The sequence below is a fragment of the Dromiciops gliroides genome, chromosome 2, assembly GCF_019393635.1.
Source record: "Dromiciops gliroides isolate mDroGli1 chromosome 2, mDroGli1.pri, whole genome shotgun sequence".
Lineage (NCBI taxonomy): Eukaryota > Metazoa > Chordata > Mammalia > Microbiotheria > Microbiotheriidae > Dromiciops > Dromiciops gliroides.
In genome coordinates this window covers 246,709,634-246,965,212 of record NC_057862.1, presented here as the reverse complement: position 1 = coordinate 246,965,212, position 255,579 = coordinate 246,709,634, and the positions used below count along the sequence as shown (strand labels likewise).

General features: G+C 37.6%; 2 protein-coding genes, 1 long non-coding RNA gene, 2 other non-coding genes and 1 pseudogene across 10 annotated transcripts; 4 read left to right on the top strand and 2 right to left on the bottom strand.

Annotated features, from left to right (window-relative positions):
* Positions 1–18,898: 18,898 nt before the first annotated feature.
* TRNAK-CUU lies at positions 18,899–18,971 on the top strand. Its single transcript has one exon. It is a non-coding gene; the product is annotated as a tRNA-Lys (tRNA).
* Positions 18,972–25,450: 6,479 nt separating this feature from the next.
* On the top strand, positions 25,451–26,855 carry LOC122741420 (annotated as a pseudogene).
* Positions 26,856–27,570: 715 nt separating this feature from the next.
* ACTR10 (actin related protein 10) lies at positions 27,571–58,460 on the bottom strand. Its single transcript, XM_043984886.1, has 13 exons — positions 58,254–58,460; positions 53,256–53,328; positions 52,202–52,284; positions 51,063–51,171; positions 46,930–47,037; positions 45,860–45,927; positions 45,445–45,524; positions 44,769–44,804; positions 43,060–43,139; positions 42,904–42,977; positions 33,951–34,032; positions 32,595–32,796; positions 27,571–28,469 (listed from the first exon to the last, which is right to left on the bottom strand). Exons 1-13 carry the CDS (start codon positions 58,328–58,330, stop codon positions 28,288–28,290), a joined length of 1,254 nt encoding a protein of 417 aa, XP_043840821.1. The 5' UTR covers positions 58,331–58,460; the 3' UTR covers positions 27,571–28,287.
* Positions 58,461–90,724: 32,264 nt separating this feature from the next.
* On the bottom strand, positions 90,725–92,842 carry LOC122740599. Its single transcript, XR_006354761.1, has 3 exons — positions 92,758–92,842; positions 91,000–91,022; positions 90,725–90,823 (listed from the first exon to the last, which is right to left on the bottom strand). It is a non-coding gene; the product is annotated as an uncharacterized LOC122740599 (long non-coding RNA).
* Positions 92,843–106,248: 13,406 nt separating this feature from the next.
* ARMH4 (armadillo like helical domain containing 4) lies at positions 106,249–249,951 on the top strand. Of its 6 annotated transcripts, none has more exons than XM_043986196.1 (8): positions 106,249–106,445; positions 124,509–125,916; positions 129,698–129,937; positions 131,273–131,467; positions 157,148–157,384; positions 235,685–235,716; positions 247,300–247,434; positions 247,641–249,951. In XM_043986196.1, exons 2-8 carry the CDS (start codon positions 124,566–124,568, stop codon positions 247,707–247,709), a joined length of 2,259 nt encoding a protein of 752 aa, XP_043842131.1. In that variant the 5' UTR covers positions 106,249–106,445; positions 124,509–124,565; the 3' UTR covers positions 247,710–249,951. The 6 variants fall into 6 exon arrangements, with proteins under 6 accessions (XP_043842131.1, XP_043842132.1, XP_043842136.1 ...); XM_043986197.1 differs by lacking the exon at positions 106,249–106,445 and adding an exon at positions 106,469–106,514; XM_043986201.1 differs by lacking the exon at positions 106,249–106,445 and adding an exon at positions 106,825–106,986.
* On the top strand, positions 223,944–224,050 carry LOC122744864. The gene has a single exon (XR_006355203.1). It is a non-coding gene; the product is annotated as a U6 spliceosomal RNA (small nuclear RNA).
* Positions 249,952–255,579: the final 5,628 nt, after the last annotated feature.

Here is a 255,579-nt window from a genome sequence, read left to right as displayed (position 1 = left end):
CCCAAAAGACTATTGATGAAGCATACTATCCACCTCCAAAGAAAGAACTGATATTGATGGAACAGACTGAAGCATCCTCTTTTTCACTTTCTTTTATTTGTTTTCTTGTACAAAATGACTAATATGGTAATGTTTTACATAATCACACCTGTGTAACTCACATCTGATTACTTATTGTCTGGGGGAAGGGGAGGGAAGGAAGGAGGGATAAAAATTGGAACTCATAACTATAAATAAAAATTTTTTTTTTTAAAGAGTTGTGGTCCATCCAGTCTAAGTATTTGGACAGTGACACTGGACCATATCTTGTGTGGATGCATAAATGTATGTATGTATGGCCTCTATAAATTCCCTGACCATAATATGTAACCAGTAATGTGCTGGTAAAAGTTTTAACAACTAGCTCTCCGAAGTGGGTAGGGGGAGCTAAAGGGGATGTATACAGGAGAGGTTTTAAAAGTTCAATATGGGAGCAGCTAGGTGGTGCAGTGGATAGAGCACCAGCCCTGGATTCAGGAGGACCTGAGTTCGAATCTGGCTCAGACACTTAACAATTACTAGCTGTGTGACCTTAGGCAAGTCATTTAACCCCAATTGCCTCTTTAAAAAAAAGTTCAATATGTATCACTGATGTTCTCTCAATTACTTTCTTAAGTCTCGACAATCAACAAAATGATAAATAAAGCCTTAATTTGTAGTCTTTGCTGATTTCTGAAGTGTAAATGCCCATACTGAAATGGGCTCTCAAGCAGGTAGGAGCTGACTCCCACACATCCCTGCAGATAACCCACCAAAGGGTGGGTTCAGAAGTCTTGTAAAATATAATTTAAAACTCATTTGAATATAGAAATATGTTTTGCATGACCACATCTGTCACTGAAATCATATTACTTGCCTTCTCATAGGGTGGGGGAGAGGCGGGAGGGAGGGAGAGAATTTGGAACTCAAAATGTTAAAAAATAAATGTTGGGGGGGCGGCTAGGTGGCGCAGTGGATAAAGCACCGGCCCTGGATTCAGGAGTACCTGAGTTCAAATCCGGCCTCAGACATTTGACACTTACTGGCTGTGTGACCCTGGGCAAGTCACTTAACCCCCATTGCCCTGTCAAAAAAAAACAAAAAAAAAATTTTAAAAAACAAAAAAAAACAAAAAACAAAAAACAAAAAAAAATAAATGTTGGGGCAGCTAGGTGGCCCAGTGGATAGAGCACTGGCCCTGGATTCAGGAGCACCTGAGGTCAAATCCGGCCTCAGACACTTGACACTTACTAGCTGTGTGACCCTGGGCAAGTCACTTAACCCCAACTGCCTCACCAAAAAAAAACCCAACCTGAATGTTAAAGTAAAATTGTTTCTAAATAAATAAAAATAATTACAGGAAAAAAATTTATTTGTATTTCTTTACTGCAAGGTGGCATTTGAATATGCAATATTATATTATTTCATTCATTAAGATTATAAGGCCTGAGTCTGAACCCTGAGGTGCTACTGAAAATGTTTTAGAATACATGACCTTAAGCCTAACAATACTTAATCTGTCAGGTATAGAGAGGATATACTAGAAGGGAGAATGAAAGCAGGAAGATAGCATCTTAAGAGAATATAAGAATAAGAATGCTTAGAGAACCCTAGAGAATCAACTGAAAAACTAGTTGAAACTTAACAATTCCAGTTGCAGGATATGAAATAAGCCCACATGAATCATTAGCATTTCTATATACTACCAACAAAGGCCAGCAGCAAGTGATAGAAAGAGAAATGCCACTTAAAATAACTGCAGACAATAGAAAATGAATGTGAGTCTAACTGCCAATACAAAACCAAGAATTTACATGACCAAAATTATAAAATAATTCATAAAGAGGGATCTAAACAATTGGAGAAATATTAATTGTTCATGGGTACCTTAAGTCAACATAATACAAATGGCAATCCTACCTAAGTTAATTTATTTATTCAGTCACATACCAAACTACCAAATAATTATTTGGGGGGGGGGGGTGTTGGTAGGCAATGGGGGTTAAGTGACTTGCCCAGGGTCACATAGCTAGTAAGTGTCAAGTGTCTGAGGGCAGATTTGAACTCAGGTCCTCCTGAAACCAGGGCCAGTGCTTTAACCACTGCACCATCTAGCTGCCCCCGAATAATTATTTTATAGAACTAGAAAAAAATAAGAAAATTAATCTAGAAGAACAAACGGTCAAGAATATCAAGGGAATCAATGGGGAAAATGTAAAGGTAGTTGGCCTAGCAGTTCCAGATTTCAAACTATATTACAAAGTAGCAATCATCAACACAATCTCACACTGGCTAATAAATAGAGTGGTGGATCAATGGTCTAGATTAGGTACATAATATACAATAGTAAATAAACATAGAAATGTTGTTGTTTGTTGTTATTTTCTGTCACGTAGGACTCTTCTGGACCCCATTTGGGGGTTTCTTGTCAAAGATACTGGAATAGTTTACCATTTCCTTCTCCATTTTCCAGATGAGGAAACTGAGGTATGCAGGGTTGAGTGACTTGCCCAGGGTCATACAGCTATCTGAGGGCTGGTTTGAACTCAGGTCTTCCTAACTCTAGGCCCAGCATGCTCTTCAGTTCACCACCTAGTTACCCATAATGTATTGTTTGATAAACCCAAAGAGCCAAACCATTTGTGATAAGAACTCAACAGCAGACAAAAATTGCTGGGAAAACTGGAAAATAGTTTGGCAGAAACTAGATATAGACAAACATCTCACACCATATATTAAGATAAGGTCAAAATGAATAAATTATTTAGATATAGAGAGTTATATCATAAGTAAATTAGAGGAGCATGGGAAAATGTACCAGTCAGATCTATGGATAAAGGAAGATACAAGATACAGCAGATCACAGGAAGTAAAATAGATAATTTTGATTACATGATATTAAAAAGGTTTTGCACAAATAAGACTAATATAGCCAAAATTAGAAAGAAAACAGGAAATGGGGGTGGGGGAGTTTTCAGGTAGATTTTGTGATAAAGGCCTCATTTCTCAAATATGTAGGGAACTGGGGCAGCTAGGTGGCACAGTGGATAGAGCACTGGCCCTGGATTCAGGAGCACCTGAGGTCAAATCCGGCCTCAGACACTTAACACTTACTAGCTGTGTGACCCTGGGCAAGTCACTTAACCCCAATTGCCTCACTAAAAAAAAAAAATGTAGGGAACTGAGCCAAATTTATAAAAATAAAAACCATTACCCACTTGGTAAATTGTCAAAGGATGTGTACAGGCAGTTTTCAGATAAAGAAATCAAAGCTATTTGGGCAGCTAGGTGGTGCAGTGGATAAAAACTAGCCCTGGATTCAGGAGGACCTGAGTTCAAATCTGAAATCAGATACTTGACACTAGCTGTATGATTCTGGGCAAATCACTTAACTACTTCATTGTCCCACAAAAAAAAAGAAAAAAAGAAAAAGAAAAGAAAAGAAAAAAAATAAATCAAAAGCTATCTATAATCATATGAAAAAATGCTCTAAATCACTATTGATTAGAGAAATGTCAATTAAAATAACTCTGAGGCACTACCTCACATCTATCATATTGGCTAACATAACAGAAAAGAAAAACGACAAATGCTGGAGGGGTTGTGGAAAAATTGGGACACTAATTGTAAAAACTAATCAAAACTGGGAGCAGCTAGGTGGCCTAGTGGATAAAGTACTGGCCCCTGGATTCAGGAGTACCTGAGTTCAGATCCGACCTCAGACACTTGACACTTACAACTGTGTGACTCTGGGCAAGTCACTTAACCCTCATTGCCCTGAAAAAAAAACACACACAAAAAAACAAATCAAAACTATTCTGACGAACAATTTAACCCCAACAATACCACTACTAGGTCTGTATCCCAAAGAGATAAAAAAAAATGGAAAAGGACTTATTTGTACAAAAATATTTATACCAGCTTAACTGGAAATTGAGGGTATGTCCATCAGTTGGGGAATGGCTAAACAAGTTATGGTATATGATTGTGGTGGAATAGTATTGTGCTATAAGAACTGACAAGCAGGATGGTTTCAGAAAAACCTGGAAAGATTTACATGAACTCATGCAAAGTGAAGTGAGCAGAATGAAGAGAACACTGTACACAGTAATAACAATATTACAAGTATGATCAACTGTGAAAGACTTAACTACTCTGATCAAGACAATGATCCAAGACCATGATGAAAAATACTATCCACCTCTGGAGAGAAAACTGATTAACCCTAGATGCTGATTGAGGCATACTTTTAAAAAACTTTATTTTGGGGGCAGCTGGGTGGTGCAGTGGATAAAGCACCCGCCCTGGATTCAGGAAGGACCTGAGTTAAAATTCAGCCTTAAACACTTGATACTTACTAGTTGTGTGAGTCTGGGCAAGTCACTTAACCCTCATTGCCCTACAAAAACAAACAAACAAAAAAGTCCATAAAAAACTTTATTTTTGGTTTTTTGTCTGTGTTATCTTTTGCAACATGGCTAATATGGAAAAATGTTTTGCATGACCTGAAATGTATAATTAGTAATCAAACCGCCTGCTTTCTCAAGGAGAAGGGGTCGATGGGAGGGAGGGAGAGAATTTGGAACTCAAAATTTAAAAAACTGATTGTTAAAAAATTTATTTACATGTAATTGGGAAATATTTAATGAAATAAAAATATATTTTAAAAGGATTTTGCAATAATTCAGGTGAGCACATCAAAGATCCTGGATAAAAGTTTAATATACAAAATATATAAGAAACATATTCCCCAACATATAAATGGTTAAAGCATATGAACAGTTTTCAAAAGATTTGCAAACTATAAATGACCACATGAAAACATGTTCCAATTCAGTCAGTTAATAAAGATTTTTTTAAGTTTAAGGTTTTTTTGCTTTGAATAGAATTTTATTTTCCAAAATATATGTAAAAACAAATTTTAACGTCAATTTTTTAAAACTTTGTGTTCCAACTTCTCTTCCTCCCTCCATTCCCACCCCCACCCACAAGAATTTGAGCAATTCAAAATAAGTTATACATGAGTAGTCATGGAAAAAGGCCCATATTAGCTAGTTGTGAGAGAAAACGGTAAAAAACAAAAACAAAAACTTCAGATTGAGGGATTGTCAAAAAGGGAAGGAAAAAACCCATTTTTTAAAATGTGTTTCCATCTGTTTTCAGATACTATCAGTTCTTTCTCTGCAGATGGGCTGCAATCTTCATAAATCCTTCAGGATTATATTGGATCATTGCCTTGCTGAAAATAACCACATGCTTCCCAGCAGATCACCCCCCACTACTGCTGTTATTTTGTATACAGTACATTTCACTCTGCTTCAGTTCATGTGGGTCTTTCTAGGTTTTTCTGATAGTATCCTGTTCATCATAACCTGTATATAGTACGTTAAGCTTGACAGAGAATTTTCTTCATAAAAGCCCAGCAAAGTTATAATTATTATAATCAATTATCATAACTATTTCCCTCCATCCCACTCCCTTTCCATGACATTTACTCTATCTTCTTTTTACCTATTCCTCCTCAAAGGTGTTTTACCATCCTCTCCCCGGCTCTGCACTCCCTTTTTTCACCCTTCCTTCCTTATCCTCTTCCCCTCCTACTTTCCTGCGGGTTAAATAGATTACTCCTCCCAATTGGGTGTGAATGTTATTCCCTCCTTGAGCCCACTCTGATGAGATTAAGGTTTTTGAGCTAATTCTGTGTTCTAAATTTTTCTTCCTCCCTCCCTCCTCAACGCTCCCTATGAAATCAAGCAATTCAATATAAGTGCAAACTATGTGACAGGTACTGTTCTAAGAAAGGTAAAAGGCAATTTCTGTCCTAAAGGAGATCACAATTTAATGGGAGAGACAACAAACAACCACGTTTGAACAAGCTATATACAGTATAAATTTGAAATAATCAACAGAGGGAAGGCACTAGAATTAAGAAGAATTGGAAAAGGCTTCCTTTAGAAGGTAGAATTTTAGCTGAGACTTAAAGGAAGTGAGGGAAGCTAGAAGTCAGAGATTAGAAGGGAGAGCATTCCAAGCATAGCAGACAGCCAGTGAAAATGCCAGGTGTCAGAAGATGAAGTGTTCTGTCCCAGGAGCAGCAAGGAGGCCAAAGTCACTGAATCAGAGAGTGCATTTGTTTGTGTTGGGGTTGGGTGTGTGGGGAAGGAGAAGGAAAGATGACCTTCTTAAAGAAGGAAAGGGGGGGCGGGGTGTAGGTTATAAAGAGCTTTGAATGCCAGAATATCTTGGAGGTGATAGGGAGCCACTAGAGTTTACTGAATAAGGGTATGGCATGGCTTTAGGAAGATCACTTTAACAGCTAACTGGAGGATGGATTGGAGTGGGGAGAGACTTGTGGCTGGAAAACCAAACAGTAGGGTATGGTAATAGTATATGTATGTATGAGGGGCAGCTAGGTGGTGCAGTGGATAAAGCACCCGCCCTGGATTCAGGAGCACCTGAGTTCAAATCCGACCTCAGACACTTGACACTTACTAGCTGTGTGACCCTGGACAAGTCACTTAACCCCCATTGCCCGCAAAAAAACCCAAAACATAAATAGTATATGTGTGAGTTAATGAGGGCCTGTCCAAGTGGTGGCAAAGTCAGAGGAGAGAAGGGGGCCATATTCTAGAGATTTGCAAGGTAAATCTGAGCCCAGGTGACTAGGAGTATGGTAGTGCCTCCAACAGTAATAAGGAAATTAGGAAGATGAGAGTGTTTGGAAGGAATGATAATAAGTTCAGGTTTGAGTATGTTGAGTTTAAGATGGGTTATCCAGTTTAAGATGTCCAATAGTCAGTGGGAGATTCAAGTCTGGAGGTCAGCAGAGAAGTTATAAGACTAGAGATGATAAGTGAATCTATAGGAGCTGATGAAATCAGAAGATGAAAAGAGAAGATAGCCCAAAATAGTCCGGGGGTTAGCAGGTGTGATATGGATGAAGATCCAGCTAGGTGGTGCAGTGGATAGAGCACCAGTCTTGGATTCAGGAGGACCTGAGTTCAAATCCAGCCTCAGACACTTGACACTTACCAGCTGTGTGACCTTGGGCAAGTAACTTAACCCCAATTGCCTCACTTTAAAAAAAAAAGAAGAAAAAAGAATCTGAGAAGGAGAAGTCAGATAAGCAGGAGGAGAACCAGGAGAGAGTAGCATCACGAAAGCCTAGAGAGAACAGAGTATCAAGAAGGTGATCAGAGCTATGTATAGTCAAATGAAAAAATATTCTGAATAACAACTTATTAGAGAAATACAAATGAAAACAACTATGAGGTACCACCTCAGACCTATTAAATTAACTAATATGATAGAAAAGGAAAATGACAAATATTGAAAGGGATGTGGAAAAATTGGGACATTAATGCACTATTGCTGGAGTTGCAAACTGATCTAACCACTCTAGAAAACAATTTGGAACTGTGCCCAAAAGTTATAAAACTGTGCATATGCTTTGACCCAGTAATACCACTGCTAGGTCTGTAATCACAAAGAAATTTTTTTAAAGGGGGGGCGCAGCTAGGTGGCGCAGTGGATAGAGCACCGGCCCTGGATTCAGGAGTACCTGAGTTCAAATCCGGCCTCAGACACTTGACACTTACTAGTTGTGTGACCCTGGGCAAGTCACTTAACCCCAATTGCCTTGCCAAAAAAAAAAAGTTGGGGGCGGGAGGAAAGAGAACTTATATGTAAATTATAGCAACTCTTTTTGTAGAGGCAAAAAATTTGAAATTGAGGGGATGTTCATCAACTGGGGAATGGCTAAACAAGTTGTAGTATATGATTGTAATGGAATTGTTGATATTTGTCCTTAAAGGACCATGACATCAGGGTAACATACTGAAATTGGATTTAAGTGAGGAAGGGTTGTGCAAGGTCACCAACCTCACTCTCTCCTCCAGAGCCATCTGGGTCCAGTGGCAGGATATATATCAGGACTACTGGAGATGGCCCCAGATGTTTAAGTGTCTGAGGTGAGATGTGAACTCAAGTTCTCCCAACTTCAGAGCCAGTGCTCTATCCACTGTGCCACCTAGTTGCCCCATTCCAATGGAATATTATTGTGCTATAAGAAATGATGAGCTTTCAGAAAACCCTGGAAAAACTTACATGAACTGATGCAAAGTGAAGTGAGCAGGACCAGGAGAACATTGTAACAGCAATATTGTACAATGATCAACTGTGAATGACTTAACTATTCTCAAGAATGCAATAATTCAAGACAATTTCAAAGTATTCATGACAAAAAATGCTATCCACTCCAGAAGAAGATCTAGCCTGAATGCAGATTGAAGCATACTTTTTAAAAACTTTATTTTTCTTGGGGTTTTTTGGATCTGTCTTTTCTTTCACAACACGAGTAATATGGAAATATGTTTTGCATGATTGCATGGGAATAACATATCAAATTGCTTGTCTTCTCGATGAGGGGTAAGGAAGGGAGAGAATTTGGAACTAAAACTTTTTTTTTAACTGTTAAAAACAAACAAAAAAACCCAAAAAACTGTTAAAAACTTTTACATGTAATTAGAAAAAATATTTGAGAAAAACTTTTATTGAATTAAAAAAAAGAAAAAGAAAAAAAGAAGAGGGTGAGTCACAGTGTCCAAGAATGCAGAGAGGTCTAGAAAGATGAAGATTGAGAAAAGCCATTAGGTTTGGCAATTAAGAGACTGTTAGTAACTCTGGGGAGAGTAAGTTATTAACACTCAGTTTTCCTCTGTCTAAAGTACAAAGTTAGAGATTATTAGACTCTTCAGGTTCTAGAGACCCCACATTCCCCAACAAAATATCCTGATATTTTAATAAGTGTAACCCTTAAGACTGCTTTCAAGTGGGACCCTGTAAGACCTAAAACAGATTATCTAATAGTTTCTTCGCCTTGACCATTATAACCCTGTGGGTCTCATGATTTTGAGGGTCTCTGTCCACAAGGACCAGGATGAATGGAGCCTTTGGCAGGCATCAGGCAGGGAGTCAGAGGAAAGAGTCAGTTAACTTCTCTGCATCTGCAAGCTTTCCAAAGCAGCAACTAACTATCACTTTTGAAAAACAGTTGCTCACCCAAAGTCTAGCTGCTAATGTTTGGATGAGACATGGTCATATCATCATCTTTTGTCCAGAGCTGCCTATTATGATTTGGGCTCCATCTGGTCCTCTCTCTGATGGATAGAGACCTTTAAAACATGAAGAAGAAGGAAAAAATGGAGCCCTAAGAAGGCCTTTTAAATGGATGAAATCAGGGCCACTTTCTTGTTTTGACTTGAGATCTCATTCACTCTCTAGTATTTTCTATTATACTCTACTCTATATGACTTCTCCAGTTTCTGTTTCCTAGTTTGCTTTGACATATGGGTTTACATTCATCTAGCTATTCGTGATGGCCTTTTTGGTGACCAGAATTTAGTGGGAAGACGTTAAGTTGGCAAGTGTAAGCTAAGGGCTAGAGGGAAGTGACTTTTACTCTGGCCCATAATCATATCTCTAGACCAGCAATATTTAAGAGTGGGGGACATATATAAGTGTACATAGACAGACAAACACATAGATGGATTAGATAGACAGATAGATAGATGATAGATAGATGATAGATAAGTAGTAGGTAGGTAGATAGGATAGGTAGGTGAGTGGGTGTGTGGGTGGATGGATGGATGGATGGATGGTAGAAGTGTAAAGAATTAATTGTTATTTGAGGTTTTTATGCTTCGGCGGGCTCTTTCCTGAGGACTCTTGTGGAGAAGGGAGCTAGAAATACACTCTCCCTTTAATAGATAGGAATCTAGGCCTTTTCTTCTCTCTTTACCAAATTCTTATTCTCCTTAATAAATGCTTAAAAGTCTAACTCTTGCTAAAGCTTATAATTTATTGGCGACCACTCATTAGATATTTTAGACAGACTAGCTAGAATTTTAGCCCTTAACAGATGGCTGACCACGAAGGGATAAGCTGAACCTCATTCTTCTGATTTTCCAGTTGGGTAAGAAATTTCCCCTACCCTGTCCCTTTAAATCTGAAGTACTGCTGAATTGCCAGGTGTTTTCCCTTTAAATTTTTTCAAATGGACCTTTTAAACTCCCTAATTACCCTATTTTTTATTTTAGTCTGTTTAACCAGACAAATGGGAGATAAGATCATGTTAATGCTTTGTTTTTGTGGATTTTCTATTTTTATTTTTATTTTTGTTGGCTCCACCTAACTTATGATGATTCTGAAGTAGAAAGGTGGAAAAAGAGATTCAAGGCTAAAGAGATCAATGGAGTCTGGATGTCTTTGGAGGGAAAACCACTTCTCGCCCGGAAATTCTATCACCAGGTATGCCTCTCTATTCACAAGAAAGGCCATTTTGGCACACAAGGCATTGTGGACTCAGTTAGAAGGACCTGGTTAGCACCAGGTATAACTAACATAGCATCTTGAATCTCCTCGGGCTGCTCCACATGTCAGTCTTACAATCAACATGCTTTCTATGCTAAAGCATATGGAGGACTTCCTTTGGCATATACACCTTTTGAACATCTACAAATTGACTTTATTTCTATGCCCAAAGCAGGACAATATAAATTTTGCCTTGTTATTATTGACCAGCTCACTCGATGGGTGGAGGCTTTTCCTGCCCCACAAGCAACTGCTGGTTTTGTGGCCAAAACTCTCCTTAAAGAAATTGTTCCTTGCTTTGGGCCACCAGCATACATTAACTCTGATAGAGGTACACATTTTACAGATTCAATTCTCTCCCAGATTTATTCTTTCTTGGGAGTAACTCCTAGATTTCATACTCCTTACCACCCTCAAAGCTCAGGCCAAGTTGAACGTATGAATAAAGAGTTTAAGAGCATATTGGCAAATTATGTACTGAAACCCATTTAAAATGGCCTGATGTTCTACCCTTGGCATTATTCTATCTTCGCAGTAGACCAAGAGGTGAACTCCACATATATCCTTATGAGATGCTTTTTTGTCACCCTCCTATCCAAGCTAAAACTTTTCCCCCAGTCTATACATCACTGGTGGGAGGTGATACTTCTGTTGCTTCCTATATACAGGAACTACAAACTAGGCTACATGAACTCCATGAAGCAGGAGTTGCTGCTGATCCTTTAGACTTTTCTTTGCATGATTTAAGTCCTGGAGACAATGTATATATTAAGAATTTTCAGCAGACCAGTGGGACCCAGCCCGCTTGGGAGGGACCTTTTCAGGTATTATTGACAACTCCTACTGCTATTAAAATTGGAGAAAAAGAATCTTGGATTCATTGTTTCCATGTGAAGCCTGCACCATTTGTGGGTAAAGTAATTTCAGATAAAATTCAACCAGCTGCTAAAGAGCAAAGAAACCAAACAAAGCACAGGGGTAATAGACAGTTCCAATTTGCAAGCATTATCACTCAATTGCAAACCCTGGGACTCAACCTCCGTAAGGTATCAGGAGATGGAAATTGTCTTTTCAGAGCCCTCAGAGACCAGTTAGAAGGTCATTCCAAAAACCATCTCAAACACAGACAAGAAACTGCTAATTATATGCTCAGTCATAAAGAAGACTTTAGGTCTTTTATAGAAACAGATATTCCCTTTGAAGAATATGTTGCTGATTTGAAAAAAGCTGGTACTTGTGCTAGGAACGACGCCATTGTAGCCCTTGCCAAACATAACCAACTGAATGTAATCATTCATCAGTTGAATGAGCCTCTATGGCAAATTTGTGGCACAGACAAAGTTGACGCTAAAGAACTCCATATTTTCTCCCATAACGGTCATTATGACAGCATTGGAAGAATCAATGATGATTCAGAAACCCCTGCCACTTTGGCATGCAGAGAATTGGGGAACCAGTTTAAAAAAATGTGGTGTACCCCAAATTCTAGCATTATAAGCTTTTACCTTAAACAAGCTTTTCCTCCTACAGGTGAAGAACTTCTCCACCAAGAGCACATGGCTCTGTCTTCTAGAAAGGGTTATTGAACCTTATTGTTGATTTATAAGTCAATTAATGAACATATTGAGTCTCACTGATGTTTTATTTCCTTTTGATAAATTGTTTATCATTTCAAGTATCTGTTATTGTCATTGTACTAGATAGAGAATTCATGGACAAGAGATGTGGTTTACTTGCTTAATGAAGATTCTGTAATAATGTTTAATAATATCAGCCATTTACATTCATTTATCATTTGTATGTCATTGTGACTATGTATACTCTGGGTATGGTTTGGAATTATATATATATTTCAAGTATATCCTAAGTTATGCAGTGTAGCACGCATTTTTACCATCAAATTGTCTTTGGTGAAATTAATACAAGATTTATGATTTATGGAAACTTACCATTTCAGAGACTAATTGCTCTTACAATGAGCTTAATGGAGATGGTTCAACTCCATGCTGCAGGCCCTGGAGAGAATATATGTACAACAGGAGGAGAGACAGGTACATGTAAGGTACCCTGATAGAGGCTGAGAGAACAGCCAAATACATTTAGGAAGTCCATAGTTTGCTTATGAGAGCAGCTATGTAGAGCACAATTGCTGGACATAGTCCAGTTTCTTCCTCTCTCACTCCAAAAATGTTCTGGTGTCATGTTAGCCCTAATGCATGCAACTGGTTTAACTTAACTTGGCTTCTTCACTCAATCTGGTGGCATGGTCAGAATCGATCCACCTGAGGCCTAGCACAATTATTAGATGTCTATGCACCACCAGATGTGGTATGGTAACCTTTCCATAACATTTTCAGGTGTCATCATGGACATATAACTAAATTTGGCCTTGATCCAGACATATAGTCATAAAAAGTGCTAGTAATGTCATAACTATCTCAATTTTGTATTGCGTATGGATATGAGTATCCTCCAAAGGGGGGACTCCAATATGCTGTATATATGTGTATATATATATATATAAAGTTTAAACTTGTTTTGTATATTTTGAAGAACTTTCATTGTTTAATTTGAACATTTTTGGACAATGCTATGCTAAAGATTAATGAAAATCCAGCAGTTCCAGAGACAACCAGAATCCAGAGACAGCCAGAATCCAGACCAGAGTCCAGTTCCCCTGATGACATTTCAACCCTCCTTCGAAGACAAGATTTCAAGTACTTTAAATGGACATTTTTGTTTTTCCTTCTGTTACATACATCATCTGTAATATGTATTTTCCCTTTCCTATATTGTTATTAGTATATCGTTTGTTAGCATTGGTTATGATATTCTGTTATTTTTAAAAATGTATTTATTGTTTATTGTTCCATCAAAGAAACACCCTGTGTTTCTTGACGAAACAAAGGGGGGAATGTAAAGAATTAATTGTTATTTGAGGTTTTTATGCCTCGGTGGGCTCTTTCCTGAGGACTCAGGTGGAGAAGGGAGCTAGAAATGCGCTCTCCCTTTAATAGATAGGAATCTAGGCCTTTTCTTCTCTCTTTACCAAATTCTTATTCTCCTTAATAAATGCTTAAAAGTCTAACTCTTGCTAAAGTTTATAATTTATTGGCGACCACTCATTAGATATTTTAGACAGACTAGCTAGAATATACATTTTATTCAACTCTACTTCTACTAGGCCTAGACCCCAAAAAGATCAACAACAGGAAAGAATCCATATGCATACAAATATTTATAGCAGCAAAGAAATGGAAAGAAAATTAGTTCCTCTCAAAGGGAAAATAGATGAATAAATTGTCTTACATAATACAATAGAATATTAGTGTTCCCTAAGAAATAAATATGGACTCAGAAACAAGGAAAGATTTAGATGAACTACTGAAGAATGAAATGAGTAAAACTAGGAGATCAATGTAGTTAGTTATTACAATAATAGTGTAAGGAGAAACAACTTTGAAAGATATCAGAATTCTGAACCAAAGCATTAACTAGTCATGACTTCAAAAAACTGTTTATGAAACATCTTTTGGCAGAATTTTTTTCTTTCAAATCACCAAATCTATACTTACATCTACATATAATAACATACCTTGACTAAACTGAAATTTATTATAAATTAAATGAATAATGTCTGCTATTTGACAAACAAGTTTTAACGATAAAAATAAATCAAACTGGAATTAAATAAATATAAATAAAAATCCAACAAACTGTACCTCTATATAAATGCACTGTAATATTTTTTTAACGTAATAAATATTTTTATTTATAGTTTTGGGTCCCAGTTTTTATCCCTTCTTCCCTCACCTTCCCCCTCCCTGAGGAGGTAAGCAATAAGATATGGGTTGTACATGTGCAGTTATGTAAAACATTACCATATTAACCATTTTGTTTTTTGGTTTTTGCTGGGCAATTGGGGTTAAGTGACTTGCCCAGGGTCACACAGCTGGTAAGTGTCAAGTATCTGAGGCCGGATTTGAACTCAGGTACTCCTGAATCCAGGGCCGGTGCTTTATCCACTGCGCCACCTAGCCGCCCCCATATTAGTCATTTTGTATAAGAAAACTTGATTGAAAGGAAAAAAATGAAAGAAAGTGAAAAATAGCATGCTTCAGTCTATTCCATCAATATCAGTTCTTTCTGTGGAGGTGGTATCTTTCATCAATAGTCCTTTGGGATTGTCTTGGATCATTGTATTGTTGGAAATAGTCAAGTCATTCACAGTTCTTCATCAAACAGTATTGCTGTCTCTGTGCACAATGTTCTCTTGGTTCTGCTCATTTCACAATACATCATTTCATACATGTCTTTCCAGACCTTCCTGAAGTCATCCTGCTTGTCCTTTCTTAAAGCACAATAATATTCTATCACCATTATATAACACAGATTGTTTAGCCATTCTCCAATTGACGAGCATTCCTTTGATTTCCAATTCTTAGCCAATGCACTGTAATCTTAAAGAAAAAAAAATACAAAACCAGTAGTATCCCAATAGTTAATACCAATTGATGGGACAGAAAGTTCTTTGAAGTACAGAGCTGTGGAATTATTGACATTTGTTAAATGTGGTTAAAAAAAAAAAGAAACACCTGAAAACTTCTAAAATTGCAGCATAACAATTGTTTTCAAATAGATTTGCTCAATTTCTTTTTTTTTGCAAGTTTAAATTTCAGCCCTCTGTCACACAACTCCTTAATATCTGAATATCCTTATGGCATGCATTCTGTAAGACTCAATAAATCAGGCACATATTCTCAGGCAGAGGGATTTAGAGATAGAGAATGGAAGTGAACAGTGTTTTCATTTGGTTCGACTATACATATTTGTTAGGTTTGGAAGGATGGGCTTCTGCTTGGAGATGGGGGTGATAGGCTGGTGGGTAGGCTATAGATTTGATAAAAACATTTGATATGGGGGAAATGGGGTAGGGGGTTTGGGATAGGGGTTTGGGGTCCTTAGGAATTCCTCTTTAAAGAATTACACCCTCTTGCACACAAGAGCAATAGAATAAGATAGTAGTTTATTTAGGGACTGGGGAAGGGAAGGGAAACCAAGAGAGAAATCCTTGAACTTCTCATGGGGGGAAGGGCATGGCACAGAGTATGGCTCTGAGATACCAATCTCCTCAAGCAGGAGACAGGCAGGTACTTTTATAGAGGACTAATGGGGGTGACCATCTATTTGACTGTGGAAAGTTCCTTATTTGAGTGAGGACCAACTCCCACTGGTGGTGGCTGGAGGAGTTGGGTGAGGGGTGGCTGCAGATCTCTCAAGCCATCTCTCTCCTGAGGACACAAAGGCAGAAGCCACACCCAAATTTATCTCCCCAGGGGTGAGGGAGACTAGAATGAAGGGTGGGGGTCCCGGAGCTAGCTCCACTGCTATCCGATTCCACTTATCTCTTTAGGTGTGTCTGTCCTTTGGATTAGTTTCTCCAGGAGAAGGTTCTTGGATGTGCTCCAGAGAACTTCTGGGGTACTCTAGGACTATAACACATTGATATAGCATTACAAAAAAATCAGATGAGATAATATTTGTAAAGTGCTTAGCACAGTGCCTAGCACATGGTGGACGCTCTACAAATGCTAGTTATTATTGTTGTTGTTTATTAAATGCATAGGACAAAAACAAAAATAAGTTGAAAAGACACAAATAGAGCAATTTTGTTACTATTATACACACATACACATATAATTCTTTTAAAAAACCAAATTGTACGAGTAGTTCATGATTGCTTTCTGGTTCTTCTTTGCAAATTGAGCTGTTTGTGGATTTTTAAATTTACAATGAAAAAAAGAGAACATTTTAAATTATAAAAAAGAAAAAAAATTGTTCAGACTTGCTGCCTCTCTCTCTGTAGGTTCTCTTCTTGCCCTTCCTGTTTAGCTGTGGCCTGTTCTCCCCTCCCCCTTACTCAATGACTGTCAAATCCAGTGGCCTGTTTATTTTCACTTCCTTAGCCTTCTTTAAGCACTTGACTCTCTCCAATTGAATACCCTCTTTCTCAGACACAGAGCCCCCACTTTGCTGATTTTCCTCTTTTCTCAGTAACTGCCCTTTTTAATGCCTCCTCCATTAGGTCTTCACCCTCTTCCTATCTTCCTAAAGTGTTTCCAAAAGTCTGCCCTTTGCTCTCTCCTGTCTTCTCAATCTCGTTCATTTGTCCAGTTTATCACCTCCACGTATGACTTCTTTGACAGTAGCTCCAACTGGGCCTCCCTTCTTGGGTTCCAGATTCACATCATTCTCCTGATTCCCCATTTACATTGAAAATAGGAATTTTCAAAACTAAACTATTCTCTCTTAACTTACTCCCCCAAACTCCACTATTTCTGTCAGCTGCCTTCATTTCTCTCACTTCAGTTAGCCAGTTATCGTTTACCTATTCAGAATCACTGGAATCTTTCTCCCTCTCTGTATTCCTATTACAGCCACTCTAGTGGGTGTCCTTAATATCACCACTCAGGATCACTGACTTCCAGTTAACTCCCAGCCTCCAAATTTATCCTCCCCTCTGATGCCACATGAATGTTTCTTATGCAAACATCTGGCAACATCACTCCTCTCCTCAAGCACTTTCGGTGGTTCCCTTACCTGTCAAATACATTTCAAATTCTTTTCATGACCTCCCCCATCCCCATCTCCAATCTCTTGTCTGTCTCCCTTTCCAGTTTTATCTAATGCTCATCGATCTGGCTACTGTTTGTCCCTAGATAGAACAGACCCTGTGCTTTTCTTGCTCTCCCTAGACTTGGAAAGTCCCTTTTCTTTTTTTGGGGGGATAATAAACATTTTTATTTAAAGTTTTGAGTTCCAAATTCTATCCCTCTTTCCCTCCCTGCCCTCTTTCTGAGGCAGTAAGCAATTAGATATAGGTTATGTATGTGCAATTATGTAAAACATTATCATATTAGTCATTTTTTCCATTTATTTAGAATTTTATTTTTTCCCATATTAGTCATTTTGTACAAGAAAATTCAAATAAAAGAAAAGAAAGAAAATGAAAAATAGCATGCTTCAGTCTGTGTTCAATCAATATCGTTTCTTTCTTTGGAGGTGGATAGTAAGCTTCATCATTAGTTCTTTGGGATTGTCTTGGATCATTATATTGCTGAAAGTAGTTATTCACAGTTTTTCATCGAACAATATTGCTGTCATTGCACAACATTCTCCTGGCTCTGTTCACTTCACTATACATCAGTTCATACATGTCAGTCCCAGGCCTTTCTGAAATCAGCTTGTTCATCATTTCTTATAGTACAAAAATATTCCATTACAATCATATACCACAAGTTGTTTAGCTATTCCTCAACTGATAGATATCCCTTTGGTTTCCAATTCTTAGCCACCACAAAAAGAGGTGCTCTAAATATTTTTGTACAAATAGGTCTTCTCTTTTTTGGAAGGGTCTTTTTCCTACACGCAGTACTCTTCAGATGGTAGGCACTTAAATGTTTGTTGATTTAATAATCATAGCTAGCTCTTATATAGCACTTTAAGGCTCACAGTTAGCATTTTACACATATTATCTCGTTTAATCCTTACAACAACCCTGGGAGGCAGCTGCTATTATTATCCCCTTTTACAGATGAGAAAATTGAGGCTGAAAAAGGTCAAGGGACTTCCCCAGGGTCACAGAGCTAGAATGTGTAGTGAGACTGGATTTGGTCGGCAGTCTTCCAGACTCCGGGCCCATAGCTCTGTCCCACTGCACCCCCTGGCTGATTTAAAGTGCAGGTCATCTCCCCATTAAAGAGCAAAACGCCTTTGAGCACACATACCCTTTTATTCACCCGTTGCTAGGTTTTGCACATCATAGACTCTTAAGGATTTCGATGAATTACAATGAATTAACTTTGAGTTTTTAATTGTTCACTTGAAGTGATAATTTATTTAGACTTGTGGATAATTGAGATAATTTTAAAAATCATTTAATAAAACGATCATTGCTGATCTAATACTTTTGTAATATTGTAGTTTTAACAAAATATCTTAAAGGACAAAAAATCCACCGGAATTCATGCCTTGGGTCTATTTATCACAGCTTCTCCTAGCTCTGGCTTTTCTTTCTTTGTGGTTTTGGTGTCGTCCCCCCAACCCCTCCATCTTAATTAGGCTGAGTTGCTTTCGATTTTGATGTATTACTCCACCCTTCGTGTCCACGTTTTTTGAGTTACTCAATTGTTCTTTTTCTACTTCTCTTCCCTTAACAAAAGTGTCTTAACAAAACATTATCCTTTCCTTTTCCGCTAAAGAATGCTTACGATGACGCCAAAACTTTGACTTTGTATCCCTACTAAAACTTATCTTTCAGCGAACTTCCATGGGGCGAGCACAAACGTCCTTAAATTCCACTGGTGCCATGTAATCGGCGTGTAATGGAGCCTCTCCCTTTACCCATTTTAGCTCGAAAACAAAATTGAAATTTACAAGGGAGCGGAAAAAAGTTGGTGACTCATATATACGTATCAAGAAGGTAAAAAAGTAGCCACTCTTTAGGGTTGCCCGGCTAGCTCAGTCGGTAGAGCATGGGACTCTTAATCCCAGGGTCGTGGGTTCGAGCCCCACGTTGGGCGTATAACTTTTTTCTATCGCTTCCACATCAAAAATTCCATGCACAATCTTTAGTACAAGGAAAAACTTTGCTAATGTTTAATTTAATTTAAACAATTCTGATGAAACTAAAGCGTTCCTGGAAGGTTAGTTTCATTTCACAAACAGGAAGGGCGGATTTTTCTGCGCATGCGTATCGAAAGCGACAGTACTCCACCCTGCCTTTTTTTTTTCCCTTGGTAGAAACTTGAAACCGATTGTTTAAAATGTAACACAACGAAACAACAACAACAACAGCTTCAGCAACAACAACAACAACTAACACCCCCCCCCCCCCCAAACTTTTGAGAATGTAAAGTTCACTCTAGGAAGAATAATACCGTCGTCCTGCATGCTCGCTGTTGGGGGAACTCCCTCTTTGTTTGCAAACAGAACCCTGAATCCTCGATTGTTGCTGTTGCTGTTCTGAAACGCGGGGCTCTCTGTTTAGCTGTTGGGGGACCGAGATACCAGAGATCTGAGACTAGCCGCATTCATCCATCCATCCATCCATCATCCATCCATCCATCATCCATCCATCCATCCATCCATCCATCCATCCATCCATCCATCCATCCATCCATCCATCCATCCATCCATCCGCCCGATTATATACTACCTTCCTCCCTTCGTCCTTTCCTTCCTTCCCTCCCTGTGATTTCTTTTTCTCTGTCCTTTTCCAACAGTCGTTTACTATGAACAAGTGTACCCTAAGGATGTACTAATGATGTCGATTTTTTTTTTCAGTACTCAGGCTGAGTACTGAAATCAGGCTGAACTGATGGGTGACACTGCCTCCCTAAGGTGGGTTTTACCTTTTCCTTACTCCCCCATTTTCACATTTTAAAAGTAAATAGGAAGCAAAAGAAAACTTGTCATAATTGAGAGATTAGAGATTGGGAGGGTGGACGCAATGTCAGCCGAATGGGGTCAGGAGGGAGTGACCGCAGAATTGGGTCAGTAAGTCAATCGATTAATCAAATATTTCTGAAACTCCTCCTACATGTGTTTTTTTGGTTTTCCTTTGTATCTCCAACGTTTATCAGAGTGCCTGGTACATAGCAGGCCCTTAGTAAATGTTGCCCGAAAGCATTTATTAAGTGCCTGTAATATGTCAGGCACAGTGCTAAGGATTAAAAAAAAAAGGAAAAAAAAAGGTCCAAACAATCCTTGTCCTCAGGGAGCTTACATTCGAGGGAGAGACAACATGCAAACAAGCTGTGTACAAATGTGATATATACAGGATAATTTGGAGGTAATCTGAGGGAAGGTGCTAGCATTAAGTGGGACTGGGAAAGACTTCTCACAGAAGGTAAGACTTTAGCTGAGAATGGAAGGAAGTTAGCAGAAGAGGAGGGAGAGAATTCCAGACCGGATGAAAGATAAAGTAAGCAGAAAAAGCTAACCGATCTTCAAAGTGTGTGTGTGTGGGGGGGGGCGGAGGGGTGAGTGGTGGGAAAAGGAACTAAGGAAGGGGCATTTGGGCCATTCATTCATTTATTCAACAAATATTTAAGTGTTTATTCTGTATTAGGTTAGGGATTCAGAGACAACAAAACAGTCCTTGCCCCTGGGGAGCTTATGTTCTCTGAGGGAAAACAACATGGACAAAGGTAAATCAATTCAAAATAAAAATTCCTGGGTGAGAAACTACCTCTACCAAAGCAAGTTATCACTTTCTCTGTAATTTCCCGTTTTGGAGAGTTGCTTAGGGCTTCCTAAACTGGGGTTGTGTAACCGAATGTGGGATCAAGAAAAATTTGGCACTAAATGTTTGCTTTGTATACCTCTTTTGTATATCTATATACCTGGGTTCTTGTTAAAATTTGTTGGGCAAAAAGGGGTTGAGGGTGGAAAAAGTTAAAGAATCCCTGGTCTAGGGCACGGAGCTTGTGACTTGCCCAGGGTCTCACAGCCAGAATTATGTGAGCCAGAATTTAGCTCTCCACTATATTAGAGGCTGTGAATGTTTTGTTTTGTTTGGGGGGAGGCGGGGCAATGAGGGTTAAGTGCCCAGGGTCACAGAGCTAGTAAGTGTCACGTGTCTGAGGTCACATTTGAACTCAGGTTCTCCTGACTCCAGGACTGGTGCTTTATCCATTGCGCCACCTAGCTGCCCTCTAAGCTGTGAATGTTTAAAGCAATCCAAGAGCCTGACTTAGTGAGGAAGACCTCGGCCGAATTCCTGTCTCTGACACAGGCTGACTGTGAGACTGAACAAGTGTGGGAGGGCCAATAAACAAACAAAACTACAAAGGAGGGATGGAGGTAATGGGTGAGCCATTTGGTTCTGGGGGAATTGGGATACTTCCTGTGGAGCTCAGCTTGCCCTGGCCCCTTCCCTTGGACCTTCCGGTTGAGCCACTTTGAGAGAGACACGTTCTCTCGCCTCAAGCTAAAGGGCACATGCAACCAGAGACTGCAGATCTCTGGGCCCTTTGTCCCGGTGGGGGAGGGAGTTTCCAAAGGGGTTGGCACGGGATCCCAGAATAGCTGCTTACTCAGTAAGCTTCAAAGGAGAGGCCAAAGTCTCTGACCTTTCTCTTTTTCTTTCTTTTGAAGGAGTAGCATGAGATGAAACAACTTTCCCTCAGACTTCCATATAGACTTGTGGAAAGGATCTGTCTCTCTCCTTTCCCGTCCCTAGCAGTAATTATGACTGCATATTACAGGGAGAGCATATGTTTATGTAGATGAGCTCATGCTGAATCTTAAGCCCTTCTCTGCTTCTTAATTTCTTTCCCTGAGTGAGCACAAGTGACCAGTGATCCTGATAGCCATTAGTGGCTATCACATGAGCTTTCGAAGTCTGGAGTCTTTAAGAAGTTCTGGGTATGAGTTGTCCAGCTGGAGGTGTTTCTGGAAGCTATATAGTCTTCTGAGAGGAGAAAGAGAGCAGAACCTGGGGGGGGTTAATTATGCACGCCCCACTGGTCAGCCAAAAGATATGAACTTGAGTGAAGCTCAATACAAGCACAGTGCAGACTGAAATCTGTTCACAAGTCCCTTGGGAGTCTTTCCTACCTCCCATGAGAGTACTATAGTAATTATGGGTTATCGTTTTATGTATTTGTCAATGTGTGCTTTTGTGTACTCTTGACCTCTTTAAATTCATGAAGCTGCCTCCAAAGCTGAACATGTCTATCTGAAGATCACTGTTTGTGCCCAGATAAGGAAACACAAACTGGAAAAGACAGCCAAGGACACAAGGTCCAAGCTCAGCTTAGCTAGTCAAACCCTTGCTTTATATATCACGATTTTGCATATCACTGGGTAGGGACCATGTCAAACTTTATTAATTGTCCTTTTAAAGTATATTTTTATTTCATTAAGTATTTCCCAATTGCATTTAAACACATTTTCAAAATTCATTTTTTTGAGTTCCAAATTCTCTCTCCTTCCTCCCGCCCCTCGAGAAGATAAGCAGATGTCCACTAAACATTTCCCCATATTATCCATGTTGCAAAAGAAAACACACACATACACAAGAAAAATAAATTGAAAAAACTATGCATTAATCTGCACCTGGAGTTCATCAGTTTTCCCTCTAGATAACATTTTTTATTGTGGTTTCCTTTGGAAAATTATATTGATCAGAGTGGCTAAGTCTTCCACAGTTGATTATCATTACCATATTGCTGTTATCATGTACAATATTCTGGTTCTGCTCACTTCACTTTCCATTGGTTCATATAAGACATCAGATTTTTCTGAAACCATCCTGCACATAATTTCTTAATCTGCATTTTTTTTTTTTGGGTGAGGCAATTGGGGTTAAGTGACTTGCCCAGGGTCATACAGCTAGTAAGCGTGTAAAGTTTCTGAGGCCGGATTTGAACTCAGGTCCTCCTGAATCCAGGGTCTGTGCTCTATCCACTGCGCCGCCTAGCTGCCCCTGCTCATCATTTCTTAAAGCACAATAATATTCCATCACAATTATACACCACAAGTTGTTCAGTCATTATACAATTGATGGGCATCCCCTCAATTTCCAATTCCTTGCCACCACAAAAAGAGCTGCTATAAATATTTTTGTACAAATAGGTCCTTTTCCAGTTTCTTTGATCTCATTGGGATACAGACCTAGTAGTGGTATTGCTGGGTCAAAGGGTATGCACAGTTTTATAGCCCGTTGGCCTACTTCCAAATCCTTCTCCAGAATGATTAGACCAGTTCACAACTCCACCAACAGTGCCAAACTTTGTTAATTTTCTACTGTAGTATTGAATTCTTTCTCTCCACCTTGTAACCACTACAACCAATTTATTGTTTGCCCTCAAGACATTTTCTCTTGGAAAGTCAATCTGACATCTTGAATTTCATTGTCCTTAAGATGATCCTAGACATTTGATTTCTCAGTGCCTGAGGCAACAAGATCTATAAATTATGGAGGATTTGAGGTCTTCAGTGATAGACAGGCTGAATTTCTCAAACAGATGAAATCACAGTTCTGTATCATCCTTTGATTCCCTCTCTCTAAAGAAAATCTAAAGTAGAAACATTCTTACAGTTAGTTAAGCCAAGCATAAAATACAAAGTCTAATCTTTAGTGATATTCTTGAGAATAAAAGCTGCTAGTCAATTAAATCAACATGGATGAACAATGTTAGATTTTAAAGAAAATAATAAAAGTGCTAATAAGTAAGGTTCTATGCACAGTTTAGTCAGATTTGTTGGAATATTGCAGCTCATTTTTTATTGAATTTGTGTTGGGTTTTTTTTGCAGGCCAGTGGGGGTTAAGTGACTTGCCCAGGGTCACACAGGTAGTGTCAAGTGTCTAAGGTAAGATTTGAACTCAGGTCCTCCTGAATCCAGGGCTGGTGCTTTATTCACTGCACCACCTCGCTGCCCACCTTGATTGAATTCTTTAGGACTGGGGTAAAATTAGAGGAGCTCAACAAATGATAAGAGAACAAAAGTTGGATGCCCTAAGAAAGGCTCTATTTTGATCATTCAGCTGACATGAAGCACCTAACTTGCAAGATACTGTCCTAAACTCTGGGAATATAAAGGTATTTATTAAAGCTTACTATGTGGGGGCAGCTAGGCAGCACAGTGGATAGAGCACCAGCCCTGGAGTCAGGAGTACCTGGGTTCAAATCCGGCCTCAGACACTTAACACTTACTAGCTGTGTGACCCTGGGCAAGTCACTTAACCCCAATTGCCTCACTTAAAAAAACAAAAAACAAAAAACATTTTCCAATGGCAGGGGAATGAGGGAAAGAAAGCTTACTATGTGTCAGGCACTATCCAGTGGACACAATGAAAGGTAAGAAACGAGAGAGAGCACATAAATAAATAGATAAAGGATATAAAAAGAGTAGATGAAAGGTTATCTCAGGGAAGTGCATTAGAAACTGGGTGGGAGTGGGGAACAAGAGGACTTTTGCAGAAGGTTAGATTTGATCTGGTTCTTGAAGGAAGCCAGGAAATAGCTAAGAGGTGAAGGTGAGGGGGGCCAAGCATTCCAGGTATGGGAGACAGCTAGTGCAAAGTTATGGATACTAGAGATAGAGTATGGGGTTGGAGGAACAAGTAGACTGGATTGGAAATTGAATAGAGAGAATAAGGTGTAAAAATATGGTAAAGATAAGAAGCCAGGGTATAAATAGCTTTAAATACCCCAAAGAAATCTTACTACTTGCTTCAGGATGCAAGAGAGAGCCATTAGAGTTCCTTGAGATTGCTTTTTTTGGGTTTCTTGACATGCTCTTAGAAAGATTACCTTGACAGCTGAGGATAAATTGGAGTGGGAGGGATCTGAGGCAAGGAGACTAGGTAGAAGGTTATTGCAGTAGTCCATGCACAAAGTGATGAAGGCCTGAACTAGGTTTTTGGCTATATGAGTGGAAAGGGCCCTATAGATATGAGATATTGTGAAGGTAGAAATGATGAGATCTGACAATGGACTGGATATGTGGGATGAGAGTGGTGAGTTGAAGAAGATGCTGAAGTTGTAGGCCTGGGTGTTATTGGCAGTAATAGGGAAGTTGGGATGAGTTCTGTTTTGAATTTGTTGAGCTTGAAATTCCTATGGGACATACGATTTTTTTTCTTTTTTTAGTGAGGCAATTGGGGTTAAGTGACTTGCCCAGGGTCACACAACTAGTAAGTGTCAAGTGTCTGAGGATTTGAACTCAGGTCCTCCTGACTCCAGGGCCAGTGCTCTATCCACTGCACCACCTAGCTGCCCCTGGACATTCAATTTTTCAAAAGGTAACTTCCTCTTGGTAGGGCCTGGCTAGGTGCTACTTTTTTCCTTTTCTTCCTCCTTTGTTGTCTCTCTTCCTTCTCTCTTTTCAGTAACTGGAGCCCATTTGGATCTCTACTGGAGTATGCTCCTTCAGCATTGCCAACTGGCCAGCTCCCCGTGTTCCCCCCTCTGCCCAGTCCTGGTGTTAGGACCAGGGCTTTCCTGGACTGTCCTAAGCTGCTGCCCAGAAGCTGCAGGAAGTCATCAACAATCTCATGGCACAGGCAGACCCCAATCACTCGCGTAGGACACATGTGGCCCTTCATGGCTTCAGGTCTTTTAACTATTTCCTAATCAGCACCTGCAAAGATGGTAAACTTATGCAACAGCAAGGAGATATGGAAGACTGGACTGAGACATTTTGGGGTGGTAAGGGTGCTGCATGGGATGCAACACTGAATAAAGATGCTCCAAAAGTAGCTATAGCAGCTTCGGATTTTACAGGCAAAGTGTGAGATGCTCTTTTAAGATGTACTGATTACCTTGGCTCATGAACACATTATTAAGAGTGTGGGTTTCACTTTGGATAACACCTACCTGCTGATGAGTGGACAGGATAAATTCTTATGTGTATTATTTAAACAAGCCTGAAGCAGGACCTATCAGTTGTCACACCTTTGGTATTAAAAAGGCTTTATGGCACAGATGACAGATTGTTTCAGCTGGTTTTAAAAATTGTCTGCCTCTAGGATAGTGGAAAGAAATGAAGTCTTTTAATTTTGAGTATGTGAGCAGCATGGAATATATTCCTAAAGGAGATTCTCTAGTAATTACTTAAGGGAGATCTGTGGCTTTTAACAATGCAGTAAGTCTGGAACCAATTAAATCCTTTGAAGCTCCTGTTCCAATCCATTCTGTATCTCTTCACCTAGAGAATTTGTTCTTGCAGGTAGGCAAGATATTAAGCTTTATAAATATGATTATAATAGTGGAGAAGAGCTAGAATCTGACAAAGGACACTTTGGTCCTATCTGCTATGTACAGTTTAGTGCTGTTGGAGAATGATATGCTCAGAGGACAGGGATATGGACTATGGCAGACTGTGGTAGGTAAAATATGTCCTTTGGAGATTTCATTTCCAGAGACAACAGAAGAGCTAGAAGATCTTGGCTCAGAGAATTCAGATTGCATCTAAATTTTCAACTCCTAAAGTTAAGGATTGAGCATCTGGTGTATACCACAGATGTTATGAAACATATGGACTAAAACAAACAAGCAGTAATTAGCATAAGCCTTATTGAGTTATCCTCTATGTAAGGCAAACATAAGCATCATCGGATGGGGAATGTGAGAGTTAGATCCAATATTGGGACTAGCTTTCGTTTAAGTGAAAACTGAGATATATAAAAACACCAGCAGGTAGAATTGTGCTCGCTTCATCCACTATCTTACTTCCTTCTTGAACATGTGCAAGCCAAAATCCAATTTCTCTTATTGCAATTATATTTTTGTAGCCATTGTGCTTTATTATGGAGCAAAATGTAAATGGCCTATTTTGTTTTTTTATCCTGAAAGCAGAAAGCCTTTTGCTTTAGCTATAAAGAAGGGAGTATGGGATAAAGTGTTTGGCTTGATTTCTCTTTCACTGCTTCTGAATAATGAATTGTTTTCAATTGTCTAGATAAAATGCCTCTAAAACAATAACTACAACAAAGGCACTTAGAGATGTGACTGCAACTCAGCAGAGAGACTAGGATTGGATGGAGAGATCTGGGCATCATCTGCATAGAGATGACTGAACCCATGGGAGTTGATGGGATCAGGTGAGATAAGTTTAGAGCCAAAAGAGAGAGGGGTTCAGGATAGAGCCTTGGTTGTGACATGGGGGAAGAACCATGAAAGAAGAGGAGTGATCAGAAAGATAGGAGAGAGCAGTAACACAAAAATCTTGAAGAGGACAAAGTATCCAGATGGTGAAGGTCATTGACAAAGCTGAATGCTACAGAGATGTTAAGGGGGATGAAGACTGAGATTTTTGGATTCGGTTTTTTTTTTTTTGGGGGGGGGCGGGGCAATGAGGGTTAAGTGACTTGCCCAGGGTCACACAGCTAGGAAGCATCAAGTGTCTGAGGTCGGATTTGAACTCAGGTCCTCCTGAATCCAGGGCTGGTATTTTATCCACTGTGCCACCTAGCTGCTCCCTGGATTAGTTTTTAGATTAAGCAATTAAGATCCTGAAAACTGGTAACTGGAGAAAGTAGTTTCAGTTAAACAATGAAGTTGGAAAAAGAAGATAAATAAAATGAAGGCATAATACCTCATTTCAAGAAGCTACCAATTTTACAGGGGAATCAAAGGGACACAAAATAATTGTGACACAAATTAGAATAATGTGTATTACTTATCTTCACAGAAGACCAAATAAAAAATAAGCAAAAATTTCAGCCAGATTGTTAATACTTAAAAATTATAAGGCTAAGTACATTTAAGGAAGTCTGAAAAGGAACATTTGGTACAGAGTATAGGATTAGTGAAATTATCAATAAATAGATAATATTTTCAGCCAGAAGGGTCAAAGATATTTTAATTTACCTAAAAATCTAACAGCTATAATATGTAGTCATGGATCCTGCCCCCTGTAAAAACTTATTGGCCACAACAAAACTTTTTTGTACATACACTTTAATATTTGAAATAACTAGTAGTGTTTAACACTGTTCAATATTCAAATGAATAGCTATTAAACATTATGGTATTTTCAACAGAATTTCCAAAGGCTGGAATGGGTCTTACAAACTGCAGGAAGAAAAAAATGTTATCCTTTTCCGGTAATGGACTTCCTAATAAACTTTCAAAATTAAACTGCTTTGTATATACTATTCATATAAATATAGTAAATATTACCAGGGTCACCTACTGAAGCTCCTTTAGAAAAACAAAAAAGTCAGAAAAGGATACATGGATTTGCTTTCACTTATACTAAAGTTAACTATAACACAATATCCTATACACTTTGTGACACATTGGTAATTGGGTTGGGATGATATATTCTGTGTATAACAGTATCTTTTCTTGGGTGAAGTGCGGCTGCATTTTATTCAGACTTTATTTTTCAGTGGAAAATGCTCTCTTCATGAGTGGGGGTGGAGCTTTGCCCACATCAAACATCATTTCCATAGGTGGGTTATTGAGTGAGCACCAGTCAGGAATTCGGCCTGTCTGATTGTAATACTCCTTTGAAATGGAACGGCTCCCAAGTATGTCCTGCAGGGCTCCAAAAATAGCACCTGAATTGTAAAATGATAAAAATTAGACAATATGGTAAGTGAAAATTGTGAGATATTTTAAGGCTTCATCACCAGGCCTAGCAACTAAATGGCCTAAGAGTAAGTCTGCAAACCCTTTCTAATTTGGCATGTGAATTAAACAAACAAGTTTAGATACTATGGATGTTATACTTTTAAATTTTGCTACATCATCATTCAGTGATACATAACCCTGTACTCTTGGTTAAATTTTACATAAATTTACAAATAGTTTGTTACTAATGTTGATAAATTCTGAGATTCCACTCCCTCATGTTTATTTCATTTCTAAACAAAGCTTTTGTTCTAAGTAGCTGTAATTGGATACAATCAGTAATACTCTTTGGTTTCTGTGGTCCTATGTTTCATTAATGAAATTGCATATCACTTCAAACTGCTTATGCCTCATTATAGTTTTATGTTTAATGTAAATTCCTTAGGTGATTTGTAGGTAAGTCTACCAATTATAATTTTTTTTGAACTTTGGGCAGCTAACCTGCCCTGGACAGATACTCAAAATACCTTAACTGAAATACTTACTTATTTTTATTTCCATAGCACTGTAAACATAGTTGGTCTAAGATTCTATGATTCTACCATTTTATTTTCATGATAACCGTCCAATATATATCCATGGCATATGTTGAAACACATCCTATATAAAGTTCATGTGAATTTCATCTAAAAGTTACAAAACTCAATTACTTTCTCATTTAAAAATCTCAAAATTAGTTTCCTCCCCATGTATAATTAAATTATATCATTGTCATTTAACAATAATGCAATCAGTGGTGTCATCTCTGAATCAGAAGAGTAGCAATAAAAATACAATAGATTCTAATATTTACTCTACTTGTATTTTTGTCTACATATGCATTTTGAGAAAAAAAATCAAGAAATGGGTTTCCCTTCATAAAAGAGGGAATTATAAAATCTCAATTGTTGTATTATGAAATTACTTTGTAAGAGACTTCTAAAAAATACCAGAATTTATAATAACAATCATACTGACACTCCCTCAGATACTCGGTTTTCTCAAATCTCATATCTACTTCTCCAATACACCTTTGCCCACCAATGGTCACACCCTGGATCACACCATTAACCACAAGCGTTCCATTTCCACGATCAAAACCTGACATTCCTCCAACTGACTATAACCTCCTATCATTCCATCTCTACTCATGCCTTATTACTCTTTATTTATTTATTTATTTATTTTTGGGCGAGGCAATTGGGGTTAAGTGACTTGCCCAGGGTTACACAGTAAGTGTTAAGTGCCTGAGGATGGATTTGAACTCGTCCTCCTGAATCCAGGGCCAGTGCTCTATCCACTGTGCCACCTAGCTGCCCCTCCGTCTTATCACTCTTAAACTTATTTTATTTTATTTTTTCTTTGTGGGGCAATGAGGGCTAAGTGACTTACCCAGGGTCACACAGCTAGTAAGTATCAAGTGTTCGAGGCCAGATTTGAACTCAGGTCCTCCTGAATCCAGGGCTGGTGCTTTAGCCACTGTGCCACCTAGCTGCCCCCCCCCTTAAACCTATTTTAAAACTGTTATTTGCCCTCACCATGACCTCTAATCACTTTGTCCCCCAAATTTAAGAAAATTCTCTATTATGAATTTGAGAAACATACAAAATTTCTCTATTAATACAGCTTGCTGCTTTTAAAAGGCATATATTAAATTTAAGTCAGTACTTCTAACAATACCTTGCTTATCTATGTCCCCTTCTGAGCTTCTTTGTGTATTTTAAAAAAATGTTTCACTGATGTTCTTTCTTCCTTTTCTGGGTGTATCAATCATTCCTCCCCTAATTCTCCCACCTTTCCCCACAAAATAAAAGCTCTTTCTTGGCCCCTTTAGTCCATTACCGCTCTGCTAAGAGGTGGGAAGCATGGTTCATTATTAGTCTTCTGGAGTTGTGACTGATCACTGAGCTGATCACTACTTTTAATTCTTCACAGTTCTTTTTCTTTCCATTGTTTCCTTTACTGTCACACCTTACACTGTAGTCACTGTATAAAATATTCCAAGGGTTCTGTTCACTTTAGTCTAGATCAATTCATAAATCTTACCAGGTTTCTCTGGATCCCTTGTCTTTCATAATTTCTTTTGGCATATTATTAAATTATATCCATAAATCACTATTTGTTTAGTTATCCTCCAAATGATGGGTACCCACTTTGTTTCCAGTTTGTTATCACCACAAAAAATGCTGCTATATAAATATTTTTGTTTCCTCATTGACTATGCTTATCCTTCAATTTCATTTTGTTTTATTGCTATATCAAGTAATAGTGATGTTAGAAGACAACCTTGCTTTTACCCTGATCTTACTGGAAAGACCCATTGTAGCATTACTCCATTATAAATAGTACTGGCTCTTTGGTTTAGATAGATATTGTTTACCATATTAACAGTGTTGTTGAGTAGTTTTTCAGTTGTGTCTAACTCTCTGTAACCCCATTTGGGGTTTTCTTAGCAAGGGTACTGGAGAAATTTTCCATTTCCTTCTCTAGCTCATCTGACAGATGAAGAAACTGAGGCAAACAGGGGTAAGTGACTTGCTCAGGGTCATACACTAATAAGTGTCTGAGGACAGATTTGAACTCAGAAGAGTCTTCCTGACTCCAGGCTGGTTGCTTTATTTTATTGTGCCATCTATCTATTCCATAATTAACAAAGGATCCATTTATTCTACTTTAAAATGCTTTTAATGTAAGTGGTTGGCATACTTTGTCAAAATAATTTTGTTCAACTGTTGATATAATAATATTATTTTAAAAAATAATATGATTTTTAGATTATGAATATGATCAATATGATCTTTGTCCTTAATATGTTTAAAGACTTATTAATACTGAATCAACCAACTGTATTCTTGGTATAAATCCAACCTTGCAGGGGGCAGCTAGGTGGCGCAGTGGATAAAGCACCGGCCATGGATTCAGGAGTACCTGAGTTCAAATGTGGCCTCAGACACTTGACACTTATTAGCTGTGTGACCCCGGGCAAGTCACTTAATCCCCACTGCCCCGAAAACAAGACAAAACAAACAAACAAAACAAATCCAACCTAGCCGTGGTGGATAATCTTTTTTTTTTTTAATTTTTTTAGTGAGGCAATTGGGGTTAAGTGACTTGCCCAGGGTCACACAGCTAGTAAGTGTTAAGTGTCTGAGGCCGAAATTGAACTCAGGTACTTCTGACTCCAGGGCCGGTGCTCTATCCACTGTGCCACCTAGCTGCCCCGTGGATAATCTTTAAACAATATCCATACTTTACACTGTTTCCACCCTACTCTATAAGATCCAAATGATTCTCTTTTGTTTCCAAGATAAAAATACGAACTACTTTGGTTTTTTCAAGTTTTTCACAATCTGGCCCCAACTGATATTTCCAGCCTCAAATCTATTAATCTTCTTGTATTCTATGGTGCCATCAAATTGGCCTTTTCTCTGTTCTTCTCACAGAACACTCTATCTCACTTCTCTATTCCTTTGTAACAGCAACCCCCAATATCTGAAATGCACCCCCTCCACAGATAACACCATCTCTTCTTTCTACCTGCCTGCCTTTATTCCCCTAATTGTCAGTTTTGGCTTAAATGAGTCTAATTTTTTAAATAAACCATGTTACTTTATACCACATACCTCTACTTGAATGACAAAAGAAATAAATTTATTTGAAAAGTGTTACTTTTTAAGCAATAGTAAGTATTTGAAGTAAAACATGTATGTATGCATTCTTATGGCATACTTAATGGACAGTTCTGAATAAAGAATTGCCATTGTACTTTTGTGTGTGTGTGAGGCAATGAGGGTTAAGTGACTTGCCCAAGGTCACACAGAAAGTTAGTGTCAAGTTTCTGAGGCTGGATTTGAACTCAGGTCCTCCTGAATGCAGGGCCAGTGCTTTATCTACCGCACCACCTAGCTGCCCCACCAGTGTACTTTGCCATGTAGCAATACCATTAAATACACAGTGGTTACTGACTGAAAAAGCATTATCAATAAAAGAAAAAAATTAAGTTCTGAAAATGCAGTACTTTGTAAATTTATTTTTAACATTCTAAACATAGTACTTTAAAATTAAAGTCTTACCTCCCAACCAGGCCACACAATTAGGCTTTGCAGGTGGAGTATGAATTCGGAATGTCTTAGTGCCAAGTGCTTTTTGGTACTTTGGTTTTTCTACCAAATACTTGATTTCTGCCATTAATCTATGTAAGAATCCTGGTAACATAGCGGTGCCGCCTATGACTACCAAGTTCTCTGCCAGCTGCTTCCTTGTGTCTATTGGGCACTAGTATTAAAGACACAAGAAAACAAGTTATTGTATATACATGTACAACCTGATTTAGGAAAACTGAACATAGAAAAACATAATTAGGTGATCATTTGCATTAAGAAATGGTTATGTGATTTACAAAATCTTTCAATGGAGATTTCTTCTCACAAGTGATGATACAGTTGGCAAAATTATGATACTACATATAAATTTATCTTATTAAAAGAGAAAAAAATGCAATTTCCTTGAAATATTCCACTCTATACATGAGCATGTGCATCTTTATTCATAGGTGTTACTGTTTCCTACAATAGTAACAGAAAGAGCTCTACAGAAAAGGGATCTAAATGTAGACACTGTCTTCTAAGGCAGTGGTACTCTAGTTTTGTGACCCTGAAGCTACATGTGCAGTCACCATTATTTGATCATATACTGATAATGTTCTAATACAGATATGAAAAATCTTATTCCTTGAGAAACAATTGTATAGGGTGCTACCATCCTAGTTACCCTGGTTTGTAACTTCATTATCTTGACTTTTCCTTCACTCTCACCACTCATATTTAAACAGCAGCCAAATCCTATTGATTCTACTGCCACATCTTGCAACTACCTCCCTGTCTCCACTTACAGTGCTACCATGCTAGTCTAGGCCCTTATTACCTCTCACAACTCAACTTTACACCTTCTCTGTACTTAAGTTATCCCCTGAGCACCCCTTCCATTTCTGCTTCTCAGAAGGCATATCTTTATTTAATGTTCAGCTCAAGTGTTTAGCTCATCTCTTCCTTCTACTTGCCTTTCTTTATTCCCTCAACTGTCAGTACCCTTTCCACTCTCAAATTATCTTATTTTTAGGCAGTTGTGAACATGTTTATCCTCTAGTAGAATTTGAGTATAACCTCTTTAAAGGCAAGGTCTCTTTCATTTTTGTCTTTGTACTGCCAGCACCTAGTACAATATCTTGTACGTAGTAGGTAATTAATGTTTCTCGAATGGAATTGAATGAATGAGATTAAACCAGAATATGTAGGAATTTATAATTTATTTCTTTTTTTTTGGGGGGGGAATTTATAATTTCTTCACATAGCACACTCTTTGTAAACATTTGTTGAACTGAATTTGTTGTCATATTGAATTATATCAATTCATTAAAATAATAGGAATACCTGCATAAGTGAATCCAATATTAAAGTGGCTACCGATTTCTCTTCATTATCTTGCTCAAACAGAACTTCCACAACAGAATCTCTAGTGAGATAAAAAGAAAACTCTATTAATATCACAGCAATTATTATACTGAATATAACACAGAAATAATTCTAAAATGATAATTTTAATTTAATAATTCAATGACAAAAGAGGCTATTACTAAATGGATTGAGAAACATTCAGAATGGATCTATGATCTCACTGATTTAGGAATTCTCTTATACGATACCAAATACAACCCATTTATAATTGCCCATTTTGTGTGACTCTTACCTGTGTTTTCCCAAAAGTCTGCCACTGGGAGTATACCCAATGTAGTTTTTATTTATTTATTTATTTATTTAATTTTTTTGGTGAGGCAATTGAGGTTAAGTGACTTGCCCAGGGTCACACAGCTAGTAAGTGTTAAGTGTCTGAGGCCGGATTTGAACTCAGGTACTCCTGAATCCAGGGCCAGTGCTTTATCCACTGCGCCATCTAGCTGCCCCCCCAATGTAGATTTTTAAGTGGGCTGCCCACCTGTCTATCTCTTGCTCTATATACAGATCATCTTTTTTCCCTGTCATACAATCCCTTGATGATGTCCTTTTTTCCTGTTCTTTGGAGTTCTTAATTTGTAGGAACACTAGCAAAATATTAGCTTTGAAAAGATGGGCCTTTGCTTTCATGGAAGCTTTGGGGCAGTAAAAAAGCTTTTCGGTTTTCTGAAAGCAATCTAGCCCATTCGCCTCATGTTCAATTTTGGGCCTAGTTCATTGTTCATCAGTAATGTCTGTTCTAGATATAATAATAGCTAATATTTATACAGCACTTTAAAGTCTGCAAAGTGCTTTAATGTCTCATTTCATTCTCACACCAACTATGTGGATAGAGTAGGTATTATTATTAATCTTATTTTACATATGAGAAAAATGAAGCAGACAGAGGTTAAGTGACTTGTTCAGAGCCACAGCCAATAAGATTCATCAGGTCTTACTGACTTCAAGTTTCACAATGGAACCTAGCTGCCTCAGATATATTACATGTATGCACATACATGCACATGCACAGGTGAGTATATCTACATACATACACACATGCACCCATGTTTATGTGTACACCAACATATATAATGTAGGTATATATTTACACAAACATATACACTATTAGACAAATTCCAAAATCTGAACAACAGATTTAAAAATGGATTTGAAAATGCTTTGGGTCAGTCCAATCATGTTTTCCAGAACATGCAACTATAGATGGTAAAAGTCTACATTCCCAATGTAGACAGTTATTGTTAAAAACAAGAAGCTCTCTAAGCAGGTGTTAGTTGTAGTAATCATAGCAATTTCCCATACTCCTCTTAGATACTGCTAGGGGTTTCCTTCAATTCAGTTCAACAAACATTTATTGAATACTAAGAAGAGTTACAAACCCAAAAGCGAAATAGTCTAACTCTGTAAGGAATGTACATGCTTGACTCCAGATCAATTTGAGGCATTTGAAACTTACCATTGTGTTGTTTTTATGTTCTGGGGCTTGCCCATCTGGGCCAGGCTTCTCCTTACCTCCACTACTATTCCCTCCAACCCTGGAAAGGGGCATAATCTGACATTGTTCCCACTTAACTCTACATTCCAAACAATATCCCTTTTCTTGGTACTCTCCTTTAACCTGATCTCACTGTCCAGTTAAAAGGGCAAAAATACAGCACAATGAGTTGTATACAGACCTGGCTAACTGGCCAGATTAAAAGACTAATTATCAACTTGGCAGGAGACTTCTATTGAAGCTTGGCCCTATGCTGTTTTGAAATTTTTATCAATGACTTAGAAAAAGGCATAGATGGGCAGCTAGGTGGCGCAGTGGATAAAGCACTGGGCTTGGATTCAGGAGGACCTGAGTTCAAATCCAGCCTCAGACACCTGACACTTACTAGCTGTGTGACCCTGGCCAAGTCACTTAACCCTCATTGCTCTGCCAAAAAGAAAAAAAGAAAAAGGCATAGATGGCATACATGTGAAATCTAGAAATGACACTGAGAGACAGAATCTAAAAATATCCTGACAGGGTAGAACATTAAACTGAATTTAATAAAATGAGATTTAACAGAGATTATAAACGGTAAGTTTAAAACCTGAGTTCAAAAAATTACCTTTAAGAGATGGGGTAGGCATGGTTGTCTGAGAAAGATCTAGAGGTTTTAGTAAACAGTAACCAATATAAGTCATCAGTGAGATAAGGCAGTCAAAGAAGTTAATTTGGTCCTGGGCTTTATTAAGAAGCAGAGCTTCTAGAACTAAGGAAGTGAGAGACCGATGCAAACTTCTCGGGTTAGACCACATTCAGAGTACTGTTTTTAGCTCCGGATACCACAGTTTAGGAAGGACATTGATAAGCTGGAGTATACACAGGACAAACAATATGGTGAAGGGCCATGAGTCTATGCCATATAAGAAACAGGCACTTATTAAACATTTGTGTGCTGAGCACTCTGCTAGGCACTAGGAATACAAAGAGAGAAATGAAAAAATTCTTGCCCTCAAAGTTTATGTTCTATGGGTAGAGACAACTTGTACATACATAAGTATACATAAAATAACCAAAAAGTATAAATGAGTTAATTTTAATTTTTCAAGGGGAGGGGAGGCATTTAGTGTTGGGCAGTTCAGGAAAAGTTCCATATAGAAGATGGTGCTTGGACTGAACTTTGTTTATTTGTTAATTTAATTTAATTTATTGTGCAGGGTAATGGGGGTTAAGTGACTTGCCCAGGGTCACACAGCTAGTAAGTGTCAAGTGTCTGAGGCCAGATTTGAACTCAAGTACTTCTGAATCCACGGCCAGCACTTTATCCACTGGAACACCTAGCTGCCCTCCTTGGGCTGAATTTTGAAGGAAACTAGGGTTTCCAAGTGCTGGAAGTGTGGAGGAAGAAAACTGCATGCAAGGGTGACAACCTGTGTAAAGGCACTGAAACAAATGAAGGAGCAATGGAGAGACGTGTGAGTGACAGACTGGCTGGGAAAGTGTGTGGGGAGGAATGAAGTAAAACAAGGTGGGGAAGGTGGACTGCAGCCAAGTTGTCAGGGGCTTTAATTGTCAAACAGAAGGGGCTGTAATTAGTCTAGAGAGATGTTTAGCCTGGAGAAGAGAAGACTCAGATTGGACATGACAGCTGTCTGCAGATAAGGGTTGTTCTGTGGAAAAGGGATTAAACTTGTTCTATTTGGGCCAGAGGGCAGAACTAGGGCAAGTGGTGGAAGCGGCAAAGAGGCAAATTTGGGCTCCATTATCCAGAACAACTTTCTAATGACAAGGACCTTGGGCTGCTTTTGTTTTTAAGTTTCATTGATGTGTTTTCACGTTATAAATATTTGCACATTACCCAACTCCATGAGAAGTCTCTTGTAACCAAGTAAAACATATAAAGCAGTGACTTCAACTATGGGTTGCCTCAGGAAGCAATGTGACTCTCCCCACTGGAGGTCTTCAAGAAGGGCTGGCCACCCATTTATCAGGTACATTATGAGGATTCCTTTTCAGCTATTAGGTGGATTTGTTGAGGCCTGAGGTTCCCTCCTTTTAAATTCTGGGACACTGTCACTCTCTAATCCAACTGCCAGGGTGAAGGGAAATGAATTCCTCCTCTCTCAAAGTGGAAATCAATATATTTTTCTCATGGAAATAGTTATATTTGGCTGGCTAGCCACTAACAGTTACACCAAACATGCCTGTTGAATGGTAGGTAAATTCTAGAATGGTTTTCCTAAACTAATTTGTCCATGGAATCCTCTGGGCTTGAAATATATTCAGAGAAGTCATAAATGCTGGTCAGAGATCACTGCGATAAAGGTGTGCTGGGTAGGCTTCCTCCCTGTCCCAGCAACTCCCCTAATGTCAGGTCTTATCTAGTGAGGAACTCAAATTTTCTTCTAGCCTTGGGATGGGAACACAATGACAACAGCAGAGGAACAGAGTAAAAAAGGCTTGTAGGTGCATTCAAATACACTCTCCAAAGTAAGAAGTTATATTCATATATATCTCATAACTTACATACTAATGATGGAATTCTGTTATGCTATGAGAAATGAATAGAGATAATTTTTAAAAGATACAGAATTGTATAAAGTGGTTCAGAGTGAAGGAAGGAGATGAGAACACTTTATAATTTAATAGCAATACTATAAAAATGAACAGTTTCGAAGACTATTATAAAGTTATGAAGAATAAAATGAGCAGAACCAAAAGGACATTTTATGCAGTAACAACAATACCGTAAATAAACAATTTTGAAAGCTGTAAGAACTAAGATCAATATAATGACCATTCATGATTCCAGAAAAACAATCATAAAATAAGCTATCCATGACAGAATGGTGACTGGATATAGGGTGCAAATTGAGTCATATATACTTTTGCATTTAGTTACTGAAGGAATTTGTTTTGCTTGACTATGTGTATTATAAGGGTTTTCTTTTTTCTTTTTTCCCCAAAAAGATGTGTGTTGGCAAAGAGAGAAAATAGATTTTTCTTAATTTTTAAAATGGGTGTGGGGGAGAAGGCAGGGATCAGGGAGAAAGGCATTCTAGATAAGGAATGTCACATGCTGTTTCAGATGAGGTTGCTGCATTATATATTTTGCTTTGTTACAAGAGACTTCTCATGGAGTTGGGGTAATGTGTAAATGTTTATAATGTAAAAATATATCAATAAAACTTAAAAACAAAAGCAAAACAGATAACAACCATTGTCCCAAGGAACAGAAGAAGAAAGTTTATCCTTAGGCATAGCAGAGCTCATCTAAGGAAGGCTTAGATTAAATTGGTTTCCAAGTCAAAAGTAACATGTCTATTTCAATGAAAGTATAGGATCAAAGGAAAGGTATTACCGATTTGGAATCTTTGGCAGGGTTGGGTCTTAATCTGTTAATGGCAAAATTCTCTCATGGAACACCGAAGGTCTGCTGAACAGGGAAACTTTAAGTACTACATTTCTGGCACATCATAGGTTTTTGGGATCAGGAACAGAAACCTAACCACCATTTATATCTATTTTTATGGAAAGTCTATTTTTCTCACCAAACAACTTTTAGAAAACAATTTCCCAAACTAGGAAGACTATCTACTTGTCTAATACTGTTAAGCTTATAATATGAGGGTAAATTCTGTCTTAATATTACAATTTTAAAAGTTCTACTGTCTAGAAATATCTCAAATATAACCTTGGACCACTGGTTGGAAGAGATATTAGCAATCATTTGTAAATTAACTGGGCAGAAATTGTTAAGAGGCTGGTTTCCCTAACTTATAATGTAATTCTCTACACTATTCACTAGCAAAAAAAGTACCTCTCAGTTAAATGGAAAAAAAAATTTATCCTAAATCATTAACAAAAACATTCAAATACACAAAAATAATTGTACACAAAACTACAAACTTTTATTATTTAGTTTGCTTTTAAAAATGTATATATATTGGGGGTGGCTAGGTGGCACAGTGGATAAAGCACTGGCCCTGGATTCAGGAGTACCTGAGTTCAAATCCGGCCTCAGACACTTGACACTTACTAGCTGTGTGACCCTGGGCAAGTCACTTAACCCCCATTGCCCCTCTCCCTGCCCCAAAATATATATCTTAAAAAAGGTAGTTATATTAAAATACTTTAAAACTATCCTCTTGTCCCTTTCCGAAATCCTACTTCTCTCTATATTTTCTGGATTTTGTTGCTGCTCTTATCATTTATATAATTGAAGTTGCTTTGATTTAGTTTTCTTCACTCTATCATTTCATGGAGGATTCACATATTTCTAATGGCACATTTCTTATGGCTCCAGGTAGTAGGAGAGGCACTAGCGTGGGTTGGATGGAAACAGCCAGTTAAATTTTTTTTTTTTTGGGCAGGGCAATGAGGGTTAAGTGACTTGCCCAGGGTCACACAGCTAGTAAGTGTCAAGTGTCTGAGGCCAAATTTGAACTCAGCTCCTCCTGAATCCAAAGCCGGTGCTTTATCCACTGTGCCAGCTAGCTGCCCCCCGTTAATTTTTAAAGCATGTTTTGTTTTCTTATTCTGTATCTGAATACTTAATCAACAGAGGATGTATAACTGTGTATATAAGTATCTAAAGTACAAGTGAGATTAAAGAGGCAAAATAGACAGGGGAGAGAGATATAAAGTTTACTATTAACAAGATTGTGTTTAGAAACAAATATCATACTTTATAAAATAAAATTAATTGGTTCCATCACTCAATTGTTAGAGGACCTGTGCCAAGTTTATACCCCTCTCGTGGACTGGATTTCAAAATTTCTTCACCACAGATTCTATGGCTACGGGCAGAGAAAATATCTACTCTCTAGCATCACTAAACAATATTAAAAAACAGTGCCTCAGTCCTGTTATTACTGAGGCCCTAGACATCACATCTCTAGCAAATGGGACCCAATCCAGGACCAGGACCTCTTCGAGGCTTGGAAGCTGAGTACAACCTATATGTGAGGTATATCTTGGGGGTGGTGTGTTATCTTTTAATCAACTCTAGCCTTCTATTGTACATTATTCTTCATTTATATCAATCTGTGATTAAAAGATTTTTAGTATATTACAGGATAGGATTTTTTTTTTAATTTGAAAAAACATTTAATGGGAGAAATGACCCCTTTGAATGGTAGAAAAAAAATGTTGCATTTAAAGTCTTTGAAATATCTTTGACAGTCTGATTTAGGTTATGTTGGTATACACTAATAGATTTTAAAGACGTATACAAATTCATTTTTAACATTGCAGTGTTTTTTTGATTGGATTAGTTTTATTATTATTAGTTTTAGTTTGATTGATTAGTTTTAGTTTTTTTGAGCCACTGAATACTGTTAGTAAAGGATATCAGTTCAACTGAATGCCTTATATGTAAAATGTCTGGAGAGTACTAACTATTTTTAACATTATATTAAATAAGTAGTGGCCAAAGATTGCATTCTCTTAATTTGAAAATTTTGTCAGGTTTTTTTCTAAATGTTTTTCTTCCTGGAAACTTTATATATAGGAAATAGTTTTGGGGTTTTAAATTTTTGTTGGGATTTGTGATTTTCTGGTGTAGGGAATTCTTGGTAAGGAAATTCCTTCTGCCAGTGCAGATCAGTAACTCTTCTGCATTTTAAAATCTTAAGAGAGTTGCCTGGACCAGTAGAGTCACACAATCAGTATGTGTCAATGGTGGGACTTGAACCTAGATATTCCTGATTCTGAATACAGCTCCATGTTGCCTCTTAGGGAAAAGAATGTAGACTGGGGGGTGGGGGGGGGAGAATCTCATTGGCAACATGTATTTAATCACCATCTTTATGGAGATGACTTCCAGCTCTAGAAATATAGCTTAGTTTTTCTTCTGAACTATAGTCTCAACATGAACTTCCTGTTGGATGTTTTGAAGTGGATGTACCATAAACATTTCAAACTCAACATGACTAAACAGAACTCATATTTTCCCTCAAACACACTCCTCTTTAGAACTTTCCTATCAGGGGCAGCTAGGTGGCGCAGTGGATAGAGCACCAGCCCTGGAGTCAGGAGTACCTGAGTTCAAATCCATCCTCAGACACTTAACACTTACTAGCTGTGTGACCCTGGGCAAGTCACTTAACCCCAATTGCCTCACTTTAAAAAAAGAAAAAAAAGAAAAAAAGAAAAAAGAACTTCCCTATCAGTGATGAGGATACTACCCTTCTTCCAGTCTCACAATCTCACTGTCATCCATAACTCCTCATTCTCACTTACCCTATATATTCAATCAGCTGCCAAATCTTGTCCTTTCTATCTCCACAACATTTCACGCACATGTCCCTTCCTCACCACTCACATAGAACCCAACCTAGTTCAGGCCCTCATTAGCTCTCAACTGCACTATTGTAACAGGCTCCAACTTGGTCTCATCTCAAACCTCTCCACACTTACTCCATTTTTCACATAAGGTCACCAGTGATTTTCCTAAAGTACAAGTCAGCCCAAATCACCTCCTTACTCAATAATCCCAGTGGCTCCCTATCACCTCTAGGTTCAATTCACATAAAGTCCTCTCTTTGTCATTTAAATCTTTTTACGAAGTGGGCTCTTTCTACCTTTGCAGTCTTTTTAAACATTACTACCCTTCATTCACTCGGTGATGCAGCCAGGTTGTTCTACTTGCTCCTTAGCATAAATAAAACCCTCTGTTTCCTACCTCCTTATCTTTGCCCTGGCTATCCCTGATGCTGTTATTCATTGTTATTCATTATTCACCTTCACCTTTTGGAATCCCCAGTTTCCTCCAAGACTCAGTTGAAGCACCACCTTCTACATGAAGCTTTTCCTGATTCCTGTAACTGCTAGTGAGCTCCCTCCCAAAATGATTAGGTATTCATTGTGTACTTATTTTGTATATATACATACACACACAATACACATGCTATTTCCCCCATTAGAATGTAAGATCCTTGAAGGCAGTGACTATTTCACTTTTGTCTTTGTATCTACAGGACTTAACACAGTGTTTGGCACATCGTAAGCCCTGAATAAACATTTAATAAATAAGAGGGGGAATGTTTGATTCACATAAAAGTGACATGATTTCTACTTAGCTCTACAACTTAGTTATAGCTTCATTTACTAAGTTAATCATGAATGACAGGTCTCAGTGTGCTGTGGAGTGCCCAGGCTGAGAATCAGAAGACATAGGGTTTAGTTCTACTTCTGTTACTGGCTTAGACCTTCAGTTTCCTCATCTGTAAAATAAGGGAGTTGGACTAGTTGCATCTAAAGTTGCTTCCTGCTATAAGATTCCGATTCTTAAAAATGTTGTTAAAAGGCTGATGTTAAGTTATTATAAAAACACTGAAATTCTTATAAATCAAATTCTTATGATTCATTATGCTGCATAGAAAAAGAATGTACAACCTGATTGATCCAATTATATGCAAAATCTTCTCTCCATCTAATGGGTAATCTACATCTGGGGGTGGTGAAGGTCGCTAAAAATATAAATAAGAGAAACATTAGGAAAGACATGACTTCTAATCTTTGAACCAACAATAAATGTGTATTCAAGCTCACCTCAGCACTGCCATCAATGTTGAACTTTGCTGCCTGCATTTTAAGTCCCCGCTGTAGATCACTCACAAAACAAGTTCGTACTTAACAGAAAAGAACAGTTTTGTGGTAAGAGTGGTGAATCAGCTTTGTGCTTAGTGATAAATCAAATACGGACAAAACAAATCTTTCACTTGAATAGTCTACAAGTATGTTTGACACATTTATCTAACTCTCCCACAGTTTCATTACTTTTGTATTTATCATTTTATTCTTACAACAACAATCTGAAGGTAGTTTCAGATAATGTTCTATCAATGAAAGGCCGAGATTTGTTTAAAAAAAAAAAAAAGGCCTTGATTATAGTGGAGAGGAATCACACGCTTTGAAAATTTAAAATATGGTGTTTTGGAAAGACACTGGTTTTGGTGCTGCCATCTGAGCTCCAATTCTGTTACTAGCTGTGTAAACCTGAGCCAGTCATTTAGATTCAATAGGCCTGTCTCCTCCGTAAAATGAAGAGTTGGACTAGATGAACCCCAAGATCCCTACCACCTTCAAATCACAAGGAATATATAGGTGTGCAATGTGATATGGATGCTATGTAATTTTTTTTGGTAAGTCACTTAAACCTATGGTGGGTCTCACTGTTTTGGTACAGTGGGAAGAAGAACATGGGCTTTGGAGTCAGAGAACCTGGGTTCAAATCCCACCTCTGACATTTACTGTCTGTGTGACCTTGGGCAAGTCAGTTAACCTTACTGGGCCTCAGTTTCTTCATCTGTAAAGTGAGGGGGTTGAACTAGGTGGCCTCTGAGGTCCCTTCCAGCTCTAAATCTATGACCTTATGTTCCTCACCTGTAAAATGAAAATTTTAGGTTAGACTATCTCTTAAGGCTTCAGCTATCCCCCAAATTCCATCATCCTATGATTATCCATCTATTTAGTATATCTCTTAGTGTGTCCTAGATCTTTCATGTAAGACTTCTATAAAACTTTCAGAGACCTATGAATGCATTAACTTGAGTACTCCCTCCACTGATAGAAATCAAAACTCTTCCAACACCACAATAGACTGTCATAAGTTGTAGTAACTGATGTGAATCTGCCACCTAGTGGCCACCTTTGAGGTGACAGGCCTCTTCAAGAGATAGTTGGTCTTTGAATGGCAATTTTTTGGTAGGCTCTATTTGAAGCTTCGCCATCCTGATAGAACATGACAAAGCCTGAGATCTGCTGGCAAAGGCAAAGTAAGAATCTACATACTTGGGCTAAATCCCATAATTCTTGAATAGAGAGCCAATCAGATAACAGTATATAATTCATAGAAGGTATTATATTCTAAATCAATAAATTTTAAAAGGAAAAAAAATACTAAAATGCTAAACAGTAGAATGCTTTAGAAAACAAACTCATTTCAAGTTCAATTCATATCTTTATCCCTATAAAAATATTTTTTCTCTAAAGAATTTATAATAACAGAATCTTCTCAACAAAATACCATTAATTACTGACACAGGCCCCTACAAATCTATCTGTAAAGGGAGGAGAAAATAATTTAAGATGGTAGCATGGACTGTATATATTATTCTTTTCCCTAGAAAACTACATACGCAAAAATTTATTTACACAAATATTACACATATACCCACATATATTATGAAACTCAAAACCAAATCAATACTTTTGAAGCTAATGAAAAAATCAGGGATTAAACAAGTATAAAATATTACCTTTAATGTCTTCTAAAATAACTTCTGGAATTGAACCTAAAAGAGAAATCATATTTAGAATGAAGTATTGCAATAGGTAAAAGTATACTTTATTTAATTATATTTATATTTCTATAAAAATACAATATTATAATTGCAAATGCTGTTTTTAAAAAAGGAAACCAAATGGAAAAAAACAACTATTTTGTTAAGAAAAATGTGCATGATGATAAAGTATACTTACTACCTTTTAAAATTCATCATTCATTGGCCTGGTGCAGCACATATATATGATGAAATTGTTTTGTGTTGCTATACTCAGTAAATTATTAGATACTTCATACTTCTAGTGTCAATTTGCACTACATTGCAGAGGAGCCACTTTATATTTCAATCTGGAGCTAGGGAAATTGCATATCACGATTTATCAGGGGTTCTTAACCTTTTTTTTGTGTCATGGAACTTTTTGGTAGTATGGTAAAGCTGGTGAACACCTTCTCAGAATGTTTTAAAAATATATAAAATAAAATATATAGGGTTACATTGAAAAATAGTCATGTGCATGGTCTCAAATGCATAATCTCAGGGCTATAGAATTAACAGTGCCTTTACCTTACTGATGATAACAAGGAAATACTTATGAGAAACAAGCATAAAACATTTTCAATATGTTTAGTTTAATTTAAACATTTCTTACTCATTACTGATGGGAGACTCTGTCCTTTAGTTGCACCTATGTCAACAGTACATTGCTCCAATAGCTGAGTTTCCAACTCCCTAAAATTAAAATATAAAGTGAATATAAAATTAAAAATATAAAGTTAGTGATACAAGTACACTGTAACTAATATTCTAAAGTTAATTTGTATTTCTTTTGAACAAAAGATGAGGCAAAAGATTTAAACAATATTTTTACATCCTTGTGTTGTACATTTTGATTATTAGAATATCCTCTTTTTTATAAAGATAAGAGAACAGGAAAGGGAGGAATTAGAGTGAACATCATTAAAATAATTTCCATATTAGGGAGCTTTCTGTAGATTTATGTTGAGTGACTACATATCTGTTTTTATGTCATCAGAGAACATACATGGGTTTTGCAGAAAACTTACTTGTGAATGGCCTTTCCTCCTAGGGGGAGGGCTCCCCAACAATTCAGAATTGGTATTCCTTCATATATCTATAAAGTAGTCAAGGAAATTTCAGGACACTGATGGAAATAAAATGTGATTTGCTTACGTATTTTATCAGGATTTTCAAACAACATCTGGCTGAAAATTTTTATTATTATTATGAAAGGTAGCAATAGTATCATGGCCTGAAGACCAGTCATGAAGTCAGGTGGACCTGACTTCACACACAAATGTATATGTGAGCACAGTCAAAACATTTCAGTTTCCTGAGCCCCAGTCCACTCTTTATGATTCTAAGTTATAGAAGAGTTGCTAAACTGTATCAGTGGAGGGCACAATTGGATTTCCTTACACTGATGAAAGCACAGGTCTACCATTTTTTTTCAGAAGGGGCATATCCTTCCTTAGCTGGAAGAAATCTCTTCCTCTTTTGACCTCTAATAGTGCTTCACACTTTTCTTGTTACATTTTCTCATGCTCCTGAGACTGGGTGTTTGTTTTCCCTGCTATGAGCTCCATGATCACAAGGCCCAACTTTTTCTTCCCAGGCATATTGTCTTTCCATACTAGGTTTTCAACATCAGTGGAATATATGAACGATAGCAAGAAGTCCTTCCTCTTGTTTTCTTCTCAAGAAACCCGAAAAAGTAACCAAATTTCTCTATAATAGCCACCTAAGGAAACCGTATGCTTCACCTCTTTAAACAGCCTTTTGGGTTTATAAATCTTAAAACATATCAATGATATGATAAAATAATCTCTATTGTCTTTCCCAGCAAAGAATCTATGATTCTTTGGCCTATAGAATTCTAAGAACAAATAATTATATTCTTTTCCTCATAGAAATCCCTCTCTAGTAAATTAAATGTCCTATGAACTCAGCAGTCAATAATATTGTTATATTTCCTCATATCATTACATATCCACAAGGTAACTATGCAGTGAGAAACATCTGCAGTAAACTAAATTATATTTAATTAAAAACATATTAATAAATAGCATTTTTGCTCAGGGGATCTGTCTATGAGTTTGTTGACAATAAAAGATACAGGTAACACCATGCTTTCCCTATATCCACAGTCTAATACCATGGCAGAATTAATCCCAAGTGTCAGAAGAGACATCAGATGACTGGGAGCAAGCAATACAGATGGAACCTAAAGAAAAACAAAACAAAACAAAACAAAACCCCAGATTGAGTTTCAATATGAAGAGGTTCCTTTACATATCAAATACTGTATTTGATAACAAACTATTTTTTTTACTACAATTCATACCAAGTGGCAAAGAATGGGGAACTGAGGGGATGCCTATCAACTGGGAAATAGCTGAACAAGTTATGATATATGAATCCGATGGAATATTACTGTGCTGTAAGAAATGATGCATTGGATACTTTCAGAAGAATCTGGGAAGACTTGTATGAACTGATATAAAGTGAAGTGAGCAGAACCAGGAGAACAATTTATGCAATTACAACAAAACTGTAAGGATAATCAACTTTGAAAGACAGAGTAACTCTGAACACAATGACCAATCACAATTCCCAAGGACTTATGATAAAATACGCTATTCACCTCCAGAGACTTATCTAATGAAATCAGAGTGTGGATTAAAGTAAATTTCTTTTCTTTCTTTTTGGGCAAAGCTAATAAGAGAATTTGTTTTGAATGACTATATATCTTTGTAATGGGCTATTTTTCTTGCTTTCTCAATGGGTAGGGGAGGGATAAAATTCAGAACTGAAAATAAAATTGAATTATGATTCTTACCAATTATAATAATAAAGCCTTATGTGCTTGATTAATTCATTTATGTTTACTGAGTGTTCAAAAAAGGGCTCTTGCAAAGAAGTAAAATGATTTTTCCTGACCTCTAAGTTCTTAACTAAAGAGTAATAATCAAAAAGCATTCTAATTTAGTCGCTCTCTTTTTGGGAGGGGAGATGGAATGCAGAAGTGAGGGGATGTAAGTGAGAAGGGACATTTAAAACCCTCCATAATATAGTTTCTACCTGCCTTTCCAGAATTATTTAATACTTTAAATATTTTTTCTTTTTATTGTGAATTCACCACCACTATCACCAAAAAAAATCCAAAAAACCAAACAATATATTTCAAAATGTAAAGAAAAAGAGGATTATATAAGAAACTGTGAACTTTTCTTACCCTATTTAAAAAACCAAATCCATGTAAAACCACACTATGCATACCACTCATTAGTTCTTTCTCTGGAGGTGGATAGCATCTTCCTTCATAGGTCCTTTGTAGTTGATTTGAATATTTATAATACTCAAAATGGTTTGGTCATTCACAATTATTCTTTGCACAATATTGTTGTTATTGCATTCAACATTCTCTTGGTTCTGTTCCTTTCACTTTTCGTTATTTCATGCAAGTCTTTCCATGTTTTTCTAAAATCAAACAGCTCATCATTTCTTACAACATGGTAGTATTCTACCACAATTACATATTACAACTGGATTAGCTGCTCCCCAATTGATGGGCATACCTTCAACTTCTAGACATGATTATTGGCAATGTTCTCTTATCTAGATAGGAATGTTGATATATGATAAAACTCTTTAAAACTTTTAACAGATGAAAAGCTAATAAACTGTAATTGTAGCTTATAGGTTTCTCAAAGTTCAGGGAGAATAGTTTGTTTTCTTTTGATATGGACTAATGCATATGGATGAAATTATTTTTTCATGAAGGCCTGGCATAAAAATTTAAACAATGAAAAGGTTCCAACCAATTATAAAAGTGTTAAAAAAACCTCCAAACCTTTAATTATGTATTTTTTGATCCTTAAAAAAAAATACATCTCAGCTAAAAGAGACTGAAGTTGTGATATCATCATCTCTTTACAAAAGAGAAGAACTAAAATTGATACCCTTTTCTACTTTTAATTGAGGAACAATATGCTGCAGTGACATAAAATTGTGTCCTGAGTTAATCTATCAAGAGAGGCTATGAAGAAAGACAACTCCATGAAATTATAACCGTGTTATCTCAAGTACCACTAGACTTCTACTCACTAATTTGCTTAATTAGCAATATTCAAAGCTTTTTGTATCTTGTTTGTTTTTGTTTTTTTTTGGTGGGGCAATGAGGGTTAGTGACTTGCCTAGGGTCACACAGCTAGTAAGTGTCAAGTGTCTGAGGCCGAATTTGAACTCAGGTCCTCCCGAATCCAGGGCTGGTACTTTATCCACTGTGCCACCTAGCTGCCCCCAGCTTTTTGTATCTTAACAAAAAATTTCTCTATGGAAAAAGGGGCCAATTAGTAGAATAGCAAGGTGATTTTAGAAGTGTTTCTAATAATAATTTGATATTTCTACTTATTGATGTAAAAATGTTCTTTCAACTATCTAGAAATTTTTATTTTGAGGGAATTAATCTAGTAATTGATGTTAACTGGTTTCACTGGTGGTTCTAATTATGTTTTATTGGGGTTTCAAAAATTGTTTAATGGAAAAGGAAGGGAAAAAGTATTTATTTAATGCCTATGTGCCAGGTACTGTGATAAGGATATATGTCATTTTAGCCTCACAACCCAGTGAAATATATGCTATTATTATCCTCATTTTACAGATGAGGGAACTGAGGCAGACAGGTTAAGTCACTTGTTCACGGTCACGCAGCTGGTAAGTATCTGAATTGAATTTGAACTCAGGTCTTCCTGACTCCAGGTCTAGTTCTCTATCCACTAAGCCACCTACCTTTCTATACATATAGGTATAGCAGTCATAAGTTTCTCCTAAAATCATTACTATATCATAACCAAATCCCCACCATAAAGTTATAAAACTCACTGTAATACCATCTAACATTCATTATGGAACTAAGTAGTCCCTATGATGTTTCATTATGTTTTCAAAGAATCAATTAACATTATTAGACAGGTTATCCATGTATCAACAAAATTTCTGAAATGATATTAAAGCTTAAAAATCCTTCTAGAATATCAAACTAAAAGAATTTTACCTATTAACCAAGAAATTTAAAAATAATTGGCAGATGAAGATCTTCAAAGTAAATTAGGTTCAGCTGCTCAATCTTCCCTAATAGAGGGCTTAAAAAACCCACCAAAACATGCATGCTCTTCACTAGAGGTGAAGCCAAAACTGTGGTCATTAATTTTTTCAGCCACAGTAATTTTTTTTTTTTTTTTTTTTAGTGAGGCAATTGGGGTTAAGTGACTTGCCCAGGATCACACAGCTAGTAAGTGTTAAGCGTCTGAGGCCGGATTTGAACTCAGGTACTCCTGACTCCAGGGCCGGTGCTCTATCCATTGCACCACCTAGCTGCCCCACACAGTAATTCTTTTTTGTTTGTTTTTGTTTTTTATTTTTTTGCAGGGCAATGGGGGTTAAGTGACTTGCCCGGGGTCACACAGCTAGTAAGTGTCAAGGGTCCGATGCCAGATTTGAACTTAGGTACTCCTGAATCCAGGGCTGGTGCTTTACCCACTGCGCCACCTAGCTGCCCCCAGCCACAGTAATTCTTGAGGACAGTGGAATGGAATGCCCTAGTAGAGGGAGTAACCACACCCACTGAAATCTTGAAGAAAGAAATAATTAACAAAGTCAGAATAGAAGGCATAAATGCATGGTAAAAAGGCTTGAAAGAAAACTCAATAAAAACTCCAAATTGATAAATGTTCCTTTTGAATTTGGAAAAGTTTTTGAAGTAGGAAAATAAAAACTAGCTAAATCATAAAATCTGTTAGTATTCCAGATTTTATTGTTGAGCTGAAACAGGTAAACTGAAAGGAAATCTAAGGTAATTTCTTTTAAAACCAATGTAAGTATTTACTTCTGAAGAGACCTTCAGTTCATCTGTCACCTATCTTAACAAAAGATTTCATGTTCTGAATACATTGTTCAATGTATACATTTTTTTGTTTGTTTTTGTGAGGCATTTGGGGTTAAGTGACTTGCCCAGGATCACACAGCTAGTAAGTGTTAAGTGTCTGAGTCTGGATTTGAACTCAGGTACTCCTGACTCCAGGGCCGGTGCTCTAACCACTGAGCCACCCAGCTGCCCCTAATGTATGCATTTAAAAAAAATCTGTATAAAACTGTAAGTAGTGGGAAAAACTCACCAAAATCCTCTATTGTTTCTCTTTCAGAATTCTACTTCAACATAATATAGGTATTCAATTAAAAAGCAGATACCTCAAAATATTTGAAAAGTACACGGGTAAGTGTTTCTCTGAAGTGGGAAGGACACAGTACAGATTCGATAACCACAACTCGGCGGTCTCTGGGGTTCACTAAGAGATGTCTGAAAAATAATTTAAAGATTAAAAAAGTGCATAGAAAAAGTGGTATTTTGAAATTTTCTTCTGTATTAAGAAACGACACCACTAATTTATTTGTTTTTTGGGGGGGGAGGGGAGGGCAATGAAAGTTAAGTGACTTGCCCTGGGTCACACAGCTAGTAAGTATCAAGTGGCCGAAGCTGGATTTGAACTCAGGTCCTCCTGAATTCAGGACCAGTGCTTTATCCACTGTGCCACCTAGCTGCCCCTTCACTAATTTATAACACAGTTTATGACTAAAGTAGCCCCTCAGAAACTCAGAACACTTGAAAAAACCTTTTGATTACATTTGTGCTTTAATATAATCACAAATACAAGCAAAAGAGCTAAGGGAAGGAAGGCAAGCCCTCACAACAGTACTTTTATGCACTGAAGGACTTCAATTTTGCACAGCCATAGCCCCCCAACTCTACCATGAAGGGAGAAAGGCCCATTTTTTCAACTCTTCTCCAGGGTAAAGTTTTATTTTTTTTTTTGTGAGTGAAATTTTCTCCATTCCTTACTTCTCTATATGACTGAAGTCATTCCTTATCTATATAGGTGATTCAAGCTTCAGTAGATGATAATGAATTAAGACAAGTTACAAATGCTTGGATCAACATGTCTTCTCATACATTACAGTATCCTTCTATACAAGTTTGTGGTTAGGATGGACCAATCAAAATAAAGGTCAGATATCCAAAATAGCTACTCTGAAGTTGCTACAGACTAATGAGAACTGTCATCTACAAGCCTAAAATATCTGCATCCTCAAGTACTCAATCCTTTTTACCTACCTGCCATTATAATTTCCATTTGGCTATAGTCCCTAATCTGTTAGAAAGATTGAAACTGGGGAAGTAGAAATGGGTATTAGGAGTGTACACTTTATTTTAAAACCAGTGAATGTGACATAAAGCAACCAAATATCAATGACAGATATTATATTCATGGATTTAAAGAAAGGTATCAGATCACAAAAGCTGCTAACAAAAGAAAAAAGGCACCTCTTACCTGAAATACAATGTGTGGATGAATTCCTTTAGGTAGGCATACAATTCTTCTGTATTAATATTGTACTGAACAACTTTAATAGACTGAAAAAAATTAAAATGCTATTAGTAGCTTATCTATAGTTCAAAGTCACCTGATTTATAGATTTCAAAGATACTTTTACTTAATCATGACATTCTTTTTTTTTTTTTTGCAGGCAATGGGGGTTAAATGACTTGCCCGGGGTCACACAGCTAGTAAGTGTCAAGTGTCTGAGGCCAGTTTTGAACTCAGGTACTCCTGAATCCAGAGCCGGTGCTTAACCACTGCACCATCTAGCTGCCCCTAATCGTGACATTCTTAGCCAAAGTTTAATGTGTTCTTTGTTAACAAATGTAATTATTTGGTGCTAGAAGACAATGTAAAAATTTTATGGGGTATTTCATTCTTTGTAAAACAAAAGTGGAAAGTCAAACTATTTAGAAAATGACCAGAGAGAAATCAGGGTTAAAGCGGTCAGCCAATTACTACTCAGCAGGGTTTCTTCTCTACCATAGTAACATTCTAAAGCAAGTGGTTTTCCCATGATTTGAAAAATAATTCTAGATGATTTAATTTTTTTTTACATGATACTACAAATACAAATTACATTTTTAGTTCATGTGAGAATTTCTAGAAAATTAAGATATTGGTATATAATTTTTAAGAAGTTTTCAAAATCATTTTTTTCACTTGGGACCAGGAAATACCATAGAAATTTATTTGACAATGGTGATAACCTTTTCCAGATTAAAAAAGAAAAACCTATGCCAAATAATTCTTGGTTATCTACTTTGCATTCGATTGTGATATTAAGTAACTGTGATAAGCCATATGGTTTATGAAAGGGAGCATTTATTAAAAGTTGAACGCTTAAATGTGACCACAAAATTTTTCTTCAAAATTCCTCTATCAAGTAGTACCAAAAAAAGTTATCCAATTCTGAAGCCATAATTTAAAATGTTACCCAATTTTGAAGCCGTAATTTAAAATGTATTATAAAAAACCATTTATTTTATATAGTTTTTAAAAGTACCTTAGACACTCCAGCTTTCTTGATTACACTAGGGATTATACACCTTGGTCCAGTTTCTCCTGCAAATCCACACCTGAAAATCATAAATTCAAAATATTTTCAAACATTCTGCATTATTTTTATACACGGATCAAGGGAGTTAATTTTCTTGTTTCCCAAAAAGACGTGGATGACAATCAATATAGCAATGCAAATCAGTAATATTCCCTGAAGTCTACAAATAGGATTTCTCTAATGATTTCAAAGAAGCAAGAATCAAAGCTTTGAGATAAGGTAAAAAACCTTTTACTTACTACTTGGAGTCAGGAAGACCAGGTTTTGAATCCACACTGTTATTTTTATTTTTATTTTTTTAGTGAGGCAATTGGGGTTAAGTGACTTGCCCAGGGTCACACAGCTAGTAAGTGTTAAGTGTCTGAGTCTGGATTTGAACTCAGGTCCTCCTGAATCCAGGGCTGGTGCTCTATCCATTGCGCCACCTAGCTGCCCTGAATCCACACTGTTATTACCAAGAGATGTGACCTTGGGCAAGTTACTTAACTTTTCTGAGTTTAACCATCATCTTCTAAATCAATTTAATCTGAACCTCAGTTTCTTCATCTGTGAAAGTGACTAAAATGTCAAATATCTTTGTTTCATCAATTTGTCAAACTAACGACAATCGTGTGATTAAATGAGATAATATATTTAAGATGCTCTGTAATTCTTAAAGTACTATATAAAAGTCAACTATTATTATTATTATTATTATTTTTTGTGGGGCAATGGGGGTTAAGTGACTTGCCCAGGGTCACACAGCTAGTAAGTGTCAAGTGTCTGAGGCCAGATTTGAACTCAGGTACTCCTGAATCCAGGGCCGGTGCTTTATCCACTGCGCCACCTAGCCGCCCCAACTATTATTATTAATTACTCAAATTGGTGGAATAGAAATTAAACTAGGTTGGGTTCACTTCTTGTAAGTTGTCTATTGCACAATATTACTCTATTGATCAACTTCCAAAGAAAACAAAAGCATTTTTTATTTTATAACTGTTAACTGTTGGATAATATTAACAATTTATTAGAACTCAGGGAATTTTGAGAACATTTAGTGCAATCACTTCATTTCAGGAATGTCTACAAGAAACAGATTTAGGAAGTGAAAGTGAGCCTATTTTTCTTGATTCTGATCTTCACTTGTTACTTCACTCAGAACATTTTATTATTTGTCTTTCCCTACAGAATTTCCTTCTAATTCTTATCTCTTCTTTTTTCTTTCTTTCTTTCTTTTTTTTTTTGTGGGGCAATGAGGGTTAAGTGACTTGCCCAGGGTCACACAGCTAATAAGTGTCAAGTGTCTGAGTCTGGATTTGAACCCAGGTCCTCCTGAATTCAGGGCCAGTGCTTTATCCACTGTGCCACCTAGCTGCCCCCTAATTCTTATCTAATGTGTTCCAACTATAGTTCTATTTCTCTTCTCCATTCATTCCTAAACTTTCGAAATGTACTGTATTTCTCTTCTGTCTATTTCATCTTGGAGTCATGAGAACTGGTTTGAAATTCTGGATCTGATGCTAGATGTATCACCCTAGACCACTCATTTAATCTCTCTGAGCCACAGTTTTCTCATCTGTAGAACCATACCATCTTCCTCACAGAATTATAAGAAAAGCTCCTTGTAAAACCTTAAATTACTATGAAAGGCAAGCAACTATTTTTCCATTCCTTTGATCTTGCTGCATTTTATACTTTCTCTTTGACTCCTTCCTCTGCTCATCCTTCATTTGGTTGTCCTCAGTCCTCATACAATATTAACTGTAGGTTTTTGGAGATGATCAGTATGAGAATTTGTTTTTCTTGACTATGCATCTGTTAAATTATACTCCCCCTCTTTTTAGGAGGGGAGATTGTGTAAGAAAGAGAAAAAATAAAAAGCCCAAAACATTAACTGTAAGGTCCCCCTCATCTCCCGCTCCCCCACATCAGTCTCTGTTGTTCCAGAGACAATCACTGAGAAATGCATCAGATTATGTGGTTTCAATTATAATTTCAGAACTAATAGAATTTTAGAGATGAAAGTGACCTAAGAAAAAATATATATTCAGATTAAAAATTTATGACAATTTAATTGACATTTTACAGTTTTCAAAGCATTTATGGTAATGACATTATCATTTGGGCTTCATGGCTCCATGAGGTAGACTAACCAAGTATTATTATCTCTACCTTATAGGTGAAGAAATTGAAGTTCAGAGATACTGACTTAAGTAGGGATTTCAGTTTAAACAGTATTTAACACATTTTATACATGACACTGTGCTAGTGTAGGGGATATAGAGATGAAATAAGACTAAGTACTTGCCTTCATGGAGCTTACAATATACAAATATATATATATGAATGCCAATAACCATGAGAACCTATGTTTTTATAACAGGCCAACAGAAAGGTCAAGACAAAACAATTTTAAGTGTCCTAATACACTTCTTCCTTCTACCAAAGCATGCTGCTTCTAGAAACATCCTGAACTCTTATTTAAAGCTTAAATTCAACTCTTTTCCTGACTAGCATTTTTGGCTATAGCCTCTGCTTGGATTTATTACTGCCACCTAAAACTAAAACCCATCACCTTTCCAATCCAACCATTCCCATCTTACGTTCCCATCACCCATAGGGGCGCTAAGATGCTCCAAATCCTCTAGCCATGCACTTCAGATCTTCATACTTTTTTTTCTTTCTTTATTTCATCTATTATTGCAATTGTGAAGTCCTGCTGATTTTTTTTCTCCTTTTAAACATTATTTGTTTTTGTTTTGTTTTTTGTTTTTGGCAGGGCAATGAGGGTTAAGTGACTTGCACAGTGTCACACAACTAATTAAGTGTCAAGTGTCTGAGGCTGCATTTGAACTGAGGTCCTCCTGAATCCAGGGCAGGTCCTTTATCCACTGTGACACCTAGCTGTCCCCTAAACATTATTTGTTTTAAAATATTCTTTTCTTTTTAAATTTTGAATTCCAAATTCTCTCCATCCCTTCCACCCCATCACCCCTTCCACTGAGAAAGACAAGCAATATGATTATACATGTGAAATTATGCAAAACATATTAGCCGTACTTTTTTAAAAAGCAAGAAAAAGAAAGTGAGAAAACCATTCAATTTGTACTCAGAATTCATTAGTTCTCTCTCTGGCAGTGGATATCATTTTTTCATCATGAGTCCTTTGGAATTGTCTTGGATCACTGTATTAATCAGAGTACCCAAATCTTTCACAGTTAATCATCATTACAACAATTCTGTATGCACTATGATCTCCTGCTCGATTCTTTTTCTTAATACTTATTGAGTATAACCCTTCCATAGTGTCACTGCCATTGGGGATAGGGGTACCTCCACTGCTTCTGGCTAGCTCTCTTCTCCATTTTCCATAGAAATAGAGATCATCATTCCCTCTCTCTCTCTCTCTCTTTTTTTTTTGCGCAGGGCAATGAGGGTTAAGTGACTTGGCCAAGGTCACACAGCTGGTAAGTGTCAAGTGTCTGAGACTGGATTTGAACTCAGGACCTCCTGAATCCAGGGCCTGTGCCTTATCCACTTCGCCACCTAGCTGCCCCCAGATCATTCCCAACAGTCATTTACACTGTTCATTCAAGAACTATTTAATGAATTTACATATTGTATAAGGAGCTGTGCAGAATTCAGAAATGTACAAGAAAATACTGCCCTAAGTATTCCTAAACAGCATGGTAAAGTGGAAACACTATACTAGGAGAAAGATTTGGGTTAGACTAGAGTTCCAACTCAACTGCTAACTGCAAAAATACTTCCCCTTTCTGGGTCTCATTCTCCTAATCTATAAAATGAAGTATTTGGACTAGATTATTTCTAATGTCTCTTACAGTTTAAGCATTTTAGGAACCAATAGAAGCTACTTCATGTCACCTCATAATCATGGGCTTCAAGCTCTCTAACAATTGTCTCCCCCCTCCCTCTTTTTTATATGCACACCATTCATTTCTCTCAAAAATCCTATCTTAAATGACATAGCTGGGGTAGACAAAAAGATAATGACAAGATGTTTCCTTTCATGGGCGTTAGAATCTAGCTAGTAATCTTATATGTCCTGACTCCCCTAAGTTCCTAGATAGGAAGAAGCTGAACCTTATACCTAGTCCAGCATCTAGCACAGGTAGAGCATGAATATTTAATTAGAGAGCTTTCCTTTTTCTCCCCCCTCCCCAATCAGTAGGGAGTGAGAAAGGGGGCGGGATTGCTTAGTATGCAAACAAACAATCGATATCATCTAGGCATCCTTTTTAAACCAATGCTGAGATGAGGAGAAAAACCAGAAACAAAGGCAAGAAAAAAGAAAGTTTTGAGAGCTATAGGTTGAACTTAAGTACCTAAAAAAGAAAAGCAGGTTGAACAAAATAGAAAGCTGCAGTTTCATTTACTGTTCTACTCTGTATATGGAAATATCCATTTTGGGGAATAAAAATTAAATTACTAAAAAGTAAATATTTGATGAGCATCATCTTCTAGCATTACAACCCGGTTTCTTCTTTCCTAAGAAAACTAGCTGAGTGGAAGGGGGTGGTTCGAACCCTTCTCAATTTCAGTGCCTTTCCTTTGTTAATTATTTCCTATTTATGTCGTATGTAGCTTACTTTGTATATGTTTGTTGCGATGCTGTCGCCCCGTTGGGATTGTAAGCTCCTTGAAGGCAGGGGCTGCCTTCTGCCTCTTTGTATCCCCAGCACTTAGTACAGTTCCCTGCACAAAGTAGGCGCTTAGTAAAGGATTACTGACTTGAATGATCAATTTTGTCATCCCCCTTCCAAATGACTCCGAAGGAACCAATTAAGCCCAAACCGGAGTATGTGCGAATTCGTTTTCTTGCCACCCCCGGGAACTCTGAATGCGTCCTCCAGCCCCGGCCTCCCCTAAAGCAGCCCATCCTCGGAGGGGTGCAGGGTAGCCCGCAGACTCCGAAATCAAAGTGGCGACGCCCGCCCGACTCACTTGGTGAAGGCTTCACCCAAGTCGATCACTACCGCCGTCTTTTCCCCTCCACTGCCCAGACCCTCGTAGAGTGGCATGGCTGCGGGGCAGACCCACGACCTAGGACCCAAGAAGAGTATCCTCCCTATGAGGGACAATGGCGGCTACTGAGAGGGCTGGGAGGCAAAGAGGGAAGGGCCTTCTGCTGTCTCTGGCTCAGAGATGTCGCGTCATCCCCGGGGCCTTCCTTATCACCGACTCAGGAAGAATTCGTATAGCCAGGGTCTTTCGCCCTCCCCTACCGTGGTCCGCCACGGGATGCATGAGCGGCAGCAGCAAGAGGTCTACACGAGTGCCTGTAGGCAGCGGCTGCTAATTTCCAGATCCGGAGTGTCAAAATCAATCAGGCAATGCCGCGGGGAGCTACCTGGCTCGGGAGGCTGCGTCCGGCTTAAAAGCACCCGGTATTCCTAGCGTGTAGTGCCTCTCGAGGGGAAACCTCCTGGAAATCCGCAATGTGGGCCTGGTGGGATAAGGAAATTTATAGGCTGGACGAAACAGCTTTTACAGCTATTCTGTGACTTAGCGAAAAGAAAGAAATCCTGTCCAGCATACTTGATGATGGAAGTCATCTGTAAAGAGAGCATACAGCCAAGTTTTATGTTAGATAGGCGTATGTATGTGTGCGTATGTTTGCATGTGTGTATATGTGTGTATGCATATACGTATAGACTATAACTATAATATCTCTAACATCTATCATCTATCACTATCATCATCCATCTATCTGATATGGTGGGAAATGGGGTACGGGTTGGGGTTCTTAGGAATTCCTCTTTAAAGAATTACACCCTCTTGCACACAAAACTTAGTTAGAATAAGGTGATAGTTTATTGAGGAACAAGGGAAGGGAAGGGTGGGGGGAGGGAAACCATGAAAGAAATCCTTGGACTTTTCATGGGGAGATTTGGCATAAAGCACATGGCTCAGAGGTACCAAATCTCCTCAAACCGGAGACTGGAAGGTACTTTTATAGAGGCCTGATGGGGGTGGCCCATCTGCCCGTGAAAAGTTCCTTTAGTGAGGGAGGACCATCCCCCACTGGTGGTAGCTGGGGGAATTGGGTGAGGAGTGGAGGACCATCCCCCACTGGTTGTGACTAAAGGAATTGGGTGAGGGGTGGCTACAGATCCCTCTTCAGAACACAAAGGCCGAAGCCACACCCAAATTTATCTCCTCAGGATAAGGGAGACCAGAATGAAGGGTAGGATTCCGAAGCTAGCTCAGTCCTATTTGGTTCAGCTTATCTCTCTAGGCATTATCTGTCCTCTGGTTTAGTTTCTCAAGGAGAAGATTCCTTGGTGTGCCCCAGAGAAATTCTTCGGTGCTCTGCGCCCCATGACATATCGATCTACCATATCTATCTCTCTCTCTCTCTCTCTCTCTCTCTCTCTCTCTCTCTCTCTCTCTCTCTCTCTCTCTCATTTAGTTATGCACAATCAGTCACTAGGTACCTCCTGTCACCATTTACTGCTTGAGAAGGAGAAACTCCTAAGAGTTCCAGAGCAGATTTGAGGAGCTTGGAAATTCTTTCATTTAAGAGAATTACTTATCCCAGAAAGAGCACAACACATCCCCAGCACCCTGCAATGGTGACTGTGTGGGAAAAGTTTGTTATTGTTTCAGTGGCCTGAGAAGAGAAGAGGAAACAGCTTTGCACCCAGAAAGAACATGAATATTAGAGAAATCGCTTTGTCCAGCTTGATGCAGATCGTTCTCTAAAGACTTCAGGGCCAGCTATTCAGAGTCTTGAATTGCTCCAGGAGAATGGGCTTCCCTACACATGCCTCCCTGCTAGGGTTCAGTGAGTGTGTGTGTGCCCATTTTCCCCCAGAGCCACTGTATGCTTTGGTAGGAGAGTGTGACCCAGGTTTATGGGGAAACATTTTAATTATTCTTGCTTTTGCCTTTTATTTAGTAATGTTATGCATATTCATAATCTCACATTATTGTTAAGTAAATGTTTTATTTTGAGTTTATGATATAGTGACTGATTTTGTGTAAATGGGAAGCACTAACTTGGGGACTGAGGAAGGACAGTGATTAATAGTATTCCCTCTCTATATCAGAGTTACTATTAGGAACTTGAAAGAGAGTTTGAGTTGTAGCTGAGTGACTGCGACTGGCCCTCCTCCTCTGGGGAAATCCCCAGACTAACCAGCATGAGAATGGGTTGGGGTGAGTGAGATAGCCCTGAGCTAGAGGGAAATGGGATTTATGCAACATATTAGTCTGGGTTTTATGCAACATATTAGTTTCAAAGCAATCCTGTTTGTGTCCCCCTTTGAACTTCTTTCACCACTCTTCTGTGTATTAACAAACAAACAAAACAACTTCAGTGACACTTTTTTTCCCCTGGCATCATTCTCACCCTCTTCCAATACAACATTCCCCCACCCTCAACAAAATTCCTTCTTTGTAAAATAAACACAAGTAAGAAAACAAATCTGTATATTGGCTCTGTCTTGAAATGTTTCATCCAACCCTTTTAGGGTTTCTCTATGCAGGTAGGTATAACTCATTTGTCAATTCCCATTTTACCCCATTAAAATATATACATATACACATCCATCCATCCGTGTGTGTGTGTGTGTGTATATATATATATGCATACAGACACATATACACTATCTCATCCTACAGCCTTAAGGTTCATAACACAGTCTTTAAAAAATTTTTTTCCCAGAAGTACCACTTTATTTTTTTTCTTTTACAACATTTGTTTTTATAAGATTTCTAGTTTCAAATTTTTCTCCATCCCTCCCCTCCCTCCCCCCTCCCCAAGACAGAAAGTAATCTGATATAGGTTATGTATGTACAATCACATTAAACATTTCTGCATTAGTCATGTAATGAGAGAAGAATCAGAGCAAAAAGGAAAAACCTCAAAAAATAAAAACAACAACAAAAACAATAGAAATAGTATGGTTTGATCTGCATCCAGATTCAACAGTTGTTTTTTTTCCTGGATTTGGAGAGCATTTTCCATTATGAGTCCTTTGGAATTATCTTGGACCATTGTATTGCTGAGAAGAATCAAGTCTATCACAATTGATTAACACACAATGTTGTTGGTACTGTGTACAATGTTCTCCTGGTTCTGCTCATCTCACTCATCATCAGTTCATACAAGTCCTTCCAGGTTTCTCTGAAATCTGCCTGCTCATCGTTTCTTACAGCACAATAGTATTCTATTACATTCATATACCACAACTTGTTCAGCCATTCCCCAATTGATGGGCAACCCCTCAATTTCCAATTCCTTGCCACCACAAAAAGAGCAGCTATAAATATTTTTGTACATGTGGGTTCTTTTCCCTTTTATATGATCTCTTTGGGAAAAAGACCTAAGAGTGGTATTGCTGGGTCAAAGGGTATGCAAAGCTTTATAGCCCTTTGGGCATAGTTCCAAACTACTCTCCAGAATGGTTGGATCAGTTCACAGCTCCACCAACAATGCATTAGTGTTCCAATTTTTCCACATTTATTATTTTCCTTTTTTGTCATATTAGCCAGTCTGATAGGTGTCAGGCACAACACAGTCTTAATCTAGTTAATTTAATGCACATTTCTTTGTTATACTCTGAGCCTTTAGAAGTCTTTTGCACAGGCCTTTTCTTTGCCCTAACCCGTCACCAGTTTTTTTCAAAACCACTAAAATAATTTTCCTTTTATTGTAATAGATATGGAAAACAGAAAAGACATAAAACTAGAGAATATTACATTTTCCCCCTAGTTAGCTCCCAGGCAAAATAAACTTGCTGTCACCTCACTTTGTTCCATATCTGGTATATTTGATTTTTTGTTTGTTTGCGGGGCAATGGGGGTTAAGTGACTTGCCCAGGGTCACATAGCTAGTAAGTGTCAAGTGTCTGAGGCCGGATTTGAACTCAGGTACTCCTGAATCCAGGGCCGGTGCTTAATCCACTGCGCCACCTAGCTGCCCCTGGTATATTTGATTTAATTTCCTTCATCTACACTGACTCCTGTTACATTTGTAAATAAAGGTAAACTTAGAGACAATGGTCTCAGCATAATTAATTTATTATTTAGCCAACAGTAACCAATAAATTTGGGTCAATGGTCTCTCAATTACCAAAGACCCTGAGGTAGGCCTTACTAACCTTAATATAGTTTTGGGAAGTAGAAGAGAACAAAGAATAGAGTTGGGTAGGTGGGGAAAACAATGCAATTGGTCACAGGTCTGGTAGTATCATGGGGGGAGGATGACATAATTAGTTGGAAATTGGGAATGAGGAGCTAGCAACAGCCCCCTCCTTCCCTTCTGTGACTAAGAAATGTTCATTGTTTGAGTCCACCTGCCAGGTTAGAGATAGTGACCCAGACTTTTTTGGATAATAAACCATATGTCCTTGAAGGATAGTTTGGTGGTGTAAAGATACTAGACCAGACTCCCTGATGTTCTCCCACATCCTTCAAGGACAACAGATTTCCTTGAGGCAAGAATAGAATAGTGAGTAACTGGAGAACTGAATTTATAAACTTAGCTCACGGGCAAAGAGACAAAGAAATGTGGCTTGAGCAATCACACAAAATGAGGTAGTAATACAGGATAGGATTGATTACAGAATAGAATCAATTATAAAAATGATACAGAATCAATTTAATTTCTTGACTCCAAACATATAAGAGTAGGAATAACAAGAGCATTCTTGTCCCTTATAGGAGTTATATGAGCATATTCAGTTCTTGTTTGGGAAAGGTGAATGAGCAACAAGAGATCCCAACATGGACCCTTTCCTAGAATACTATTTTAATAAATACATAATTGCAGGAAATAATAAATTTCAGTTAGAAGATAGTTTTCTCATCCAAGTTCACAGATTTCCAGAAAGTTTTGTGGATCCCTTTCCTGGTGCTCAAATGACTTCATAGGGTCTATCAAAAGTCATTGCAATCTAGTGAATGTTTCAGTGCTATGTATGGTATTCTTCTGGGCTATCCCTAAGTTAAGACATCTGCCTAGCTCATTGGCTAATTGGTTCATTCTAGACATATCTATATCCATAGGGATATTACCCAACTTGGTACTAGTCTGGCTGAATTTTGCTGGTCATCCATGACAGCTATCACCACTGTGACTTTTTGGCCAGGGCTATAGAACACCTTGAGGTTGTGTTTGCATTCTAGATATGTTGAGTCCTGGGTTTTTGTTTTTGTTGTTGTTTTTTGTCCATAGAATCCCGCAGGTGTTCAAATGCTGGGCCTTTAAGGTTTTTTATCAAACAATTTATCTTGTCCCTATCTGTAGTTCTGTTGTGTGTCTGGTCCAGATATCTACAGAGTCGTCCTTGGGAGGACAAAAATAGTTTTCCTGAGAAAATTCCTTTTCTTTGCTTATTTACCCTTGCTATTTGTAATTAGGTGTTTTGTTTGAGGCTTACTCACATGTGAAGCTTCTTCGTATAGTCCAGGGGATCTAATTCTCACCTGACATATAGGTAGGATATCTCTTTGCATGATAGTGGAAGTAGCTTTTTACTTTTTCTCTCACAAGTGTTAGACTTTTATTTGACTTAGGAGAGCCAGCCCTCAGTCTAAGCACAGGTAGAGCTTTTATCTCTGGTACGGTGAGTATGAAAATGCCTCATTTACATTACATTTGCTAGGGGCAGCTAGGTGGCACAGTGGATAAAGCACTGGCCCTAGATTCAGGAGGACCTGAGTTCAAATCCACCCTGAGACACGTGGCACTAGCTGTGTGACTCTGGGCAAGTTACTTAATTCTCATTGCCCCGAAAAAAAAACCACCGAAAAAACCAACACTACCACACCATTTACAATGAAGTGTTTGAGGATAATAAGAAAAGATGTGTGATCCTTATCTGCTGTATTACATCATCACACACAATCATTAATTTTGCAACATTTCTATAGTCTCCTCTACTTCCAAGAGGATGGTAATCCAGTTTCTTGGTGCTATTCCCCTATCTGAATTTTGTCAGGTATTTTTGAGTGGTTAAGTATTCACAGAGTACATCCTTAATACATTGTCTTATCTTTTCCCCAAAATAAACTATTCTAAACTTCTCCAACTATTTTACTTTGATTATTCAATCCAAAATAAAAAAACCCAAAATAAAATAGCTTTCAAAATAAATAACTTCAGTAAGAGGATAAAATAAAATAACATCATAAGAAAATAAAAAATATACTGCAAAAGGAAATTATAGATCAAAAATTCAAGAGAAGGGGCAGCTAGGTGACACAGTGGATAGAGCACTGGCCCTGCATTCAGGAGGACCTGAGTTCAAATCCAGCCTCAGACATTTAACACTTACTAGCTGTGTGACCTTGGGCAAGTCACTTAACCCCAATTGCCTCAACAATAACAAAAAATATTATTAAAATTAAATTAAGCAGATGTTTTACCCCAAAGAAACAAAATATGGAATTATATTCAGCTCTAAAGTCAGAGAAAATACGACTGTATAAAAATGACAATTCAAAAAGAAAAAATCAACATCAAAATTTTTTGTAGTCCAGGTGTCTTCAATGCATGCAACAATAACACAGGAAATTATCCACTGAAAAAGGTAGGAAGAAAGAATTAAAATGGTATCTAAATTCCCAAGGCAAAAGTAATTTTAAAAAGTTTAAAAACTTTTTTTCAGAAAAGGTTCTCATTTATAACCACTTGGTGGTGCTGTCTGGCAGTGTAAGAGAATAGTAAGCAAAAGGGAGCAACCTGGATCCTTCCTCTGGCCCACTCACACCTTTGAAATTTTGTGTGTGGCCACTTTTTTCAGATCATGCCTTTCTCCTCCTAGGCTATTAAGAAGTGACCCCTTGGGGGCAGCTAGGTGGCGCTGTGGATAAAGCACCTGCCCTGGATTCAGGAGGACCTGAGTTCAAATTCGGTCTCAGACAATTGACACTTACTAGCTGTGTGACCCTGGGCAAAGTCACTTAACCCTCATTGCCCCACCAAAAAAAAAAAAAAAAAAGAAAAGAAAAGAAAAAGAAAAGTGACCTCTGGCATCATAAAAGATACTGGCTATAAACTCATGAGAAAGCTAGTCCTGACAAATGGAAGCCACTTCATAGAGAGGAGCAGATCTTGGGAACCCATATGAACAACCTGCACAGCATAGATGTTCTGTCTACAGGAAAACTTCATGAGGATTCTTATTAGGAAAGAAAGAACATTGGGGAGGTGCACTTACTTTAGCCACATTTTTTTTATATAAGCGCCTCCATTATAACATTTTGCTTTATGTTTGTGATGTTTGTGCCCACTTTTCTCTTGGATATTTATGGAGGTGGGCCAAGGGGAGGGGTTTTAAGCTATTGTTCTTACTATGCTATTTTAGTAAACACCATTGTCATAAAAAAATTGTGTCTACACAATTTATAATGAGAAAGGGAAGCACACTGCTGGGGGCTTGTGAGCTATGGATTTATGAGTACAGACCTAGAGGATACCCCTAGAACCTGGGAATTAGCAGCTACCCTTTCAGAACCTAACCTGAACATGGGAGTGCAAGAAGAGTTGCACTCCCCCACAAGATGGGGGCAGTGGTGTGTGCAACAAGAACATAAGCATTAATATTGACAAGCTGAGCTTTGACTATACAGAAGATGATCACTCTGAGAACTAGTGCTCAAGGGTGAAAAATTGTTTTTGAGGGCAAGTGTGATGACAAGATAAATGTAAATTCCAAGAATTATCTACAGAGTAATAATTGTATTTTCACTTTCGTTTGTTTTGAAACATTTGACAAGACAATCTCAGTCTGCTAAGTGTTGTGAAAAAATGTAACCCACGCCCTGAAGGTCCATTGGTATGTGACACTTCCTTATTGGTGAAGATAAATGCCTTGCTCTGTGTGAGAGGTATGTTAGAATTGATGGAAGATGATAGAAGTTTCAGTTTTCAGCCAGTTCCTTTGGGGACTCTTCAGGCTTCAAGTCTTTTATGAACATTGAGTTGCTTCAGGCACTTCCGGCTTCCAGCTTCAAGACAAGATGGAAGAAGCCAACCTAACTTCAGGTTACTGAAGGAAAAGACTCTGGGAAGATGTGAGAGGAGCTATCATGTCTCTATCATGTCCCCAGTCCCAACTTGCATAAGGGAGACATAGGGAAGTTTCCTTTTGGGTGAGATCTCTTACCCTCTCTTGGTTCAGCTGAATTACTTGGCTCCCAATGGGAGAACTTCTTCACTTTGCATTGTCTGGTATATATTCTATGTATACCTTTTCTGATTTCTGTTTCCTTCCTTTGTCCTTGACAGTGATTTCTTCCCTACTACTATGCTGGGTACAAGGAGTGGGTAGCTGGAGTGATCTTGAACATGAAGCCATGACCAGTTACTGTGTCCTAAAACTTTTGGTTTTCCTACCTTTCTTATTGCTCTATGTCAATCCACTTTGCTGGATCATTATCCAGATACCACCTCCAAACAATGGGTATACTCCAAAAATCTTCTCAGAACCATTTTTTCTCTTTCCATTCTCTTAGCTTCCATGGGTTCAGTTATAATCTCTATGTAGATGGCTCTGAGATTGATATATCTAGCTTCCCTCTCCTGAGCTCCAGACCTTCTGAAGAAATATCCCATAGGGATCTCAAACTCCATGCTCCAAACAGAACTCATTATTTTTCTCTTCAAACTTCCCCATTCACAACTTCTTCACCTTCTTTCCTTCACTTCAAATGTTCAATCATTTGCCATGTGTTGAAAATTATACCTCCCTAACATTTTTCCTGTATTACCTTTCTCTTTATTCCCATCTCCTTATCACCTACTATTATGATAGCCTCCTAATTGATTTCCCTTCTTCCACTTTCATCCCTCTCTAATCTAGTTTATTATTCAGTTGCCAAAGTGATATTTCTAAAGCTTATCTGCCTGACTTTGTAACTCTTCTGTTCAATAAACTCTAGCAGCTTTCTATTACCTCTACAATCAAACACAAACTTCTAATTTAAAGGCCTTCACAGCCTAGCTACAACCCACGTTTCTAGCCTTATTTCACTGTAATCTCTTTCATATAGTTTAGGTTTTAGCCAAACTGGCCTTCTTGTTGTTCCTCACACATGACATCCAATCTCCTGCCTTTGCATACCTGAGATGCACCTTCTTCTCACCTCTACCCTTTGGAATTTCTTTTCATTCACAGCTCAGCAAAAGTAGCACTTTCTTTTTTAAATATAATTTTTCTAATTACATGTAAAAACAATTAAAAAAAATTGTTGGTTTTTAAAAATTTGAGTTCTGGAGGCAGAGACAAGATGGCAGAGAAAAGCAGCAACTCACCTGAACTCTCCCCCAAACTTCTCTGAACATCTTTAAATAATGCCAACAGTTCTTGGAGCAGAAGGACCCACAAAAGGACAGGGTGAAATAATTTCCCAGCCCAAGACAACTTAGAAGATTGGTGGGAAGGGTCTGTCACACAAAAGTGAGAGTGGAGCTTAGTCCAGTACAGGCTGAGCCAGTGCAAACTGGGCCCCAGCAAACCAGGAGCAGGCCTTGGGAACCACTGAATCATCATTAGCAGTGGCTGCTTCTGCTCAGCCCACAGACAGCAAGAGAGTTGAACAACTAGTCAGAAGGAGATTACAGGGGTCTCTTTGCTGGCACTGGCAGCAAGATTCTTCTGCTTTGCCCATACTCAGATTGGGGTCCCAGTCCTGGGTGCCAGTCCTAGGCTGAGGAAGAGCACTAGAACACCAAAGCTTGTTACTGTAGTGGAGCAGGGACCCTTGTCGCAGTTCCAGGGTGGAAAAGAGTGCTTGTGGTTGATCACAGACCAGAGCACAGGCCAGAAAAGTAGTAAACACACCTCTCCTTAGATCATACTACCTTGGAAGAACTGAAAACTTGTAGGTCCCTACAAGTTTCTCTGAAAACAGCTGCACAAAACCCTTGAAGCTTGGGACAGTGTGCTCTCCACTTGGGAGGCAGAATCCTACTTTAACAAAGAGTTAAAAGTCAAGAAATAGAAAAAAAGATCAAACAACAGAAAAAAGTTCTGACCATAGAATGTTACTATAGTGAAAAGGAAGATCAAAACATATACTCAGAAGAAAAGTCAAAGTTTCTATATCCAAAGCCTCTAGGAAAAATATGAATTGTCTCAGGCCATGGAAGAGCTCAAAAAGGATTTTGAAAATCAAGTAAGAGAGGTAAAAGAAAAATCAGAAAGAGAAATGAGAGTGATAGAAGAAAAATCATGGAAAAAGAGTCACTAGCTTGGTAAAGGAGACACAAAAATACTGAACAAAATAACACCTTAAAAACCAAAATAGGTCAGATGGTAAAAGAGGTATAAGAAGCCAATGAGGAGAAGAATGCTTTGAAAAGCAGAATTGGCCAAATGGAAAAAGAGGCACAAAAATTTACTGAAGAAAAAAGAACTCCTTTAAAAAAGAATTGGCTAAATGGAAAAGAAGGTACAAAAGTTCATTGAAGAATATCATTCCTTAAAATTAGAATTGAGCAAATGGAAGCTAATGACTTTATGAGAAATCAAGAAACAATGAAACAAAACCAAAATAATGAAAAAACTAGAAGACAATGTGAAATACCTCATTAGGAAAACAACTGACCTGGAGAATAGATCCAGGAGAGATATTTTAAAAACTACTCGAAAGCTATGATCAAAAAAATAGCCTAGACATCATCTTTTAAGAAATTATCAAGGAAAACTGCCCTGATAGAACCAGAAGGTAAAATAGAAATTAAAAGAATCTACTGTTCACCTTCTGAAAGAGATTCCAAAATGAAAATGCCCAGGAATATTATAGCCAAATCCCATAGTTCTTAGGTCAAGGAGAAAATATTGCAGACAGCCAGAAAGAAACAATTAAAACATCAGGGAGCCACAGTCAGGATAACACAAGATTTAGCAGCTTCTACATAGAAGGATTAAATAGATTGGAATATGATATTTCAAAGGGCAAAGGAGTAAGGATTACAACCAAGGATCACCTACCTAGCAAAACTGAGTATAATTCTTCAGGGGAAAAATAGACATTGAATGAAATAGAAGACTTTTGTTTTGTTTTGTTTTTTTAGAATTTTATTTTCCCACAATTACATGTAAAAATTTTTAACACCCATTTTTAAAACTTTGTGTTCCAAATTTTCTTCCTTCCTCCTTCTCCCCTTTAAGAAGGCAAGCAATTCAGTATAAATTATACATGTGTAGTCATGTAAAACATTTTTGTATTAGGTTGCGAAAGAAAACAGACAAAAAAAATCAAGAAAAATAAAGTAAAAAGAAATTATGCTTCAATCTGTATTTAGACACTGTCAGTTCTTTTTCTAGATACCATTTTCCACCATAAATTCTTCAGAGTTGTGTTGGACCATTGAGTTGCTGAGAATAGCCAAGTCATTCTCAGCTGATCATCTTACAATATTGCTGTTTTTAAGTCTTTCCAGGTCTTTCTGAGAGCATCCTGCTTATCATATAGCAGAATACTGTTCCATCATAATCACATACCACAATTTGTTCAGCCATTCCTCAATTAATGGGCATCCCCTCAATTTTGATTTTTTTCCACCAGAAAAGAGCTGCTATAAATATTTTTTGTACATATAGGGCCTTTAACTTTTTGTTTTTTTATTTCCTTTTAGATACTAACCTAGTAGTCCTATTGCTAGGTCAAAGAGTATATATGGTTTTATAGCCCTTTGGGCATAGTTCCAAATTGCTCTACAGAATGGTTGAATCAGTTTACAACTCCACCAACAGTGGCTCATTTTCCTCATATCCCCTACAACATTTGTCATTTTGCTCTGCTGTCCTATTATCCAATCCAATAGGTATGAAGTAGTACCCCAGAATTGTTTTGACTTCCATTTTTCTAATCAATAGTGAGTTAGAACACTTTTTTTTCATATTACTATAGATAGCTTTGATTATGTCATCTGAAAACTTCATATCTTTTGATCATTTATCAGTTGGGGAATGGCTCTTGAAATAGAAGACTTTCAAGCATTCTTGATGAAAAGACCAGAGCTGAATAGAAAATTTGACTTTCAAATACAAGACTCAAGAGAAGCATAAAATGGTAAACTGAAAGGGAAATCATAAGGGACTTAATAAAGTTAAACAGTTTACATTACTACTTGGGAAGACAATACTTGTAACTTATAAAAACCTTTCTCATTATTAGGGCAGTTAGAAGGAGTATTTGTAGACAGAGGGCACAGGTATGAGTTGAATATAAAGAGATGATATCTAAAAAATAAAATTAAGGGTGAGAAAGAGTAATGCCCTTGGAGAAAGGGAAAAGGAGAGGTAGAATGTGATACATTATCTCACATAAATGAGGGAAGAAAATTTTTTTTACAGTGGAGGGGAAGATAGGAGAGGTGTGTGTGTGGGGGGGGAGACAGTGAGTAAAATTCTTACCAGAATTGGTTCAAAGAGGGAATAACATCCATGCTCAATTCCATATAGAAATATGTCTTGTCCTACAGGAAAATAGGAGGGGAAGGGGATAGGAGAAGGGGTGTGCGTGAAAAAAGGAGGGCAGATTAGGGGAGGCAATAGTCAGGAGCAAAACATTTTTGAGGAGGGACAGGATGAAGAGAAAGAATAGAATAAATGGGGGAAATAGGATGGAGGGAAATACAATTTTTTTTTGGTGAGGCAATTGGGGCTAAGTGACTTACCCAGGGTCACACAGCTAGTAAGTGTCAAGTGTCTGAGGCCAGATTTGAACTCAGGTCCTCCTGACTCCAGGGCCCGTGCTCTATCCACTGTGCCACCTAGCTGCCCCAAGCAATGACAATTGTGAAAAAACTTTGAAGCAAGTTTCTCTTAAAAAGGCCTCATTTCTCAAATTTATAGAGAAATGAGTCAAATTTATAAAAATAAGAGCCATTCCCCAATGGATAAATGATAAAAAGATATGAATGGTTTTCAGATGAAGTAATAAAATTTACAGTTATGTGAAAAATGCTCTAAACCACTATTGATAGGAGAAATGAAATTAAAACAGTTCTGAGGTACTACCTCATACCTATTAGATTGGCTAATAGGACAGAAAAGGAAATTGACAAAAGTTAGAGGGGATGTGGGAAAAATGAGACGTTAATGCACTGTTGGTGGAATTGTGAATTGTTTCAACCATTCTGTAGAGTAATTTGGAACTATGCCCAAAGGGCTATAAAACCATGCATATCCATTGACCTAGCAATACTACCACCAGGTCTATTTTCAAAAAGAGATAAGAAACAAAAAGGAAAAGGATCTATCTGTACAAAAATATTTATAGCAGCTCTTTAATGGTGGCAAAAATTTGGAAATCGAGGGGATGCCTATCAATTGGTTAATGGCTGAACAAATTATGATATGTGATTGTGATGAAATACTATTATGATATACAAAATGATGGGTAGGATGCTCTCAGAAAAACCTGGAAAGACTTACGTGAGTTGATGCACAGTAAAATGTACTGTGTGCAAAATAACACCAATAATGTTAGATGATCCGCTGTGAATGACAGCTATTCTCAGTAATAAACTGATGATGAAAACTTATTTGTTTTTGTTTTTGTTTGTTTGTTTGTTTGTTTGTGGGGCTATGAGGATTAAGTAACTTGCCCAGGGTCACACCTAGCTGCCCCCAATGAAAACTTATGATGAAAAATAGGATCCACCCCCAGGGAAAGAACTGATGGTGTTTGAATATAGATTGAAATATACTTTTTAAACTTTATTTTTCTTGAGGTTTTTTGGTCTGTTTTCTTTCTCAACATGACTAATATAGGAATATGTTTTGCATGCCTACACATGTAAAATCTATATAAAATTGCTTACCTTTTCAATGAGGGGAATGGCGGGGGTGGGGGGTGGTGGAGAAGGAAGGGAGAGAATTTGGAACTCAGAGTTTTAAAAATGTTAAAAATTGTTTTTACATGTAATTGGGGAAAATACTAAACAAACAAATAAATGAATGAACAAAAGAAAGAAATGTATTGGGCAAAAAATTTTAAGTTCCAAATTCTCTTCGTCATTTCTCCCCCCCCCCCCCCCCCACTGAGAAGGCAAACAATTTGATATGTTATACTTGGCAGTCATGCAAAACATATCTCCATATTAATCATGTTGTGGAAGAAAATACAGACCAAAAAAACTCCAGGAAAAATAAAGTAAAATAAGTATGTATGCTTCAATCTGAATCAGACTCCATCAGTTCTTTCTCTGGAGGTGGATAGCAGTTTTAATCATAAGTCCTTCTAAAATGTCTTGGAGCATCATATTGCTGAGAATAGATAAGTCATTCACAGTAGATTATCAACACAAAGAACATTTATTGTCAAAGTATCCAATAAAGTACCCCTAAGCCCCACCTAGGAGTTCCCCCACGCCCACATGGGCCTGGCAAAATTATAATGGCGACAGCCCAGGGTGTATGTTGAACCAACTGGAGACTCAGCATGGCTAAGAACCTCCCTTCCTGTGGGAGAGGCAGGAATGGGGAGGGAGAACTCTGAGAGGGAGAGAGAGGAGCTGGTGGTTGACCTTCGAACTGAACCAGGAGACACTGCACAGCTGATTTTCCTTAGAACTACAGATTCCAGGTGGTGATGAGTTTGTGTTGTTGAAGGCTGGCTCTTTAGGCCAACTAAGCTGGAAGCAAGTTTAGGGTTTGAGTCAGTTTTTTTTTTGAGCCAAGCTGTTCTGAGTAGTTGAGGAAGCAGAGTTTATTTGAGGTACCTGGGGGTGTTTTTACCCTAGAGATTTAGATTCTAACCATCTGGTAAGTGGGTCATATTTTTCCCTTTCTCTATCCCCTTTCTCATTGTCCTTGGTTCTATTAACTTCACTTGTGTTGTAAATTTTATTCCCATTAATAAAACCTGATTTGTTTGTGGAAAAGAGGCTGTTAATCTCCTTTCTTATCAATCTGAGAGAAATAACTAAAGAAAAGGCAGTTTGGAAGAGAGAGGAAACTCTGGATCTAGAGGCCTCCCACTATTTTCTGAACCCCAGTATTATGGTAAGCTGCCCAATTAACTCTTTCCATACTGAATTTGGCCCATACAGAGGGGATGTGGGAAAACTGTGATGTGAATCCACTGTTGGTGATGTTGTGAACAGATCCAACTATTCTGGAGAGCAATTTGGAATTTTGTCCAAAGGGTTTATAAGCCCTTTAGTCCAACAATACCACTACTAGGTTTATATCCCAAAAACGACAAAAAATTTTGTACAAAAATATTTATAGCAGCTCTTTTTGTGGTGGCTAAGAATTGGAAGTCAAAGGAATCCCTGTTAATTGGGGAATGGCTAAACAAGCTGTGGTATATGATTGTGATGGAATATTATTGTGCTATAAGAAATGACAAGCAGGATGATTTCAGAAAAGCCTGAAAAAACTTATATGAACTAATGCCTAGTGAAGTGAACAGAACCAGGAGAACGTTGTACACAGTAACAACAATATTGTTTGATGAAGTATTGTGAATGACAACTATTCTCAGCAATACAATGATCCAAGACAATTCCAAAGTACTAATGATGAGACATACTATCCGCCTCCAAAGAAAGAACTGACATTGATTGAACACAGACTGAAGCATGCTATTTTTCACTTTTTCATTTTTTCTTTTATTCAAGTTTTCTTATACAAAATGACTAATATGGTAATGTTTTACGTAACTATACATGTATAACCTATATCTTATTGCTTCCCACCTCAGGGTGGGGTAGGGGAAGGAGGGAAGGAAGGATAGAATTCAAAACTTTAAAAATATTTGTTACTATAAAAAAATTTTGTGGCCAGTCTACTGATTTTCTGTATTTTACCAATGTGAATGGTTGTTTGGATTGAGAATGTCAAGTTTAGGTGACTGTAGGCTTCTAGAATAGTGTCTAGAGAACATTTCATATTTTTAATCTGTTTTTAGCCATATGTAATGATGGTCTGGCACTTAAGCAGGGTGCCTCAAATGGTGTCTCTGTTTGGAGAATGCTGGGGTGCTGTCTCCCAAAGAATCATGAAAGGGAGATGTACAGAAATAGACTGTAGATCATGTGTTGTTGTTGTTTGTCCTTTGTTTTTGAAGAGAAACAATGACATCACAGGGTGATGTCTTGACTTGCACATAAATTGGATTTAAGTGAGGCAGAGTTGCACAGTCATCAGCCTCACTTTCTCTTCCAGAGTCATTGAAGTTCAGTGGCAAGAGAAAAGTCATGATTGTCAGTGATTTCAGTGGATGATCTTGGTATTTGTGATCTCTGATCAAGCTCTAAGTACTCCACAGTGCCTGCTTCAGCCACCTTCATGGCCTTTGGGCCAAATTGTTCTCACATACCATCTCTAAGAACTGGAAATCAAAGGGATGATTTCAGAAAAACCTGGAAAGACTTACAAGAAGAAGAATAAAAATGAAAGAAAGGAAGTGAAAAATAGCATGCTTCAGTTTGTATTTAATCAATATTGGTTCTTTTTCTGGAGGCAGATAGTATGCTTCATCATTAGTCTTTGGAAATTGTCTTGGATCATTATATTACTGAATACAGTTGTCATTCACAGTTCTTCATCAAACAATATTGTTGTTACTGTGTACAATGTTCTTCTGGTTCTGTTCACTTCACTATGCATTAGTTCATGTAAGTCTTTCCAGGTTTTTCTGAAATCATCCCATTTGTCATTTCTTATAGCACAATAATATTCCATCACCATCATATGCCATAGCTTGTTTAGCCATTCCCCAGTTGATGGTATCCCTTTGATTTCCATTTCTTAGAGGTGGCATGTTTCTAACCAAGTGCACACATAACAGGTGTAATGATCTACAAACAAACTAGATCCAAAATTTGAATCCTGGATCATTAGTTTCTCCTCTTCTATAAAATAAGTCCCTCTACTATAATCCTACTTTGTGGGTATGGAAGTGATCCTGGGTTTTCAAATGCTATGCCAGTGGAGCATAAACTCCAATAGGTCCTACTGTCTTAGCAAGGTTGAATATGGGCCTGAGTTGCAGATTATTCAAAATTTTCCAAAAAAAATATACAAGGGTTTACCTTAAAAGTAAACATTTGGGGGCAGCTAGGTGGCGCAGTGGATAGAGCACTGGCCCTGGAGTCAGGAGTACCTGAGTTCAAATCCGGCCTCAGACACTTAACACTTACTAGCTGTGTGACCCTGGGCAAGTCACTTAACCCCAATTGCCTCACTAAACAAACAAACAAACAAACAAACAAAAAACACTTGCCAAATTTGTTTGTTCTTGACTTCTGCCTTATTTATCAAAATATAAATCTATCCTGAACCATCATTAATGGTTAGAATGGGTAGGGTATGCCAAGATGAATTCAGAGAGGTTGATAGTAGAATGCTAAATTTTCTGGCCACAGCCACCCTTGGAAACAAAGTTTTAAAGTGGTTTTGAATTGCATCAGTCAAAGAAATATACATCCACTCCAGAGATCCTTGAAGTATGAAATAAAGCTACTAGAATTGAGACTTAATGACAGAGTTTTCCTTCTTTTTTTTTTTTAAAATTGCTTTAAGTTCAGGGAACAAAACAAGCACTTCCATAATACAGTACAATAAAAAGATGATTTCACATGAAACTGTAAATCTACCATGTACAATTTACTATTCCCTCCAAATATAAAAAGTTATCATGTAAATTTATTTTTTCCTTTTATTTTCCTTCTCTACTTCCACTCCCCAACGCTGTCCTAGAGGTGGCTACCATTAGATACAAATATGTATATGTATATATGTTTATATACATGCATATATAATTATTCTACACATATTTCTCCTTTATCAGTTCTTTCTCTGGATGCAGATAGAATCTATATGTCCTTTATTTTTATTATTATTATTATTTTTAATGTATAAGGTATTTTATTTTTTCCGTTACATGTAAAGATAGTTCTCAACTTTTGTTTATACATGCTTTACAATTTCAGATTTTTCTCCCTCCCTCCCCTCCCTCCCCCCTCCCCTAGACAGCAGGTAATCTGATATAGGTTATATCTATATATCTATATAGATATAGATATAGATATAGATATATACACACACATATATATACACATAATAACATTAATCCTATTTCTGCATTAATCCTGTTACAAGAGAAAAAATCAGAGCAGTGATGCAAAACCTCAAAATAGAAAAAAAAACCACAGCAGCACCCAAAACAAAAGAAATAGTATGGTTCAATCAGCATCTATACTCCACAGTTCTTTCTTTCTTTTTTTTTCTTGGATTTGGAGATCCTCTTCTATCATGAGTTCCCTGGAACTCTTCTGTACCATTGCATTGGTGAGAAGAATATAGTCCATCACAGTAGGTCAACACTCAATGTTGATGATACTGTGTACAATGTTCTTCTGGTTCTGCTCATCTCACTCATCATCAGCTCACGTAAGACCCTCCAGGTTTCTCTGAACTCTTCCTGCTCATCATTTCTTACAGCACAATAGTATTCCATTGTATTCATATACCACAACTTGTCCAGCCATTCCCCAATTGATGGGCACCCCCTCAACTTCCAATTCCTTGCTACCACGTAAAGAGCAGCTATAAATATTTTTGTACATGTGGGTCCCTTTCCCCCTTCCATGATTTCTTTGGGCAAAAGACCTAAAAGTGGAATTGCTGGGTCAAAGGGTATGCACAGCTTTATTGCCCTTTGTATGTCCTTTATTTTTAATTTGTGGGTTTATAATAGTCAAAATGACTTAGTCACTCAAAGTTGTTCTTTTTTTTAAATAAATAAAAGTATTTTATTATTTTCCAGTTACGTATAAGGATAGTTTTCAACATTTATTTTCATAGGATTTTTAGTTCCAAAATTTTTTCCCACCCTCTCTTCCCTCCCTCCTCCCCAAGATGGAAAGCAATCTGATATAGGTTATATATGTGCAATCACATTAAACATATTTCTGCATTAGTCATCTTGTGAAAGAAGAATCAGAGCATAAGGGAAAAACCTCAAAAAAGAAAGAATAAAACAGGCCCAAAGTAAAAACAGTATGGTTCAATCTGCATTCATAATCCACAATTCTTTTTTCTGGATTTTGAGAACATTTTCTATCACGAGTTCTTTGAAATTGTTTTGGATTGTTGCACTGCTGAAAAGAGCCAAGTCTATCACCATTGTTCATCACACAATGTTGCTGTTACTGTGTACAATGTTCTCCTGGTTCTCAAAGATGTTCTTAAAACAATATTGATCTTACCATATGCAATGTTCTCTTGGTTCTGCTCACTTCACACTTCATCACTGGGTGCCTAGTCTTTCCTTGCACTTCTAAGATCATTGAGCTCATCATTTCTTTCTTTCTTTTTTTTTTTTATAGTGAGGCAATTGGGGTTAAGTGACTTGCCCAGGGTCACACAGCTAGTAAGTGTTAAGTGTCTGAGGCCGGATTTGAACCCAGGTACTCCTGACTCCAGGGCCGGTGCTCTATCCACTGCGCCACCTAGCTGCCCCGAGCTCATCATTTCTTATAGCACAGTTGTATTCCATCACAACTATACACCACAACTTGTTCAGTCATTCTCCACTTGATGGGGATCCATGCAATTTCCAGTTCTTTGCCACCATAAAGAGAGCTGCTATAAACATTCCATTCACATTCAAAGTTATAATTACTATTTGTGAACTTTGCTCCATCTTTTTTTACTATTTTCTTTCTCAGCCTTTCTTTTTACCTTTTCCCTATTACTTTATCTTCTCCCCCCAGTCTCCCACTCCCACCTCACCCACCCCACCAAGAATACCCCTATCCTCTCCCCACCCCTATTTCAATCCACATACCCTCCAAAACCTCTCTCCCACCCCATCTCAGAGTTTTCTCACTTCTGTACATGTTCAGAAGACTCCCCTTCTTCTTTTTTTTTTTTTTTTTTGCAGGGCAATGAGGGTTTAGTGACTTGCTCAGGGTCACACAGCTAGTAAGTATCTGAAGCCACATTTGAACTCAGGTCCTCCTGAATCCAGGGCTGGTGCTTTATCCACTGGACTTCTCTTCTTTTAAAAATTTTTTATTGATACCTTTGTTTTTATATCACTTACATTTCCCAATGTGGGTAGATAAGTTTCTCTTCTCCTCCCAGAGAGCAGTTCCTCACAATAAAAAATAAAAAAGGAAAAAACACACCACAGTTCAGCAAAACTAACAAACACATTGAAAAAGTCTGATATTATATGCACTGTTCCATACCCATAGTTCCCCACTTCTGCAAAGGAGTTGGGTGTGGGGGGTGGATGCCTTTTTATAGCTCTTCTTTGGAACCAAGCTTGGTCGTTATAATTTTACCATACTCAGTTTGATTGTTTTGTTGTTCTTTCCATTTACATTGTTGTAGTCATTGTGTATATGATTTTCCTGGTTGAAAGCTTTATTTCAAGGATGGGAGTTTCATATTGACTAAGCTTCTTTCTGGCTTCATTTTCCAATCAGAATTCCTATGTAATGTTTTATAAACGTCCTTAGGCTTATCCGTAACATTCTGTTGTAACACTTTCTAAATTTAACAATTAATTAAGTTTCAGGATAGATTTCTATTTTGATAAATAGGACAGAAGAAAAAGCAAGCTAGATGACTCTGGCAGATGTTTTACTTTTATTTATGACCGTTATATATTATTCCTAAATGCATGTTGTTTGTCTTTCATTCTTGAAGAGGACCATGACATCAGGGTGATGTCATGACTTGCAGTGAATTGGATCTAAGTGAGGGAGGTCTGTGCCTAGTCACCGACCTTACTATCTCTTTCAAAGCCCAGTGGCAAGATATATCTATATCTATATCTATATCTATACCTATACCTATACCTATACCTATACCTATACCTATACCTATACCTATACCTATACCTATACCTATACCTATACCTATACCTATACCTATACCTATACCTATACCTATATCTACATCTATATCTAATCTATATCTATATATCTCTATCTCTATCTCTATATATATCAGGATGACTGGAGATGAACCAAGATGTTTAAGGCAATTGGGGTTAAGTGACTTGCCCTGGGTCACATTTGAACTCAAGTCCTCCCAAATTCAAGACCAGTGGTCTATCCACTCTGCCACCTAGCTGCTCTTCCTAAGTACATAATTATTTCTGGAAAGGTTCAAGTATGTTTTGGCGCTCATTACAGTATGTAGACATTTTTTTTTTTAGCACAGAAGAAGTGAAAATAATATATGTTTTTTCATTAACCTCTTTTTCTGCTTCTGGTCACAATTACTCGAATGGAGGAATGGTAAATTTACAGTACTTGGTATCAGAATCTAATCATAGGAAAATAAGACATCTCAAAAGATAGTGAATTTTTTCATAGTACCATTTCAAAAGATCTCTATTTTTCAACATTTCACTGGGGAAGCTCTGCAGGATCAATTCTACATGAGGACAATGGTCTGGTGTTGAAAAAAGCTTAAAGTATCCAGGTAAAGACTGCTAAAGTAAATTGGAATTCTGGGGAATATAAAATGCAAAACTGCTTTCTTAATTCCTTGAGGCAACTAGGTTGAATTTATAGTCAGAGAGGTATTGATTTGGAGCTGGAAAAGACCTTAGAGACCATCTAGTATGACTCCCCTATTCTTAAAGATGAGAAAGATAAGGGTCAGAGCCCAAGGTCACACAGGTACAATGTATCAGGCAAAAAATTGGCTGAAAGTTTGGATCTGTGCAGGTAGATAGCTAATTTAACATAGGATCATGAGATAAAAGGCTAGGAGCAACATTTGGGGTCTTAGAAGTTATTGTTTGGCTCTGTCTACATGAACTGAATTGGTGCAGTGGATGGAGGGGAGAGGCAACTGAGCATGTTGAGAAGGTATTGAGTATCAAGAACTGAATTAATGTGTATGATGATGAAATTTCAGGTGATGGGTTTATCCGGGGGAGGCATGATGTTCTTGGAGGACCAAGAGGAGCAACTGATGGAAAATTAAGTCATGTTTGCTGACAAAGGCATTTTCTAGGTCTCCTTATGGTGGTAATTTACATTGGTTAAACTTCTGGATAAAATTATTATAATCCATGTCAATGTCATTTCTATGGTCCATTTCCCATTTTTGATTTTCAGTTACTTGTTCAAATGAAGGTTAAGTTATTTCAATTGTATGCCATATACTTTTCCATTATAATAATTATTTCTTCTTCTTCTTCTTCTTCTTCTTTTTTTTTTTTTTTTTGGGTGAGGCAATTGGGGTTAAGCGACTTGCCCAGAGTCACACAGCTAGCAAGTGTTAAGTGTCTGAGGCCAGATCTGAACTCAGGCCCTCCTGAATCCAGAGCCAGTGCTCCATTTACTGCACCACCTAGCTGCCCCAATAATTATTTCTTCTTGTTTTTCTTTCTTTTTTGGGGGGGGGCAGGGCAATAAGGGTTAAGTGACTTGCCCAGGGTCACACAGCTAGTAGCTGTCAAGTGTCTGAGGCTGGATTTGAACTCAGATCCTCCTGAATCCAGGGCCAGTGCTTCTATCCACTGTGGCACCCAGGTGCCCCTATTTATGTGAAACATATACCAATTATTTTCTTTACAAAGGTGTCATGATATAGACATAAGAAGCTTTTGTGTAATCTGAGTTGTTGGCTTCTCATTCTGTTTTCTCCCTTATGTATTCTCCCTACATATTTCTCTCTGCTCTCAACTTTTTCTTCTTTTGCATGGAAGTTGTTAAATGTAATGAGGACCTCTTCAAAATGGGTTGGCAGCAGGCAGAATACAATTTACATGTTTTGAGGGTGGAGCTCCATTGGTCAGGTCCCCATTACACAAAAATTAGAATGTTTGTTGATTTAAATTTAGGAGGTTTTGTCAAGTTCTTCATACAATTTCTCTACAACATCATCCTCAGCAACTGATGTTGGTGCATAAACTAAAATTATTTTCTGGCAGACTTTTAAAAACTTTTATAATTTGTACCATATCATCAATATATCATGACCAAAAATCCCATGAAATAATGCTTCTTGTTGCTCTTAGGAATATGGTAAAACCCACTTTGTCAACTCTTTTTTTGGCTCTCCAGGGAATACCTGTGACTTATCTTTCCATATAGCTTCAATTTCTTCTTTCTTCTAGTTTCATTTATATAAACAGAGAGTCACAAAATCTGAGATTTGAAAGACCTTAACAACCATTTGAAACAATCCATACTCAAAAAGGTTATAATAAACAAACAAGAAAGTAAATAAATAATTAAACAAGCTATAATGTAGCTTTAGAGTGATGATCATTTATCCTTGTACTACTTTTCAAGGTGTCCTATTCTACTTCTGAATAGCTCTAATTGTTATTTTTTTCTAACACTGGGTCTAAATTGACCTCTTTTGAGCTTCCATCTGATGCTCTTAGTTTGTCCCTGTGGGCTCAAACAGAAAAACTCTAATAACTCCATATAACAGCTTTTCACATGATCGAAGACAGCAGTCAGATCCTCCCTGAGTCTTCTTTTCTTCAGCCTAACTATTCTCAGTTCTTCAACTAGGCCCTTCACTATCCTGGTTGTCTTCCTCTGGAGACTCTCCATTTATTTCATTGATAGTCCCCCAAAACCATAGTGTTCAGGATTGAAAACAATACTCATGGGGGCTGATCTTGGTAGAACTACAACTTGTCTATTCTTGGAAGCTCTAATTTTCTTAGTGCATCCCCAAATGATTTTAACCAAATATAGCTCACTAGAGAACTAGGCCTGAAGTCAGGAAGACCTGAGTTCAAATTCAGCCTCAGATACCTAGCCAGTCACTTTACCTTTGTATCAATTTCCTCGACTGTAAAATAGGGGTAACAATAGCACTTATTTCACAAGGTTGTTTTGAGGGTCAAATGAGATATTTGTAAAATGCTCAGCATAGTGCCTGATACACAGCCGTTGCTTAAAAAAAAATCCCTTTCTCCTCCCTTCCTCCATTAAATTTATTTTTTGGATATCACATTGCACTGCTGACTCATATGAAGCTTGCAGTCCAAAAAAATCTACAATTTTTTTTTCAGAATAACTGCTGTCTAGCCAGCCCTTTCCAATTTTATACCTGTTAAATTGATTTTTTTGTACATAAATGGAAGACTTTACATTTATTCCTATTGAATTTCATTTTATTGATTCAGCCCAATGTTTTAGCCTATCAGACACTGTTATCCATTATGTTAGCTGTCACTCTCTTCTTTGAATCATAGGATCAGAGATTGAGAATTAGAAGGGACCTTAGTGGACATCTAATTCAATCTTGTAACATGCAATTTGATAAGCATATCATACGTGCCTTTATCCAAGTCACTGATAAAAATGGTAAACAGTACAAGGCCAAGCACAGATCCCTGTTATTTCGAGCATAAAGGTTACTCTCCTTTGTGGAGAAAATAGAAGCAAAATAGGAGTTGAGAAGCCCTGCCTTCATCGTCTCAACCACCTCAAAGACCCTTGGGTCCAGTCCTTTTTTTGAACCTTCTTTTCCTCTCAGGTAATCAATCACACATCTCCTTTTGTTGTCCTCAACTTCCCTCACTGATTCTCTCATCTCCTTCTGAGACTTAGCCTTCCTGATACTGTTTTTATAGAGCTGTGCTTATATCTATCTGCTTGCATTTTTTGAAAACTTCTTTTTGAAACCTCAATTAGTTGATGAGTTTCCTGTACATTCGCGTCAATCTCTTTAGACAAATCACATTTTTCTTGCTTATTGAATTGTTTCCCTTTGTATCTATTTTACTAGAAAATAAATACCAACTTAAGAATCTTTGTTCTTTCTCCACCAGAAAAAGAAAAGGGAATGTGATGATTATAATTTCATAAGTATATTTTGACACAAAAGTCACCTACCATTATTGCCTTGTCATATTTTCCCATTCCAGTAGAAATGCTGCATTAAGGGAGACTCTGAATGGAGTTTCCTCCATCACATTCCTCCTTGGGGTAAATGTAAGTGAATTGAGTTTTGTAGATTACTAAAATGGACTAAAATAATAGTATCCTTTTTAGAAATAGTCAACAAAGACTTATCAAGTGCTTTATTAAGTATATAAAGATTTATATGTGCAAGGTATTGTGCTAAGTGCTGTGGATTTAAAGAAAGGCTAACCAAAGTAAATGGTACAGAAATTATACTCTAGATTGGAGACCACACCCTTGTTCTTGTAAAGAATTAATTATTATCTGAAGTTTTTATGCCTCGGCGTGCACTGGCCTGGGGCTCCACCATGGCACTGGCACCTCATGTCATCACCACTCGAGGAGGCCTACATGGGCCTGGCAAAATTATAATGATTGGAAGCTTAGTGAGGGCAGTCATGTGACTGTCAGAGTGGCCATCCAATTGGCTGGGGACTGTGGGGTTTCTGGGATTGGGGGAGGAGAATTCGCCATTCTAGCTGGATGCTGGAAAGTGACAGGAGCTCTACTGTGTATTCTCAGCTGATTCCTGGGTGGTGGTATTTCTTCAGGTTGTATAATTTCCCTTTCCCCATTTTATTTCCTTTCCCTTGATCCTACTGATCCTGTTTGTGTGTGTGTTTTTTAAAGTTAGTTCTTGTTAAAATAAATCCTATTCTGTTTTTGAAGAAGGCTGCCAGTCTCCTTTCTTGCCCCAATAGTGTGGTGAGCCGCTTAGCTAACACTCCCCAATTAAAAATTGGTCCCCACATTCTTTATATTAAGGAAATATGCCAAGAGTCTATTTGTTTAATTTTTTTAAAAGAATATCTTATTTTCCCACAATTACATGAAAAACAATTTTTAACATTTGTTTTTTAATTGAGCTCCAAATTCTCTCCCTTCCCTGAGACAGCTAGCAATTTTATATAGGTTATACATTTGAAATTATGCAATTATGCAAAACATTTACATATTAGTCATATTGTGAGAGAAAACAGACAAAAATGAAAAAATAAAGGAAGTGAAGAATAGTATACTCCAATCTCCATTCAGACTCAATCAGTACTTTCTCTGCAGGTGGATAACATTTTTCATAATGAATCTTTTGGAATTATCTTGGATCATCGTTATCGCTGAGAATAACTGTCATTCACAGTTGATCATCATACTATATTGCTGCTACTATGTACAGTGTTCTAGTTCAGTTCAGTTCACTTTGCATCAGTTCATTTAAATCTTTCTGGGTTTTTCTGAAAGCATCCTGTTCATAATTTCTTATAGCACAATAGTGTTCCATTACAATTATATACCACAACTTGTTCAGCCACTCTGTAATTAAAAAAAATTTTTTTTTTTTTTTTGGTGAGGCAATTGGGGTTAAGTGACTTGCCTAGGGTCACACAGCTAGTAAGCATTAAGTGTCTGAGGCTGAATTTGAACTCAGGTCCTCCTGACTTCAGGGCTGGTGCTCTATCTACTGTGCCACCTAGCTGCCCCCATTCTGTAGTTGATGGGCCTCTTCTTGATGTCTAATTCTTTGCTGCCACAAAAAGAGCTGCCATAAAATTTTTCTACAAATATGTCCTTTCCCTTTTTAAAATCTCTTTGGGATGCAGTAGTGGTATTGCTGGGTCAAAGGGTATACACAGATATATAGCCTTTTGCCATAGATCCAAATTGCTCTCTAGAAAGAGTCCATTTCTAATTCCTATATCCTATCTGCTTTAGCTCTTTGTGAATAATCTTTTTCTTTCCCCTACTCCATTTCTGGGTGAGTGAGAAAGTAATAGACAAGTTTGTTGATATTTTGCTTGTTATGTTCTCCTTTTGCTGGTGGTAGTGTGTGAGGTGTTTCTTTGGGTAGGTGTCATGATTGGGGCAGGAAGAGGTAAGCCAATCACGTCCTATTATACTTTTTTCATTCACATAAGAGGTCTGTCTTAGAACTTTTCAAATTGATCTTTGGGTAGTCATTTGGGTCTTTCTCCTAGATGATATACTCTTTTGTAGTAATATGTATCAGAAAGATGGAGGACCCCAAAACACATACACTGGTGCTGGCTCAGGGGCCAGTTTTGAGGTCCTCCATCTTTCTGATACATATTACTACAAAAGAGTATATCATCTAGGAGAAAGGCCCAAAGATCAATTTGAAAAGTGCTGGTATGAGCCATGAGTACACTTGTCATACAATCAGACCAGCATAAACTGATGGACAGAAGAGTCATAGAACACACTCTCCCATTCCAATAGAAAGGCTGCATTAAGGGAGATTCTGGCAAAAGATTTAACAAAGAAAAATCATGTCAAGCTCATCTAAGGATGAAAAGGGAAGAAGGATAACAAACAGAAGAGAAATGGAAATGATCTATAAAGATTTACATAACAAACGGTTTTCATCAGCAGCAGAATCACTATATTTGGACCGTACCATCACAGTCTCAGATGTATTCATAAGGGAGGTAGAAATATCATGAAGGAGAGCAAAGATGTGAAAAGTAGGTGGATTGGACTAAGTATATACATGGAAGAGATCTGTGGTACCAAAGGATCAATATGGAAAGTATCTGAAGGAGAAGAAGGTACCAAAAGAGTGAAAAAACTTGTGTTTTCTTTAATAATACTAAAAAAGGTGACCTAGGAAGCATCAACTGCCAACTGAATATGCCTAGTTTCCCCTCTATATAACGTATTTATGTGAAATGTACACATAAATCAAGGCCATCCTCTGTAGGGTATTCCTAGGAAACAAGGTTTTTGCAAGCAATATTTAATAATGGACCACATCTTTATTATTTTGTCATTGACTCTAAGGTATAGGGAGTATAAAATTTCATTGTGCTCATTTTCCATTAATTATGAAAAAGGGTTTTTGATTTGGTAGAGTAGAGTAAAGGCTCATATCCAACAAAATGCCTTTCAGATGTACATCAAAATAATTTAATATTTTTAAAAAATAACAGAAATAACACTGTTAAATGACCCTCTGTTTACAAACACATGATTAGGTATACTATGGGGAACTATATGCTCACCAACTATATTTATTACTGTGATGGAAGAGATCCAGAAGAGAGTCAAAGTTAAAAATGGATCCTTTTGTAGCTGGGGAGATCTTCTGGGTTTTTTGTTTTGTTTTGTTTTATTTATTTATTTATTTTTTGGTGGGGCAATGGGGGTTAAGTGACTTGCCCAGGGTCACACAGCAAGTAAGTGTCAAGTGTCTGAGGCCAGATTTGAACTCAGGTCCTTCTGAATCCAGGGCCAGTGCTTTATCCACTGCACCACCTAGCTGCCCCCAGGGTTTCTTTTTTGTGAATGACATTGTGCTTAGTGCATCAAGTCCCAAAATTTTGCAGGGACTCCTGGAAGAGCTTAGTAACCACTCGAAAGAATTTGATCTACCATCAATAAGTAAGGCAACTAAAACGCATTTGAGACTCCATCTTATACCCATCAGATTGGCAAAGATAACAAAATATGGGAATAGTCAATGTTAGAAGTGTGGAAAGACAGGCACACAAACCACTTTTGGTACAGCTGTAAATTGCTTCAGCCATTCTGGAATGCAGTTCTGAATCAATCAGTCAATAAACATAAAGTAATTGAAATGGGCATACTCTTTGACCAAGATAATACATTAATAGATACATACCTTAAGGATAAAATGAAAAAGAAAAGAAACAATATATATAAAAATATTTATAGCAGCTCTCTTTGTAGTTGTAAAGAACTGGAAACAAAGTAGATATACATTGAGGACAGCTAGGTGGCACAGTAGATAAAGCCTTGGCCCTGGATTCAGGAGGACCTGAGTTCAAATCTGACCCCAGACACTTGACACTAGCTGTGTGACCCTGGGCAAATCACTTAACCCTCATTGCCCCACAAAAAAAGAATACTAAAGTAGATATGTATTGATTGGGGAAAGGCTGAACAAATTGCAGTATGTTAAGTTATGGGATATTACTACACTATAAGAAACAATGAACTTAAGCTGGCAAGACCTATATGAACTGATGCATAGTGAAGTGAACAGAACCAGGAGAACATTGTACAAAAATGTTGTTCAATGAAGAACTGTGAATGACAACTATTCTCAGCAATACAATGATTCAAGACAATCCTAAAGGACTAATGATGAAGCATACTTTCCACCTCTGAAAAAAGAACTGATATTGATTGAATACAGACTGAAGCATGCTATTTCTTATTTTCTTTCATTTTAAAATTTTATTCATCTTCTTGTACAAAATGACTAATATGGAAATGTTTTACATAATTGTACATGTATAACCTATATCTGTTTTTTTTGTGTGAGGCAATTGGGGTTAAGTGACTTGCCCAGGGTCATACAGCTAGTAAGTGTCAAGGGTCTAAGGCTGGATTTTAACTCAGGTCCTCCTGATTCCAGGGCTGATGCTTTATCCACTAAGCCACCTGACTGTCCCACTTATTACAAATTTTAAGGAATTATTATTTTTCAGTTAATTTCTGTAGTTCATTTTTGATTTGGCCAATTTTACTTTTTAAGCAGTTTTTATTGCACTGACTTTTTATTTAGTTTTATTTTTTTCTTTGTGTTTTCTTTGTCAGGATTGGCTAAATTGATGTAAAGTGAACAGAGCCAGATCATCAACTGCAGTAACAGCAATATTGTATGTTGATCATCTGTGAATGACTTAGTTATTTTCAGCAATACAATGCCACAAGACAATTTTAAGAACTTATAATAAAAAACATTACCCATTTCAAGAGAAAGATCCAAAAGAATCTAAATGTGGACTGATGCATAAGTTTTATTTGTTATTTTTTTTTTAGTGAGGCAATTGGGGTTAAGTGACTTGCCCAGGGTCACACAGCTAGTAAGTGTTAAGTGTCTGAGGCTGGATTTGAACTCAGGTACTCCTGACTCCAGGGCTGGTGCTCTATCCACTGCACCACCTAGATGCCCCCGATGCATAGTTTTAAAATTTTCTTTTTTAATTTTTGTTTGCTTTTGTAACATGGTTGAAAGAGAAATATGTTTTGCCCGAGTGCAGATGTATAATCTAGAGCAAAATGCTTGCCTTCTCAAAAAAAGGGAAGAAATTTGAAAGTCAAAAGAGAGGGGAGACAGAATTCAGAACTCAAAAATGAAAAAAAAAAGAATTTTAAAAATTGGATTTACATGTAATTGAGAAAAATAAAATTAAACCCCCCCTTTTTTAAAAAAGAAAATATATACCTTGGAGAATGAAGAAACATATATGCACACACTTATGTGTGCATATATAGAAACAAATATGTATGCAAATATATGTAGATATGTGTATGTAGTGTGGTAAAAAGTTTTAACAGTCGGTTAGGTAATGGAGAGACGCCAGTTATTTTTTTAGGACCACCCTTTTGGGGAGGAGACCAACAGCATGAGCTACGCACACCAGTCCGCCTGCGACGCATGCCAGATTGCCTGCTGAGCACTCGACTTCCGGGGTGCGAGCTTAAAAGGCAAGGAGAGAACGGAAGTGGGGCCTTTTTTCCTGCTCCGCTGGTCTCCTGGCTGCGCTGCACGGACAGATGCTGACTGGAGTTTGACTCGGCCCGGCTCTCGGTTAACAGCATGCGCTTGACTCGGTCTCTCTCCCCAAAGGTGGCCTTGGGTTTTGGTGAGTTTTATACGGAATATAGACTAAGCCTAGACTTAAGACGATTTGTATTGTATTTCTACTTTCCTATCCTTCTAATCAACATCACCTTGTGACTACCATACAATAAAAGCTCTAACTAGAAAACCAGAAGCTTCTTCCATTTACTAGTCTGGGAGATAAATTAAGGGAAAGGTTAAGTAGGGGAGATTTATGATCTAATATCCAATTTTAATCTCACAGTAGGTACACACACATATATAAAATATGATAGATTTGATGTAGGAAAATAATAAGTTTTGATGGAAAATGATATTGATACCAAGTACAAAGATCAACTTTATTGTCATTGTTTTTGATAATCATGCTATAAATTTATTGACCATTTCAACATGAGTTCAAATGAATAGAGAGTCTTTTTTAGAGTCATTTCCAGTCACCAGTCACTCGTTATTCTGGGAGATATGCTGAGTGATGCAGGAATTCCTTTTTCATTATGTAGGGAAAGAGCAAAGTAAGGCCGAAGAGTCCCTTGAAAGATGATGTCTGGGGCAGTATAGAGAACGGTTTCTTCTATGACATTATAAAATGCTATGTGTCCATTTTCATAATCAAGAAAAATGCCTATCTTACCTATGGACTCACACAAAAGAGAGCCATGTTGTAATTTCCTGATGAAGAAATCATTTAAATATCTGTAGCCTCCTAGGGCAGTTACATCCTCAGGTAATATGGAGAGGTTCTCATTTTGGTTGCCTGAATCTTTACAGACACCTACTAGCCAGTCTGTATTATCTCCCAACTCCACTTCCCAATAGTGTTTGCCTGAGGTAAAGGTCTGGGTCCCCAATATAATGAAAGCATCCTCAGTTCTTTCTTCATTCTCAGGCATGTCCCGTGGGATGCTAGCACACTTGACATGCTTCAAATCTTCAGACAAGACAAGATGAGGATTTGATGTTTCAGGATCCAGACTTATATCTCCTAGAGAAAAGGGAAAAAATGGATAATTAGCCTTGGATTACAGATGTTGTGGGTTAAAAACAAAAACGAAGAAAAATTCTTTAATCCTGAACAATCTCACACTATGAACTCAAGTCAAGATACATATGGGATTATATAAGAACTCTTGAGGAGATTATCCTCCTCTTGACACCTATACTTGGACAATCAACTTACCTTTCCAGTAGCATAGTCTCATTGTATGTAAAATAAAGGGATATTCTAGGTACATGAATTTACTGCTGGAACAGCTGTAAAACAGTCCAGCTATTTAGGAAAATGGCTCAGTTCATGAGTGAAATAAATAGGATCATTCAGGACCGTTGAGATACCAAACTGGAAAACCAGAAAGCACCTTGGTAACCACGTGAGAGTAGCTCAATGGCATAGTGGATAGAGTACTGGGTGGCACAGTGCTAGAGCATCAGGCCTGGAGTCAGGAAGACGTGAGCACAAATTTGGCCTCAGATCTTTACCAAGGGAGTGATTATGGGGAAGTCACTTAATGCTGTTTGTAAAATGAGCTGGAGGAAAAAATGGCAAACCACTCCATGAATTTTGCCATGAAAACACTAAATGGGGCCACAAAGAGACTGATACAACTGAAATGCCTGAATAAATCATATGAAGGTTGAAATAAATTATATGGGATAGCTATTGTTTGTCCTTCATTCTCAAAGAAGTGAATTGGATTTAAATGAGGGAGGGCTGCTCAAAGTCATCAGCCTCACTGAATTGGCTCACATAAGACAATTCTCCTCAGGAACCCTCTGGGTTCAGTGGGAAGATATTGAACAGGATATGTGGAGATGACTTCTATGGGATAGCAGAACCTGAGGCCATTTGTATATGATAGCACACTGAGCAAATCCATCGCAAAGAACATAGGAATTTCCCAAATGTCAATGGAGAGTAACATGAGTAACTTACTCTGGTAGTTCATGAGCATTTTTCTCAATCCAGTAATTGGGTAGGTGGTCCAGGTAGAGAAATCAAGCTTCAGTTCTTGAAGTAGCTGCTCCTCATTCCTACAAACAGGCCACAGTTAGTTACATTTGTTCTATTCAGAGTTCCAGAGCCCTATCTGGATCAAATCCTTCAACTGTGTTCCAGCAGAGTAGATCCCAATTTGCCTCTTAAAAAAATCACATTCCCCCACTGAACCTGCATTTTCAAATTAGTTGAACAGAGTATGGAAACTTACCTTTCCAATGGAATATTCATAACCTGAGGGGAGAAAATAAAGAGATTTAGTGTTCTGCTCCTTAGTCTATTTTTAAACTATTGTCTTTTTCATAGAACCCAGACACACTTCCCCATAGATCTGCGACTCCCTTAGAACTCTTTTCCAGAGACATTCCCATATGTGCACAATTTAAGTCTCTGTAGAATTGTTTAGAACTAGCCTTTGGTTGCTCTTTGATTGGCCTTATGCCTTTGCCGATGAAGAAATGAATTCATTGTGCGAGCATTGCCATTCTACACTACTGCTCTTGTCTCCACCTTCCTTGAACAAAAAACTCATTTGATAGAGTCAACTTTTACTTACTCTGAATTAGAGAAGAGCTAATGAGGAAGATGGAAAAGGTTTGGGGGTCTCAGAGACTGAAGTTAGTCAACCTTCTTTTGTATGATGTGAATATAAAATGTGGGTTCTGAGACTGAAGAAGTATGGTCTCATCTTCAAAAGATTGAAATTTGAATAGAGCCCAGACTGAGGTTTGGTTCCAGGGTACTTTTGGTAATGAGGTATTAACTGTCCAAGCACCATCCTGCATTGGAAAGGTAATGCTGTACTGATAATTTGGGGGCGGAGGGTAAAAAGAGAACCTTAGAGTTACAAAAGACCTCAGAGGTCACCTAAGCCAACCCATCATTGATGCAAGAATGATGTCTAATGAACTTCACAAAAATGGTCAATCAGCTTCCTTTGAGAGACTTCCCATAGCAAGTAACTTACTACATCTAAAGGCAGACAAAATTACTTTGGACAACATCTCTGTTGAGTGATAGTCTGACTTCATATAGGACACAGAGCCATGAAGACACAATCTTAGGCATTACTTCTTCTTATGATATATGTGTGGTCATAGGGCATCCTCTCAATTTCTCCAGATCTCACTGTCCTCTCTATAGGACTGAGATTCTAAAATCTCTCTAATCTAACTCAAAGAATGACAGTGAATCACAAATAAGATAATGACAGTTATGTTGGAAACTCAAAAGCACCAAACTCCTAAGAATAATTATGTAATCATGCCTGTGTTTTTTTTTTTTTGTGAGGCAATTGGGGTCAAGTGACTTGCCCAGGGTCACACAGTTAGTAAGTGTTAAGTGTCTGAGGCCGGATTTGAACCCAGGTACTCCTGACTCCAGTGCCGGTGCTCTATCCACTGCGCCACCTAGCTGCCCCTCTGTTTTTTTAAATAGAATCCATTTGTTCTTTTTTCCCCCCTTCTTGTATGTAGAAGACCCAGTGTAATAACTCAGTGATATAGTAAAGTACTTGAATAGACATCTAACCTCCTACCTAAAACTTCTGTAATTCTAGATATTCTCAGTTGTTAAAGAAATGCCCTGGGACATCGAGTTCAAACTTTTCTTCCATCCAGGACATTTTCTTCTTGACCCATTTCACATCCTTAATGTGCCTCCTCAAATTTTGCCTCACAAAGACATACCAGTTCTCTAGATTAGTGATTCTCAAACTTTGAGAGAATTCTGTAGAAATTTCCCAAGCCAAGAATGGGCTCTCTCCACAACTCTGCAAATCCTTGAAGATATAACTTAAGTTTGCCATTCTCCTTCAGTTTTTCCTCATTCTATCTAAGGAAAAGCTTGAACTGACCCACTCTACTAACTAGTCCTGAGGCCCTTTTCTTACTATCCTATGGATGAAAGGGCAAGTACCTTCTATTCCTCATTTCTAAAGAAATTGTACCCGTATATTTTACACACTCACCTGGATCATTTCTGATGGTGTCTTGCCCAAACTCCCCTCTACTTCTAATAACATTCTTTGCACATTTTGGAGCTCTTGTGATATTTTGGCCTTGTTTGCCTTATGTTTTGCCATGTTGTTTTTTAATTGCTTATTCAGTCTTTCCAGGTATTGATTTTTTTCACTCTGTAAAAACTTGTAAATCTTCTTATATTCAGCTATAATTGTTTTTTTAAAAACTTTTACATCCTCCTGTAGAAAAAGAAAGTAAGATAAAGAAAGAAGTGAAAAGTCCATAAGAGAAGAGATGAGTGGCAAACATTTGTGCTCTCTATTTAATACTAGTAGATATCTAAGAGGCTTCATGAACTTGGGTACTAGGTGCAGCTTTATTACTGCTAGGCCCACATCTCCCATTTCAGTACTTTTGGGGTAGACTATTTCTGGAAGGTCGTTTTCTTAAGGAGTAGGTAATGATGGAAATAATAGAGAGAAATATCCCATAAAGGAAAAGTTCTCAAAAATCCATCAGAGATAATTTTCTCCCGCAAAATGTCCAAATGCTGTCTGGAACCTGTTTCTTCATAAATATATTTGAGCATTTTACAAGAAAACAAAGTTCTTCAGGCATTAGGCATTAAATTGTTTACCTGTCATTACAAGAATATATTTCATCCCTTGATCATGAATATGAATCTGAACCTTTGCAAAAACATGATTTGCCTGTCGTTTTCATTATTACTTATTTCTTCTGAGAAGGGCCTCAAAAGGACAATGTACCTCTTACATTTTCTCCAGGAAAAACAGATAAATACTGACCTTACAATATTCCTCCCTCGTTTGCACATTATTCAGTGCAATTTTAATTTTCTCTTCTTTTCTCTGTAAGATATTCTGTGTCTCCTGGAGCTTTTCCTGCAAGAAAGCAGAGTCTTGTCAAAACTATTTTATAGAACAGAGATCTGGACATTTGAGAACTCTGAGCTTCTAATACCTTACACTTATACAGCATTTTAAGTCTATCAACAAATCTGATGTCTGTTAGGTCTTGGATGCTAACAATAACACTGAGAGTTTGGCACTATTATAATTTTCAGAATTTTATAAAGAAAACAAAACACCAGAATTTGGAAGGCCAAGTAAGAATAAACTGTGTGAATTTGGATTTGAATCTATGGATAGTTATGAAGCCTTTGAATTTTCCTTGGGCAATGTAGGTTGAGCTGTGTTCCCAATATGGCAGTGTCCCCAAGTGGTCACAAAGAGAGTTGAATGAGCAGACACCATTTCTCCCTTGGCATAGATCTCTAGTGAGCAGACACTCTTACCTTGCACTTTTCAGCAGCCTTGTCCAAGGGAAGGACATGATGATCCTTGTGCTCTGGGGCTAATGAACAAGACTCACAGATGGGTCTCTGGTCTTCCTCACAGAAGAGCTTCTCTTTTCCCCCATGTTGATCACAGGTGGTCAGGTACACCGTGCTCTTCAGTAAATGAGGCCTGAGCATTTTGCCAGTGATGGACAGATTCTGCAGGCTCTCATTGGGTATCAAATTACTGCAATTTATGACTCCTCTGCACTCTGGGCAGGTGACTGTGTCATCAGCTCCCTCCCTGCACTGCAGAAGACACTGTATGCAAAAGCTATGGCCACATTTAACAGTTACTGGTTCAGTGAAGTAACCCATACATATAGAGCAAGTGAGATCCTCCTTGAGGCTTTCAATTAACCCTTTGACATCCATGTTCCTGGACCTGTGGAGAAAGAATCAGTGAAAAATTGGATGAGGGTATTCCTGTGCTATCCATAGCTTCACAAAAGTTTTGTGCAAGTTGTATTATAAGGAGTGAGGCAGTATTGGGCCAGCAACAAAGGTGGTTGCACTTCTATGACACATCCTTAGCAGATCAATTAGGGATCCCAAGTATCAGGCCTAACATCAAACTGAACCAGGAAACCTAAGAATTCTAGTTCTCAGAGACTGTGGGCTAAGGAAGAGTAGACTAAGTCCGTGTTACAATTGGGTCTCATCCCTAGTCATGCTGAAGAGGCTAAAGAGCTGATTCCTTGTACAGGGCTAGTATCCCAATGGAAACTGATGCCCACCCCCTCCCAACCCTCACAGTGCTGAATGTTCCAAAGAACCTAGATGATGGGGTTTGTTTGAATATTTCTTTCTTTCTTTCTTTTGCTTTCTTTCTTTCTTTCTTTCTTTTTTTTTGCATGCAATGGGGGGTCAAATGACTTGCCCAGGGTCACACAGCTAGTAAGTGTCAAGTGTCCGAGGCCGGACTTGAACTCAGGTACTCCTGAAATCCAGGGACAGCGCTTAACCACTGCGCCATCTAGCTGCCCCTGTTTGAATATTTCTTACCCTCACCTCCTCTTCCTCTTAACCCACACTTCAGGGTCACCATCTTCTGAAGAAAACATCTTTACTTCCTCTTTAATATTACAGAAAATCTCCACTTTGGCCAAACTTATTACTTTATTGTGTACCTTCAGAATAACTGATCTTATTTCAAAGGCTCAGAATAATCTCATTTCTGTTTATCTAATATGGCAACAAGGCAAGGAAAATCCCAAATCATCTTTGTACCCCTAACTTTCCTTCTCAATGCAAACATAAACCCAAACACTTCTTTCCTTAGTCTCTCTTTTTTGTCCCCTTTCTTTTTTTTTCTTTTTTCTTTTTTTTTTTTAAATTTTTAGTGAGGCAATTGGGGTTAAGTGACTTGCCTAGGGTCACACAGCTAGTAAGTGTTAAGTGTCTGAGGCCAGATTTTAACTCAGGTTCTCCTGACTCCAGGGCCAGTGCTCTATTCACTGCGCCACCTAGCTGCCCCCCTTATCTTATAATTTCTTTACTGGCCAGAGAAGGCCTTTTCCAAAATATGGCATGGAGGAAAACTATTTTTCAAATAGACGTTTACCTCTGATTCTAGCCTTCTTTAATATTTCTCTCAGGAAGATAATGCTCACTCTTTCCCTGGAGTTCTGGCAACAAAGGTTAGTAGCAGTGACTTGTTGGGGTCTTTTTATATGTCTTCCTATGGTTAAGTCCTCCCCTTACTCCACCCACAAAAGGTGAGAACTCCTGAGATTTGATTGTATTTCCAAGTGTCTGCTCCAGGGCTGAGTTCTCACCTCTGTTCTTTTGCATAGTAATGAGTTACAATTCACAATGATTTTCACACCTAAGACTTTCAGGTCCAAGTTGTCTTGTCCCCCAATTCCAAGCAAAGCTTACCTCTGATTCCTTCCTTCTTAGATATTCCTCTCAGGATTGAGCTCTGTCATCATTTTTTTTTTTGGTAGGACTGAGGTTTATATATTTTCCTTTGTTTATTCTTTCCTTTATACTACCTATGAAAGGTGAGAACTCCTGTGTTTTTAAAGTACTTCCTATCCCTAGTATAGGGCTGAATTTTCACCTTTGTATCACCTCTGGCTCCAATTATGCAAGGGTATTCACATATTGCCCCTTCAGGCCAGAGATCTCTTGACCCTTAATTGATTAAACCAGTGGGAATTGGTTACAACTGATCCTGTTAATTATTGGAGACATAGTGAAGTTACCAATATTGTTTTTTTTTTCTTTTTGGTGCCCAGGGTCACACAAATAGTAAGTGTCAAGTGTCTGAATCCAGATTTGAACTTAGGTCCTCCTGATTCCAGGGCCAGTGCTCTATCCACTGCGCCACCTAGCCGCCCCCCTTATCTTATAATTTCTTTACTGGCCAGAGAAGGCCTTTTCCAAAATATGGCATGGAGGAAAACTATTTTTCAAATAGACGTTTACCTCTGATTCTAGCCTTCTTCAATATTTCTCTCAGGAAGATAATGCTCACTCTTTCCCTGGAGTTCTGGCAACAAAGGTTAGTAGCAGTGACTTGTTGGGGTCTTTTTATATGTCTTCCTATGGTTAAGTCCTCCCCTTACTCCACCCACAAAAGGTGAGAACTCCTGAGATTTGATTGTATTTCCAGTGTCTGCTCCAGGGCTGAGTTCTCACCTCTGTTCTTTTGCATAGTAATGAGTTACAATTCACAATGATTTTCACACCTAAGACTTTCAGGTCCAAGTTGTCTTGTCCCCCAATTCCAAGCAAAGCTTACCTCTGATTCCTTCCTTCTTAGATATTCCTCTCAGGATTGAGCTCTGTCGTCATTTTTTTTTTGGTAGGACTGAGGTTTATATATTTTCCTTTGTTTATTCTTTCCTTTATACTACCTATGAAAGGTGAGAACTCCTGTGTTTTTAAAGTATTTCCTATCCCTAGTATAGGGCTGAATTTTCACCTTTGTATCACCTCTGGCTCCAATTATGCAAGGGTATTCACATATTGCCCCTTCAGGCCAGAGATCTCTTGACCCTTAATTGATTAAACCAGTGGGAATTGGTTACAACTGATCCCGTTAATTATTGGAGACATAGTGAAGTTACCAATATTGTTTTTTTTTTCTTTTTGGTGCCCAGAGTCACACAAATAGTAAGTGTCAAGTGTCTGAATCCGGATTTGAACTCAGGTCCTCCTGACTCCAGGGCCAGTGCTCTATCCACTGTACCACCTAGCTGCCCCACCAATATTGTTTTTAAGTCATTTCTTAAGAGGGAGAGGAAAGTCTTCGGGAACAAGCAAACATGTGAAATAGCAGCATGAAAATCAATTTAAAAAATGTCTTTTCTCACTCATCTACTCTTCTTGTTATTAATTTTACTGTCACCTTGCTAGTAGATGTTTTTTAAAATGTTATCTCCTTTGTAATACTGTTATTTCTTCCCATGCTTTATATTTATGGAATTTCCACTTAAGTCTTCATTTTGCCTTATCTCTCACTCAGGGCTTAACATTCTCTTGACACATAGCTGTACCTTACTAAATGCTTTAAAAAAAGTATCCATTTAAGCATCAGGTGAATTCTTCTCTAAGTGTATAATGATCCTACTTCAACTCTTCTTTGAGTAGAAGTTCAGGATAGTTGTATAGTGATAGAGAATGCTGGTTTTAGGTAATTGAAGTCTTCACACTCAAGAGAATGCTTGGGGAAATGATTAGAAAGAACTTGCTATGCATACACCTTTAGGTAGGTTGTCTTAGAAGCACTTTGTTTTAACCAGCATCTCTGTTCTGGTCCTTGCCCAGGCTGAGGTGATCTGGAGCTGTGATTCTGAAAAGCAGCCACTGCTTTCTCTTATCAACATTGAGTTCTCAGTGCTGTATCACCAAATGTCCATCCATCCATTCATTTTAATCTTTTGTTGATTGATTGATTTTGTTTTGTTTATTTAAGTGTCTATTTATCTAACACATACCTATCTGTCTCATTATTCCTCTGTGCATTAGTTTGCTTACTAATTTATTTACTTACACATTTTCCTTCATTTGTCTACCTTTATATCTATGTATTCAGTAACAATTTGATTGGATAGTTGTTTATTCATTCAATCACACATTTATTTATTGGTTCAATCATTTATTCCTTCCATTATTATTTATTCCCTTATTTCTTTTTTGATAGATTGATTTACAAGATCCAGTCCTCTTCAGTAAATTGCTTCTGGATACTTTAGAAATAGCTTATTGACCCATAAGAATGTGTGTTCACACTTGCAGGCATCCTGTTCTAGTGTGATTACTTGGAGGAACAGAGCCTTCAGATTACCGTGCATTGCCTAGTTGTCTTCATGTTTCAAAGATAAAGCCTAGAAACACCAGTGCTAGCCACTACGAATGGAAAAATTTCCTGTCTTTTTTTTTTTTTCTTTTGGGGGTAGCAATGAGTTGTGCTCATTTCACTCTTCATTATTTCATGGAAGTCTCTCCATGTTTTTCTATAATCAATGAGCTCATCATTTCTTATAGCACAGGACCATTCTATCACTATCATATACCACAACTTGTTTAGCCATTCCCCAATCGATGGGTATCCCCACAATTTCCAGTTCCTTACCATCACAAAGAGAGCTTCTATAAATAATTTAGAACATATAGGTTCTTTTCCTTTCCCCCAATCATCTTTGGACATAGATCTAGTACTGATATTTCTGGGTTGAAGGGTATGAGCAGTTTAATAAATCTTTGGATATATATAATTCCAGTTTTCTCTCCCAAATGGTTGAATCAGTTTATAGTTCCACTAATACTGAATCAGTGTCCTAATTTTTCACCCTCCCCTCCAACATTTGTCACTTTCCCCTTCAATCATTTTAGCCCATCTGATAGATGTAAAGTGATATGTCAAGATTGTTTTAATGGGGGCAGCTAGGTGGTGCAATGGATAATGCACCACCCCTGGATTCAGGAGGACTTGAGTCCAAATCCAGCTTTAGACACTTGACACTAGCTGTGTGACCCTGGGCAAGTAACTTAATCCTCATTGCCCCCCCCAAAAAAAAAGATCGTTTTATTTTGTATTTCTACAATTAATAATGATATAGACCTTTTTATATTACCATAATTTGTTTTGATTTCTTCATTGAAAGTGCCAGTCCATATTCTTTGGCCATTTATTAATTGGGGAGTGATTCATGTTCATATAGATTTTACAAAATTCTTTACATATTTGAGATATGTGACCTTTATCTGAGGAACTGTCTATAAAATCCTCACCCCAATTTGTTTGTTTGCTTTCTTTCCTTTTGATCTTGGCTATATTTGTTTTATTTGTACAAACACTTATTAATTCAACATGATTAAAATTTTCCATTGTACACTTATTCAGCTTTCCATCTTTTGTTTATTTGTAAATTGTTTACCTATCCATAAGTATGATAAGAAATATGCTCGATTTTCTTCACATTTTCTTTCTCTTTATATTTAGGCTATGTATTCATTTTGACCTTATCTCAGTAAATGGTATACAATATTGGTCTATTTCCAATTTTGCCTTACTTATTTCCAGTTTTCTAAACTTTTTTTTAACCAAATAATGAATTCTTATCCCCAAAACTTAAGGCTTTAAACTTGTCAGATATAAACTTACTATATTTATTTGTTATTGTAAATTGTATGTCTCCTTTTCCCATTGATCCACTTTTCTGTTTCTTAGCCACTACCAGATAGTTTTGATAATTACTGCCTTATAATGTAGTTTACGATTTGGTATTGCCAAACCTACTTCTTCGACATTTTTTTTCCCCTTAAAGTGGGGCACTGTTTCCAGGCTGCAGTATCCCAAGCTTAAGAAGTCCCAGGTGGTATGATTTAAGGAGAATCAGGTTCTTCACTTGCCCGGCCTGTTAACTGGTCCTTAGATGACCCCAGACCAACTTGCTAATCAACCAGCTTTGTGTGTTGTGGTTGTCAGCTCCGAAGAGCCTGTGCCCCTCTCCCACCTGGGCCACTGCTACTTGAGCCTACCTCCTGGTTCTCAGCAGGGGTGTAAAATCCAAGTTCTGCCTTAGCACCAGCATAGACCCCTATAGTCTCCCCCCTGCCCAGGGCTCAGCCCACTCACCAGACTGTGAGCTTAGTTCCAGACAACACAGGCGCTTCAGCTGATTCAGAGGCTCTGGGGGTCTGCTTTTCTGGTGAAGACTTCCTGGGACTGGATCTGTGTCAGGGTGATTGTGGATTTGGGCTCCACTCCTGTCTCAGCATAGCAGCTCCCTTCTTCCAACCTTCCAAGCCATCCTTGGTTGGAAAATGATCTCAGCACATTCTGTGGATTTTGCTGCTCCAGGAATTGTCCTATGGCATTATTTGGATGTTTTTGGGAGCAATTGTGTCATGAATTCGAGAGCTCACTGCCTTTCCTCTGCCACCTTGGTTCTGCCCTAGAAGTCCTTATCCTTACCACCATAAAAAGAGCAATATGCTATGTACTTTTGAGAATTATGTGTAGTCTAAGTTCTGATTGCTTCATTTATTAACTGTTGGAGAGCCATTATATTTAACTTTTCTAAAATGCTATTCAGCACCTTAACTTCTTTATTATTTATCTTTTTGTTAGACTTCTCTATAACTTGAAGGGAATACAATAAGTTTTATTTCTTCATATTTTTGTCAAAATTTCCTTAAAGTGTTCAAATACCATGCCATTTGATGTATATCTCTTATATATTTTTATATGTACACATTTACTGCTATATACATATATAATCATGTATGTGTATATATATATCCATATAGATATCTATAAGCATGTAAGTAAATAAAAACATAGTTCTTGACCTTATGGAACTTATGAAATACTTAAAGAAGCTATGGTATACTATGTATATAATATCACTTAGTCTCTGTGTCTCAGTTTCTGCTTGTGTATAATGAGGGAATGGAAAAAGATGATTTTTCAAATTTTTTCCTTTTAAAAATCTATGATCACCTATGTATATGTAGCAGAAGGTGTGTGCCCCACATGTAGGAGGCCCATCAGTGTGGAAAAGGTTTTGTTATTGTACAGTTTGAAGGGAAGAAAAATAGACATCTCTAGCCTCTTACTATTCTCCAAGGAATATTTTTATTTCTTCCAGTAGGGGAAGCAGGAAATTGGGCCCAGAGGCTCAGTGAGAGGGGGTACTGGACTAGAAGTATATCTATTTCTTCTATTAAATATTTTTAGTTTAGGGAATATGATTGGCTTCTATCTAACTTTGGGTTACTTTGTCATGTTGGGCAGAAGGAGGATCCCAAGCTCTATATCCAAGGCTTGGCTCCTTCCCAGTAAACACCAGTTCCACAACAAATCCATATAGCAAATAAGCCCATTTATCCAAATTGTAGCAAAACAGAAATCAGAGAAGGTTTACAAAATGATATATATTAGACAATACAAAGAGAAGAAACTCTTCTGTTGGGAGCAAGATAAGAGCTCAACAAAGAGAGAGCGTTTGAGATTTCACCCAAGGGGAAACTCCCTGAGGTCTCTAGGATAGCAACATGGGACCAGGAACATGATAGAGATTGACAGCTCCTTCCATGTCTTCCCAAAGTCTTTTCTTTCAGTAATTTGAAGTAGGGTTGACCTTTTCCATCTTTCCTCTTGAAGCTAGAAGCCAGGAATGCTTGAGGCTACTCATTTGAAGACTCACTTCTCTTGATTGAAAACTCCCCCAAAGGGGACTGGAAAGGGATTGATGAAAGCTTCAGTTCTCACCAACTCTTCCTGCCTCTCATGTAGGAAAGGGCATTCATCTCCAGCAATAAGGAGAGAGTCCCATAGTAATGGGTTTTGGGATAGGGGTTACATATATAAGAAAAATTAACTAGCAACACTAGGCACGTTCCTTCCATGGATGTTTTAGTCTAGCATCTTAAAACAACACTGGCTTTTGACAACCAAATATTTCTTCTATGTGGTATTATTATGAGATATATTACCAAGGTTTTCACAACTTTTGGTGACAAGTCATTTAGTAAGATGACAGATACTGTTCTGTAGGCTTGTGTCTTCTTCTGTGCCCCCCCCCCCAGGGCAATGAGGGTTAAGTGACTTGCCCAGGGTCACACAGCTAGTAAGTGTCAGGTGTCTGAGGCCAAATTTGAACTCAGGTTCTCCTGAATCCAGGGCCAGTGCTTTATCCACTGCACCACATAGCTTTCCCCAGCCTGTGTCTTCTTGGTACCTTCAAGACAAAACAAAGTATGGCAATGACAAAGCAATCTAACATTTACTATGATTACAATGGCAACAGCTAAAATTTCATATGCATTTTTTATTTGGGTTTTATAGTTGCTCTGGTAAGTAGCTAGCACCGATATAATTATCTTTATTTTACAGATAAGGAAATTGAGGTTTGGAGACATGAGTGACTATGAGTAGAGTTTGCAGGGCTGGAATTTAAGCCTAAGTCTTTTTGCTCTAAGTCCACTGATCTTTCCCTTATATGTATGCCATTGGTGTGTAGAAAACCTTGAACAATTGACTTTGATACTTAACTTTTGCTATTAAAACATTGCAGAATAAATATATTCTTGTCTGGTCTAAATTTAGTGCTAATACTTACATCACAGTATTTGAGGACAACATTTGTTGAGAAGCAGATAACAAACAAAAACTGTGAAAATACAGCCTTGTCTGGTGCAAATAATCACAGCAAACACATTTGAAATCTTCATTTCATCTATAACTCTATTATCATTACCTTGAATGATCAAATGCTATTCCAGGTGGAAGCACACATTCTAGCCAACTAAAAATACATCCTGTTTCTAAAGACCACAGGCAATTGTATAACCTTTCAGTGTATCCTATTACCTTGTTTAACAACTTTCTCAGTAAGGATGTAGTTTCTTTTCTGATTGCTAACCTACATCTTACACTGCATCATAAGGTCATTTCATTATTTCCTCAACAGAGATAGACAATAGCAGAACTTTGTCTTATGTAAGATAATATGTAATAGGCACATGTTAGCAAAAGAAAAATAGCTTGAGAAGCCATTAGTATATTTGCATAAGTATCAAGATATGTAAATACAGTGGAACCTTTTATCTGAGCAGACAAGCTAACATTCATGTTAATTTTTTTTTACTGGATCTGAGATTTAATTGCAACGGGGAACTCCCAATGAAGACATTCCCTTTTTTATTTCCGATTTCTACCTGCTCTACAATCTATATTCTAAATGAATCATTCAGGATTCTCCTCTCCACCTCCTGGTTTTCCTGGCTTCCTTCAAGTATTAGCTAATACCCTTTTAAAGAAGCCTTTCCTAGTCTTCCTTAATTTTGTCTTCATTCTGAGATTGTTTTGTTTGTTTTTAGTCATTTCAGTCACGTCTGATTCTTTGTGACTCCATTTGGAGTTTTCTTGGCAAAGATATTGGAGTGGTTTTCCATTTACTTTTCCAGCTCATTTTACACATGAGGAAACTGAGGCAAATAGCGTTAAGTGACTAGCTCAGGGACACACAGCTAGTAAGTGTTTGAGTCTGGATTTAAACTCAGGTCTTCCTTACTCCCAGCCCAACACTCTATCTACTGTACCACCTAGCTGCCCGTAGTCTCAGGTTATCCCTTATTTGTCATATATCTACATATATATGTATGTATGTATGTATGTATGTATGTATGAATGTATGTATGTATGTATCTAGTTTATATATAATTGTTTGCATGTTTTCTCCCCCTTTAGAGTGTGAGCTCCTTGAGGGAAAGGACTTTTTTTTATCCCCCACACTTAGCACAGTTCCTGGCACATAGTAGATACCTAATAAATGTTAATTGAATGACTGCTGATCACAAGGAATTAGCATAACTCCATCAACAGGTTACCAAAGACTATGTTAATTTCCTTTTTCTTTTGGTCAGGATTCCTAAGCTAGTTAGAGGAGAGGGATGCTTTAGCTATAGTTTATCTAAATTTTAGCAAAGCTTTTAAAAGGGTATTTAATACTCTTTTTTTGTAGAGAAAATGGAGCAATGTTGACCAGATACTATTATAATTAGAGGAGTTCAGAACTGGTTGGATGTCTGGACTCAAAAGAATAGTTGTTTATGGTTCACTGTTAATGTGACAAGAGGTCTCTAGTGGAATAGCCCAGGGATCTGTGCATGGCTCTTTGCTGTTTCACATTTTTATCAGTCAATGACTTGGATAGACAAATAGATGCCATGTACATAAAATTTTCAGGTAGCATAAAGCTAAAGGGTCATAGCTAGTACAGTGGGCAATAATCAGGATCCAAAAGAAAAATCTCCACAGGATACAGAATGAGATGACATTTTTTGGAATGTGTGTTGTTACACTTGGATAGAAAAAAAATCAACATCAGAAGCACAAGAGAGGAGAGACTTGATTAGACAACAGTTGTTCTGAAAATGATCTGGGGGTCTTAGTGAACTTCAGGCTCAATATGAGTCACTAGTATGATGTGGCAATCAAAAAAAAAAAAAGCTGAAGTGATCCCAAGTTGCATTAAGAGAGTCATAGCTTCAAGAAACAGAGGTGGTAGTCCCACTGTACTCTGCCTACACCAGACCTCATCTGGAATAGTGTGTTCAGGTCATGAAGCTGAAGAGTGTCTAGAGAAAGGCCATTAGGATAAAGAAAGGGCTCTAGTTTATATCAAAGGAGGATTAGTTGAAGGAACTAGGGATTCTTACCCCAGAGAAGAGATTTAATGAGAACCTGATGGCTGTCTTCAAAGGATTTGATGGATTGTCATAAGGAGTGAACAGACTTGTTCTGTTTGACATTAGAATGTGGAATCAAGAACAATGGTTGGAAATTACCAAAAGGCCAATTTAGGTTTTTTTTTTTTCCAGGAAAAACTTTCTAAAATTAGATCTGCCTAAAAATGGAATGTTTTGCTGTAATGAGTTCCTCTTCTTTTATCCAGCAGGGGCTAGACAGCCACTTGTTGTGTATATTATAATTGGGGACTCTTTTTGGGTCTGGGTTGGACTAGAAGAATGCCTAGGTCCCTTCCGGCTCTCAAATTCTGTGATTCTTTTCTTTCTAGTTATACCATGCAGTCTTCCTGCTAGATATAGGAAATTAACACCGTTATTACACTTAAGACACTATTTAAAGTTTTGAACAATACAGATGATTACAGATGATTTGACTTATTTTGTAACCAATCTATGCAACAAAAGGCTCTGTGATGATGGGTTCTACTATATTTACTCTTATGTCTAAATAATGACCTTATAAAGAAGTCAGAAATGATATAATTTGGCACCCAGTGATATTTAGTGATGGTACTTTAAAAAACATACCCTGAAGCTCCATTGCGGACTAATACAAACCTGACAGTGTCCATCATCTTCAACCATTATCATCTTCACCAACATATTTATTGATTATGGATAGAGTTTAGAGCTGTATTTAGCAATGCTATCTTTTTTTTTTTCCGGGGCAATGAGGGTTAATTAATTTGCCCAGGGTCACACAGCTATTAAGTATCGTGTCTGAGGTCAAATTTGAACTCAGGTCCTCTTGAATCCAGGGCCAGTGCTTTATTCACTGCACCACCTAGCTGCCCCCTAGCAATGCTATTTTTTTTTTTTTTAGTGAGGCAATTGGGGTTAAGTGACTTGCCCAGGGTCACAAAGCTAGTAAGTGTTAAGTGTCTGAGGCCGGATTTGAACTCAGGTCCTCCTGACCCCAGGGCCGGTGCTCTATCCACTGCGCCATCTACTAGCAATGCTATTTTAACTGGGAGTCCACTACTGATGATCCTAATATAAAAAAGTGAGCTCCCTATAAAGAGTTAGATAGTTAGAGGAGTCTTAGGGGAGACTAGTGTGGGATACTTCTACACCTTTGTTCATGAACTTTCAGGAGGAAGGGAAAGAAAATGTTTGGGCGTTTATATAAATAAGTGCATTACAGCTCATGTTTTCCCATCCAGATAACGGGGTCAGCGGACTTCTATTGTGTTAATCATTTCTATATGAAGAAACAGGTCATAGCGTTCAGACTGATTCCTGACACACGTTTCTAGGCTTGAATTCAGTACCCTACAATTAGCTGGAATGTCAAGGGTTATACTACACCTGCTGAGGCTGGGTTCTTGGGAGGTCCAATTCTGTCATCCACCTCAACCCTCTTCTGGCTTTGGAGGAAAGTGATAGCATTTGGGAACAAATATACCCAGGGCCACCTTAGAATTGTCAGAGATGTTTGGGAGAACAGAGCACACTTAATGCCTGCAAGCAAAAAAACCCCAAAAAACTATTGACCTGAACACCTCACCGTTATGGGGGACAAGCCAGGAGAAATTGCGGACCTTCATACTGGGTTTTTCTTCGCCGCAGGTAAATAGAACCCAGCGCCGGTGTGCAGAGACGCCGCATAAGTCTGAGCGTAGCAGGAGGACCTGGGAGGTACCTGAAGCTGGTGGACCTTGAAGGGAGGGGATGGAGGGGATGAGGGAGGGTACATAGGAACTGCCTGGCCACAGCTCTTCTCTTGGGGTTGGATGGAGTAGGGTGGGGGGAGAAGATGAGAAAGTGGTGGGGCGAAGAGCGGGAGCTGGGGGATCTCAGGAAGCCGAGAGCAGGGCTGGTCTTGTTTGCCAGTCTGCGTCTGTCGGCACATCGGAGCTGGGGCGGGTCCATCTTCCCCCCGGCCCAATCCCCAGCCACGAATGAGGCCTTATGAATAAGCAACCAAGCGAGGCGCCCTCCTCCCAATGTCCTAGCGGTGGAGGCAGCGGAGGAAGCAGCCGCGTTAGTAGCAGCAGCAGCAGCCGTCGCCGCCACCGCCGCAGGCGCCGCGATAGAATGTCTAGCCTTGGCAGCCTTGGCACCGCTTCCTTCCTCTGCGCGCTGCCCCCCTAAAGGGCGCAGCGCTCAGGTAAGGAAGGGGCCAGGGGCACCGCCCCCTCGGGCGCGCCGGTACCTGCATGCAGTCTAGCCCGCCTCATTTAATACTTAGGGTGCGGGGTGGTGGCGGAGGGAACTGGGGGGGCAGTGGCTGAGTAGCCATTCAGCCCTTGGCGGCTCGAGGCTCACCGGGTGATTCTCTGGGAGAAGTGCTGTTCTTGCGGGGGTTGAGGGCGGTTGGGAGGGGGCTATGCCTTCACCCCCTTGGCACGTATGACTTGGAGTGGGGTAGCTAACCAGGTAGACAGCAGGCCTCAGAGGATTCCCGGGCGTTCCCCAGTTAAAGGCCAGACTCGTTGCTTTCACTCTGGAGGATCCTTTGTGTTAGGGGAACTGGCGAGCCTGCCTTTTGTTTGCCTTTTTCTTTCTCTCCGCTTTCAGCCCCTAGTATTATAACAAAGAACAAGTTCAAGAAGACAAGTGCTTGCTTCTGTCAGATGGGTCACTCACCATTCACCCAGTAGCACTCCCCGCAGATCAGCAGGAACAAATAGGAATATTCACTGGTGGAAGTCTTTTCTTGTACTTTGGTAAAAAGATACAGTTGAAATCAGGGATGCCAAGATCTTCCACCCCCCCCCCCTCCCCCCGACATAGCTTAATGGTTGTACTTAAAAAAGGTTACTAAATTTAAAAAAATGCCTAAGGGTTAGAATTTGGCAAAGTAAAAAAAGCTTGAATGTCCTAGTTCTTAGGGAGTATGTTAGAGGGACAGCATCTCAATGTGCACATTAACTGCATGAGTTTCCTTACCCTGGCCAATGATGCTTATAGTCTGCCAGGCGTCAGGCACGAAAACTAGGCTGACAAGGAAGATGCCAGAGTTGAAAATGTGGGATTGGTGTCAAGAGTTTGTGTGCTTTGCCATGTTTGCCTACCTGGAAGTTGATGTCATCCATACTGGTGATGTGCCCTGCTCCTGGTAACTAATTTCAGTGCAGAGTTGAAGGGAGTGGGAAGGAAGGAGAGTAGTTATTTAAAGGGCACTCTCTTTGGAAGTTTTAGTTTGTAACTCAAATAAACAGCCCCATTGGGCTTAGATGAAAAACTTTTCAAGAAGAAATATTAGTTGTATTTTCCTCTCAGTACATTTTATTTTTAAAGATGACGTCGTAAGAGGTCTTACTTAGTCTATAGTCAGTAATTCTTGCACACTAAAACTAAGAACCATATTTAATTATATACTTCAATGGAGGGTCAAAATTTGTAATTTTATATTAAAGAACTTCTCTCCCCCTTAAGTTATAGGTGAAATTTGCTTTATGCAATAGATGTATTCCTGAAAAGTTGTATGCAAATCGACGGGTTTTGCATGATATTTTATGTTAAATATACCAGGGAAGCTTTCTATTTAAAAGATGACTGGGATGACTTTCTTTGTAAAATGAAAAAAAAATCTTTCTAATTTATATTACTTATCTTGAGTTTGCTTAAAGTGGAGTATACTTGCATAAAGATTGAAAAAAAGTCTGGTAATCATTCAACTTGTCAAGTGAGGTTAGAAAATCCTAGAGTGGGGAAAATGACAAGTTAGGTTAGTGAGAATACCTGTGCTTTTAATGAATAAAGGATTATTAATAAAGATTGGCAAAAATAAGGTCTTGTAGGAACTGGAATTTAATAGATGAGCTTCCATGCATGGAAAATTCACTGAATCACTGAAGTGGGGGAAAAATGGTATTGCATCTCTGGCTAATGTCATGGATGTTGCAAACTCTGTAAGTATGAGAATGTCACACCACTAAACTAGGGATGAGATGATAAACCATAGCCACAAGAAAATTCTTTCACTGCCTTATGTTCTTAAGTTCCAAGGAGAGATCCAGAAGTGTGGCATGTAGAATTTAAATATAATTCTTAAAAATGGAAAGGCACATCACTAATGGCAAATAAAGATACAACCTTGATCCTAAACTTCTTTTTCACTCAGCACCACCTTCTCTTTACAGTAGCTTTTTGTATTTAATTTTCTTCATTCCCCCACCCCAGTTTTCAGAGACCTGCTTTTTGAAATGTTCGTATATCCTTCCAGATTATTTAAATTGCATAAAGGATGACCGGAGCTTGAATTTGGAAGGCTGGAGCAGGACAATGACAATTGTCAATTTGCCCAGTGATGCAGATGTTAAAGGGTGCCAGCAGGAACGCTGAAGATAAAACTGTGTTGATAGGGCCAGGTTTAAGGTGATAAACTTAGATGAGTCATTGAGAAGTTATATTGGAAATGATATACTTAATGGTTAAAAACATTGAGGTTTTTTTCCCAAGAATGAACTTGATTAATAGAAAGAGGTATGTCGTTGTGTATATTAAAGAAAAATCATGCACTGGAAGAAAGGATATAAGACAAAAGTAAATAAAGGAAATATTTCCTTTTTTTCACCATAAATAGTTTGAATATATGTATATATACATGTACATACACATATACTAAACAATGAGAAAGAATTGAAAAAGAAACTTGGGAGCAATGATGAGTCCATGCCCCTATGATGGAACTGAAGCTTTGGGAAGGTCATGGAAAGCCACATTGATACATCTGTTATATTACTTTCTTTTTAAAAAAATATATTTCTATTGATATCTTTTTTTAACATTATGCATATTCCCCAGTGTATCCTTCCTCCTTCCAGAGAGCAATCCTTCATAACAAAGAATACAAAAAGTTCAGCAAAACTAACCAACACATTGAAAAATTCTGACGTTATGTGCTGTGTGTCTGATCTATTTATTTTTTTAAATTAAAATTAATCTTAATAGTATTTTTCCAGTTACTTGTAAAGTTCTCAACACTTGTTTTTATAAGATTTCAAGCTCCAACTTTTTCTCCCTCCCTCCTCCCCCAAACAGAAAGCAATCTGATAAAGGTTTTATATGTACAATCACATTAAACATATTTCTGCCTTAGTCATATTGTAAAAAAAAGAATCAAAACAAAAGGGGAAACTCCAAAAAAGAAAAAAAAAACCCAAAGTGGAAATAATTTAGTCTGCATTAAGATTCCACAGTTCTTTTTTCTGGATATGGAGAGCATTTTCCATGATGAATCCTTTGGAATTGTCTTTGATCATTGTATTGCTGAGAGGAGCCAAGTCTATGTCTGATCTATTTCTTTTTTTTTTTATTATTTTCTTTTTTTTTCTTTTACATATAAGGTATTTTATTTTTTCCGTTACATGTAAAGATAGTTCTCAACTTTTGCTTATACAAGCTTTACAATTTCAGATTTTTCTCCCTCCCTCCCCTCCCTCCCCCCTCCCCTAGACAGCAGGTAATCTGATATAGGTTATATCTATATATCTATATACATATACATATATATACACACATATATATACACATAATAACATTAATCCTATTTCTGCATTAATCCTGTTACAAGAGAAAAAATCAGAGCAGTGATGCAAAACCTCAAAATAGAAAAAAAACACACAACAGCACCCAAAACAAAAGAAATAGTATGGTTCAATCAGCATCTATACTCCACAGTTCTTTTTTTTTTTTCCTTGGATTTGGAGATCCTCTTCTATCATGAGTTCCCTGGAACTCTTCTGTACCATTGCATTGGTGGGAAGAATATAGTCCATCACAGTAGGTCACCACTCAATGTTGATGATACTGTGTACAATGTTCTTCTGGTTCTGCTCATCTCACTCATCATCAGCTCACATAAGACCCTCCAGGTTTCTCTGAACTCCTCCTGCTCATCATTTCTTACAGCACAGTAGTATTCCATTGTATTCATATACCACAACTTGTCCAGCCATTCCCCAATTGATGGGCACCCCCTCAACTTCCAATTCCTTGCTACCACGTAAAGAGCAGCTATAAATATTTTTGTACATGTGGGTCCCTTTCCCCTTTCCATGATTTCTTTGGGAAAAAGACCTAAAAGTGGGATTGCTGGGTCAAAGGGTATGCACAGCTTTATCGCCCTTTGGGCATAATTCCAAATTGCTCTCCAGAATGGTTGGATCAGTTCACAGCTCCACCAACAATGCATTAGTGTTCCAATTTTCCCACAGCTTCTCCAACATTTATTATCTTCCTTTTTTGTCATTTTAGCCAATCTGGTAGGTGTCAGGTGGTACCTCAGAGTTGTTTTAATTTGCATCTCTCTAATCATTAGAGATTTAGAGCATTTTTTCATATGGGAATAGATAGCTTTGGTTTCTTCATCAGAAAACTGCCTGTTCATATCCTTTGACCATTTCTCAATTGGGGAATGACTTGGATTCTTATAAATTTGATTTAATTCCCTATATATTTTAGAGATGAGGCCTTTATCAGAAGCACTGGCCTCAAAAATTGTTTCCCAGCTTTCTGCCTCCCTTCCAATTTTGGATGCATTGCTTCTGTTTGTACAAAAATTTTTTAATTTAATATAATCAAAATCATCCATTTTGTATTTTATAATATACTCTGTCTCTTGTTTGGTCAAAAACTGTTTTCCTTTCCAAAAATCTGATAGGTACACTATTCCTTTCTCTCCTAATTTACCTATGGTATCACCTCTTATGTCTAAATCGTGTATCCATTTTGACCTTATTTTAGTATAAGGTGTAAGATGTTGGTCTATGCCTAATTTCTGCCATACTATCTTCCAGTTTTCCCAGCAGTTTTTGTCAAATACTGAGTTCCTATCCCAGAAGCTGGAGTCTTTGGGTTTATCAAACACTACATTACTAGTGTCATTTACTACTGCATTTCCTGAGCCTAGCCTATTCCATTGATCTACCACTCTATTTTTTAGCCAGTACCAGATAGTTTTGATGACTGCCGCTTTATAGTAAAGCTCCAGGTTTGGTAGCGCTAACCCACCTTCCTGTGAATTTTTTTTCATTATTTCCCTGGATATTCTTGATTTTTTGTTTTTCCAGATGAATTTTGTTATTATTTTTTCTAGCTGTATAAAATAATTTTTAGGTAGTCTGATTGGTATGGCACTGAATAAGTAAATTAATTTAGGCAGGATTGTCATTTTTACTATATTAGCTCTGCCTATCCATGAGCAATTGATATCTTCCCAATTATTTAGATCTGATTTGATTTGTGTGAAGAGTGTTTGGTAGTTGTGTTCATAGAGTCCCTGGGTTTGTCTTGGCAAGTAGACTCCCAAGTATTTTATATTATCTACCGTTACTTTAAATGGAATTTCTCTTTCTATCTCTTGCTGCTGGACTTTGTTGGTCATGTATAGAAATGCTGATGATTTATGTGGATTTATTTTATATCCTGCTACTTTGCTAAAGTTGTTAATTGTTTCAAGTAATTTTTGACTTGATTCTCGAGGATTCCTTAAGTATACCATCATATCATCTGCAAAGAGTGATAGTTTTGTTTTCTCCTTGCCTATTCTAATTCCTTTAATTCCTTTCTCTTCTCTGATTGCTAAAGCTAATATTTCTAGGACAATATTAAATAATAGGGGTGATAATGGACATCCCTGTTTCACCCCTGATCTTATTGGGAAGGCCTCTAATTTATCTCCATTGCATATAATACTTGCTGATGGCTTTAGGTAGATACTGTTTATTATTCTAAGGAAAGCTCCACCTATTCCTAAACTCTCTAGTGTTTTTATTAGGAATGGGTGTTGTACTTTGTCAAAAGCTTTCTCTGCATCTATTGAGATAATCATATGATTTTGGTTGGTTTTCTTATTGATGTGGTTGATTATGTTAATAGTTTTTCTAATGTTGAACCAGCCCTGCATTCCTGGTATAAATCCCACCTGGTCATAGTGTATTATCCTGGTGATCACTTACTGTAACCTCCTTGCTAATATCTTATTTAAGATTTTAGCATCAATATTCATTAGGGAAATTGGTCTGTAATTTTCTTTCTCTGTTTTTGCTTTGCCTGGTTTTGGTATCACTACCATATTTGTGTCATAAAACGAATTTGGTAGAACTCCTTCTTCACCTATTTTTCCAAATAATTTGTATAATATTGGAATTAATTGTTCTTTAAATGTTTGGTAAAATTCACCCATAAACCCATCTGGCCCTGGGGATTTTTTCTTAGGGAGTTCATTAATGGCTTGTTCAATTTCTTTTTCTAATATGGGTTTATTTAAGGATTTTATTTCTTCTTCCATTAACCTGGGCAGTTTCTATTTTTGTAAATATTCATCCATTTCATTTAGATTGTCAAATTTATTGGCATACAGTTGGGCAAAATAATTCCTAATTATTGACTTAATTTCCACTTCATTGGTGGTAACATCACCCTTTTCATTTTTGATACTGGTAATTTGGTTTTCTTCTTTCTTTTTTTAAATCAAATTAACCAATATTTTATCTATTTTATTGGTTTTTTCATAAAACCAGCTCTTAGTTTTATTGATTAATTCTATAGTTTTTTTGCTTTCAATCTTATTAATTTCTCCTTTAATTTTCAGGATCTCTAATTTAGTGTCTAATTGGGGATTTCTAATTTGTTCTTTTTCTAGCTTTTTAAGTTGCATGCCCATTCGTTAATCTCCTCTTTCTCTTTTTTATTCATGTAAGCATTTAGAGCTATAAATTTTCCCCTAAGCACTGCTTTGGCTGCATCCCATAGATTTTGGTATGTTGTCTCATTATTGTCATTCTCTTGGATAAAGTTATTGATTGTTTCTATGATTTCTTGTTTGGCCCATTCATTTTTTAGAATGAAATTATTTAGTTTCCAATTGATTTTCATTCTACTTTTCCCTGGCTCTTTCTTACATGTAATTTTTATTGCATCATGATCTGAGAAGGATGCATTTACTATTTCTGCCTTTCTACATTTGACTATGATGTTTTTGTGCCCTAATACATGGTCAATTTTTGAAAATGTGACATGTACTGCTGAGAAAAAGGTATATTCCTTTCTATCCCCATTCAATTTTCTCCAGACATCTATCATGTCTAACTTTTCTAGTAATCTATTCACCTCTTTCACTTCTTTCTTATTTATTTTTTGGCTAGATTTATCTAATTCTGAGAGGGGGAGATTCAGATCCCCCACTAGTATAGTATTACTGTCTAATTCCTCTTGTAACTCATTTAACTTCTCCTCTAAGAACTTGGATGCTAAACCACTTGGTGCATACATATTTAATATTGATATTACTTCATTATCTATAGTACTTTTAAGTAAGATGTAATTTCCTTCCTTATCTCTTTTAATGACATCTATTTTTGCCTGCACTTTGTCTGAGATAAGGATTGCTACCCCTGCCTTTTTAACTTTAGCTGAGGCATAATATATTCTGCTCTAGCCTTTTACCTTTACTCTGTGTGTATCTCTCTGCTTCAAATGTATTTCTTATAAACAGCATATTGTAGGATTCTGGTTTTTAATCCACTCTGCAATTCGCTTCCATTTTATAGCAGAGTTCATCCCATTCACATTCACAGTTATTATTACTGACTGTCTATTCCCCTCCATTCTATTTACCCCCTTTGTACTTTTCCCCCCTTCTTTCACCCTATTCCTCCTCACCGACGTTTTACTTTTTACCCCTGCCTCCCCTGATCTGCCCTCCCTTTTGATCTATTTCTAAAGAAATTAAGATGAACTGAAAACCAAATGCACATGGGAAAGTCATTATTATTAGCAGTATCACTTCTTTTGAAAAAATTGACATAATTTGTTTTTACATCACTTTCACTTTCAAGTTTATTTCTTCCCTCTCCCCAAACAGGTATCCTATGTATCAAATAACTGGAGATACACACACACACACATACATACATACATATATATGTATATATACATATACATATGTGTATGTATATATATATATATTTATATATATAAAGAAAATATGTACAGAGGAGATATAAGAAAATCTTATAGGGGAAGGCTCCAAGTTGGAAGGATTGGAGAAGGCTTCCTGTAAATGGTAGCATTTAAACTGGGTCTTGAAGGAGACCAGGGAGCCTAAATAGCAGAGGGGAGAAAGAAGGACATTCCAGGTATGGCACAGTTGTTGCAAAGGCCTAGAATTGGAGATGGAGTGTTCTGTGTGAGGAATAGCAAACAGGCCAATATAGCTGTAAGGAGTCTAGAAAGGCAGGAAGGAACCAGGTTTTAAGATCTTTAAATTCCAAACAAAGGATTTTATATTCTATCCTGGAGGTAATAGTGTGCCACTGGAGTATATTGAAAAGAAATGTGACATGATCACACCTATACTTTAGGGAAATTACTTTGACAGCTGTGTGGAGAATGGATTGGAGTGGGGAGAGATGGCAGATGATTAAACAGAAGAATATTTCAATAATCTAGTCAAGGTCCTGAACTACAGTTGTGGCTGTGTGAATGGAGAGAAAGGGACCTATATGAGAAATATTATGAAGTTAGAAATGACAAGATTTAGCAACAAATTGGATATATGGGTGTGTGAGAAGGAAAAGTAAAGGATGATAGTGGTGTTCAAAATATTTAATTGGCAATTTGTAATGTGGGCCTGGAATTCTAAGAGTCATTTGCATAGAGATGTCAATTGAACTCTTGGAAGCTGAGATAACTAAGTTAGTGTAGAGAGAAAAGAGAAGAGGGTTCCAGATAGAGCTTTAGTAAACACCAAGGTTAATGGGAGTGACATGGATGAAGATTCAACAAAGGAAACAAAAACTCAGTCAGATAGGTAGGAGGAGAACTGGGAGACGCCAATGTCATGAAACCTCAGGAAAGAGAGAGCATACAGGAAGAGAAGGTGATCAATAATGTCAAATGCTACAGAAAGGTAAAAAAGGGTGAAGATTGATAAAAGAACAATTGAGAGATTATTGTTAACTTGGGTACAGCAGTTTTAGTTGAATGATGAATTTAGAAGAAATTTTGTCATTATAATGGGCTAGATGTTCTGCATGTAATTAGACTTGGAGGAGCCATGAAGAAATTATTGTTAAAAATATTATCTTAAATATATGAATCCCTAAATACCTTCTTTTATTTTACATACTGAAAAGATTATTTATATTCATTTCAAACTCAAGTAATTATTTCATCACTGCTGTATGTTTAGATCTCCATTGGGCATTGTGATAGGATATAGAAGTATGAGGTAGTACCTTCCTACTTAGACCTTATAGTCTTGTTGGGGCAATGAGATATGTAAACATGCAACAGAATTTGTGATAAAAAATGGTATAGAGAGAAGTTAGAATATGTTGGAGAAGTGAGAAATCACTGTGTGCCCAGAATATTTGGAGGAGGAATTAAGAAAATGGCGCTTTGGTTGAACCTTAGGTGGGTAGGATATTGAAATGTGAGGGTTGAGGGAAGAAAGAGGAGACATTTCAATCAATCAAACAATGAACATTTATAAAATGCCTTCAGTATGCCAGGCACTGTGCTAAGTACTGATACAAAAAGAGGTAAAAGATAATCCCTACCCTCAAGGAGCCCACAATCTAATGGGAGAGAAAACTAAACAAATATGTTCAAAGCAAGCTACATACAGGATAAATGGGGAATAATTAATAGAAGTAAGGCACTGGAATTAAGAAGGGCGGAGGAAGGCTCACTGTAAAAGATGAGATTTTAAAATTGTGAGCTAGGGCAGCTAGGTGGCACAGCGGATAAAGCACCTGCCCTGGATTCAGGAGTACCTGAGTTCAAATCTGGCCTCAGATGCTTGACACTTGCTAGCTGTGTGACCCTGGGCAAGTCACTTAACCCCAATTGCCTCACAAAAAAAATTGTGAGCTAGATATTAAACTGATTAAGGAAGAAAGAGGAATGACCTGGAGGTTTGTAGACAACAGCTGCCAGGATTTTGATTGGGTGGTAGGTGTGAATAGCATGAACCTCAAAGGAAGAGAGGTCACTGAATGATGGAGCAAGGGGAAAAACCTGGAAGTGGCCATGGGGAGCAAGGAGTATTCCAATTGCCTTACCTTGACTAGTGAGCCAAGGAGAATGAGTGAAGGTATAGCCAGTACTGGAAAGAGTATCAAGGGAGGCTGTGTCATCAGGAGAAAATCAAGAGCTAGTAGATGAAAGGAGTGGGAGAGGAAAAGATTTAAAATGAAGGGAAATTTATTGCCTATGAAAAGGCACTCTTGATGGCACATTGGAAGGACTAGAGGGAATTAGATTGAAACTTTGGGTTGGAAGAATTTGAGGGGAATGGGCATGTTGTTGTTTGTACTTCATTCTTGAAAGAGGATCATGACATCAGGGTGATGTCATAACTTGCACTGAATTGGATTTAAGTGAAGGAGGGCTGTGCAAGGTCACCAACCTCACTCTCTCCTCCAGAGCCATCTGGGTCCAGTGGCAAGATATATATCAAGATGACTGGAGATGGCCCTAGATGTTTAAGGCAATTGGGGTAAGTGTCTGAGGTGAGATTTGAACATATAGTATGGCTGAAGCAAGGAGAAACTATGGGCAGACAGACCAACAAGCACGTTGAATTTAACAGAAAAGGTAGCTTTAATAATCCAGTGAAGTGATCTGGGCCTGCACTATTATGGTAGCAATTGGAATAAAGATAAAGGGATAATACCAAGTGACATTATGAAGGCATAATCAACAGAACTTGATGAATGTCTGGATATAGCATAAAAGAATAGGAGGAAAATCTAATAGGATTCTAATGTTATAAAACTGGGTCACTGAGAATAGGGTAGTGTCAATGACAGAAATGGAAGATTTAGGAGAGAAATTAGGTAGTGGGGAAAAATGAAGAGCTCAATTTTAGACATATTGTAATTGAGGTGTTAGGATATCAAAATAGAGATACCTTTTAGGTAGGAAAAATATGAGATTAGATTAGCTTATTTTTTCCCCACAGGCTTTTTTTTTGGGGGGGGGGAGGGTGTAACTGTTCCATTAATTTAGGCAGCTAAGTGGTGTAATGGTAAAAGCGCTGGACTTGAAGTCAGAAAGACCTGAGTTTGAATCCTGACTTAAATACTTACTAGTTTGTATGATTCAGGGCAAGCAACAACCTCTTTCAGCTTCAGTTTCCTCATTCATAAATGAGCAATAGAAACATCTACCTTTCAGGGGTGTTATGGAGGACCAAATGAATGTAAATCCCTCTGCAAATTTTAAAACCATGGGTGTGTTGGAGGCATCTAGAACTAGCTTGTGGGTCTTCATTTTGGAGATAGACCCATACCAGCCATATTTCCTTCCCTTGCTGCCTATGTTTCTGACTTTCTTGACCTTGTTACCATGCATGGGCACCTTTCTCCTCTCCCACTTTTCAGCTCTCTTTTATGGACTGCTTTTTTCCATTGGAATATAATAGGGGCTATCTTTCTTTTTGCTTGCAGTTGTATTCCTAAAACTTGACAAAGTGACTGGCACATAGTAAACACTTAATACAGTGATTCTAAAAGTAAGGTTCAAGGAAGTCCCTGATACACTTTTAGGGGGGAGGCCAAAACTATTTTCATAATAATACTGAGATATTATTTGCCTATTACAACGTTACTCTCTTTTCCATTTACTTATCTGTGTGAGGCCAAATTTTCTTTGTATATTTCAACAAAAACAATATATTCCAACAGATTGAGATCAGAAGCAGATATGGAAATCCAATAGTCTTTCTATTAGGCTAGACATTAAAGAAGTTTTCAAAAATATGTAAAACAATGCCACTCTTCTCATTACTTTTTTTTTGTTTTGGGAAATATAATTATTTTTCATAAAAATGTATTTAAGTTCACATTCAATGGGTTCTTATTGTTTTAAGTGAGTAAATGAATATTTAAAAAATCACCAGTTTAAATATCTAATATAATAAATTTTGATTGATATCATTTAAGTAACAAAATCATTTTGGGGTCTTCAACCATTTTAAAGAGTGTAGGGGAGACCTGAGACCAAAAAATGTGAGAACTTTTGGCTTGTTGTCTGCCTAGAAAATTATAGATGCTCCAAGCCCTAGAACATTATAGATGTTTCTAGGAGATATTTGTAACTGCTCTAAAAATTTGACTTAGCTACACTAGAAAAACTAAGTGGATGAAGATTACCTGTTGCCCAGATTATAAAGTTAGATGGGCAACCTATAGTGCTTGTCTGTCTGTCTGTGTCCGTCCATCCATCCATCCATCCATCCATCCATCCATCCATCCATCCATCCATCCATCCATCCATCCATCCATCCATCCATCTATCTATCTATCTATCTATCTATCTATCTATCTATCTATCTATCTATCTATCTATCTATCTATCTATCTATCTATCTATCTATCTAATCTGGCAGTACAAAAAGCAGTGAATTGTGTACAGAATTTAAACAGGAGTACAGTGGGTTGGACCACCTTTAGGAAATTTCAAAGATCCTTTAATGACCTTAAACTCCTCCCAGAAATAAGAACTATCTTTTAAACACCAATATTGTATCAGTGTTGTTGCATGGTAGTGATATTTGGAACACTGCAGTCTCCAATAAATTAAAAATTGGTGGTCCCACCAAAAAAGCAATAAAGAGGCACATGTGGGTGTGAGTTGGCTGTGGACCTTTGTAGAAAAACTGGAATAAAGAGTGTTATCAAGGAAAATATAGGAACAGAAAGATGGGCTGGTTATGTGAGGAGAAGGTGAGATAATAGGATAACAGCCTGAACTTTTCATTGTTATTCTTTCATGTTGGGGGAAAATGTGGAAAGCCCTGGAACATTGAGTGGACCTCATGTGGTAAGTTTATAGGAGAATATGAACAAGAATTGAATAAGCTGGGCAGACAGAATTGTTGAAGGGAATATCCAAGTTGATAAGATCATAGATCTGTTGAGTATCATATTGTCAAATATAATATTTGACAGAACCTACTGATGGTAGAAATTTAATAATTTTTTTTTGGACTGCAGAACCATTAAAATACTGTGAATGGCCCTCGTTTGAGAAAAACCAGTTACCATTGAATCCTGTTCTTTAGAAAATTTAATTATTTTATAGATAATATAGCTAGTGAAAATTTATCTTTTTTTTTTTAGTTTTTTTTTTTTTTTTTAGTGAGGCAATTGGGGTTAAGTGACTTGCCCAGGGTCACACAGCTAGTAAGTGTTAAGTGTCTGAGGCCGGATTTGAACTCAGGTACTCCTGACTCCAGGGCCGGTGCTTTATCCGAAAATTTATCTTTTTGAAATTGAAGGACATTCTGAAGGGAGATTTTGCAAGAAAACTGAATATAAAATATGGTATAGGAAATGTTCTATTTTCTCATGAAATATTGCAACCCAGGCTAAGTATTAAGATAATTGCTATGGCCTAATAGATTAACCTTTTCTCCAAACAAGAGAAAAGGACTTTGAGAAGCTTACCATTACAAAGTTTGATTATGTATAGTTCTATAGGTTTGCATATGTTTTCAGTGAGTTAAACATTTCTACTAAGTTTTTTTATTCTCAAGTTTCATGTTCCTCAAAAGTGGTACATATTCCTTATCTAATTGAAGCTTCCAGATAAATTTATACTATGCTCATAAAGATGGAGAAATACGTGAAAATCTGAAGGTCATCCACTGATTTATTGAAGCTATAGACTTGTCACCCTCTGATGTTTTTATAGGCAGTCTTTTTCTGTGTCTTTAAAGGAGAGATCTAATACTACTTAGGGGAAAAGGAACACATGACAATAATACACAGATAAATAGCTGTCTGCAGCTTTTCACCTATTTGTATTGTAAAATTGGATTTCAAAAGCAGTGGTCAGCATTTATGAAACCACCAAAAGACAGTTGTTTGAGAAATGCTAGAATCCCATTTACCCAAGGACTATATAGCAACAAGGTCTAGAAGAAACATTAGAAAGCTTGCAGAAAAATTTCATTTTAGCAAAAGGGCTTGCATTCATTTAAATATTTGTCTTCATGATCTATTTCTCAAAATTTTTTTCACACTGAAGTAAATGTGGATCTACATGATGGAAAAACATATGGATGAAAGGTGAAAAATTCATTCCATTTGTCTAAAGTTTGACTCAAGAATGCTAAAAATATGGAAGTGTGGATGCTTCTGAGTGTTTTTATGCTATGCAAACTAGAATATTCAGATGATTGAAATTTTCAGGTTTTATTTTTATACTTTGGACTTTTGTAAATATAGTTTTAAACTTAATAGTTCATTTCTTCTGAGCTAATCAGTAAGTGATTTAGTTGAAAAGACAAAGTATGTATTTATACAAGGCAGACAACTTTCTTTCTTTTTTTTTTGGAGAGGCAATAAGTGTTGACTTGCCCAGGGTCACACAGCTAGTAAGTGTCAAGTATTTAAGGTTGAATTTAAACTCAGGTCTTCCTGAATCCAGGGCTTTATCCACTGCACCACCTAGCTATGCCTTGTGCAGACAACTTTCTGAATGAGAATGAACCAGACAGGTATCTGATGACATACTTCGAGTTCTATCCTAGATTCTTTGACTCTGAATAGATAAAAGTTTTACATTTCAGCTTTCCTGTATGGAGATCTAAAGAGGCAGCTTATTTGCATCTTCTAACAGAGAGAAAAGTATATGTGATAGTTTCCCTGAGCAGTGCGTAGCTCACTGTTCTATAGCCTTTTTATAACTGTAACATTTGATTTAGTTAAAACTAAAGACAAATGTCAAGTAGCTAGCAAAATATATTAACGCTCTTATTTGGCTATCTATTGACTGGAATGCTCTTTTAACAGGTATGTAGACATTTACTAAAATCCTATTCCAATGTTTTGTCATGCTGACAAAGTGACCCTAGGGGTTAGATGGCAATGTTGAGAGTGTAAGCTATGGCAAGGTCTATCAAGGTTAGAGTGATGTGAAAGGTTAGAAGGGACCCCTTCACTTTTACAGATGAAGAAACTGGGTCCTAAAGTAGTAAAGTTCAAAGTCAAACAACTCATTAGATTGAATTCAGGTCCTTTTACTCCAAATCTATTGCTGTTTACATTTTAGGTCTGGGGATGGACTGTTTGTCCACTATCTGAGAAACAACATTGGTAAATTCAGAGAAATTCAACACCAAAAGGTTGGTTAATAGGTAATCAATTTTATTTTGATTACAGAAACTTATTAAATTGTCTACTAAAATATGAAAGGACTACAAACTGTATCAGTGTAAGGGAGTATAGGAACATATGAAATCATGAATCATTGGGGGTTTTGAATTTGAAGTAGTGATGTCCCTGGAGGTAGCTACATGACACAATGGATGGAGTCTTGGATGTGGAGTCAGGAAGACCTGCGTTCAAATTTAGCCTCAGATATTTACTAACTGTATAACCCTAGGCCAGCCACTTAGTATCTACCTCAGTTTCCTCATCTGTAAAATGGTAATGATAATAACAGCACCTACTTCCAGGGTTGTTTTGAGGATAAAATGAGATAATATTTGTAAAGCACTTTGCAAACCTTGAAGTGCTATATAAAATAAAGCTGAAGTTATATTTAGATTAGTGACAATTATGTTTAAAGGGTAACTAACTAGAATTATATTTAAATACTGATATTTATTATTTTATATTTAAAATCTAATTAAGTAGAAGACCTTTTTGCCTCCACTCTTCCCCATACCTCCTTCTTCTTCTCCATCTTCCACAGAGGTGCCAAAATTATATTCCTAAAAATCAAATGAGTTAATATTTGTAAAGCACTTACAGTTTTGGGCATATTGTTGGCACTTAATAAATTCTTGTTCCCTTTCTTTCTTGCGCCCTAAAACACAAGGTCTGACTGTTGCTTTCTTGATGATTTAGCGTCCTCTAGGTTAAACTAAAAATGCTTCAATTTGGAATTTAAGACCCTTGACAATTAGTCTCTAGCCTATCTTTTCAGATTGATTTTATACTGTCTCACCTTACAACCTATATGTTCTAGCCAAACTGCCTACTTTCTGTCCTCCATAGAGGAAGTTATCTACCTCCATACCTAGAATGAGATCTTGTGCTCTCTTTCCTCACCCCTCTTCTTGGAATCCCTAACTTCCTTCAAGAATCATCTCAAGAGTAGATGAGACCTTTCCTCAACCTCCCCAGTTGTTAGTGTTCTCTCTAGCACCTTGAAATTACTTTGTGTTTATTTTATACTTTTCTGTATATATATTGTCCCCCTAGTAGAATGTAAGCTCTGTGAGGTCAGGAATGCTAATTTTTCTCTTTCTATCTCCAAATATAAAACAGATAATTAATATATAAAGGTTAAAGTAATATAAAAACTATCCATTGCTTTCATACTTTAATACCAAATGAATTTTTTGTTAAAGTTCTAAAATTCTAAGTCAGATCATGAGCTTATTTGATTCTATTTTGAAATCAGAGTTATTCTATGAGGTAGAAAGTGATTGTGGATCTTTCTGAAAAGATGATGGTTGTGAAGTGCAGTTGGATTAGCACTGGTCTCTTGAAGTCACAAGTCTGGGGTTCAAATTTCACCTCTACTGTTTATAAGCTGTATAACTTTGTTCAAGTCATTTAACTTCTCTAATCTCAGTTTGCTTATATGTAAAAAGGGGATAATAATAATAATAATGCTTACATTATCTACCTCAAAGTGTAGTTATTGTGTGACCCTGGGCAAGTCACTTAACCCCAATTGCCTCACAAAAAAAAGTGTAGTGATGAGAACCAATGGGATAATATGTGTAAAACACTTTGAAACTTTAAAATGATGTTAATTTAGGCTAATATTAATATTTGATTTATCCAATTTTCTAAAATGACTTAGAAGATACTCTTTTTTTTGGTGAGGCAATTGGGATTAAGTGACTTGCCCAGGGTCACACAGCTAGTAAGTGTCAAATGTCTGAGGTTGAATTTGAACTCAGGTCCTCCTGACTCCAGGGCCAGTGCTCTATCCACTGCACCACCTAGCTGCCTCTAGAAGATACTTTTAATTAATTTATTTTTTTGGTGAGGCAGTTGGGGTTAAGTGACTTGCCCAGGGTCACACAGCTTGTAAGTGTTAAGTATCTGAGGCTGAATTTGAACTCAGGTCCTCTTGAATCCAGGACCAGTGCTCTATCTACTGTGCCACCTAGCTGCCCCTAGAAGATAATTTTAAAATGGGTGTTCTTGATATTTTCTTTTTTGTTTTCTTGTTAAAATAATTTTTATTTTTAGTAATAACAGAAAACAAGCTTAATTTTGGTTGGTCTTAAAAAGAAATCGAGTCAAAAGTTAAGAAGTCCCAAAATGGAATGAATAAATAAGGATATGGTTACATCCAAGGACTTGGAATCATTATGTTATAGAGTAGATCTTTTTTTCTGGGAAACATTAATCTTGGGCATATCACTTTTACTGAATACACATACATCTGATTTGACCTTTTAAACTGATCTGGCCAACTTTGCTTCCTGGTATCTTTTCCTTAAGGAGAATCAAGTTAAATCAGCTTAAAAATTCAACAGGGAAAAATGAACTGGGTCATCACTATCTCAGAACTGAGGCGACTGAATCTACCTTATACACTGTCCCCTGAGCATGTGATAGATTTCTTCATTTATGGTTTAATTTAAAAGATTCCATCATAAGAAAAAAAAATGACAGTTTGAAATGTTTTATTTTCCTACAGGATTCAATTACTGGAATCACCAACTTTGCTAATTTATGTGCACATTTCTCTTCCACTATGAGCAGACCGATAGAACTTCACATTTGCATGGCTTTCCTTAACATCCTGTTTCTCTGTCTCTCACAATGTCTGGCTTTCCCCAAAATGGGAAGGAGGGAGATAGTACACATTGAAGGTCAAATTGAAAGACGGAATATAGAAGACCTTGAAAAACTCAGCCCTTCAAAGCAAACAGCCCAAATGGCACTAATAGAAGATTCAAATATAGTCTTAACAGAACTATCTGGAACATCATCAAATAAGGGGTTTACTGCTGGGGGAGAAACGCAGCTTACTGGAGTCAGCAATGTGTTCACATATAGTCAGAGCACTGATATGTATACCCCTACCGAGTCGATGACTCCTTTAGATGGAGGGTTTAATCCTAGTGAACACAATAAAGACTTATCTGAAAGTAGGTTAACCACAGCTGTTACTACAGTAGTGTCCCCGAATAGTAATGTGAAGGCTGATTTTTTTAGTCGTTCCAGTAGCTTGCCTACTGTTGAAAAAGCCACAGAAGCAGGACAAGGTTTTCCAAGGCCTCTGGATGATGAATTCTTGGAGACAGGAAGTAAGGCAGGTAACAGTCTGGAACGTTCAATGACAACCCAGTTGAACACTGAAGAAATGTTAACTACCAACCTACGAACTGGAAACTTGGAGATAACTATTGAACATACAACAATGTCTTCTTCCATAACAAACCCCACAGCAGAAATTGGGACTGGTATCCTCACTTCAAGTAGAGAGAGTCCTTCACAGCTGACAGATCATCAACCTCAGGCCACCGTCACTGAACACCTGCTTGACTCCTCGGACTACTTCCCAAGCATTGAGTCAGAAACTGACAGTATGCCAGGAGATGTAGCAATGGCAGCCACCGCTCCAACAGCTACTTTAGGTATTCCAGCTATCTCATCCCTTAATGAGGATTGGGATGATACCAAGTTAGCAAGTGCAAGCCGAATAGGAGCCTCCCAGTCCAGAGACAATGCAGGGACTGTTTATGAGGGAGCCAAACCTCCTCAGACACTACAGCCAGACCATGATGATGTGAAAGGAGGGGAAGCTTTGACAGATTTTGCAGATGTTGTTTTGGGACAAATTGGAGATAGAACACATACTGGGGCATCTCCAGTGATGGTGCACATGGAAGAAAAATCTATTGCCTTCACGGATCAAAGTTCCTTTCCCCTTATGAATCCTAAAGAAGGCACCAAAGTGACAACTATAAGCCTATTTCAGAATACGAGACACCCTGAACTAGATGGTAGGGAATATGATGCCTTATTTTTTCCAGTGACTACAGTTCCTATCACAGATTTTCAGTCTGAAGCATACTACTCTCTGGGAAATACACTATCAGGTAAAGAACAAATTTTTGACTCACAATTTGGCCTCTGAGTTTATGTAAAAAAGAGAGATTTGTAAAAAAAAGAGAGTTGAAAGGTATTATGCATACAATTTATTAAATAAAAATTATACCAATGAAATAAACACATGACATAAAATAATATTAAATTGAGGGTCAATGTGGCATAGTGGATAGTGAAGGAGTACTTCTTCTTCTTCTTTTTTTTTGGGTGAGGCAATTGGGGTTAAGTGACTTGCCCAGGGTCACACAGCTAATAAGTGTTAAGTGTCTGAGGCCGGATTTGAACTCAGGTCCTCCTGAATTCAGGGCCGGTGCTCTATCCACTGTACCACCTAGCTGCCCCCGAAGGAGTACTTCTGACACAAGAACCCTTACCTCTCAATATCCCAGGAAATTTTCTGACCTGCATCATTAGCTCAGGGATTTTCTATACCAGATGCTCCCATCAGAACTTTGGACCTTACCCTACCCTTCTCCCTCCAAAATTATTAAAATATTATTAAATATAACTCCACAAGGGCAACTTCTTTATAATATCAAGGCATAGCTGCAATAAACAATGTTATCCAATATAGCATTTCATGTTATACAAAGTTAAAAGCACTGAATTCCCTGACATTGCCTATAAAGGAGTTTCAGATATGAATACTTATTTAGATGAATTTCACAAGTCTTCTGAATTTGCTTTCCCCAAAGGACTGTTTGATGGGAATAAGAAAAAAGAATGAGGGCAGCCATCTGCTGCTGTCTTGTCTCTTTTGTCAATCAGTCAGTCAATAAGCATTTATGAAGCATTAAGTGCCAGGCCTTGTGCTATGTTCTGGGAAGACAAATTCTTTTGACTTTGATATGTGTGAATAGGGGGAGCTTCTCCACCTGGTGTTCACTGCTATAGAAGCAAACTCAAAGGAGATTCTAACTTAATAACCAAGTAGATTTTCCTTTTATCATGAGCAGTTAACATTATTATTTGGGGAAAGAGGGAAAGTGAAATGTTATATACATAGATGCTCATTTCATATTAGGAAATGAAAAAAGAACCTAGAGTTTAAAGATGTCAAACAATTTCCCCTATTTCAATGGGGAATTTTAAATTCAGATTTTAATTCAGTTTTAATTCAATTCAATTGAAACATTCAATGTTCATTGAAAACTTCAAGTTCAAAATGACTTTTTAAACAGTATGATTAATATCCAATTTAAATAAAAAGGAAAAATATAGTTTCCCTTTTCCTAACCTGTATTTTGGTGACTACAAGGTTTAGGGTACTAAGAGTTTCCTAATTGATTCCAGAAATAGTATAATTGTCTTTTAAGGGGTATTATTCTAAATGAGATTATTTTAAATATCTGGTTTTAGCTGAAGATCAGACCTTCCAATTTTCCTACAGTTACTAAAATTATTCCTGTAGTTATCTGAAGTAGAAAGAATGGAATATATAGCATCACTTCAATTCCTTTTTCTATAATCATAACATTTTCCAGTTCTCTCTCCTGTTCCCTTATTCCTGTTTGTTACCAACCACTATGTGTAGCAACCTACCATTTTAAAGGCTTGAGACCTAAATACTCTTGGTGTATCCTAGAACCCCAGGCAAAGACTATTTTATAATTTTTCTCTTATTTGTTAACAAAAGTGTATATTATATTTTGGAAAAATAAGTAGAATTCAAAATTAAACAAGACACTATAGAGCTTGTAATAAGTTTAGATTAATTTGATAACAACCAATAAGTAGCCAATGAATTCTTTTTTTTTTTAAATTAAAAAAAAATTTTTTTTTTTAGTGAGGCAATTGGGGTTAAGTGACTTGCCCAGGGTCACACAGCTAGTAAGTGTTAAGTGTCTGACGATGGATTTGAACTCAGGTACTCCTGACTCCAGGGCTGGTGCTCTATCCACTGCTCCACCTAGCTGCCCCCCAATGAATTCTTACAGCATGGAGGTCAGTGTGCTAGGTGCTAGTAATTCTGAGAGGTATAACCATGGTTCCTGCTCTTGAGTCCTTTGGTACAGTTGAGAAGCCAGGACATAAATGTACCCATATACATATAAATACACATGAAAAGAAAATAATAATAATATAACATTTCATTGTTTTATAGATTTAGAGAAGGAAGGCACATCAGAGGTTACTTAGTTACCTTCTCCCTTCAATTTTATATATGGGGAAACTGTGTCCCATAGGTTTTAGTAACTTATCCTAAATCATACAGGTAGTAAGTAGCAGAGCTGAGATTTGAACCTAAGGCCTTTCACTACAATGTTAGCTCTCCTTTGTACCATGGATAATAACAATGATAGCTGATATTGATATAGGGCTTTAAAGTTAACATAGTGATAGCACAGGTTTTTCTAACTCTTAGTTCAATACCTCTTCATTACACCACTCTGGATAACTACATACACACATATATATGTATGTATGATAAATATATATATGTGTTATATAAATAGGAATGATCTTTATAACCTTTACTGTTGTTCACATGAGGTATTTCAACTCCTCAGAAAGAATAAAAACAGAAAAAGTGGGCATTCCACTGGACTGATAAGAAAAGGAATTAACTACTTGAATTTTGAATTTACTACTTGATATTAGAAAATCAATATCATTATTAAATCATTATTAAATAAGTATATTATTAAATCAATATAAATGTATTATTAAATCAATATAAAATTAACTATATGATACTGAAAAATCAAAACACTCAACACCAGAAAGTAGACAGATTACTTAGATAATAGGCATATCAATAGTTTGAATAAAGCTATTATGCTTTAAAATATGATATTTAAATTGATCAATCAACTCTCTAAGGTTTCTATTTTTGTTTTAATTAGTTTCAAAACAGACCAGCATCTCTAATATGTCTTGTAACTGGAAGTATGATTGAGAGGGGGAAAAAAAGCTTACAAGCTATCCTGGAAATTGAGTTTTAAAATGTGGGTCAATTAACATTCAATGATGACCCCTTCTGTCAGCAATCACAAAAGAACATACTTTAGTTCCCACCATTAATAATAATTTATTTGATTTTTTTGGGGAGGGGCAATGAGGGTTAAGTGACTTGCCCAGTGTCATACAGCTAGTAAATGTCAAGTGTCTGAGGCCGGATTTGAACTCCTGAATCCAGGGCCAGTTCTTTATTCACTGCGCCACCTGGCTGTCCCCAATAATAATTTATTTGAGAAGCTTACAGTCTACTTATGAGCTGTGAAACAAAACCCAAAGTGGGTTAGTGGCATTCATATAGCCATTTCTCCTTCATGAACATATGTAGATATTGAATGATCACCAAATGGTGAGGGATTAATGCTTTTTTACAAAACTGGCTCTCTTTTCCCTCTCATAGTTGAATTATGCATGAAAAATATTGCTTGTGAAAGTTTTTGGGTGTCACATAGTTGCAAGAAATTTGTTTCCTCCTAATTGATCATTTTGACTTTGCATATGCCTAAAATGGAATTTTGGCTTGGCCAAAATTGGATTTTTGTTTTGGCCTTTCTTCTTTGTTTTCAGAATTTGTTCCCACATATAAAATCATGCCTTTTATTTGGTTTTATGGGTTTCTTTTCTCTTGGGGGGAAAAAGAAACAAAATTTATTTGATTTTTTTTCCTTAAAAAATCCTCTATAGCTACTATGACAGCTCTTTTTCCTGAAACATTTTTGTTTTGTCATGTTTTTATTAATTGTATGCTGACTTGGGGAGACAAGGATTTAGTGAAATATTTGAAATAAAAGTTTAAAGTTTTCTCTTTTTTAGATAGTATTTCTCAAGAGATGATGCCTAGTCAAGATGTTGGAGCCACTTTATCATCGGTTACACAAGAGCAGGATTCTACCCTGGAGATCACCAGAAAATCTGGTGAGATTGAGGAAAAAATTAAGAGTTCATCTCCCATCACAGTGGTTTCTAGTGTGACTCAGTTACCAGAAAAGTCAGAATATTTGGCAACTACTGTCTCAGCTACTGACACACCTTTGTCTCTGGCAGTTACTCCAGGTATGGAAATTAAGGTTAGAGAGTCTGGTTCGATGTTATGGGTTGAGTACATCATATGAGATGACATGGAATTTAATGTGGTGATGCATATACCCATATAAATGAGCTGGTGAAGGAAATGGCAAACCATTCCAGTATCTTTGCCAAGAAAATCCCAAATGGGATCACGAAGAGTCGATCACGACTGAAATGACTCAACAATAACAACGTGTACACATGTATATTTAGAAGTCAAACTAGGTGGGGGAAAAAGGATTTGTCATTCTCTGGGATACCAAGAATGGTCTGGCACAGCCAGAGGTCAGCCTAAGATGTCATTTGTTGGGCTTTAAAGAGAACATTTAGATTTAACCACATGTCAAAAAGTCTGGGTCAATCACTGAGCTAAACCTAGGCTATGGTTTAATCTCATGCCCATTCAAATCAAATTAAGTCAATGAGCATTTTTAAAGTACTAACTATGTGCCAGACATTGGGTTAAGCACTGGAGCACCAAAAAAACAAAACGAAACAAAAAACCCCAAACCCAACCCCCCTAAAAAACAAACAAACAAAAAACCAAAAAGAAACAAAAAAAAGAAAAAATAGTTCCTGCCTTTAGGCAGCTCTCAGTCTAATGTGAGAGATACTATGTGCAAGCAAACTATATGCAGAATAAATTCAGTCCAGTATGATACTCTTCAGTCTACCTAGGTCTACCTTAATTTGCCAGATTTGGCTTTGCTCATTGATGTTTTTTCCCAGATCTTGCAGTTGGAAATGACCTAAAGTCAGGTTTTATCTTTTGGGGCTGTTTTGAGGTGGAGAAAACTTTTGAATATTTTTCTAGTTTCATTCTTTTTTCATGATGAACTTCCTCATGATGAGGAAACTAAAGCAAACAGGGTTAAGTGACTTTCCTAGGGTCACACAGCTACTAAGTGTCCAAGGCCAGATTTGAATTAAAGAAGATGAGTCTACCTGCCTTGAGGCCTGTAATTCTATCCATTGTGCCATTTAGCTGCCTGTAATGTGGAATACAGACTAATTGAGTATTGAAAAGAAAAAAAATCTTTCTGACTTGTGACAGGTCCTTTCCAGCTCTATATCTATGATCCTATGATGATTCTATGTTTTCCTTTCCCAGAAGAAAAATATCTAGTTAAAAATGGATGAATTGATTTAATAAGCCCCTTTCTTGATCGCCAAGAATGGTTTATTTTGTGTTTTGGGATACTGGTATTTTTAACTCTTGCTTGAGAAATGAGGGTTCACATTAATGTTTATCATTTCCTATGATAATTTTCTTATCGTCCTGTCTTAAAAATTCATTAAAACAATTTAAAAAATTGATAGCTTTAACAGTCACCAACTCAAAGGAAGAGGCATCACCTCCAGGCTTTGATTCATCGGTGACCCTTCCAGGAATGGAGGAGACAATGGATATTTCCTTGACATCTGCATCTGTCACTTCTACCATAAGAACCGTTCCATCTATAAGACACATCAGCACTTCTGTGACATATGACCTGGAACAGATGGAATCACAAGGTATCTGTGTTCTGGAAGGGAGTATTTTTGGGAGGGTTTTGGTGAAAGGTTTTTGAGGGCAAAGCTGTTTCATCTCACAAGTCTCAGTGAGAACTTCTTCTTCCATAAGATTGGTCGAGTTGGAAAGTTTGAGCTGGCACATGCCTGTAATCACTGCTACTGAGGAGGCTTAGGCTGATAGATCTCTTCAGCTTGGGAGTTCTGAGTTGTAGTTTATCTGGTCTAAGACATCTGATGTCTTCCTTAAGCCTAGCTCCAATATGGTGCGCTCCCAGAAAGAGGGCAGTGGCTAATAGACTGCTTAAGGAGGGAGAACTGGCCCAGATAAGAGCCTGAACAGGTCAAAACTCCTGTGCCAATCAGGAGGGGGATTTGGCCATGAGTAGCCTCTACACTTCTAGCCTGGATGAGATAATACAACCTAGTCTGAAAAAAAAGAAAAAGAAAGTTTGGGTTAGCCTCAACCTAATTTTCCTATGATTACATCTTTTCCCTCTTTACTCATGTATAAAACCCTTTTTCTAATGACATTACTCTATGACTGGTTGGAATAGTTATTTCACTTTAAAACAGGTAGCCTAGACAGAGAAATTAACGTGCTGTGATATTGGATATTGACTTGAGATGCTGAAACCATAGATGATGTCCTAGGGTCACCAAACTATATTGTTTGAAGGAATATAGGATTCCTTCCCATTAACACTGGAAAACTCCTGAAAAAACCAATTGCCTTTCTTCCTTCTTTCCCTCCTTCCTTTCCTCCTTTCCCTTCTCCCTCTCTTCATGCCTTTCTTCCTTCCCTTCCTTATTCCTTCCATATTTCCCTTCCTCTTTTCTTCCTTCCATTCTTCCCTTCTTCCCTCTGTTCATTCTTTCCTCCTTCTTCCTTTCTTCTCTTCCTCTTCCTTCCCTCTTTTCTCCTTCCTTTCTTTCCTCCTTCCTCCCTTCCTCTCTTCTTTCTTCCCTTCATCCCTTCCTCCATCTTCTCTCTCCTCCTTTCCTCTGTTCTTCCTTCCCTTCCTTTTTTCCTTTCCTTCTCCCTCCCTCTCTTCCTTCTCTACTCTGGCCCTCCTTTTCTCCTTTCCTTCTTTTTTCCTTCCTTCCTTCCTTCTTTTTTTATTAATTCTTGCTATTTTCATACCATCAATATTTTTTCCAATACATTTCAATTTCCCCATTAAGCCTTTCCTTGTAAAAAGGAATGAAAGTTAAATGAAACTGATTGATCCAGCAACAACATATGCTCCATCCCATACTACTGGTGCTACCTTCCTCCCACCTTTCTATTGAGAGAAGGAAAGTGCATTTCATTATTTGTTTTACTATACCAAGATTAATTATTTAAATCAGAGGTTATCTATCTTTTGGTGTTTTTTTTTTGGTTTATAGTACTAATATGATAATATCACATAGCACTAATAGCACAAACGATATGTGATATGTACAGATCTAGAGACATTATCCCAAGTGTTTAAACAGACAATTTGTGCCCAACCTGTGGTAGAGCCTTCTAAGCTCATGTTGGACTGATTGACCACAATGGAACACACTCTGCCTTGACTTCAACATCATGATGTCATTGGTCCTCTTTGAGTATGAAGGAAGAACAACACAAACTAATATTGTGTATATTGTTCTCTAACCTCTGCTTATTTTATTACTCAGTATTAGGTTGTTTTTGTCTTTCAATTCAAATTCCATTCAATTTGTCTTTTAGAATACTTAATATTCTTTATTTCTTTCAGTGTAGTAGTATAACTTTACATTAATATGTCATAATTTGTTCAGCTATTCTTCAACTAGTGGGTTCACATTTTGTTTCCTGTTTTTTGCAACCCAAAATATTGCTATGAATTTTATGGTATATATGGGAACCTTTCTTTCCATCTTTCCATGTTAAGTTATATGTGTATGTTTAAAAGGTATAATTTAAAGTTGATTGTAGCCAGAACTTATCTTCATTTCATTTTTTTGTTTGTTTTTGTTTTGTTTTTCCAGTGCAATGAGAGTTGTGACTTGTCCAAGGTCACACAGCTAATAAGTGTCAAATGTCTGAGGTCGGATTTGAACTCAGGTCCTCCTGAATCCAGGGCTAGTGCTTTATCCACTGTGCCACCTAGCTGACTCCCTTCTTCGTTTTATTTTGCTTTGCTGTTTCTCAACATGACTGCAGTTATTTAAAAGTGCTGAAACCCAAATGAGAAACTGAGGGAGAGATAAAGGTCTTCTTTTCCCTCTCCACCCTCTTTTTTCATCTTACATCTTTTTATTGTTCTTAACCATTAGGGAGAAAATTATAGTTAAATATCTTCTGTTCCTTGGGAATTCAAGACTAAAACTTCCTGTCCCAGTGACTGGGAGAAATAAACCAGACTGAGTTCTTAAATCAAGACCAAGCTGCTAAGTAGTTAGCTTATTTCCAACATTTGCTGGTGTCAAACATTCTGGGTAATTAATAGAGTGGGTGCACTGTGTATTCAACTGTCAAACCTCCAGAATAGTTTCACAAGTAAAATAAATTAGTAATTGAATAATCTCCCTGTTGGGTCTGCATCTGCTTAGAATTCTTGATGAAAGCAATTTTATTTAAGAGAACACAGAATTGCACTCCATGGAGTAGTATGCCCTTTTGCTTGTTGAATGTAATGCAAAGAAATGTACCTTCTTGGCCTTTTGCATGTACCTAACATTTTATTCAGTAAGATTAATTTATCTTGTAAGGATATTTCAAATTATCTTTTGCCTGATGTTTTCACATATTCTTTGTGAGAGACTAAGTCACTAAAGGTTTCAAAAGAGTGTTTTAGAGAATCAATGAAATGGAGAAAAAATAGAAGATAGGTAAAGGAAGAGGCAGCAGGGCAATTCTGAAGGAAAGTTCATCTTTGAAAAGGGGAAAAATCTAAATTAAAATAACTGATTTAGTTTTTAATATTGTAACCATACAAATAACCCTCCATTGCATCCATGGAGCTGGGCACTAAACCTCTCTTCCATAAATGGGCCTCCCTCATTTTAAGACCTAAATATATGGACTGGATTCAATTCTGGAGGGTGGGGGTGTCCTCTTAACAGTGGGGTCACACTCTTATTTTCCTATTAAACTGGCTAGTTCTTTATATTTCCCACTTCAGAGCCCTAGGGAAAAATCTCTTAAAGTTTATATTTGGTTCATGTCTAAGGTCTCCTAAAAAAGGAAGGAAGTAGAAAGGTTCTCAATGTTCACTATGAATCAGGTATAAGATAGCTGTTTACTTCTACTACACACACACACACACACACACACACACACACACACACACACACACACGGCTCAAGAAACATACAAAGACTTAAACAAGGTACAGTAACATATAAGTACTGTCATGCTTCCCTCAAGGCTGACTTAAAACATCAGAATATGAAATTGTTTACAGCACTGCTGAATCAGCATTTCACCTCTGAGTCAGCCAAACAGTTTTCTCCAGGTCCATGTCTTTTGGCCAATCGGGTTAGGGGTTGGACTCATTTTCCTTCTGGTGGTCATCTCTAAGAGGCACGTTGGGAGCTCTTTCCCAACTATACTCAGTACCAACTGAGGACCCAGGATCTCCCAAAACTTTCCATTTTATAAGGTTCTTCAAGGCATGTCAGGATCATTGCTCAGTTCGTTTATTATTTTAAAAAATTTTAAATTGGCTTTTTGGTTCCATTTTAAATTCTGAACTGTCTCCATCTCTCCCTCCCCACTCCACACTATAGAAGGTCACCATTTGACATAGATTTATAAATATATGTAAAAACAAGCCATGCATACTTCTATTTATCAGTTTTTTTCTGGAGGTGCATAGTATCTTCCTTCATAGGTGCCTTATAGTTGATCTGAGTATTTATAGTATTCAGAATAACTTAGTTGTTCACAATTATTCTTTGAACAATATTGCTATCACTATAAACAATATTCTCTTGGTTCTACTCATTTTACTTTTCATTTTTTTATGCATTTTTCCATGTTTTTCTAAAATCAACCAACTCATCATTCTTATAGCACAGTAGTATTCCATCACAATAATACATCACAACTTGTTTATACATTCCCCAATTGATGGGCATCCTCTTGATTTATAATTCTTTGCTACCATGAAGAGAATGGTTATAAATATTTTAGAACATATGGGTTCTTTTCCTTTTTCCCTGATCGCTTTGGAAAACAAACCTAATAGTAGTGTTGCTGAGTCAAAGCGTATACATAGTTTTATAACTCTTTGGGTATGATTCCTGGTTGTTCTCCAAAATGGTTGGATCAGTTAACAGTTCCACTAATAGTGTGTTAATGTCCCTCTATTCCCACACCCCCTCCAACATTTTTCAGCTGACTTATACTCAAGAAAATAATGAAGATTGAGATAGCCAAAGATTGAGGCTCAGGTTAGTCTAAGCAAAATGTGAACCCTCCACCATATATTCCCAGCTGCCATTGAAGAGTTTTGACGTTTTTAGAAGATGGAGAGAGTGAGGGTGAGAGAGAGAGAGACAGAGAGAGAATCAGAGAGACACAGAGATAGAGCAGAGGGAGTCAGAGACAGAGATGGTAGAGGGTGGAAGGTTGGGTGGTGAGGGTAGGAATGAATAAGACTTGAAAAATTAATTACTTTGGTGGATTGAGGGAAAAGGACCCCAAATTTAGATTTTTAGCAAAGCTATATAAAAAGTATGAAGAAGAAAACAGGTCTAATACTTTGAAAACTTTGAGACTTAGCATAGCTAAGTAAATTTTCATTTTCCATTGAAGAAAAAACTGATACTTTTTCTTTTTTACTTAGCTATGCTAAATATACTACCAAGTTCATGTAATTGTCATAGGATATAGGAAATGTACCTATGACTTCATAGATATAGGGGATTTCTGGATGAGGAAGCTCACTCTACTAATGCAGGTCAGCATCTTCTCTGCAACTTATGAGTCTTAGAGAGTTGTCAGGGTGGGATTCATACCAGAAATACAGGGGTCATTTAAAATAAGAAAAATTATTAACAGAATTGATTATATTGGGGCAGCTGGGTGACACAGTGGATAGAGCACCACCCCTGGATTCAGGAGGACCTTAGTTCAAATCTAGCCTCAGACACTTGACACTTACTAGCTGTGTTAACCTGGGCAAGTCACTTAACTCCAATTGCCTCACCAAAAACAAAAAAAAAACAAACAAAACAACAACAACAAACAAACCCACAAAGCCACAACTAATTATATCAATAATAAAAGTAACAAAAATCATATGATAATATCAATAGATATAGAAAAAGCATTTGACAAAGTATAACTCATTTCTATTAAAAACACTTGAAAATATAGGCATAAATGGACTTTCCCTTAAGTTGATAAGAAGCATTTACTTAAAACCACCAGCAAGCAGTATTTGTAATGGGGATAAGCTAGAAGGCTTCCTAATGCAATCAGGGGTGAAACAAGGATACCCACTGTCACCAATATTATTCAATGTTGTATTGGAAATCTTAGAAATAACAATAAGGGAAGAAAAAGAAACAGAAGGAATTAAAATAAGGAATGAGGTAATAAAGCTATCTCTTGCTGCAGATGATATGAGGATATACTTGGAAAATCCTAAAGATTCAACTAAAAATTAATTGAAATAATTAATAATTTCAGCAAAGTAGCAGGATATAAAGTAAACCCATATAAATCACCACTATTCCTATATATCACCAACAGAATCCTGCAGGAAGATAGTTAGAGATACCCCATTTAAAATAACTCTAGGGGCAGCTAGGTAGAGCAGTGGATAAAGCACCGGCCCTGGATTCAGGAGGACCTGAATTCAAATCCGGCCTCAGACACTTGACACTTACTAGATGTGGGATCCTGGGAAGGTCACTTGACCCTCATTGCTCCACCCCCCCAAAAAAAAAGTAAAAAAAAAATAACTCTAGACAGTATAAATTACCTTGAAATATATCTACCAAAACAAACCCAGGAGCAAAACCATATGAACAAAAACCATAAAAACCTTTGTACACTAATAAAATCAAACTTAAATAAATGGAGAAATGTACCCCAAAACAATGAACATTTCTCCATTTATTTAAGTGAACAGGCAGTTTTCTGATAAATAAATCAAAACAATTTATAGTCATATGAAAAATGCTCAAAATCATTACTGATTAGAGAAATGTAAATTCAAACAACCTTGAGATATAATTTTACATCTACCAGATTGGCTAAAATTATAGAAAGGGAAAGTGACAGATGTTGGAGAGGATGTAGAAAAACTGGGGCCTTGATTCATTCTTGGTGGATCTGTGAGCTGATCCAATCATTTTGGAGAGAGCTTTTGAATTATTCCCAAAGAGTTATTAAATTGACTATATTCTTTGACCCAGCAATATCAGTATGAGGTCTGTTTCCCAAGATGATTAGGGAAAAAGGAAAAGAACCTATATTTTCTAAAGTATTTATAGGAGCTCTCTTTGTGATGGCAAAGAACTAGAAATAGCAGGGATGTCAATGAATTGGGGAATGGCTAATGAAATTATGTAATATGTTCATGATGGAATATTACTCTGCTATAAGAAATGATGAGCTCAGTGATTTTAGAAAAGCATGGAGGTACCTCCACGAAATAATGAAGAGTGAAATAAGCAGGACCAAGAGAACATTGTATACAGTAATAGTATTGTTTTAAGAACAATTTTGAGTGACAAAGTGATTCTATTATAAATACCCAAATTAAATGCAAAGATCCTATGAAGGAAGATGCTGTTTGAAACCAGAACTGATTGATGTGTGTGTATGTGTATGTATATATACATATATATATACACACATATACATACACATAAATATACATGTATACATACATATACACACACACACATATATACACACATACAGATTTGTGTCTTAATGGTAGTCATCTCGAAGTTGCGGCAGGGAGGGAAGGGAAAAAAAAGTTCCATAATTTTGTTGTAGCAAGTAGTACATAATGGATCTGTAATTTCAGGTGATCCTTTGTTTTTCCATCCCACTTTGTTATGGAAATGTTTGTTTTATTTCTTAAGTTCAGAATAAAATAAATTAAACAAACAAATAGAAAAAATAGAAAAAAAAGAGAGTTTGCTGGGGCATTGAAAAGTTAAATGATTTGCCCAGAGTCATATAGGCAGTATATGTCAGAGGAGAAACTTGAACTCATACCTTCTTGCCTAGGAACTCAGTTCTCTATTCTCTTTATGTAATTTTTGGGAGGCATATGGGGCTAAGTGACTTGCCCAGGGTCACCCAGTTAGTGTCTGAGTCTGGATTTGAACTCAGATCCTCCTGACTCCAGGGCTGGTGCTCTATCTACTGTGTCACCTTGCTGTACCTCTTTATATAATTTTTGAGCAAGGAATATGTGCTCTTCAGCCATTATAGTCAAGATAGAAGATGTACTTGAGTTCATCTATCTGAATTTTCATCTATTTGAGTTTTCTATCTGAATGAACATTTCCTCTCAGAGAGAACTTCCTTTCCATTTGCCAGCTTGTTATGTGACTATTAAATTCATCAGGTAGCTGGAGATGTGATGGTGGAAATGAGAAGAGGATTCAATTTACAGTCTCATCAGGGGCCACTTCAGAAATCAAAGGCTTCATTTGTAAAATACATTTAAATGTTTTGCTTTCAGTGTCTGCTGTTTGGTCCTATAAGATTAATGAATAAGAATAATGGGATAAAATTGAATAGTTTATTGCTACTGGGGATTCTGCAGTATTGTGTTAAGGGTGTTCATCATTTGTTATACTAAGGATGAATGCAGATTTTGGCTTAAGTGCTGTGGAAATGCTTCGAATCCTAATTTGGTCTCAGTGACCAAGCCATTAAAACATGCATAAATATGGGAAGAGTGGAAGAGAAGAATGCTGTTATGGCATAGAATAATATAATAAGCCTTTTTATTTTGAGGGCAAAATGAATGACAAATATACACACCCCTATATTGGTTGAAATGAATTTTAAAAAGACTGTGGTTTTAGAAAATTATATAGTATTAAACAAATGAAGCTTTTGCTGAACTTGATTTAGTTGCATGAAGTACAGAGGGGGAAATGTGGTTCGTGCTTTTTCATTTTCTCACCTGTTTCAAGATTTTTATTGAAATATTTATCTAAAACATCTAAAATAAAAACCTCGTTCACAATGTACAAGGGTGCTAGTATAAGGATCCCAGTTATTGAAGATTTCCTTTACCTTTGTGATTTATTGGAACTCTGATTAAATCAGTGTGGCAACTCCTTCCTACACTGCAGATCAGATTCTATCCATGTATTCTCATCCTATTGTGATCTCTTTTCCATGGACTCCCAGAAACCCCTCAAAGGGGATCTTCTTCATGTGCTGGGGAATTTTTTTCTGGATTTTTTTGACACATGGAGGAATATATGACTTTTTCATTGATTTTTCTCTCATTCACCACATGACTGGCCTACCTTCTTTTCCAGTCATACATTTCTCTGATAACATTTTACATAATTTCTCTTGCACAATTCTTTAGTGGTAGTTTACTGTAGTGTACTCATGTTGCCATGTACCTTTTCATTGTTTTTTAGGTGACCATCAACTGATTATGATATTTTATGATTCATAGGCAGGATCACCAAAAGGATACTGTTGTTAAAAAGAAGGGGTCTTTGTTTCTAGGAGAAACTCAGACACATTAAAAGTACGGCAGCATTTCATAGACAATCCAGCCTGCTTCCTTCCTTCTGTTCAACTTTAAGTCCAATTCATTATTCATGTCTAGTGTTTGTCTAAAATATATGTACTGATGGATGAACTTAATGAGTTTTCTATCCATCGACCTATTGTTTGGAAAATAGAAATTCTTAATCTATTTGTTTTTTCCTTATTTGCATAGTTTTGCTTAATTCTTTTGGTTGATTATGGATCTGAATTCAGGGTTCAGGGATTTGGTATGATTAGAACAATGTCATTATGCTTCTACTATCTTCTGTCAAAAAGTTGGAGCTACTTAAAAATACTCCTCTATACTTGTTGTAGTACTTTATACAAAGAGGAGTGTTTGGAGATCACCATCTAGAGGGAATCCCTCTTCAATTTGGCCTCTGTTCTGGTTGTCTTTTGTGACAGCAAACATCATCACCAAGTCTCCATGTTTTATGCATTTCTTGGTATTAATATTCAGAGTGTCATTGAACAAAGTCATCTCTGTTGTACATCTTTCAAGGAATCTTTTGTGATTTTGGCATTTGCATGGGAAAAACCATTTTGGAGAAAAACCTTTAAAGTGGTACCTGACTAAATTAAAAAAAATTTTTTTTTACACTTTTAGTCAAATGTGTGACTCTAAAGATGTGGTCTGCTGTAAAATATCATTTGTAAAAATCTTGTTCCTATCTCATACGTTCATCAAAGATGCCCTTGATTTATTCCCATAAAAATTTGTAAAGATGGAAAAGCAGGCATATAGGCTCAATAATTATTGGTATTCTATCCCTTTCTTTCTCCCTCTCTTTTTCCTCTGTCCCTCTCTCCTTTGTCTCTCTTTTGTTTTGTCCCTGTCTCTCCCTCCTTCATCTCTTCCTCTTCCCCCATCTCACTTAACTCTCTCTCTCCTTTTCCTCTTCTACTTTTACTCTCCTTCCTTCTCTCTTCTTCCCTCTACTTACTTCCCCTTCTCTTTCTCTCTGTCTTCTTTTTCTCTCCCTTCCCCATAAAGCTCTGAGATCTCCCCCACTCCAAGTCATGGTTTCCTTCCCTCTTTCAGATATCTTGAGAATTGTTTTTAAAATACAGTAAAAATTTTTGTTGTCTAGACCTAAAATCATCATTCTCATGTGCCTGGAATTGATTTCATATTTATAGCACTTTACTGCTAGCACAGTGATTTTAAATGCTTATATACTCCTTGTCAAGGTTCAGTGAATCTCAGTGCTTAGGGTGGTTGTCATATTTTTGCTGTGCTTTTAGTACTACAAAACATTGTAAATTAATATTGGTTGCACTATATTGTCATGAAACTTTGTTCACAATTTCTTTTGTTATCAGCATGCATTTCAATTGATTTTGTGTTATATTTTCCTTAAAGAATTCATTTTTTGATATAATCATAATTAAGTTAATATTGTCCTGGAGTTACTTTCTTTTTATTCCTTTCTCTTGTGTTTCTACTGTCTTCTGTCAAAAGGTTGGAGCTACTTAAAATACCCCTCTATTATTGTTATAGTACTTTATTATCTTATGAAAACAAAAATGAATCATTTCATCCATGCTGATCAGATGCTTAGAAGGATATAACATGCCATTTCAGAAAGAACCTGGTCCTGAAAATCAAGAAAGCTAGGAGTTCTAGTTTCAGGTCTAGCACTAATTAGCTGGTTTAAGTTGTGAGCTCCTTAAGGGTAGGGGACTATCTTTTGCTTTTTTTTCCCCTTTTCTTTGTATCCTTAGTGCTTAGGACAGTGCCTGAAATATAGTAGGTATTTAATAAATGCTTATTGACTGCCTATATGATCTTGGGAAAAGAATGTAATTCTCTAAGAGTTAAGATCTGACTCTAACATTCTATGACTATGATTTCTATGAATATTTCTCATTATATCCTGTTGGTATAGCTACCCTTGTGAAAATTAAGTGGTGCTTTAGTTAAGTGATTTGGAGATATTGAAGAGAAAGGGGAGTAGGTAACAAAAACAGTTGTAAATCAGATTATGTTATAGACTGTTAATTAAATGATTCTTATTTAGTTTCTCGAATGACCTTTTACTTAAATGAATTATTAAAGACTTAACATCAATTCAGATAATCAATCAACAGACATGTATTAAGCACCTAATATGTGCCAGGCACTGTGCTAGTAGGCACTAGAGACAAAAATGTAAAAGTGAGAGTCTTTGCCTTCGCAGAACTTACATTCAGTTAGGGAGATACAGCATATACAGATACAGCATATATTGATATGATCTTTTTTTTTTTTGGTGGGGCAATGGGGGTTAAGTGACTTGCCCAGGGTCACACAGCTAGTAAGTGTCAAGTGTCTGAGGCCGAATTTGAACTCAGGTACTCCTGAATGCAGGGCCAGTGCTTTAACCACTGCGCCATCTAGCTGCCCCGATACAGCATATATTGGGGAGTGATAGCTTTGGTTGAGGCAGTCATGAGGATTCTAAGTGGAGCCATTTGGCAGTAGATTGTCACACCTTTTCTAATAGAATTGGTAGTATTGTCTTGATTATTATTCTCAGAGTTAGAGGTAAAAAGTGGAGATGGGACGGGGAAATAATACTTTTTTGGAGTGGAGTGTACATGATCAATCCATACTGGCTAGGCTTTGATGACCTAATGTAATGGGATGAAATGATGTGGATGTCTTGAGATGAGGACTGATTTATTCCCTCTAATTCATCTAGCTCTGTCCTTTAAGTCCCCAAAATGTATGGGTTAGCTCCTGGGGTGCAAGGGAGCCAGTGGTATATTAACATTTAAATGAATTAATTTCAATGCATAACATATCAAAACCATTTTAATTGCTCTCTCTACAGATCCATTAAGTTTCTTTGTCCTTTTGTTCTCACTCACTTTTTCTCTTATGCTTGTAGTTAGTGTATTCAGGTTCTACTTTTACATTATTTCATAAAGGTCATTCCACATTTTAAAAATATTCTCCTTTCTTGTCAATTTCAATTACATTAGGCTGCTTCCAGCTCCCCCCCCCCACTGCCATTTCCATATAATACTTAATGAATTAGTTTTAAATGTAAAAGACAGTTCCAGGTGCTCAGCCCTGAGGCTCACAGATTTCTGACATGTGAGAAATTAAATTAATCCTTTGTGAGGGGGGCGGGGTGTTCCAATGCTTGGACCAAAGACTTTATTCTGGACTATTACTATTGACTCTCACTGTGATTATTGTTCTTAGAAGGGCTCACCACCTTTATGGTTAATGTGATAATGTATAGTGGCTGTTAAAACAAAAGATTCCTTAGCTGGTGACAAAGAGTATTTTTTGATATTTTAGTAGATATCTATGTCAATAAGAAATCAAATTTTTTAAAAGGTGAGGTGAGAAATATATAAGAAAAGGGATATCAGCAGAAATGTATCATTGGGGCTCTGGAAATAGCTTTGGGACACATAATATAAATAACTAGCATTTCTACAGTGCTTATAGGTTTGCAAAGCACATTACATGTTTTCTCATTTGATCTTCACAACAACCCCATGAAGCAGGTGCTATTATTATCACTTTTATAAAGATGAGGAAACTGAGCCTAAGAGAGGTTAAGTGACTTGTTTAGAGTCACTGAGCTTGTATCTGAAGGATTGGAATATACATTATGCTGACTCTAAGTAGTATCTATTATTCTGACTGGCAGTTTGATTTATATATAAAAATAAATAAACAAATAAATAAATAAATAAATGAGTAAAGGCAACCTGAGGCAACTAGGTGGTGCAGTGGATAGAGCATTATTAGCCCCAGAGTCAGGAGAACCTGAGTTCAAACCTGGCCTCAGATACTAGCTGGGTGACCCTGGGCAAGTCACTTAACTTTGTTTGACTCAGTTTCCTCATCTGTAAAATGAGCTGGAGAAAGAAATGGCAAACTATTCCAGCATCTTTGCCAAGAAAACCCCAAATGGGGTCATGGAGAGTTGGATATGACTGAAATGAGTCAATAACAACAACAAAGGGGGACTTCCATTTGAGATCCAGCTCCAAGAATCTCCAAGTATGGGTAAGGTCCTCAACTATATCTCAGTGTGGTTGTGGCCCCTATATAAGAGGAAAAGTTTCTTCTTTTTTCTTGAATTAAAATTAAGTGAGAATTCTATTTGCTCAACTTTTCTGAGTTTAGCCAGCCTTCAGATGACAGACATGTTGTGCATCACTGGACCTGGGAGGGAAGCTTTTCTATCTATATAGAATCTGTCAGAGTTTGCACTTTCCTGGAAAAGTTTTTAAGAACCCAGTATCACCTACACATTATGATGATGCTTTAGATTAATACCTTAGTGGAGAAATTAATATGGCAATTTTATTTCGCATAGGGAGTCAGTAAATTAAAGAGACAATAGCAGAAAGATTATTATTTCTCTATTCAGTGACTGCTAGTTAATTTTTTGACAGACAAATTGAGTTTTGATGCACATATAAAATCCTAGCATACTTGTACTTCAGTTAGATTACATAATCCACTCCTCAAACAATTAATTAAAAGAGCATAAAGAGTGAGCTTGACTGATAGTACATGCAATTTAATACTTTAGTATTTGTTAAAAGGAAAGAACCAAGGCAGTTATATAATTTAGTGTTGAAATTTTCCTGTGAACTTATTGTCTCTTCTCTCCAAACCCCTTTCCTCTCCCAACTTCTTTATTTCTGTTAGGGGCACCACTCGTCTTTCAGGCGTTCAGGTTTTCTACCTGGTGGTTATCCTTGACTCCTCACTCAGTTTTACTTCACTAATATCTGTGCCTCTTTCTTTCTACTGAGATGGCCACTGCCCCCATTCAGGTATTCATCGCCTGTTGTGTGGATTACTTTGACAGCTTTACTAACTTGTCTCCCTGACTCAAGTTTATTCTTCTTCTTTAATCTATCCACACAGCTGCTAAAATGATTTCCCCAAAGTCCAAGTTTGAGCATGTCACCCTGTTTAGTAAATTCTAATGATTTCATGTTGCCTCTGGATCAAATGTAAGTTCTCTTTAGCTGTGTGTGTGTGTGTGTGTGTGTGTGTGTGTGAGGGAGGCAGTTGGGGTTAAGTGACTTGCCCAAGGTCACACAGCTAGTAAGTGTTAAGTGTCTGAGGTGAGATTTGAACTCAGGTCCTACTGAATCCAGGGCCAGTGCTTTATCCACTGCGCCACCTAGCTGCCCCTCTCTTTAGCTTTTTTTTTTTTTTTAGCGAGGTAATTGGGGTTGAGTGACTTGCCCAGGGTCACACAGCTAGTAAGTAAGTATTAAGTGTCTGAGGCCGGATTTGAACTCAGGTACTCCTGACTCCAGGGTCGGTGCTCTATCCACCGCGCCACCTAGTTGCCCCCTCTCTTTAGCTTTTAAAGCCTCTTACAACTTGGCCCCAACATTCCTTTCTAGGCTTATTATACATTACTCCCCTTCCAACACCCCAGGGTTATGCCAAACTGGATTTATTGCTGTTTTTAAAAAATAAACAGAGGTGTTATTAGAATCAAATGAGATAATGGACATAAAGCAGTTTGCAAACCTTAAAGAGCAATATAAATGTCAGCTATCATCATCATCATCATTAATAATAATAATAATAGTAATAATTTATAGTCACCAGTCCCTCAATCTTGTGATGATGTCATTCTTTGAGAGTACTACTGTATTCCAAATAAGCTCAAATAATGTTTTGTAACGATTGGAATGACGCCACCTGCTGGAGACTTACTGTAGAAGAGTTCTGCCCATGAAGCGAAGGTCTTTGAGGGCAAGACCAGGAGTCTTTTCTTTGGCGTCAGGAAGTGACACAGGCTAGTGGGAGGAGGAAGGAAGAGACTGGCGCTCAGTCTCGCGCTCTTTCTTTTGGACTCTGGTGGAGAGTGGAGCTAGAAATGTGCTCTCCCTTTAATAGATAGGAATCTAGGCCTTTCTCTCTCTTTACCAAAATTCTTATTCTCCTTAATAAATGCTTAAAACTCTAACTCTTGCTAAAGCTTATAATTTATTGGCGACCACTCATTGGATATTTGAGACAGACTAGCTAGAATTTTAGCCCTTAACAGTTTATAGGGCAATATAGAAGTGTGCTAGTAAATGTTTAACAACCAGGCTCTCTGGAGGGAAAAAGAAGCACACACCTCTAAGTTTAATCTACATTATTAACATGTTAGCAATGAGTTTGCTAGTCTTTCAGCAGCATTATCTACGGTAATCAAGCAGTACCACTTCTTTTTCTTTTTTTTTGTGGGGCAGTGAGGGTTAAGTGACTTGCCCAGGGTCACATAGCTAGTAAGTGTCAAGTGTTTGAGGCCAGATTTTGAACTCAGGTTCTCCTGAGTGCTTTATCCACTGCACCACCTTAGTGCCCCGTGGTTGCTTATTTCTGAGGTATAAATGTTCACACTGAAAATTTAACAATCAGCTCTTCCAAGATGGTTAGAGCTGTCTCTAGCACAGCCCTGTGAATCACAAATGACATTTCATATCTTGCCTCTGTACCTTTGCATTGGATATGCGTCCCCCCTCTCCCGGCCAATGCCTGGAATGTCTTACTACCTTACCTTTGCCTCTAAGAATCCTTATTTCCTTTACAACTCTGTTTAAGAAACATCTACAACCTTTCCTGATCACTCTTCTCCACTGGTTGCTGCCACCTACCCAAATATTTACCCATTATTTATTTTGTATACATTTTGAATATACTTATGTGTATATACTTTGTTTTCCCCAATAGAATATAAGCTCCTTGAGGAGTTACTGTTTTATTTTTGCTTTTGTGTTTTCAGCACCTACTGCAGTGCCACTATACACATAGTAAACACTTAATAAGTGATTGGTTTTTTAATCTGCTATTTAAAGTTGTCTTCATTTATGGTACAGTAATTGGTTCATCACTCATCTGGTTCTGTTTGGTTGACACTGCATCATGAAAGACAATGAAGTAAAGAAACATTTGATTACTGATAGGTACCCAAGGGCTAAATTCATAAAAAGAGGGCATGCTCATTAAGTCTGCAGATGACACAAAGCTATGAGGGGTAGTTAACACATTGGACAATAGAGTTGGGATCTAAAAAAAATCTCTGTAGGCTAGAGAACAGGACTGACTTTAATAGGGTAAAATTCAATAAGGCTAAATTGAAGGATTATACTTGAATACAAAAAATATCAGCTTCACAAGTACAAGATGGGGAAGGCATGGATAGACAGCAGTTCTGAAAAAAATGTGGGGTTTTGGTGTATGGGAATCTCAGGATGAGCCAGTAGTGTGATATGGGTTGCTAATGCTCACTTGGGTGGCATTAAGAGAAAGACATAGCTTCCAGGAGTAGGGAAGTGTAGTCTCACATATTCTGTGACACCCAACCTCATCTGGAATATTTTGTTTAATTTTGAGCATCACAACATAAAAGGACATTTAGTTGGAGAGTGTCCAGAGGAAGACAACCAGCATGGTTGAAGGACCTTAATATGTAACAGGGAGATTAGTTGAAAGAATTGGGCATGTTTAACCAGAGGAAGAGAAGACTCAAAAGGGATATGATAGGTGCCTTTAAATATTTAAATATTTGAATAGCTATTATGTGGGAGAAGTGATCAGAATTGTTTTCTGTGGCCATATGGAGGAGAGTAATCAAGAACAATAGTTGGGGTTTGTAAAGAAGCCAATTTAAGTTTGATGTCAAAATGTTGGAGGGGATGTGGAAAAATAGGGACACTAATGCATTGTTGGTGGAGTTGTGATCCGATCCAACCATTCTGGAGAGCATTTTGGAATTACACCCCCAAATCTATAAAACTGCGCATACCCTTTAATCCAGTAATACCACTACTAGGTCTGTATCCCAAAGAGATAAAAAATAAAATGATCTATATATACAAAAATATTTATAGTAACTCTTTCTATGATGGTAAAGAATTGGAAATTGAAGGGATGCCCATCAATTGGGGAATGGCTGAACAAGTTGTGGCATGTGATTGTAATGGAATACTATTGTGCTATAACAAATGATGATCAACTGTGAATGACTCAACTATTCTGATCAACACAATGATCCTACAGTTGAAATGCTATCTACCTTTAGAGAAAAAACTAATGGAGATAGAATGCAGATTAGAAGCATACTTTTTAAACTTTATTGTTCTTTTTTTGTCTGTTTTCTTTTACAGTATAGAAATATGTTTTATATGACTTCACATGTATAATCTAAATCAAATTTCTTGTCTTTTTTAGAAGGAGGGAGGGAAGGAGGAGGGAGAGAATTTAAAACTTAAAGTTTTAAAAAATGTGTGTTTATTTTTTACATATAATTGAGAAATATTTAATGAAATTAATAAGAATATGTTGGGAAGAAAAAAAATAAGCTTGATATCAGGAAAAACTTCCTAACAGTTTTGGATAGCTCTAGAGCAATTTTCTTTCTAGAGCTGATAGGAATTAGTAGGCAGAAGATGTTAGCAAATTAACAACTGATTTTACTAAGTGAGTGAAAATATAAAATGATGGTCTGCTGTCAGTCAGTCAGCAAGCACTTATGAAAGTGCTTACATCCCAGACTGAGTGCTAAGTGCTGAGGATTCAAAGACAAAGGTAAAATAATCCTTGCCCTATGGAACTTATATACTAATTGAAGACAAAAGATATAAGTATAGATGTAACATTTACAAAATGAATACAAGGTAGACTTGGAAGGACATGCATGAGCAGCTGGGAGAACCAGGAAAAACATCATGTGCAAGGTTGTCCTTCAACTGAGTCTTGAAGGAAACCAATAATGCAGATTAAGTTTAAAAGTGAAAGGATTGCTTTACTTTAATGAGGGTCCAGTTGAGATCAGATTATAAAAAATTGCAATGATATCAATTATCCCCAGAGATATGATTTATGGTGGCCTCATAATGTACTATGGAGTGCTGAGATTGTATGTTGTGGTGAAGATAAAGAAAGGATTTGGGAAGAGTAAGTCATAGAGAGATATGGAATTATAGGAGATTGTATTTAGAAAAAGTTCTTTTCATGGGAAGAGTAAGGCATAGACAGATATGGAATCATAGGAGACTGTAATTGGAAAGAGTTCTTTTTGTGGAAGCAGAACACTTCTGGGGTGATGGCAAGATGAGGAGTGTGACCATTTCTGTGTGGAAATTAGGTTGAGTGGAGAAGTAGGTTGTGGGAATCGAGCGAATGGAGAACTGGAAAGTTAGGGTATTTGAGGGAATATCAGCATCTTTGTTGAAGTCCCTTAGTATGAGGGCAGGAATTGGGGTAGAGATGAGATTGTGAGTCAGGTACTGAATTTATTTATTATTTATTTATTTATTTTTGCAGGGCAATGAGGGTTAAGTGACTTGCCCAGGGTCACACAGCTATTAATGTAAAGTGTCTGATGTCAGATTCGAACTCAGGTCCCCCTGAATCCAAGGCTGGTGCTTTATCCACTGTGCCACCTAGCTGCCCCCTGGTACTGAATTTATTGAGAAAGGAGGAAGAAAGATCTAGGGGCTGGTAGCTAACAGTAACCAGGATCTTGATTGAGTGATAAATTTGGAGAGAGTAAACCTCAATGGAGGAAAGATTGATGGTTGTTTGTGGTAGAAGGAGTTGGAATACCTCTTCCGGAGTGTGACAATAGGGAACAAAGAGTATGGCAAGACCCCTTCAGGGACTAGTGAGCCATTGAATGTGAGAGAAGGTTTCATCAGTACTAGAAGGTAAGGTGTGGGATGCAGTGTCATTCAGGAGGCACCAGGTCTCTTTGAGAACTAGAAGATAAAAAAAAGCATGAGGGAAAGAGGTCTAAAATGAAGGTAAGTTTGTTAATTATAAAGTGAGAGTTTTAGAGGGCACAGTGGAAGGGGGTGCTGGTGTGAAGTGGGACAGTGGGGAGAGGATATACGAGTAAGCAAAAGATAGAGAGGCAACCTTATTAGAACAAAGAGTTTTAGGAAAGTGCACTTAATCTTTTGCTGGGATGACTTTTCAGATCCTTTTCATGCATACTGAGGAGGAAGAAATTACAGAAAAATGTCACTTTGAAGACTAACTGTGACAGCAGTTTTTCAGATCCACCAGGACTTTTTGTAGTTCTTAGCTGTGGAGAATATGGGAGTGAAATCTGGAAAAGAGTTTGAGGGATTTGCTTATAATGTAAGAAATGGAATTTATAGATGATTGTAGTCTCTTTTGACTGGCTTCAGAGAATACCCCTCACCTCTCCCCCAAGTTATTCAGGGAGGTTCCTTTGCTCAGCTAGACAGTGCAGTGTATAGGGTACCAGGCTTAGTCAGGAAGACCTGAGTTCAAAACCAGCCAGTCACTTACTAGCTGTGTGATCCTGGGCAAGTTGCTTAATCTTTGTTTGCCTCAGTTGCCTCAACTGTAAAATGGGGATAATAACAGCACCTACCTCCCAGGGCTGTTGTGGGGATCAAACGAGATAATATATGTAAATCACTTAGCCTATTACCTGGCACATAATAAGCACTATATAAATACTTAGTTCCTTCCCTTTTCTTTTTATGTCAGTGGGACTGAATCTAGTTACCTCTAGGTAAATTAAGCCTCTTGGATCTATCAACTCCAGTCAGAAATTTTAGCAATGAGTAAAGAAAAGAATCTGATCTACGCAGGAGTTGGCAAACTATAACCTGCATAGGGGTTTTGCCAATCTCTGGTCAACAGAACATTATTCTAAATGGTGCATAGGCTTTTTTGTTTGCTTATTTCAGTTTTAGTTCCTTTTGTGATATGTGTGGGTCGAAGTCAGTCATATAACCTGTTGATTCACTTCACATGAAATGAGGATAATACAACCTTGTACTTACCTACTTACCCACTTATGTACCTTATAATCTGACTTGGAAATATTATTTCTATGTCATACTTTGAACTTCTTGACAGAAAGATATTGCATAAATACAAAGTATACAGAGTATTGTGACAATAAAATAACTGCTGAGATAGGCTGTCAGATAATGACAAGATAAAGGAAACAGCTTAGAGAGTGAAAGAAAGAAAAACAAATATATCTAGACATTTTCCCCTTACCATTTGAAATGGAACATTTCTCTTTTTTCAAGTGATATATACATCACTGAGAATTACTGAGCACATATGTCAATAACTACTTCTGTGACTAGACACATTTAATGCTTCAGTTTTATCTTGGAATCAAACTGGAAGCATAAATTGTATAAGTCTATACCATCTCTTAGGTCTTAGGTTTCAAATAGTATGTTGGCTATTTGAAATAAAGGGTGCCACCTTCCTGGGCCACATAGGTTAGATATTATGTGATTCATTCATTATGTATTTTTTAAACATTCTTAAAAAAAACCCATGGAGTACCAGATTCTCTTTCTCCCTCTTAGCCCTCCTCTACTCACTGAGAAGGCAAACAACATGATCTTAATTTTACATGTGAAATCATGCAAAACATTTCTATACTGGCCATACTGCAAAAAAGTGAGAAAATTATGCTTCAATTTGCACTCAGAATTCATTAGTTTTTTTCTCTGGAGGTAGGTAGCATTTTTTTAAAATCACAAGTCCTTTGGAACTGTCTTGGATCAATGTGTTGATTGTAGTAGCCAAGTCTCTCACAGTTGATCATCATTAAATCATTGCTATTACTGTGCACAAAGACTTCCTAGTTCTTCTCAATTCACATTCCATCAGTTCATACAGGTCTTGCCATGTTTTTGCCAAAACCACACCCCTCATTATTTTTCATATAGCACAAGAGTACTTCATCACAATCATATGTTACAGCTGGTTCAACCATTCCTGAATTGATGAGCATACCCTCAATTTCCAATTCTTTACCACACAAAAAGAATTGCTATAAATATTTTTGTACATATAGGTCCTTTTCTTTTGATCAATTTTGGGTATCAAAGGGTATACATAGTTTTATAACTCTTTGGGCATAGTTTCAGATTATTCTCCAGAATGATTGGACCAGTTCACTATTCTAACAACAGTTCATTAATGTGCCTATTTTCCCTCATTTCTTCCTGCATTTGTCATTTCTGATAGGCAGTGAGGTGGTAGATCAAAGTTGTTTTAATTTGCCTTTCTCTAATCAATAGTGATTTAGAGCATTTTTTCATATGACTATAGATAGCATTGATTTCTTTTTCTGAAAACTGCTTGTTCATATTCTTTACCATTTATCAATTGGGGAATGGATCTTATTCTTTTAAACTTGACTCAGTTCCCTATATATATGAGAAATGAGGCCTTTATCAGAGAGACTTGCTGTAAAATTTTTGATATTACTTCATTGTCTATGGTACCTTTTAGAGAAATGTAGTTTCCTTGATTATCTCTTTCAATTGGGTCTATTTTTGCTTTTGTTTTGTCTGACTTCATGATTGCTACCCTTGCCTTCTTTACTTTAACTTAAGCATAATAGACTCTGATCTATTCCTTCATTTCAACTCTGTGTCTTTCTATTCCAAGTGTGTCTCTTGTACACAACATATTATTGGATTCTGGTTTCTAATTCATTCTGCTATTTGTTTCTGTTCTATGGGTTTGCTCATCTCATTCGCAGTTATTGAACATTCACTTTTTGTGTTTCCCTCCATCCATATCTCTTATTCTTTTCTCCTACTACCTCCCTATTGGGTAAGATAGCTTTCTATACCCACCCCTACCTTTTTTTTGAAGAAAGTCCCTATGTATGGACTGACACCCATGGCGTCTGTCTATGCAGACCCTTTCTAACTGTCCAAATAATGATAGAGTTCTTAGGAGTTACATGTATCATCTTCCTTATAAGAATGTAAGCAGTTTAGGATTACTCTTTCATCTTTACCTTTTTATACCTTATTTGAATCTTGTATTAATTCATTCATCCATCCATTTATTTATTTACTTATTCATTTATTTTTCTAATAATCATTTTTATTTATAGTTTTGGGTTCTGATTTTATCCCTCTTTCCCTCCCTCCCCTTCCCTCTCCCTGAGGTGGCAAACAATTATATATGTGTTATATATGTATGATTATGTAAAACATTATCATATTTGTCATTTTGTAAAAGAAAACTTGATTAAAAGAAAAAAAATGAAAGAAATTTAAAAATAGCATGCTTCAGTCTGTTCCATCAATATCAATTCTTCCTTTGAATATTGTATTTAAATGTCAAATTTTCTACTCATCTTTGGTCTTTCCATCAGGAATGTTTAGAAGCTCTTTATTTCATTAAATATCCACCCCCCTCCCCGAAGGATTATACTCAGGTTTTCTGGATAGGTTATTCTTTTTTTTTTTTTTTTTTGTAATCCTAGCTCCTCTGCCTTCCAAAATATCATATTCCAAATTATATCAAAGCTCTCTTCTCCTTTGACATGGAACCTGCTAAATCTTTTGTGATGTGTGGCTCCCTGATATTTGAATTGTTTCTTTCTGACTGCTTACAGTATTTGGAATTTGGCTCTAATATTCCCAGAAATTTTCATTTTTGGATTTCTTTCAAGAGGTGATCAGTGGATTCTTTCAATTTCTATTTTATACTCTAGACTTAAGATATCAGCGCAATTTTACTTTATAATTCCTTGTAATATTATGTCTATGCTTTTTATTATGATTTTCAGGTAGTCCAATAATTCTTAAAATATCTTTCCTGGATCTATTTTCCAGGTCAGTTGTTTTCCCAATGAGATACTTCACATTTTCTTCTATTTTTTCTTCTTTGATTTTTATCATTTCATGATACCTCAGGGAGTCATTAGCTTCCATTTGTCCAATTCTATTTTTTTCTGTTTCTTTTTTTTTTGCAGGCAATGGGGGTTAAGTGACTTGCCCAGGGTCACACAGCTAGTAAGTGTCAAGTGTCTGAGGCCAGATTTGAACTCAGGTACTCTCGAATCCAGGGCTGGTGCTTTAACCACTGCACCATCTAGCTGCCCCCTCCAATTCTATTTTTAAGGAATTATTTTCTTCCATGAGCTTTTATACCTCTTTTTCCATTTGTTCAATTTCACTTTTTAAGGAGTTCTTTTCTTTAGTGAATTTTTGTGCCTCTTTAACCATTTGACCCATTCTGTTTTTAAGATGTTCTTTTCTTCAGTTTTAAAAAACCAAATTGTTAATTCTCTTTTCAAAATTTTCTTGCATTACTGTCATTTCTTTTCCCAGTTTTCCCTCTACTATTCATCTCTTTCTTGAACTCTTCCAGGAATTTTTGTTGCCCTTGGATCCAATTAACATTTTTCTTAGAGGCTTTGCTCATAGCTGTTTTCACATTATTGTCTTCTAAGTTTGTCTTCATCTTCCCTGCTCTTGTAGTAGTTTTTTATGATCTAGTTTTTTTTGTTGTTGTTTGCTCATTTCTGTAGCCTATTTCTTGGCTTGGAACTTTATGTTAAAGTGAGGCTGTGCTCACCTGGGTATGGGGCCTTTTTTGTGCTTCTTTTTTTCAGAGCTCGTTTTGATGATCTGCAAGTTTTTGGTGCTTCAAAGGTGGTGCTATCTTGGGAGAGGTAGTCACTGCTTTCCTTGTCTATATTCCAGTCTTTACCCATGCAGGGCTTCTGCTCTATTGAAGATTCAAATTCTAGTCCTCCTCTTGGCCCTGAAACTCTGACCAGGGACTCTGCTCCCTTGAACTGTGACCCATAACTGCTTATGGGCAATAGAGTTGCCAATCAGTGCCAACTGTACCCCATTCCAGAAAAGGGTCTCCTGTCATCTGTTTCTGACCAGTTCTAAGAGCCCCTTTCTATCTCTGGGCTGAGAACTCCCAAAGCTGCTACTATTGCTGCTGTTGAAGCTGCTAATGAGGTCCACCACTGGTACTCCTGCTATGCTCTGGGCACCCCAGTGTTATGTACCTTTCCTTCAGGCCTCTTAAATTCTCTTAGCCTGAAAAAATGCCTCCCTCTTGCCTTTTGTTGACTCTGCTATTCCAAAATTTTATCTGAGGTATAATTTTAAAGTCGTTTGGAGGGGAATTTTGGGAGAGTTCAGATGGGTCCCAACCTGTGTTCCATCATCTTGGCTCTTCCCCTACTTAGGTATTATGTGAGTGTCATTATCTATATTCTTGTTGGGTGTTAGACTTCTGGTTAATGAAAACTTCCAATTACTCACTCTTGGTAAGAACCTTGGTTGAAGAATCCATGAACTTGATAATAACAGATCTTAATTACAGATTGGCAGGGTGCCTCCTGAAGTTGCTAGTCTTTACATAGTATCATTTTTGGAGGGTTTAAAAATACTCTGTCAACAAATTGTCAGGCCCTAGCTGAGTCCATTGCTCAGCTCTTATAGAGAAGAAAAACTCTGTCCCTAGTAGTAGCAGCACCCATAGCAGGATTCAACCTAGCCCAAAGGGGCACCACTTAGGCTCTGCCATGGATCTGTTACAGATAGACAATGTTCAGTCCCCCAAAGTGGCAACGACTTTGGTGCTTTATTCATAGGACAGGAATGCAGTGGCACTGCAAATACCATACAGAGGTAGTATTTGGGCCCTAGAACTAGGGTGGGTGGTATGTAACGCTGTCCTACCTTGAAGGGGAGTGCTAAGATCCAAGAAGAGAAGGAAAACATCTGGCTCTAGAATATGGGAACTTTGCTAGGTCCCATTGTAGGGCAGGGAGCAGCATTTGGCCCCAGTAGGAGGATGTAGAGCAGAGAAGAGCAACAGGCAAGACCCAATGGCTTCCTGATTGACTATGTGAAAGGAGAGGGAGGATTAGGGATGACTTTGTGAACTTGAGTTACTGGAAGGATGATGGCATCTTCTAAAAAGAAATTGAGAAGTTCAGAAGAGGGGTGGGCTTTGGGGAAAAGGTAATGAGCTTGTTTTGGACATTTTGAGATGCCTATGGATCATCCTGGTATAAATGTCTCATGGATAATTGGTGATGTATACCTGGACATTAGAAAGAGACCAGGCTGGTTACATAAGTCAGTCACTCAATAAACATTTTTTAAGTGCCTACTATGTTCCAGATACTGTGCTAAGGACTGGACTTCAGACATGAATCTGGAAGTCTTCTGCATAGAGATAATAATGGAACTCTTAGGAACTGATGAAGTCATCAAGAAAGAGTATAGAGAAAAGATAGAAGAAGACTCTGTACAGACCCTTGGGGTCCACTCACAGTTAGAAGGGAGGATATAAGTGATGATCCAGAAAAGATAGCACCAATATCCATTGTATTTAATCTATCTTATTGCTGTTTAATTTTTTTAGACATTTCAATATGTATATTGTTTTTTCTTTATTTCACTTCATACAAATGACAAAAAATCATTTTTTACCATTTATAAGGTGTTTTAATAAAAACACCTTACACTTATGCTTTTCTTCCAACTATCCTGTGAGTAGTGACAGTGTTACAATCCCCATTTTACAGATGAAGAAACTGAGGTTCAGAGGAAGCTTACCCAGGAACACACAAATAGTTAAAGACAAGTCTTTCTCTGTTTTTTTTTGGTTTTTGTTTTTTGGTGCGGCAATGAGGGTTAAGTGACTTGCCCAGGATCACACAGCTAGTAAGTGTCAAATGTCTGAGGTTGAATTTGAACTCAAGTCCTCCTGAATCCAGGGCCGGTGCTTTATTCACTGCACCACCTAGCTGCCCCTGAGATTCTACCTCTGATTTTTTTAAAGCCAAGTCTTCTCACTACAATGCCAGTGCTCTTTCCACTGACTACAACATTCTGCTTCTTGACATGAACACTTAAGCTTTTAATCACATTTCAGATTATCCTGGTCACTTATTTCCTTAAGATTTTCATTGTGATAATGAGAATTGATGTGATAATCTTTCCTAACATAACCATGATATGAAAGGCTTAAAGTGTAAGATATTTGGTGGATGCCAATTCTTCCTTTTCTCCAACCCCACATCATCTGGTTTAACCCATCTTTTTAAAAAAGACAATATACCATTATTTCATAATAAGTGGACAAGGATAAAACATTCATATTACTTAACAGTGTTTTGTTTTGCCTTATTCCTTTCTAGAGGGAGAGGAAGATGAAGATGAAGAAGTGGAAGAGGAGGAGGAGGAAGAAGAGGAAGATAAAGATGAAGACTCCTTGGATGAAAGCATGGAGGGTGATACCGAGTTGCCTGGGTTTACTCTTCCTGGTATCACTTCCCAGGAACCCAGGTTAGACAGGGGAAACTTGGAACCATTGGAAGGAGTGTCTTATCAGGTTCCAGATGCTATTGAGTGGGAACAGCAGAATCAAGGCCTTGGTGAGAGCAACTTTTTCTAAATCTTTTCTGTCTGAATAACCACCTTCCTTTTTATATTAATCACAAATGACAATGAAAATGTTTCTATTCATGTTGCTGAACTGGATTGATCAACAAATCAATTAATTGATAAATTAAAACAATATTTATCAATAAATAGCAGCACATTTGGGGAAAGTTTAATCATTGCTTTCATTATGCTTACTTATTATGTGTTTGTGCTCTGAATCAATTTGACATTGCTTTCCTTATCCTATCTGAAATCCAGAGAGGTTTCTATTCATCCTTTCTACACAGAAGGGTTTCAGGAGAAAGAGGCCTTCTGGAAGGGGAAGGGAAAGTGATTTCTTAAATGATCTGGTATTTATTGAAATTCACTGCCATTTATTTCAAAGGGGGCTGGGGAGGAATGGTATTTGATGTATAGCAGTGAGAGAGGTTGGGGTGTAGAAAATTATTGCTCTAATGAGGAGATATTCAGTTCAAACTTTCTTTGGCTCCTACTCACCAAATCTCCTAAACCTTTTTGACCACAGCCTGCTTTTTGTGAATTCAAAGTGAATTCGGTGCTTTAGACATCAGGCATTGCTTAGTTCCTTCACTCAGGTTATAGGAAATTTTGTTGGTGAAACTAACTTGATGTTGAGGTAGCTGATGATAATAGGGATAGTTATTTCATGTTAAGGATACATAATTTCATTGGTGTGCGTATGATTTTGATTGATTCAGATCACAAGCCCTCCACTCATTAATAGAGAGCTAGTGTTCGTTGCAATTTTAACCCTGCTTCTGCCCCAGCCTGGGGTGGTTTTGCTGATGTACAGCCCTATAACCTGCTTGCTTCCTCTGGCAACTTACTTGGGAAGAGGGGAAAGCAGTATCAAGGACTTTCAAGGCTTGGCAATCTCTCCTCCGGTTTCCAAGAAGGACATTGAGCTACATTTATATATCTCTCTATATAAATTTAAGCATCTCTCGTCTAGGAGCAAGATAAGTTCAGAATGAAAGCCATTTTCCTGATTGCTATTAAGGAGAATAGCCTTTACCTTATAGCTTAGCCCCTTTCTACCAAATTCTGATTAAACAAAAGATCATAAAAAAGAGCAAATACTGAGCAAACCAATTTCTCCTAGAAAAATGGCAGGTGGAAATCAAGGAATTAGAAATACCAAAGAATACAGAAGAGCAAATGAGACTTGCCATTCAGCTGGATAAAATTTTAGCTCAAACCAGGGGAGAGATGATGATCTCACCCAGAGGAAGCCTACTCTTGGCAATGTCTAATTGCAAGTGCCATAGGTTAAGGCACATGATTTCTCATATATGTTTGAGACTCTGCAGGCTCCAGTCTACCATTCAAAAGTTTACACGTCATCTATCTTGCTCTCTTTCAACTGTTTCCCTGGAAGTTATCTCTTGAAATGTGTACACCATCATTTGAAGTAGGTCCATTCTCCCCTGGTGAAGTATCATGGATCAGCTTTCTTTCAGCCATTCAGGAGTCATGTGTTCCTCTGCCTATTTAGCACACAGTTCTCAGAGTTATACTTTGCTAAAACTGCCTTGGGTTTGGGAGGAAGAAGGGTTATATAAGGTTTCCTGAAAAAAGTCACCACCTTGTTCTCAATCTTCTGAGGATCATCCTTTCCAACTGTAGCTATCTTGTTCCTTGGATGAAAGACAAATAAACAGTAGATTTATTATCTCATCTCACCAGTCTTGATAGCTTGGCAGCATCTGTAAAACTTCTGTTACTTTCGTTTTGAAGAATCCAGCTGGACCTCCAAATCCAAAGGAAGCATCACAGTTGTAGTTTGGTGGAGGGCTTTGTATAATAGCAGGATTAGAAAATAATTGGCAAAGCGAAACATGGACTACATATACTAGACAAGAGAAGAAGCTTAACAGCTTCCACATGCGCTGCCTTCGGCACATCCTTGGCATATCTTGGTCAGATAGGATCACCAACACAGAAGTGCTCCAACGCGCGCAACTTCCGAGCATCTACACGCTACTGAAACAAAGACGGCTATGCTGGCTCGGTCATGTGCACCACATGCAAGATGGGCGCATTCCTAAAGACCTACTCTATGGTGAGTTAGCCTCAGGTCAAAGACCTACTGGACACCCCCAGCTTCCCTACAGAGATGTATGCAAGCAGGATTTGAGGGCTCTGGGAATAGACATTGGCAGCTGGGAGGAGATGGCCAAGGATTGTGCCCGATGGAGTTCAGTACTCAGGAGCAGCTTGTGCGTAGCTGAGATGGGCCTTCAAGCTCGGGAGGAAGAAAAATGAATGAGACGCAGGAACCGATGGGCAACAGAGAGCACAGTTTTCTGATGTCCTTGTTGTGGCAGGAGCTGCGGCTCCCATATGGGACTGCACAGCCACACTGTGGCCTGTGGCTCTTCAAGGCACTGATCCATGGTCGTCCGCGACTGGTGGAAGCTTACTATTATTATTATTATTCTCATTATTTTTCCACAGAGACTGGTAGATAGACTTGTGAGATAAAGTAAAAAACTTAATTTTAATGCCTACATGGTTAGGCACAAAAAATAAGTGTTCTACTCTATCTCACAAGTCTGTCTACCAGTCTCTGTGGAGTAATAATGAGAATAATAACAATAATAGCTGACATTTCTTTAGCACCTTTAGATTTGAAAAATACTATGATCATTGATTTTTACCCTCAAAACATCCCTGTGGGATGGGTATCACTGTTATTATTATTATCCTTTTTTTAGGGATGAGGACACTGAGTCTCAGAAAGGCTAAATGATTTGCTTAAACACTAGAGGTGAGATTTGAATACAGACCTTTCTTGAATTAATCTGTCATCTATGTGTTATGCCTTGGGGATATAAAAAGGTAAAAAAAATCATTTCCTGTCCTCTAGGTGCTCACAGTCTAATGGGGAATAGAACCTGCAAACAAGGATATTCAAACGATATACAGAAAGCATAAATTGGGGCTGGTATCATAGGGAAGGAAGTAACTTTATATATATATATATATATATATTTTTTTTAATATATATATTTATAGTGTTACTTTTTTTTCTTTCTTTTTTTTAGTGAGGCAATTGGGGTTAAGTGACTTGCCCAGGGTCACACAGCTAGTAAGTGTTAAGTGTCTGAGGCTGGATTTGAACTCAGGAACTCCTGACTCCAGGGCCGGTGCTCTATCCACTGTGCCACCTAGCTGCCCCTATAGTGTTACTTTTTGATGGTAAAAAATATAAAGACAATGAATGTTTATTGATCAGAGAATGATTATTTAAAATTCAGCATGTGAATGGAAAGTAATATTATTACATGGCAAGAAATTGTGACAATAAGTAATGGTTTGAGAAGGATCTTAAGTACCATGCTGAGGAGTTTCTGTTTTATTCTGGAGGCAATAGAATTTTTTTGAGCAAGAAAGTAATATAATTGCTTTGATAGTATTGCTTTGGGAGTTATGCTAAACATGGATTGGAGGAGGGAGAGACTAGTTGATTAGTTAGGTTAGTTAGGATGAAAACTTGCAAATACCATGCAAATATGAATGAAGAGGAGAGGATGGATTTGAGAGATATTGTGGAAGTAAATTGATAAGATTTGGTAACATCGAATGTGGGGGTTGGAGAAGAGAGAAGAGGAAAGATGATTTTGAACTTTCAAGTTGCCATTAACAGAAAGGAAAGTCAGGAGTAGAGCCAACTTTTCCCCCCATTTTTTTGGGGGGCAATATGGGTTAAGTGACATACCCAGGGTAACCCAGCTAGTGTCTGAGGCCAGATTTGAACTCAGGTCCTCCTGAATCCAGGGCTGGTGCTTTATCTGTTGTGCCACTTAGCTGCCCCCCGAATCAAATTTTTTTGGGAAGATGATGTGCCTGGTAGAGATGTCCAGAAATCAGAGTCAGGACTAGAATTCAGAGGAAAAAATATGAGTGGAGATAAAGATTTGAGAATTACCTACATAGAGGAATAATTGAAGAAGTTATCAAGGAAGAAAAATCCTTTTTTTTTTTTCCCCTGGGTGGGGCAATGAGGGTTAAGTGACTTGCCCAGGGTCACACAGCTAGTAAGTGTGAAGTATCTGAGGCTGACTTTGAACTCAGATCCTGCTGAAAACAGGACTGGTGCTTTATCCACTGTAACACCTAGCTGCCCTCTAAGAAGAGAAATCCTTGTGAGAATTAGCAAGTATAAGGCAGGGCCCCATTACTGGAAAAACAAAACAAAATGAAAAACAAAAAGCTACAATATAGTGCAGAGTATCAAGAAAGAACCTTGTGCAAGGGAAATAAGATAGGAATTTGGTTCCTCAGGCTTAGTGACAGGATGTTAATGTTAGGGTAGAATTACTATCTGCATGCGTCTGGATTTGGGGTATCCATTCTGGGGAAGAAAATTTTCTTTACAAAACATTAACCTTTTTTGATTTTGTTTCTTATCTCCATATGCATGATAAACTCCCAAATGTATTTTTTTCATATTGAACAGGGCTGTGGGAAGGTTTACAGAAAGCTAAGGGGTTATAGGGATTGGGAAGATTGAGAACCCTCTGGACTAATTTCTAGAACTATGGTGCAAAGACAGAGTAGGATCAGTGGTGAGGATGGTCCTTTATTCTGAGCTGCTTGGAATGTAGATATGTGGGATCAAATTGACCATAGGGCCTGAGATGGAGTAAAATCTATAGGTGAGGATGAAGTGGTCCCACTTAGAAGCAAGAAAACTAGACCGATCATATAGAATCAATACTTCCCAGTGATGATTTTCTCAGTCTTGGCCATCCTATCCTTGGCATCCTAACCTTTGACTGACTATGGCTTTGGCTAGACTGACCATTCCAGAGCAGCATGACTGGACTCAGTAGCCAGCCCCTGCAAGGAGCAGTATTGTCATTTCACCTGTGCCACATCTTGGGTTCTGCACTTCTCTCTTTAGATATCTTATCACTTTCTCTCTTGCTGTTTTGCCATGAAAAAGAATGGGGAAGGAGCAGCCAGGGATTTCTATCAGTGACTCCCCAATACCTCCAGGATCTAATGTCAAATCCTCTGTTTGTCTTTTAAAGCCCCTTATAACATGGCTCTCTCCTACATTTCTAGTCTTTTTATTCCCCTCCACTGGTCTCTTTGCTATTTCTTACACATGATATTCAGTCTCCCGACTGGGCATTTTCTTTGGCTGTTCCCCATGTCTGGAACTCTGTCCCTCTTTATCTCTGTCCCCTGCCTTCTCTGGCTCCTTCATGTTTCAGCTAAAGTCCCACCTTCTATAAGAAGCCTTTCATAGTCCTCCTTAATCTTAGCGCCTTACCTTGTAATTTAGCCCATCTATATCTTGTTTGTATGAAGTTGTGTGCATGTTGTCTTCCCCTTTAGACCTTGAACTTATTGAGAGAAAGAACTGTTTTTCTTTTTGTTTTTTGCTTTTCTTTCTACCCCAGGTGCTTAGCACAGTGCCTGGCTCATATTAGGTGCCTTGTTGATTTGATTTGACTCCTGGACCCCTTTGTCAGTCTGGTGAAGTCTATGAATAGAATTAAATTTTAAAATGCATAAAATACATAGTATTAAAAACAGTTATATAAAATACAGTAATCAAAATATTAAAACAATTCTTGGACATTAGGAACCCTTCATATAAATAATACTTTGCCACTTGTGGCTCATTGTTATTTTAGACTAGAAGTTGTCGATATTATTTATTCTTTGTGACCCCATTTGGGGTTTTCTTGGCAAAGATACTGGAGTAGTTTGCTATTTCCTTTTCCAGTTCATTTTACAGATGAAAAAACCAAGACACACAGGACTAAGTGACTTGCCCAAGGTCACACAGGTAGTAAGTGTCTGAGGCCAGATTTGAACTCAGGAAGTTTTCCTGATTCCAAACTCTGCACTAAATCCATTGTTTCACCTAACTGCCAATAGGTGTTAGCAGTCTGGGAAATGTTAGATTTCCAAACACTATTCCGTATGATGAAATGTCAGCGCATTTCATTTTAAAACATGTTAATCCCCAGACCAAAGGTTCCTAAGAGACATGTCAGAGGGATTAAATACACAGGGGAAAGGAATAAACATTTATATACCTACTGAATGTCAGGAACTATGCTAAATGCTTTACAGAAATTCATTTGATTCTCACAACCACCTTACAGTAGGTTCTATTATTACTCCGATTTTACAGTTGAAGAAATTGAGACAAACAGAGGTTAAGTGATTTGAACAGGGCCACACAGTTAGTAAATGTCTGAGCCTGGATTTAAACTCAGTTCTTCTTGACTCCGGGCCCAGAAATTTATCCATTGTTCCCCTTAACAGTACTGTATGTAGGAAAGAGCAAAGAGCTCTATAACATACTTGATTAATGATCATGCAGCTTCAACGTGAAGACCTTCAATGATGGTGAAATGACTATCTCCTAAGGAAGTCCATTACATTTTGTCATTTGGGGATATCTCTAATTATGAGAAAGCTTATGAGCTATTATTTGCCCCTCTGAAACTTCTACCCATTGTTTCTATTTCTGTCTTCTGAGGACACTCAGAACAAATCTGCTAGCTCTCTTTTTTTTTTTTTTTTAGCGAGGCAATAAGGGTTAAGTGACTTGCCCAGGGTCACACAGCTAGTAAGTGTTAAGTGTCTGAGGCCGGATTTGAATTCAGGTCCTCCTGACTCCAGGGCCGGTGCTCTATCCACTGTGCCATCTAACTGCCCCATCTGCTAGCTCTTCTACAGTACAATCCATTAAATATTTGCAGGGCAACTTTGTTCCCATCACTGACTCTTCTCCTTTGTTGATATCTATCCTTAGTTTGATCAAGCCAATCAAAATATAGCATGGTTTTGAGTGCCCTCACCACCACAGTCACTCCGCTTTAGATTTTCTCCAGCTTGCTGATCTCTTCTAAAATATCATGCCCAGAAATGATTACAATACTCTGGATGTGGTTTGAACAAGAAAGGGTCCCATGGGATTATTGCCTCCCTTGCTTTGGTCACTGTATTTCTGCCAATTCCATCTAAGATCATGTTAGCTTTTTTGGCTTCTGCATCATGCTCCTGACTCTTACAAAGTTTATAATCCAATAAAACCTATATCTTTTTCACATGAACTGCTTTCTAGCTACTCTCCCATCCTCTCCTTGTAAATTATTTTGAATAGAGGAGCTTGACTTGGAATTTAAAAGGGATAAATGTAATCTTCTTAGCTTTAGCCCAGTGTTCCAGTTAAGATTTTTTTTTTGTGTGTGTGTGCGTGTCTCAATTCTGTCAGTTCAGGGTTAGTTATCACTTCTAGCTTTGTGTCATCTGAAAATTTGATAAGTTTACTGTGTCTTTTTCCTCAGGTTTTTGGTGAAAATGTTGAACAGAACCAGGATGAATGCCCCCTCCCCTCTAAGTTTCCATATATAGTCTATGCTGGTGCCAGGAGGCAATATGTTCTGAGAAACGACCCTTATAGGCCAATTTACCCATTTCATAGCTATGTAATCAATGAAGAACATCAGTCTGAGGAATATTTAAAATGAATTTTAGGAAATTTCTGATTTCTAAGACCTAAGACTTTTCCCCCCTGAATTCCGCTCCAAGAGGAATAAGGAAGAAAAAACTGGTCCCAGCTGGGTTTCAGTCCCCTTTCTTGTAGGTCCAGTGAAACCACTGACCTCCTGTATTTCTTCCCTCTATCTCTCATTCTTTCATTTTATGGCTGAACTGAATTAGCATCTGCTGTTTTTCATTGGGAACTGTAACGATTGGAATAATGCCACCTGCTGGATACTTACTGTAGAAGAGTTCTGCCCATGAAGCGAAGGTCTTTGAGGGCAAGACCAGGAGTCTTTTCTTTGGCATCAGGAAGTGACGCGGACGAGTGGGAGGAAGAAGGAAGAGAGTAGCGCTCGGGCTGAGACTCTTTCCTCTGGACTCTGGTGGAGAAGGGAGCTAGAAATGTGCTCTCCCTTTAATAGATAGGAATCTAGGCCTTTCTCTTCTCTCTTTACCAAATTCTTATTCTCCTTAATAAATGCTTAAAAGTCTAACTCTTGCTAAAGCTTATAATTTATTGGCGACCACTCATTAGATATTTTAGACAGTTTAGCTAGAATTTTAGCCCTTAACAGAGCAGTATGGGGAAGGTTTTCCAGATAGTCTCTGCAGCCTTGGGGATCCCTAATATTGGGATTACCACATTATAAGGTACCATGCTTTCCTTATCATCTCTCTAAAGTGGCTGGGCAGAATTAATCTCTTGCTTGTTGGGGGTGTGGGGCAGGCAGGAGGTACAGGCGAAGGGTATGTGGCTAGAGAAGAATCCTGTGTAGACCCCAAGCAAAAGCCTGTGGGTTGTTTTTTTTTTTTAATTTGTGTATCTCTGCTGGAAATTTGGAGGCTGATGGAGGAGGAGTTCTGAGAGAACATTCAAAGAATTAGTGTATTCTTGGGTTAATTCATAAAGATTTTACTTTAAAGGGTCTCTCTTGTCCTGTGGATTCAGTGTAATTATTCTACATATGGTACATAAGTCTCCTTTGGGCTTTTTTAAAAATAGAGTTAGTTGGCATGAGGGAAACTATCTAGCTTACTACCTTGTTGGTTGTGTTACATATTTCTTATGTGGAAGCAATATGGTGTATTGGAGGGAGTGCTAGATTTAGAGTAAGAAAAAGTGGGTTGAATCTTATACTGAGTTATTATCTGTGTGACCTCAGACCAGTGACTTCACCTTTTCATGTCTGTTTCCTTATTTGTGAAATTAGGGTGTTTTATTAAATGATTTTTAAGATTCTTCCCAGTTTAAGGTCCTGGGCATCCTACTCGGGCTTGCTTGGTTCAATTTCATCTGTACTCCCAAGTTCAAGAAATATCAACCCCAAGACAAAACAAAACAAAAAATAAAACAAAAACCACACAGTTCTTCATTGAGACCTCTGTCCAGTCCAGTGTCTTGAGATGAAATGATACAGAAACCCCCAATAGGGTAGTAACAGTGACAACATTATTATATTTATTTAGAGGCTGCTAAATTGCAAGAAAACCCTGCCTCAAAGAGCAGTATGGTCAATTGGAGGACTTTTTGAAAAAGTCCACAGTTCTTCTTGTTTTGAGATCAAACCCCTGGAAAAGGAAGAATAGTGGGATGAGACAGCAATAAAATGATTCTTTAAGATCATAAAAGCATTTATAGTGGTTGTATGAATTCAGGGTCAGGTGGGAGGAGGGGAAAGGGGGGAAAGGAAAATTACATGGTAACTTTATTATATATTTAAAAAGAATAACAAGTTATACATAATAGATTTCTAGCTTCATGTGTAATCTTTAAAAAATTTTACTATCTGTTTCTATTCTACTATGTTTTATTTCTTAAGTTTGGAATAAAATAAATAAAATTTAAAAAGAAAACAACCAACAAAATGATCTGAAGGGCAGGATCTCTGAATGCATATGGTGCCTTTTGACTTGATTTTGGTTTAGTGGTTAGTGACCTCCAAAGGCTCTGTCTAAGAAGGGATATTCATGGCACAGTGGAAAGAATACTAGCTATGGAGTCATGGGACTTGGGTTCTAATCCTGCCTCTTGCTAACTGTGTCATCTTAAAAAGAATATTTAATCTTTTTTGAGCCTCACTGTATTCAACCATATATTGAGGGGGTTGAAATAGATGCCCTCTGATGTTCTTTCCTTTTTTTTTTTTTTTTTTTGCAGGGCAGTGGAGGTTAAGTGACTTGCCCAGGGTCACATAGCTCGTAAGTGTCAAGTGTCTGAGGCTGGATTTGAACTCAGGTACTCCTGAATCCAGGGCCGGTGCTTTATCCACTGCACCACCGAGCCACCCCCCCCCCCCCAATTTTTTAATCTATGATTCTACAGCCATTAATCTCTAATTTTCAAATAACCTTATCTATATCCCCTTTTAGTTTGACTATAAGAGTTTTAGTGATAAGGTTTATTCAGGGTGATGTGTCCTGGAACCTAGGGAACAGAAAGTTGAATTTCTTTATTGCTAAAGCATGCTGCAATTGTGCTGTTACCTTTCAGGACCCCTTTTTCCTGCTTTTTTCCATTCCCTGCCTCTCACTTTTTTCATAGTTAAACCCAGATTGCTCCCTTTCTAAAGGGGAGATTGCCAAAGGAGCAGGGCTCTCTCTCTTGTGTGGCCAGGTACAAATGTGGAGCTGGAGGTGGAAGAAACACATGAATTGCTTCTTCTAAGGTTTCTGTTCTATAATCATCAAAACTCCAGAGCATCGGGGCAGCTAGATGGCACAGTGGATAGAGCACCGGCCCTGGAGTCGGGAGGACCTGAGTTCAAATCCGGCCTCAGACACTTAACACTTGCTGACTGTGTGACCCTGGGCAAGTCACTTAACCCCAATTGCCTCACCCAAAAAACAAAAAACAAAAAACAACTCCAGAGCATCTAGGAAGGCTCTAAGGAGAGAAATTGTGGCCTAGGGTGATCATTTGAGGCTCTCTCAGAAGGCAGGAAAGCTCTTTGCTTATGTTTTTTCTCTTATAAAATGGAGATAATGAAAAAAAAAGCCTGGCTCTTAATTTGTTTCTACAAAAAGAGACAGCGAAGTATAAATACTGTTCCAAAACAGAACACTAAATGGTAGCAATGGTATCAATGAACATAGGACAACCAAACCCCCATTGATGATATTGAAGAGAAGTATCATGGTAGAGTGGAAATAGCACCAGGTCTGAAATCAGAAGATCTGAATTCATAGGATCATAGATTTATTATTGGATGTAACTTTAGAAATCATTGAGTTTAAGTCCTTCCTGAGGAAACTGAGGCCCAAAGAGGTCAGGTGGTTTTTCGAGGGTTACACATCTTGCTGTTGTTTGGTCATGTCTGACTCTTCATGACACTGTATGGGGTTTTCTTGGCAAAAATATTAGAGTAGCTTGCCATTTTCTTCTTCAGCTCATTTTACAAATGAGGAAACTGAGGCAAATAGGGTTAAGTGACTTGCCCAGGGTCACACAGCTGGTAAGTGTCTGAAGTCAGATTTGAACTCAGGCCTTCTTAACTCTAGGCCTAGTACTCTATTCCTTGAGTTGTGTATCTTTGTGTCTATTGTTCTATTTGAACCCAGGTCCAGTGTTCCATCCACTCTACCACAGTGGTTCAAATAGCACCTGATGCTTACAGCCTATATGACTTTGGGCAAGTCACTTAACTCCCCTGTGTCTCAGTGTCCTCATCTGTAAAACAAGAAATTTGGACTAGATGTCCTCTGTCCCATCTCTAGATCTATGACCCTAAGTGGCTTTCTTCCAAAATGCATGATGAGGAATGATATTATTTTCATGTAGGCATTTTGTTTGTGTAGGATGTCATTTTCACTTTTGTTCTAACACAACATAGAGGAAAACTTGTGTGGATGTTCTGTCTTTCATATGAAGGAAACCTATTGGAGCCCATAGTTGTATTTAGTATTTGAGCAGGCTGTTATTCCTTGTTAATAACAGTAGGTGGTGCTGTAGCCAACTAAAATGTCTGGGAACATTCTTTGACCAAAAGGATTCCAAGAACCCTAAAAGCCTCCCTTTGATTCCACTCCCTCATGCCCCCACAAATCTCTTTTAAAAACAAAACTTTAATTGAATACTTTTTTTGGAAAACATTTATAATTCTTCAAGTGATTTGTCGAAATACTTATGTTGATGCTCCATGAAAATAACGGGCATAAAATAAGGATCAAAATGAGATAACCAAGATTATGGAAGTGATAGCCATCTCACAGCATTTAAAATACCTTTAGAGCTTTATAGTGGTGTGATTTATATCTCTTTTTATCAATGCTATTTTAAATGGAGACAGCATGCAACTTTCCCCTACTCTCAATGTATTCAGAGCATTTGAAATTACTAAAAAGTAATCACATAGTTTGTGGATGTTATTGAATCTCCTTTGAAAGCTTGAAAATTCCTTAGTTGATTTCCTCTTTCAGAAACTTCCACACATACTTGTAGACATATGAAAGAGCAAATGGAATGTCACTGCAGTAAGATTAAAAGGCATATGCCTTCTTTTTCCAGTCCTTGCCCTCCACCAACTGAGGTTTTTGAATTAAATAAAAAGTTCCAGGTGCCTTCAGAGGATTAAAAAGTTAGACTGAAACTTAGCTCATCTACAGTAATGGAAATCGGCTGGCAGGAAAATGCTGTCACTTGAATTTGTTTTCAGAAATAATTATCAGACTGCACAGAATATACAGTATATATAAGGAATATAAATGAATCCTCTTCAGCATTTGCTGTCTCCCAAGTGACTCATGAATCATGTTTTAAGACCCAAAATTAAATTAAGGGAACAAAATGTTGATTTTTTTGAAGAATAAATTCAAACTGGAAAGTATCAATGTCTTCTAAGGAAGCTGTGGTCTAGGTCTAGAAATTTGCATTTCAAAGGAAGCAGACAATTTTCTTGAAGAATCAGCTTATATATATATATATATATATGGTTCAGGAATCACAGAAGTTATTTCTTTTTATATAGCCATTTGATTTATAGTCACATTAAAATAGCATATGTATTCATGTCTAGTGTGAGCATGCCCAATGTTTATAAAACAAACGATCAAATAATTACTATTGAGAATAATGGAAAATAAGATGGAAAATATCTTTATGCTTTTTTTCAATATCATCTGAAATTTCCCTTTACATCTTCCCCACCCAGGTAGTTGCATATGCTCTTTTTTTTCATAAATTGGAATTGAAGTGGTGTGATGTCATAGAAAGAGCCTTGGACTAGAAGTCAGGAGAGCGAAGTTCTAATCTTGAGTAAGTAGTGGTATGGTCATGGTGGAGTAATTTAATGATTAGGTGCCTTACTCTTGTACTGCATCCAGGGCCCCACTCATCCTGATATATATTTTGCCACTGGACCCAGATGGTTGTGGAGGAGAGAGAGAGACTGGTAACTTTGCACAGCCCTTCTTCACTTAAATCCAATTCACTTCAAGTCAGGACATCACCCTAATGTCATGGTTCTCTTTGAGAACGAAGGACAAACAACAGCCTTACCCTTCCCAAACACACACCTTTGGAAAAAAAATAAAGATGACATCAAAGCCTAGATCCTAGGTTTCTATCCTTTTTTTTGGTGGGTCAATGAGGGTTAAGTGACTTGCTCAGGGTCATACAGCTAGTAAGTGTCAAGTGTCTGAAGTCAGATTTGAACTCAGGTCTTCCTGAATCCAGGGTTGGTACTTTATCTACTGCACCACTTAGCTGACCCCAGTTTCTATCCTTTTGTGAGAAATTTTTAATTTCCTAGAAGGCTTGAGATCAGTGAATGCTAAAAGCAAAGTGTTGTTTTACTCTTCTATATACTGGAAATTTCTTAAAATTATGGAGACAAGTGGCATCTGGCCCAGGTATCTATCAAGATTTTAAGATCTAATAATAATAATAGCAGCATTTTTTTCTTTTCCTTTTTTTTGGGTGGGGGGCAATGAGGGTTAAATGACTTGCTCAGGGTCACACAGCTAGTAAGTATAAAGTGTCTGAGGTCAGATTTGAACTCAGGTCCTCTTAAATCCAGGGCTGGTGCTTTATCCACTGCGCCACCTAGCTGCCCCCAATGGCAGCATTTATATAATGCTTTAAGTTTTATAAAACACTTTACCAGTTTTGTCTCATTTATCTTCACTTCAGGTAGTTGTTATTATTCTCATTTTTTATTCTATTTTAAAGATGGAGAACTGAGGTTAAGTGACTTGGCTGTCACATGGTTAGTAAGTGTCCGAGGCTAGATTTGAACTTGTCTCCTAGACTTAAAATTTAGTGCACTTTCCCCTGTATCACTTAGTTGATCCTGAACTACAAGATTGTTGTTTTTTTTTTTTGGGGGGGGGGGCAGTCAAGGTGAAGTGACTTGCCCAGGGTCACACAGCTAGTAAGTGTATATGAGGCTAGATTTGAACTCAGGTCCTCTTGACTTCAGGGCTGGTGCTCTGTCCAGTGTACCACCTAACTGTCCCAACATGATCTTTAAGGTTCCTTATAGCTCAAAAATTCAAATTAAGTAAACAGAGGAGTTGTAAAAAGAGTATACTAGCAACTTTGTGGGCTTCTGACCTTGAACCCAGGTTAGTGTGCCCTACGTATTTTGTTACTGACTTTATTTGTTTCCTTGAAACTCACTGTGTTTCTGATATATATGTATAAATATACATATGTATGCATAAAGAAAGTATGTATTATGTGGACAACATTAATACCAGTGAAATGCCTTGGTACTGAATACTCAATGAGACAAGATGATATCAAAGATGATGGCAGATGTAATGGGATTATATCGACAGGCAAGATAATGTTTCAAGTCTGTAACCTCTCCTTGGTATAGATAATTCCTCTCATGCTTATTAAGTGTTGTTGTTATGAGATTTCTCTGAATTCTCACATCACTTATTTGTACTTAACCTTGTTCACTAAAGAATGGTCCTTTGTGGACCTTTTTTCAGTGGCTAGTGGGAGAGGAGGAGTACCTATAACAGTGATCTGTTGGGATGTTGCTTTAGTTTGCTGGGACGATGCTTTCAAGTTTATCCAGTGGATTTTAAACTATCAGATGTGTTGAAGACACTTATGCTGCTTTATATTGGCATCAAAATGAATGGCTCTTTCTTTTTTTTCCCTTTTTTTCTTTAGAATTTGATATTCCAAATTACACATAAAGACAAATTTTGACATCAATTTTTAAAAACTTCACTTCCTTCCTTCCTCCTCCCCAAGAACTCAAGCAATTTAATATAAGTTATATATGAGTAGTCATGTGAAACATCTCCACATTAGCCAGGTTGTGAAAGAAATCAGACAAAAACAAAACCTCAGATTAAGGAACTATCAAAAAATTATGCTTCAATCTGTTTTCAGATACCATCAGTTCTTTCTCTGGAGACGTATTGCAATTTTCATAAGTCCTTCAGAGTTATCTTGGATAACATTGCTGAAAATAACCAAGTCATTCACAGTAGATCATCTTACAATATTGCTATTATTTTGTATACAGTACATTACACTCTGCATCAGTTAATGTAGGTTTTTCCAGGTTTTTCTGATAGTATCCTGCTCATCATTTTTTTTTTGTTCCCGATAAAGTAACTAACAAAAAAATTACGTTTCAATCTGTATTCAAATACCATTAGTTCTCTCTCTGTAGATGGATTGCATATTTCATAAAACCTTCAGAGTTGTCTTGGATCATTACATTGCTGAAAATAACTGCGTCTTTCACAGCAGATCATCTCACATTATTACTGTTATTTTGTATCAGCTCATGCAGGTCCTTCCAGGTCTTTCTGATAGTATCCTGTTCACCATTTTAAAAAATAGTAACCTACATTTATATAGTATTTAAAAGAGAGATCTCCTTACAATAAACCCATGAGGTTGATTATTGCAACAACAGTAATAGATAACTTTTATATAGTACCATAAACTTGACAAAGAATTTTCTTCACAATAGCCCAGCAAAGTACCATACTTTTGCCATCATCATCAATCAATCATCAATAAATCATCACAATACTCCTCCTCCTCCTCCTCAGTCAATCTTGTCATTGTCAATCAATTCTCATCTTCATTCAATCCTCCTCATTAATCAATCCTCATTTTACTCCAATCATCATCAATCCATCATTATCATCATCATTTTGAAGCCTCTGCTTCAAAATTTTTTTCACAATTACTATTGTTAACTGTTTCCCTCCATCCTATTCCCTTCCCATGATATTTACTCTATTTTTGATCTTCTTTTACCCTATCCCTCCTCAAAAGTGTTTTGCTTCTGGCTGTCCACTCCCTTGCTCTGCCCTCCCTTTTTTCACCTTTCCCTGTTTATCCCCTTTACCTCCTACTTTCCTGCAGGGTTAGATAGATTACTCCACCCAATTGAGTATACATGTTATTCCCTTCTTGAGCCAACTCTGATGAGATTAATGAATGACTGTTTCTTTGGGAAAAGGGGGCATCTTGTATGAAATTAAATCTTCAGGTGAGGCACTTGATATTTTAATAGAAACTTATGGGGAGGAAAGGATGTCAAGAGCATGGGCTTTTAACTGGTATGAAGAGTTTAAAAGAGGAGGGGGAAGATGCTATGATGATGTATAAAGCAGTTACCTAATTATTCTTGTGACTGATAAAATATTAGAAATGTAGTTCAAATAGGTAAGAAAATATGAGTGTTGACTGAAGATATACTTAGATTTGTTCTGGAAAAAAACCCAACACTTTAATATGAGAAAAATTTACATGAAGATTATACTGTGCATTTACAGAGATAAAATGGCAAAGGGGAAATGATCAAAATGATAGATTTTTGAGGAAAATGGTAACTGGCAACCAAACATTGAATTTCTAGTATAGCTTTGAAGCAAAGTGTCACGGTCTTGTACGGAAAACTCTACTACCTCAAGACCCAAGAAAACCTTGGATTGAAAATCACTAATGAAGCCATTTGGTTCATTATTTTATATCAGTGGCATTGTTTGTGCAGAATTAGAGACAAGACAAAGAGTTAGGAGGCCCTAATTTTAGTCCTAACTGATGTTGAATTTCTGTGTAACCTTAGGAAAGTTTCAGGGAATTAGTTTCCACATCTGCAGAATGGACTAGATCAGAGGTATCAAACATGCAGCCCACAAAGTAGCCACAACACAACTGAGTGCAGCCTGAATCAGATTAAGATGTAATTGGGAAGTATTTAACAAAATAAATAAAAATTCAAGAGAATATAGATAATGTTAATATGTGGTTTTCTAAGTCAGTATGAACAGTGCAGTGGCTCCCATTTTATTTGAGTTTGACACCACTATGCGAGATAATAACAATAGCTAACATCTATATATTGCTTACTGTATGTCAGGCACTTTGCTAAGCACTTTATAAATCTTATCTCATTTGCTCCTAAAAACAATCTGGGAAAATAGATGCTGTTATCATCCCCATCTGACTGATGAGGAAACTGAGGCGAATAGAAATTTTAAAAATGTGACTTGTCCAGGGACACACAGCTAATGTTTGAGGTTGGATTTTTAAAAAGATTTTTTATATACCTATATTTCAATTACATGTTAAAACCAATTTTAATATTCGTTTTTAAAAATTGTGAATTCCAAATTCTCTCTCCCTTCCTTCCCTTCCCCCTTATTGAGAAAACAAATAATTTGATATGTTATACATATGCAATCATACTAAACATATTTCCATATTTTGTTGTGAAAGAAAACACACGCAATTTATCTATTGGGGAATGACTTGTATTCTTATAAATTTGACTCAGTACTCTACATATTTGAGAAATGAGACCTTTATTAGAGAAATTGTCTGAAAGCTGCCCCTCCTAATTTTCTGCTTTCCTTCTAATCTTGGATGCATTTGTTTTGTTTGGGCAAAAACATTTAAATTTAATGTCATGAAAATTATTCATTTTACATTTTGTATGCTGTCTATCTCTTGTTTGGTCATATATTCTTCCCTTCTCCATAGATCTGGCAGACAAACTATTTCATGATCCCTTAATTTGCTTATGGTATCATTCTTTTATGTCTAAATCATGTAATTCACTCTATCTGCTTTTTTTGGGTTTTTTTGTTTTTGTTTTTTTTTCAGGGCAATGAGGGTTAAGTGACTTGCTCAGGGTCACACAGCTAGTAAGTGTCAAGTGTCTGAGTCTGGATTTGAACTCAGGTCCTCTAGGGCATGTGCTTTATCTTCTGCACCACCTAGCTGCTCCCTGCTTTTGTTTTATGAGTGAGTTCATCCCATTCTCATTCACAGTTATGATTACTAACTGTATATTTCCCTCCATCCTACTTTCCTCCTCCCCTCTTTATCCGTCTCTCTTTCTCCTTTAACCCTGTCCCTCCTCAAAAGTGTTTTGCTTCTGATCCTCACCTGCCTCAATCTACCTTCCCCTCTATTACCCCTTTCCTTCCTAATTCCCTGTATAGTAAGAAAGATTTATATACCAACCTAAGTGTGTATGTTATTCCCACTGAGAGACAATTCTGATGAGAGTAAGGTTCAAACATTGCCCCCCATCTTCCCCTTTACTGTAAAAGCTCTTTTGTGCTTCTTTAATGTAAGATAATTTACCCCATTCTATCTCTCCCTTCTCCTAATGCATCCCTCTTTCTCACACCTTATTATTATTTTCTTTTTTTGGGGGGGATATAATCCTATCATAGTCAACTACATCCATACCCTCCATGTATGCTACTTTTAACTGCCCTAATAATGATACAGTTCTTGAGTTATAAGTATTATTTTCTTATGTAGGAATGTAAGTGGTTTAACCTTATTAAATCCCTTATGATTTTTCTTTCCTGTTTACTTTTTTTATGCTTCTCTTGAGTCTTGTGTTTGAAAGTCAAATTTCCTATTCAGCTCTGGTCTTTTCATCAGGAATGTTTGGAAGTCCTCTATTTCATTAGATAAACATTTTTTCCCCTGACGAATTATATTCATTTTTGCTGGATAGGTGATTCTTGGTTGAAATTCTAGCTCTTTTGCCCTCTGGAATATCATATTCCAAGTCCTCCAATCCTTTAATAAAGAAGCTGCTTAATCTTGTATAATCCTGACTGTGACTCCCTGATATTAGAATTGTTTCTTTCTAACTGCTTGCAATATTTTCTCCTTGATCTGGGAGCTCCGGAATTTGACTCAAATATTTCCGGGAGTTTTCATTTTGGGATCTCTTGTAGGAGGTGATTAGTGGATTCTTTTGATTTTTATTTTACCCTCTGGTTCTAGAATACCAGGGCAATTTTCCTTGATAATTTCTTGAAAGATGATGCATAGGTTCTTTTTTTTGACCATGTCTTTCAGGTATTCCAAAAATTCTTACATTTTCTTTCCTCTATCTAATTTCTGGATCAGTTGTTTTTCCAATGAGATATTTCACCTGTTCTTCTATTTTAAATTCTTTGATTTGATTATTTCATGATGTCTAATGGAATCATTAGATTCCTCTTGTCCAATTCTAATTTTAAGGAATTATTTTCTTCAGTGAGCTTTTGTACCTTTTTTCCATTTGGCCAATTCTATTTTTTAAGAAGTTCTTTTCTTCAGTGAATTTTTGTACATTTTTTTTCACTTGGGCAATTCTGCTTTTTTTTTTTTTTTTAATTTTTTTTTTTTTTGGCTGGGCAATGGGGGTTAAGTGACTTGCCCAGGGTCACACAGCTAGTAAGTCAAGTGTCTGAGGCCGGATTTGAACTCAGGTACTCCTGAATCCAAGGCCGGTTCTTTATCCACTGCGCCACCTAGCCGCCCCAGCAATTCTGCTTTTTAAGGAGGTTTTTCTCATCCATGGATTTATGTATATCTCTTTTAAGATTTGGTCTATTCTGTTTTTTAACATGTTATAGTATTTTTTGTACCTTCTTTACCAAGATGTTGACTCTTTTTTTTTAAATGATTTTCTCACATCACTCTAATTTCTTTTCCCAACTTTTCTTCTACCTCTTTGATTTTTTTTTTTGGTGAGGCAACTGGGGTTAAGTGACTTGCTCAGGGTCACACAGCTAGTAAGTGTTAAGTATCTGAGGCTGGATTTGAACTCAGGTCCTCCTGACTCCAGGGCCAGTTTTCTATCCACTGCGCCACCTCGCTCCCCCTACCTCTTTGATTTTTAAAATCCTTTTTGAGCTCTTCCAGGAATTTTTTTTGGGGGGGAGAGGGGTGGCCTGAGATCAATTTACATTTTTCTTTGAGGCTTTGTATTTAGCTGTTTTTATGTCTTCTGAGTTTGTGTTTTGATCTTTCCTGTCACCATAGTACCTTCCCATGGTCAGATTCTTTGTTGTTGTTGTTGTTTGTTCATTTTCCAGCCTATTTTGTAAAGTTGAGCTCTACTCCAGGGGTGGTGGGGGCACTGTTCCAAGCTCCAGTTTTTGTGTGTGTGTGTGTTTCTGTTTGCAAAGCTAGTTCAGGGGGTTTATAAGTTTCAGTTCTTATAAGGTAGTATAACCTAAGGAGAGGTGTGGTCACTGATCTCTTGGCCTGTTCTCTAGTCTGTATGTGACCACAAGTGTTCTTTTCTGCCATACATCTGTGATCATGGTCCCTGCTCCTGCTAGTGCTCCTCCACATGTTGGGACTGAGACCCCGAACCTCATGTATACAATGCAACAGAGTCTTGCCCCTGGTGCCAGGAAAGGTTCCCCTGTAATCTCCTTCTGACCAGTTTTCTGACCCCTTTACTGTCTGTGGGCTGAGAGCTCTGGAAGCCACCTCCCTGCCCAGGGGTCTGTTGCTGGCTTGTGAGGTTGAATTTGAATTCTTGTCTTTCTGACTCTAGGTTTGGTTGTATATCTACTGTACCACTTAGCTAGATGATGATCCTTTCTAACTCTTAACATTCTCTTTGTCTATTATTCAAATTATCCACACACCCAAGTAGTCAATTTTGCTATGTAGAATTCTGGAGCTTTAAAGATAATCTGCCTATCGCAAAATGTGTGAATTATGTCTCAGTGGCCAGTTCTTTAACTGTGACGATGGTCTAGCTCACAGTGAGCTTTCTCTGAAATCATATTACTCCCTTTTGACCACCTACCATATTTAACAAATTTGTCTCCATATGAATCCTAGAATTATAAAATTTCACAGTTGAGAGGTCTTTTAGTCTAATTAATATAGGTCAGGATCTTTCTCTCCAATATCTCTAACAAGTGAGCATTCAGCCTCTGTTTGAAGGCCTTTGGAAGTAAGGAATTCTTCACATCCCAAGGCATCTCATCTCCACTTTTGGACAGCTATGATTATTATCTTTATTTATCTATTTATTCATTCATTCATTTATCTATCTATGCATTTATTTACTCATCCATCCATCCATCCATCCATCCATCCACCCATCCATCCATCTATCCATCTATCTATTCATTCATTTATATATTTTTGTGGGCAGTGAGGGTTAAGTGACTTGTCCAGGGTCACACAGCTAGTAAGTGTCAAGTGTCTGCGGTTAGATTTGAACTCAGGTCCTCCTGAATCCAGAGCCGGTGCTTTATCCACTGTGCCACTTAGCTGCCCCCATTATCTTTATATTTAGCCAAAACCTGCCTCAGTAAACTTTCTATCCATCAGTCCTAGTTCTGATCTCTGGAGCTAGGAAAAGCAGATTGAATCCTTCTTCAACTATAACACTCCAAATAGATATAGATCCATCTTCAAAAATAACCTTTTGTATACATAGAGATATTTATTTTAATCTATCATGTTCCCCTCCAAATATTCTTTTCTGCAGGCTAAGCATTGCCATTTAATTAAGATGATCTTTGGTGAGATTTTGTTTCCACACACTATCATCAAACATGATACCCATAGCTGAATACAATACTCTCCATGTATAGTTGTCTATTTAGGGCAGAGTACAGTGAGATTATAATCTCTCTTGTTTTGGACACTATGATCCTGCTAATCCTAAGGGTTCAAGTGGCTTCCAGTTTACACGATTATTTCATATTGAGTTTGCAGTCCACTAAAACCTTGTGCACATGAAATATCTTCTAGCCACATTTTACTTATCCACGGTGGCACGTTGGAAAATGTGCTGGACTTGGCCTAAGAACACCTTAAGTTTGAATCTTGGATCACTTACTAGTGAAGCTCCTCTTTTGTGGTTACAAAGAGAGCGCTTAATATAGGCTTCTCATTAAATCTAGGGCATTTCATCTCACAGATTTCCTTCTGCCCTTCTCCCTATTTTGTGGCAAACACTAGCTCAGAATGCAATAAAAACCAGCTTATCTTTATCTTGAGACAAAAACCATTATAAAAGTACAGACAGTAAATACACAAGGTTAAAGAGAGCTGGAAACTCCCAAGGGTAAGTGATACCAGTTTTCTAGGCAGAGGATGGTGAGTAGGCAGAGGGCAGATAAATTTAACAGATTCCCATAGCCATAAAGGAACAGTGAAGGAAATAGGAAAATTCTGTCCAGAAAAATTGCTCCTTAAATGCATTTTGAGGCAGACAAAGGTTTAACAGTTTATGATTATATTCATTTGGAGTAGCAGCCCTTCACTTGCAGTTGGGTCACTGTTCCCAAACTCAGTATTCTACCTCCAGTCTCTATGTCTTTGTCACTGTGTCCCCCTTAGAATCCCTTCACCCCTGCCCCTTAGAATCCCTTTTCCAGACTCAAGTCATGTGCCAACTCCTATAGCAGTGGTTTATATCTTGACTAATTTGGGTCACAGATCCCTTTAGAAGCATGGTAAAACTTCCGGATTCCTTCTTAGAATATTGTTTTTAAATGCATAGGGTTATAAATGAAACCAGTTTTAATGAAATACAGTTATAACAGCTCTCTTTGGAGTGGCAAAGAAATGGAAATTGTGGGGATGCTTGTCAAATGGGGAATGGCTGTACAAGTTGTATGGAATCCTACTATGTTACAAGAAATGATGGACTTGATGATCTTAGAAAAAACATGGAAGATTTAGGGGGAGGAGCCAAGATGGTAGAGGAAAGACATTAAATGCACAGGGCTCCTGATAAAATCGCCCCCAAAATAGCAATAAAATAACCCTCGGGACAGAAAAACATACAAAAACACTGGCTGAGAGTTTTCTCCAGCTATAGATTGATTTCAGGGGGTTGGCTGGGCCACGAATAAAGCCTAACCCTGCAGTCAGGCTGACACACCAGACAGCTGCCCGAGGAATTTGTCCCAGTGCCTCTGAATCGGCTGCAGCACAGGCATCTTCTGGAAACGAGCAGGTGGTTGGGCTGAATGGCTGGCCTGGGGGTAAGTGCAGGGGTACCAGTGGACTGGGGGGAAGGATTCGACTGTACCACCCCAGCAGGCAACCAGGAAGAAATCCTGAGCGGCTGAAGGCCCAGGTTGGGGAGGGGAGCAGGGGAGCAGTCTCATCGGAAGCTGAGAACCACACCACAGAAAACTTTGCTGTTTGGTTTCTTAGTAAATAGGCCTGAGGTTATCTCAGGACCTGAGAACAGGCCAGGTGAGATTAAAACCTGCCCCACCTCAACCCCAAACACCTGGAACCCTCTGAAGCTGAGAATAGGAGTGGAGCTGAGAAGCAGCCCCCCCCCCCACCCCCCTGCCCCGGAGAGTTTAAAATCAAATGAAAGCAAGGTCAGGCAGGCTGAGAAGAAGCTTAACCATGGCCCGGGGTCACACTGTAGCTTGAACAGTGTGTCCTGGAAGCAGAGCCACACTTTAAGGAGTTAAAAGCCAAGAAATAGTAAGCCAGGATGAGCAGGCAGAGAAAGCAGAAGACCATTGAAAACTTCTTTGGGGGTAAGGTAGACCACAAGACAACCTCAGAAGAAGAAGATAATAACAGGGTCAAAGCTCCAAAACATCCAAAGCTTCCAAGAAAAATATGAATTGGTCTCAGGCCATGGAAGCTCTCAAAAGGGACTTTGAAGAGAAAAGAGGAGAAATAGAAAGAAGATGTAGAGAAAAGGAGGAAAGAATGGAGAGGGAAATGAGAGCGATGTAGGAGAGTCATGAGAAAAAAGTCAACAGTTTGAAAAGCCAAATGGAAAAGGAGATTAAAAAACTGTCTGATGAAAATAACTGCCTAAGAATTAGGATTGAACAAATGGAAGCTAGTGACCTTATGAGAAACCAAGACACAGTAAAGCAAATCCAATTGAATGAACAAATAGAGGGCAATGTAAAATATCTCCTTGGAAAAAAAGCTGACCTAGAAAATAAATCCAGGAGAGATAATTTGAAAATCATTGGACTACCTGAAAACCATGACCAAAACAAAAGCTTAGACACCATCCTCCAAGAGATTGTGAGGGAAAATTGCCCTAATATTGTAGAAGCAGAAGCTAAAATAGAAATTGAAAGAATCCACCGATCACCTCCTGAAAGAGATCCCAAAAGGAAAACCTCCAGGAATATTATTGCCAAATTCCAGAACTCCCAGGTGAAGGAGAAAATACTGCAAGCAGCTAGAAAAAAGGAATTCAAATACTGTGGAGCTCCAATAAGAATAAAACAAGATCTAGCATCCTCTATATTAAAGGATCGAAGGGCATGGAATATGATATTTCAGAGGGCAAACTGGGACTTCAGCCGAGAATCACCTACCCAGCAAAACTGAGTATAATCTTTCAGAGGCAAAAATGGGATTTCAATGAGAAAGAGGTCTTTCAAGTATTTGTGATGAAAAAACCTGAACTGAATAGAAAACTTGACTTTCAAATACAAGACCCTGGAGAAGCATAAAAAGGCAAACAGGAAAAAGACTTCACGAGGGATATTAAAAGATCAAACTGTTAACATTCCTATATGGGAAGATAATACTTTGAAATCATAAGAACTATCTCAGTAAGCAATTCACAGAAGACAGGGCTGAACTGAATATGAAGGGATTATATCTGTAAAGCATTTATGTTTTGTTCTTTGTAGGGCAGACAGGGTGGGGTATCTTATGTCTAGGGCTGGATTTGGGCTTGGGGCCTCCTGGGTCCAGGGCTGGTGCTTTGTCCACTGTGCCACCTAACTAATCCATAATGACATCATTAAAATTGGGTTGAGGTGTAGGAGGAATAAACTGGGGGAGGGAGAAGGGGAGAGAGGGTCTGGGGAGAGGTAGTTCAAATGAAGGAAACAAGAAAAAAGCTTATGGAGGAGAGTAGAAGAAGGGGAAGGAGTTGGGGAGTGAGTGAACCTTAATATCATCAGAATTGGCTCAAAGAAGGACTAACATACATACTCAAGTAGGTATAGTAATATATTTTTGCCCTGAGGGGAGGGGGGGAAGGAGAAAAGGGGAGGGGGAAAGAGGGGAAGGAGGAAAGGGCAGATTGGGAGAGAGAGCAGTAAAAAGCAAAACACTTTCAAGGAAGATGAAGATGTTCTGCATTCCTGCACCAGTATGACATATTGAATTGCTTGATTTCATAGGGAGGGTTGAGGAGGGAGGGAGGAAGAACAATTTAGAACTAAGAATTAGCACAGGGACCCTGATCTCATTGGAGTGGGCTCATGGAGGGGATAGCTTTTATACCCAATTGGGAGGAGCAATCTATTTAACCCTGCAGGAAAATAGGAGGGGAAGAAGATAAGGAAGGAAGGGTGAAAAAAGGGAGTGCAGAGTGAGGAAGAGGATAGTCAGAAGTAAAACACTTCTGAGGAGGAATAGATAAAAAGAAGAGAGTAAATGTCATGGGAAGGGAGTGGGATGTAGGGAAATAGTTATGATGATTGATTATAATGGCAAAACATATGGTACCTACTTTGCTGGGCTTTTATGAAGAAAATTCTCTGTCAAGCTTAAGGTACTGTATACAGATTATGATGAACAGGATACTGTCAGAAAACCTGGAAAGACCTACACGAACTGAAGCAGAGTGAAATGTACTGTATACAAAATAACAGCAATAGTGGAGAATGATCTGCTGGGAAGCATGTGGTTATTTTCAGCAAGGCAATGATCCAATATAACCCTGAAGGACTTATGAAGATTGCAGCCCATCTACAGAGAAAGAACTGATAGTATCTGAAAACAGATGGAAACACATTAAAAATTTTTTTTTCTTTTCCTCTTTGACAATTTCTTAATCTGAAGTTTTGGGGTTTTTTTTGACTGTTTTCTCTCACAACTAGCTAATATGGGAATTGTTCCATGACTACTCATGTATAACTTATTTTGAATTGCTTGAGTTCTTTTGAGTGGGGGGTGCAAATGGAGGGGGGAGGAAAGAAGTTGGAACACAAAGTTTTAAAAAAAATTGATGTTAAAATTTTGTTTTTACATATATTTTGGAAAATAAAATTCTATTAAAAAAAGAAAAACATGGAAATACTTGCATGAAATAATGAAGAATGAAATGAGTGGAATCAAAAGAACACTGTATACAGGAATAGCAATATTGCTTTAAGAACAACTTTGAGCATATAAGTCACTTTGACTATTATAAATACCCAAAAGAACTACAATGGACCTATGAAGGAATATGCTATCTGCATACAGAGAAAGAACTGATAAATAGAAGTATGTATAGAATGATTTTATGCATATATACATATTTGTGTTTAATGGTAGCCATCTGCAGGGTGGGGGGAGTAAAGGAAAAAAAGAAAAAAAAGAAATTTGCATGATAACTTTATTATATATTTAAAAGGAATAGTGAGTTGTTCATAACAGATTTGCAGTTTCATGTTTGATCTTTTGTTTGTTTGTTTGTTTGTTTTTGTTTTTGCAGGGTAATGAGGGTTAAGTGACTTGCCAAGGGTCACACAGCTAGTAAGTGTCAAGTATCTGAGGCCAGATTTGAACTTAGGTCCTCCTGAATCCAGGGCCGTTGCTTTAGCCACTGTACCACCTAGCTGACTCCATGTAGTAAGTCACTTTTAAGAGGCTAATATACTACTATCGGGGAGACAGTGTTGGGTAGATGTCCTTGTGGTCTTCCTCTTGAATGCCATGTACAGTTTGGTAAAATCAGGAGCTGAGGAGGAATAGTGGCAGCAGAATATCAGCAGATGGCACTAATTGGTTGAGTCAAGGCCTAGTTGGCCCCAATAATACACTGTCTGGGCTTGGAACTATTTCTTTGGTTCATGGTTGTCAGAATGGGGTTTTTGAGGAGTACCAAGTTATCAAGTAAAAGCTATAAGTTACAACAGAATTGCTGTAACTTGCCGGGGCTTGGCTCATCTTTTCGTGATAATAGAATTATATTTGAAGTAGGCCCAGATTTCCTATTCCTATTCTGCTACTAACACAGTGATGTAGAAAACTGTAGTAAAATTGATGCTTCTATTACTGAGTTTAGGAGACTCTAGAGATGAATTACATGCTCTTCTATGTAGATGACAAAGTGAAAGAGTAAATAAGATATAAAAAGGCAAGTTGAACCAAGTATGAAATTGTAATGAAAATAAATAAAATGCATAAACAGCTCTTCATTGAACTAAAGTTCACTATAATATTATAGACTGAAAAGACATTAAAATTATTGTAATTTTTTCAGGTTATGGATTTCTGAGTCTCATTTTGTATATATATTGACAGCATGATTTAAAACTGTAAACGTCCTCCTGACAAATCTTAGTGTTTATTATTTCAACTGCTTGAAATATAGAATGATGATGAATAGAGGCATCTACTAATACAAGCCCATCTGTATGTTAGAGAATGTTAAGGAGCCACTTATGCTGTAGCATCTCCTTGGTTTCATATTTTGTTCCAAGTTTGAAGATGCTACTTTAAAGGAAAGAATTAGAGATACAAAAAATTTTTCCCTATGGATTAATGGTTATTAGGTCTCAACCAATCAATCCATCAGTCAATTAATAAGCACCCATTAATCAGCTAATAGGCTTTAAGCACCATGCTAGGGACTAGGGATAGAAGACAAGAATCCCCTCAAGGCTATGGGAGGAAAGAGTATGTACACTTATATGTATACACAAAATAAATATGGAGTAATTTTTTGGAGGGAGGCAGAGGTAGGCACAGCTGAAGAGATCAGAAAAAGCCTCATGTAGCCTCATTATGTTTGATTTGTCCTTAAAGGGAAAGAGCAGCTAAGTGGTGCAGTGGATAGACCCTGAGCCTGGAGTCGGGAAGACTCATCTTCCTGAGTTCAAATATGGCCTCAGACACTAGCTATGGGACCCTGGGCAAGTCACTTAAACCTGTTTGCCTCAGTTCCTCATCTGTCAAATGGGCCGGAAAAAGAGATGGCTAAGAAAACCCCAAACAGGGTCATGAAGAATCAGAAGTGACTGAATAACAAGAGGCAGAGGTAAAGGAGTGCACTCTAAGAATAGGGGACAGACAGTTTGTGCTAAGGCATGGACCTGAAATATCCACCTGGTCCTTAAATTTCCATTAAAAACAGAATGCTGGCAGCATTATTGCTATAGAGGATTTTCAGTGATACTCTCTCTCTCTCTCTCTCTCTCTCTCTCTCTCTCTCTCTCACACACACACACACTCAGATCTGTCTGTTTATACATGAATTGGTATTTACGGGGCAATTTTGGAAGGATTAGTAATCCTTTGATTGAATTGAGTCACTTTTCAATATTCCAATTGGAAATGGATACTCAGGAAGAAGAAGAAAAGAGGCATTTTGAACTTTCTTTCTCTCATTCAGGGCATACAAACTCACTGTTGAAGTCTAGCTGTTAACTGATTTCAAAATTATAGCTCAGTCCCTGATTAGATTTAGCATCATATTATCATGGCCCCTGTAAAGTCTTGCATCTTATTAGCAATGTACTTGCTGCCTGGGGTCTGAAAAAATTGTCTGCAAAGTGTTCTAGTCTCTAGCAGTCACACTGAATGCACTATTTGTTCATTTGTCTATACCCTGGTAAGCATGAAATAGTCGAAAGGACATTTACATTTCAAATGACCTTTTCCTACTACTGAAGTCCATCAAACTTGACCTTAGCTAATACAACTCACTTCTGAGGAATTTCATAGCCTCCTTCACAAGCCTGCATACCCTTTTATTACCTGGAATTTAATGATTTGGACATAAAGTATTAATTAGTTCTGGGGAACCTGCCCGTAAGGGCAGACATCTTGCTGCTAGTGCTCAGAATTCCCCACTTGGAGTAGACTGGGGGTGGGTGCCTTATGCAGAGAGGAGCTGGCTGGCTCATGATCTTTTTTTTTTTTTAGTGAGGCAATTGGGGTTAAGTGACTTGCCCAGGGTCACACAGCTAGTAAGTGTAAAGTGTCTGAGGCAGGATTTGAACTCAGGTACTCCTGACTCCAGGGCCGGTGCTCTATCCACTGCGCCACTCATGATCTTTTCTGATTCTTGGGCTGTAGTTAGTAGCTGCAGTGATTGCTGGCTAGGGGGGAACTCATTTTTTGGTTGACCTTGAGGAAAGCAGTGGTGCCACAAAGTGGACTAGGAGGCTTTGAGGACAGCCTGTTCTTGTTTAATCCACTGCTTCCTTGAGCTAGTCTGAAGGGGAAGCTGACTGAGGCCATGCTTCACTTTCCTCCCCTCTCGGCTCCCTGGGCATCTCCTCACATCTTTACCAGCAGCCTTGCCACCTGGACCAGAAACCAGGCGCTGGAGGTTTTAACCCTTTAATTCCCTACTTCCCGGCCATCTTGACAGCTTTGTCAACAACCTTGCCACCATGTATGAATCCTCCCTTCCCCCATCCTTCTTCTATTACCAAATCCACTCTGGAACAGCATATCTATTCCTAGGAAGGGAGTGTCAATTAATTCCTCTAAGGCTTCATTTTGGGGGCATCTAAGTGGTGCAGTGTATAGACTGTGCTGGGCCTGGAGTAAGGGAGACCTGAGTTTAAATCTGGCCTGACACTAGCTGTGTGTTCCTGAGATAGTCACTTACCCTTGTTTGCCTCAGTTTTCTCATCTGCAAAATGGGCTGGAGAAGGAAATTGCAAACCACTCCAGTATCTTTGCCAAGAAAACCCGAATGAGTTCAGAAAGAGTCAGGCATGACTGAAATGACTAAACAACAAGAAGGCTTCATTTACACACAATGCCTGGAACATAGTAAGCAATGAATAAATATAATTTATTCATTTATTATTTCTAGAATGATACCTCTCTCCTGATTCCTATGATCATTTTTTTTTATTGGTTACTTTGCTGGCAAGATCGTAATGGCAAAAGGTAGGGAGATTAGAGTGAGACAGATATATAAAAGTTTCAATATACATACATATTTATACTATAAGCACTAGACTATAAACTTGATGATGGCAGAGACAGAATTTCGTTCATTGTTTGCATCACCCCACAGGACCTTGAACATACTAGTAACTGATGTATATTTGTTAAATGAAAGACCTTGCCTGGGTGACAATGAATAAGATGTGAAACAAAGTCTTCTTTGCCTATCCTAAAACACATTGGTCTCTCCCTCTTTTAAACTACAACATTTATTGTTTGTATCAATGACTTACTGAGATTTCTTTCACATATGTGTGTATATTGGCATATATGCAAATGTGTATATGCATGTGTGTGTGTGTGTAAAATGGTCATAGGAAGAACAGGATACAGGAACTCCACTTGCATCTCCTAGCCTCTGCTTGAAATTTCCCTCCTTCCTTACTCCCACATACCCTACATTACCTTTCTTTTTGCTTGGGATCATCTCCTAACTCTTTCCAGTCTCCATTTCAAAAGGAGAGGAGAAAAAGCCAATCCCTTTCCTCCAATTGCTCTTTTATACCTCTGTGTCTGTTTCTGACTCCCACAATTTCTATCTTTATCTCAATGTATCTGTTGCCACCTTTCTGGCTAATCTGTAGCCTAAAGAGGACCTTACTAAATGGAGCCATCAATCAGAGAGATCCTGATCCAAAATATCACAGGTGCTAGAGGGCCTGTACATGTTCAGTCTTTCAAAATTGTATGTCCCTATAATGTGATTGTTATATAAATTGTTTTCCTGATTCTTCTCACTTTACTCTGCATTATCGCTTTATGCACCTCTTTCCTGGTTTTCCTGAAACCATCCCTTTTGTTATTTGGACCCTGCTACAATTTTATTTCAGTTCTCAGGTACTAGTCTTTGCTTCTAAGTGTTTTTTTAAAATCTCAGTTTGTTGAAGCTTTCGCATCCATGTTGTTTTCTCAGGCAGCTCTGCCTTCCTCCTCATTATTAGAGTCCTTTCTTACTCAAATCTTCAGAATTTCATCCATGAGCACTTCTTACCCATATGAAGTAGATTTCTTTGTCAAAATATCAGCGCATTAAATGCTGCCTATTCTTTTTCTGAACCCTTTGATATATAGTCTCCACAAATCTAGAATATATGCCAGATAATCCATGCATTTTCTTTCCTTTGCTATCAGACACTATTACAGAATTACACACCTATCCCAAATTTCTATTGTTTCTACATTTGCAGCCACCTTGTTGGTCAGAATCAGGTCCCGCATGACAGCATATTGCTACAGAGAATTTTCAGTAATATTCTCTGTCCCTCTCTCTCTCTGTCTCTCTCTCACACACACATCAGTTTATACATGGATTGGTATTTATGGGACAACTTTGAAAGGATTGGTTGTTGTTTCTTCTAACTTTTCAGGAAGAAATTTTCATTAAGGCAAGACACATTTTTCCACTTGCTTTGCTTTTGGCAGAGAGAAAATAAAGTAGATTATTGGATGCTTGAAGTACTCCAATTCAGTGTTTCTCTATTATATCAAAACTATAGAGAAGGAGCTAAATAACTAATAATCCCATAGATCTCTGTCAAACCTCTCAATTCTCCCTCCTCCCCACCTGTTAACTCTATGTCTCCAGTGTATATATGAACTATGCTCTTGACATTAAAACTATGGGAGATTTTTCATAACTGAATTGGTATTGTTTTTCAATGTCATAGATTTTAAATCTAAAATTTACAGACATATGATTTTTAATTGGGTTGGAGGATACATTTTTGCACTCACTTTTAGCATGACATCAGATAAAATTCTTCCATCTCCTGTCTTCTGTAAATTGTCCTTTCCACTAAAGGGCAGTATGGGTAGTAAGGACTAAGACAAGAAGGAGGTAATGTTTTAGAGTTAGATGGCTCAGTGAATAGAGCACTGGGCCTGGAGTCAGATAGACCTACGTTCAAATGTGGCCTCAGATACTTACTAGCTGTGTGACTCTGGGAGACTCATGTAACTTCTGTTTACTTCAATCCACTGGAGAAGGAAATGGCCAATCACTCCAGTATCTTTGCCAAGAAAATCCCATTTATTGAGAACTGATAAGTGGAAGTATGTATAGAATGATTTTACATATGTATATATGTGTGTGTGTGTATATACATATACACACATATTTGTGTCTAATGGTAGCCTTCTCTAGGGCATGGGGGAAGGGAGGGAAGAAAAAAAGGAAAAACAATTACATGTTAACTTTATTAAAATATTTAAAAGGAATAGCAAGTTGTACATAATAGATTTGCAATTTCATGTGCAATCACTTTTTTCTTATACTATGTTATGGAAATGCTGGTTTAATTTCATAAATTAAAAAAAACATAAAAAAACCCATGAACAGTATAGCTCATGGGGTCACAAAGAGTGGGACATGACTGAACAACAACAAAAATGTTCTAGAGTGCTGAGAGCACTGGCTCTGGCTTCAGATGACCTGGGTTTAGATCCTGCCTCTGATGCTTAGTACCTGTGTGATGGTAACAGCCTCCCTTGTTCTCAGTTTCCTCATCAGTAAAATGAGGGGGTTGTATGAGATGACCTTTGAGGTCTCTTCCAGGTCTGTATGATACTATGAACTGTACTTTATAAAATAAAATGAACATTGAGCTCAATGTCAGTCCTTGTTTGCACAATATAATGTAAAAAAAGAGTAAGCACTTACTTTTTTTTTTTTTTTTTGGTGAGGCAATTGGGGTTAAGTGACTTGCCCAGGGTCACACAGCTAGTAAGTGTAAAGTGTCTGAGGCCGGATTTGAACTCAGGTCCTCCTGAATCCAGAGCCAGTGCTCTATCCATTGCGTCACCTCAGTGCCCCAGAACTTACTTTTATAGAGCACTGTGTTAGTCTCTAGTAGAGATACCAAGTTTAGATAAGGTGTAGCTTCTTCCCTCAAGAACAGTAGTCCAGTGGGGGAAGAGACACCAACACAAATAACTAATACATTATGGGTGTATTTAGAGACTTGTGAAACAGAATACTTTGTGAGGTCTCAGAGACGAGGTGATTACCAACTGCATAGAAGGGGAATCAGGGAGGAAGTGGCACTTGATTTGAGCTTTAAAGGATAGACAGTAGTTCAGCAGGTAAAGAAGTAGAAGGGAGGACATCCTAGACATAGGTGAAAGTGTAAGCAAAGGTAGTCCTGTCGTTTCTTCATAGCACTTCTGCCCTTCTCTCTTCTGATGCTGCAGGCCCTCATTACCTCATGCCTGGATATATTGCAAAAGCCTGCTGGTAGGTCTTTTTTGTACATAGTTGCTTGTATGTTGCTTCACCATTGGACTGTGAACTCCTTGAGAGCCGGGAGCATTATTTGCCTTTCCTTGTATCCTCAGCTCTTAGCACAGCGTTTGGCATGCATTACATACTTAATAAATGTTGGTTGATTGATTGATTTATTGGCTATTGGGAGCACAGTGTGTGTTTGAGTGGCAGAGTATGGTCTGGTTCACCTAGAGGGCAGCTAGGTGGTGCAGTGGATAGAGCACCAGCCCTGGATTCAGGAGGACCTGAGTTCAAATCCAACCTCAGATACTTGACACTTACTAGCTGTATGACCCTGGGCAAGTCACTTAACCCTCATTGCCCTGTAAAAAAAATACAGTCTAGTTCATCTAGAGCATTGAATATATGAAGGAGATAGCAAGAAATAAATCTGAAAAGGTAGGGTGACTCCAAATTGTGTAGAGCCTTGAATGCCAGGTAAAGAAATTGAAAATTTATTCAGTAGTAAGAAGAGCTGTCTAACATTTTAAAATAGAGGAATGACATGAACAGATGCAGGTATAAAAATCATAATAACTAACATTTATATAGCATTTTAAGACCTTCAACATTTAGAACATATTTCACTTCTGTAAAACATATATATACACATAGAAAAGCTGCATCTCTCCTTCCCTTCCTCCCCTTCTTCCCTTTACATTGGCACTAAGGGTGTATGTGACTTAGGAAGAGCAATGTAATATCTGTACAAGCCACCAGGTGGATCTCCAAGCTTGATCTTTATAAGCTCACAATGTACATTGCCAACATGACCCAACATTCACATCTGTTCCTTGTGCTCTGCCCCTCCTCTCTGCCAAAAAATTTAATATAAACTAAGCATTAATTTCCCAGATTATTAGCTAGTCTATGGGTTATGTATTAATTCCTTTGAATATTATAACTAATTTGGCTTATTTAGAGGCAGTATGGGATAGTGGATAGAGAGCTTGCCTTGAAGTTGGGAAGAAGACCTCAATTTAAGTTTTGCTATGAACACCTACTTTTGGGTGATCCTAGGCAAATCACTTTAATTCTTGGTGCTATAGGAAACTCACTAAGACTATGAGTTGCAGAGAATTTGCTCACCTATATTAAGTCTTGGTAGTTTCTTCTTTTAAAATTTATTTTATTTTTAATTTATGGAATAGAACAAATGTTTCCATAACATAATATAATAAAATATGATTACACATGAAATTGCAAATCTATTATACATAACTTGCTATTCCTTTTAAATATATAATAAAGTTATCATATAAATTTCTTCCCCCTCCTTTTTTTTCTTCCTTCTCTCAGCCACCTAAGAGATGGCTACTATTAGTTTCATTAGCTGAGTTCCCCTCTAACAATCAAACTGTGGGTCTAGTCCCCAACCTCTTGATTCATTACCTCCACCTTTTGGTTCCTCTTTTGCTTTTTTTTCCTCACCATGAACCCAGAAAGACTTCCATTCTTGTATGGGTTAAAGGGAAATCAAAACATAATCTTTACTGCTGTGCTGCTGTATTCTTATGCCCTGGCCTCCACCTCTTACCCCAGAGTCCAGGCTCTTGCCTTGGGGCTCAGGTGATTGATGATCATTCACCATATGTAGCCTGGACACAGACTCACTACTGTATTCCAAGGTCATCTTTATACCTGTGCATACCCTCCCCCACTACCACTTTTCTACTTTAGCTTTGAGAACAGTAATCAAATCAACACTGTCAAAACACTCCTCCTTAGCCATCCTATACGTGTTGTCTCTCTTGGTTATTAGAATGTAAGCCCCTTGAGGGAAGGTACTGTTTGGCTTGTTTATATTTGTATTTGTATTCCTAGTGCTTAGCACAGTACCTGGCATGTTTTCCATTTCAGTCCACTCCACATAAGACATACATGCTTAGAAATTTCAGAGCAGTGGATTGTTATTTGCGTGGATCAAAAATCCCAACTTTTCCTATCATCTTTTCTGTGTTCTGCTTATTTCTGTTGTTAAAGAGACAAGCATGCCCAGACACCTTGTAGGGAAGCATGCCAAGAGTCCTCCCTAACACAAATCAGGGTTATAGTGGGAGGAAAATTGATTTACCACTCTTTGATCTTATTCGTTGGTCACCACTTCTTAATTACTTGCTGTTCACTAGGCAAAGATGCTACCCAATGCCTTTATAGACTGCCCAGTATTCTAGCTATCTTCTCCTGGTGTTAACATTGGGGCTCCAGAAAGGGAGCTGGCAAATCAAAAGAACGACAACCCGTTGAGTTCATGCCTTTACCTCAGATCCCGAAAGTGCTGGGAAGAGAAAGAGAAAGCACTTTACAAGTGCTGCCTTCCCATTTATTAGGATTATTGTTTTTACTGGCGTCTATGACTTCTCAGGATTCTCAGACTTGGTTCTTTATGTTAGTTGAATGTTTACTCATCCCTACTTCCTTCTTTCCTCTGCATTTAGTGGAAAATACAGGGGTGGATAAATACAGGTGGATAAAGCACTGGCCCTAGAGTCAAGAGGACCTGAGTTCAAATCTCACCTCAGACACTTACTAGCTCTGTGACCCTGGGCAAGTCACTTAACCGCAATTGCCTTAAGACATCCAGGGCCATCTCCAGTCATCCTGATGTATATCTTGCCACTGGACCCAAATGGCTCTGGAGGAGAGAGTGAAGTTGCTGAAGTTGCACAGCCCTCCCTTACTAAAATCCATTTCAGTGCAAGTCATGGCATCACCCTGATGTCATGGCCATCTTCAAGAATGAAGGACAAAACAAGAACAATGGAAAATACAGGGGAAAACCAAAGGGGATCTGCAACTTGCTACAACAGTTTCTACCTCTCATTCGATCTTTTTTTTTTTTTTTTTTTGGAGCAATGGGGGTTAATTGACTTGCCCAGGGTCACACAACTAGTAAATGTCAAGTGTCTGAGGCTGGATTTGAACTCAGGTACTCCTGAGTTACCTCTGTGCAAGTCAATCATTCACTTTGGGACTCAGTTGTCTTATTTCACAAAATAAGGGGGCTAAGGCTGGATGACTTCTAAGGTCCCTCCCAATTCTAAATCTATGATTATTTCATTTATCAGCAGTGTTTTCTTTGTAATTCTATATGAGTCTGAGTTTTAAGTCCAATATATTGCACGTAGACTTGGCCCAGTAATCATAGAAATGATGACAAGATTATCAATGGGAGGGCCTGAGCATTGCTTCTGTTTGTCACTTGAGTAAGGAGTACAACACCCTCTCAAGATTACCTCGTGTAGCAAATGACTGAAGCATTTATCTGAGACTCAGGCTTCCAGACTCAATCCTTCCTAGAGAGCTCGGGGCTACTGAAAATGAATACATGCCTTTTCTTACTGGGGAGGGAGGCATTAGACTAATTTGTTGTTTTCTTAAACCATGAACTGGTGCTGGAAATGAATAGCATTTCATTTGCTTTCCTGTCATTCTTTGGAGAAACCCTTCAATGCATATTACATGCTATTGTCAGATATTTTCACCACTGCGGCTAAAGCAGAGATCAAAATTATTGAATTTTCTTGCCCCCTTCTCCACCCCCCCAAAAAAGAGAGATTTAGGACTGGCAGTGTTCCTTGTATGAGTGTCTCGTATGATCAGTCTCACTGCAGCATTCCTGTCTTACAGAATGCAAAAGATTATAAATAATGAACTGTTTCTATGAATAGTAAAAGCAATCTTTAATTATAGCCTACCCTGCTATTTGTGATTTGAAGTAGAGGCATTGTCTGTCATCTTTATAGAACACATTATCTTGATGATATCAAATGACCCTACCCCTCATCTGCTCTTCCTTTCCAAATAGGCATTTGAATGTTGGAATATTTCATGTTCAGTAATTTTCTCCAAGAATGAGTTATCTATTAGAATTCAAGACAAGAAATAGTAAACAGATCAGTCTTTCAGTAATTATTTAGCTGAGCTGTTTGTCTCTACCCGTGGCTGCTGTTTCATTAATGACAAGAGGGCCCATCTCAGAGTCTAGTGATTGATGTTAGATTGTGCGTGTGTAGATATATATATGTGCGTGTGTGTGCTCAAAAAACATATGTGAGCTCATTGTTGAGTACCAGTGGGATCATAGTATTCATGTTGGTATTTTAGCCTTATTTGACCATTGTTGTATTTATCAGACATGGTGAAAGGGTGATGCATTTAGGAAAGAAATGTGTGAAGTTCAGAAAAGCCTCTGAAGAATGTGAACTAAATAATAATAGTAGTAATAATAGCTAACATTTACATAGATTATACTATGTGCTAAGCACTGGCTAATTTTATAATTATGATCTCATTTCACCCTCACAGCCTTTGGGAGATAGGTTGTATTATTATCCCCATTTTAGAGATGAGGAAACTGAAGCTGAGAAAGGTTGAATGACTTGCCCAGGGTCATACAGCTAGTATGATTTATTTTATTTATTTGTTTGTTTGTTTATTTATTTATTTGTTGAGAGGCAATTGGGGTTAAGTGACTTGCCCAGGGTCACACAGCTAGTAAGTGTTAAGTGTCTGAGGCCGGATTTGAACTCAGGTCTTCCTGATTCCAGGGCCAGTGCTCTATCCACTGCGCTACCTAGCTGCCCCTGAACTCAGGTCTTTCTGATTCCAGGCTTGGCACTCTATCAGTTTGAATGATCTGAGTAGAGCTAGCTGAAGGTATGGTAGTCACTTCCTCCGTCATAGCCGATATACTATGCCCTCAACAAGGATTTCGTTTAACTTCTCCAGAGGAGGAAAGAGTCTTGAACTTGGAGTCAGGGGACTTGGGTTTGAATTCTGCCTCAGATAACTACCAGCTGCATGACCATAAGCAAGTTACAATGTCACAGAATCTCAGTTTCCTCAGTTGGGAACAATAATAATTATACTACCTATCTCCCAGGAATGTTGTGAGGAAATTGCTTGGCAAACCTTAAAACAATAACCTTAAAAGTGTTATTATTTGTAAAAATAATGATAGGTAGTATTTATATAGTATTTTAAACTTTGAAAGGCTTTGTTAAGTATTATTTCATCCTTACAACAATCCTGATAAGGAAGTGCTGTAGGAAAAATGATTTATTATATTGTTTGGAACAACTGTTATATTGTATAAATCCAACCTTATGTGATTAAGGGTTGTCTGCACCCAATGTTGTCTGTCCTCAGTAACTCTCTAGGAATGTTGGAAATGGCTACAAGGTATTCTGGGTTCTAGATCCAGCCAAAGTATTCTTGTTTTGGGGTACCATACCAAGTGCTTATGATAGGCTCACCTAGGCTTGTATTTGGCTTAGTGGGATTCCCTGAGTGGGTATCCTTGTCTAAAACATTCCAGAACCTGGATGGGAGGGACCAACACCTCCTTTCTGGTTCCCTCTCCTCTACCAAATGACCTAATAAATGTATTTCTAATACTATTTTGGATTTTGGGGTTCTCATGAACAGCAGTCTTGCTGCTGCTGCTGCTACTGCTACTCATGAATAAATTGAGGCAGGTAGACATCATATGACTTGTCCCAAGTCACACAGTTAATAAGCACTGAGGCTGGATTTGAACTCAGGTTTTTCTGACTTTAGATGTAGCATTCTGTCTACTGTGTTACCTCTAGTACTACATCAGCAGAGCTGGACAAGCTTTTCAGAGAAAATGACCTGCATTTCTTTATTTAGGAGGTAATTATTTTTACTAGTTTGGACATTGAAGCACTGGGGATGGGAAGGAGAAACAACTAGAAAAATGTTTCAATAACTAGAACAACTAGAAAAATGTTTTACTTGAAGCTGACTAGAAGAAAAAGAGAGAGAGAGAACGAGTATGCACATAAGGTTATATTCATCATCTAGAGATTGATGTGATAAGGAAAATAATCAATGATCTGTGTTGCTATTTTTCCTACCCCTTCCCCCCACCCTGTCCTACACACAATGTACTTTGAAATTTTCTGTTAATATTAAGTAAGGCAGAAAACATGGAGATAATTGATCCCTGAAATACTACAGTGCCATCTCAATGAGATTCATGACCACTTTCAAAAGATCAGTTTAATAATCCCCAATGGAAAAATCAAATGAATGAAGAATATCCATTGTCCAGATTATGATATACAGTTGGGTAGGTAGTCTATTGATTTAGTTGGTCAGTAGACATATGGATGGACAGTAACCTGGGACTGGGACCGAATAGAAGAGGGCATTTTTGATATTGCATTTTGGAAGGCATTTTGCATATTGCATAGTGCTTTCAACACAAAGCTCTATCCTTTTCATGTCAGTCTTTTTCTGTCAATGCTGTATGGCTACAAATAGTGGAATACTATGATCTCCAAAGAGGTTAAAGTTGTGTATGACCTGAAGAGCAATAGAGAGATGCAAGTAGGCATAAGTGGACTACAGCATATAACCTTTGATGACCCTTTGCAAGAAGCAGTAGAAAAGATATATTCCAGGAAATGTATGATAGAAAAAAGAGGTGAGATCATATAATGAGACTGAGATATGATTGATGTGCCTCAGCCTGAGTGCTGCACTGGTACCCACAGAATGTTAAATCGTGACTTCTAATGTATCTTCCAGCTCTAGAGCTATGATTGAATAAGATAATATACATAAATATACATCTATACGTAGTATGTTGCAAACCTTAAGGCGCTGTGCACATAATATTATCATTCCACGAAGAATGCAGAGCTTATTGAATTTGTTTCTGCTTTCCCCAGTCTCACTTAAAAAAGTGATTTTATCCCTTTTTCTTGTTCTCCCTTCTTTTTCTTCTTCCCTTATCTTTTTATCTCACTTCCAATATCCTCCTTGTTTCCTATTGTCCTTCACTTCTCACAGTTCTCTTCATTTGTACCAGTTCTGTCCTTTCTTTCTCCCTCAAAAAACCCCCCATCTATTAGTGAGAATTGACAAGTTTTTTTCAGCCTCAGAGATGGGTTTGAGGTGTAGATTACCAAGGATAGAGGTGCAGATAATTTCAAGGACAGGGAAAGTAATGCATTCTTTGCTATCAGACTGGCCAGTATTATGAGAATGTCTTTCATATTTTTCATTAATATACTGCTATTTTAGAAAATACTATTATCACCATGCAAAATAAATTATTCTTCTAGGCAGCTACCTAATAATCATATCCAAATAAACTTTTCAAAAAGTGAGACATTTTATTGATTTTAGTATAGCACATCAAGTCTTTTTAGCCAATGGCAACATGATTTAACTTGGCACCAGTACGGTGTGTTATAAATAGGTATAAACTGGCAAAAGTTCACCTCAAATACATTGGATCAGGCAGAAGATAAAAGATGTAATTATCATTCTGAAATGAACTCATCATGCTTTGCCACCTGAACAAGTTCTAGCAGTCATCCCAGCAGTTATCATTTACCTTAGGTTTGCCAGAAATATTTACTAGATATTTTAAGACATATTCTTTGACAAAAAAATTAGAATCAATCAGGATACCAGCTCAGGGGATTGTTCTATTAATGCTCACAGCACAGACACACAAAGATTGGTAATTAATGTTTGCACAGAATCCTTAATAATGTTAATAACAACAGGAAGTATCTCCATAGCTCTTTAAGGTTTGTATTACCTCATTTTATCTTTGTAACAATTCTGGAATATAAAAGTGCTATTATTATTCCTATTTTATAGATGAGGAAACTAAGCCTCAGAAAGGTTAAAGTGATTTGCCCAATCTGGGGATGGTTTTGAACTTAAGTCTTCTTGAATTCAAATACAGCATTATAGTCAATAATGCGGCACAATTGGTAGAGTGCTTGATTTGGAGTCATGAAGACCTGAGTTGAAATCCAGCTTCACTTACTAGCTAAGTGAGCCTAGGCAAGTCACTTAACTTCCGTTTGCCTCAGTTACCTCATCTGTAAAATGGGGATCGTAGTAGCATATACTTCCTAGGATTGTTGTAAGGATCAAATGAAATAATAATCAAAAAACACTTAGTGCAGTGCCTGGCACATAGTAAGTGATATTAAGATGATGGCGAATATACTGAGGACTTCTGGTGCAGAGCCAAGATGGCAGAGGAAAGGCAGTGAGCTCTCAAACTCATGACACGATTGCTCCAAAAAACATCCAAATAACACCATAGGAAAATGCCTGGAGAGGCAAAACTCACAGAAGAATGTGCTGAAATCATCTTCTTTTTTTTTTTTTTTTTTTTTTTTTTTGCGGGGCAATGGGGGTTAAGTGACTTGCCCATGGTCACACAGCTAGTAAGTGTCAAGTGTCTGAGGCCAGATTTGAACTCAGGTACTCCTGAATCCAGGGCCGGTGCTTTAACCACTGCGCCATCTAGCTGCCCCTGAAATCATCTTCTAACCAAGGATGGCTTAGAATGTCAGAAGGAGGGAGCTGCTGTGCTGATACAGGAGTCAAGCCCAACCCCACAGTCACCCTGACACGGATCTAGTCCCAGGAAGGCCTCACTAGAGAAGGAGACCCCCAGAGCCTCTGAATCAGCTGAAGCACCAGTGTCATCTGGAACTAAGTTCACAGTCTGGTGAGAGGGCTGAGCCCTGGGCAGGGGGAGACTACAGGGGTCTATGCTGGTGCTGAGGCAGAACTTGGATTTTTTACTCCTGTTGAGAACCAGGAGGTAGGCTTGAGGAGCAGTGACCCAGGTGGGGGAGGGGCACAGGCTCATCAGAGCTAACAACCACAATACACAAAGCTGGTTGATTAGCAAGTTGGACTGGGTCATCTACGGACCAGGGAATAGGCCAGGAGAGTGAAGAACCTGATCCTCCTTAAATCATACCGCCTAGGACCTCTTAAGCTTGTGATACTGCAGCCTGGAAACAGTGCCCCACTTTAAGGAGCTAAAAGTCAACTAAAAGAGAGGCAAGATGAGCAGACACAGAAAGGTGAGAATGATAGAAAGTTTCTTCAGTAACAAGGAAGATAGAGGTGCACCCTCAGAGGAAGATGTCAACATCAGGGCCCCTATATCTAAAGCTTCCAAGAAAAATATGCAATGGTCTCAGGCCATAGAGGTGCTCAAAAAGGACTTTGAAGATAAAGTTAGAGAGGTAGAAGAAAAAATGGAAAGAGAAATGAGGGTGATGCAGGAAAGACATGAGAAAAAAGTCAGCAGCTTGAAAAGTCAAATTGGCCAAATGGAAAAGGAGGTACAAAAGCTCTCTAATGAAAATAATTGCCTAAGAATGAGGACTGAACAAATGGAAGCCAGTGACTTTATGAGAAACCAAGACACAATAAAGCAAATACAAATGAATTAAAAAATAGAGGGCAATGTGAAATATCTTCTGGGAAAAACTGCTGACCTGGGAAATAGGTCCAGGAGAGATAATTTGAAAATTATTGGTCTACCTGAAAACCATGATCAAGGAAAGAGCTTAGACATCATCTTCCAAGATATTCTCAGGGAAAATTGCCCTGAAATTCTAGAAGAAGAAGCTGAAATAGAAATTGAAAGAATCCATTGATCACCTCCAGAAAGAGATCCCAAAAGGAAAACTCCTAGGAATATTATAGCCAAATTCCTGAGCTCTCAGGTCAAGGAGAAAATATTGCAAGCTGCCAAAAAGAAAGAATTCAAGTACTGTGGAACCCCAGTCAGGATAGCACAAGATCTAGCAGCTTCTACATTAAAGGACTGGAGGGCATGGAATATGATATTCCAGAGGGCAAAGGAAATGGGATTACAACCAAGAATCATGTATCCAGCAACCCTCAGCATAATCTTTCAGCGGAAAAATGGGACTTTAATGAAAAAGAAGACTTTCAGATATTTGTGATGAAAAGACCTGAACTGAATGGCAAATTTGACTTTCAAATACAAGACCCTAGAGAACCATAAAAAACTAGAGTTGGGGGACATACCTGGGGGTGTGCAGTGGGCAACTGTCTTATGTCTGAGGCTGGGTTTTGGCTGGGATCCCCCTGTGTCTGGGGGTGATGCTTTGTCCACTGTGTCACCTAGCTAGGTGATGGCATATTTAAGGTTAAATTGAGGGGTGAAGGGAATGCACTAGGGGAGGGGGAAGGGCAGAGGTGAAATCCTACATGAAAGAAACAGGAAAAGGTTTATGGAGTGGGGGAAGAGATGGGAGAGGAGCAGGGCAGTAAATGAATTTTATACTCATCAGAAAAGGCTCAAACACCTTAAACTCTTAAGAGCTGGCTCAAGGAGGGACTAACACACACTCACTCACACACACACACACACACACACACACACACACACAACTGGGTAGAATAATCTATTTAATCTAGGCAGTAAATGAGCCTAACACTCATCAGAATTGTCTCAAAGACCTCAATCGCATTAGAATTGGCTCAAGGAGGGAATAATATACACCCTCAATTGGGTGGAGTAATCTCTCTAACCCTGCAGGAAAATAGGAGGGGAAGGGGATAAAGAGAGAGGGGCAAAAGAAGGAAGGGCAGAGTGGGGGAGGGGTCAGACAGAAGCAAATCCTTTTTGAAGAGTGATAAGATGAAAGAAGATGGATAATAGAATAAATATCATGGGGAAAGGAATAGGATGGTAGGGAAATAGTTAACAATAGTAATCATGAAAAAGGGGGAAAATTGTACAAAAAAATATTTATAGCAGCTCTTGGTGGAGGCTAAGAATTGAGAATCAAGGGAATGTCCATCAATTGAGAAATGATTGAAAAAGCTGTGCTATATGATTGTAGTGGAATGGTCTTCTGCTACAGGAAATGACAAATAGGATGATCCCTGAAAAACCTGGAAAGACTAATGAACATTGATGTATAGTGAAGAGAGCAAAGCTGGGAGGACATTGTACATAGTGACAGCAGTATTGTTCAATGAGCAATTGTGAATGACTTAACTACTCTCAGCAATGCAATGATCCAAGACAATCCCAAGGAACTAATGAGGAAGCTTACTATGCACCCCCATAGAAAGAACAGATAAAAAGAACACTTGTGGATTGTACATATATAACCTGGTTCCTGGGAGGAAAGGGAGGGAGGGAAGGAGGGAGAAAAATTTGGAACTCTAAATCTTATGAAAATGAATGTTGAAAACTACCCTTACATGTAACTGGAAAAAATAAAATAAATGTTTGTTGCAAAAAAAAAAAAAAGATGATGGCTATTAGCCACTGCAACTTCTAGCTGCCCTTGTCTATACACTGGACAGAAACTGAAAGTCATTTTTTTTTCTGCATGTTAAGTACCAATTTTTTTCTTTTATTGCAGGGCAATGAGGGTTAAGTGACTTGCCCAGGGTCACACAGCTAGTAAGTGTCAAGTGTCTGAGGTCAGATTTGAACTCAGGTCCTCCTGAATCCAGGGATAGTGCTTTATCCACTGTGCCACCTATCTGCCCCAAGTACCATTTATAAAGAACATAAAATGTAGTTTTCCAGTCCATAATTAAAAAGTTATTATTGACCCTCCTGATTTTGGTGAGAAGGAAGGTGTATTAATTCTTTCAGACTAGTCAGTGTATTGAAAAGGTAATTTACGAGAACAACTTAAGATCCTTAATGAGTTCATTGGGACTCATGATTATTGTACTAGACCAGATAAAAGAAGATGGTGACTGGGATGGGCACTTGAAACTATGTTCTATGAAGAGCTGTCATTCGGAAATGGAGATAGACCTTTGTGATACCAGAAGGCAGAACTGATATACCAATAGGTAGAAATTAAAGAGATTGGATCTTGGTTGAATATAAAAAAAAATTTCTAACAGGATTGTTTGAAAATGGAGTAGGCTGAATGATTTCACAAGATGAGAAATATTAGACTAGTAGAACAAAGAAGACTGAAAAAATAGAAGAGCATTTAAGGTGTCTACTATCAAAACAACTGGGCTGGAAAATAGGTTGGGGAGAGACTCCCTAGATGTCATTTCCACTTTATATGGTGAAAGTTTGCATAGAAGCCCAAATTTCCCACAGAAACCTCAGCAACTATCTGAAAAGGGCAGAACTGATATACCAACAGGTGGAAATTATAGAGATGTGGATCTTGGTTGAATATGGCTCTGGAGGAGAGAGTGAGGCTGGTGACTTTGCACAGCCCTCCCTCCCTTAAATCCAATTCACTGCAAGTCATGACATCACCCCAATGTCATGGTCTTCTCCAAGAATGAAGGATCAACAACAACAATATGGCCCTTTATCTTGATGTGGTTCCTAGTGCTCTGAAGAGCTTATAACTGGGCCCTATCTCTCTGTGCAGTGTCCTCTGGGGGCTGACTGTTTTCCAATTCTATTCTGACAGTCCTGAGATGGAAGCTGGCTTTAAGGTGTCAATGATTGGAGCCCCTGATGGATTGTGACCTCCCTGTTCAGCTGCCAGATGTCTATAGGGCCTTTTGTGGCAGCTCAAACAGGCCTCCGTTGTGCTAACCCTGTTCTAATGCCATTGCTTTCTGCAAATCTTTCTCATGAAGTTTTGGATGGAATGGGAGAAATCATTCCTATTTTTTCTTTCGTTTTCTTTATCACTCATCTATTTGGCACTCTTTTCAGCCAACCGGGAAGTACTGATCATAGCCACAACACACCAAATGCAAAGGAAAGGGTTTACAGATTGCCCACCTTCTCGGGGATCCATGCTCACATATGAGGGAAGACTCCTGACAATTCCAATCAATAGAGCCTGAGGTTTACTTGGGCCTGACTTTCTCTCTACAAACAACTTAAAGGCTCTGCAGTTGAATCCAGCCTAATTATTTCCAACAGCAGGTCCTGCTCTTCCCCTTCCTTAAACCTGTGTGTTACATGTGTTAACCTTAGCTGTAGTGTTTATCAAGTGAGCTTTTTCCACCTTCATCACTGTCCCTGACCAGGGTATGGATGGGGTGGGCCATAACAGGGGGGATTATTCCCTTTGGTATAAATTTTATGTAGGACTTTAAAGATGAGGATAACATTAATATCCTTAAAAGGTTTCAAGATAATTTTTAGACAAAAAGGTAGTCTTAGTAAGCCAGCAGAATATGGAAATGGGGCTCTGTAATTCTCTCATTGATTAATTAATTTTATGTACCTTTGGGTAATATTTTGCTAGTTGTATATTATTTCTACTGTGATTGACTACAGCTGGAAGCCTGAAAGTGATAAGATTCCAGAGGTACATTCCTGACTTCTATGAAGGATTTTATACTTTATAGGAATGTGATATATTATTAGGAGATTTGAAATCCAAGTCTATATTATTAGAGAAAGGAAGATATTAAGATAGGGTGGTGGACTTGTGCTTTAGGCTGGATTAGTGATAGGTATCATGGATAATTTTGTAAAAGTCTGCCACATTTTCTATTGCCATTGGGAAATAAAATGATGCTCAGTGGAAAGAAATGGTTATCTGGAACTTAATGATCAGTTTGAGAAAATGGAGGATAGAGACTAGTGATTTAATGTTGAGGTACTATCATAGCCCATGTTCACATTATTTATTCTGGAGCTGAATCTAGTGTAAGGCAGCACCCTCTTGTTAAATCTTAGCTCCTGAAGTACTAAGCAAACCTCTTTACAAGGTGATTTACCTCCATAGCATGCATGGGCTTACAAGATTTAGCTGTGCAGGTGTTACACAGCATCTGTGGAATTCATTATGTTTTTCTCAGCAGTTTCTCATGTACTCGGGGTTCTACTTCTGAATAGTAATTCCTGTTGTTTTAGTTATGAAGATAATACATATTCTGTATAAATCATGTTTTTCTGATCATATATTCTTCCATCTATTCAACTCGGTGCAGAAGAAAATAGAAATAACTCATTTGTATGAATCATAAACGTAAATCTGACATGGTATCTAGCTGTAGTCCATTGGTCCATGCAAGATTCAGAAGGAATAATGTTTCCTCTCTTATTTCTTGTGTCTGATAAATTATATGTATGACTGGTAGGATTTTTCATTTTTGTATTTTATGATAGATTTCTTGATTTAGAATCAGTGACCTAATTCATAAGATCATAGATTGAGAACTGTTTGGAACCTTGGAGGTCAGAGGTCATCTAGGGCAGTGATGTCAAATAAATAGATATTGATGCTCCTTGAGGGGGAGCATGTTGACTTAGAAAATCATAAATGAACATTATCTCTATCACTTTGTGTTTTTATTTTGTTAAACATCTCTCAATTATATTTTAATCTGGTTTGGCTACATTTCAGCGTGGTTTTTTTTTTTTTTTTTTTGCTGGCTGCTTGTAGTGAGTTTGACCCTTCTGCTCCACACCAAATCTTCCTTTTAATAAATAAAGAAACTGAGGCCTAGAGAAGTCAAATGATTTGCCTAAGGTCACACAAGTAGTAAGTGGTAGAGTCAGGATTTTAACCTGGGAGTTCTATCTACAGACCCCTCCTTTCTGACTATCAGAGGAGTGGAAAAATTTGGGGCAAGTGGGCGTAGCTCTTCTGGTACTCTTGGAATAACATCCTAGAAATAACTGCTCACTCACTCCACCTGGGTGTAGGATTGGAGGTCTCTGTATCAATGGTAGGTTCCAACTCTCTGAAATCACCTTCCGTAGTCTATACTTTGAATTACTTCAGCCTGTCCTCTGTGGAAGATCCCTGGTCTTAGTCACTTGATGACTTTCATAAGAATCAAAGATTTAGAGCCGGAAGGAACTTTAGAGATCACCTACACACATCTTTTTATGGATGAGGAAACTGGTCCAAAGCAAGATGAACCAACTTGTTCAGGATCACCCAGAGAGTAAAAAGTCTTCCTACAAAAGAAAAATAATTATTGGGAAGGGATAATATGCCTGTTCAATGCTTTCTGACATCAGGTGGTAGAAATGAATAAATTGCAAATAATATAGTGTGACTACATTACTACTCTGGTTTTGGCATCTGTATATCCTGATCTTGCAGTGACTCAGTTGAATAGTCAGTCAGTTGATGAACATTTATTAAGAGACTACTATGTGCCAGGCACTGTGCTAAGTGCAGGGCATATAAATATGAAAAAAGGCAGTTCCTGCTTTCAAGGAACTTATAATCTGATGGGGGAAGACAAGACTCAGAAAAGGAAGCTGAAAAGAAAGGGTAGTGGTGGAGAAGTCAAGTCAAAGCAGTCCCTGAGTAATACAGCCAGGTGAGAAAAGAGATGTCTGAGCTGAACTTTCTCCTTAAATGGAGGTTTGGACTTCCTGGCCCCAGTCAGAGAGGCAGAAGGTAGTGAAGAGATGGAGTCCCAAGACTGATGAAACTAGGAGGTGTGCCTGTTACTTTCACTTGGTCTTTGTTAATATAAACCATAGGAACAAAATGGGTGCATCTTCTACCTATCTCCAAGTCTATCACAGCAGCAACTACATCAGTAAAACGTTCTGAGAATATATGTTTGTAGAAGGCCTTATTTTTAACTACTCAAGTAAAACTTGTGTTTGGTTTCTGCTAGGGCTTTCTTATTGATGGCCAGTGGATGAGTGGTATCTTAATTCCTTCTGGGAATGATTAATAATTAATGAATGAATAATTGGGATGCTTAATTCCTTAATTCCAACATAAGTTGCATCGGAATTTTGGAAGCATCTCTTTTTAAGAGCTAAGATCAGAGCAGCTATTGCTCTTTCCGAAAGTTATTGCAAATGCTTCTGTCTGAATATAAAACCATGCAAATTTAGGAAAATATTTGCCTATTATATTTGAGCATGGAGAAGTGAATGTACTTTGATTAGATTCTCTTAGTACACATTTGTAACTTGCTGGAGCCTTAATGGCCTTTAGACTTCTGTGAAGAAAATAAACTTGTCATTAATAATGCAGGGAGTTATATTACTGATTAAATGGAAGATTTCTGGAAGTTACTTTCAGCAGAAGGAACTCATAAATGAGTCCAGTGTAGAGCCCATTTTGTTTGGTAACAGGTATAAGTAAATATAATTTTAGTTCTAGATAATTCAGGGACAATTTCAGGCCCCATATTAAAAATGTTTGTGTGGAATTGAGTCTCTGAGATAATCAGATTTTATTTCCAGTGTCAGTGTCTAATTGATGCTTAGGGATTTAGGATTTAATTACTAGAGAAAATGTTGAGAAATGGAATTCAATTGCTCTTTCTTTCAATTCTTTGCAGTCTTAATTTTCATTCACTGTGGTATTTGGGAAAGAACCCCAGGCTTGGAGTCAGGAGACTTGAGTTCAAATCCTAACACTTACTACCTGTGTGACCATAAGGAGATCACTATATATCTCTAAGCCTTGGTTTTCTCATCTGTAAAACTAGGATAATAATACTTGAGATACTATTTGTAAAGTCCTTAGCATAGTGTTTTGCACACTGTAGGTACTTAATAGCTTAATAAATATTCTTCTCCTCCTTGCCCCCAACCCTACCTCACTGGGTTCTTCTGAGAAAGTACTTTGCAAATTTTAAAGTGTTATATAAATGTGATTTTTTTTTTGTGGGGCAATGAGGGTTAAGTGACTTGCCCAGGGTCACACAGCTAGTAAGTGTCAAGTGTCTGAGGTTGGTTTTGAACTCAGGTCCTCCTGAATCCAGAGCTAGTGCTTTATCCACTGTGCCACCTAGATGTCCCAAATGTGAATTATTTGTACTAATATTATTTTAATAATAATGATATTAGATCTTACCTTCATGTTATTTTCCCCCTCCTCTTGATCATATCTGTTGAAGGTGGAGAACCAAGTACTGCTTTGCTTTCAGTGTCTCTGAATGTTGACATTCATGCCCCATTTGTTAACTCACTACACATTTCAGAATTGCCCTAAGGAATTATGAATTAGAAAAAAGAAACAAAAAGCCCCTGAAGCTTAATATGGAAAACTGTAAATTAGTTTTAATGACAGGAATCCTAATTTCTAGCCATTAAAGTTATTTTGTTGTTGAGTTGTGCCCAACTCTTCGGGACTCCATTTGGGGTTTTCTTGGCAAAGGTACTACAGTGGTTTGTCATTTCCTTCTCCAGCTCATTTTACAGATGAGAAGACTGAGGCAAATAGGGTTAAATGACTTTCCCAGGGTCATACAGTAAGGGTCTGATGCCAGATTTGAACTCAGGAAGATGAAGATCCCTAATTCCAAGTCCAGTATTCATTGCACCACCTAGCTGCCCACTAAAAGCACTAGTTTTATGTTAAAATCAGTGTCCTTTTTTTTTTACTTGAGTGTCAATTTTGGTATTTATGCAGTATGCCCAAGAAAATGAACCATAAAAAAATGCATTTTCTTTTTTTGTTTGACTTTTGTTTGGTTTATTTGGAATGTAACTGTAGGGCTGATTTCAGGTGAAATTGTGAGGTCAGAGAGGTTTTTCTTCAGGGCCTTCCTTGTAGAAAAACTTTGGTTTCTCCTTGCTGTCTCCTTTCCCTACTCCCCAAAACTCAGCTTTCTTCCACCAAGCTCCTTTAAGGTGCCCTGATGCTCTTTTTCCTCTTCAATCAAAACCTTTTCTCAGGAAAAAATGTAATATGACTTATAGTAAGGAAACATAATTGTTGTTTTTAAATATTTAAAGAGTCTTATTCTGGAAGAGGGATTAAATTAATTCCATATAGCTCCAGAGGGCAGAACTAGCACCAATGAATAGAAGCTATATATGGAGACAGAGTTAAGCTCAAAATATAGAGACAGGTCCTAGTAATTGGATGTTGCTAAGAATGCAGTGGGCTGCCTTGAAATGTAGTGAGTTCTTAGTCACTGTATTTAAGAAAAGGTTTGATGATCATCTGTACTATAGCAGAGATTTATGCTTGGGGTAGGATATTGGATTAGAGGCCCCTTGACTTAAGTCAGTGTATAAGATCTCCCAGGGAGATTTGCTAAAGTATTGCTACCAATTGTGAAATGGAACATTTTGTTCTTCATTAAAGAAATTTCAGGTATCAGTGGAGAATATTGGGTTGGTGTTGTCAGGGGAATTTGTTGTCAAGTTGTGTCAAGTAGTCAGGGGTCTGCTAGTGCCAGTTTGTACTAATTCCTGATAGTTGATTGTTTAAATTTTTTTTTTTTTTTGGTGAGGCAATTGGGGTTAAGTGACTTGCCCAGGGTCCCACAGCTATTAAGTGTTAAGTGTCTGAGGCTGGATTTGAACTCAGGTGCTCCTGAATCCAGGGTCGGTTCTCTATCCATTGCGCCACCTAGCTGCTTCTTCTGATAGTTGATTGTTAAATATTCAATGTGAGCATTTATACCTCACAGATCATTTATACCTTTACAGATCAGGGTTTCATTTATTGTTTTGTTGATTGACTAGACTTAAAGTCGTGGAGAAAATGTTAATAATACGGATTAAACTTTAAAAAGTGTCTCATGGATACATATTTTTTTTCTCCCAGAGAATTGGTTGTTAAATATTTACTAGCACATTCCTGCATGTAGGCCACTGAGAGGAATATGATATACTTTTACTATGTGCTTCCTAAGGTTTGTATGAGTTCTCTGTCAATATTATAATTTTACATAAGTGTGAATTTTCATTTTATATTTGTTTACATGTAAGACTATATTCTCAAAGAGAGAGACTCTTCAGATATCTTCAAACAAAAGGCTTACTCCCTGTAATCTCATCAGATTTATTGGGAGAACTCATCAAATTGATGAAGGACTCTTCCGATTAAACCCCTTCAAGTGTGCATGTATCATATTCCCTTGCTAGACTATAAGCTCCATGAAGGCAGGGACTTACCTAAGCTTTTGCTCTAACCCAGATTCTCAGTGCTGTGTTCTTGGAAACTGTCTAATAAATGGTGAGGCTGCTAAATGACAAGTTTTGGAGTGGGTGATTAAACCCAGGATCTTTTTCTTTAAATCCAGTGTCTCTTCTAGCACCCCACCCTTTTATCACCATGAAGTACTGTTAAGGGTCAGAGCTAGAAGGCTCAGTGGATAGAGTGCTGGGCGTAGAGCAAGGAAAACCTGAATTCAAATATGATCTCAGATACTTACTAGCTGTGTGATCCTGGGAAGGTCACTTAACCTCTGCCTTAGTTCGCTAGAGAAGGAAATGGCAAACTGCTCCAGTATCTTTGCTAAGAAAACCCCCTGAACAGTATTGTCCATGGTGTGATGAGGAAGTCAGATATGATGGAACAAGAAGTCCTGTTTTCCAGAATCAACTCGAATGAGTGGGAGCTAATAGAATAATTTTGGAACCTAAAAAATATTTACATAAATTAGCTGTGAATAAACTCTTCAGATTCTTAATGATGACACGTGGGCTACATTTATAAAAAAAGAAAGACTGGAAACAGGTATAAATGTTTTAAATTAAATATAATGCCACAAGGACCTCTGTTAAAATTAAAATTCTTAAGAATTTCCCTTGCCGACTGAATGTCCCAGAACATCGGGATCTCTTCTCAAAGACAAAATCTACTGTTACATCTATGATTCACCACTATGCATATATTTTATATCATAAATTTTGTGATTGTTGAAATGCTATATACTTTATTGAGAAAAAAAAGAAAAAATAGTATCAGGAGGTGACAGAAGATATGATTCTTCCTTCTCTCAGAGGAATATTATGATTCATAATATTGGGAAAATAAAATGCTATGCAATTTTTAAAAAGATTGAACTCCTCTGAAGGTTGTCAGGATCTTTTTTTCCCCCTCTCCCCACCCCAACACCATTTTGCCAATTATACCATTTCTAGACTGGTAAGTATATTGTGGATATGAAAATTGTGCAGTGTGTACTCTGCATAGAACATGCCTCAGATTTCCCCTTTAAAGCCTTTTACTTTGCCAGCTCTGATGGAGATTAGGCAGTTCTGGGCTTGGTATAAAAACAGAATTTTATAGCCAGGGTTATAGCTTCAGAAATGAAGGTGGGGGAGTCAGTGGGTTGATGTAGAGAGTCTGAAATGCATGTGGTCCCACGGAGCACTGTAGCTGTTCTACTCCTCCCCATCTGGAGGGATGGGAATAATGGGAGACCTGAAGTAATTAGCAGAGAATACGAGCTACGAGCTATGAGTACCTACTTAAGAACTGTATTCATGTTCCCCTCAATCCTCAAAATCCTCACTTCTTCCGTCTGCACTCTTTAAATTCCTTTGTCATTCCTCTATAATGTCTTACAGAAATACAAAATCCACTATAAAAAAAGAAATTCACTTTGTGTTGACTATCTAAAAAAGGAAAACTTAGTAAGGAAAGGAAACAATTGCCTGAAGGTCTCAGATATGGGCCTTAGATGAGGTATTATCTAATTGAAGATCCAGAACTTTATGTTTCTTGTTTCTTCTCTGTCTTTTCCTAGTTATTTGGTGAAAACAGGATTCTGGGTGCTTTGCCACCTTCGAAGGAAGCACAAGTTAATGATCAGTTTATCTGTTATAATCTTTTTTTTTTTTTTAAAGTGAGGCAATTGGGGTTAAGTGGCTTGCCCAGGGTCACACAGCTAGTAAGTGTTAAGTGACTGAGGTCGGATTTGAACTCAGGTACTCCTGACTCCAGGGCCAGTGCTCTATCCACTGTGCCACCTAGCTGCCCGGTGTTATAATCTTTTAGGGGAGAGAGAGTAAACAGCTAGGTCATGCCATGGTGCACAGAGCACTGGACCTGAAGCCAGGAAGACCTGAATTTAAGTCTAGACTCAGAGGCTTACTAACTATGACCTTGGACAAGTCACTCAATCTTTATTTGCCCTGGTTTCCTCTTCTATAAAATGAGGATAATAATAGCATCTATTTGTTGTGAGGATCAAGTGAGATAATATTTGTAAAATGCTTAGCACAGTGCCTGGCACATAGTAGGTACTATATAAATGTTAGTTATTATTTGTGGTGATGATGTTGATCTACAAAAGTCTAGTGCAGTTTTATGCTTTTTAAGCTGTTAAAGCTTATAATTGCCTCAAGACTTTTGGGACACTTGATATTTATGTGTAAATATGGGTATATGTTAATATACACATAAATGTGTTGTTGTTCAGTTGTTTCAGTTGTGCCCAACTTTTCAAGACCCTATTTGGAGTTTTCTTGGCAGAAATACTGGAGTGGTTTTCCATTTCCTTCTCCAGCTCATTTTGTATATGAGGAAACTGAGGCAAACAGGGTTAAATGACTTGCCCAGGACTACACAGCTAGTAAGTGTCTGAGGCCAGATTTGAACTCAGGAAGATGTTTTCCTGAGGCCCAGCATTCTTTCTCCTGTGCTACCTAGTTGCCCAATAAATGTGTATTTGTGTTTATAAATATGGCTATATGTACATATATAGTGTAAAATTACTAAATCATGAAGGTCTATTAGTAATTCATGAAGCCAGGGTTTTTTTCTCTGTTCATTATTTCCCATTTGTTTTGTATTATGTGTATCTCGTTTAGGTATAGTTTGTATGTTATCCTCCCATTAGACTGTGAGCTCCTTGAGAGTATGGACTATCTGTTGCTTTTCTTTGTATTCCCAGCCCTTAGCACAGTGAGTGACACGTAGTAGGTAGTTAATGTTTATCTACTATTTGCACTTTTATTAGGAAATATAATAATTTGTTAGCTTAAGTAAGACTCTAATTCTTTATAAATAGAAGAGAGTATTGGCTGAGGATGGGTTCCTGATGTAAAATGCAAGCTATGAGATTCTAACACATTATCATTTATTCATGTTAACATGTATACATGCTACTTTAATGAAGGAAGACCATCTTAGTCACAGCAAACAAGCGGCTGGCCTTAGCAACAAAATACAAAGAGGACTTTTTTGATTTTGCCCATTGTTCTTTCCTTCTGTGGATGTTAGCCAGTGCCATCTTTAACTGGCATATGCATAAAGTTGATAAAAACCACATAGCCTCCAAGCTAAACTTTGCCTTGGGGGGACCCTTCTTCCTCATTAGTTTACCTGTCTACTCACCTACTTCCTCATCAACTCAAGTAGCAAAAAGATGGCTCTTGTTCCCTTGTTCAAGTCAGAAGGCTGAGAACAAAAATATTCCTCTTTTCCTCATAGCAGGGACACAGTGTTATCCCATTAAGAAGGCCTTGCGTTTTAATACCAGGCCTTAGACTAGCTGATGGCCACTTTTTTTCTAATTGAGTTTTTTTCTCATATATTTTTTTTAATCCAGAGAGACCTGGGAAAACTTTAAAATGTAGAGCTATAGAATCATAGTAAAGATATTCTTCAAGTTACAGTTGACCTATGCTTACAAAATAGCTGCTGACCCTGTAACTGTTGGAGCTTCTGGTGACATTGCCATGGGAACCACTGCAAAAAATGAACAAATGTCATAGTTGCTGGTGCTGGTAAACAGTCAGTCAGAGCCATCGGTCCCCTTGCTCCCTCATATCTTTCTGTGGGCTGGGATATTCCTTCCCAGGGTCGTGACTTTCTAGCCATTCCCTTGCCCCCTTCTTTCTGAAGTTGTTTCCCTTTAAACCAGGTGGATGACTGACTTGATTCCAGCTAGTTAGTTTCCTTCACTCTTAACTGTTACTGATTGGTTTTGGTACCCAGAGAAATCTTGGTGAATGCTTTTTTTTTTTCTGTGCTGGTGAAGTTAAAATAAATCGGTAACTTTCTCCTTTGACAACGATTCCCCTCTTACTCTCCTTCCCTCCCCCACCCCCTCCAAATCTTGCTTTGGCAGATAAGAGTCATTTTAAATCTCTTTCCCCTACTGTGTCATTCTCAATTGCCCCCTTTAACACACTGCTTTCAAGTAAAAGCACACACGGTTTAGTAATTCCATTGACCAACAGCTTTATCATATGTGATGGCTTGAGTTACAAAATAAAAATTTAACATAAAAGGATAAATGTTTTCCAAGCCCTGAGGGAAGTATTAGGCTCAAAAGGAGCCTACTGGTGCTTTTAGGAGAGAGAAGGAAAGGGGAGAGGGACATGAAAATTGCCAGTTCTGTCGTGAAGAGATTTTTAGTGATGTAGGTCCTATCCTGAACATGACACATGCATAGTTCATTTATACTGCCCTGGCTCAGTAATAGCTCCTTGGGTGCACTTTTCACAGCAGCTGTTCCTTGCCTTTTTTGGGGGGTGGGTGGGGCAATGAGAGTTAAGTGACTTGCCCAGGGTCACACAGCTAGTGAGTATCAAGTGTCTGAGTATGGATTTGAACTCAGGTCCTTCTGAATCCAGGGCAAGTGTTTTATCCACTTTGCCACTCAGCTGCCTCTGCTCCTTGACTTTTACTTCTCTGGATCACCATAATCTTTTTGCTCCCACAAGTCCAAAAAGTAAGAGGGAGTTGCTTGGGAGTTAAGGCTACCTCTCAACACAAGCAGATGCAGGTACTTCTTCCCAAGTCTTTTGAATCACTATCCTCTGGGGTGCATTACATTGTGCTCAAAGGCCCATTACACAAACTAAAAAAAAAAAGCCCTTAAAATTTGTAGAAAATCTGTAGGTTCATAAACAGAGAAAGGGAAGAGGGTGTGGCACTGAGGTAAACGGTATGTCTCCTTTTCCCTCTTCTTCTATGTATCCTCCTTGATCTTCTTCTTGCCTCCATGTGACCACTTGTTCAGGTTAATACTATCATAGTTCTACTATTTACTACTTGTGTGGCCTTGGGGAAAAGTAACTTCATTTCTCTTGACCTCATTTTCCTCATTTAGAAAATGAGAGATTTGGACTATATGAATTCTAACTCTACGTCCTTGTCTTTACATTAACAAACACACAGTTTCTAGACAATTTGTAAATTTTAATTTGGCTATTGGTACTCTAAATGTGAGATCCTCATCAGATAAATGGATATACTGATGAAGGAACTGAATTTTGTCAATTTTGATATTCTTTCTTTAAATGAAAACAAGAAGAAAGAAGAAAGTTGCAGCCAAATGGAAGGCTGGCACATGGGTTCTCTTTGAAGACGCAAATGAAATTTGCAAAGTTGGTTTTATCATGTGCCCAAAGGCAATGAAAAACGTAATTTCATGGGAGATTTGTTCAATTTATATTGTGATTTTCATATTATGTATTTGCAAAAATGCCAACATGAAAATAATTGTAGTTTATACATCAATGCCTATAGGCAGCTAGGTGGCAAAGTAGATAGAATACTCAGGAGTTGGGAAGTTCAAACCTGGCCTTAGATGCTTACTAGCAGTGTGACCCTTGACAAGTTACTTAACTTCCTTCTGCCTCAGTTTTCTCATCTCTAAAATGGGAATAATAACAGCATCTACCCCACCGGTCTGTTGTGAAGATCAAATGATGTAACATGGAAAGGGACTTTGCAGACTTTAAAGCACCACATACATTGTATCTACTACAATTATTATGTCTGATGAAGAGGTAGAGAAATTTTATGAAGAGATAGCTCAGTAAGGCTCTCCAAATTAAGTGAACATATACTTTGATATGTGGCGACTTAAATGCAAAGGTGGAGAAGATGAAGATGGGTAGAAATATACGGGAAAATGTCAATCAGGAATAAGAAAGAGAAGCTAAGAAATTTTAGATTATACACTAGCTTTATGCCCATTTGTCATGGACACTCTTTGAATAAAGAATCTGCTGGCACTGGACAAGATGAGCACTGAATAACCTCATAAAAATGAGCTAGATTATATTCTTTATTCAGGAAAATGCTCATTACTAATGTGAAAATCATTTCTGAATCAACTATTTACAGTCAGACCACCAACTTATTAAAAATGAAAATTAATATGAAGTCAGAAGGAGGGATAAAAATGAGAAAAAGATATAGCCTGCAATTAAAACAACTCAATCCTGATCCCTTTAAGTAGGCTACTGAAAATGAAAAATGAATAATGGACAAAAGAAAGGTCATCTTGACTATAATAGTTCATAGAGAAATTTAATGTAAATTAATTTCCATTGCAACAGAAAAAAGGTCTAAAAACTACTTTAGTCAGCAAACAATTGACTTGCTTGCCAAGAAGAGAAAGCTATCATACAGAAGGCAATATGAGGTTAGAATATAACTTTAAAAAATAAAATCTTACAGAGAAGGATGATGAAAGATTATGTGCAGTATTCACTCATAAAGCAGAAAGATCCAACAAAAGAAAATTATCCGAAGGGCATTTAAGTTTGAAAAGGAATGAAGAAAAATGAAAAAGATCTAGAAAGATTTTTTCACAATACCTTTTTTTTCCTTTTTAGCTATCATAGGAAATAGGGCCATACTTGAGTTCTAAAATCATAGCCCTGTTGCTTATAGAGAAGGTGGAAGTAACACTGAGAAAAACAAAGACAGAAAAAGTGTTTAGATTAGGCAAATCATACATAGAGAAGATTCATGGTGGAGGTGACACAATTATGAGGGTGTTGAGGGACACAAGGTATTTATTTGAAGGAGGGAAAGACATCAATATCCTAGACCTAATTAAAATTACTAAGAAAGAAGAAAAAGTTATTAAGAACAGCAGCTACTACCAATCTATATGCCTATATTTCCAGCTATATACAATTTTTATGAAAAAATGTCTACAGATGAATCAAGGGAATCTTTGAGGGGGCTATTAGTAGGAAACAAGGTTTCCTTAAGTGATATCCCATGGTAAACTGCATCTTTATCATCACAAAATTGACTGAGAAATGTAGAACAAAATCCAACTGTTCATATTGTTTATTGTTTAAAAAACCCCAATTTATTCAGTAGAGCACAATGATACTTTAAAAGCTTGCTTTCAAGAAGATGTCTATCATCCACATCAAAATCATTCAAGTTTGTTTGAAAGTGATAACAACAGATAAATTAATAACCCTCTAATCATATGTATCAAGTGAGGAACAAAAGAGGGAAATGTATGCTTGCCATAGATGTTAACCACTGTAACGGAGAAGCTTCAAATGGGAGAGGGATTCCCATGGATAGGATAGTGAGGTTTTCCAGATATTCCTGTTTGTGGATATTATCATACTGATTGCATCATATCCAGGATCCTTGCAGAACTTTCTGGAAAAGGGCTATAACCACTTAAAGAGTTTGATACTAGGGGGCAGCTAGGTGGCACAGTGGATAAAGCACCAGCCCTGGATTCAGAAGGATCTGAGTGCAAACCTGGCCTCAGACACTTGACACTTACTAGCTGTGTGACCCTCGGCAAGTCACTTAACCCCCATTGCCCTGCCCCCCCCCAAAAAAAAACCCCACAAACACGAAACAACCAAAAAAGAGTTTAGTACTAAATATTCACGGAAGAAAAAACCAAGTTAATGAAGAGTATTAATTTTCCTGATTATCACATGCAGTTGGATAATCAACACTTAGAGCGTGTCCATCAGTATATGGTTTTAGGACAGATTGTATATGATGGATGAGTTGGGCCTAGAATGAAACAAGAGGAGGATAGTGTATTAGATTGCCCTCAGGAAATTGTAAAACTCCTTTAAATGACCACAAGCTTATTGTAAAAACAAAGGTCCATAATTTTAATACCAATATTCTATGGCAATTTTTATATGACTATGAAATGTGGAATACAACATCCTCATAAGAATTAAAAATGAGTGTGATGGTGAGAAATAAAGTACATGTGAGTGAGCTGCCGAGATAGAACAGACCAGGGTAATAATGTGTGGACAAAAAGCAAATATGGCCTGGTCTAACTGAAAGAGCAAGGGATTGTGGGTAGATAGACCAAGTGTTCCATTGACGTCCTCAGGAGGAAGTGAGAAAGGCTTATAACACTTTGGGTAGACTCCCTCTTCCAAACTTATGGGATAACATTGACAAGGATTGCATAGGATGGGTAGGTATAGATTAGTTGCAATCTGGGGAAAATGTCCAAATTGATTATCTCACAGATCCATTTGATCATTTGAAGATCAAATGAGATTGTGTGGGATAGACTAACCCCCATCATAGAGTTGTTTCCTTGGGAAGACATGACCTAGTTTTAAATGATTGGTGGTTGTCCTTTGTTCTCAAAGAGGACCAAAATGACATCACAATGTTGGAGTCAAGGTACAGTGTGTCTGACTGGCTGATGAGACCAGTACAAGCCTACTTGTTCTAAATAATTAGATGGCAAATGAACTATTGAAACAGACACCCCTTATAAATTGGGGATTGCCAGTACTTCCTTTGAAAAATGTCAGCCTTATCTTAAAATATATATATATATATATATATATATATATGTTTTTTTTTGGAGTGACTTGCACATAGTTGGCATTTATAGAACAAACAATTAACTTTGGAAAAGCTCCTATATTTGAAAAAACACTTACATATATTATCTCATTTGAGCCTCACAATAATATACCATGGGGATAAGCACTACAGTGTTATTATCATGCCTGTTTTATATATGAGGAGATAGGCTGAGCAAGGACATCTCCTCCATAGTCACACAGCCACTGACAGTTCCAGTATTTGAATCGCTGTCTTCTTGGCTTCCAAATCAGTGTTCTTTCCATGATAATACCTGGTTTTCTGTAAAAGACATTTGAGATATTCCAGCAGGATCCCTAGTGTGAATGAAAAAAAACAACACTTCAAAGACTTTAGAAAGGCAAACAAATTGGAAGCCAATGATTTTGTTATCATCACTGAACACAACTTCTCTTTGCTGGATACAATTAGTCTTAGACAAGTCCTTTTCTATCTTTAGCTTACATGGCTGGCTTGTTCTTCATCATCTATCCTCAGGGCTCCAGGAAAAGTAAAGCTCAGGAGGACTGATGAGTTAAATGATAGCTATACTTGACCTGTGAGAAGGAAGAAAAAAGATTAGAGAGAGGGGCTGGTGCTTGGTAAAATTGAAATGTAGGGGCAGTTAGGTGGCGCAGTGGATAGAGCACTGGCCCTGGAGTCAGGAGTACCTGAGTTCAAATCCGGCCTCAGACACTTAACACTTACTAGCTGTGTGACCCTGGGCAAATCACTTAACCCCAATTGCCTCACTAAAAAAAAAAAAAAAAAAAAAAAAAAAAAGAAATGTGGACCCATTTTGGTTCTGGTGATCTTCCCTCCCCCCTTTCTACTCCTCTACTCCTCTTCTGATACCCTTTCTTCCCTGTTACCCAGCAATCTGGTTGGTACCTTTAGTCTCCCCTCTAACTATCCAAATCTTCCACACTGTAACGATTGGAATGACGCCACCTGCTGGAGAGTTACTGTAGGAAAGCTACGGCATGAGGAGAAGGTATCTGAGGGCAAGCCATGGGGTCAGGTCCTTGGTGTCCGGAAGTGACATTTGGTCGTGGGTACTATCAAAGCTACCAGCCAATTAGCTTGGAGCTGTGTGTGCACGTGTGGAGGGGATGTGCCCAGTTTCACAGGAGGTGTTGGGTCCTCTTTTGTTCCTGACCTCGCCATGGTGGGTCGGAAGATGGGGTCTCTTAGAAATAGTTAGATTTTTACCTTTCTTTCTGATCCTAATGCTCTTTAATAAATACTTAAACACTTAAACACTCTTGCTAAAGCTTATAATTTATTGGTAACCACTCATTAGATTTTAGATAGTATAGCTAGAATTTTAGCTCCTTACAACACACTACCCAATCCTATGATCTGCTAAGTGTCTAATGATCCAAATTATTCTTTGTGTTATGTCAAGGACCACTAGCACATCATACTGTTCAGAGCTGAAAGGGTGAGCTCAGTGGACACTGTTGGATGTGTAGTGTGAAGCTTTGGGCTGAATCTTAGAGGGATCTCATCGTGGCTTAGTTATTTCAGGAGTATGCCTTGGGTCAGGGTTCTGGACCTGGCAACATCATTTCAGGCCTACATAGACAATTCAGGCAGCGCTCATAATACTTATACTCCTGGTCACTTGTCTGAGAAGAACACTAGCCAGCTTCACATGTAGTCTCAAAGATATTTGTCTTTGAGTCAGCTGGTAGCACAGTAAATAGAGCTCTGAGCCTGGAGTCAGGAAGAGCTAAGTTCAAATCTTTGCAGGGTTGTGGTCAAGATCAAATGAGATAATATTTGTAAAAAGCTTTCAGCACAGTACCTGGCAAATAGTTGTTACTATATAGATACTTATTCCCTGCCCTTCCCTCCCAAATTCGAAAGCTCCCAAGAGCTATGGTGCATTGTCTGTTTCTACAAAGATTACTACTGTCTCAATTTTTCTTTCTCTTCACAGAGACTTATTAAGTTGATTATGTATTCTTCTGAACAAAGGGATAAAGAGATGTATGATATACTTTGTGAGACTGTAAGAAGAATGTGCCTTGTAGATATGGGTTTGAGATTCATGGCCTGCTGAAAAGACCACACCATCTGGATTACTCCCATATCTTATAGTTTCCATTAATTGTTAGAAGTCAATGGATAAAATAATAAGAAAATAAGTGAATGAATCAAAGAAAAAAACAATAAGTACTGACTATGTGTTAAGTACTAAACCAGCATTGGGGATACAAACAGGAAAATGAGACTGTTGGCTCTCAAGGAACTCCCACTCTGATTGGGAAAGACAACACATATAAAAGAGTTCAGCAGTAGGGCAAATGCTAAGGCCTGCACTTCCTAAGGATACAGCAGTAGAGTGGATGGAAAGACCCAGTGCACAATGGTATAGAGGATATAAAGTCAAGGAACATAGTGAGGCCTGTAGGACCTTAGGATGTAGTGACAATGTAGATGCTATGACTTAGAAGTCTTCTATCTTTCTAGAAGAACTATAGTTGGTGAATCCCTGCTCATACAAGTAGTATGAGAAGTAGTGTCAGCTCCACAAGGCAGGGGTGGGTGGGCTGAAGGGGTTCCACTACCTAAAGTGAAATAGAAGGTAAATTTCCTTCCTACAGAAGTAGTGAAGGGGTAGGGGTGTGGGTCAGTATCCAGCAGGGGTAGGGAAAGGGTATTGGCAGAAAGATCGGGGGAGAAAGGCACTCTTGGGTTGTTCTACCTGACCCTCTGGTTCTCAGATAGGCTGTGGTTGGGTTGAGGTAAGGCAAGGGTAAGGAAAGTGTACCCTTAGTGATCTTTCCACTTGGTCTAGATGAGTTTAGGGTGGCCTAGGGTGGGGGAGGGGGGAGACACTTGGTATGCCTCATTTTTGAAACTATTTATTAGTTTTCCTTACATACCTTTCTTCTTTTTATAAGTATTCTTTCTTCTTAATTTTCCTTTCTGATTCCCTTTCTTATTTCCTTACTCAGTTTCACTCCTACATTTAAGAATGATTATTGTATAAAAATTATATGGAATAAATTGACAAGCATTTGTTAAGGGACTCCCATGTGCCAGACATTGTCCTAGGTGCTGAAGATACAAACAAGCATAAAACATTCTCCACCTTTAAGGACACACACACACATATGTATATATGTATATATATATCACATATATATAATATGCATTATCTATAATATTACAAATAGTCAGCACTTTAAGATTTACAAAGCATTTTACAAATATTACCTCATTTGATCTTTGTAGCACTATTATTATCCTCATTTTACAGATGAGTAAACTGAGGTTAAGTGACTTGTCCTGAGTCACACAGCTAGTAAGTGTCTGAGGCCAGATTTGAAGGCTAGCGCTCTATCCATTGTGACACCTAGGCTGCCTCTATACAAAGTGTATAAATATAAATATATTCAAACTATATAAAAATAAGTATAGGGTATATTTTGGGGGAGGAGTAGATGTGGGTGAGGTCAAGAGGAAAGCTTCGTGTAGAAGATTTTCCTTGAACTGAGTTTTGAAGGAAAGAAGTGATTCTAAGAGTCAGAGATGAGGAAGGAGCACATGCTGGGGGGAACAGTGAGAAGGCCTGTCTGGCTAGATTGCAGATTTTGGGAAGGGGAGTAATGTATAACAAGGTTGGAAAGGTAGGTTGGGGCCTTATTGTGAAGAGCTTTAAAAGCCAAACGGAAGAGTTTATATTTGATTCAAAAGGCAATAAATAGAGAGCCACTAGAGTTTATTATGTAAAAGAGTGATAGGGTCAGACTTAGACTTTAGGAAAATCAGTGGAGCAGCTATGTAAAAGATGGATTGAGGTATGGAGAGACTTGAGGCAAAGAGACTAAATTTGGAGGCGAATTCAGTAGTCCAGGTGAGAGGTGATAAGAGCCTGAAGTAGAGCCTTATGAGTAGAAAGAAGGGGATGGAAGTGAGAGATGCTTTGAAGGTTAGAACAGCAAGATTTTGAATGTAAGTAGATATGGGAGGGGGAGTGGGGGAGAGTGAGGATTTGAAGATAAAGCTGAAATTATGGCCTTTACAGAAATAGAGAATTTTAGATGAGGGATATGTTTGGGGGAAAATATACTGTCCTGTTTTAGACATGTTGCATATGATATGCCTATGGGCCATTCAGTTTGAAGTATACAATAGACAATTTGAAATGCAAGACTGGAGCTCAGGAAATAGTCTGGGGATGAATATATCAATTCGGGAGTTATCTGAATAGAGTTGATAATTGAATCTATGGGAGCCAAAATCATCAAATGAGACAAGTTAGAGAGAGAGGTTAAAAAGTTAGTTAGAGGGGTTAGAAGTAGGTGCACACTTATGGTTAGGAGATATGGCAATCCAGCAAGAGAGAGTGTGAAGGAGCAGTCAGAAAAGTATGAGAGGAACCGAGAGAGTGGGGTCACAAAAACAGAGTACAGAGAATATCTGGGGAAGAAAGTGGTCAACAGTGTCAAATGCTGCAGAGAATTTGAGAAAGATGAGTAATGAGAACAGTCTGTTAGTATTGGCAATTAAAAGATTGTTGGTAACTTTAGAGAGGGTGATGTCTGTTGAGTTATGTTGTAAGAAAATGATTGCAAAGGGCTAAAAAGGGAGTGAGAGTAGAGGAAATGGAGGACAGAAACAGTGCTTTTTCTAAGAATGACTGTGAAAAGGAAGAAAATTTATAGGATGAAAACCTAAGGAGATGGAAGACTCTAGGGTTTCATTTGTTTTTTTTAAGTGAGGCAATTGGGGTTAAGTGACTTGCCCAGGGTCACACAGCTAGTAAGTGTCTGAGGATGGATTTGAACTCAGGTACTCCTGACTCCAGGGCCAGTGCTCTATCCACTGCGCCACCTAGCTGCCCCCCATAGTTATTTTTTTTTTTAAGGCTGGGGGAGGTTTGGACATGCTTGTAGTCAATAGAGAGGAAATCATTAGAGACTGAAGATTAGAGTTTCAGTGAAATCTTTTCTTTTTGCCTCTTCAAACTAATGAGCAATTTGCCAGAATACAATTCACTAGAGGTGATAGGAGAATGTTATACCTAGGATTCTTGTGAAGATGTTTGTCTAGTAAAGAAGAGCCATCTCTTCATCAGAGACTGGGGGATGATGTCAAGAAGTTTTGAAATGTGGAGAAAGGGAAAAGAGGGAGCTTATGGTGAGTGATCTGCATTTTTTCAGTAAAGTCTGAAGTGAAATCTTCATCTAAGAGCATGGAAGAAGGGCACGAGGTAAGAAGCTTGAGGAGAAAAGAGAACATTTAGAAGATACTTCGTGGGGAGTGGAACAGAGAATCACTTGGAGAGGAGTAAAATGATTGTCTTGCATTAAGGGCCCTGTTAAGATTAGATAATATAAATTTATGGTGGACCTAGTCAGTTCAGTTATATGATTTCCCCTAGCTCCATTCAGCAAAAATGTGAGTATGAGTAGGAAGAGCAAGTAGTTTGAGTGTTCCAGGGCTGGGATTTGGCAAAGTGCAAATAACAAGAACACAAGGGGGCAAGGATTTTTAGAGTCAAGGACAGTGTAGGGTTAAACAGTTTAACTACAATGTCAAGACTGGGAAAATGGGGAAGTGATCTCAGCGAGGGTGATGGCTTGGGAATGTTAAGGGATGGAGGTCTTAGAGACCATAATGAGGAAGAAGAATAGGGTCAAGAAAGGATGAAGCGGGGCAGCTAGATGGCACAGTGGATAGAGCACTGGCCCTGGAGTCAGGAGTACCTGAGTTCAAATTTGGCCTCAGAAACTTAACACTTACTAGTTGTGTGACCCTGGGCAAGTCACTTAACCCCAATTGCCTCACTAAAAAAAAAAACAAACAAAAAAACAAACAAAAAGAAAGGATGAGACTGGGTTGGTCTGGGGATGCAGGACTTTCCTGGGATCTGAGGTGGTCTTCAGGGATTCAACTTATGTAGAGAGTTTTATAGGAAAAGTTATATGGAAATCATATGTGTGTATATATATATGAAATTATAGATGACATAAATAATATATTATTGTCTATGAAATTATAGGTGACATATAACATATTATTATAGATGAAATTATAGATGACATATTTAATATATTATTGTCTATGAAATTATAGATGACATAGAATATATGATTATATATGAAATTATATATGAGATATATAATATATTATTGTCTATGAAATTATATATGACATATAACATATTATCAAATACTGATATACATGGTATAATAGGAATTTAGATATTAGTATGAATATATGTATAGACATAAACATTATATATGAATATATATAATGTGAATATATATATGCGGGATTAATATTGTCAGAGACTAATTATTTATGAAAGAAGCATCCTTCTACTAACCAACCCTCCTTCTACTACTTAAATATATTTATTTATTGTTCAAGCTTAACTAGGGTTAATGGTTTGGATTCACATAGCTTAATCTTTCTTTTACTTTAGGAAGCTTATAAAATTATTTTGAAAAATCAAAGCTCATTGGGATTTGGATCAAACTCCCAATGGAGATAGAAAATATGATACTTTAGATACTTTAGGTTTGAATCTTGGTCCTGTGCTCGCTTTGGCAGCACATATACTAAAATTGGAATGATACAGAGAAAATTAGCATGGCCCCTGTGCAAGGATGACACGCAAATTCGTGAAGCGAACGTTTGTCCTTTTTCTATCTTTGTTGCTATCCTGTTCTTTCATTGGCCTTTTCTTTTGCAGTCTACTGTTCACAAATAAGGAAACATGCAGATAAAAAAGGAATTAGAGTAGGATAAATTCAAGTAACAATTCAAACAGTTCAAAGAGAAATTAAAAATATAATTTTACAGAAAAAAAGATAAGCCTCAGAATAAACTTTTATCATCTCAGATGAAGGGAGAAGGGTGGAGGGGAGTTAAAGCACATTAAAGCTTTTTTTGATTACTCCCATAGAGAAATTATGTAAAGAAGACACTCAGTCCATTCTAGGCATCCCTCATTAGGGTCCTAACACTCAATTGCCCCCCACCCCCAACTTTGCTGCCACCTCTACTCTGTATTCTCGCTAGCTCAACTTTATTCTGATCCACTACTCTGAGTCAGTGCTGGACCACATTTCCTGAAAAACTCATGAGCTTGTCCCAGAAGACTTCCTCTACCTGAACAGATCTGTGTCCAAAAGCCTCTTACATTAGTCTATACCCCTAGAGATGATATATTAGCCATGGATAATCTACTGATTATCAGCCCCTTCTCACTCAAGTACATAGTTACTTCTTCACAGGCTATTTGCTACTTGCATCTCACCTATTCTTTCCTGAAATAGAGTGATCTACTTTGAGACATATTTTCAACTTCTTTGTGTCCATTCTTAGAATAACAAAACTCTGAACTCACTCCCATATTCAGAAACGTAGCTTTTGCCTGACCCTTCAGGGTCATTGGATACTTGGTGCCAGATTTTCTTAATCTTGTCTGTCCCACCACACTATCTAAGCATCACTGCTTATAGCAGGAATACAGAGGAAAGGGTGACAGATTAGTTAAAGGAGAAGAGCCATAGACATTTCCAAGGTTCCTAATCTGAGGTATCAGAAGATAAGGGTACCACTGACAGGCATAATAGAGTTGGTAATGAGAGCTGTCCAATTTCTATGAGTGGGATTGGGTATTCATCAAGAATAATAAAATAGATATAGACTCAAAAAGCCCTCATTTTTCAAATACACAATTCTTGTTCATTAGGTCCTAGTGATTTCAAAGAAGGTGGTATTTTGAGTTATCTGATATTAACCTATTTTTTCCCACTACATTTAGATGTAATCCTCTTATGGCTGCATGGATGAGGTTTTAGGCATTGAAGGCTCATGTTATTTATTATTTGTTATATTTCTTTGGGCCAGAAAAGGAATGAAATTATGAGATATACAGATAGGGACACCTATATTTTTATATCCCCTCACAGTAGGGGCTTAATAAATGCTTATTGAAGAAATGAATAGATGAACTATATATGAATTATATATGAATATATGAAACATATGAATTATAAGGTACAGAAAGCATGGTTCTATACTGCTTCCTTATCTTTATTTTCTTAGTTGTGATAAGCAGTTATTATTATTCCTACTGAACCACTAAACTCTCCAACCCTTGTGTTTCAAGTTATATAGAGAGGAAACATAGCAGTTATATGAATAAAAAGCATTTATTAAACATGTACCAAGTGCTCTTTTAAGCTCTGGGGATACAAATAGAAAAAAGATGACAGACTTTGCTCTGAAGGACCTCACAGTCTAATTAGGGTAGGCAATACATGTAGGAGAGTTCAGCTGAAGGGCAGATAAAAAGACCTCGAGATCCTATGGGTGTAGTTACAAGACTCATGCCAAGGCTGAGGATTCCTTTGATGTATTTGGGTGGCTGTCCCTCATAGGGGTCTGTTGAGGAGGGGGAAAGTGAGGTCTTTTGGGTGCCAATTGTTTCTGGGAGCCTCTAGACACCCTAGATGGGATTTAGGAAAGCCTGCCACTAGGGGGGAAGGTGAAGTGGGGCCTAATAGCACTCACAATGCAAGTAGTGGAGTTTCATTTTCATTTTGGGGGTTGTCTATTGGTGCTGTTTCATATATATACACACACATGTGTATATACATACATAGTACATGTGTACATATATAATATATATGTATATATATGTATGCATAACTATATTGAGTTGAACTATGTTAATCATAATAGTACTATGTAAAGAGAGAAGCCAATTTCTTGGGTCTCTCATCTTGGACTTTCATCTTTATGTGTTTACCATGTTGATAGTTGCTCTCTGTGATTACTGCTATGCTTTAATTTGTTGAAGTTCAGGAGTGCATTCTTTTTTTTTTTTAGTGAGGCAATGGGGGTTAAGTGACTTGCCCAGGGTCACACAGCTAGTAAGTAAGTGTCTGAGGCCGGATTTGAAGTCAGGTACTCCTGACTCCAGGGCCAGTGCTCTATCCACTGTGCCACCTAGCTGCCCCAGGTGTGCATTCTTATGTGTCTCATTCATGTAGATTTATGTATATGTAAAAATGTACATGTATAAAATACTATAAGAAAGAGAGAGAAGAGGAAAGAGGACTGAACTTTGAATCATCAGAGGGAGGACTTTCTTTAATACTTACTCATTTAGGCACTTCAAGTCTCAGTTTTCTTGTTTGAAAAATGGGAATGATATATGTACTATACTTCATAGGGTTGTTAGAATCCCATGACGTATTGTAGGTAATACTCAAATGAATCTGTGATCTCATTGACTCATGTTCCCTCCAAAGATTTAGATTGTAACCCATCCATGCCTATCCATCTTGTGTGACTCTTCATATTCTCCCAAAAGCTCACCTAGTAGAAGCCATCTAATGTGTTAGAGGCCTTCCTTGCTTTCTGTTGACATCCCGAAGACACCAGTGTATCACTCCAGCTGTCCATTTGTTTTCCCTCACTCTTGCCATGTGACCAGACTGCTTTTTCTATCATAAAATTCTTTGATGACATCCTTTGCACTTATTTTTATTCAGAGATACTCATTGCTTATATATTACAGCCTGCTTACACCCATTAGGCATCTCTTCATTGCCCTTTGGGTGATAATAATCTTTAGTTCTTCATAGCTAATGGTGTTCACCATGTAGCAACACCAGTAAAATGTTGATATTGAAAAGATAGGTTTTTATATTCATGGGAAGCATAGATTAAATAAAAGAAATTTACAATATCCCAAAAGCAATGAAGTCTGCTTTGCTTTCTTTTCAATTCTGAGCCTAGTCTGTTGTCCATTTGTATTAGACAATGTTGTCTGGAACAAGTTTGTGCCAGATAGCTGTACTGTTAGACAAACTTTACAGAATAAGTGTTTAAATTCATATTGAAATATGTACAACAGGGGGCAGCTAGGTGGCGCAGTGGATAGAGCACTGGCCCTGGATTCAGGAGGACCTGAGTTCAAATTCGGCCTCAGACACTTAACACTTACTAGCTGTGTTACCTTGGGCAAGTCACTTAAGCCCAATTGCCTCACTTAAAAAAAAAAAAAGAAATTTGTACAACAGACATTCTTTATCTGCTTGGTCTTTCCTGTTTGGATGGAAAGGCCAAATTTCTTTGAGTGATTACAGACCTCTTCCAGGAGGTTCTGTAATTTTCTATAGCTTGATGCCATCAACATTGTCATCTACAAATAGGAGTATCTGGAAGACCTCAGCACTTACAGGGGATCCCTCTCTGACCTGGATTCCACATTGTCCTCAGACTTAGTGGTGAATACCTTTGGTGAGCATACATAGACCTGTTATATCTCTCACCTGATGTTTCTTATTAGAGGGTAATTGAACAGGATTACTTTGTTGTTTCATCTAAAAAGGAATCTTAAATCACTTTGCTGTATAGATAGGAGACATTTTAAAAGGAGAAGAAAGAAGGAATGTGTAGCTAAATGGAATCCTGCATCACAGGTATTCTTTGGAGAAGCAAAGCAAGGAATTGGCAGAGGGGGTTTCATTGTACACTCAGAGGCAATGAGAGACATTATTTCATGAGATGTTTGGATTAATGATGAGTATTTGCAAAAAGGCCACCATGAAAATAGTTATAGTTTATAAACTATCATCAATTGCTAAGTATGGAGTAGTAGGGAAGTTCTTAGAAGAACTTTATAAACTCTCCAAATGAAATCAACATGTAGTCTTAGTGATACTTAGTGACTTCATTAAAAAAATGGGAAATGTTGAGGATGAGAAGAAATATATACAAAAGCATGGTTCAGGGATAAGGAAGGGGAGAGGCCACAAGATCTCTAAATATTACAGAAGCCTCACACCTCTATTTCTGGAACACTTTATTTTAAAAAAGAATTGGTAGATGCCAGACATAGAAAACATCAAATAGTATTATAAAGAACGAATGAAATTATGTTTTAATGTATAGGTAAAGACTAATTATTGATGTGAGAATTATTCTATAATTAGTTGTTTGTGTATAGTCAGGCCATCAAATTTTGAGAGCTAAGATTAAAATGAATAAAAAATACAAGAAAGAAGAGTAATGAATAGTAGTCGTAGATGATTTCATTAAAGATGATAGTAACAACAAGATAATATACCAGAATTTGGGAGATGTAGCCAAAGCAGCCCTTAACGGAAAATTTTATGTCTCTAAACATTTTTATTAACAAAAAAAAAATCAATGAATTGAGAATGAAGCTAAAATATTAGAAAAACCAACATTTAGAAACCCCAGTTAAACACCAAGATAAAAAACTTGGGAATCAAATAGATTAATAAAATTGAAAACAATTGAATTGATAAACAAAACCAGGGGATGTTATTTTTGGTGAAAAAAAAATCTCCCAACAACTCAATAAATTAGACAAATCATTAGCTACTTTGATTATAAGGAAGAAAGAGTAAATCCAAATTATTAACACCAAAACATTACTAGAAACTATTTTGCCCAACTTTATGCCAATAAAACTGATAACTTATGGGGGCAGGTAGGTGGTGCAGTGGATAAAGCACCGGTCCTGGATTCAGGAGGACCTGAGTTCTTATCTGTCCTCAAACACTTAACACTAGCTGTGACCCTTGGCAAGTCACTCAATCCTCATTGCCCCGCAAAAAACAAACAAACAAACAAACAAACAAACATCAACCTGATAAATAAAATAAAATAAATATTTGAAAAAATATAATATGTTTAGATTAATAGAGCAAAAGAGAATATAACTCTGAGGAAGAAATTGAACAAGTCATAAGTGAACTTCCAAAGAAAATAAATTCCAGGACTGTATAGATTTGTAAGTGAATTCTATCAAACATTCAAAGAATAATTTATTTTTATACTACGTAAACTGTTTATAAAAATAGTAAAAGAAGATATACCACTAAATTCCTTCTGTGACACAAATATGGTCTTAGTATGTAATTGAGAGAGTTGAAATTGAAAAGAAAATTATAAACCAATATCCCAAATGAACATTAGTGCAAATAACTTATTAGCAGAGAGGCTAAAACAACATATTATGAAGATTATATACTATGACCTGGTTAGATTTATACAAGGAATTCAGTGTTAGTTTAATATTAGGAAAATGATAAACTTAATCATATTAACAATATCAACAAAATAATATAATTATATGAGTAGATGCAGAAAATAAAGATTTTGAAAAAAATGCATTACACATTTCTACTGCAACATTATAAAAACACAGGAATAAATGCATCTTTCCTTAAATTAGATATTAAAACCTAGAGATATCATTTTACATAACAAAGATAAATTATAATTCTCTTTGATAAAATAAGAGGTTAAACAGGAGCATGTCCATTGTTACCACTTCTATTTGACATAGTACTAGAAATATGGGCTATATCAACTAGAAAATAAAAAAAATGAGGAAATAAACATTTTTAGAAGAAACAAAATTGTTACTTTTTGTAGATGATATGATTTTGTACTTAAAGTACCTTACAAGAGTCAACTAAAAATTAATTGAAGCAATAACTTTAGTAAACATGCAGGATATAAAATAAATCCATGCAAATCGTTAACATTTCTATATAATACCAATAAAGCCCAGCAGGAAGAGTTTAGAAAAAGTAATTCCAATTAAAATGACTACAGAATATATGAAATTTTGGGACTCTATCTACCAAGATACACACAACAACCATATAAATGAAACTATAAACCATTGTTTACAGAAATACAGACCTAAATAATAGGAAAAATATTGATGGGTCTTGAGTAGGAAGAATCAATATAATAAAATGACAAAACTACCCAAATTAATTCACTTATTCAATGTAATACCAAAGGACTAATTCATGGAACTAGAAAAAATAATAATGAAACTCACATAGAGGCAAAAAGATCAAGACTCTCAAAGGAAATAATAAAATGAAATGGGAATGAAAGAGGCCTAGCAGGGCCAGATCTCAAACTATACAACAAAGTGGAATCATCAAAACAATCTGGTACTGGATAAGAAATAGAGTAGTTGATCAATAGAATAGATTAGTTATATAAAATATAGAATAAATTACCACAGCAACCTAGTTTTTGAGAAACCCAAAGATCCTAGCTATTGGGGCAAGAACTCATCATTTGACAAAAACTGCTAGGAAAACTGAAAAGCAATCTGGCAGAAGCTAGATGTAGCCCAACATTTCACATGATATACCAAGATAAACGCAAAATGGGTACATATTTTAGACGTAAAGAGCAATAACATGGTTTATCACTGGACCTATACTTCAAAGAGATCAGAGAAATAGGAAGAGGTTATACATGTTAAAAAAAACATTTATAGCAGCTCTTTTTGTGATGACAAAAAACTGGAAATTAAAATGATACTCATCAATTGAGGGATGGCTGAAAAAGTTGGGGTATATGAGTACTATTGTACTGTAAGGAATGACAAAATAGATGATTTCAAAGTGCCATGGGAAAACATATTAATGTAGAGTGAAGTTGTTGAATCATTTCAGTAGTGTCTGACTCTTTGTGACTCCATTTGGGGTTTTCTCAACAAAGATTCTGGAGTAGTTTGTCATTTCCTTCTCCAACTCATTTTACAGATGAGGAAACTGAGGTAAAGAGTGTCAAGTTACTTGACCAGTGTCAAAAAGCTAGTAATTGTCTGAGGCTGGATTAGAACTCAGGAAGATGAGTTTTCCTAACTCTAGACTTGGCATTCTATCTACCTAGTTGCTCTATAGAGTAAAGTAAGCATAGTCAAAATAACAATTTACATTGTAACATCAAGGTTATAAAAATGAACAATGATGAAGATTTTTATAAATTAATAAAGAATAACATGAGCAGAACCAGGAGTGTAATTTATATGATAATAATAACTCTATAAACAATTTTGAAAGTTGTAAGAACAATGATCATCAATGATTCCAGAGGACTGATGATAAATTTTACTATCCACCTCCTCACAGAGGGTTACAGATTTAATGTGTAGAATGAGACATATATATATATATATTTTTTTTTTTTTCCCCAAAGCAACGAACATTTATTTTATTTTTTCCAGTTACACGTAAGGGTAGTTTTAAACATTTTTTTTTTGCTGGGCAATGAGGGTTAAGTGACTTGCCCAGGGTCACACAGCTAGTAAGTGTCGAGTGTCTGAGGCTGGATTTGAACTCAGGTCCTCCTGAATCCAGGGCCAGTGCTTTATCCACTGCACCACCTAGCTGCCCCTTCAACATTCATTTTCATAAGATTTAGAGTTCCAAATTTTTCTCCCTCCCTCCCTTTCCTCCCTCCTCCACCAATCTGATATAGGTTATATATGTACAATCCACAAGTGTTCTTTTTATCTGTTCTTTCTATGGGGGTGCATAGTAAGCTTCCTCATTAGTCCCTTGGGATTGTCTTGGATCATTGTATTGCTGAGAGTAGTTAAGTCATTCACAATTGCTCATTGAACAATACTGCTGTCACTATGCACAATGTCCTCCCAGTTCTGCTCACTTCACTATACATCAGTTCATATGAGTCTTTCCAGATTTTTCTGGGATCATCCTGTTTGTCATTTCCTATAGCACAATACCATTCCACTACAATCATATACCACAGTTTCTTCAGTCATTCATCAATTGATGGACATTCCCTTGATTCCCATTTCTTAGCCACCACAAAGAGTTGCTATAAATATTTTTTGTACAATTTTTCCCTCTTTTCTCTTTTTCATGATTACTAGTGTTAACTGTTTCCCTCAACCTATTCTCTTCCCCATGATATTTACTCTATATCTTCTTTCACCCTATCCCTCTTCAAAAGGGATTTGCTTCTGGTTGCCCCTCCCCCAATCCTCCCTCCCTTCTTTTGCCCCTCTCTCTTTATCCCATTCCCCTCCTATTTTCCTGCAGGGTTATATAGATTACTCCACCCAGTTGAGTGTGTATGCTATTCCCTCCTGGAGCCAATTCTGATGAGATTGAGGTCTTTGAGCCAATTCTGATGAGTGTTAGGTTCATTTACTGCCCAGATTAAATAGATTCTGATGAGTGTAAAAGTTCCTGCTCCTCCCCCATCTTTTCTCCTGCTCCATAAGCCCTTTCCTGTTTCTTTCATGTGGGATTTCACCCCATGCTACCTCTGCCCTTCCCTCTCCCCCAATGCATTCCTCTCACCACTCAATTTTACCCTAAAGATGTCATCATGGGACAGGTAGGTGACACAGTGGACAAAGCATTCACCCCAGACCCAGGGGGACCCCAGCCAAAACCTGGCCTCAGGCACAAGACGGTCACCCACTGCATGACCCCAGGTATGTCCCCTAACTCCAATTTTTTATGGTTCTCTAGGGTCTTGTATTTGAAAGTCAAATTTTCCATTAAGTTCAGGTCTTTTCATCACAAATACCTTAAAGTCCTCTTTTTCATTGAATTCCTATTTTTCCTCTGAAAGATTATTATCAGTTTTGCTGGATATGTGATTCTTGGTTGTAATCCCAATTCCTTTGCCCTCTGGAATATCATATTCCATGCTCTCCAGTCCTTTAATGTAGAAGCTGCTAGATCTTGTGCTATCCTGACTGGAGCTCCACAGTACTTGAATTCTTTCTTTTTGGCAGCTTGTGATATTTTCTCCTTGACCTGGGAGCTCTGGAATTTGGCTATAATGTTCCTGGGAATTTTCCTCTTGGGATTTCTTTCAGGAGGTGATCAGTGGATTCTTTCAATTTCTATTTTTTACTTTCTGCTTCTAGAATATCAGGGCAATTTTCCCTGACAATTTCTTGGAAGATAATGTCTAAGCTCTTTCCTTGATCATGGTTTTCAGGTAGACCAATAATTTTCAAATTATCTCTCCTGGACCTATTTTCCAGGTCAGCAGTTTTCCCAAGAAGATATTTCACAGTGCCCTCTATTTTTTTATTCATTTGGATTTGCTTTATTGTGTCTTGGTTTCTCATAAAGTCACTGGCTTCCATTTGTTAAATCCTCATTCTTAGGCAATTATTTTCATCAGAGAGCTTTTCCATTTGGTTTTTCAAACTGTTGACTTTTTTCTCATGTCTTTCCTGCATTATCCTCATTTCTCTTTCCATTTTCCATCTACCTCTCTAACTTTATCTTCAAAGTCCTTTTTGAGTACCTCTATGAGACCATTGCATATTTTTCTTGGAAGCTTTAGATATAGGGGCCCTGACATTGACATCTTCCTCTGAGGGTGCACCCCAGTCTTCCTTGTCACTAAAGAAACTTTCTATTGTTCTCACCTTTCTCTGTCTCTTCATCTTGCCTTTCTTTTACTTGACTTTTATCTCCTTTAAGTGGGGCACTGTTTCCAGGCTGCACTATCCCAAGTTTCAGGAGGTCCCAGCTGGTATGATTTAAGGAGGAGTAAGTTCTTCACTCTCCTGGCCTGTTCCCTCGTCCATAGATAACCCCAGGCCAACTGCTAATCAACCAGCTTTGTGTGCTGTGGTTGTCAGCTCAGACAAGCCTGTGCCCCTCCCCCACCTGGGCCAGTGCTACTCAAGCCTACCTCCTGGTTCCCAGCAGGGGTGAAAAACCCAAGTTCTGCCTCAGCATCAGAAGAGACCCCTATAATTTCCCCCCCCCCCCCACCATGGGCTCAGCCCTCTCACCAGACTGTGAGCTTAGTTCCAGACAACACTGGCACTACAGCTGATTCAGAGGCTCTGGGGGTCTCTTTCTCTGGTGAGGTCTTCCTGGACCTGGATCTGTGTCAGAGTGACTGTGGGGTTGGGCTCCACTTCTGTCTCAGCACAGCAGCTCCCTGTTTCTGATCTTCCAAGCTGTTCTTGGTTGGAAAAAATGGAAATATATATTTTTTATACAGTCATTGAGGGAATTTATTTTGTGTGACTATTAATTTTTTAATAAGGAGTTTGTTTTTCGTTCTTCCTTTCCCCCTCAATGAGATGGGGGATATGGAGAGAAAATAATAGATTTTTGTTCATTAAAAAACAAGTAAAAAAAGAGGTTTGGGGTGTGTGCTAAAGATGTGGAATCTTTCCTGCACTTTCAGATAAAGTCACTATATTGTTAGTTTTTCTTATATCCTTTACTTTGTTATAAGAGACCTCTTAAGGAGTGGGGGTAATTTGGAACTGTTTGCTATGTAAAAATAAAACACATCAATAAAACTTTAAAAAATCATAAAGGAATAGAATCAAAATCACATCAAGAACATCACTCCAAAGTTCTGAGTTGATCCAGGTATGTGTGTTTTCATAATCAGGTACCTCACTGCTAAGTGTCCCTATGAATATAGGGATGCACACAAGGGCACGTAGGCTTATCCATTGGTGGGAGAGTATGACCCGTATTCATGGGCAAATTGTTATATTTGGATTATTTATTTCACCTTCTAATGAATAAATGTTTTGATTATTCTTGCTTTGTCATTATATGGTAAATGTTTCATTTTTTAAAAAGAATATATCATAGACATGTTACTTTTAACCTTACTAGGTATTTCTCCCTATTTCTTTAAGTAAATGAATAACATCTAGTTTTTACTAAAAAATGATTTTTAGGCTTGGGAAAGGAGATATGTGTTTCTTCAGGAATTTTATCAGCTCCTGAAAGCTAATGAGGGGTACAAATTAAAATATATTACTTTCCAAAATTAAAGCAAGGACTACTGTAGTACTGCTTTCATTTTCCATAATTTTATGTAGTTGTAAAATGAAGTAACATCCACGATTACAAGTAATTTTAAAGAAACAATAATAGTTGTTTTGTTTTGTTCAGTCAATCTCTTTTGTATTCCAAGAATGGATAAACACTGGGTCCCTGCAATAATGATCTTCCTTTTCTTTGTCATCGTCTGTGTCGTCTTTGTCATCTTCTTCATCATCTTCTTCTTCTTTTAAACAATGATCTTCTTTACCTTACTCCACATGTATTTTGTAGTATGGATCTAAGGGTAGAATTACTTCCACTAAGGTAATTAGTCTTGCATTGCTCATTTCACTCTCGAGCTATGGTGAGGAAAATGAGAAATAACTTGACCATTAGTACCAGCTGAAAAAGCAACTGGCTTTTCTAGAGCTGCTTCCTCTCCCCAATAATGATGCCTCTACCTTCTTATGTATACAATAATAGAAACCATGTAGAGAACTAATGATAAAGTTCTTTTGTGCCAATTTTCTGCATATTTAATAAATAAGGAAATAAAGAGGCGTTCTTGTCATGTTAATGTTATTTACTTTTTCCTGCTTTGTGCTCTTGAGTTAACACCATGAAAACTTAAGTGTGGTGATGTCTATTCAAATTTTATTCTCTTTTTTTTCCAGTGAGGAGTTGGATGGAAAAACTAAAAGACAAGGTAGGAAACATTTTATTCTTTTGGATTTATCATAGTCTGTGGAATTTTCTAATAAAACACCTCTAGAATGGTGTAGATTTAATTCATTATCTCAGTTGTAACCATCTAGTGTTCACAGGTCAAGGGTTATGAGAGAAACCATTTTGTTTCAGTTTTTCCTTATCAAACACTTGGGACTTCAACACTCAGTTCATGTACCACCATTTCATGAAGCCTTTCTTAACCTCTCCAATCAAGAGCCCTCCCTTCCAAAATTACCTTTTATTTATATATTCATTTTGTTTATACTCATAGGTCTACATCTTATTTCTGTTCATAGAATGTTAGTAACTTGAGAACAGGGAATGATTCATTTTAGTTTTTGTTTTTCCAGTCCTTAGCAAAGTGCCAAGCATATAGTGAATATTTAACAAATGCTTGTTGATTGATTAATTAACTTTGCTGTTTGTAGTACCCTTCATCTACAGAAAGGCAAAGTCCTGTATTCTTAAGTGAATGAATATCTACAATATACAGATATGATATCTCTCCTAGGGAATTCTTAAAATAGTTTTATTCTTTCTTGTACCTGGAATATTGATTCCAAATATAGGATAGGACAGCAAAAGAAGGTCTGCATGGAGAACTTGGGCTTTGGAAAGATGTAAGAATACAGACCCTGGTCCTAAAAGAGGTGACTTAATGGATTCCACTCAAAAGTGGAGATTTGCGAGGAAGAATAATAGCCTTTGAAATCCTGAGAGACATCACATAAATATATTCATTGATACTGAGATACTCCACTGAGATAATGGATGTAAGGCACTTTGCAAACATTAAGGCACTATATAAATGCCAGTTACTATTATTACTATTAGCTGACAGCCACTAGGTCTCTTCATTCCCAATGTCTTCTACTGTACTGAATTCAAACAATGTTTATGGAGCAATATATGGGTGTACTGGTGTGACAATTGGGCTCTCTAAAAAAAGTGTGCACACACTTTAAAATTTAATGTTCATTATTTATACTTTTGTAAATCTAGATAATTAACAAAACAATAAATCAAACCCTGATTTTTTTGTAATCGCCCAAGTGAAAATTTAACAATGGTCTTCCTGAGCTGTAAGCCCCTGGATACAGTTGATTCTCACATTGGAACAAAAAACCCTCCTTGACATAGTTGAGCTACAAAAACTTTTTTCCTTCCTTGAATTTTATCTAACATCCATGTTAATATGGTCAGAGATAAATCACTTTCCTTCCAGGTTCAAGTTTTTTATTCTTCTTGATTTTTTCCCTCTCTCTTCAAGTTTGTCCTTTTTAATTATTTCCTAATTTCAAACTATAATTACTTATATCTATTGAGTCTTGAATTCATTGCTGTAGCTTGTGTCAAATTTCATTATTTTGCTGCAGTTCAGATTTAATTGGGATTTTAGCTGTATGGAAAAATATTTTTCTCCCCTATAATATTAAAGGATTTACCTCAGGTTTCCATAGCTCATCAAACAATTCTGATGGTAGTTTTTCATGGTGTAGGGTCAAGTATTTTGATGGTAGAGTGATCTTTTAAAAAATACACATGCACACAGATTCTCCTTTGCCTCCATTCCCTCTCAACCCAGAAATGAGCAACCAATTTTAGTAAATTATCTTTATTCTATTCAGATTTTGTAAATCTGTGATGCTAGAATTAGAAGATATTATTCTCTTAAGTATGAAAAGAAATGCTGGACTATTTTAATTATTTATTTTGAGATCTCAACAAAACATATTGTATTAGTAGATAGAATATGATAAAGGAGAAACTCAAAAGTTTAGAACATGATATGTTAGCAACAGTATTATTTTCTGCTATTTTCATCCCAGAACAAAATATTTAAGCTACATTATATCTTTTTTTTTTTTTTTAGTGAGGCAATTGGGGTTAAGTGACTTGCCCAGGGTCACACAGCTAGTAAGTGTTAAGGCCAGCTTTGAACTCAGGTACTCCTGACTCCAGGGCCGGTGCTCTATCCACTGCGCCATCTAGCTGCCCCAGCTACATCATATCTTAAATGTGAGGCTACATGCTATAGTAAATAGGTTAACATTGGAGTTATGAAGACTTGGGGAAGCTTAGGATCCTGATGGACTTTGGAATTCCCCTGAGAACTTTGAAATTCCAGTACTGATAATTTGGCATTGTCCATAGAGAGTAAATAATTTAAGAATTTTATTAGTGAAAGAGGGAATCATGTAGAAACAAAGATAGAAAAACAACACTAATTTAAGTGAAATAGAAGATACATGTATGGGCATTTTCTGTGGAAAAAGAGAAAGACTATTACCTTTAATCAGTTCAATTTTGTTTTGGCAGGAAATTATGACCTGCCATGTAGCAAGACAAAGAAGATTCAGACATTGGAAAAGGCACATTAGAAAACTTATCAGGTTATATGGCTCATATGGAAGATACTAGATCAGCAAATTGCTTAATAGAAGTATTGATGTCTACATTAAGTGGAACTGTTGCCGAAAGCAGCAGAATTTTCTTTGATTCATGCACTTTGATGGGGACAGGGTGGAGTAATTTTTCTTGATCAGCCACACCTCATTGTGTCTATTAAGCACTTTAGGATAATCATAGCCGGCAGTGTAGCCAACCTTTTCATTAAAGACTTTTCCATCTCCCCATAAAGTGCTTGCTAATGCCAAGAGTTATTCTTAGTTCTTCTGGGCATTAGGAAATCCATCAAAAGATCACATAGACACCATCACTGCAGCTCTGTCTTCAAAGAATACATCTGACTCTGAAGGTTTGAGTGAATCAGATTGCTATTAGGGAGTAATGTATATATATATATATATATATAAGGAAATGGTAAACATAGATTGGCAAAAAGGACTTCAACCTGGCTAGTCACTGGGAAAGTCATGTTGATCTTCATGTCTTTCTCCTTCTTGCCTTGACTATAATTAAGTTCAATGAAGCTACTTGCTCCATTCCAGTCCTTAGTCTCAACACAAATTTTAACACATTTGGCTGGTTCACACTCCTGGATCTCATAACTACCAATGTCCCAGACTGCTCTCCTCTTGAGTCCTTCCATTTGTTTGTCTCAGGGGCATCAGTGTCTCCAGTAGCTTTCCTTGTGCCTGGGTTAGGGATCTCAGATGTGACTGATGGTCAGGTGAAGATGAACTGGAACTGAGGAAGCAAGAACCAAAACTATACAAATTCAGAATAATAAAGACATTTTCTTTTTTCTTTTTTTTTTTTCTAGTGAGGCAATTGGGGTTAAGTGACTTGCCCAGGGTCACACAGCTAGTAAGTGTTAAGTGTCTGAGGTCGGATTCGAACTCAGGTACTCCTGACTCCAGGGCTGGTGCTCTATCCACTGCACCACCTAGCTGCCCCCAAGACATTTTCTGAAGTAATAGGGATTAGGCATAGAAGTGTACTTAGAATCTTTTCTTTTCAAATAAAAATTTTTCCCTTTCCTTTCCAATAGAAATGAGATAGCATACGTAAAGTGCTTTGCAAACCATAAATTGTTATGTGAATGCTAACTATTATTATTCTTTTTTTTTTGGGTCAGGGCAATAGGGGTTAAGTGACTTGCCCAGGGTCACACAGCTAGTAAGTGTCAAGTGTCTGAGGCCAGATTTGAACTCAGGTACTCCTGAATCCAGGGCCGGTGCTTTATCCACTGCGCCTCCTAGCCGCCCCTATTATTATTCTTATAGGTAGCTGTTTCCTTCCTGTACAGATCAAAGCTAAAACCACAGAGTCATATACAGTGTAGCTCTAAAAGAACAGAGCTTTTAAGTACAATTTATAACATTAACAAAATAAATAAAATAAAAGAAAAAAATCACAGGCAATACTAAAATAATAGTTTTTTACTTAGGAAAGATAACAGCTAGGTGGTACAGTTGATAGAACGCTGGACCTGGAGTCAGGACCTGAGTTCAAAGACACTTACTAGTTACATGACCCATTCAACTTCAACTGCCTCAGTTTCTTCATCTATAAAATGAGGATAATGATAGCACCTACCTCCAGAGATTGTTTTAAGGATAAAGCAAAAATAATACTTGTGTTTTACAAACCTTAAAGTGCTCATATAGATGCTAGCTATGTTATGTTTGAAGAAATGTTACTTTATTATATTTGAAAGGTGTCATTCGACATACTTTTTAGAGATTAAAAAAACAAAAAAAGATACGACACATTTTCTTTCTCTTTCTAGTATTTCATTAAAAATGACATAAATTAATGAAATTCTGTGAAGTCTTATTTGATATAAAGTCTTGGGAAAAAAAGTAATTTAACTTTGTAAAGTAGATATTATATTGGAGCAACATATTCTGGAATATCCATTTCCTTGATCAGCATTTTATTGTTTTAAGACTCTTAGAAATCTATCCAGGAGGGAAAAAGTTGTGCTTTCAGTATGTGAATTTGTAAAACCTTGGATATTAGTTCTAAAGAGTAGATTATTTCACAATGCACATTTATTTCCATGTCAGAGTCTCATTAATATATTATATTCATATTTTTTTCATATACTACTTTCTCCTCATTTACAAAAAAACAAATCAAACCAAACTAAACTAAAACAAAACAAAAAAACCCTCAACCACAGATGGAAAAACTTATAAAGTTCAGAGCTTATACAAACTTTTTATGCCCTTTTGGAAAATCATTGGATTTTTTTTTTCCTTAGGTGAAAATATTTAGTAAGTGGAGAATGCTTTCATTCTCTAATGAAAGGTGAAATTCTTGTCCTCAGTCCTAACTCAAGAAAACATAATAAATATATGCCTAAGAGAAATACATTGCAGATTTAGAATATATTACCCTTTCCTAACATTTTAGTTTGCAAAGATGGGAAGGGATTATGGCTGAGATATTTTGACATTTCTTTGTTAACTTATTTTTCTTTCGCATTCTGTTTTCAGTACTTCCCTAGTGATTAATTAGAAATTTTAGGAAGAGCCAGTAAAAGGTCAAGTGATAAAATGTTCTTTCTTTACATTGGCTAATGATGGTGTTCCCCAAATTAGCTCTCATTTCCAAATGCTCCCTTTTTTCATTGTGTTTGCTTGTCTGTGTGTACACACATGAAGAAGTTTGGTTGGGAGGGGAAAAAAATCTGTAGTGTGTGCAGGAATGACTCTCCTGCTATGGTATTGTGATTTCAGGCACAAGTACACTTGAGAAAGTAAGGAAAGGTGCCTAATGTGTTTTCAAGGACCCACCTGTTACTGCTCCCAGGTCTTGTGCTTTAAGATCTTTAACAACATGCTGTACAGTGCATTGCACAAAATGTTCTCCTGCTACACATACAACACCAAGGAATACAGGGACACCCAGTGGTAGTGATCCAGTTGTTTGGGGCAAACTGCTTCAGTTTACCCAAATAACTTGAGGAGACCATCAAGTCAAACAGACACAGATTTATTACATTCCTGCAAGAATGGGCAAACTCAATATCTGAGTCGCAATAACTAATACATGCCTTGAGTTTTTATGGTAATGTTGGTGGGAGGGAAGTCCCCATGCACACTAGGGCGAGCTCACAATCTAACATCCAATCCTGTCTCACCCAGGGTGCGTGCTTAGCTTGTGATCAATGTATGGGGACATGCATACGTGTTCCAGGAACAAGGGGGGAAAGGGGAGGGGGAACAAGGTCAAACCGAAGGAAGAGGGAAGGGGGTGGGGGCGGAACAGTCAGATGTTTCAGATCTCACAGTCCCCACTGATTCCCCCTTCCCCTCTCCCAGCCCCTATCTCAAAGATATTCAACTTGAATAAAGGAAGAGTCACTCAGGTGTTTCAGCATTGTTTTGTAGTCGTGTTAATTTTAGAAGGATGACAGGCTTAAAATTTATTTTCGGATGTGTTGGGAAAATCAAAGAAATAGAATACAGAATAAAAGAATAATCCATTGTTGGGACCCTAGGGTCAAGGGGATTCTGCTCTGAGAAAAAAAGAAACATGTCACTTAACATCTGGTCTCAATTGCTGCATCCTATGCTGAGCCTTTTCTTTCTTCTTGAGTCCTGAGTATTGAATTGGTGGGCGAATCCCCCGACCCACTCAGCAGGGACTGGGGTTCTGACACATGATGGATTCCAGATAAAACTAAGATGTAGCTGACAAGTGGGGAGACTGAGCAGAAGTAAAAATACTGTTAATTGGCAATAAAACTTAAAGGAGACAGTGAAAATTTGACAAACAATAAACTTTTAAACTAACTATACTGGGGCGGGGCTGGGTATCTTCCAGACCCCATCCTCAGAGTTTAATCTGACTCAAATCTACAATCATCTCATACACAGTTAAACAATACCATAGAACACTTTAACCTGTCTCTCTTACTCTTCATGCTTGCTCTGCAGCACAAGGGCTGGTGTGGAAATACAAGACTGGAATCGGGACAGACAGCATTAGAGGAGTAGAGAAGATCATGCCTTTGTCATAGTCAGTCAGTCAGTCATTAAGCTTTTTTTTTTTTTGGTGAGGCAATTGGGGTTAAGTGACTTGCCCAGGGTCACACAGCTAGTAAATGTTAAGTGTCTGAGGTCGGATTTGAACTCAGGTCCTCCTGAATCCAGGGCCAGTGCTCTATCCACTGCGCCACCTAGCTGCTCTATCAATAAGCATTTATTAAGCACCTATGACATGCTGGGCACTGTGCTAAGCACTTTCAGAGTTATTAGTAATGACTGCTGCCTCTCTGCCCCACTTAATTGCTTTGCTTTCCTTATTATGATAACAGTTCCCAGATAGGCTATTTAGGAGTACCTTGAGTCTAATTCTTAGGATTAGGCATATTAGACTACTTGCCTAATTATTGAGAAATCTTGAAGTTGTGTTGCCAAGTTGATATTTTAATGTCATGTGTCATAGTGGCGTGTCCATGGACCTAATATTTCCAGGTTACTCAGGAAGGGGAAAAAGGGCTAATATTCAATCATTCAGTCAATTTACTAGCATTTATTAACTGCCTATTATATGCCAGGCACTATTAGGCACCAAACATACTGTTAAGGGCTAAAATTCTAGCTAGTCTGTCTAAAATATCTAATGAGTGGTCGCCAATAAATTATAAGCTTTAGCAAGAGTTAGACTTTTAAGCATTTATTAAGGAGAATAAGAATTTGGTAAAGAGAGAGAAAAAGGCCTAGATTTCTATCTATTAAAGGGAGAGCACATTTCTAGCTCCCTTCTCCACCAGAGTCCAGAGGAAAAGAGCGCGAGACTGAGCGCCAGTCTCTTCCTCCTCCCACTAGCCCGCGTCACTTCCTGACTCCTGGTCTTGCCCTCAAAGACCGTCCCTTCATGGGCAGAACTCCTCTACAGTAAGTATCCAGCAGGTGGCGTTATTCCAATCGTTACAGTCCCCCCTGTTGTTCCTCAAGAAACAAAATGTTTCCTTGACGGAACAGTAAAAACAATATGATAACTATTGCTAACTAATAATATGTGAACAACAATATAGAAAAGGAAGAGAGGAAAGTTTTGTCCAGAGGGGCGATTTTTTTTTGTCCTCATGAACCGACGCTTTGACATTAGTCTTGCAAAGGGAGGGCCTCTGCAGAGAATACATGTTACAGATGGTGTATATTATAACAGAAAGAGAAAAAAAACCAACAAAAAGAACAAATCAAAACTGTTAATTTAAAGTCTCTGAAAGTCTTTTCTCAGATGTCCTCTAGGTGTAGTCGTGGAATGGAAGTCTTTTCAGGGGTTGATGTATGGATGCTGGTAATCAGCCAGGAAAATTTCCTACAAAATTGAGCTTAACACAACTTTAAAATAGCTTTATCAATAATCAAATCAAACAATGAAAGTTCTCAAAAACATGTCTAAGGGAATTCAGAATCTTAGTTGTTACACATGAAACATATAATAAAACAAAATTGAAACATTCTTTAAAATTATAATATTACTGAGAAGACAATTGCTGTGATATTAATTTTTAAAAATAATTTTTATCTTTGTTTCATCACTTTTTGCATCATCTGCCTAATTATCCTCATGCCATTATGAGAAATTAGAAAATCTAATATAATTGGTAACAGGTGTCAAGGCCAAATTCAACACTGTATTTATCATGACACCTGAGATAATTATGGGGGTTACCATAAAAGAACAGAGAAATGATGGGATATGAGCATTCCCACACTTGAGCAATATGTACTGCCCATGCAGTATGCCAGGCTTAAAATAGGTGGATGGAATATATGTCCATGCCACCGAACATATTGGAGGAAACTGAGTCAGACTTAATCAGATGCATGGGATTGAGATGTCCATGGCATCAGGCATATAGGAGGGAGCATAGAAGCCAGGTGTAGAAGTGAGATGGGTGGGATGAATACTTCCAGCCATCTGTACAATATTGTGGGGAAAAAGAGAATAAAATATTAAACCAAGAGAATCCAACCTCAACATTTGTCAAAAGCCGTTCCCTCGGCCATACCTTGACTTCATGCATGTCTCCCCTCATGTGACAGTTCAGTGTCTGCTCTTGCATGTATTCCTCTTGTGATTGGATGGCATCTTGGCCAACTGGCATCTGATAACTCAGAATAAAGGCAATTAATGTCTTAAATGATAAGTTCCCATAATCCAAGTCTCATATGGATTTAAAATTGAGGATAATAAATGATTGCAAAAAATGTGAATACATCTTGACTCAAAATATAATATATAATTATGCAACAATTTCAAATAATACCCTTTTTTTTACTTAGTATACAATTACTTTTGTGAAAAATCAGAACATATTTAAATACAAGTTAAAGCACAACAGAATCTCAAAGAACTTTTTTTTTTTTGAAAATAGAAAACTTTTACAAATGTTCCCCTCTTTTTTTTTTTTTTGGGAATATGCTTATCAAAAATAATACTTCTAGAATCAATTTACACTTGCCATGGCAACCAATTTGCCAGGGAAATGCTTTAAAGAGTTTGATCAAATAATCAGTTGAGAAAAAATAACAAAAACAAACAACTCAGAATATGGGAGCACAATACTCCTAGAATTAACACTGTATTATGAAATCAAAACCATCTTGCAATTTTTTCAAAATTAGATAAATGAATAGAAGAAAATACACATGGAACAATAAAAGACAGTGAAATTCAAACTAAGGAAATCTAAATGAGCATGAACTTAATATTAATGAGTATTATGAAATATAAACTTGATCACATGACTATAAAAAACTTTTACAAATATTCTCCTTGTTTTAGAAACTAAGTATAAGACACAATCTCAAAAGGATTAAAATCTCTATGAAAATAAACCTATACCATTAATTCCAAAATGTATATATAATAGCACAGAAATCCTATGTAACCTCTGAACTGATACTATTACTCTGAGTGAATTCAGAACACTTTTGATTCCGATATCTAAAATCCCCAATACTCATATCAATACCTTGCTGTTTACTTCTACATTTCTGTAAAATATATATACTTCCATGGCAAAAGAATCGGAGTCTTGAACTATGGTGATGATTGTCATTCTCATTCAGCTTAAGTTTTTCTTCTTTAACCCCTCTATATTGTCTGTCGGGCTTTTCACCATACAAATGCTTTATAAGATTACTAATTAAAGACAAAAGCAGGTTAGCAAAATTATGAACAAAACGAGCATATCTGGAATTTAAAGGGTTTTCTAAGATTGTCTCAAAAGCACAGCCAGGCCGGGGAAGGGCTGAGCCTGAAGCTGCAAATGCAGGTAGAAAAAGTTGAGCATGCGCATCAGATCTCTGGACTTCCCAGGCAGGGGAAGCTATGGGCTTGGCCATAGGAGGAGTAGAGGGTGGGGTCTGGAGAGGAGGGGAGGGATCAGAGCAATTTGAATCAGACTTGATTTTGAACTCAGGCCTGGATTCCTCTTCCCCCACTTTGCCTCCAGGTGCTAGGGGATTAAAAGCTTCTAGAGGGTGGGTCATTGCCTCCAGGCATGCAAAATTAGAGCAACAATTAGTGTTGGAACTGGGAAAAGCAGCAGGAATCTCTTCAGGTTTCTCTGAAAAAGCATGGTTGGGAGAGGGAGAGATATTTCCTTGTGTGAGTAAGTTGCTGGCTCTTTTAACAAAAAGAAAAAGAAAAATAGAAAATCCACAAAAACAAAGCATTAACATGATCTTATCTCCCATTTGTCTGGTTAAACAGACTAAAATCAAAAATAGGATAATTAGGGAGTTTAAAAGGTCCATTCGAAAAAATTTAAAGGAAAACACAGCCAGTACACCAGTACTTAGCAGTTAAAGGGAGAGGGAGGGGAAATTTCTTACCCAACTAGAAGATCAGAAGAAGACTGAAGGTTAGCTTTCCTCTTCGTGGTCAGCCATCTGTTAAGGGCTAAAATTCTAGCTAGTCTGTCTAAAATATCTAATGAGTGGTCGCCAATAAATTATAAGCTTTAGCAAGAGTTAGACTTTTAAGCATTTATTAAGGAGAATAAGAATTTGGTAAAGAGAGAGAAAAAGGCCTAGATTTCTATCTATTAAAGGGAGAGCACATTTCTAGCTCCCTTCTCCACCAGAATACAAAGACATACAAACATACACACACAATGGGAAAAGCCTAATACAGAGGAACAAGGACTTAGAGCATCTGATTTCAAATTTATAATGTTATTTACTATTTTCATAATTTTGGGCAAATGACTTAAATCTTCCGAACCAAAGTTTCCTCATCTCTAAAGTGAGGAAGTCGAACTTGATGTCCCTTGAAGGTCCGTTCCAGCTCCAAGTCTATGATTATGACCCTTTTCCCTTCAAGGATCTTATAAGGAAGAGGTTGTTGCGCTGATTCATATCTCCCTTCTTCACAATGCTGTCCACTTACTTCTTCTAATTCAACTTCTGCACAGCTACTTTGTTTTACCCATAAGCCTATGGATTAGGTTAACTAATTTCAGTGGTACATTCTTTCCCATCTCTACGTTTCTTTCCTTCCTTCAATTCATTTTTCTCCCTTTACAGGAAATTATCTTTCCTGTGGCTTTCAGAACCTTCCTCTCTTTTACTCATTTTCAAGTCCCTTCCCTTCCTTTCCCCTTCTCTTTTTTTCTTTCCTTTGTGTTATATAAGTTGATTTTGCTGGCTGGGAGTTAAAGAACATAAAGGCCCTCATTTAACCTGAAAGAGATTGAATATACTGGAGAGTACTCCAAACATATCAGATTTTGACTCCAGCAGAGATTCTAAATTTCTATCCTTTTAATAGTGGTAACATTTTTGGAAACCCTCTTCATCCATCTTTAATACAAATGATATTTCCATCACCCAAAACGAATGTTGACAAATGTGCTTATCCAAGTGGTTGAAGGTGTCACTCAATCTGAATGATTTATTTCAGTACATTCTTCTACTTTTTTTGAAGGATCCCAAAATAGCGAAGCCTCGCCGTCACGACTCATGCGCCTTGCTCCCTGACTTCCTATCATGTGCACCATATTCCATCACATGGCAAATAGGAGAATTCAAAAATTATAAAAATATGCCATAGCCCAACAGAAGTGAAAAACCTAGAGTGGTAGTCTGTTTAGTATTCCAATGCTTGTCTCCTTTTTATTCAGGCAGGATACATGTCGGGAATGTTGGTGCCTGTGGGGGTTGGGATAGCTGGAGCCCTATTCATCCTGGGAGCACTCTACAGCATCAAGATTATGAATCGCCGAAGGCGAAATGGATTCAAAAGGCATAAAAGAAAGGTATGGAAATAATAAAAGAAATGTACTCTGTTTCCACATACTTTTTGGCGGTCCAGTTTACTCCGTAAAGGAGATGATGCCTAATAAAGCACCAGGGCTTTGGATTAGTTACTGCAATTTGTTCTTTGTTTTACTTTGAAATTGTTTCTAGAATTGTTCCTTTTTGGCACAAAGGATTTGATTTTTTTCTTTTTTTCTTTCTCCAGCAGAGAGAATTTAACAGTATGCAAGATCGAGTAATGCTCCTAGCTGACAGTTCTGAAGATGAATTTTGAATTCGAGGATGATTCTATTGTGATATTTAATGACATTATTATTTCATTTTTACTTCTGGGCAAAAAAAGATATCCTGCTGCATTACTACTATCAGGCCCTCTAGCCCTCTGTCCACTGGATAGTGATTTTTCTTTACACTGGGCCAAAAAGGGCATGCTGTGTCCTAAATGTAATATGTGATGATGTTTGTTTTTATGCAGTTGTGAATTTCCACTTCCATACACTGTGTCTCATAAATATGCAGTGGGCCTATTATACAGTAGGAATGGATAGGATAAAATTTCATTTTTTATCAACGTCTTTTTCTTGTTTTAGATGAACTGCACAAATCTTAACTGTTATTGTAACCAGGCTGAATTTTGGAATAGAAATCTTAATAAGCAATCACTTGTGATGATCTCTATCCATCTTCTTACCTTGGAGTAATCAAATGCCATTAAATGGAGCTGTAATTTGGAATGAATCAAATCTTTTTCATTGAGGAGATTTGTCAGTACAGCATGATTACATATGGAATTATGGGTATGTTGCATTATGTGCCTCAGGCTTCCTGTTCTGGTCTTTCATCCTTCTTTCATTCCTTTTCCTTGGCAAGTAGAATCATGGAGGAACAATAATAGAGCAAACTGATTCACTGTCTAAATGTACTGAATGCATTCTTTAGCAGCACAATATATTTTAACAAACATATTGACAGATTCTTAGATGTTCTTCATGAAAAGCCACAAACTTATTTGAGGACATTATTTGGTTTTGTCAGACAGACAAGAGAAAAAAGGAGGGTATGATCTTTGCCCCAGAGTTTTGAGCTACTATTTGATTATGTATATGGGTGAAAGTTGAATTGCTGAGAGTTTTGCCTTTTCATTTATGTGCCTCTTTATTGTCAAAGAAAAAAATTATTATGTTGGTGTCAGGTTGGGCTTCATTAAAAAAAGACAATCAGAGTTGGTTCTGTGGCCTAATCCATAACATGTCTCTCTTGGAACATCATCTGCATTTCCTGAACTACCTTGGAGCATCATTCCCTGGTCTTGTCTTTTATAGTTATAAATCTGGGACTTATGATTGGTGAAAGCTGAGTTGCATGGAAGAAGAGTAATAATAATATACCTTGAGCTTTATGCTTTTCAAAGTGCTTTCACACCTATTATCTTACTTAGTCTTCAGAACCATTCTGGGCAAATAGTATTATCATCACCATTTCACAGAAGAGAAACTTGAGGCAGAGAAAAATTAAATGATTCACTCAAGGTCATAGAGTGAATCTGTGGCAATGCTAACATAAGAACTTGGATGTGCTGACTTTCTAGGCCCATATTCTTCTGACTGCCCCACTGAGAAGGTTGTGGAATTTCTGAGCCATCCTTTAAAAAACAGAATTCTATCGTATCAACTTCTATGAACCTACTTTATATTTCTTTAAAATGAGAATTTCCCCCTCTACTCTTTTCCTCCGTTTCTTTACCTGTCACACAAATTATTTTTTCCCCTTCCATCTTCTATCCATCATGTCAAGCCTATATATCATCTCTGGGAAACCAGGATGTCATTTTCTTTGTAAGTTCATTCTTTAGTTTTAGCTGACTCAGGTGTTAGAGACTCAGGTGAATTACTTGCTAAACACTAATGATGTAAACTATTATTATAGACATTTTCAATTATTTTTGCCCAGAGAAATGAGATGTGTAGCTTTAGATAGAGTTGAATACTAGGCAATGCTATAGATAAGACTATAAGCAAATATAAGGTAGTGATTAGAGAAATGGTAAAATCAAAATTCAGATTTAATAGAGGTCTTGAAAAGACATCATTATCTCTTCAAGAGCCATTATCTGCTATAGGTGATCGTTTTAAATATTTGTGTATGGAGACAACTCTTTGCCTGTTACAGGGAACTAATTCAGGGTTTAAGCAGTTTTCAGGATACATTCCTTGGATCTTAGAGTAATCATATGGTCATAAGTTTCTATAAGGACTAGGGGCAACAGTAGATTTTCTTCACAAATTAGGTATAGATCTCAGTATCATTTGCTCTGATATTAACAATCATTAGTGCCATGGCCTATTAAACTGATGCCTTAACTAGCCCGTGATTAATGAGCTAAACATAAACAGCAGTACCTACAGAGCACTAAGAAGTTAAACCTCTTCTTAGAGGTAACCTTCCTTACCAGTTTCTAGAAGACTTGAATGTGGACGGTCTATAAACTTAAACTTATGCAAAAAAAAAAAATCACACTCTATGTGACTCTTTGAATGCCAGAAGATAAAGAGAAAAAAAAATAGACATTTTTTTTTCAGGTGTCAACCTCAGTGCCATTGGCTATTCAAATAATAGGAGATTTATAATCTTTTTGGTTCTTAGGACATTTGTATGCTGTGGATTCCCTAGTCTACAGTATAGCTAATGTATCCATTTGAATAATTTTCACAATGGTGGAAGGTTTGTCAATAATAACATTGTTCCATGTTGGTTAGTTAAATGGTCAGAAAGAAAGAACAGGTTGTATTTACTTAGTCTATTGATTTTCAGAATGTTAATGCAGATATACCCTGACTAACAGCTAATTTGTGAAAATACACTGCTAATTAAAACATGTTACAAGGGACAATTAATCCCATAAGAACAAATTATAAACCAGATAGGAGATATCCTAAAGCTCTTAGGGCTTAAAAATGCTAGGGCTCAAGAGGTAGTATACATCATCGCCAACTGTTTATTTTGCATCTGGAATGAACACATGAATGAAAATTGCTTAGTTATTATGTGCCAGACACTGTGTTAAGTGTTGGGGATATGAATAAAAAAGTGAGACAGTCCATACTCGCACAGACTGAAAACTGTAATTGGGAGAGACAACACACAGAAGAGAGTCTAGCTGAAGGGAGGATAGAAAGGCCCTGAAGTCCTATGGGTGAAGCTGTGCATGTTATGTCAATGGCCAGGGTTGCATAGGGAACCCTGGATTAGCAGGATGGAGTGGCACAGCAGATGGTAAGGCATCATGGTCCTCCATCTTACTAGAAGCATAGTGGTTGGTGACTCTCAATTCATCCAAAGGGTATGAACATCCTGGTCACCCTGGGCTGCTGATGTATTAGGGGAATAAGAGAGGGAAAGGAAATGTCAATAACATCACAATAAATTTTTGTGACATGAGAGTGAGGTTGGATTATAGCATATAAATGTTATGGAGAAATGACATTAGGATCTCTTTATACTATCACTATATACCTTAAGAGAACAAAACTCAAAATTTCCAATGGCCAAGTTGCCATTTACTGACAACAGGAAATTTTAGTCTGGTATTCAGAAATGAACTAGTGCTGGGCCTACTTTGATGTTATCAAAATCTGAATCACTACTGGCATTGACGCTTTGCGTGGTAGGAACTAGATAGTATTGACTTCATGGATAAAATAGCAACAGCAGTGATGATGGTGGAACTGGTTGATGGAGTCAGGGCAAATTTTTGTACCTGAATCTGGTTGCTTACCTGCAGAAATTTGGGGCTCATAAAGAAAATGCAGAGGTCTAGCACTTGGGAAATGGGTAAAAATTCACTGGGTGTAATAAAGTAGCCTGCAATAAACTTTAGAATTTAAGATTTACCTATTATATCCTATTCATTTAGAAAATGGGTGAAGGAAAAAATGTCCGAGTCCAAAAAAGGAGAAAAGAATGAGAAAAGAATAATGAGAAAAGAATATGTAGCATTCTTTGTGAGAATCAGTACTACCAGTTTTTCTGAGTTCATGGTTACATTGTTTTTCATATTATTTGCCCATGGCACAAAATTTTCCCTTTTAGATAGGTATATGAAGAGAAAAGGTGTCAAGTTTAGTGGCCTAGCAGTAAATGGAAATCAGGTAAAGATGTTTGGGAATGAGGGTAGGAGTAAATGAAAAGAACATGGGAGATACAGACATGGGAATTTGATCATAAAATACTTGTGTACTATTTTGGTGTCATTTTCTCTCTTGAAGAAAATGATCTTCAAATTGGAAAAGGGAAAAAATATTAAGACAAATTTGAAGTCCAAGATAGCTGAGGATTTACCCATTTTGAATGAGTCCAAACCTTCAGGCAGAGATGACTTAGGTTCTAGGGGATTGAAAGAAATTGCAGATATGATTACAGAACCACTGTCATCAATCTTTGAGAATTCATTGAGAATGGTATAGGTGCCAGAAGAGTAGAGATGGGAAAATATCTCACTTTGCAGAAGGGGGAAGAAGGTAGATTTAGAAGACCAGTGAGTTTAATGCCAATTCCTGAAAAAGAAAGTAGCATTATTAAACAGATTTGTGTGTGTGAATAATTTTTTTAAAAGGGTGATTAACAGGAGCCATCAAGGGTTCATGAAGATTAATCCCTGTCAAATAAACATTTTCTTTTTTGATAGGGTTATTAGACCAGCAAATCAAAGGAATGTTGAAATATAAATAAATCTCTATTTCAGTGTCGGTTGATAAAGTGATCAAAGCATTTATTAAGCACCTACTATATGTCAGGTACTGTACTAAGAAATACAAAGAAAAGTGAATCAATCCTTATCCTCAAGGAGGTTACATCTAAATGGGGGAGACCACATGGACATTAACAGCTTATAGGATCAGGAAAAATTTTGTGTGACACTTGGGACATTGGGAAAGTCATTCTGGTGGCATTTGAGGTGCCTTGAAGGAAACCAGGGGTTTCAAGATGTTGAGTGGAGGAAGGAGCACATTCTAGGCACAGGATACAGCAAGCACAAAGGTGGGAGATGGCACATAGATTGTATAAAATAGCAGGTAGACCTGTATGACTGGATTGCAGAGTGTGTGTGAGAGTGTGTGTGTGTGTGTGTGTGTGTGTGTGTGTGTGTGTATGAGAAAGATAGGAAGGGGCCAGGTTGTGAAGAGGTTTAAATGCTAATATCTTCAATCTTAGAGGTAAAAGGGAGTCCTTGGAGTTTCTTGAGAAAGTAGGAGTGTGATTAAAAAAATCAGTGGGGGTAGCTAGATGGTGCAGTAGATAGAGCATCAGCCCTGGATTCAGGAGTACCTGAGTTCAAATCTGGCCTCAGACACTTGACACTTACTAGCTGTGTGACCCTAGGCAAGTCACTTAACCCTCATTGCCCCCCAAAAATAAAATAAAATAGTTCATGGTAAAAGACCTAGGAGTTGCTCACCATGAGCTTCTGAAAAAGCTAGCACCATTTTGGGCTGTATTAATACAAGACCACCAATAGGGTCAAGGGAGGTAATAGTCCCACTATACTCTGTACTGATTATAATGCCTCTGAAGAGTGATGTTCAGCTCTTTGTAGCATGTATTTTTTCTTTGTAGCGTATTTTAAGAGAGACACTGACAAACAAGAAGACTTGTATGGTTGTGTGTGTGTGTGAGTGTGTGTAAGAAACCATTTTAAATGAGGGATGTGTAAATGAACTAGGTACAATTAGCCCAGGGAAGAAGGGACTTAGGACCTGATAAAGATGGATTAGATTTGTTTTGCTTGGTTCCAGAGGGTAGAAGTGGGAACAATGAATGGTAATTGCAAAGAGGCAGATTCTAGCCAATACAAACAAAAACTTCTCAACAACCAGTCCAAGGAACTATACCCAAATGGAATAGGTTGCATCAGGATGCAAAGACTCAGCTAGGAGACACAATGGATACAGTACTGAGACTTGGAGTCAGGAAAACTCTAGTTTGATTTCTGCTCTTTCCAGTTATGTGACCCTGGACTAATCACTTAACCCCTTTCAGCCTCAGTTTCCTCATATGTAAAGGGGCAATAATAATAGCACCTCTCTCCTAGGATTGTTGTGAGGATAAAATGTACCAATATTTGTAAAGCACTTTGCAAACCTTGAAGTGCTACGAAAATGCTAACTATTAGAAAGATGGAAATATGTTGAAACCAGATTGTAGAGTGCCTTGAATGCAAAGTAAAGAGGTTTTCCTTTTTAAATTATTTAACCAAATGGACAAAAGAAACCTCCTGAAAATTTTAAGCAGAGTAATGATATGGTCAGACTTGTCAGTCAGTCAATATGAATTTATTAATAAATATGTTAATTAATGCATTTGTTAGTAAATGTATATTGACTGGCTTGAAAAACATTAATAAATGTTGAATTGTTGAAATGCATGGTACCACAAAGAACCCTCCATATAAGAATTTTTGAGTTTTAATTATTTTTAAAAGGTGGTTAAGCAGAGAAAAGAATAACTTGCAGAATATTTTTGGAATAATTATAAGTATTTTACTCAAAAGGCCATCAATTATGGAGTTGAAATGATTCATAACATGGTTGGGAAAAGGTTAAAAAATAGCTTGAAAACAATAATAGAAAATTTCTCCTTCCCCATGGCCCTCTAATTTTGGTATTTTGCTACTAAACAGGTGAGGGAGAAGATGGGTGATTGAGGAAGGGCCAATGATTTCATAATATTGCTTTGACTTCATCAATACAAACTTATGACCTGTATTTACTAGGAATTACTCACTAATAGGGAAAAATGACAATCCCCTGATCACCATCATGAAGGGGGTTCAACACGTTATCGATGCCTGTTGAAGTGGACTAAGCACACTCTGAGCCAGACTACCTCTCGTGCAGCCCTGGACATTTAAGGGCATTAGTAGATTTATTATTAATTAATCTTGGGTGGCTGAATGCTCTTTGTCCCTCCAAGAAGTTGCCTCATTGTGTGGGAAGGGGTGGTAATTACATAGGGAATTAGAAGAGAGGTGATATAACATAATGGATGGTGATCTGGCTTTAGAACTAGGAAGACCTGCTTCCTACACATGAAGGCTGTGTGGCACTGGGCTAGTGATTTAACCTCGCATTGCCCATGGCAGTTCTTTAAGACCATAAATTGCCAAGAAGGTGCTGACCTGAATTGGTATAGAGAGTTCATTCCCTCATCTGGGAACCTATATTGATGAAATCACAGACATAGTCACTATAGCTCATTGCCTTCACTGTTGTGAGTCCAAGAAGCCTATGTTAGTAGAAGTAGAATTTTTTCTTCCATAGATCAGATTTCACCGCAATCTGCTACAGCAGTTCCCTAGGGGAAAATTGCAATAATTATGCAGAGCTAATCAGAATTTAAAAGGTCACTGATAACCATGTAAATGTAATAGGATTTGTTTTTATTTCGCCCATGGATGAAGGCTCGGGACTCTTTATTATCCTAATAATTAAGCTAGACTTCCACAAGACATAGAGAGATCATTAGATTTTGTTTTGTTCAAAGCCCCTTTCCATCAGTCTGCTTTCAAAAAAATAAACAGTATGAAACTATAGAGAAACTTCATAATGCCACTTCAAATATACACTCGTAAGGTACAAATCTATCTAAAATTTACCTCCTTATTCCCAACAGTAGCAAGCTAACTGGCAGTCCTCTTGGTAGTGTGTGTGTGTGTGTGTGTAAATGATCAAACATTTCCAGAATTGGTAATAAACGTACTAGGAACTGTTAAGGAGACAAGCTGCTTTCTGTTAAATAATAAAAAAAGGATTCTATTATAAAAAAATGCACTAGGAATCTTACCACAAGGTTATAAGCACCAATTTAAGCAGAAATGGAGAGTTTCAGGACAGTTGCTATTTTCAACAGCCTGCCAGGGTTGGGAATTATATTAAGAAAATAAAATCTTGTTATTTATTCTTCAAAACTGCAGCAGCAGAGAGAGGAATTAGATAAAATACTAGGAAAATAGAATTACATCTTGGGTCAGTATAAATTTTCTATTTTTATTTTTTTGTAAGTCAGAGAGGTGACCTACTATAAATCCAAGGGAAAAGAACCTATTGTTTGTCCTGAAGAGGACCAAAATGACATCACAATGTTGGGGC

Excerpts from the sequence above, each read along its gene's own strand:
- ACTR10 (XM_043984886.1), bottom strand. The coding sequence starts at position 58,330 with ATGCCACTCTACGAGGGTCTGGGCAGTGGAGGGGAAAAGACGGCGGTA. Across the intron at positions 52,285-53,255 it reads AGAAAGCTGGAGTGTCTAAG|TCTATTAAAGTTGTTCAGTA; the intron begins GTACTTTTAAAA and ends AATTTTTTTCAG. Across the intron at positions 45,928-46,929 it reads GGGAAAGCATGGTGTTACCT|ATATATGAAGGAATACCAAT; the intron begins GTATCTTTTATT and ends ACTACTTTATAG.
- ARMH4 (XM_043986196.1), top strand. The coding sequence starts at position 124,566 with ATGAGCAGACCGATAGAACTTCACATTTGCATGGCTTTCCTTAACATC. Across the intron at positions 125,917-129,697 it reads TCTGGGAAATACACTATCAG|ATAGTATTTCTCAAGAGATG; the intron begins GTAAAGAACAAA and ends TCTCTTTTTTAG. Across the intron at positions 247,435-247,640 it reads TCAAAAGGCATAAAAGAAAG|CAGAGAGAATTTAACAGTAT; the intron begins GTATGGAAATAA and ends TTCTTTCTCCAG.